This window comes from Vipera berus (assembly GCF_964194415.1).
Source record: "Vipera berus genome assembly, chromosome: 1".
Taxonomy (NCBI): domain Eukaryota; kingdom Metazoa; phylum Chordata; class Lepidosauria; order Squamata; family Viperidae; genus Vipera; species Vipera berus.
In genome coordinates, this window is record NC_138202.1 from 362,247,187 (window position 1) to 362,522,919 (window position 275,733).

Consider the following 275,733-nt stretch of genomic DNA (forward strand, 5'->3'; position numbering starts at 1 on the left):
CCTCCCTCTCTCTCCTCCCTCCCTTCCCTTTCTTCTTCTCATCTCTCCCTCTCTTTCTTCCTTCATGCCTTCCTTTTGCAAGCAGACCCCCCCAGCACCCCCTCTATGAGCGAGCGGAGCTCTCCTTTAGCCAAGTCCTCAAAGGACCCCATGGGGTTGGGGGGGGGGCTGGGCCAGGGTGACATCGGAAGAGCTGGCAATTTGTTATTTTCTCAGTAAACACTTTCTTGCCTTTGTAATTAGTGTGATTAAATGCCTGCCGGGAGGAGCCCAGCCCTCTGCCCGGCCCTGCCCAGCCCTGTCCTGCCCGGCCCTTCCCCGGCTGCTTTTTCTGGTGGGGCAGGTGAAGCTCCCCACCGCAAAGTGCCTCCTCCCCCCCTCAGTCAAACGGGGCTCTGCTGGGCCGGGAGCGCCCACTGGGCCTGATGGCCTTCCTGCCCGGGTGCTTCGGGGAGGGGTGCAGTGCTGCCCCCCACCTCAGGGCAAAGGAGTTCCTCCTGCAGCTGCTGCCCCCCCCATCCTTCACCCCGAGCGGAGGGTCTCCGTGCTTTGCGGAGCAGAGATCCCCAAATATCCAGGTCTGACAGTTGCCCCAAAGGTGATTTTTCCCCCAAAAGGCAACCGGATTTTCTTGGGGGGCTTTCCCCCCCCCCCTTGAAGACGTCTCTCTTCTCACCCAAGAAGCTTCTTCAGTTCTTCAGAACACAAAATATTTTCAAAAATAAAACCAAGGAAGTCCAGTTGCCTTTTGGGGGGAAAAAGCCCGCCCTGAGCTTCCCTCCCTGCAGTGCTGGCCTTCCTTGGCTGCTGCTGCTGCTGCACGGACCTGGATTTACTGTACTAGAGAAGCAGTGTGTGTGTGTGTGTGTGTGTGTGTGTGTGTGTCTGTGTGTGTGTGTGTGTGTGTGTGTGTGTGTGTGTGTGTGTGTTGCAAATGAGCAGCTCAGGACGAGCTCCAGGGTCCTCCTCTTCTGTGGCAATGCCACGAGCGAGAAGACCACATTGACCGGGGTGGCTCGGTGGGCTTGGCAGGCACGAAAAAGGGTCCCCAGGCCACTCCCTCCAACTGCCCCCAAGGCTGCTGAGGGCCAGGAGGACACCCCCCCCCACCAGAACCAAGAGCCCCTCCGAGCCAAGCAGCAGAAGGCGGAAAGCGGTTTTTAACAAGCAAACCTAAAATGAAAACATTTGATCTAGCGATTAAGGCATCGGCTGGAAACCAGGAGACGGTGAGTTCTAGTCCTTCCTCAGCTAGGAAAGACTTCTCAATGACTTCACGCCAATCACCAGGAGACGGTGAGTTCCAGTCCTGCCTTAAGCACAAAAGCCAGCTAGGTGACTTTAGACCAGTCCATTTCTCTCAGCCCAACTCACCTCACAGGGTTGTTTTTGTGGGGAAAACAGGAGGGGGAAGAACTATTAGGTAAGTTCACCACGGTGAGTTATTGATAAAACTAATGAAGGCGAACAGAATAAACGAATAGCGGGCAGGGTCCGTTGGGAGCCTCTGTGCCCTGAGAAGTTTAGGAGCTTGACAGTCTGTTGGGGGGGGGGGGAATAAATGTTTATAATGGCAAAGTTTTGCATCCTCTCCTCTGGAAGGTGTGCCCGGTTGTGGATGCCGATGGGGGTCCTTGCATGGCGGGGGTCAAACCGCTAACAAACAAACGAAACACTTGCTAGCTATGTGCTTGTAATTTATATTTATATTTTATTCGATTTCTATACCGCCCTTCTCCCAAGGGACTCAGGGCGGTTCACAGGGCATATATAAATAACGATACAAAAGTTAAAAGGAAATTAAACCAATGCCCAATTAAAATACAACAATAATAAAATACTAAAAAACCAATTAGAAACCCATATTCCCCCATCAGGCCAGACCAGCCAATTCAAACAAGTGGGTCTTCAACCCGCGGCGGAAGGATCGGAGGTCTGATGCCATCCGGAGCTCAACCGGCAGTTGGTTCCATAATGCCGGAGCACCCACAGAGAAGGCCCTCCCCCTGGGGGCCACCAGTCGACATTCCCTGACCGGAGGCACCCTGAGGAGGCCCTCTCTGTGGGCACGCACTGGGCGGAGGGAAGTTGACGCCGGCAGCAGGTGGTCCTCGAGGTAACCCGGACCCATGCCATGTAAGGACTTAAAGATCATAACCAAGACCTTGAACCTCACCCGGAAGACAACTGGTAGCCAATGCAGCTCGCGGAGCAAAGGTGTAACATGGGAGTACCGGGAAACTCCCAAGACAACTCTCGCGGCCGCATTCTGTACCAGTTGGAGCCTCCGAGTGGTCTTCAAGGGAAGCCCCATGTAGAGAGCATTACAGTAGTCCAGGCGAGAGGTCACGAGCGCATGAGTGACCGTACGCAAGGCATCCCGGTCCAGATAGGGCCGCAACTGGCGCACCAGGCGAACCTGGGCGAAAGCCCCCCTAGTCACGGCCACTATATGATCTTCCAGGGTAAGTCGTGAATCTAGGAGGACTCCCAAGTTGCGAGCCCTATCCACGGGGGGTAAGAGCTCACCCCCCATAGAAAGCGATGGAACATTTTGAATGTCCCGGGATGCCGGAATGCACAGCCACTCAGTCTTGTCAGGGTTGAGTTGAAGTCTGTTCCTCCCCATCCAGAACCGAACCGCCTCCAGGCAACGGGACATCACAGCGAGGGCATCACTGGGGTGGTTTGGGGTCGAAATGAAAAGTTGGGTATCATCGGCGTATTGATGATACCCAACTCCAAAACCACGAATGATCTCACCCAGCGGTTTCATGTAGATGTTGAACAGGAGAGGCGAGAGAACCGACCCCTGAGGAACTCCACAAACGAGAGACCTAGGGGCCGATCTCTGCCCCCCTGCCAACACCGACTGTGGGCAAAACCTTTGTGGGATGCTGAATAAGACCGTGGAGTAAGAAAACTGGGTTAGTTTGTGCTAGCAAAAAGCCGACGGGAACCTGAGGCCTTTTTGAACACACAAATTTATTGACAGGCATCAATGTAAGGGGCAGCTCACCTGATTTAACGAAATAAAGCAGGGGTGTCCAATGTTGGTAACTTTAAGACTTGTGGACTTCAACTCCCAGGATTCCCCGTCCAGCAGGCTGAGAGTTGAAGTTCACAAGTCTTAAATTTGCCAAGGTTGGAGACCCCTGCAATAAAAGCGGAGGGGGGGGATTGATTTACTTCTTCCTAAAGCACAAACAACGCATCTCTTAGAGCTGATCCTTGGTCATTATTGTTGAGTTTCTTATGTATTTCTTCCTCTTTTCTTTTTTCTTTCTTTCTCTCTCCTTCCCTCTATCATTCTCTCCTATATCAATCTATGATCTATCTATATCAATCTATCTTTCTATTTATCTACCAATTTATTTCTATTTCTATTATTATTTTTATTTCTATCATCTACCTCAATCTCTATTTCTCTCTCTCTCTCTCTCTCTCATTTATAACACACCCATCCCGTTATCCAAAGCAACTCTCCTCCTGGATAATACTTTGATGGCTTTAAGGTGTGGTCGGCCACCTTTGCAGTGTAGACCTCTTTCGTAACGTCATCGGAGACACGGGTCTCTCAGGTAAAGGAAGGAGAAGCGCCAGGTGTGGGAAGTCGGCCAGGCAGGGTGGGCGGGACCTGCTCCCAGGGGGAGGAGTGATTGATGGGGCCTGGAAATTGTCAGCCGCAGAAGATGAGACGTAAGTGAAGTGTGCTCTGGGGGACACACGGCAACTTGTGTTGCAGTCAGGGGAGCCTTCTGGAATTCTCTGCAAGTCCCATCAGGACAGGCCCGGCAGCAATGGGCTGTTTTGGGGCTGGGGGGAGGGCCCGGGAAGCCCCTGTCCTCCTGGGCCTGGCAGACGCTGCCGCAGAGGGGCTCCTGCCCCCCCCAGCCCCTCTGGGCCGAAGGAGCCTTCCTGCTTACTGACCGGTTCCCTTCCCTTGACCTACCACCACAAGGGACCCCAACGCTTCCGTTGCCAAGTCAGTGGTGCCCTAACTGACAATTGCACTTATGACTCTCCTGGCTCTTTTTACGACCTCCCTTGCCACAGTTGCTAAGCAAATCACTGCGGTTGTTAGCCGAACCCCTGGGGTTGTTAAGTGAATCCGCCTTCCCCAGGGACTTTGCTTGTCAGAGCGTCGCAAAAGCGGATCAGGTGACCCTGGGAATTGCAACCGTCATAAATACGAGCCAGTTGCCAAGTGCCTGAATTTTGATCACATGATTACGGGGATGTGGCAACGGTCGTTAAGTGTGAAAAACGGTCATAAGTCACCTTTCTCTGTGCCGCTGTCACTTCAGTCGCTAAATGAACAGTTGTAAGTTGAGGACTGCCTTTACTGCCAGCAGGGGAGAGAAGCCCCATCTGTGCCCAGCATCACACAGGGTTGGCTTCAGCTGTTGTTAAGGGAAGGGAAAATTTGCACAGCATTTGTCCGAAATGGTATAGGGTTTCCTGCCTGAGCAGGGGGTTGGACTAGATGACCTCCAAGGTCCCTTCCAACTTCTTCTTCTTCTTCTTCTTCTTCTTCTTATTATTATTATTATTATTATTATTATTATTATTATTTCCGGGGTGAAGGGAGAAACGCCCAGCGCAGCCTTGAGGAGTTCCCCCAGTGAGCCCCACTCGGCTTGGCCTGCCTCTTCTTCCTCAGAGCCGTTTCCTGGAGAGCCAATTGGTGCCCCAAACTCCAATTTCGGTCTCATGGTTGGGCGTGTTAATTGTCAGAGGGATCTCGGAGTCCCAGTGGACCATCCCTTAAATAGGAGCCAGCCGTGTGCGGCAGCTGCCAGAAAAGCCAACACAGTGCTGGGCTGCATTAACAGAGGGATAGACACAAGATCACCTGAAGGGTTAAAACCACTTTACAAGGCCTTGGTAAGGCCACGCTTGGAATACTGCATCCAGTTTTGGTCACCAGGACGTAAAAAAGACGCTGAGACTCTAGAAAGAGCAACAAAGACGATTAGGGGCCTGGAGGCTAAAATAGACCAAAAACGGTTGCAGAAACTGGGTCTGTCTAATGAAAAGTAGGACTAGGGGTGACAGGCTAGCAGTAAAAAAGGTTGGAGACTAACCAAGGAGAGAAGCAGCCTAGAACTGAGGAGGAAGTTCCTGACAGTGGGAACAATTAACCAGTGGAACCACCTGCCTCCAGAAGTGGTGGCTGCTCCATCATTGGTGGCTTTTAGGATCCTACCAGGATTTCCCCCCTGATGGAGGTGCCCACTTCTCACATTCTCCATCCAACCACCCTCAAATCGCTGGACGTTTTCAAAAATAGCCTGGACAACCATTTGACTGGGATGGCGTGAGGACTCCTGCCTTGAGTAGGGGGTTGGACTAGATGACCTTTGAGGCCCCTTCCACCCCTAGGTATTCTATGACTCTATAAAGAAGGGAGGGAGGGAAAGAAAGATGAGAAGGGAAGAAAGAAAGAAAAGAAGGAAGGCAATGGGTGGAAGCTCCTTAAGAAAGAGATCCAGCCTGGAACTAAGGAGGGATTTCCAGGCGATGAGAACAATTAATTGATTGATTAATTAATTAAAAATTAATCAGTAGAATAGCTTCTCTCTGGAATCACGGGTTCTCCATCCCTGGAGATTTTTAAGAAGAGATTGGACAGTCATTTGTCTGGGATGGTATAAAATCTCCCGCCTTGGGCAGGGGGTTGGACTAGATGTCCTCCGAGGTGCCTTCCTGCCCTGGGATCCTATGTTCTTTGAAGAGATTTGAGGCTTTGGGGGGGGAACCGACTGGTGGGGCTCATCCTGCACCCCAAACCCTTCAGGATGATCTGGGCAAGGCAGCTGGCCTTCGAACAGGCAGTGGGACTCCCGAAGGTGCCCAGGCTAGGAGGCACTGCTGCTCCTGGGGGGCGGGGGCAACCCTCTGCCCGGGGCAAAGGAGGGCTTGCTCACCCTGCCCAGAGGGCGGCTAGGATGGGGGTGGGGGAAGGGAATGTTAGTGCAGGTTCGAGTGTTAGTGTAGGTTCGCGTCCCACCAGGCTCAAGGTTGACTCAGCCTTCCATCCTTCCGAGGTAGGTAAAATGAGGACCCAGATTGTTGGGGGCAATTAAGCTGACTTTGTAATAATGCCGCTGGTGTGTGTGTGAAAGCCCTAATAAGCAGGCATATACATAGAATGAAGGCTACTGCTAAGCACATTGGTTTGTGCTTCTTAGATTGTAAGCCGCCCTGAGTCTTCGGAGAAGGGCGGGATATAAATGGGATTTTTTTAAAAAAATGTTGATGCAAAGCGCCCCCTGGCAGAGTCAGTGGCACAATGCAGCCGAAGGAATTTGTGTTCTATGGCTGTGCAGCTGTTCAGTTGTGTTTACTGGATTGATGGGCTACGACTAAGTTGGCGAAAGCAGCGGTGTGCAACCGTGGGCACTTTAAGACCTGTGGACTTCAACAATGCGTGGGTAACACAACTCCGTTTAGCCTAGAGGTGTGCAACCGTGGGCACTTTATTATTATTATTATTATTTATTATTAATTTTATTTGTATACCGCCCTTCTCCCGAAGGACTCAGGGCGGTGAACCGGGCCATACATGTTAAAAGACAAAATACAAAAATTAAAAGAGATTAAACAAAGTGCCCACAACTATAACAATAGATTAAAACACATTAAACAGTAATAAAACCCAACCCCATCCCATCAGGCCAGGCCGGCTTGTTCGAAGAGATAAGTCTTTAGATCACGCCGGAAGGAGCGGAAGTCGGGCGCCATCCGGAGCTCGACCGGAAGATGGTTCCATAAACCCGGCGCGCCCACAGAGAATGCCCTCCCCCTGGGGGTCACCAGTCGGCACTCTCTGACCGGTGGCACCCTGAGGAGGCCCTCTCTGTGGGAGCGTACTGGGCGGAGGGAAGTTGACGCTGGCAGCAGGTGATTCCTAAGGTACTCCGGACCCATGCCATGTAGGGCTTTGTAAGTCATTACCAACACCTTGAATCTCACCCGGAAGACAACTGGAAGCCAATGCAGCTCGCGGAGCAGAGGTATAACATGGGAGTATCGGGAAACTCCCAGCACAACTCTCGCGGCTGCATTCTGTACCAGTTGGAGCCTCCGAGTGGTCTTCAAGGGAAGCCCCATGTAGAGAGCATTACAATAGTCTAGGCGAGAGGTCACGAGCGCATCAGTGACTGTACGCAAGGCATCCCGGTCCAGATAGGGCCGCAACTGGTGCACCAGGCGAACCTGGGCGAAGGCCCCCCTAGTCACAGTTACTATATGGTCTTCTAAAGAAAGCTGTGAGTCTAGGAGGACTCCCAAGTTGTGAGCCCTATCTACAGGGGGTAATAACTCACCCCCCATAGAAAGAGATGGGATATTCTGAATATCCCAAGATGCCGGTACGCACAGCCACTCAGTCTTGTCGGGGTTGAGTTGAAGTCTGTTCCTCCCCATCCAGACCCGAACCGCCTCCAGGCAGCGGGACATCACGTCGAGGGCATCACTGGGGTGGTTTGGGGTCGAAATGAAAAGTTGGGTATCATCAGCATATTGATGATACCCAACTCCAAAACCACGAATGATCTCACCCAGCGGTTTCATGTAGATGTTGAACAGGAGAGGCGAGAGAACCGACCCCTGAGGAACTCCACAAACGAGAGGCCTCGAGGTCGACCTCTGCCCCCCTGCCAACACCGACTGCGAGCGTCCCAGGAGATAGGAGAACCACTGAAGAACCGTGCCTCCCACTCCCAATCCCCTGAGACGCCGCAGCAAGATACCATGGTCGATGGTATCAAAAGCCGCTGAGAGGTCTAATAGGACAAGGACAGAGGAATATCCCCCGTCCCGAGCCCTCCAGAGATCATTCACCAGAGCGACCAATGCCGTCTCCGTGCTGTACCCGGGCCTGAAACCCGATTGGTACGGGTCTAGATAATCCGCTTCATCCAGAACCAGAGGGAGCTGATGCGCCACCACGCTCTCAACAACCTTCGCAAGAAAGCGAAGGTTGGAGACCGGACGAAAGTTATTTAACACAGCTGGGTCCAAGGCAGGCTTCTTGAGGAGAGGTCTCACCACCGCCTCCTTCAAGGTGGCAGGGAAACTACCCTCACTCAAAGAGGCAGATATAACCGCCTGGAACCAGCCTCGTGTCCCCTCCCGGGCTGCATAAACCAGCCAGGAAGGGCACGGGTCCAATAAACATGTGGTGGAGCTCAGCCTCCCCATAATCCTGTCCACTTCCTCCGGAGTCACAGGATCGAACTCCTCCCAGATAACATTGACAAGACCACCTGTGTCCTGATCGTCAGACTCTGCCCAGTCGGAGTCCAAACCGGTCCGAATCCGAGCGATTTTGTCCGACAGATGCTGACTGAACTCCTGTGGACTTCAACTCCCAGAATTCCTCTGCTGGCTGGGAGTTGAAGTCCTTAAAGGGCCCACGGCTGCACACCTCTAGGCTAAATGGAGTTGTGTTACCCGCGCATTGTGGGTAGGTGTGACTTTGCGCTGGTTGAGCCTAGCCAGAAAAATGGGAAAGACCACAAGCCCAGCAGAGTTTGGGTGCAAAATCAGGCTGGGGGTCCCTCTAGTGACAGTCGGGGCCCAGGGTGCAAAGGTGCCCCCCCCATCCACCCCATGTAAAAAGCCAAGCCAGCAAGGCTTCCTTTGCTCTCTGCTGCATTTGGGGGGGGAGCAGCAGGAAAGGCATTGGGGGGGCGCAAACGGCCATTCTCTTTCCTGAAAGGGGGGCAACTTCCCGTTCCAGGGCTAGAGCCCCCCCTCCCCTCATGCTTGCTTGGCCTGGTCTCCTTCCCTGCCCCCCCCCAGGCCATGGAGAAGGAAAAGGTCCTTTCTCTCTCCCTTGACTGCAGTGGTCCTCTACATACGACGGTTCACTTATGACCGTTCGAAGTCACAATGGCACCGAAAGGCCATTTTTCACACTTACAGTATCCTGGTGGTCACGTGATCAGAATTCGGCCGCTTGGCAACTGACCCGTGCTTGTGACGGTCGCAGCGTCCCTGGGGGTGGGTCACGTGATCCCCTTTTGCGACCTTCTGACCATCCGAGTCAATGGGGGAAGCCAGATTCACTTAACGGCCGTGTGACTAATTTAACACCTGCAGTGATTCACTTCACCACTGTGGCAAGAAAGGTCGCAAAATGGGACAAAACTCACTTAACAACTTGCCTTGCTTAGCAACGGAGATTGTGATCGTGATTTCAGGACAGCCTCAGATTCACACAAGCTGGCACCTGCCCAGGAAGGACTGGCGGAAAACTGCTTTATTGGCCGGAGTCCCCGTCTCAGGGAGACCCCCGGGGCCGGCCCTGGCCTGAGCCTCTGCAGCCCGGCTGAGAGGGAATCGCCAGGCCGGCGTCTGGGCAGGCAGCTGCGTCCAGATGTTGGGGGGCCTGGCCTGGAGGGGGGGACTTTCAGAACGACTGTGGCTGGCACAGAAACGCTCTGAGCCACCGGTCCATCAGCGGGCACGCTGGCTGCCCTCCAACTCTTGCGCCAGCCCGTCTCCAGGGCCTGCTGACCGTCAGCTGTTTAGAAAGGAAAGCAATTCTGGCCCGCTCGCCACGGCAGGCCGGAATCCTTCAGGGCAAGCGAGGCCGGTGCCCGAAGGCGCCCATGCGCAAAAGCTTGTAGCGTACCAATGCCCATCGTCCAGGGCCGGGCCAGTCTGAGCCGCTTTGTGCCCCCAGCGGCGAGGCAACGGGATGCCGAAGAAACCAGGGTGGGGCAAGCAGCTCTGAGTTCGGGTGACCCTCTTCCTCCCGTCAGCACTGAGTGGCGTTGACGTGTGCCCAGGCTGGAAACTGGTGCAGGTTGAACATGGGGATGCCCCAGGTGTTGATGGCCAGCATGATGGTTAGGACGCCCAGAATATTCAGCATAAACCCGGCTTTGACCTGGAGGGCGAGAAAGAGCAGCTTGCAATCCAGCAGGGAAGTTCCTTAGAGCCTCCGTGGACAAGGGCACTCTACCTCAGGCTGCTTTGTGAAGGAAAGGAGGCAGCTCCCCCGGCCCACAAGCAGGGCAGGAAAGTGGCTTCGACGTGTGATATTATTCAGAGAGAAGCCGCCTATCACTGGAGGCTCCGCGTTGTGGCAGCTACGGGGAAGGAAGCGACAGGGCGGGCTTGTGCCTTTGCAGCCCGGCTAGTTGGGCCCTGCCTCTTTTCCGCTGGGCCCGGAAGGGACCCCACTTTCACCACCACGGGACGGGGCTCACCATGTCGATGACCCGGAGGTTGCCGTAGGAGAAGACGATGGCGTTGGGGGGGGTGGCCACCGGCAGCATAAAGGCCAGAGAGGCCGCCAGGGTGCAGGGCAGCATCACGTAGAGCGGGTTGAGCTGGATGGCCTGGGCCTGCGGGCGGAGGGGGGGGAGGGTCTCAGCATGGGGGGGGGAGAGAAGGGCCTGGAAGCCTCCCCCCCTTCCCCTCTCCCTCCTTCCTTTTTTTCCCTTCTTCCTTCCCTTTCTCATCTTTCTTGCTTCTTCCCTTCCCTCCTTCCTTTTCTCCTTCCTTTTTCCTTTCTTCTTCCCTCCCTCCCCTCCCCTCTTCTTTCTTCTCCTTTCTTTTTCCTTCCCTCCCTCCCTCCCTCCTCCTGAATGAATGGACCTTTACTGTCAAAGTACAACCAGGTATACCTCGAGATTGGCTGAGCCTCCCTTCCTGACCCCCCCACAACTCCCGATATTCCATCCCTCCCACATTCTCTCATCCTTCCTTTCCTTTTGCCCCCCCCTTTTCCCTTTTTTTCCCCCCTCCCCCTCCCTCCCTCGGACACCAGCGGCGGGAGGGGGGGGTCCTGCCCAGCCGCCGCCCCCTCCTCACCATGGAGGCCAGGATGGGCAGGAAGAGGGTGGTGGTGGCCACGTTGCTGGTGCACTCGGTGAAGGCGGCCACCAGCAGGCAGAGCAGGAAGGCGATGGCCGGGTGGGGGATGTTCTGCAGGGGGGTCAGCTTGTTCCCCAACCAGCCGGACAGGCCGGAGGCCTGGAAAAGCCCCGAGAGGAGCGGCGAAGTTCAGAAAGTTCGTCACCCGCCCCTCCCCCGACCTCCCCCCCCACCCCCGAGGCTGCCCGCCGCCGCCGCCGGATCGCCCGGACGCTCCACGCGCAGAGCCCCGCCCGCGCCAAGCTCCGTCTCGGCGAGCCTCGGGCGCCCCCCGGTGGCGGGAAAGGGCTTTTCTCCGGCCGAACCGGGGCTCCGCCCGCGATGGGAAGGAAGGGGGCGCCCCCCGCCCGCTCCGCCTCTCCGGGCCCAGCCGGGGGGGGGCAGCCCCTCACCTCGCTGCCTTTGGCCAAGGCGAAGCCCCCTCCCAGCAGGATGACGATGTTCCAGGGCATGTGCCGGTTGACCGTGGGCCAGTCCAGGAGGGCGGGGGGCGCGCGGATCTGCCCCGGGCTGCCTGCAAGGGAAGCGGGGAGCGGGTGGGTGCAGCGCCGGGGGGTGCGTGTCCAACGTCGGTGTTTGCACGGGCTACACGTGAGGAGCAGACACCCCCCTCTAACTCTGCTCCAGGAAGTCTGGGGGAAGCACCGAGCCTTCCTTAGGGGACCCCAAAAGAGCTTTTTCCTTGAAGATGTTTCGCTTCTCAGCCAAGAAGCTTCTTCAGTCCTTCTTCAGTTCCGTTCTCCACTATTCCGTCAGAACTGAAGAAGCTTCTTGGATGAGAAGGGAAACATCTTCAAGGAAAAAGCAAAGTCCAGTTGCCTCTCCATGGGCGTCTTCCTTAGGGAACGCCATTTCACGCACACACACCCGGGAAACCCAATTCCCTTTGACACCCCCCCCCACCTGGCGGTGCTGTGTTGTCTTGAGGGGAGGGTCCTCACAAGAGGCAGATGCCCCTCCAGTAAAGATGGGAAAAGTCACCCCGTTTTGCCTCCCCTCTCACTTTCCATTCCTAAGGGGCAAAACTGGGTCGATTTGGTCAGAAGCCATCTTATGTTTTTCTTACTTTTTTAGGGGTGGGGGAAAAGTCAGGGCTCTCCAGACCTGGCCACTGTAAGACTCGGGACTATGCTGGCTGGGGAATTCTGGGACTTGAAGTCCACAAATCTTACAGTGGCCAAATCTGGAGACCAGTGGAATAAGTCAATGGGGTTTACAGGTTTTTCCTGGAATCATCCTAAAGCTAAACTCCAAATTCTGAAATGTTCTTCTCTCTCTCTCTCTCTCTGCCCCCCCCCCAATTTGTTTTTGGTTAGTGTGTGTGTGTGTGTGTGTGAGGGAAGAGACCCACAATTCTCCCTCCTTGGCTGAAAGACCAGTGAATCTGGACCACCGAAGCGTTATTCGACTACTAGAGAAGAATCACAGATGTTGCAGGACTTGTCCCACTAGGTCCCTTCTGATTTCGGGATCCTAAGTCAGGTGCCAGCCCAGTGCAGGAGCTCCAGGGCCCCCCTGCTTGAGCCTTCCCAGGGGGTCTGCCAGGAGGAGGGCTCCCCCCCCCCCAGCCAGCCCTGGAGGTTTTTAAGAAGAGACTGGACAAACATTTGTCTGAAATGGTATAGGTTCCCCTGCTCGAGCAGGGGGCTGGACTAGAAGATCTCCGAGGTCCCTTCCAGCTCTATTCTGTTCCTGAAGGCCATTCCCTTTCACTGCTTCCTCTGCCAGCCTGGCACTGCCCACTTACCTTCGTCCTGGGCCCCGGAAGAGCATCTGGGCAGTTCGGAGGGGATCAGGAACATCAGCAGCGAAATGAAGATGACCACCGTGGCGTCCGTGATGTGGCTGTAAGACAGAGTCCAGCGTCACTCAGACCCCCCCCCCCCAGTTGAGATGAGGTTGGAGGGAGGGGCCTGAAGGATGGGGGGGTCTGCAGCTGCCTCAGACTCAGCCACAGGGTGGTGGGGTGGGAGGACGGGGGTAGGAACCCAAGGCGGCTTTCCCAGAGCTCAGAGTCTTCCGCCCGGCCCAGGCCCCCTCCTCACCTCTTCCCCCTCTGGCTGAAGAGGGCGTTGGCCCAGCCGGGCATGAAGCCGGGCTCCCGGGTGAACCAAAGGACCACCAGGGCGATGAAGAGGATGAGGACGGCCACTTCGGCGAATCTCATCCGGCCCAGCGCCCGGTACTCATTCTTAATGATGCTGTACGCCTGCTCGGACTTCTGCTTCTCCGCCTCGCTGGTGCCGCAGCCGAAATTCTTCTTGAAGCTGGGAGGGGCCCAGAGGGGAGAGGATGTGGGGCAGGGGCAAGGCTTCCCTCCCCCCCCATGCCCTGTCCTGGAAGGGTCACTTGGCAGGCGGCATCCCTGGGCAGGCTGAGCTGCCTTCTCTGTCCGCTCAGGGCCCCTCAGCCCGGCACCCCTTTGCAATGGGGTGGCCACGCGCTGCCCCCAACCCAATTAAGGGGGCAGGAGGGAGATGAGTTGCTTCTTCTGCAAGGCCCCCCAGCCCCACCTCCTCCCCCCAGGCCAGACGGGGGCCCAGAGACTCACTCCAAGCCCAGGAACATCAGCAGCAGCCACAGCCAGGAGAGGATCAGCAGCACCAGCATGGCGGGGAAGGCGAAGGTGAACCAGGAGCCAAAATTCACCACGTTGTCGTTGCGGCAGAAGAGCCTGGTAAGGGGAGACCCCGGTCACTGTGCCCCCTGGAAGGGCACTCCCCCCACGGCCCCTCCCCTCCAGAAACCGCCCAGCGTTTCTCAGCCTCAGCTGGCCTGCTGGGGGGGATTCTGGGAGTGGAAGCCCACCCCTCTGAAAGTGGGGAAAGGCTGGTCTGCGGGTGGCACAACGGCAGTGCCAGGAAATGCGGCACCCTCAGCTGACCGTCTCCCTTTTGGGGGAAAAAACTAAGAAAGAGAGGTCCAAAATAAGGAGGAATTTCCTGACTGTGAGGAGAATTAACCAGTGGAACTGCTTGCCTCCAGACATGGTGGGTGCTCCATCACTGGAGGCTTTTAAGAAGAGACTGGACAGCCATTTGTCTGAAATGGTATAGTGTCTCCTGCCTGAGCAGGGGGTTGGACTGGATGACCTCCAAGGTCCCTTCCAGCCCCATGATTTTTATTTCATCAGCTCGTGCAGTGCAATAGAAGCTTTACACTACAGCAGGGGTCTCCAAACCTGGCCGCTTTAAGACTTGTGGACTTCAACTCCCAGAATCCCCCAGCCGCCTGGGGAATTCTGGGAGCTGAAGTCCAGAAGTCTTAAAGCAGCCAAGTTAGGAGACGGTTGCCCTACTACAGAATAACGGAACTGGAAGGGACCATGGAGGTCATCTAGTCCGACCCCCTGCTCAAACATTCAAGAAAAAACGCCCACCCTCTCCACACACAGTCCTGCCTTTGGGGTGGGGGGGTCTCTTGAATGAGGGGCTTCTGCTAGCAGGCAGAGACCAGGCAGGGTGAAAGAGGCCACCAGCAGCGGGTCTGGAATTGGGGGGGGGAGGAGCAATGGGGAAAGTGGGAGGGAGACCCTTCTGGACCACCCCACCCCCTAAATACTCTGGGAACGGCAGCCTTACTCGTCCATCTGCCCCTTCATGACCAGGTTGGGGGTGGTGCCCGTCAGGGTGGCGATGCCGCCGATGCTGGCGGAGTAGCAGACGGCCAGGCTCATCCCCTTGCAGAAGGTCTGGTGGTTCTGCTCCAGCTGCTCCCGGTCTTCGTCCAGCTTCGGGCCAGCCTCCCCGCAGTCCTTCTCCTTCATCGCCACCTGCACGTGGGCGTTCGCTGGGGTGCCACAAGAGGGGAGAAGGGCCCGTCAGGCAGCTGGGCGGGAGGGCAGGCGGGCTCTGGGGGGCCCCGATTGCTGGGGCAGAGGTCAAGGGGGGAGACAGACCAGCCCTCCAGCGTTCCCCTTTCCCAGAGCCAGGGGTTCCCCCGCCCCCAGCTGAGGCTGGCCCAGACCCACACGGCACCTCGGCAGTTCCCTTAGCAAAGAGGCTCAGTGGGCATCTGGCCCAGCCCTGGAAAAGGCCTCTTGATGCCCCCTGGACGTCTCTCGGGGCCTCGTGGGAGCCTGGCTGCTCCAGAGGAGGAGGGGGCCGACACCAGTGGGTTGAACTCCGGGGTCCTCGGGGCTCTCTGAGCTAGGCTGATTTCTTGCAGATGCTTCATGACCCAACTAGGGAATGTCCTCAGTGCCAGTTTGGTAATTGAGCGTCTGGAAACAAACCTCCAAGCTCAGAGTCCTCCTCCTCCTCCATTCCACAATCTCCCTGCCTTGTGGCACTGATGCCATTACCTAGTTGGGTCATGAAACATCTGCAAGGAAACCCCCCCAGCTCAGAGAGCCCTGTGGACCACCCCCCAGGGTGGCGGATGCCATCTGCCATTCTCAGGGCCACCAAAGGCGGAGGCAGCCAGTCTTACGGAAACCAGCGGCCAGGGAGATGGGCCGGGGGGGGGTTGGCACTGGGCATATCCCCCAGTGGGCTTGTGCCACCATCATTTGGGATGCCACACCAGTGGGGGGCAATCCGGAGCCAGCTTTCTCTGCCTGGGAGCTGCTCAGTGCCATTAGCCCAGAGACCGGCGTTCCTCGGCCATTTTGAGGACTTCAACCCTCAGAATCCCCCAGCCAGCATGGCTGTCCCTAGAGAGCAGGGGTGAAATACGATACAACTTTCCTTCTTGGCCACACAAAGGTTCAAAAAGGCATCCAAAGCAGAAGTGAGATTTGGCGGGGGGGGGGGGGCATCGGGGCATTGCCCCCTCCCCTTATTATTTTCACAGGGGGGTGATGTGATTCACATGTCCTTGCCTTGGCTTCCTTCTGAGACGGAAGGATTGTTCCATTGCAGCTCCGAGGGTTTTTTTAACCACCTGGGCTCCAAGTCCCATTTTAGTTACGACAGGATTTTGCCCCCCCCCCAATTCATAGCAGAGAAATCTCCCCCCCCCCTTTGCTAATTTCTTTCTCTCCAGGACAGTCTGGATGGGAGGCCTGTTCAGAGCTAACGGACGTGGGCTGCTCATTCTCTTGACTGGAGAGAGTCCCCAAGTTGCGACCATTTGAAGTTACAATGGACATCCCCCCCCCAAAAAAAGCTACTTACAACCCAGCTTCAAAATTTCAGTGTCGCCCACCCCAATATGCCATGTGAACACACTTTGGGCAATCAGCAACTGGCTGGCATTTACAGATGTGGGCAGCAGCTCTAGTTCAGGTGGCTGCGATTTAGGACAGCTTTGCCAGTCTTCGATTTACAACGGTTCATTTAGTGACTGAAATCATAATGGCGCTGAAAAAAGCGACTTATGAACTTTTTCACACTTAACGACCATTGCAGCCTCCCCAGGGTCACGTGATCAAAATTCAGACTCTTGGCAACTGACTCATACTTACGACGGTCACAGCATCCCAGGGGTCACGTGATCCCAACCTTCTGACAAGCAAAGTCAATAGAGGAAGCTGGATTCACTTAGTGACCGTGTGATTCACTTAATAACTGCAGTGATTTGCTTAACAACCGTGGCAAAAAAGGTTGTAAAATGAGACAGGACTCGCCTAACAACTGCTTTGCTTAGCAACGGATACTCTGGTCCCAACCGTGGTCGTGAGCCGTGGAGCGGCCCTAACGGTCAAGGACCGAATCCTGAGGTTGGGAGAAGAAGCCTCCGCCGGACCGGGGTCCCCTGTGAATCAGCCTGGCCTGAAGCCCTGCCAGCCGGGAGGAAGAGCACACGGGACACCCACCTGGCGGAGGGGGGGCCTCCTGCATCTCAAAGGCCCGGTTGAGGGTCCCGTTCTGGGCGACCCCCCGCTCCGCGCTGCTCCGCTCCAGCTCCGACTTGTGCAGCTGCTGGAGCACCGCCTGGGCGATGGGCACCATCATGGCCGTGGTGGCCGTGTTGCTGATCCACATGGAGAGGAAGGCCGTGACGCCCATGAAGCCCATCAGGAGCCTGCAGGAGGGAGGGAGGGGGAGGAGGAGGGAGGAGAATGGCTAAGTCTGGAGCCCCAGAGTTTCTCCGGGGGCTGCGCTGCTTCCGGCCAAGAGCCCAGGGGATCAGGGGTTCTCCGACCCAGCTCCAGGCCAAGAGTCGGGGCTGGGAACGAGTCCTGACATTTGGCATGGAGAACATTTTTTTTAAAAAAAGACTGGGCAGCCATTTGCCTGAAATGGTCGTGGGTCTCCTGCTTGAGCAGAGGGTGGACTAGAAGACCTCCGAGGTCCCTTCCAGCTCTGTTCTGACCGGTTGCCCCACTGGGTTGTGATGCAGATGCCCCGAGGAGGCCTCAGGGCTGCCCGGGTCTCAGGGCGGGGGGGGGGCTGGAAGGATGCTGGCCAGCCCCTTCGCAGAAGTCCCCCCTCCCAAGCGTCCTCTTCTGAATGGCTCAGTGCAGGGGAGGTCCTGGGGGAGGGGGAGGTCCCAGGCCTGAGGGACTCACAAGGCCGGCCGGACCCCGACGATGAGGAGGACCTGCAGGGCAATGCGCCTGTGGAGGTTCCAGTGCTCAACGGCGATGGCCACCAGCAGCCCCCCGATGAAGAGCATGTTGGTGTCCTTCAGGTACTCCATGCACACCTGCAGGGAAGCAGAAGAGCAGAGTGACGGGTGGGGAGGGGACCCTGGAGCAAGCAGGAGACCCTCTACCCTTCCGGACAGACGGCCGGCCCGTCTCTTCTTAACACCCTCCCGTGGCGGAGGAGCCCCGCTTACCGTGGAGGAGTCCATGATGCCCATGAGGGGGAAGAAGAGGACGGGGAAGAGAGCGGTCACCGCCAAGGGCACGGCCTCCGTGCACCAGAAGATGGCCATCACGATGATGGTGTAGCCACATTGGGCTTCCTGGGGGAAGAAGGGCAGTCAGGCGCCGCGGGCACCAAGGGGGCAGGGCTGGCTGGGGGGGAGGGGCACCTGCCGTCCAGCGGCACTTGCGGCTGACTCCACAGTCCCACTGCTGGGCGAGCCTGATGGGAGCTGGAGTGCCACAACATTGTGGGGGTCACACCTGCTCCACTTCCCAGTTCAAGAAGCAGTTCATCCTCACAAGGCTTTCTATGAGGGAGGGAGGGAGGGAGGGAGGGAGAGAGGAAGGAAAAGGAAGTGGAGGGAAGGATGCAGGGGGGAGGAGAAAAAGGAAAGGAAGGAAGGAAGGAAAGAAAGAAAAGAGAGAGGGAGGGAGGGAAAGAGGAAGGAAAAAGGAAGGAAGGGAGGGAAGAAGGGATGGAGGAAGGAAGGAAGGAAGAGAAATGGGGGGGAGAAAAAAAGGAGGGAGGGAGGGAGGAAAAAAGGGGGGAGGGCCCTCTCGGTCTGGGGTCAAACCTGGAGGCAGGAGGGCCCAAGCGAAGACCAGGCATTTGGCTCTGGCTGCTTAAAAGGGCATTAAGGGCCCCGCCATCGGCCTCCAGGGGCCGCTGAGACAAGATGGCGCAGCTGATTGATCGAGGCGTCGGGGGGGTGGATTGCTGGGTTGGTCTAGGATGGCACAAAATCAGACCCGGGCCGGCAGCCTTTTTTTTGCCCCTGAGAGCTGCGACTGCCACCTCATTCAAAAGCTTTCATCTGTGGCAGCTTGCAAAGGCTGCTCTCGGCATCAAAACCTGCAAGAGGAAAAGGCCACGCCAGATTTTTGCAAAGACACCGGGAAGCGTTGATCCGAAGGAGCAATAAAGCGGATACATTCCAATAAGAAAACGCGATTTGAGTGCTCCGTCAGTCCAGCCACTGCAGGCCTCGGACGGGAGGCGCCGCTGCTCACCAGGGCCGCTGCCTTTTAATCAGGAGGTGCTACTGGAAAAACCCCCCCCATTTATCTAGATCTCCCTAGGCCAGCCTTCCTTCACCCCCAGCAACTTTAAACTGCATGGACTTCAACTCCCAGAATTCCCCAATCAGCCCTCTTAAAGCATGCTGGCTGGGGGATTCTGGGATTTGGAGTCCTCACCCCATCCTAAAGCATGCTAACTGGGGGATTTTGGACTCCACCCACCTTAAAGCTTGCTAACTGGGGGATTCGGGGACTTGGGAGTCCCCCCCAGTGGCGTAGCGTGGGGGGTGCAGGGGGGGCCGGCCGCACCGGGCGCAACATCTGGGGGGGCGCGCTCGGCGACGAATTCCTAATTTGCATTTAGAGGTGCAGATTGGCACACGCAACTTTCCTTTTCAATCTGGATCCTAGTTTTTGGTCTTGGGGCTTTGCATGAAGGGTGACGGTCCTTTGCTGTTCCCGCTTGGAGCACTTTAGCATTGCTCGGCGGCGCCCCAGTCGCCCCCTCCCCGCAGCGCTTCAGCGGAGGAGTTAAGCGCAGAGTTTTTGCGCCTAGAGAGGAGAAAGGGGGGCTGGGAATCCAGCTTCCTGCCCCTCCATCTCCCCTTCCTGGTCTCTCAACGCCTCTTACGCCAGGGCTGCGGAGGTTCCCCTGGCGGGGGAGGGGCGCCAGGTGGGCAAGGAGGCTCCGAGAGGGGGAGGGCAATCAGGAGGGGGGAATCCCCGGGGGGGGAAGGGGAGGAGGGATTCCTGTGGCGGGGGAGGGGCGCCAGGTGGGCAAGGACGCCGCGAGAGGGGGAGGGAATAGGAGGGGCGGGAAGGGGAGGAGGGATTCCTGGGAGAGCCAGGTGGGTTTCCCCCAGTTGCGCCCCCTCCCCTTCCGAGTCTCCACCTTTCCTTGCGAGTTTTTCTGCTCCGTGGGAAGCGCTGCGCCTTCGCTTCTCCTCCTCCTGGGTTGCGGCTTCCACGAACGGCTCTCCGATCCCCTTCAGATCCTTCCCCCAAGACCCCCTCCTGCCCCGCAGCCCCACCTCTTGGCGCAGCCCGGCTCCCCGCCTGGGAGATCCTGGTGTTTCCCGGAAGGTTGGGCACCCCCGTTCCCATGTTCGGAGGAAATAAAATAATTTTAGGTCAAGTGACAGGTCTGGGAGCTCTAATTGCCTCCACTTCTCTGAGATCGTTCTCAAAACAACTCAAATGCAACTGATTGATGTTGAAAGGACAGTGGGAGATCCAGGGAAGAAAGGAGGAATTTGTTTTATGACTTTTACAAGCAAAATGTTAGAACTGGATTTCCCACTTCTGTACCCACATGGCTTTTCAGTACCGTATTCTCTTGGAGGAAAAAATAAACCCAGGAGTTTCTCTTGTTGACTATCAGAGTGGGGCAGTTGACAGATACAGAAATGAGCAGGCACTGTGTAACTTACTGTAAATAAGAAGCTGTTTGAGGCTTTATAGAAGTAAAATAGAATATAGATTATTAACAAAGTGCTTTGACATTTTAACTTTGCTGTTGGTTCACCTGTTAACTACTTTGCCTCTCTATCTACCAAGTAGATTAAGGTCAAATTGGTTGTAAATAGAAGTAGAACTTCATAAATTTTGGGCCTACTTCGTAAGGGAAGGAAAGTAATATTGCTCCAATATATTTATGAATATTCAAGTGGAGGGGAATAATATATGTAAATCTGGTTTTGTCTTATTGATGCACATATTTTCCTTCTATTTGAATGTTCTGTATATCCTCCGCTGCGCCGCCCGCCTCCTGGCACGGCCTCGGGTCCCGGCGCTTCTGCCGCACGTGAGGGAGTGGATGCCGGACCTTCCCCCTTTTCCCGGGGGAGGCGTGGGTGGGGGGTGCGGCGGACGCCCAGGATGCGGGGCTCCCTGCGGCAGACTCGAGTGCTAAAATCCACGGGTTAGGGGGCGCAAATTACTTGCCTTGCCCCGGGTGCTGACAACCCACGCTACGCCACTGGTCCCCCCATCCTAAAGCATGCTGGCTGGGGGATTCTGGGAGTTGAAGTCCCCCCACCTTAAAGTTGCCAAGGCTGGGAAAGACTGATTGAGCAAGCGCCCAACCCCAGTGACAGCTCCACCGCCCATCCTCCCGGGCAGGCCTGGAGGGCATTTGCCTACTGCAGAGTTGCACAACCCAGGCACCCCCAGATGAGGGTGTCAACCCCAGAAACTTCCCAGAGACCGAGAGTATTGCAAGAACTCTAAGCCTTGAAATGGGAACATCTGGGAATTCCCACGCTTGGGAAACTCGGCTCGGCATCTGCACATTGGGACGGCTTCCAGAAGACCAAGCTGGGCAGCGGCAACAATTCTAATGATCTCAAAAAAGCGAAGCGGGGTTCAACCGGGCCAGGTCACTGAGGGAGAGTTCCAAGAAAGCCCAGATTTTGCAAGGAAGCTAAACCACGCAAGACACACAACTGGCTACCAGGAGACCTTCTCCCTGAAGCCGCGATCACCTCCCAGGAGAGCCCCTTTCCCTTCCTAGCCCGACCGACCAGCATCTGGCAGCACCTCCCAGCCTGGTTGGCCCCTCTGGGTGGCGCTGAGTGCTCAGAAGAGCCCCTGGCCCGGTCAGAATGGGCCCTGGACCAGGCACTGCACCCAGTTTGGGTCACCCCAATATGGACTCTGGAAAGGGTGCGGAGAAGAGCCACAAAGATGATCAGGGGACTGGAGAGAAAAACATACAAAGAACGGCTGCGTAGGTCTACTTTAGCGGGAAGAAGGACTGAGGGGGGGGACACGATGCCAGGGTTCCCATAACGTCGCCATGTGCGAGTAGGCAGCAATATAAGTTTTCTAAATAAAATAAAATAATAAAATAAAATAACATAAAATAATAATAATAATAATAAAATAAAATAAATAAATAAAATAAAATAAATAAAATAAATAAAATAAAATAAAATAAAATAAAATAAAATAAATAAAATAAAATAAATAAAATAAAATAAAATAAAATAAAATAAATAAAATAAAATAAAATAAAATAAAATATTGAAGGGGTTCCTACAAAGATGAGGGGATCACTCTATTCTCCAAAGGACCTGAGGGCAGGACAAGAAACAACGGATGGAAAATAGTCAAGGAGAGAAGCAACCTAGAACTAAGGAGAAACTTCCTGACAGTGAGAACAATTAACCGGTGGAACCACCTGCCTCCAGAAGCTGTGAATGCTCCAACACTGGAAGTTTTTAAAAAGAGACTGGACAACCCTTTACCTGGAATGGTATAAGGCAGGGGTCTGCAACCTTGACAACTTTAAGACTTGTGGACTTCAGCTCCCAGAATTCCTCAGCCAGTTATGCCAACTATGCCGTCTGAGGAATTCTGGGAGCTGAAGTCCACAAGTCTTAAAGTCGTCAAGGTTGCAGACCCCTGGTCTAGGGTCTCCTGCTTGAGCAGGGGATTGGACTAGAAGACCTCCAAGGTCCCTCCTAACTCTGTTATTGTGTTCTGAGATTGATGGACGAGGGACACCGGAGCATCTGCTGCTGATATGGCGGAAGAAGCAGCCCCAGGGTTCTCCATAGGAGATGGTTGAAGAGATCAAGATGGCAACCCACGTCAAGAAGTGCCTTGGCTGCCATCTTGGCATTCTCTCTCTCTCTCTCTCTCTCTCTCTCTCACACACACACACACACACACACACACACACACACCCCTCTGAAGGTGCCCCTAAGCAGCCCCCTGGATAGGCAATGTCCCTCTTGGGAGAGAGAAATTTGGTCAAAACCAAGAGGACAGCCCTGGCCTGCCTGCTTGCCGGATTCTCTCCACGGCAGCCCTCTGCTCCTCCTGACTCTGAGGATACACGTGTGTTTGTTTGTGTGTACATGCAGGGGAGGGCTTGATTTCGAAAGCACCCACTTCTTCGCTTGCAAAGAATCAGTGCTCAGATCTTGGGTGTGTTCGCTCTGGTGGGGCACCTGGGCTGCTTCCACCTTGGCAACTTGGGCAACCCAGACCTGTAATTAAGCAGGTAACCGCGGCTCTGCCCATGCGGGCCTCGGAAGGGCCTGTCCCAGCTGCAGGGAGGGCAGACGGAGCTGCCTGCTTCCTTTCCGGACCCAGGCTCCCTTCTTCCTCCTCTTGACTGGAAACGGAGCCTTGAACGATCTTGGGAAAGAGGTTCTTCGCTTCGATTGACTGTAACTGCTTTGCATGCCCCCCCCCAATAATCCCTAGGGGCCAGGCCCTTTGAAGGACTGCCTCTCCCCCGCGGCAGCCACCCGGCCCACCGGGATGGGGAGGAAGGGCTTGTCACAGGTGCCACTGATGAGGGACTGTCACCTGTGAGAGCACGAAAAAGGGTCTTCTCGGTGGTGGCTCCTTCTCTATGCTTGAGAAGGGGGTTGGACTAGAAGGCCTTCAAGATCCCTTCCAACTCTGTCATTCTGTTTGCTGATCGGAACATCCTTCCCCTCGAGACGGGGTTGGCCCCCAATCCGGCTGCTTTTCTGAAAGGCGCCAAGAACGTGGTTTTTGCCCAGGGGCCTGGGGACGCCACAGGGAGACAGACCTGTTAAGGGGCTGACTTAATTGTGTTGTTGCTGCCACATGTGTGTGTGTGTGTGTGTGGGTGATGGTGGTGGTGGTGGGGTTTATAGGTTTTTATTATATGATGGATTTTTTTTAAAAAAAAATGTAAACTGCCCGGAATAACTACGGGTGAGTTGGGTGGCTCTGTAAATTTGTTTGTTGTTGTTGTTAGTTGCGAAGTCGTGTCCAACCCATTGCGACCCCACGGACAACGTTCCTCCAGGCCTTCCTGTCCTCTACCATCTTCTGGAGTCCATTTAAGCTCATGCCTCCTGCTTCAGTGACTCCAACCAGCCACCTCCTTCTCTGTCGTCCCCTTCTTCTATTGCCCTCAATCTTTCCCAGCATTAGGCTCTTCTCCAGTGAGTCCTTCCTTCTCATCAGGTGGCCAAAGTATTTGAGTTTTAGCTTCAGGATCTGGCCTTCTAAAGAGCAGTCAGGGTGGATCTCCTCTAGGACTGACCGGTTTGATCGCCTTGCAGTCCAAGGGACTCGCAGGAGTCTTCTCCAGCACCAGAGTTCAAAGGCCTCCATTCTTTGGCGCTCAGCCTTTCTTATGGTCCAACTTTCACAGCCACACATTGCAACTGCCCATTGGAAGCCTTTGTTCCCTGTCCTTCTGCACTTTACCTCTCTCTCACGCAGACACAGGCCATGCACACAGGGAGATAAAGGGGGCCGATGGTCAGGCGAAAGGTGGGCTGGCTTGGCTGCCCTTTGATGGATGCTGCCGTGGCTTTAGGGATGAGCTTAGGATATCTGCAAATATGTGCAGGGATTATAGGAGTTGTTTGAGTTTTGTGAAAGGTCTTCAGGGCCTGGGACAGAGGAAGACTTGGGCAACCTCACGACCTGCGCACTTCAACTCCCAGAATTCCTGAGCCAGGGAGGAGGAGGAGGAGGAGGAGGAGGAGGAGGAGGGAGAGAGAGAGAGAGAGAGAGAGAGAGAGAGAGAGAGAGAGAGAGAGAGAGAGAGAGAGAGAGAGAGAGAGAGAGAGAGAGAGAGAGAGATCCTGAATTCCACCAAGTAATGCACTTTGTCCCTTGTGGCTCTCCTCCTCCTCCTCCTCCTCCTCCTCCTGCCCTCCGGTTCTTGTCTGAGTTGACAGGGCAATCCCCCCTCCCTCCCCGCTTAAAAATTGACAGCTGCCCAGCAGGGCTGGAGGGAGGAGCCCAAAGCCTCAGCCAGGACTTTGCCTCAGGGAGGGGGGGGCTGGGGGTGTCCCCATGATCAGGAGCTGGAAGTCGCAATTTCCCTTCCCAGGGCAGAAACTGGCGCTGGCTGGGCCAGACCGGCTGCTTCTCCCCCACCCCCAGGCTTCCCTGCTGCCCCCCCCCCAGGACCAGGGGGCTGGTAGGTGGGCAGAGGGGGCTGGGGAGGCTTGGCAGAACTGGACAAAGCAGCCTAGCCAAAAGGTGTGGAGTCACTGCGGAGCCACAGGAGACCCAATCCCTGCCCCTCCCCCCCCCCCGACTCCCTTGATCCTCCTCCAGTGCCAGTTCGGCTGTGATCATTACAGATCATCCCCGACTTACAACCATTCACTTAGTGGCTGTCCAAAGTTACAAACGCCCTGTTTTTCCACCCTTAGGTCTGTTGTGGCTTCCTCCTGATCACGGGATCAAAACTCAGAGCGCCTGGCAACCGGCATGCACGTATGACGGGGGTCACGTGATCCCCTTTGGCGACCTTCTGACCGGCAAATTCAGTGGTGAAGCCGGATTCACTTAGCGACTGTGTTTCTGACTTAACAATTGCAGTGATTCACTTAACAAACTCACTTGTCCAAGCAATTGTCTCGCTTAGCAACACAAATTTTGAGCTCAGTCGAGTCTGTAAGGCAAGGACTTCCTGCAGCTAACGGGGGTCGGCTGTGTGCCGGCTGCCCAAATGAGCTCTCCCAAGCTCTGAACTCAACGGATGTGCCTGGCTCTCTGCGCCTGACCCTCCGTGGCGGCTTAAAGTGGGCTGGCCGATCCACAGATTCTTCCTGGATCTTCCACTTTATGTAAGCAGCGTGTTTTCACACAGAGCCCGGTTGAAAGTCTCTTGGCTCCTGATCTGCAGTTAATTATTCCTGGAGGTTTTAGAAGTGTTTGCAGTGAGGCAACCTGTGCAAAATGCAGGAGGCGACTGAACAGCAGAATAACAGAACGACAGACTTGGAAGGGACCTTGGAGGTCCTCCAGTCCAACCCTCCTGCTCAGGCAGGAGACAGAATAGAATAGAATAGAATAGAATAGAATAGAATAGAATAGAATAGAATAGAATAGAATAGAATAGAATAGAATAGAATAGAATAGAATAGAATAGAATAGAATAGAATAGAATAGAATAGAATAGAATAGAAAATATGGAACAGAGCACAGCAGAGCAGAGCAGAGCAGAGCAGAACAGAACAGAACAGAACAGAACAGAACAGAATAGAATACGGAATGGAATGGAATAGGATAAGATAGAATAGAATAGCAGAGTTGGAAGGGACCTTGGAGGTCTTCTAGTCCAGCCCCTGCTCAAGCAGGAGACCCTAGACCAGGGGTAGGCAACCTTGGCTCTTTTATGACTCGTGGACTTCAACTCCCAGAATTCCTGAGTCAGCCACTGGCTCAGGAATTCTGGGAGTTGAAGTCCACGAGTCATAAAAGAGCCAAGGTTGCCTACCCCTGCACCATTCCAGACAAAATGGTTGTCCAGTCTCTTCTTAAAAACTTTCAGTGTTGGAGCATTCACAGCCTCTGGAGGCAGGTAGTTCCACTGATTAATTGTTCCCACTGTCAGGAAATTCCTTTTTCCCCCTTTTTCTGGCTGTCCCAGGGCGGAGGAGTTCAGACAAGGTCAGACAAGGCCCGGTGGAGAGAAATTGAATTAAGGCGCAATTTCTTGACTGTGAGAACAGTTAAGCTGTGGGCCAGCCTCCCTCCTGAAGTCACAGATCCAGACCAGTCTGGCATGGTCCGGTGATTCCTAGCCCTGGGTAGAGGGGCTGGACTAGAGGACCTCCGAGGTCCCTTCCAACTCAATGATTTTGTAACTCTTGATTCCTCCAGTCGTCTTATCTGCCTTCTTTCACTTCCCTGTCTTGCCCAGGCAGGCCTGCAGATTTCCTGGTGATCTCTCACCTCAGAGGTAAACAGCCCCGTCAGGCGAGAATGACACAGGCAGTGAGGGATTCTTAAGGGGAGTTTTCTCTTATGTTTATTAAAAGGAAATCACTTCCCTGTGATATGAAAATCCTCGCTTAAGCACAACAGGCTCTTTGGAAAGTCTCCAGCAACCTCAGAGTGTGTGTGTGTGTGTGTGTGTGTGGTTAACAATCACGTTAACTAGGATTCTTCAGAAAAAGAATTCCCACGTTTATTTCAGAGTTAACTTATAGAATAGAATAACAGAGCTGGAAGGGGCCTCGGAGGTCTTCTAGCCCAGCCCCCCACTTAAGCAGGAGAACCTACACTCTCTCAGACAAATGACTGTCCAGCCTCTTCTTAAAGACCTCCAGGGATGGAGCGCCCAGGGTTTCTGGTGGCAGGTTGTTCCACTGGTGGATTGTTCTCACTGTCAGGAAGTTTCTGCTTAATTCCAGGTTGCTTCTCTCCTTGATCAGTTTCCAATCGTTGTTTCTCGTCCTTCCCTCGGGTGTTTTGGAGAATAGTTTGACACCCCCCTCTTCCTTGTGGCAGCCCCCTCAAATACTGCAACGCTGCTATCATGTCTCCCCTATTTCTTCTTTTCTTTAGACTAGCCAGACCCAAATCTCAGCCAGGTGAGTGTCCAGCCTCTTCTTAAAAACCTCCAGGGATGGAGCGCCCAGGGTTTCTGGTGGCAGGTTGTTCCACTGGTGGATTGTTCTCACTGTCAGGAAGTTTCTGCTTAATTCCAGGTTGCTCCTCTCCTGGATGAGTTTCCATCCGTCTCTTCTTCTCCTGCCCTCTGGTGCTTTGGAGTATAACTTAACACCCCCCCCCTCTTCTTTGGGGCAGCCCCTCAAATGCTGCTATCATGCTAAGTTGACTGTAAAAATAATCCAGAGAGAGAATTACATCCCATTGAGATAAAAGGGCAGAAAGTCTTCTACTTACAGCAGTTCATTTTAGTGACCGTTCAAAGTTAAGACGGCGCTGAAAAAAATGACTTATGACCATTTTTCACACTTACAACCGTTGCAACGATGGTCACCTGAGGAAAATTCAGACGCCTGGCAACTGACTCGTATTTATGACGGTCGCCCTGTCCTGGGGTTGCATGATCCCCTTTGGCACCTTCTGAGAAGCAAAGTCAACAGGGAAGCCAGATTCTCACTTAACGACCAGGTTACTCACTTAACAGCTGTTGTTGTTGTGAGCTGCGAAGTCGTGTCCGACCCATCGCGACCCCACGGACAACGTTCCTCCAGGCCTTCCTGTCCTCTACCATCTTCTGGAGTCCCTTTAAGCTCACGCCTCCTGCTTCAGTGACTCCATCCAGCCACCTCCTTCTCTGTCGTCCCCTTCTTCTCTTGCCCTCAACCTTTCCCAGCATGAGGCTCTTCTCCAGTGAGTCCTTCCTTCTCATGAGGTGGCCAAAGTCTTTTGAGTTTTAGCTTCAGGATCTGGCCTTCTAAAGAGCAGTCAGGGTTGATCTCCTCTAGGACTGACCAGTTTGATCGCCTTGCAGTCCGAGGGACTCGCAGGAGTCTTCTCCAGCACCAGAGTTCAAAGGCCTCCATTCTTTGGCGCTCAGCCTTTCTTATGGCCCAACTTTCACAGCCATACATTGCAACTGGGAAGACCATAGCCTTGACTATACGCACTTTTGTTGACAGGGTGATGTCTCTGCTTTTTAGTGTGCTGTCTAGATTTGCCATGGCTTTCCTCCCCAGGAGCAAGCGTCTTTTAATTTCTTGGCTACAGTCCCCATCTGCGGTGATCTTGGAGCCCAGGAAAATAAAATCTGTCACTACCTCCATTTCTTCCCCATCTGTTTGCCAGGATTAGGGTGATTCACTTAACCAACTGTGGCAAGAAAGGTCATAAAATGGGACAAAACTAACAAATATCTCGCTTAGCAACATAAATTTTGGGCTCCTTTGTGGTCGTAAGTCGAGGGCTATCTGTAGCAAAATAACAGAATAACACAGAACAAAACAGAATAGCAGAAAAGAGAATAACAATAAAACAGTAACAGAATAAAACAATAACAGAAAAACACAAAATAACAGAATGAAACAAAAAACAACACAGAATAAGAGAATAACACAGAACAGAATAATAGAATAAAACAAAATAACAGAATAAAACAGAACAGAATGAAACAAAAAACAACACAGAATAAAGGAATAACACAGAATAACAATAACAGAATAAAACGGAATAAGAGAATAGCACAAATAACAGAACAACAGAACAACACAGAACAACAGAACAACACAGGCGGAGCCTTGCGGTGCCCCACTGCTGCCTTCTCTCCCTGCGGATGTGGTGCCATGGAGGCTTGCCGGCCGGCTACAGATCCATCCGGTGGTGATCTCGTCTCTTCCACCTTTTCCTGGTTTACCAAGGAGTAGGTTGTGGTCTACTCTGTCAAATGCCTTACTGGAAATCTAAGTATACTACTGTGTGTCGACTGCGTTTCGCTGGTCTGCTAGTTTAGTCCCTCGATCGAAGAACGAAATAAAGTGTTGAGGACTCACCAAGGATACGCAGTTAGTCCCTGGTCAGGTTTAAAGGCAGGTTGGCTCCCCCTCCCCCCCCAGGAAGGAAAGTGCGTGTCCTTCTCCCCCAGCAGTCCCAAAGTGGTGCTTTAGAGTGGAGCTTTGGGGAGCTCTGCAGAGTTGGGTTCACAGCTGGTTCTCCTGCCGATGCTCTTCCCTCTTGTCAGCCTTTTGGGGGGTGGGCAAGACTGAAACAAGGGGAGGGGGGGTTCCTTGGTGCTCTCTGAGCTTGGACATTTTCTTGCAGACGTTTCATTACCCAGCTAGGGGACATCATCAGTACTAGAAGAGAGGGGGGTTTGCCCTCAATTTATTATTCCTTACCAGCACTGACGATGTTCCCTAGTTGGGTAATGAAACGTCTGCAAGGAAACCACCAAGTTCAGAGAAGCAGCACAGTGCTTCCTCTCTCCCCTCCTCCTCCTCCTCCCTCTCTTCTCCCTTTTCTCCTTCTCTTCCACTCCACAAACCCCTCCCAGCACTGATGATGTTACCCAGCTGGGTCGCGAAACATCTGCAAGGAAACCACCAAGCTCAGAGAGCACCAAGGACCCCATTCCCCTCCCCCTCCCCCTCCCAGCACTGATAATGTTACCCAGGTAGGCAATGAAACGTCTGCAAGGAAACCACCCAGTCAGAGAGCATCAAACACCCCTCATTTCAACCCTGAGCTGTAAAGATTCTCCTTTATAGGGCTGAAACAGCTGGATCAGCCAGCTGCTGTCCAGGGAAGAATCTGGAAGCCCCCCCTGGAGCCGGTGAGCGCAGGGCCTTTTCGGCAGTGGCCCCAACCCTGAGGATCCAGTTTTGGTCACCATACTACAAGAAAGAGGTTGAGACCTTGGAAGAAGTGCAAAGAAGAGCCACTAAGATGATCCAAGGCCCAGAGACTAAAACATACAAAGAATGGCTGCGGGACTTGGCTTTGGCCAGTCTAGAGACGAGGGGAGACATGATAGCAGCATTCCAGTGTTTGAGGGGCTGCCAGAAAGAAGAGGGGGTCAAACCATTCTCCAAAGCACCAGAGGGAAGGACGAGAAACAATGGATGGAAGCTGATCAAGGAGAGAAACTTCCTGACAGGGAGGACAATTAACCAGTGGAACAGCTGGCCACCAGAAATCATGGGTGCTCCATCACTGGAGGTTTATAAGAAGAGGCTAGCCGCTAGACAATCATTTGTCTGAGATGGTATTGGTTCTCCTGCTCAGGTGGGGGGAGGGGGGCTGGACTAGAAGACCTCCAAGGTCCCTTCTATTCTATTCCATTCCATTCCATTCTCTATTCTATTCTATTTTCTATTCTATTCTATTCTATTCTATATTCTATTTTCTATATTCTATTTTATTCTATTCTATATTCTATATTCTATATTCTATATTCTATATTCTATTCTATTCTATTCTATTCTATTCTATTCTATTCCATTCCATTCCATTCCATTCTCTATTCTATTCTATTTTCTATTCTATTCTATTCTATTCTATATTCTATTTTCTATATTCTATTTTATTCTATTCTATATTCTATATTCTATATTCTATATTCTATTATTCTATTCTATTCTATTCTATTCTATTCTATTCTATTCTATTCTATTCTATTCTATTCTATTCTATTCCATTCCATTCCATTCCATTCCATTCCATTCCATTCTCTATTCTATTCTATTTTCTATTCTATTTTCTGTATTCTATATTCTATATTCTGTTCTGTTCTATTCTATTCTTATTCCTATTCCTATTCCTACTCCTACTCCTACTCCTATTTCTATTTTCTACTCCTATTCCTATTCTACTGTCTGAAATGATAGGGTCTCCTGCTTGAGTAGAGGGCTGGACTAGAAGACCTCCAGGGTCCCTTCCAGCTCTATTCTGATTGATCCCTTCTCTTTGCTGCCTGGCTCGGCTTCCCTCTTCATTCTCCCGCCAGTTCCCCCCCCCCCGCCACACCACGGATTATCTTTTTGCTGTTTGCCTTCGGATTTAGCCTTCCCAGGTGTCATTCCGAGATGCCCGTTGGTGCTTCCAGATGCTTTTACGGCGCCCGTCTCCACAATCTGCCGGGTTTTCTTTTCAACAAAGTTGTTTATTGATGCCAACGACAACTACTCCTCCCTGCACGTTGGCAGAGGGCGGCCCAGCCTCACCATCTAAGCGGACGGAATGAAACGTCAAGAGCGGCGCACCGGGTTGTTGTGGCAGCTTCCACCCATGTTTGCTCCCTCTCTGTTTGGCAAACTTCCCTGCCTTGTTTGTTCTTGCTGGCACCACGTCCCCTTTCCCGGGCACCGGCACGGGATGCTCGGAAAGTTCCCAAACTGCCATCCTGCCTTCCTGCAGGTTCTCATCCTGCCGGAGAGAAAAGCCACTTCCCAACAGCCGAGGGTCAACCAGCTCGCCTCTTCTTCGCGCTGTCCGAGGCTGAGGCGGCGAGCTGGTTTCCCTTTGGGTGTTGGGGGGATCGAAACGAAATAACCAACTAAAGAAATAGACAGCTAGACAACTAGGCTGCAGCTTACCTGCCTGCCTTTTATCGCGCTTTGCAGACCCGCCACCCATTTTTTTTAAAAAAAGCCATTTTTGCACCTTTCTGTTCAAAGAAAGCTCCGACGCGCCACGCCGGAACGCCAGCCAGAGAAGACGGCAGTTTTGGAAAGTTTTCGCTCTGGGGAAGCGAAGCGACTCGCGGCCTCCGTCTCGGAAGAGGGGGGGGGGGACACCTACCTTGTAAGGGAGGACCAGAGGCAGCGGGAGGAAGAGCAGGGGCGTCAGGAGGGCGATGAGGTAGTTCCTGTGGGCCAGAAGCGCCCGCCACATGGTGCCAGCCCGGGTGTGGAAGAAACGGCCCGGCGCTCTCCCGGGCTATATAAAGGCTCCGGCGCGCAAGGGGCTGACCTTGGCCCCTTGGCTGCCGCGGCTGCTGCTCCTTCCATGGCAAGGTGAGGCAGGAGCCCAAGGCGGGGGGGGGGGGTTAAAGGAGGCGGGAAGGAGTCCTTTCAAACCTCTCGGCCCAGAAGGAAGTCGCTCCGGTGTCTGGCAGCTGCTGAGTTAACCCCGGGTGCCTCCCCGCTCGCTCGCTCCTTCCTCCTCCTCCTCCTCCTCCTCCTCCCTGGCACTCAGACGACGCAGAAGCCGACGCGTCCCCCCTCCCCCGGGCAGTCTCTCTCTCTCTCTCTCTCTCTCTCTCTCTCTCTATTTTTTTTAGACGTGTCCCAACACGTGAGCCGGGTCTACTGTCTTTACGCTCCGCAGGTCGCCTGTAGATGCAACCTGGGGAAAAGGACGGCTTTGCTCATGTCCCGTCCTGACGGAGGCTTCTCCCACGGAAAAGCATCCAGGCGGCCTTGACGGGGAGTTTATGCTGTGGTCGATTAAAGATTAAAGAGTTGTCCGCGGCCAACTCGGCACAGCCAACTCATCGCAGCCAACTTGCTGCTGTGGGAAAACTAGAACGGAACGGAACGGAACGGATGGGATGGGATGGGATGGGATGGGATGGGATGGGATGGGATGGGATGGGATAGAATAGAATAGAATAGAATAGAATAGAATAGAATAGAATAGAATAGAATAGAATAGAATAGAATAGAATAGAATAGAATAGAATAGAATAGAAAATAGAATAGAAAATAGAATAGAAAATAGAATAGAAAATAGAATAGAAAATAGAATAGAAAATAGAATAAAATATGGAATAGAATAAAATATAGAACAGAATGGAATGGAATGGAATAGAATAGAATAGAACTGGAAGGGACCTTGGAGGTCTTCTAGTCCAGCCCCCTGCTCAAGCAGGCGAACCTATACCTTCCCATACAGGTGAATGTCCAGTCTCTTCTTAAAAACTTCCAGTGTTGGAGCATTCACCGCTTCTGGAGGCAACTTCTGTTCCACTGGTTAATTGTCCTCACTGTCAGGAAGTTTCTCCATAGTTCAAGGTTGCTTCTCTCCTTGATCCGTTCCCATCCGTCACTCCTTGTCCTTTGGAGAATAGGTTAACCCCTCCCTTCTTCCTTGTGGCAGCCCCTCAAATCCTGGAACGCTGCTATCCCGTCTCCCCTGTTTCTGCTTTTCTTTAGAGAAGCCAAAGCCAAGTCCTGCAGCTGTTCTTCTTCGTGGGACAAAAGTTACTTAAGATCAAAGAAAGGCGGAAACAGAATCATTAAAGAAAAGATGCAAAAGGAGGGACAAAATGAAATGTGAATGACAAAAATTAAAATCATTTTTAAAGTTATGTTAAATAATGACGTAAAATTGTTGAATTGGCTGCGGCGAGTTTTCCCTTGGCAGTGGGGAGTTGTTCCATTCCGTTCCCATAGAGAAGAAGGCGAGGTGTGTGTGTGTGTGTGTGTTTGTGTGTCTGTGTCTGTGTGTCTGTGTGAAGCCCTGAAGGCCAGACAAGAAGCAACAGATGGAAACTAATCAGGGAGAGAACTAAGGAGAAATTTCCTGACAGTGAGGACAATTAACCAGCGGAACTCCTTGCCACCTGTCTGACATGGCATCGGCTCTCCTGCCTGAGCAGGGGGCTGGACTAGAGGACCTCCAAGGTCCCTTCCAGCTCTGTCATTCTGTTAAATGCAGGCGATTTCTGCCCATCCCCGTTTGCCCCAGTGGGCAGCACCCGGCAGGCCTGTGTGTCCGAAAAGGGGCCCCCAAGAAGGCAGAGAAGAGGGGGGTGGCACCCCTGGCACTCCTGCCTGCCAGCAGAATTCGATGCCCAGGAGAAGAGCGATGAAAGGAAGAGCCAGCCGTCTTTGCCGGAAATGCTGAAGCTCCCCCTTCTCCTCTTCTTCCTGGGAGTCAGAGTAAGGATCAGCCTGCAACCCTCCCACACAACACACACACACACAAACACAAACACTGCGGGAAGCTCCTGAGCCTTTAATGAGCAGCCTGGCTGCTGAAGGGGGTGGGCAACGTTTGCCCGCTCTCCTCCTCCATGTCTCTGTGCCAGGGAGAGGCTGAGCTGCCCATGTCTCCTGCACCGGCCCCCGGCTGGCAGAGAAGGCAGCTCTGACTCGGAGATGGGGGGGGGCGGGGAGGGAGGGATGGGAGCAGATCCCATCCAGTGGATCCTTGAATCTTGGTCAGCGATCACTGCGATTGGCGGCTGCTGTTCATTGGGAGAATGTGCAAAGCTCACACATTACTTAGCTCCATAAAGTCATAAAAAGGAAATTGCCCTACCATATCTCATCATAAAACGTGGTGGACTCATCTCTCTGTCCTCTCCTGGGCAGAAATTCAGGTTCCTGAGCAGCCCAGGTGGGAAAAGGCTACACCAGCCAGGAAGGACACATCACCGCAACCCTGAAGCACCCAGAGTCAGCAGGAAAAGGGTTTGCATCAAGGTGCCCTTCCTGTTGCATCACGGAGGACAAGGACCCTGTGTCCCATCTGCACCCTGCCCAGTCCATTTAGGGCGGGGGGGGGGGCATGATAGCAGTCTTCCAGCATTTGAGGGGATGCCAAATGCAGCCAAAGAAGAGGGGGGGGTGTGTCAAACTATTCTCCAAAGCACCAGAAGGCAGGAGAAGAAGCAACAGATGGAAACTCATCAAGGAGAGAAGCAACCTGGAAATAAGAAGGCAATTTCCTAACAGTGAGGACAATTCACCCCTGGAACGGCTGGCCTTCAGAAGTTGTGGGTGCTCCATCACTGGAGGCTTTCAAGAAGAGATTGGACAGCCATTTGATTGGGCTGGTATAAAGCAGGGGTAGGCAACCTTGGCTCTTTTATGACTCAACTCCTGCTGGCTCAGGAATTCTGGGAGTTGAAGTCCACGAGTCATCAAAGAGCCAAGGTTGCCTTAAGGTCTCCTGCTTGAGCAGGGGGTTGGACTAGAAGACCTCCGAGGTCCCTTTCAGCCCTGGGATTCTGTGTTCTACCTTCTACCCCAGCCAGGATGCCAGGATGCCCATGCAAGAACGGTTTTCCTTCCCAAGCAAAGGAAAGGAAAGACAGGGCCCAACCAGTAGAAGCTCAGCTCCCTGAGAATGGGGGAAGGGGGGGGCTGAAGGAGGACTGGACTCAGCCCCTGTGGCTGGTGGTCATCTTCTTTGGAGATACCCCCAAAGGAGGGTCACCATAGATTCCCCCAAAAGTGCATATGCACGTTGCGAAGCCATTATTTGGATTCAGGGGCAGAGTGCAGGATTCGTCCAGGAAGCTTTGGCCTGCATGTCTAGATTTGCACTCAGCTCACCTCCCTTTGGGGAGCTGCACCGGCGGTTGATTTGCTTCCGGGTCCAATTCAAGGTGCTGGTTGTCACCTTTAATGCCCCACGTGGCCCTGAAGGCCCATCTTTCCCCAGCTGCTGACCCACCAGAACAGGCAGGCAGGCAGGCAACTTTAGGGGTCCCCTCCCTTGAGGAGGTCCATCAGGTGGGGCCAGGAGGAGGTCCTTCTCCGTGGTGGCTTGCAGCAGCAGCAGCAACAACAACAACAATAATAATAAGTTGGAAGGGACCTTGGAGGTCATCTAGTCCAACCCCCTGCTCAGGCAGGAAACCCTATACCATTTCATACAAATATCTGTCCAGTCTCTTCTTAAAAACTTCCAGTGTTGGAGCATTCACAATTTCTGGAGGCAGGTCGTTCCGCTGGTTAATTATTCTCGCTGTTAGGAAATTCCTCCTTAGTTCTAGGTTGCTTCTCTCCTTGATGAGTTTCCATCCGTTGCTTCTTGTCCTGCTTTCAGGTGCTTTGGAGAATAGCTTGACTCCCTCTTCTTTGGGGCGGCCCCAGCTCTCTGCGGATCATCATCCCTGCAGAGACTGGTCCCCACTTGGACGCTCTTCCAAAAGGTGCTGAAGTCAGGGGACCCTGGGGGGAACCAGAGGCCCCCAAATGGGTGGCTGGATTGCTGCTGCTGGGGTGGTGGTGGTGTAGATGGGGTCCACTGGGTTTTGCTTCTATAAGCCACTTGCAGTCACTGTGAGTTGGGCGGCCATAGACATTTTCTTAATAAATAAATTCAGACAAAGGCCCCTTCCCTTACTCAAAACAGCTGGTCTGGAAAGAGTCAGACTGCTGAAACATCCAGATATTCTGATTTTTTTCCCTCCCCATTTTTGGAAGGTAAGCAACATCCTACAAAGAAAGGAGCGGAAGGCAGCAGGGGAGGAGGAAAAAAAAGAAAGGAACGAACTCTGATTCCCGGTCATTTTATCTCCTGGGCTGCTCCATCACTTTGGGTCCTTGCAAACCATCGTTTCCACCATATGACATGCAGCACGCGCACACACACACACACACACACACACACACCACTTGGCCTTGTGTGTCTAAAGTTCTTGCCTCCCTCTGGCAGAGTTGTGGAGATGGAGATGCCACCAGAGGCCATCTAGTCCCACCCTCTGCAACGTGCCCTTTCCTTCTTGGGCCCTCTCCTCTTGCTTACTGTTGTTGTTGTTAGTTGCAAAGTCGTGTCCAACCCATCGCGACCCCATGGACCACGTTCCTCCAGGCCTTCCTGTCCTCTACCATCTTCTGGAGTCCATTTAAGCTCACGCCTCCTGCTTCAGGGACTCCATCCAGCCGCCTCATTCTCTGTCGTCCCCTTCTTCTCTTGCCCTCCACCTTTCCCAGCATGAGGCTCTTCTCCAGTGAGTCCTTCCTTCTCATGAGGTGGCCAAAGTATTTGACTTTTAGCTTCAGGATCTGGCCTTCTAAAGAGCAGTCAGGGTTGATCTCCTCTAGGACTGACCGGTTTGATCGCCTTGCAGTCCAAGGGACTCGCAGGAGTCTTCTCCAGCACCATAGTTCAAAGGCTTCAATTCTTTGGCGCTCAGCCTTTCTTACGGTCCAGCTTTCACTGCCATACATTGCAACTGGGAAGACCATAGCCTTGACTATATGCACTTTTGTTGGCAGGGTGATGTCTCTGCTTTTTAGTGCGCTTACTACCCACCCCTCAAAGGTTGTGACTCCTACCACTCTCCGTTTACTTCTATGTTTCTCCCAACACACCCAATGCTGATTGGCAGAGTTAAGGGTCCTGCTTAGTTTGCGTTGGAAGTTGACTTCCAGATGCTTCACTCATGGGACGCATTGGAACTACGAAGTCCTTGCGGGTTGTTCTGCTGCCCTGCTCTACACACACACACTCTCTCACACGGCAAGAGTTCTACAGGTGTTTATTCAAACTCCCCCAAACAGGTCCTAGGAAAGCACCCTCGTTGCACAGGTCCAGATTCTGAGCTTAGCACGGCAAGAGTCACTGAGTGACTGAGTCCAATGGGCGCACACAAAATCCAGGACTTGAACACATCAGAATGCACAGCAGAAGGACACAAGGCGTGGAACTGGGCACATGGCTCCTCCAGCAATGCTCAAGTCCTCAGGGCGGGATTAACAAGGCCACGCCAGTGCAGCCCTTCATGCAAGGTGAGGTTGCCTCCTCATGAATAGTCTAGCTGACGGGCATTGTGCCTGCCTCCTCTCTGCTCTCTGTCCTTGGATCATCGGAAGAAGGTGTGGATCCACCTCCTGCTCCTTATTGCTAATGGGAGGCAGCTGCTCCTGCTCCTCACCTGGAGCCTCCTGGCCAACTTGCTGCAGCTGTGGCTCCCCTCCCTCAGCCTGTGGCTTGTCCGAGGGACCCAGCTGAGGCTGCTCCCTCAGGCTGGCATTTTCCCAGCCCCCATCCTGACCTGGTGCCGTGCTTTGCTCTGCAGGCTCAAACTCACCCTCCTCCTTATCCTCCTCTTCTGAACTCGCATCTGGAGAGGGGTCCAGGGCTGGATCCATGACAGTCGTGTGAGTGGTGAGATCTGTGCCACACCTGGAAAAACATCAGGAAAGATCTCGAAGGAGTGGTTTGCAAGCACTGAGACAGGAGCAAGCTAATTGCCCGAAACCAGCATCGCCTTGCTAAAAACTGGCTGGGTCAGATGGACTTTTCTGTTTTTTGTTTTTTGACAGGGTGACCCAGATTAGGAGAGCAGGGAAATGCTGTGGATGTCCTTGTGCAGAGACTGGAGCCTTGCGAAAAGGGAATAACACTTCACACGAAGTATTTGTTCTGCTTTATAAAACCCTAGTGAGGCCACACCTGGAATACTGCAGCCAATTTTGGTCACCATGTCACAAAAAAAGATGTGGAGAGTTTGGAAAAAAATCAGAAAAGAGCCACTAAGATGATCCAAGGCCTGGAGACTCAAACATACGAAGAACTGCTGCGGGACTTGGCTTTGGCCAGTCTAAAGAAAAGAAGAAAGAGGGGAGACGTTCCACTATTTGAGGGGCTGCCACAAAGAAGACGAGGGGGTCATGTTATTCTCCAAAGCACCAGAGGGCAGGACGAGAAACAACAGATGGAAACTGACCAAAGAGAGAATCCAATTTGGAGTTAAGGAGAAACTTCCTGACAGTCAGGACAATCAACCAGTGGAACCGCTTGCCACCAGAAGTCGTGGGTGCTGCATCAATGGAGGCTTTTAAGAAGAGGCTAGAGCTAGACATTCACCTGTCTGAGATGGTACAGGTTCCCCTGCTTGAGCAAGGGGCTGGACTAGAAGACCTCCAAGGTCCCTTCCAGCTCTATTCTATTCCAATGTGGGATGGCTGGGCGACCGTACCTGACAGGCGATCCTCGGTGTCTCCCCGGAAGGAGTATCTGGGGCGGGAGCTGAGGGGTTTCTCCCGGGCCCAGAGGTCTTCAGAGACGAGGGACTCAAAAGATGTGAATTGCACTTGTAAGTCACTACAAGCCTGAGCCTCATCCAAACACGGGTAGTTCTTGATTTACGGCCATTCATTGAGCGACTATTCAAAGTTAAAACAGCACCGGAAAAATTGATGTGACTCTTTTTATCGCTTACGGCCGTGGAGGCATCCCCAGGGTCACGTGATCAAAATTCAGACAACCGACTCTTATTTACGACCTTTCTGCCATGATTGTTAAGTGAATCACTGCAGTTGTTAAATTCGTATGTTGCTAAGCGAGACAGGTTGTTCAATTCTGCCCCATTTTACGACCTTTCCTGCCACAGCTGTTAAGTGAATCACTGCAGTTGTTAAATTGGTAACCTGGTTGTTAAGTGAATCCGGCTTCCCCCCCCCCTATTGACTGTGCTGGTCAGAAGGTCGCAAAAGGGGGTCACGTGACTCTAGGATGCTGCAACCGTCATAAATACAAGACAGTGGACAAGCATCCAAATTGTGATCACGTGATCAGGGGGAGGCTGCAATGGCCGTGTGGGAAAATGGTCATAAGTCAGTTTTTTCAGTGACGTAACTCTGAATGGTCACTAGATGAACTGTTGTAAGTCGAGGACTGCCTGTACAAGGTCAAGATCCGGTGAAGCGGCATAAACACTTCTACTCAGGCCAGACCAGGAGGCTTATGTAGGCATACAAGTAGTCCTTGACTTACGGCCGCAGGGCCAGGACTTCGGTTCCTAAGTGAGGTGGCTGATGAGCTCTGCCTGAATTGGGGACCCTTTTTTTGCCAGGATTCAAGCCCGTCACTGCAGTCGTTAGGCAATTGTGGCCATCAGGTTAAGTGGTCATTAACAGAGTGACAGAGTCGGAGGGGACCCTGGGGGGGTCTTCTCCAACACCAGAGGCTTTCAAGAAGAGACTGGACAGTCCCTTGTCTGAGATGGTATAGGTTCCCCTGCTCGAGCAGGGGGCTGGACTAGATGACCTCCAAGGTCCCTTCCAGCTCCTACTCTCCTCTCCTCTACTCCACTCCACTCCACTCCAACCCATTGCTCAAGCAGGAGACCCTTTACCATCTCAGACAAGTGGCTGTCCAGTCTCTTCTTAAAAACCTCCAGGGATGAAGCACCCACAACCTCTGGTGGCAAACTGTTCGACTGGTTAATTGTCCTCACAGTTAGGAATTTCCTCCTTAGTTCCAGGTAGCTCTTCTCCTTGATGAGTTTCCATCTGCTGCTTCCTGACCTGCCTTCTGGTGCTTTGGAGAACAGGTGGAACCCCCCCTCCCCACTTCTTTGGGGCAGCCCCTTAAGTGGCTCCGTTGAGTGAGTCCTGCTTCGTCTCTGGATTTTTGCTTGTCGGAAGCTGGCTGGGAAAGCTGCAAATGGCGACTGCTTTTCCCTGTGACAGCTGTGCAACTGTGGCCCATACGCACCAGTTGCCAAATGCCCTCATTTTGATCACTTGACCATGAGGATGCTGTAAAGGTCATAAGTGAGAGGACAGGCTGCAAGTCACTTTTTCAGCACTGTTGTCCTTTCAAACGGCCACTAAATGAATGGTGGTAACTTGAGGACTGCAGTGCAACACAAGACAGAGCTCAAAGGGCTGGGGACGCTGCTGAGCAGAGCAGCCGAGAGGGTGAGGAGCTTGGAGGCTGTGGTGGTGTTACATTTCAGGTACTGCACAAACCAGATTGCCGAGTGCGCCTTTGGTGTTGACAAAAGGGAGGCTTGTGGTGTAAATTATGCTCTCCTAGAGTGCATACTTATCTCCTTTCCGCATCTATAGGTGGCAAGGATATTATTTGCAGTACTTAATCAAGGCTACCAAAAATTCCCCTTTTGTCTCTGTCCCGAACTGCCCGTTCCCCTCCATCTCCCCCTCTTCCTTTGGAGGGTCCCGCTGCAGGGGAAACAGCCCGGTCTCTGCTGGTCTGTGACAGGCCTCGGTAAGACCACACTACGTCCAGTTTTGGTCACCACTTTGTAGAAAAGATGTCGAGACTCTAGAAAGCGTGCAGGGAAGAGCAGTGCAGAGGATCAGTGGGGTGGAGGCTAAACATGCGAAGAACGGAGTTCCACCGGTTGATTTTTCTCACCATCAGCAAACTCCTTAATTCCAGGTTGCCATCCGTTGCTTCTGGTCCTGCCTTCAGGGGCTTTGGAGGAGGGGTCCCCAACCTCTGGTCCGGTACCAGGCCACGGCATGCCAGCAAGCGGTGTGCACAAACAGGCAAAGCCCCACTGCGGGATGCAGGCGGCACACAGAACGACGCACCCTCCGGTCCACGGGAAAAACTTCCTCTCCACGGAAGCGGTGGTCCCTGGTGACTGAAAGATTGGGGGCCTCTGCTTTGGAGAACAGGTGGACCCCCCCTTTTCTTTGGGGCAGCCCCTGAGATATTGGAGCACTGCTACTACAGGTATTCCTTGACTAAGGACCACAGCTGAGCCCAAATTTTATGTTGCTCAGTGAGAAATTTGTTAAATGAGTTTTGCCCCCTTTCGCGACTTTTTTTTTTGCCCCGTTTGTTAAGTGAATCACTGCAGTTGTTAAATTAGTGATGCCGTTGCGAAGTGAATCGGGCTTCCCCGTGGACTTTGCTTGTCAGAAGGTCGCAAGAGGGGGTCACGTCACACACACACACACACACACGGGACTCTGCAACCGTCAAAACTATGAGTCAGTTGCCAAGCATCCGAATGTAAATCACAGTGATCCTGGGGATGCTGCAATGGTCCTAACTGTGAAAAATGGTCCTATGTCACTTTTTTCCAGCGCTGTTGTAACTTCAAATGGTCACTAAATTGACCGTCGTACGTCAAGGACTGCCTGTATGTCATCTGTGGCGCTTCTTTTGGCTAGACACTCCCAATTCCTGCAACCGTTCTTCATAAAACATTTTACCCTTGCTCAGATCCTTGAAGTTTAATTTACTTTAATCTTGCCCAGATCCTCAAAATGTTCCCCTGAACTTGCTCCAGTTTGCGACTGTCCTGGAGGGTGACAGAGGTGCCCAGAACTGGATGGAGACCCCAGGTGACCAGACACGTGGAAACCGTGGCTTCTCTAATCTAGAGTAATTAACAGAGTAACAGACTAACAGAGTGGGAAGGGACCCTGGAGGTCTTCTATTCTAACCCCCTGCTCAGGCAGGAAACCTTGAACCCAGGGGAATTACTCAAGAGCAAGCGTGTCAAGGCTTGGCCACTTTAAGACCTGTGGACTTCAGTTCCCAGAATTCCCCAGCCAGCCTTTCAGGGGTCATCCAAGCCCATATGAACCCATTTAGCCATCGACTCACCCAGCCCAGATTTCACCACTTAATTAACTCTGGGAGATTTTTATTGTCCGTAAATAGACTCAGGTGATTTATTGGGCTGACATGTTTCCCACCACGCTTGGGTAACAGCTGGCGAGGATCCAGAGCAAGTGAGCAAACTGAAAGGTGTACTATTTGTACAGCACAGAGAACACGTAAAGGTATAAAAAAAGGGAAATTGGAAGGGGCACTGAAGTAAACGATAAAATGGATTAGCAGTTAGCAATCTCGAAGGGTGGGGCCAACGGGGAGGGCGACAAGCCAGAGGCCAAGAGGAAAAGGGATTGGCATGCTGGGAAGTCGGGACTTGGGGGAGGGGGAAGGGGGCCCCCTCCCAAAGAATGTCCCCTGCAGATTTCCCAGGTTGCAAATCCCTCCTTTTTGGGAGCTGCATCCAGCCATCACCAGGTCTTCATGGATGATGTTCCCTAGTTGGGTCATGAAACGTCTGCAAGGAAACCACCCAGCTCATCAAGGCCCCACACTCCTCCTCCTCCTCCTTCTGGCAAACCTCCACCCCCTTCTAGCACTGATGATGTTCCCTAGTTGGGTCATGAAACGTCTGCAGGAAACCCACCCAGCTCAGAGAGCACCAAGGACCCCACAGTCCTCCTCCTCCTCCTCCCTTTTAGCACTGATGATGTTACCTAGTGTGGTGAAGAAACATTCCCAAAGATTCCTTCTACTCAGCCGTGTCTTCTGCCTTCCTCCCCCCTCCCCCCTCCCCCCCCACACACACTTTGCCTTCTCTGACTGGCAGTGAGTCTCCAGGAGGTTAGGCCCCTTCCCCACCCCCTTGCCCGCTGATCCTCTTGAACCGCTGTGCCCCGAATCCCAGGTGCCCAGTGGTCCTCCCTCCCTTCCCCTCGCCCCCCCCTGAGGGTGGCCGTCTCCTGTCTTCCTTCTCCACTAGAGCTGGACCTTCCTCGGGGGCCACTGCCCATGGGCCACTGCCAGAAGAGCGTCTTCTGCTGTGAGGGCCGGGGGGAGAGACCGATTGTGCCCCCAGGGGGAAAGAGCAGGTCCTGGGGAGCGTCCGGCCAGGAAGTGCCTCTTGGGAAAGTCCGACCTTGACCTTGCCGGGAGCTTCTTATCACCGGCAGCTGAAGAGGGCCGAGGAAGGAGAAACCTGGGCGGACTTTGCCAGAACGGATCGAAAGTCCAGCAGGCAAGGGAAGCCGGGAAGGAGCCACTTCTGGCTCTGCACTCCCACTGCGGAGGGGGCACGGAAACGTCAGAGCCCCTCCTCAGGGCCGCAGGGCTGGGTGCAGGCTGGCAGGGAGGCCCCGGGAGGCTGCCCTTCGCCCAGCCTTCCCCAAAGGCTTCTGGGGCTGCTCCGGGCCTTGGCTGGGAGACGGGCGTTCCCGTGGCCAGCCACGTTAACTGGTGGGGGGGTCCCTGAAGGCCAGACGGCCCCCCGCTCCTTCAAATGCCGTTTTCTTCCTGCCTGCTGCTTCCGCTTCACCGTCCACAGAGAGTCCTTGACTTAGGACCACAGCTCGCACCAGCACGCTCATTACTAAGCAGGGCAGATGCTGAGTGAGTTACATCTTTTTTTTTTTGGCATCTGATTTTACAACCATTTTTCCATGGGTACGAAGGGATGCGCTACGGTTGTTATGTGGATCACGTGGTTGTTAAGTGAGTCCGACTCCCCCCCACCCCCCGTTGATTTTGCTTCTTGGAAGCCTTTTGGGCCACCGGACACGTCAGCCATTGTAAGTTTGTTGGTTGCCAAGCACCCAAATTTGATCCCGTGACTGCAAGGAGACTACGACGGTCGTAAGTGTGGGGACTGGTCATAAGTCACTTATTTTGGTGCCATTGTAACTTCAAATGGTCACGAAAAGAATGGTCAAGGGCTACCTATAACAGGGGTCTTCAAACTTGGCCCTTTTATGACTTGTGGACTTCAACCCCCAGAATTCCTCAGCCTGGCTGAGGAATTCTGGGAGTTGAAGTCCAGAAGTCATAAAAGGGCCATGTTTGAAGACCCCTGACTTACAGTACATGGCGAAGCTAAGCCTTCTCCATCAGCTGCCCCCACCCCCGAGGAATAGCCTCAACCAACATCTTGGAGTCCTGATGGGGGGGGAGATAAGCGGGCTCTGGAGAGTCAGGCCCTGGATTTCGGGGCTGCTTGGGACCCCCAATAACAAAAGTATTTCTGAGCCAGAGCTGAGAGGCTGCCTTCCTAAGGGGCAGCCATTCCGCCTCCACTGCTTCAGGGACCAGGGTAGACTATGCTGGTGAGAAGAGGCTCTAAGCTGGGCCAAAACCGCGCCTTGAGCTTGGCTGAAGGTGGGGACGGAGTGGGGGAAACCTCCTTTGCCAAAAGCCGTCAAGTTGAAGGGGAGCTGGGTTGGCACTGTGGAGTTGGACTCGATGACCAAATGCACGGGGGTAGAGCAGGTGCCACCTGGCTCAGTAGCAGCAGCTGTGAGAGGGACCCCGGAGTCCTAGTGGACAATCACTTAAAACAGGAGCCAGCCGTGTGCTGCAGCTGCCAAAAAAGCCAACACAATCCTGAGTTGTATAAACAGAGGGATAGAATCAAGATCGTGTGAAGGTTTAATACCGCTTTACAAGGCCTTGGTGAGGCCACACTTGGAATACGGCATCCAGTTTTGTTCACCACGATGTAAAAAAAGACGTTGAGACTCTGGAAAGAGTGCAGAGAAGAGCCACAAAGAGGATCAGGGGACTGGAGGCTAAAACATATCAGGAACGGTTGCTGGAATTGGGTATGTCTAGTCTAAGGAAGAGAAGGACCAGGGGGGACATGATAGCCATATTCCAATACTGTCTTTGAGGGGCTGCCCCAAAGAAATTGGGGGCGGGGTGGGTGGGTTTCACCTCTTCTCCAAAGCGCCCGAAGGCAGGACAAGAAGCAACGGATGGAAACTAATCAAGGAGAGAAGCAACCTAGAACTAAGGAGAAACTTCCTGACGGTTAGAACAATTAACCAGTGGAACATCTTGCCTGCAAAAGCGGTGAATGCTCCAACACTGGAGGTTTTTAAGAGGAGACTGGACAACCATTTGCCTGAAATGGTGCAGGGTTTCCTGCCTGAGCAGGGGGCTGGACTAGAAGACCTCATGGTCCCTTCCGACTCTGTTATTCTCTCTCCAAGGTCCCTTCTGACTCATGATCCCACCGGCTTTCACGCCACCAGGAAGCTGCCTCCCTCTCCAGTGGCATCAGCAGCTGGCATCGGAGTCTGGGGACTGGCACCGGGCCAACCATCCCAAGGAAAGCAGCCTTTGCTCAATGTTCCACCTTTGCTTGAGAACTGATAACAGCCACCAGAGTCAATTTCTTTTTACAAGCTACAATTATGGTTGTAAACAGCACCAATTGGGTTCATTGGCCAAGTGGGGGGGGGGAGGCCAAGTCTGGCTCCTCTCAGAGTCACCACCAGCCAGGGCTTCCTTGACAGAACCCACTGCCCACCGGCCGAGAGCTGGAAGGCCCAGCCGGCAAGCCGGGTCTCTGGGTCTTCCCCCACCCCAGAAATAAGGAATTATTTAATCTAGTGCTTTATGTGGGCCAAAACCAGGACTACGAGTTGTCCCTGGAGGTCTCTGGGCAGCCAAAGTAGGACTAGGATGTTTTACGTTAATGGCACTAATTTCTGCATTAATTTATAGTCTCCGGGTAGTCTTCAAGGGCAGCTCCACCCAGAACATTTTGCAGTAGTCTAGTCTAAGGTAAAGACGAGGTTGTGACTAACCCTGCCTTCTGTCCCAGTTAAGGCCACAATTGGCACACGAGTCCTAGTGACAGCTTCCACTCCCCCCTTGAGCAACAGGGCCGAGTCCCGGAGGGTATTGAACCTGCTGCTTTCTCAAGAGCCGACGCTCGGAGTGGGTCAGCAGTCGCCCGGCTTCGACTTCCAGGTCTCACAGCCTCCGGGTTGCCGGGAAAGGCCCTCGTAGCCTGGAGGGGGGTGGGTGGTATATTACAGGTACTCCTCAGCTTACAATCACTCGGCTAGTGAGCCTTTGAAGTTACCATAGCACTGAAAAATAGGACTTACAGCTGGTCCTCACCCTTACGACCGTTGCAGCATCCCCACAACTGGCCTGTGTTGATGAGGGTTGCAGCATCCCAGGGGGTCCCGTGACCCCCGTTTGCGACCTTCCCAGCCGGCTTCCGACAAGCAAAGTCAATAGGGGGAGCTGGGTTCACTTAAGGACCGTACATTTCACTTAACCACCGCAGTGACTCGCTTAGCAACGGTGCCAGAAAAGGTCCTAAAATCAGATGCAACTTATTTAACAATGAAACTTCTGGGCCCAGTTCCAGCCGTAAGTTGGGGACTACCCGGATCGGCAAAACCCAATGGGGAAGTCCGATTCACTTAACAACCTTGCAACTAACTTAACAACAGTGATTCACTTAGCAACTGTGGGAAGAAAGGTTGTAAAATGGGGCAAAACTCACAACTTAACAACTCTCTTGTTTATCAACAGAAATTTTGCACTCTGTTGTGGTACTAACTTGAGGACCATCTAAACCAGGGGTGGGGAACCTCGGCTCTTTTATGACTCGTGGACTTCAACTCCCAGAATTCCTGAGCCAGCCAAGCTGAGGGAAAAGGGAGAGGTTTCCAAGCTGAGCCATGCTGGCTCAGGAATTCTGGGAATTGAAGTCCATGAGTCATCAAGGAAGCCATAGTTCTCCACACTGGCTCAGGAATCCTGGGAGCTGAAGTCCATCAGTCATAAAAGGGCCATGGTTCCTTATGATGGCTCAGGAATCCTGGGAGCTGAAGTCCATCAGTCATAAAAGGGCCATGGTTCCTTATGATGGCTCAGGAATCCTGGGAGTTGAAGTCCACCAGTCATAAAAGGGCCATGGTTCCTTATGATGGCTCAGGAATCCTGGGAGTTGAAGTCCACCAGTCATAAAAGGGCCATGGTTCCTTATGATGGCTCAGGAATTCTGGGAGCTGAAGTCCACCAGTCATAAAAGAGCCAAGGTTCCCACACCCCTGATTTAAACAGTCCTGGACAAATGGCTGCCCAATCTCTTCTCCAAAACCTCCAGTGATGGAGCTTCACCATGCTTGAAGGGAAGCTGTTCCATCCCATCCCCTCCGGGATGCAGCCCCCACCTGGACACAGGGCAGAGCAATTTTGGGCCGAGAATGAGCCGTTTGGCCAGTCCACCTCTGGGCAGGCGGTGGCAGGAGGCCCGGCCATCAGGTCGCAGGGCTTTCTGGACAAGAGAGGGAGCCTCTTGGAGCTGCAGCTGTTTCAAGGAATCCAGATGCTTCCTTGGTAGAGTCTGGGAGGAGAAGGGCAGGCGCCTGGCTGCCCTCTAGTGTCTGCTTGTGGCAGTGCCAGCACCTTTGGCAAAGCAGCTGCCCCAACCAGCCCCCCTCTGTCTAGTGGGGGTGCAGACAGAGATGCCCCTCCCTTCCTGAAGGCAAAGTCCTCTGCCAGGAGAGCCCCTTTCCCTTCCAAGGCCTTGTTTGCCCCTCTGGGCAATGCTGAGTGCTCAAGCAGGGGACCCCAGACCATCTCAGACAAGTGGTTGCCCAGCCTCTTCTTAAAAGTCTCCAGTGATGGAGCACCCACAACTTCTGGAGGCAGGTAGTTCCACTGGCTAATTGTCCTCACTGTCGGGAAATTTCTCCTTAATTCTAGGTTGAATCTCTCCTTGATTAGTTTCCATCCATCGTTTCTTGTCTCTGGTGCTTTGGAAAATAAGTTGACCCCCCCTCCTCTTCTTTGTGGCAGCCCCTTTTGCTGCAAATGGAGTCGCAGGTCTTTCTTTTCTAAACGCCCAGTCCCAGTTTGGGATAGAAATAGAATAGAGAATGTAGAGTAGAGTAGAGTAGAGTAGAGTAGAGTAGAGTAGAGTAGAGTAGAGTAGAGTGGAATGGAATGGAATGGAATGGAATGGAATGGAATGGAATGTAGAGTAAGAATAGAACGGAACAGAATAGAATGGAATGGAATCTGGAAGGGACCTTGGAGGTCTTCTAGTCCAGCCCCCTACTCAAGCAGGAGAACTTATACCATCTCAGACAAGTGACTGTCTAGTCTTAAAAACCTCCACTGATGGAAGCACCCACGATTTCTGGTGGCAGGCTGTTCCACCGGTTAATTGTCCTCACTGTCAGGAAGTTTCTCCTTAATTCCAGGTTGCTTGTCTCCTTGGTCAGTTTCCAACCATTGTTCTCTGTCCTGCCCTCCGGTGCTTTGGAGAATAGTTTGACCTCCCCCCCTCTTTTTTGTGGCAGCCCCTCAAATACTGGAATGCCGCTATCGTGTCCCCTCTAGTCCTTCTTTTCTTTAGACTGGCCAAACCCAAGTCTTGCAGCCGTTCTTCGTATGTTTTAGTCTCCAGGCCTTGGATCATCTTAGCTGCTCTTCTCTGAATTACTAAGGCTTTACAAAGCAGTACTAATACTTTGCGTGATCTTAATTCTATGCTTCTGTTTATGCAACCCAGGATAGTATTAGCTTTTTTGGCGGCTGCTGCACATGGCTGGCTCCTGGTCAAGTGATCGTCCACCAGGACTCCAAGGTCCTTCTCAAAGTGGCTGTTTTTAACACAGGTCTCGCCCAATCAGTATTTGTGCCTTTGGTTTTTCCTACCTAAATGTAAATCTTTGCTTTTCTCCACATTAAAACTCATTTTGTTGGATAGGGCCTATTGTACCAGTTTGTCAAGATCTTTTTGTATTCTGACTTTGTCTTCTGGGGCGTTGGCTACTCCTGCCAGTTTGGTGTCTTCTGCATATTTGATGAGTTCCCCTTCAATTCCCTCATCTAAGTCATTGATGGAGATGTTGAAGACTCCTGGGCCTAAGTCGGAACCTTGTGGTACCCCACTGCTCACTTCTCTCCATGTGGATGTAGTGCCCTTGAGGACTACTCGTTGAGTAAGGCTTGTCAGCCAGCTACAGATCCATCCGGTGGTGAGCCCCTGGTCCGGGAAGAATGGCCCTTGGACCAGGCATTGCACCCAGTTTGGGTCACCCCAATATAGACTCTGGAAAGGGTGCAGAGAAGAGCAACAAAGATGATCAGGGGACTGGAGACAAAAACATATGAAGAACGGTTGCGGGAACTGGGTAGGCCTAGTTTAGTGAGAAGAAGGACTAGGGGGAACATGATAGCATCTTTCAATATTTGAGGGGCTCCTACAAAGAGGAGGGGGTCAACCTATTCTCAGAAGCACCTGAAGGCAGGACAAGAAGCAGCGGATGGAAACTAATCAAGGAGAATGAAGGAGAAACTTCCTGACAGTGAGAATAATTAACCAATGGAACAGCCTGCCACCAGAAGATGTGGGCGCTCCATCACTGGAGGTTTTTAAGAAGAGACTGGAAGCCACTTCTCTGAAATGGTATAGAGTCTCCTGTTTGAGCAGGGGGTTGGACTAGAAGACCTCCAAGGTCCCTTCCAGCTCTGTCATTATGTATTCTGATGCCAAAACAGCCTTTTAACCCTGAAATCCAGGATCCGGGATGTGGGAAGCCACAGAATCCTGATCAAATATGCAGACTCGATTGTCTAAATTTTTACCCTCTTAACTATGGAATTCTTAACAAAATTCTCTGCTTTACAAGAACATTTTCCTTTTGTTCAAACGCCTTTCTCGCCTACTCAAAAGATGTCCACCAATCAGCTCCTTCAGATTCCTCAACGCTGAACCCAAAACGTAGGAAGATGGCTGACTTTCTATTGCTCGGGACGGCGCCCGGTGGGAATTGAACAAAGGCTGGCGATTTCTCCTCAGCCTTGTGGAGCTTTCTTGGGAGGAAATTCCGCAACAGGCTTTCTGGAGTTCTAGCCAGAGCTCAAGGCAATGCTCACCACAACGACCCTGTGAGGTAGGTTGGACAGAGGAAGGGTGACAATCCAAGATCACCCAGGGAGATCCATGCTTGAGGGTGGCCTTCAGTGTTGGGTGTCTGATGCCGGTCCAACACTACCCTGGCTTCCTTCAGGAGACACCTCAGACACTTTGCCCTCAGGCCAGGATGGGCTCCTCTGGGCCTGTCACCAGGGGGCGGTGAATTCTAGTCCCGCCTTAGGGATGAAAGCCGGCTGGGTGACTCTGGGCCAATCACCAGGAGACAATGAATTCTAGTCCCGCCTTAGGGATGAAAGCCGGCTGGGTGACTCTGGGCCAATCACCAGGAGACGGTGAGTTCTAGTCCTGCCTTAGGCATGAAAGCCAGACCTTCTTTCTCACCCCACCCCACCTCAAAGAGTTGTAGGTTGTGGAAATAGGAGAAGAGAGTAGGATTATGAACATCCGCCAGCTTGAGGTTTTTTTTAATAAAGATGAGAAATAAATAAATCAAATAAATAATAAAGACATCCACTGTGATGCAAATGCCAGTCGGTTGCTCCCATCTTTCCTCCTCCACGGATTTTTAGGATGCCCCTGGAGTTGGCTTTGATGGCAGAAGAAACATTCAGATTTGACACCTTCCATTTGTGGCACTCGTGTCTTTTCCATTGTTTGCTCACCTCCCCACCCTCCCCAATCTCCCCCCAATAAAAAAAGCTCAGAATTTACATTTGGGAATTTTGCTCTTCCCTTGCGTGAGGAACGAAGGCGGCAGAAGTTGTGGGGAAAGGAAAGGAGACCATCCAGAGTTCCTCCAGCTGAGAAACATTCCCCTTTCAAGCAAGGAGCGTGTTGGGGGGGGGAGGAAAGCCCCGCAGGAAGGAACAGCCGGCAGAGACCAGGGATCTGTCCATGGTCCTGATGCTGCTGTTCCTTCGGCCACCCTCGCCCTGGTTGTGCGGCCTGGCCTGCAGGAGGACCGGGAGCAGAAAAATGGACCCAGAAGAAGCTGCTTACGACTCAAGATTCAAAGCTCTGATAGCATCCACACTGCAATTGTTCCGTTTATAAAAAACTTATCAAAACGCAATACAAAATATTATAACATAAGATGCAAAAGAAACCCTCAAAAGATGGCTATTATTTTAGACCAGGGGTCCTCAACCTTGGCAACTTTAAGACTTGTGGACTTCAACTCCCAGAATTCCTCAGCCGTGGACTCCAACTCCCAAAATTCCTCAGCTGAAAAATAACTGAAGAAAACAATGTCGCACTGAATTGTCCCTCGACGAGTTGTCTTAGACCATGGGAGGTGTCCAGGTAGCTTAGACCAGGTAGACGTGTTTTTGCCAATTCTATCTCCATGAGGAGATCACTTAGCTCTTGAAGCTTGTGATTGTCTTCGTTGCCTATCTTCGGAAAGTTTTGCAGTCTTTTGAATAGAGCCTTCTCAGCTTGTAAGCCGCCCTGAGTCTTCGGAGAAGGGCGGGATATAAATGGAATTAAAATAAAAAAATAAATAAATATTGCTTCCGAGCTTCCGTAGGTCTGTTCATGCAGCAGCAAGACCTGCATCTGGAGAGTCAACATGTACTGTTCTCAGTCTTTTAACACGATCTGCAGATTCTGGCCCCAGCCACTTTATGAGTAGATCAAGTTCCTTCTTGGTGGTAAGGCTGAGATCAGCAATAGCAGCTTTGAAGGTTGATCTCCAGGATCTGTAGCTCTCTGGACAGTCATCCAACCTTGAGAGGCTAGTGGTGATGAGCTCTCGGCGAATCATGTATCTGCCGAAGTCAGAGAGGTCTGATCTCTCACTCCTTGGTGCCAAAGAAACTTGTGGGACCCCTTGGGTGTGAAAGATCTCTGGTGAATAAGGGTGAGGTGTACCAGGATAGAATGACGTTGCAAGAGCATTCAGCTGTGGCTTAGTCTCTAAGGCTTGTGCTGGCTGTTGATTAAACTGTTGTTTATTGCTGGAAGTTACCTTGTCATTGGCAAGAGGTGATGCAGTTTGAAGTGCTAATGCACTTGTGTTGTGGAGTTGAACAGGCTCAGGCCTTTGCAGGTTTGGGGTCTCTGTGTTGAGAGTCAGAACAGTGTTGTTCGCAGGAGGTACAGAAGATGGCTCTGCATCGTTGCAAATATTATGCTTTAGCACATATTTACCGGTGCGTTCCACTGGATCTTCCACTTCTGTTGGGATAGAACAATCTGGATCGGTGCTTTCCTTCACTGCTTGTTCAAAGACCTTTAGTCTTGCTAGGGCAACTGCTCCTTCCCTTTCCATTCGCAGAATCTTTATTTGGGATTCTGCCTCTGCTTGGCAGGCCTTGCTCTGAGCTTCCACCTCTGCTTGGCAGGCCTTGCTCTGAGCTTCCACCTCTGCTTGGCAGGCCTTGCTCTGAGCTTCCACCTCTGCTTGGCAGGCCTTGCTCTGAGCTTCCACCTCTGCTTGGCAGGCCTTGCTCTGAGCTTCCACCTCTGCTTGGCAGGCCTTGCTCTGAGCTTCCACCTCTGCTTGGCAGGCCTTGCTCTGAGCTTCCACCTCTGCTTGGCAGGCCTTGCTCTGAGCTTCCACCTCTGCTTGGCAGGCCTTGCTCTGAGCTTCCACCTCTGCTTGGCAGGCCTTGCTCTGAGCTTCCACCTCTGCTTGGCAGGCCTTGCTCTGAGCTTCCACCTCTGCTTGGCAGGCCTTGCTCTGAGCTTCCACCTCTGCTTGGCAGGCCTTGCTCTGAGCTTCCACCTCTGCTTGGCAGGCCTTGCTCTGAGCTTCCACCTCTGCTTGGCAGGCCTTGCTCTGAGCTTCCACCTCTGCTTGGCAGGCCTTGCTCTGAGCTTCCACCTCTGCTTGGCAGGCCTTGCTCTGAGCTTCCACCTCTGCTTGGCAGGCCTTGCTCTGAGCTTCCACCTCTGCTTGGCAGGCCTTGCTCTGAGCTTCCACCTCTGCTTGGCGGGCTTTGCTGTGAGCTTCTATTTCAGCTTCCTTTCTGGCAAAGGAAACTTGCACTTTCTTTGCTTCTAGACGGGCACGGGCCTCTACCAGCTTGTCACTTAATGTTGAAGTCCTGGAGTGAGAGGATCTAGAAGAACGTGCTGTGGATTTAGTTGATGTGATTCTATGAGATCTGGTCTCCTGCAGTTCAGCAATATTTACCGGTGCGTTCCACTGGATCTTCCACTTCTGTTGGGATAGAACAATCTGGATCGGTGCTTTCCTTCACTGCTTGTTCAAAGACCTTTAGTCTTGCTAGGGCAACTGCTCCTTCCCTTTCCATTCGCAGAATCTTTATTTGGGATTCTGCCTCTGCTTGGCAGGCCTTGCTCTGAGCTTCCACCTCTGCTTGGCAGGCCTTGCTCTGAGCTTCCACCTCTGCTTGGCAGGCCTTGCTCTGAGCTTCCACCTCTGCTTGGCAGGCCTTGCTCTGAGCTTCCACCTCTGCTTGGCAGGCCTTGCTCTGAGCTTCCACCTCTGCTTGGCAGGCCTTGCTCTGAGCTTCCACCTCTGCTTGGCAGGCCTTGCTCTGAGCTTCCACCTCTGCTTGGCAGGCCTTGCTCTGAGCTTCCACCTCTGCTTGGCAGGCCTTGCTCTGAGCTTCCACCTCTGCTTGGCAGGCCTTGCTCTGAGCTTCCACCTCTGCTTGGCAGGCCTTGCTCTGAGCTTCCACCTCTGCTTGGCAGGCCTTGCTCTGAGCTTCCACCTCTGCTTGGCAGGCCTTGCTCTGAGCTTCCACCTCTGCTTGGCAGGCCTTGCTCTGAGCTTCCACCTCTGCTTGGCAGGCCTTGCTCTGAGCTTCCACCTCTGCTTGGCAGGCCTTGCTCTGAGCTTCCACCTCTGCTTGGCAGGCCTTGCTCTGAGCTTCCACCTCTGCTTGGCAGGCCTTGCTCTGAGCTTCCACCTCTGCTTGGCAGGCCTTGCTCTGAGCTTCCACCTCTGCTTGGCAGGCCTTGCTCTGAGCTTCCACCTCTGCTTGGCAGGCCTTGCTCTGAGCTTCCACCTCTGCTTGGCAGGCCTTGCTCTGAGCTTCCACCTCTGCTTGGCAGGCCTTGCTCTGAGCTTCCACCTCTGCTTGGCAGGCCTTGCTCTGAGCTTCCACCTCTGCTTGGCAGGCCTTGCTCTGAGCTTCCACCTCTGCTTGGCAGGCCTTGCTCTGAGCTTCCACCTCTGCTTGGCAGGCCTTGCTCTGAGCTTCCACCTCTGCTTGGCAGGCCTTGCTCTGAGCTTCCACCTCTGCTTGGCAGGCCTTGCTCTGAGCTTCCACCTCTGCTTGGCAGGCCTTGCTCTGAGCTTCCACCTCTGCTTGGCGGGCTTTGCTGTGAGCTTCTATTTCAGCTTCCTTTCTGGCAAAGGAAACTTGCACTTTCTTTGCTTCTAGACGGGCACGGGCCTCTACCAGCTTGTCACTTAATGTTGAAGTCCTGGAGTGAGAGGATCTAGAAGAACGTGCTGTGGATTTAGTTGATGTGATTCTATGAGATCTGGTCTCCTGCAGTTCAGCAATACGGAGTTCTGCCTTATCCCTTGCATCTTGCACTAGGAGATCTCTTTGGTGGTTTAGTGCATCAGTCTTTTTTACACCCTGCTCAGCAGAATCAGCTCCATGTACATCTGTGTGGTCAGAAGCATGATGCATCTGCGTTGATTCAGCATTAAAAGAGTGTTCAGAACCTTGCCATTTGCCTGAAATGGTATAAGGTTTCCTGCCTGAGCAGGGGGTTGGACTAGATGACCTCCAAGGTCCCTTCCAACTTATTATTATTATTATTATTATTATTATTATTATTATTATTATTATTATTATTATTATTATTATTATTATTATTATTATTGTCTAGACATTTTTCACGTTTTGCAAAAAATGGGTACTGTCTCTTTAAGAAGGCAAATTGCAGCTTAGACAGGGTTTATAACACAGTCCAATGTACAGAAACAGTTTTCAGCATGCACAGGAGATGTTCAGTAAGCTTGTGCAACCATGTGCTTTCACAAGATGGCGGATTGCACTGAGCTTGCTTGCAGATATGACACACACATATGGATTGCAGGCTGTAGGAATTCTACTGTCTTTTGACTATTCTGACTCGGACTGTTGTTTAATGATTTATCCCCTTGCTGAGACCCCTGTGCCTGGCCTGTATAAACGGATACTATCACTGTTAACAGCCTTTGCCAGATAGCAGAACTCATGAAATTACCTTTTAGTCATTCAGAAGGACCTTTATTTGCATTCAGAGAAGATTACAGCAGACAAGGTGTGGTAGATGATGAAATGGACGGTATTTCAAGGTCAAAAGACAGTAATGATCCTGCCTTGAGAGAGAGTGCATGTAGAGACCACCGGGTGTGAGATGGTGGCAGGAAGTGATAGAACGTTCAGGGTAAGAAGAAGGAGGAAGTACGTCACAAATGGGAGGGGTTGGCTGAACAAATTAACATAATGTTGTAGTTCCCCAAACAACCACATGGTGGCAGCACAATATGCACTACATAATACTTTATGGCTGATGTCGCTTGACAGGAAGAAACAGACCAGACCAAAGACAGATGCAGTTTCATTGCATTTTCCTTTTATTACATTTTAATATCTCCATAGGAACCTGTAATGTAAGATCCATGAATCAAGGAAAGCTGGATGTGGTCAAACAAGAGATGACAAGACTGAACATCGACATCTTAGGTATCAGCGAACTAAAATAGACAGGAATGGGTGAATTTAATTCAGATGACCATCAGGTATACTACTGCGGGCAAGAATCCCTCAGAAGAAATGGAGTAGCCTTCATAGTCAATAAAAGAGTAGGAAAAGCAATACTGGGATACAATCCTCAAAATGACAGAATGATCTCAGTTCGAATCCAAAGCAAACCATTCAATATCACAGTAGTCCAAGTCTATGCCCCAACCACCGGTGCTGAAGAGGATGAAATTGACCGGTTCTATGAAGCCCTACAGCACCTTATAGAACTAACACCAAAAAATGATGTCCTTATCATCATGGGGGATTGGAATGCTAAAGTAGGAAGCCAAAAGATAACCGGAATAACAGGCAAGTTTGGCCTTGGAGTACAAAATGAAGCAGGGCACAGGCTGATAGAATTTTGTCAAGAGAATACGATGGTCATAGCAAACACTCTTTTCCAACAACCCAAGAGACGGCTCTACACATGGACATCACCAGACGGTCAACACAGAAATCAGATTGACTATATGCTCTGCAGCCAAAGATGGAGAAGCTCTATACCAGGGGTCGGCAACCTAAAAAAGAAAAAGAGCCACTGGGAACCGGTTCCATCACAAATTAAAAAAAGAGGGAGCCGCGTGCGTGTGTCCATGCACGCGCATGCGCAAAAAGGTTTTTTTGCGCATGCGCGGACGCACGCGGCTGCCATTTTTTTAAAAATGAGATGGAACCGGTTCCCGGTTGCCCGATGGCGACGGCCCGTCTGCAAAGCTGCCGCTTTCGGCAGCTTAGCAGACGGGCCGCGGCAGCTTCCTCAAAGAGCGGCGCCCCTGCCCATTCCGAGAGGTACGCGCGCACCTCTCCGAACGACCGGAGTTGCGCGCGCACCTCCCCAAACCTTTGGGGAGGTGCGCGCGTACCTCTGTGCGAAGGGGCAGTGGTGCCGCTCTTTCAGGAAGCTGCCGAAAGCGGCAGCTTCCTCAAAGAGCGGCACCGCTGCCCGTTCGCGCGGAGGTACGCGCGCACCTCCGGTCGTTCGGAGAGGTGCGCGCGCACCTGTCGGAATGGGCAGGGGCGCCGCTCTTTGAGGAAGCTGCCGCGGCCCGTCTGCTAAGCTGCCGCTTTCGGCAGCTTCACAGACGGGCCATGGCAGCTTCCTGAAAGAGCGGCACCACTGCCCATTCGCGCGGAGGTGCGCGCGCACCTCCGGTCGTTCGGAGAGGTGCGCGCGCACCTCTCGGAATGGGCAGGGGCGCCGCTCTTTGAGGAAGCTGCCGCGGCCCGTCTGCTAAGCTGCCGCTTTCGGCAGCTTGACAGACGGGCCGCGGCGGGCTTCCTGAAAGAGCGGCACCGCTGCCCATTCGCGCGGAGGTACGCGCGCACCTCCGGTCGTTCGGAGAGGTGCGCGCGCACCTCTCTGAATGGGCAGGGGCGCCGCTCTTTGAGGAAGCTGCCGCGGCCCGTCTGCTAAGCTGCCGCTTTCGGCAGCTTCACAGACGGGCCGCGGCAGCTTCCTCAAAGAGCGGCACCGCTGCCCGCTTGGGGAGGTGCGCGCGCACCTCCGCCCATTCGGGGAGGTGCGCGTGCACCTCTCCAAACGGGCGGTGCCACTCTCCATTTGGAGAGGTGCGCGCACACCACTGCCCGTTGGAAGAGGTGCGCGCGCACCGGGCGGCTGGGAGCCGCAAGAGACGGCTCAAAGAGCCGCATGCGGCTCCGGAGCCGCAGGTTGCCGACCTGTGCTCTATACAGTCAGTAAAAACAAGACCAGGAGCTGACTGTGGCTCAGACTATGCGCTTCTCCTTGCAAAGTTTAGGCTTAAACTGAAGAAAGTAGGGAAAAGCACTAGGCCACTCAGGTATGAATTAAATCATATCCCTGTTGAATATACAGTAGAGGTGACAAATAGATTTAAGGAATTAGATCTGATAGACAGAGTGCCTGAAGAACTATGGACAGAGGTTCGTGACATTGTACAACAGGTAGCAACCAAAACCATCCCAAAGAAAAAGAAATGCAAGAAAGCAAAATGGCTGTCTGAGGAAGCTTTGCAAATAGCTGAGGAAAGGAGGGAAGCGAAAGGCAAGGGAGAAAAAGAAAGATACGCCCAATTGAATGCAGAATTCCAGAGAATAGCTAGAAGAGATAAGAATGCCTTCTTAAATGAACAATGCAAAGAAATAGAAGATAACAATAGAATAGGGAGGACCAGAGATCTTTTCAAGAAAATTGGAGAGATGAAGGGAACGTTTCATGCAAAAATGGGCATGATAAAGGACCAAAATGGCAGGGACCTAACAGAGGCAGAAGAGATTAAGAAGAGGTGGCAAAATTACACAGAAGAACTATACAAGAATGAGCTTAACGTCCCTGATAATCACAATGAAGTGGTCACTGACCTCAAGCCAGACATCCTAGAATGTGAAGTGAAGTGGGCCTTAGAAAAGCTGAGCAACAACAAAGCTAGTGGAGGAGACAGTATTCCAGCTGAGCTATTCAAAATCTTAAAAGACGATGCAGTAAAAGTGCTACACTCAATTTGCCAGCAAATTTGGAAAACTCAACAGTGGCCACAGGATTGGAAAAGATCAGTTTACATTCCAATCCCAAAGAAAGGCAGTGCCAAAGAATGTTCAAACTATCGCACCATTGCACTCATCTCTCATGCTAGTAAAGTTATGCTTAAAATCCTACAAGCTAGACTCCAGCAGTATGTGGATCGAGAACTACCAGAAGTACAGGCAGGATTTCGAAGAGGCAGAGGAACTAGAGATCAAATTGCCAACATACGCTGGATCATGGAGAAAGCTAGAGAGTTCCAGAAAAACATCTACTTCTGCTTCATTGACTATGCTAAAGCCTTTGATTGTGTGGATCATAACAAACTGTGGCAAGTTCTTAAAGAGATGGGCGTACCAGACCATCTTATTTGTCTCTTGAGAAACCTATATGCGGGTCAAGAAGCAACAGTGAGAACTGGACACGGAACCACTGATTGGTTCAAAATTGGGAAAGGAGTCCGGCAAGGCTGTCGCCCTGCCTATTTAACTTATATGCAGAGCACATCATGAGAAAGGCAGGGCTAGATGAATCAAAAGTTGGAATTAAGATTGCCGGAAGAAACATCAACAACCTAAGATATGCAGATGATACCACTCTAATGGCAGAAAGTGAAGAGGAACTAAAGAGCCTCTTGTTGCGGGTGAAGGAGGAGAGTGCAAAAGTTGGGTTGAAACTTAATATTAAGAAAACCAAGATCATGGCATCCGGTCCTCTCAATTCCTGGCAAATAGATGGGGAAGAAATGGAGGTAGTGACAGATTTTATTTTCCTGGGCTCCAAGATCACTGCAGACGGGGACCGTAGCCAAGAAATTAAAAGACGCTTGCTCCTGGGGAGGAAAGCCATGGCAAATCTAGACAGCACACTAAAAAGCAGAGACATCACCCTGTCAACAAAAGTGCATATAGTCAAGGCTACGGTCTTCCCAGTTGCAATGTATGGCTGTGAAAGTTGGACTATAAGAAAGGCCGAGCGCCAAAGAATTGAAGCCTTTGAACTATGGTGCTGGAGAAGACTCCTGCGAGTCCCTTGGACTGCAAGGCGATCAAACCGGTCAGTCCTAGAGGAGATCAACCCTGACTGCTCTTTAGAAGGCCAGATCCTGAAGCTAAAACTCAAATCCTTTGGCCACCTCATGAGAAGGAAGGACTCACTGGAGAAGAGCCTCATGCTGGGAAAGATGGAGGGCAAGAGAAGAAGGGGACGACAGAGAAGGAGGTGGCTGGATGGAGACTCTGAAGCAGGAGGTGTGAGCTTCAATGGACTCCAGAAGATGGTAGAGGACAGGAAGGCCTGGAGGAACGTTGTCCATGGGGTCGCGATGGGTCAGACACGACTTCGCAGCTAACAACAACAACATTTTAATATATTTATGGATTAGCAAGGAAGTAAGTTCCTCTTTACCTCCTGTGGCAGAGGCCCACCCCAGAGGCCCACCCTAACCCCAGAGTCAATCCCAGGGGACAAAATCTGTATTATGAGAAAAGATAAAAACCTCTCGACCTATCAAACAATTCACAATTCAACCAGGCAGATACGCCCCTTTCCCCCCCATAGCTCGGTCTACAGTCATTTCAGCTCACAGATTCTCCCACGGTAGCCAGGATTCAACACTGCAAGATTCTACACACACACAAAACACGCATAAACACAAACACACACGCCTATATACGTAGCCCTTACAACACTTCGCTTAGATCCTCCAAGCGGCGGTCCGGCAGGAACGGGCCGGGGTCCCCAGCCGAGCCCACCCCTCCGTCCAGAAAGGCGCTGCTCCGCCCAGAGCCCGGCCGGCCCGAGCCTCCCCCGCGGGATCCAGGCCGAGCCAGCCTCCGCCGCCCCTCCCCTCCCGCCCCCAACGGAGGGAGGGCGCTGGGCTCCAGACCGCCCCCGCCGCGCCCCCGGGGCGGGCGGAGGGGAGGCGGCTCTGCCGGCTGGGCGCCATGGCGGAGCAGGCGGCGGGCGGGGTCCCGGGCGAGCCCCCCGGCGGGGCGGCGGCGACCCCCGGCGGCTCCCCGTTGCGCGGCTGCCCCCGCCCGTCCTGCCGCCGCCTGCGCGCCGTGGAGCCGGTGCTGCTGCTGGCCACGCTGGCGCTGGCGCTGCAAGCCCCGCTCGGCACGCAGCTGCTCTGGGACCGGCTGGGCGCCCGCAACGGCTCCGGCCCCGGTCCGGCAGGAGAGCCCCGCGGCGGCGGCGGCGGCTGCCCCAACCACACCGGCACCGGCCAGCAGGTGGGTTCCGCGGGGCCTCCGGCCCCCCTGCCCGGCCTCGGCGCTCGCAAGGCAGGGAACCGGCCCGTTTCCAGATCCGCCCGGGTAGACTGCGCCCGGACACGGAGCTCTCCTGCCGGGGTCTCGCTGCCGCGCCGCGAGGGATAAAGGCGGGCCAGGCGTGGGAGGGTGACTGTTCCCCGAGCCGGGTACCCTTCCCCGTCCAGCCCGAGGTTGGGTGGGGGAGAAATGGGGGTGAAAAACGGCTGTCTTGCCGGTTACTCCGAGGTCAGCCCTGCAGGTCGGCCCTCTTTTCTCTCTGCTACAGATTTCTAGTCTGCTCACTTGTCTGGAATGGCGTGGGGTTTCCTGCTTAAGCAGGGGGGTTAGACTAGAAGACCTCCAAGGTCCCTTCCAGCTCTTGTTATTCTCCTGCTTAAAATAAAAGACGAAGCTCTGATGTGGCCAGTAGTGCAGAGGCTCCCCCTCCCTCCCTCCCTTGCTCCCTCCCAGGGCTTGGCTGCTGTTTGAAAGTCTTTGGGGCTTATCAGCCCCCACAAGAATGGAACCTCCATGCTCAGAGGCAAGCTATCTGGGCAGGATTTATACAACATATTTGACTAGACCAGTGAAGCTTGTTTTAGGTGGTTTTGAGGAGTCTTTTAGGCAGTGCCGGGCAAACTGTGTCAGACACCAGGGAGGGAAACAAAAAGAGACGTCAGCGACTCCTTTGTTACAAACAATGCCGGCTTATATGTTGGCCTGATGGCTGGGTTGCTTCAGCATCTCGGATTCTGCCCTGGTTCCCAGTCAAAATTGTCCCTCCACTCACTTGTGAGTTTCTTTTCCAGGCTCTTTGGAATCTGCAGGTTTGATCACAAAAAAGGTGTTGAGAAATTGTCTTTCTGTTCCAAAAGGGGTTCAGAACATCTTGTACTTTGATGCTATCTTGCCCAAACCTTCTTTCAGGGTTTCTTCCACAGGGAAACTTTTTCTTAACCCCTCATTGCCCTGTTTTCAGCTTTTCCTGTAATGTGTTCCTCTTTTCATGCTTTTGAATTATTCTTTATATAAAAAAACAAAAAAAACCCCACTTTAACCTAAGTCATTCATTCACCACGATCATTTACAGGAGGACACCTGGTTGTTGTTGTTGTTATTGTTGTTGTTTTTATTATTATCATAAAACTTTTGTTCATAAAACATGAAACTCAGTCAGCTGAACACTCAAATTGACTGGCGCTGATGGTTGACAGGGGTTGCTGCCGGCATCCTAGGTATCAACCAGGTACCTCCTTAAAACGTAAGATGTTCTGAGTAGCGCAGATTTTTGTAGCTTTGCTGGAGTTATTGCAGGAAGCTGCAGTTTCTTGATGCATTTTGCCAAGTTTTTGGACATAGTTCCCAGTGCCCCGATGACAATGGGTATCACCGTTACACGTTTCATCCATAATCGCGCAGTTTCGATGGCCAGGTCGCGGTATTTCGTAATTTTTCCCAGTTCTTTTTCTTCGACTCTGGCATCTCCTGGTATAGCCATATTACTCAGCTGTACGCTTCGGTTATCTACGACTGAGATATCTGGCATGTTGTGTTCCAAATGGCGATCTTGTTGTTGTTAGCTGCAAAGTCGTGTCCGACCCATCGCGACCCTATGGACAACGTTCCTCCAGGCCTTCCCACAAGATGTTCACCCTCTCATTCTCGACAGCTTTTTCCACCCTATGTTCCCATGACTTTTCGGACACAGGCAAGTCATATTTTTTATACAATGCCCAGTGGATTAGTTTAGCAACTCACTCATGTCTTGCTTTGTAATCATTTTGGGCGATTTTGCTGCACTCACATATTAAATGTGAAACAGTTTCAACTTTGTCACTGCAAAGTCGGCAATTTTGATTTGTCAGTAGATTTTTGTATCTTCGCTTTCATGGCATTAGTTTGTAGTGCTTGTTCTTGAGCAGCCAGTATTAAGCCTTCCGTTTCTTTCTTGATGGTTCCCATCTTAAGCCATGCCCATGTCAAGTTGTTATCACATTTTCCTTCAATGTTTTTCAAATGCTGTCCATGAACAGCTTTGGTTTTCCATCTATTTAATCTGTCATCCAACTGGTTTTCCTTATATTCTGCCTTTGTCTGTGTTACTTTTATAATGCTCTCTGTTTTCACAGCCTGCAGCAATTTTTCTGTACTTTGATTTCCCTTCTGGCGGAGCTCCAGGTGGAGTGGATTTCCAAGAATTGGGGGTGGGTGGGTTTCTCCTTAAAGCCTGCAGGAGCCACTGTGGTGATTGTCCAAGGCTGTTCCTGAGCTGTTGTGCTAGAGAGAGGAGGGTTGTTGCCAGGGTGGGTGTGATATGCTGAGATTGTTATCTCTCGTGTTCCTTTCCATTCCTCCGTGGCTCTGAGATTATTGCTCCCTCCCTCCTTCCCTCCCTCCTTCACGTGCTTACATGTTAAGCAACCAGATAAGGACTCCCAATCAAATCATACACACACACACCCCACACACACCGCCTCAGTTGCAACCTTTGTGGAGTTGTGTGTCCTGATAACTCCCTTAATGGAGCATCTGCTTGCATCCAGTGTCCTCTGTTTCATGGACAAGTCCAGATGTGGGGTTCTATCCAAAGCAGGGCGGGGGGTCCACCTTGGCTACTTTAAGACCAGAATGATCATAATGAATGAAGAGATGATGGGCTTTTATTTAGACGCAGCGTTTCCCAACTTTGGGAACTTTAGAGCAAAGAGCTGGTAATATCCTGACAAAGGTTAAAATGAAAACTCTCTGCCTTGAAAGGGATGCAACATTAGAAGCAGTGGGAGGCCTGGGTCTCCAAACCTGGCAACTTTAAGACTGGTGGACTCCAACTGCCAGAATTCCTCAGCTGGATAAGGAATTCTGGGAATTGAAGTCCACAGAGTTGCCAGGTGTTGAGGCCTCTGTATTGGACCTCTGTGTTTCCTTGTGCGCCCTCCCTCTGGGCCTGTGGCGGCTTCAGGGACCTTTCTGCACCCCTCTTTCCTGGACCCAGAAGGATAACCAGGCCTGGTGCTTTTGGGGCAGCCCGGAGTCCTCGGGGGCAACTGCTAGGGCCACCTTCCCACCGCGCTCTCCCTGCTTGAGCAGGGGGTCAGGCTAGAAGACCTCCAAGGCCCCTTTTTCTACCTTTCCAGGAGCTGGAGACGCTGGTGGCCCACTGGAACCTCTACCTCAACCTGGCCGGCTTCTTTGTGGGCCTCTTCTCGGTGACCCTCTTCGGCCCCTGGAGCGACAGCGTGGGACGCCGGCCGGTGCTGATCCTGCCCACGCTGGGCATGGCCCTACAGGCCGCTGTCTACCTGGTGGTCATGTACGCTGAGCTGCCCGTGGGGTACCTGCTGGTGGGCCGGGTGCTGAGCGGCCTCTCTGGCGACTACAACCTGGTGCTCGCCGGCTGCTTCGCCTACGTGGCCGACGTCAGCGACCGGACAGCCCGTACGTTCCGGGTGGCCGTCCTGGAGGCCTGCCTGGGCTTGGCAGGCATGGTGGCGAGCGTGCTGGGTGGGCAGTGGCGCAAGGCGCAGGGCTACGTGGCGCCCTTCTGGCTGGTCTTCGCGGCCAGCCTGGCCGCGGCCCTCTACACGGCCATCGTCCTGCAGGAGTCGGTGCTGCAGAGGCAGCCGCGGCGCCTCCTCACGCTGCGCCATTACGCGACGGTGTATCGGCTGTACGCCAGCCCTGCCCGGGGCCAGGCCTGGCGTCAACTGCTTCTCTACTCGCTGGCCTTCTTCGTGGTGGTGACGGTGCACTTTGGAGCCCGGGAGATCCTGGTGCTGTACGAGCTGGGCCCTCCGCTCTGCTGGTCCTCGGAGCTGATTGGCTACGGCTCGGCGGCCCACTACCTGGCCTACCTGAGCAGCCTGGCGGGGCTGCGGCTGCTGCAGAGGTGCCTGCCGGACGCCTGGGTGGCCCAGCTGGGCCTGCTGTCCAACGCGCTGGGGCTGGTGACCGTGGCGCTGGCCGGGACGACGGCCCTGATGTTCACAGGTGAGGCTGGGGGAGAGCAGGCTGTTGGGGGGGGGGGGTCTGGTAGCCTCTCCCCCGAAGGACTCTTGGGAGACCTGCATGTTGTTGGTTTTCTCTTTCTCTTTCTCTTTCTCTTTCTTTCCTTCCTTCCTTCCTTCCTTCTTTCCTTCTCTTTTCTCTTTCTCTCTTCCTTCCTTCCTCCCTTTCTTTTTCTCTTTCCTTCCTTCCTTCCTTCCTTCCTTCCTTCCTTCCCTTTTCTCCTCGTTCTCTCTTCCTTCCTTCCTCCCTTTCTTTTTCTCTTTCCTTCCTTCCTTTCTCTTTCTTTCCTTCTCTCTTTTCTCCTCTTTCTCTCTTCCTTCCTCCCTCCCTCTCTTTCTTTCTTCATTCCTTCCTTCCTTTCTTTTCTTTTCTTTTCTTTCTTTGTTCATTTCCATTTATTTATTTATGAAATTTATGAGCCCCCCCCATCTCATATCCAATGACTGGATGGCTTACAGCATAAAAACATGAAAAAACATTAAAATCAATAATTATAGAAACACAGTGGATAAAATCATTAATTAATATAACTAATAACTAATTAAATACTTATTATAAAATTACTATTACATAATAATGAAATAATCAACAGCAGATGGGAAAGGAAGGGGCCGGCCCCCCCAAGGGGGCTTTGCAGGGTCCAGGGGCCACAGAGGACCCAAAGCTTTGTGCCAAGCAGTCTGTTGGCAGCACAACCTCACCCAGCACCCACCCAGATGGCCCAGGGCAGCCGGCCTGCTCACGGTGCCAGGTTTTGCTGCTGTGTCGGGGGGGGCTCCCCTCCCCCACGGGGGCTACCCCAGGCCCTACTCAGCAGTCCTGCTTGTTAGGCATATGGTGATAGCCTACATATTTGGGTTGAAAATATATAAACTATGATGTTGTGACTTTAAGATGTTAATTGGCCAATGGGTGTGTAAGTGTTCTCATGGCCACAAGAGGGAGCTAGGAACGTAGCTTCTTTCTCTCTGAATTCACTGCTCTCTCTACTATTACTGTTTTGCTGTACTGTTGGTTTACTACTGTGATAAACCTGAACTGTGTATTTGACCTGTGGACCGGTAAGAAGACTTTGTATTTGGAATACTCCTTGGACTGTTACTATTGTGTATGACCTGGACTGTTTTGTTTTTTTTTGACCGTGCATTTTTGTTTTTACACCACCTCAAAAGTAAAATACTTTCTGTTTTCACAACTCAGTGTACTCTTGTGGTTACTGTGTGACTCTTATTCCTCTCAGTACCCTTCCTTGTTTGTGCAACTCTTTGCTAGCACAAGGAGACCCCTGCACAACAATTCCTAACACTGCTGCCTCACTGGCGTCTTCCTCACAGGTTACGGGCTCCTGTTCCTCTCCATGACGGTCACCCCCGTCATCCGCTCCAAGCTCTCCAAATCAGTTGGCGAGAACGAGCAAGGTAGGGCGGAAGGGGGTGGGCGGCTCTGCCCCTCCCCACACCCCCGTCTCCCCCTGTGCCTCCCCACTTTGGTGCTCCAAGGGTTGGGGGGCACTGCTTGACACCCCCCCTTCCCTGTCTCCCTCCTCCATCAGGGGCCCTCTTTGCCGCCGTGGCCTGCGTGGAGGGGCTGTGCTCCCTAGTGGCCACGGGTGTCTTCAGCTCCCTCTTCCCGGCCTGCCTGTCCTTCATGAAGGGCTTCCCCTTCCTCTTCGGAGCCGTCCTCCTCCTCGTCCCGGCTGCTGTCATTGGGTGAGTCTGCCTAGGGGACCCGATGGGGCGGGTTGGGGTTCCTAGCTCCGGTGGTTCTTGACTGGGGATGATGGAGTCTGGAGTCCCCCCCTTGAGGGAACGGCTGATCCACAGCTCTCTTAGACTCGGTTTTTCTTCCATGGAGCTGTCTTAAATTTCCTTTTAAAGCTGGCTGCTGTTTTCCAGTCCAGTGATGGGGAGTTCCAGGGGTTAACGCTGCGTCTTGGCTGCAGGTTTTGGCCAAAAAATGCAGCCGACGGCCAGTCCAGGACGAAAAGCGCTTTCCCCAACTTCCTGTTTTAAGAAAGGAAGGGAGAAAAACTTGCTTCCTCCAAGCATCTCAGATGTCCCCCCCCCATTTTTCTCACAGGAGCCCCCCCGAAGACCCTCTGGGTCCCCCTCTCCCCGTCTCTTCCTGCTCTCCAAACAGGGCCATACAGTACAGGCAGTCCTCAACTTACGACCACTCACTTAGTTCAGATTTATGACGGATCCGCTTTGGGTCCTGGGGCTGAACTCGGAGTGCTCGGCAACACAACCAGGTTTGCAGATGTTTGTAGCAACCTGCGTTCATGTCACACCGAGACTGGACAGTCACTTGTCTGAGATGGTCGAGGTTCTCCTGCTCAAGCAGGGGGCTGGACTAGAAGACCTCCAAGGTCCCTTCCAGCTCTATTTTATTCTATTCCATTCATTATTCTATTTTATTTTATTCTATTCTATTCCATTCATTATTCTATTCTATTCTATTCCATTCATTATTCTATTCTATTCTATTCGTTATTCTGTTCCATTCCATTCATTATTCTATTCTATTCTATTCCATTCATTATTCTATTCTATTCTATTCATTATTCTATTTTATTTTATTCTATTCTATTCCATTCATTATTCTATTCTATTCTATTCTATTCTATTCATTATTCTATTCCATTCCATTCATTATTCTATTCTATTCTATTCTATTCATTATTCTATTCCATTCCATTCATTATTCTATTCTATTCTATTCCATTCATTATTCTATTCTATTCTATTCATTATTCTATTCCATTCCATTCATTATTCTATTCTATTCTATTCTATTCCATTCATTATTCTATTCTATTCCATTCCATTCATTATTCTATTCTATTCTATTCTATTCTATTCTATTCTATTCTATTCTATTCTATTCTATTCTATTCTATTCTATTCTATTCTATTCTATTCTATTCTATTCATTATTCTGTTCTATGCTATTCTGTTCCATTCATTATTCTATTAACTATTCTATTCTATTCCATTCCATTCTCACTCTATTCTAGACTTCATTACTCTACTTAAGGTAAAGGTAAAGGTTCCCCCGCACATGCGTGCTAGTCGTTTCCAACTCTAGGGGCCGGTGCTCATCTCCGTTTCAAAGCCGAAGAGCCAGCGCTTGTCCGAGGATGTCTTTGTGGTCATGTGGCCGGCATGACTAGACGCCAAAGGCGCACGGAACGCTGTTCCCTTCCCACCGGAGTGGTCCCTATTTTTCTACTCGCATTTTTACGTGCTTTCAAACTGCTAGGTTGGCAGAAGCTGGGACGAGTAACAGGCGCTCACTCTGTTACGCGGGACTCGGGATTTATTTTATTTATTATTTGGATTTATATACCGCCCCTCTCCCGAAGGACTCGGGGCGGTGTACAGGGCAATTAAAACACTATATACAACACATAATATACAAAAATTAAAATAAATTAAACCAAGTAGCCCTAAACCATAAAACACGTTCTAAAATTTAAAATTTGGAATTTAAAATCTAAAATCCCAGTTCCTCAGTCCAGGCCGGCAAGTTCAAATAGCCAAGTCTTCAGGTCGCGGCAGAAAGAGCGAAGGTCGGGAGCCATCCGGAGCTCCACAGGCAGCTGATTCCAGAGGGCAGGCGCGCCCACAGAGAATGCTCTCCCCCTGGGGGCCGCCAGTCGACATTCCCTGACCGACGGCACCCTGAGGAGGCCCTCTCTGTGGGAGCACACGGGACGATGGGAAGTTGACGCCGGCAAAAGGTTGACCCGCCAAACTGCCAACAATCTGATCGACAAGCTCAGCGTCCTAACCCACTGAGCCACCACGTCCCTTTACTCCCTTTTGCTCACGTGACCCTCAGGATGCTGCAACGGCCGTAAGTGTGAAAAACGGTCGCCAGTTTTTTCAGTGCTGTTGTAACTTCGGTCACTAAACGAATGCTTATCAGCAAGGGACTGCCCATACAAGTTTTGCCCAATAGCAGCAGGCCTGGTTTTCAGCAAAACTGCCCATTCACTTAACTACCGTTGCAAAAAAGGTTAAAAAAATATTATTTTAAATCAATTTTTCAACCATTGCAACTTAAAATGGCAACAGGGAGGCTCGGTCGTATGTCGAGGACTAGCCAAGCAGGCCTGGTGCGGTAGGAGGGCTTCTCTGGCAGGCCCGGCTCCGCAGACCCCTTACGGGCTGGCTGTCTCTCTCCTTCCAGGGGCATAGAGATCCAGGACGGCACCGCCAGATACTGGCGTTTTGGTGAGGCTCCCGGGCCGCAGCAGGAGGCTGAGCCATCGCCCCAAGACGAGTGACGCCATCGACCCTCCTGGGCACAGAGGACCTGCGTTCTCCAGGCGCAGATCGATCATGATCGTCTGCATCCACGATAGATGAGGGTTCAGGACTTGGAGCTGTGTGAATGCAGAGATGTCATCTTGTGTCTAAACCAGGGCTCTTCCAATTTGGCTCTTCTAGGACTTGTGGACTTCAAGTCCCAGAATTCCTCAGCCAGGCATGCGTGCCTGGCTGAGGAATTCTGGGACTTGAAGTCCACAAGTCCTAGAAGCGCCAAGTTGGAAGAGCCCTGGTCGAAATCGATGAGACCAGGGGTGCCCACTGCTCTTCCGCCTGGCATGCCTCCTGACAGGGTCCCGCACGTGGCACAGTGGGATGCTGTGGGGTCTTCAGACCTGGCCCTGCCAAGACTCTTCCTGGCGTGAGGCTGCCAGGACAGAAGCAGGGGGCTGAGAAGGGGGGAACGACCGCTGGGCACCGGTCCTCACCCCACTGGGACTGCTGAGGCCTGCCGTCTCCCCTGCCAGCCCACCCGCAGCTCTCCCTAGGGTCCCAGGGACAATAAAAAGGAAAGCGAAGCGACCTTCTGGGGTCTCTTGGTGCCCCTTGAGGATGGGCAGAGGGCTCAGCCTGTGTGGTAGGAAAGGATGCCCCATGGAGTGGCATGGCACACCTGGCCCACATTTTGTTCCAGTTCCACTCCTGGGCTGCCCATGTCCTCTTTCGCCAAAGGGCTGTGCTTGTGTGTACACTTTGGAGTAACTCCTGGCAACCTAGTGGGGCAGCTCCTGCAATTTCTCGGCAAGACTTTCAGGGTTGACCCCCCCCCCCTTTCCTAGAGCTGAGAGAAGGACTGGCTGAAGGTGGTCCAGCTGGCTCTTGTCTAAGGCAGGACCGGAACTCACATCTTCCGGTTTCTAATAAAGGAGAATCTTTGTAGCTCTGGGTTGAAACAAGGGGTTCTTGGTACTCTCCGAGCTTGGTGGCTTTCTTGCAGATGCTTCATTACCCAACTAGGGAACGTCATCACTGCAAGGAGGAGTTGTTGTCGTTACAGGGTCCCTGAGGCTGGCTGTTTTCTTGCAGACGTTTCATGACCCAACTAGGGAACGTCATCAGTGCTGGGAGGGGTTTGTGGAGAGGAGGAGGATGGGAGGGACTAGGAAGGGGAGGAGGAAGAGGAGGAAGACTGTGGGGTCCTTGGTGCTCTCCGAGCTTGGTTTTTTTCTTGCAGACGTTTCATGACCCAACTAGGGAACGTCATCAGAGCTGGTGGGGATGGGGGCCGAGAGCAAATGCCTCTCCCTACTAGTGCTGGTGATGTTGCCTAGTTTGGAAATGAAACGTCTGCAAGAAAAGCACCCAGCTCAGAGGACACGAAGGACGCCTCGCTCTGGTTTCCAGCCTGGCAACTGAACCATCCCAATATCCGTCTCAGCTTTCGAAGCGGGGAGGAGGAGAGCTGCAGAGCCGGAGTGTCTGGCGAGCGGCTTTGCCTCTGGGCTGCTGGGCGACCTTAGCAGGCCAGCAGCTTTGACAAGCCCGTTTTTTCCATTTGTATCCCAAATAAATTGAATTTGGGGTGCTCCTACTCCCCAAAGGGCACCGAGAACAGCAGTGCCATTACTGTGGAGCAGCACAAAACATATTTGCCTCCCCCCCCCGGGCCCTCGGGGTGGAAAGAGGCAGAGAAGCCATTGGATTTGGGGGCTCCCAGTCATTCTGCAACAGCCCCCCACCCCGCGCCCCCCAGATCCAGAGCGTTAAGGCTGGGAAATGAGCAGACCGACCATTTGCAAGAATCCCTTTTTAAAAGTTTTATAAAAGCTTTTCTTTCCCTGCACGAGGAAGAGATCAGAGCAAACACACACCCCCGGCCCCCTCGTACCCGGCCATTCTGGGCAAGAGCTGCCCTTCTCGAACACAAGTCCTGTGCCAGCTTCCCCTGGCATCCGCTTTCGGGGGCGTCCTGGGCTGTGAGGCACATGCTCAAGAGGAACGGTCTCGCTGCACCTGGCGGGATCGGAGAAGACGGCCGGGGCAGGAGGCACAGGCAGCGACATCACTGGGGGGGGCATGTAGGGTGTTCTGGGGGTTTGGCCTCCCCCCATGCCCCCCCAGTCTCCCCTCAAGCCAAAGTAGCAGGAATTGGGAGGAGGGCTTTTCACACTAAGGAAGCCGGCCATGGCACAGAGACCCCCTCGGAGCATCCCAGCCAAAGAAACGTGGAAGCTGCCGTCACCTCTGGAAGCGGCAAAGCCACGACTCCCACTTGGGGGGGAGCACAGGGGGCTGCTGGGGGAAGGAGGCATGGCGGGGGGGGGGAACGAGCCCTTCCTTTGGCCCCTTCTGGGCTCCTGGACGGTCACTCCATCTGCAGACCCACCAACTGCCCATTGGATGAGTCTCATCAAAACCTGAGCCTCCCTTTCAGGGGCCACATGTGGCACCCCCAGTACGTGGTCAGGCTGAGAGGGGTGGCACTGACGCCCCCCCTCCCCAGAACAGGCCCTCAACCTGTGGCAGGCACCAGGTGGGGACGTCCAAGCCCTTGCTCTGGCCGGCTGTAGGTCCTAAGCAGTGGGGGGGGGGCCTTGCAAGGCAGCGCTGTGGGAGGGCCAGGCGGAAGGGCTGGGCCAGGACCACCTGCGGGGGGGGGACTCCAGGGACATGCTGGCAAGGCTTTGCTGCTGATGGGGGGGGGGAGAAGCCCGCAAGGTGCTTTTTCTCCAAAAGGCAACTGAGTTTCTTGGCTTTTTTCCTTTAAAAGTGCTTCGCTCCTCGTCCTGGAAGCGGAAGGAAGGAAGGAAGGAAGGAAGGAAGGAAGGAAGGAAGGAAGGAAGGAGATCGAGGATGGAAGAAAGGGAAATGGGAAGGAAGGAGGGAGGGATGGAGGAAGCAAGGAAAATATGATGGAAGGAAAATAGGGAGGAAGAAAAGGAAATGGGAGGGAGGGAGGGAGGGAGGGAGGAAGAAGGAACTCTGAAGAACCGAAGAATCTTCTTGGGTGAGAAGCGAAACGTTTTCAAGGAAAAACCAGTTGCCCTTTGGGGAAAAATACACCCCTTTGGGACCAGCGTGAGACCTGGATGGTGGGGGGGAAGGACCCGTCCCCACCACAAGGCCCCCCCCTCATGGCAGCCCCTGCCTGGATGGCTCTTCCAGATCCCCCACCCCTGCCCCAAAGCCCTGTGGGGAGATCCAGTGGTTTTTTTTATTATTTTAATCCCATTTATATCCCGCCCTTCTCCGAAGACTCAGGGCGGCTTACAATCTAAGAAGCACAAACCAATGTGCTTAGCAGTAGCCTTCATCCTATGTATATGCCTGCTTATTAGGGCTTTCGCCCCCACCCCCCACAAGCGGCATTATTACAAAGTCAGCTTAATTGCCCCCAACAATCTGGGTCCTCATTTTACCTACCTCGGAAGGATGGGAGGCTGAGTCAACCTTGAGCCTGGTGGGACTCGAACCTGCACTAATTGCAGGCAGCTGGTGTTACTTAAGGAGGCATTAGCCCACTGCTCCACCAAGGCTCCAGTGTTGGTGGCAGGATCCACCGAGGGGGCCTGGGGGGTGGATTTGGGGGCCCTGGGCTTCAGCCTCTGACCCCCAGGGGGGCCCCAGGAGGGAGGGGCAGCAATGCAAGAGGAGCCAGCCCCGAGGCAGCCGGGGGGTGGGGGGTGGGAATCCCTCCGTCTGTGCCCCTAGCTCTGCTCCAGGGGGGCCCCACACTCCAGGCTGTTGTCCGACCCGGCGGAGGAGTCCTCGGAGGAACGTCCCTGCAGAAAGCGGATCAGCTTCTCGATGGTGGCCTCCTGGTACTCATGGGACCACCTGGAGGGGGGAGACAAGCGCAGGGAGGGCAGGCTTGGGGGGCGGGCGGGGGAGGGGAAACTCAGCCTGGCTCTGGAGGCTTCGGCCCCCAAATTGCACGGTTCATTCAGTGACCATTCCAAGTTGCAACGGCTCTGAGAAAAGGAGCTACGACCGTTTTTCACACTTACGACCATAGCAGGAACCCCCCCCCCAAGGTCACCTGACCAAAACTCAGCCACTTAGCAACCAACTCGTATTTACGACGGCCAGAGCATCCTGGGTTCAGGCAATCCCCTTTTGCGACCTCCTGACAGGCAAAGTCGATGGGGAAGCCAGATTCGCTTAACAACCGAACAGCAGAATAACAGAGTTGGAAGGGACCTTGGAGGTCTTCTAGTCCAACCCCCCCCCCCCCGCTCAGGCAGGGAGCTGCAGTGATTCACTGCAGTGATTTGCTTAACCACTGTGGCAAGGAGGTTACAAAGTGGGGCAAAACTCACTTTGGAACCGTCTCGCTTAGCCACAGAAGTGTGGTTGCAACCCGAGGACTGCCTGCACGAAGCCAGCAACATCTCTGGGCAGAACCTGCCGTGGCTTCTCTCGTGGCCTGGGGATCCCTGCCCTCCACTGCTCCGTGCCCAGTGGTGCACGGGGTGGTGGCCCGATGGGATGGGGAAGGCCTCACCCCCTCCCCTCCACTTCTCCCCCCCTCCGCACTCACTTGATCCCGTTGAACTTCAGGATGGCCCTCATGTCCTCCGGAAGCTCCTCTGGGTCGGGCCACTCAAAGTGGTCGGTCACCGGGATGATGTTTTTCCTGCAGCTCAGGGCGGTGGCTATTTCCTGCAAGGGCAGCCTTCTCAAGCCCCTCCTGGAGGCCCCCTTCCAGACCCCCCCCGAGCCCCCTCCTGCCGCCACCCCAGCAGCTGGGTCCCCTTGCAGGGCTCCCAGAGTGGCCGCATCCGGACAGCCCTCCTGGTGGCTGCCTAAGGTCCCTTCCCCTCCCCCTCACCTTGTGCACCCAGTCTTTGCAGGCCGCGTCCCCCTTGCAGCGGTCCAGCGCCTGGACCGAGAGGACCAGCACGAAATTTCGGGCACTTATCACGCTCTGGGTCAGCTTGTCCTCAAATTTCCCGGCCTCCAGCTTTTCCACGTCGAGGAAGACGCTGAATCCGTGCAGCTGGAGGTGGACCTTCAGGAGGCTGTGGGGGAGAGCAGTGGGGGGGGGTTATTTTAGGGAGACCCTTTGTTTGCTTTCCCCCTGGCAGGTCCAACCCCTGGTGCTCCCTGGGGTGGGTGGTAAGAGGGATGGGAGAGACCTTGCAGGGCTTCTAGTCCAGAGGTCCCCAACCTTAAGGGCACAAGGGACCAGATGTGTGGAGAGAGCGTTTTTCCGTGGACCAGAAGGGACGTGGCTTTGTGTGCTGCCTACGGATGGGGCTTTCCTTGTTTGTGCGGACCGGTACTGGTCCAAGGACCAGGGGTTGGGGACCCCTATTCTAGTCCAACCCCTATGCAAGCAGGAGACCCTAGACCAGGGGTCTTCAAACCTGGCCCTTTTATGACTTGTGCACTTCAACTCCCAGAATTCCTCAGCCAGGCAGTTGAAGTCCACAAGTCATAAAAGGGCCAAGTTTGAAGACCCCTGCCCTAAACTACATCAGACAAATGGTTGTCCAATCTCTTCTTGAAAGCCTCCAATGATGGAGCACCCCAACTTCTGTTCCACTGATTCATTGCTCTGTCAGGAAGTTTCTCCTTAATTCCAGGTTGCTTCTCTCCTTGATTAGTTTCCATCCGTTGCTTCTTCTGCCTTCTGGTGCTTTGGAGAATAATTTAACCCCCTCTTTTTTGTGGCAGCCCCTCAAATGTTGGAAGTCTGCTATCACGTGCCCCCTAGTCCTTCTTTTCATTAAACTAGACATACCCAATTCCAGCAATTGTTCTTTGTATATTTCAGCCTCCAGTCTTCTCTGCACTCTTTCTAGGCCAGGGGGTCTTCAAACTTGGCCCTTGGGTGATTTGTGGACTTGAACTCCCAGAATTCCTCAGCCAGGCAGCTGAAGTCCACAAGTCATCCAAGGGCCAAGTTTGAAGACCCCCTGGCCTAGAGCCTCAGCATCTTGTTTTATGTTGTGGCGACCACAACGGGATGCAATATTCCGAGTGTAGCGCTGAGGATGTTCCCTAGTTTGGCAATGAAACGTCTGCGAGAAAGCCACCCAGCTCAGAGAGCACCAAGGATCCCTCGTTTCAACCCTGAACTACAGATAACCCCCTTGATTAGATCCAGTCCCACATTATATCGAGGTTTTATTTATTTATTTATTTTATTTTATTACATTTATATACCGCCCTTTCCCTGAGGACTCAGGGCGGTTTACAGGGAATTAAAAACCACAATACAAAAGTTAAAACCAGTTTAAAAAAGATTAAACTTAACTCTGTGCAAATAAAAGCCCAGTTAAAATAAATTAATCCTCAGCCTGGGCCAGAGAGCTCAAAGAGCCAGGTCTTCAGGCCCCGGCGGAATGAACGGAGGTCGGGGGCAGTCCTCAGCTCCACTGGCAGCTGGTTCCAGAGGGCAGGCGCCCCCACTGAGAAGGCCCTATCCCTGGGCGTTACCCGCCGGCAATCTCTTACCGGTGGGACCCTGAGCAGACCCTCCCTGTGGGAGCGCACTGGACGAAGGGCACTTGATGCTGGCAGCAGGTGTTCCCTCAAATACCCCGGACCCAAGCCATGTAGGGCTTTATAGGTAATGACCAGCACCTTGAATTTCACCCGGAGGGCAACCAGAAGCCAATGCAGCTCGCGGAGTAGAGGGGTTACATGGGAGTATCGGGAGACCCCCATTACAACTCGCGCGGCCGCATTCTGCACCAGTTGAAGCTCCGAGTGGTCCTCAAGGGCAGCCCCATGTAGAGAGCGTTGCAGTAGTCCAAACGGGAGGTCACGAGCGCATGAGTAACTGTGCGTAGGGCATCTCGGTCCAGATAGGGACGCAACTGGCGCACCAGGCGAACCTGGGCAAAAGCCCCCCTGGTCACGGCTCCTATGTGGTCTTCAAAATTGAGTCGTGAATCCAGGAGGACGCCCAAGTTGCGAGCCCTATCAACGGGGGGTAACACCTCACCCCCCATCGTTAGAGATGGAATAGTCTGGTTGACCCGAGATGCCGATATGCACAGCCACTCAGTCTTGGCGGGATTGAGACGAAGCCTGTTTCTCCCCATCCAGACCTGGACCGCCTCCAGGCACCGGGACATCACGGCGAGGGCATCACTGGGTTGGTTCGGGGTGGAAAGAAAAAGTTGGGTATCATCAGCGTACTGGTGATACCCCACCCCGAAACCACGAATGATCTCGCCCAGCGGCTTCATATAGATGTTGAACAGGAGGGGCGAGAGAACCAACCCCTGAGGAACTCCACAAATGAGAGGCCTCGGGGCGGATCTCTGCCCTCCCGCCAACACCGACTGCGAGCGGCCCAGGAGATAGGAGAACCACCGTAAAACGGTGCCTCCCACTCCCAACCCCCTGAGACGCCGCAGCAGGATACCATGGTCGATGGTATCGAAAGCCGCTGAGAGATCTAATAGGACCAGGACAGAGGAGCAACCCCTGTCCCTAGCCCTCCAGAGATCATTCACCAGCGCGACCAATGCCGTCTCCGTGCTGTGTCCGGGTCTGAAACCCGATTGGTACGGGTCCAGATAATCAGTTTCCTCCAGGAACAGAGGAAGCTGATGCGCCACCACACTCTCAACAACCTTCGCCAAAAAGCGAAGGTTGGAGACTGGACGATAGTTATTTAAAACAGCCGGGTCCAAAGCAGGCTTCTTGAGGAGGGGTCTCACCACCGCCTCCTTCAAGGCGGCAGGGAAGGCACCCTCCTTCAAAGAAGCAGTTATTACTGCATGGAACCAGCCTCGTGTCCCCTCCCGGGCCGCATAAGCTAGCCAGGAGGGGCACGGATCCAACAAACAGGTGGTGGTGCTCAGTCTTCCCATGATCCTGTCCACATCATCAGGGGAAACAGGGTCGAACTCAGTCCAGATAACATGCTCAAGACCGCCCGATTCCTCCACATCAGACTCTGCCCAGTCAGAGTCCAGACCGGTCCGGATCTGAGCGATTTTGTCCGCCAGATGATGACTAAACTTCTCGGCTCGTCCCCGCAAGGGTAACGGCGGCTGACTGGAAACACCGAGAGGGCCAGGGGTCTTCCAAGAAGAGTCCGCTCCCTTCAGGGGGGCTTCTTTGGGCTTTTTTTGACAAGGAACAAAGACTTCTGCCAAGGAAAAGTCACACGCAGGACCCCCACCCGAGGCACACCTGGTGCACGTCCCTTGGGACCTCAGGCTGCTTTCTGGGGTGCCTCAGCCTGCCTGCCCCCCAGGAGACACTTCAGGGTGGGGGCTGACCTCATCTCACAGAACGGCACCGCCTGTGGGGCGAGGGTCCCACCCAGGGAGCCCCTCCCCCCATACCTGGCCAGCTGGGATCCGGTGCGCCGTCGGTAGCTGATGAAGACATCCGTACCCTCCAAGGTGGACTTCCGGCTGTTGCATGGCAGAGGCGAGTGAAGCATCTCTGGGCGGGGCAAGGAAGGAAGCACAAAGGGCTGGGTGGGGCCCTTCCAGCCCCCCCCTCCCCGAAAGGCAGGCTGGGTAAGCCAGAGACACCACCACCCCCAGCTGCGCCTCCCCCAAAAGCCAAGAACAATTGGGGATGTTCAGCTGAAGCTTGACCAGAATCAGGGGTAGCAACCTGGGCCCTTTTATGACTGGTGGACTTCAACTCCCAGAATTCCCGAGCCAGCATGGGGGAACGATGGCCCCTTCATGACTGGTGGACTTCAACTCCCAGAATTCCTGAGCCAGCCTGGCTCAGGTTGGAAACCTCTCCCTTTCCCCTCAGCATGGCTGGCTCAGGAATTCTGGGAGTTGAAGTCCACCAGTCATAAAAGAGCCGAGGTTGCCCACCCCAGGACCAGATGCACCTGGGGACTGAGGCCAGCCTATGGTCAGAATTAATCCATGGGAGGGGGCTCAATTGGGACTCCTCCTCCAGCCCCCCCAGGCCCCTCCCTCCCTCCCCCAGATCTGAGGATCAGGGAAGAGGCAGTCGCCCTTGGAGTTACGTAGGTCTTGGGAGAGGCCAGCCCCCCCTCTTCCCCACCCACCCCGGAATCTGGGCCAGCTGCGTGTATCTTGACTGAACCGGAGTGGGGGCGGCCAGTGGGGGATCCCTCCCCGCTTACCCCGCGCAGCAGAGAGGATGCGGACGCGGTGGAAGCCCAGGCCGATGCGACAGTCGTCCTGCAGCTGCTGCTCCGTCACACGGTGGAGGACGTGGCGGTCGATGCCGCAGCTGACCAGGTTGTAGGTGTACTGGCGGAATTTGGGGTCCACCCCGGCCAGCCAGTCGGCCAGGTTGCTGCGGTCGCAGGTGGAGTAGTTGGCGTAGGTCTTCAGCTCCGTCAGCTCCCGGAAGAACCTGGGGGGGGAGGGGCAGTTTGGTCTGGTCTAGTCTAGTCTCGCTTTAGCCACGAAAGCCGGCTGGGTGACTTTGGCCCAGGAGACAGGGAGTTCTGGTCTGGAGGCCCCCCCTACCCCCCCCAGAGAGGCCGGAGCAGGGCAGGCAACGGGTGCCGCTAATTTGAATGCCTGAATATTAAGTATAGCGGGTGTTATAGAAATGGGATAAAAGATAAATTCCCTTTGTCCAGCCCCCCCCGTGCTTCGCCCTCCCTCTCTCCCCCTCCTCTCCCACGGCCGGTCTGGGCGGGCTTCACAGGTGCCTGAGAAAACCTGCGTAGAAATCCAAACTTAAGGTATTGGAGGGGGACGGGAGGTCCTCCCCCCCCATCTCCAGCCGTCTCCTCACCGCTTGCGGGAGATGCTGGAGCTCATGGCCAGATCGGCCAGCAGGTCCTCCTCCGTCAGCCTCAGCAGCAGGTCGCCATCCACCTGGTGCTCCTGTAGAGGCAGGTGGAACCTCAGCCTTTGGGCCGGGCTGGCCAGGGGGCCCCTCCCTCCCTCCTTCCCTCTTTCTTTCCTTTCTTTCCTTCCCTCCCTTCCCTCCCCCCTTTCTTTTTCTTTCTTTTCTTTCTTTCCTTCCTTCCTTCCTTCCTTCCTTCCTTCCTTCCTTCCCTCCCTCCCTCCTTCCTTCCTTCCTTCCTTTCTCTTCCTCTCTTTCTATGGCCACCCCTCTAATTAGGCCAGATGGCAAACAGGTACAGCAACAAAGGACAAAGGCACCCCTCCCCCCCCAGGCTGAGGCCCCTGTAAAGTCCGAGCACTCGTGTATCCCCCCTGCCCAACCACAGCAGAGCTCCATTAGCATCCTGCCCCCCATTCCGTTCTCTATTCCATGGCCATGACATGAGCCAGAGCTGGAAGCCCCCCCCCTGAGTGCTAGCCAATAAGCCACCCGGCCATCCTTTGCCTATTGCTCTTGGGCGGGGCTCCCCCTCCGCCACCCCCACCCCTGCTCCCCCCCACCAGACTCCTACCAGGAAGCGGGGACAATACTTGACGAAGCCGATCTGCTGCAGCCACTTCTGCACTTCGGGGGTCTTCCAGTTGGGCACTGTGGGCAGGAGCCGCCGTGGCACTTCCTCGCCCATGGTGCTCAGCGCCCTCTTGGCCAGCATGGAGGTGGTACCATTGGCCGAGTAGCAGACGACCCTCTTCAGGCTCTGGATGGCACCAATCTCCGCAAAGATCTGGCAACACCAGGTCAGCTCTCACAAGGCACCCTGTGGCAGCTGCCCCGACCGGCACCCACCCCGGTGGGCTGGGTCCCGGTGCTGGGGAGGGGGCTGCTGTGCCATCGCAAGCAAGCTGAGAAGTTGGGCAACGGAAGGGCGCCACGTTGGGGAAGGCAAGATCTGGCTGAGTCAGAAAGGAGGGGGTCCCAGGCTGGGCTCATGCCAGGACCCCCCGTCTCCGGGTCTCCAGGCCCGAAACTTTGGGGCAGCCTCCTCCTCAGAGGCACTGGGAAGATTGTTCCCCCCCCAGTGAGCTTTGGAGCTGGTGGTGGGGAGGGGTGACAAAGAGGGGGGGTCTGTTCTCTTGGCACTGCAGGGGCTCTTGTCTCTTTTCACCCAATCCTTGCCTGGGGGGGGGAAGCAGTGGCTTCTCCTGCCCCAAGCCCTGGAGGGAGGCAGCGGGCCCGCCAGTCCCCCCCCACACACACACACCTTGGTCTTCTTCTGGCGGGCTTTAATGGCGGCCTCCACGCAGAGGTAGAAGGCGGCGATGCACTGGGCCTCCAGGCGGCAGCTGTCCAGCAGGGGCACCAGGCACTGCAGGTCGTCGGCCGTCCGGCCCTGGCTGTTGTCGTTGCTGCCCAGCCAGCTGTGGGCGAAGCGGCCCGGGTCAAGGGTGGCAATGAAGGGCTCCACCAGGGCCAGCGTGCCCGAGTTCTCCACCTCCTTCTCGATCTCCTTGTTGGTGGCCAGCACGGCGACGGCCAGGCAGGCCTGGAACTGGACCAGCTCATCCTCCTTGGAGAAGGCCAGCGGGAAGAGCCACTCGGCCGCCTTCTTCTCCACCATGCGCCGCTGGTTGGCCTGCCCGCCGTACATGGCGCAGTTGGCCAGGGCCGCAGCGCAGTGGCGGAGCACCACCGGGTCGCTCCAGCGGCACCAGAAGAGGATGGCATCCAGGCCGCCGTGGTCAATCAGCTGGAGAGAGGTCTCCTCCGAGTGCTTGAACATGTGCTCCAGGATGCCCGAAGTGCTGCGGGCCAGAGGGAGGCTCTCCCGCTCCTTGGCCAGGTCCAGGACCACCCCCAGGCCGATCCGAGCCACCCGGTTCCTGCCGGGCAAGCAGAGGGCAGTGAGCAGCGGCATCGGAGCTGGGAGCCCAGGAAGCCACAGAAGGGGATGGGGGACGGGGGGGGCACCAGCCTGGGGTGGCGCAGGGATCGATTCACTCTGGCAAGAAAGGTGGCAAACTGGAGCAAAACTCACTTAACAAACGTCTCTCTTAGCCACAGAGGTTTTACGCCCAGTTATGGTCATAAGTCAAGGACTAGCTAGTCGGCAGGAGGGAAGGAGGGGGGGCTGCTTCCTGGAGGGCAAAGAGGCAGCTGAGCTGGGCACGTCTGGTGGGCTGGAAGGGAACAAGGAAGACCTCCGTAGCGGTTCACGGAGTATATCTGAGTTACCTTGAGGTAAAATGGGTGGCCTATAAATTTTATAAATACATAGATATCTACAGTTGCTTTAGTCTGGCGAGATTCTGTCTGTGGGCCGAACAATAAAGCTTCATTCCTGTTCTGTTCTGTGTTTTATTCTATTCTATATTCTGTAATATTCTATTCTATTCTTATTCTCTTCTATTCTGTATTTTATTCTATCTTGTTTTCTATTCTGTTCTATTCTATATTCTATTCTATTATTATTCTATTCTGTATTCTATTCTATTTTCTATTCTATTCTGTTCTGTTCTATTCTATTCCATATATTCTATTCTATTCTATTCTATTCTATTCTATTCTATTCTATTCTATTCTATTCTATTCCTATTCCTATTCCTATTCCATTCCATTCCATTCCATTGCAGTACAAAGGTTTAGTGCTCAAGCCGCTAAATAAGAATCTAGTCAGCTAAATTTCAGTACTAAATTGGCGTCAAGAGTCAATGGAATTCTGGAGAGGTTGGACTTGAATTGTTTGTGGCCACGTAAGGACTCTTAAGCTGATGACATGTTTAACTCTGACCCCCCACCCCGCCTGCTCTTCTCCTGCGTCTACTTCACAAGCAGCCCTATGCAGTTTGCAATCAACGTTCGGACACAATCAATTTCCGGATATGTCCTCCCTCACCGGCTTGGCCACTTGCCCACACGGGAGGCCTGCAACCCTCAGCATCTCCTCCTCACGTGGAATCGGAGTACCAGGATGTTAGTCTGCCTCTCCCCTTAATGCTGCCTAAGCCCTACCTTGACACACACACACACACACACCCCAGCTCAGACCCAGCCTCCTTTCTCCAACTACTAGCCCTTGTGAAGGGTCCCCCTCCCCCCTGGAGAAGGCTGGGAGGAGGCCAAGAACAAGGAGGTGCTCTGCTGTCTCTCTGAATGAGTCACAGCCCGGGGAGAGGTGGGGGGATTTTAAGCTGGCTGGACCCCAAGTCGCTGGACACAAGGCAATGTACCGAAAATAACAGAAGAACAGTCGCAAGGGCCCTTGGAGGTCTTCCAGTCCAGCCCCTTCCTCAAGCTGGAGGCCCTCTACCCTTTCAGGCAAATGGCTGTCCAGCCTCCTCTGGAAAAGCTCCACCCACAACTTCCGATCCCTTCTTCCCCCTGCCGGGAAATTTCTCTTACTGTTAGGCTACGTAAAAGTAACTAAGGCAGGAGCATCCGCAGCGGGCAAAAAAGGCCAGGCGGGGAGAAGCAGAAGCCTCGCCGCCCAAACGCCGCAGGCGAAAGAGGGACGCCGGAGGCAGCAGGGACGAGCAACGAGGGCGGCTTTGCAGCCGGTGGACTCCCACTCCCAGAATAAGCCCCCCCCGCCCCCGCCAGGCTGCAATCCAGCGGGACGGCCCCGCCTCCCTCGAAAGTCCCATCGGCGGCCCGGGGCGACCCTGACCCCGCTTCGGAGCTCCCGGGCAGGGGCCGCGCTCCTCCTCCGCCTCCTCCCCCCCGGACGCCCCCGGGGTGCCCGAGGCGGGGGTCCCGCGCGGGGGGGGGGCGCCTCCGGGCGCGCTCACCGGTTCTCGGCCACCAGCACCTGCTCCAGCAGCTGCGCCGCGCGGCTCCGGCTCTCCGGCTCGGCGCCGCGCAGCAGGTCGAGCAGCAGGTCGAGGCCGCCCTCCAGGCGCAGCGCGTCGCACAGCCCCTTGGCCACCTCGCGCCCCACGGCCGGCAGCCGCCAGGCCTCCCCCACCAGCGCCAGGAGGGCGCCCAGCCGCGCCTGCAGGTCGCCCGGCCCGGCCGCTTGTTTGGCGGCCGAGACGGCCTGGTGCAGCTCGGGCAGGCTCCGCTCCAGGGCCGCCTGCACGGCCGAGCCCAGCCCGGGCGGGAGGTCGGGGCCGGCGGCGCCCAGCCCCTCCGCCCACCAGCCCGCGCCGCCCGCCGCGCCCGCCGCCTCCGGCATGGCCGGCCGGCACAGCTGGTAGGCCGAGAGCAGCAGGCTCAGCACCATGGGCTTCCGGGCGCGGCGGGGCGGGGATGCCGGGAGCGCAGCCGGGCTTCGGCCGCCGGGCTCTGCCTGCCGTCGCCGCGGGCTGCGGAGGATGCTCGCCCGGCCGCCGCTGCCATCCCGCCGCCGCCGCCTCGCCTCCCTCCCGTGACGTCACCCGGGCCCCGCCCCGGCGCGCGCCCGCAGGCGAGAGCGCGCCGCGACCACCCCCCGCCCCGCCTGCCGGGCGCGCGATCCTGGCTGGGACGGGGCGGGCGCGGAAGGAAGGCGGCGGGAGCCCCCCCCCATGTGGGCCCCGGGGCCCCGCCCGTCCCCGCCGGGAGGGTCCTTTCGGCTTTGCGCGTTTCATTCATTCGTTCGCTTCATTGATATGCCGCCCATCCCGGGTCCGAGGCGACTCTGAAGGGGTGTAATAAACAGCTATAACAATTATAAATATAAAACATTAAACATTCAAGAGATTAAGTACCAACTGAAAACGAAGGGTCCTTGGGGCTCTCCGCCTTGTCTTCTTGCAGACGTCCCGTTACCCAACTAGGGAACATCATCAGCGCTAGAAAGGAAGGGGATTTGCATCTCCTAGCACTGATGATATTCCCTAGTCTGGGCAAGGAAACGTCTGCGAGGAAACCACCCAGCTCAGAGAGCGCCAAGGACGCCTTCTTCCACCCTGAGCTACAAAGATCCTCCTGTTTGGGCTTAGTGCGAGGCCCAAAATATTCGTAGCTCAGGGCTGAGCCGTCCTTGGTTCTCTCTGAGATACAGGCAGCCCTTAACTTACATCTTGTGTCGTTTACTCGCACCGATAACAATTTGTCACACAACTGCTGCAGCATCCCCGGGGTCACTAGCTCGTATTTACGACCGTCGCAATGACCTAGGGTCCTTTTGTGACCTCACAAGCAATGGGGATGCCAGATTCACTTAACAGCCGTACAGCTGAGACAATAACTGCAGTGATTCACTTAACAACTGTGGCAAAAAAAGATTGCAAAACTGAGCAAAACTCACTTAACAAATGTCTCGCTTAGCAACGTAAGTTTTGGGCTCAACTATGGTCATAAGTTGAGAACTATTGGGCGATAAGGGTAAACAGAATTTAAGGAGGACTGAACTTAGATCCCTCATGGGTGTGAAGGGCCTTGAGACCGATGGTGCCCTTGACCTGTCCTGGTTCCAACAGCTGAAACTCTTCAAAAGAACTTTGAGGCATCGTTTACCTTAAAGGATCTTTTATTCGGGTAGCAGAATATGGGCACCTATATAATCGAAGCCAAAAACTGAATTCCCCTCCCCTGGACACCTAGTATAAAAGCACAATTCCCTCCTCCAATTAACAGTCATAAATCACATTCCCCAATTAGCTTGAAGCACGGGCTTCCTCTCCAGCTCTCCAGCCTGCCAATTCTTTTATCAGCTCTGGGCTCAGTAACCTTGATTCTCAGGCTAGGTTTAGTGTTGTTATGTCTCGCTGGACTCTTGTTCACATCCCCGCTCCCAGCATCATCTAACTCTAAAAGCGAAAGGGGGGAAAATGGCTACAGTGCATTTGGGGTTCAGCCCAGTCATCCCCTACCCCGTTGGGGGATGAGTGGTGGGCCTCCTCTCTGTCCTGGCGCCTGACCTGGGAACAGCCCCCCTCCTGGAGATAAGGTGGCCCCAACTGCGCCCTAGCACTTCCCCCAGGCATGGGGGAGCAGCCTATTAACTCTTGACCATAGAGCAGGGGTCTGCAACCTTGACAAGGTTAAGACTTGTGGACTTCAGCTCCCAGAATTCCTCAGCCAGCTGGCTGAGGAATTCTGGGAGCTGAAGTCCACAAGTCTTAACCTTGTCAAGATTGCAGACCCCTGCCATGGAGCACAGGCATGCATGATGGGGGGAGGGAACTGAGATTTTATGGGGGCCTCGCTGGAATTTTGCTTTGTTTTTTTTAACAGATTGGGTGTGTTTTACGATGTTTGCTGCCCGAAGAATCAGAAGACAGATGGGCAGCTGTGACCATTGAGTTAATAAGCAAATTAATCAATAATCCATGGCGCCAAGGAGGCTGAGATCACACGACAGAAAAAGACAAGCTTGATGTAGATGAGATAAACCTCCTTCTGGCCTGCAAGAGGCCCCAGGTGCCAACTCCAGGTGAGTGAAGCCTGATCTTCTCCCAGCAGGCGAGGCCACCCAGGGACCCCCAAAGCAGTGGGAGACCTGCGGGGAATCGCAGGGCTGTTGGCTGCACTGGGCAGCTAGGAAAAAGGAGGCCACCCTGAGACTCCTGCCCCATCGGGGTTGCTGCCCCACAGATCGCAGGGAGGGGCCCCTGAAGTGCCGACACGCCAAACCCCCTGGGGTGTTTCTTAATCTGACTGACCACAGTGATTCCCCATCATCCAGCTCACGGTTGTCCCAAAGGTGCTTTTTCCAAAAGGCAACTGGATTTTCTGGTTTATTTTTTTCCCTTGAAAATGTTTCACTTCTCACCCAAGAAGCTTCTTTAGTTCTTCGTAAGCATCTTAGAATCTTACCTTCTTCAGTTCTTTGTAATCTGGGGAATTCTGGGAGTTGAAGTCCACAGGTTCTAAAGTTGCTATGATTAAGATGCCTGGCCTTTGGGTGTAACTGAAGTGCAAATTCCCTCCCAAATGCCTTTGGAAGGCCCCTCTGCGGACCCTCCCAGGCGATGGCTCTACCTGTGCGCAAGTGGAATGGTCTCCTGCTTGGGTGGGGGGTTGGACTAGATGACCTTCCAGGGTCCCTTCCAGCTCCATTATTCTGTATCCTGTGACAATTACCGTAGGTGAACACAGGAGCCCTTTTCAGGCCAGAAAGAGGCTGTGGCTTCCGGCACGCCACATTGGGATGGAGCCATCTTTTTTAATCAGAGTTCTTCCAAATGTCTATTAACAGGATAACAACGTTGGAAGGGACCTTGGAGGTCTTCTAGTCCAACCCCCTGCTCAGCAGAAAACCCTATACCATTTCGGACAAATGGCTGGTCCAATTACTCCCAGCTCTAACTAGGTAGGAATATTATTTGTTGACCCAGATTTCTCTCCTGCTCCAAATTCCCCTCTTTGCCCCCCCCTTCCCGGTTATATATTAAACTGATTCAAAGAAGATCTCCCCCCCCCCCGCCCCCAGGCCATGAAAGGGCCCAACTGTCTGGATGCAAACTGAGAGGGAATGAAAACAAACACAGAGAGACGTGAGCTTAATAACAAGAAGGCGGCTACTGCTGGGAACCCACAGCCAAGCCGGACACGGTGCCAAAATATCCTCTAGCGCAGGATGAGCAACGATGGCGACTTCACAACCGATGGATTTCGACTCCCAGAATTCCTGAGCCAGCCATGGGAGTTGACGTCCACAGAGTCTGACCCGAATGGAGGGAAGCCAGAATTGCAATACACGCAGTCCTCTGCTTACGACTGAGCCCAAAATTGCTAAGTGGGACAATTGTAAAGTGAATTTTGCCCAATTGCCATAGCTGTTAAGTGAAACACTGCAGTTGTTGAGTTAGTAACACGGTTGTTAAGTGAATCCGACTTCCCCATTGACTTTGCTTGTCAGAAGGTCACAAAAGGGGATCACGTGATTTTCCCCCCCCCCGGGACTCTGTGGCTATCATGACTGTGAGTCAGTGGCCAAGCATCTGAATTTTGATCATGTGACCACGGGGATGCTGCAGCGGTTGTAAGTGTGGAAAGCAGTCATAAGTCACTTTTCCGGTGCCGTTGCAACTTTAAACAGTCACTAAATGAACTGCTGTAAACTGAGGACTTACCCGTATATTGAGCTGATGGGAAACCTGTTACATAAAAGGCAGATTTCAAAGGGAGAAATTTTCAGGGACCAACACTGGAGGACCTCCCAATTTCCCTTCTCTTTAAAGTCAGCGCAAAGACTTTTCTGATCCCGACTCTGATGCTGCTCTAAAATTGTGCTTTTGAGATTACAATGCAATCCTGAATCTAAGAAAATATAGGCTAGAAAATGAAGGCATAAAAATGAACATATGAATTAGCCCTCTCCACTAGTTTCAAACATGTGGGCAGGACAAGAAGCAACGGATGGAAACTCATCAAGGAGAGAAGCAACCTGGAACTAAGGAGAAGATTCCTATCCATTAACCAGTGGAACAGTTTGCCACCAGAAGTTGCGGGCGCTCCATCCCTGGAGGCTTTTAAGAAGAGACTGGACAGCTACCTGTCTGACATGGTATAAGGTCTCCTGCTTCAGCAGGGGGCTGGACTAGAAGACCTCTAAGGTCCCTTCCGGCTGTATTCTTATTCTGAACTTATGCAGACAATAAAAACCCCACCTTATTGCCTACAATCAGCCTTGGTGAGTTAATGTTGTTTTAAATGATTTGCAGGGGGGACTTCAGAGAACTAAACACCCTCTTTATTTCTTTATTTATGAAAGTTATTTACAGCTCATCTCATATCCAACGTCCTCTTTAAGAGAAAATTCTCTGGAGCAGGTTTTGGAAACTTCCTGACAGTTAAAACAATTAACCAGTGGAACCACCTGCCTCCAGAGGCGGTGAATGCTCCAACACTGGAGGTTTTTAAGAAGAGACTGGACAGCCATTTGTCTGAAATGGTGTAGGGCACGGGTCGGCAACCCGCGGCTCCGGAGCCGCATGCGGCTCTTTGAGCTGTCTCCTGCGGCTCCCAGCCGCCCGGTGCGCGCGCACCTCTTCGAACGGGCAGTGGTGTGCGCGCACCTCTCCAAATGGAGAGTGGCACCGCCCGTTTGGAGAGGTGCGCGCGCACCTCCCCAAATGGGCGGAGGTGCGCGCGCACCTCCCCAAACCTTTGGAGAGGTGCGCGCGTACCTCTGCGCGAACGGGCCGCGGCGTCGTTCTTTGATGAAGCTGCCGCGGCCCGTCTGCAAAGCTGCCGAAAACGTTTTTTGCGCGTGCGCGTGCATGGACACACGCACGTGGCTCCCAGTTTTTTTAATTTGTGATGGAACCGGTTCCCGGTGGCTCTTTTACTTTTTTAGGTTGCCGACCCCTGGTGTAGGGTTTCCTGCTTGATTAGGGGGTTGGACTAGATGACCTCCAAGGTCCCTTCCAACTTTATTATTATTATTATTATTATTATTATTATTATTATTATTATTATTATTATTATTATTATTATTATTATTATGAGACCTTGTTTAAAGTATGACCCGTTTAGGTCCATTTTCAAAACAGACCATGATGGCGACTCTGGCCTTCATTTTCCACAAGAGGCACCGGGCTGACTCACTCACCGTCCCCAGGGATGAGTAAGAGCCTGGGGGGAGGGGGGCTGGTGGGGAGGGGGGCACACCTTCAAAGCAGGAGCTGGACAGGACAGCCAGTTCCTATTAATGAATAACTGAGCTGGCCTGATCCAGGAGAGATCCAGGGAGCAAATTCCATGGGGCACTGTTTGCAGATGGAGGGGGGGGACAATTGGCATGGAAAGTGAACCATGCTGCACAGCCTTTCACTGCTACCACCAGGGAAGCCCCCCCCAACCCACCCGTGACCTTCTCTTTTGGGTGAGAGCTCCCCCTCCCCCCAGCCAGAGAGCAGCCAGCTTCCCTTTGTCTGTATGCCTCTTTTAAGGGGGGGTCCTTGATCTTCAGGGCAGCCCCGTTGTGCTTTTCACTCCCTTCTTAATATATACAGTGACATCATGAAAAATAAGAAGAGAACTGGATGGAGGCTAAGACACCTGAAGAACGGTTGCAGGTACATCTAGTTTAATGAAAAGAAGGACCAGGGGGGACAGGATAGCAGCCTTCCAATATCTGAGGGGCTGCCCCAGAGAAGAGGGAGGGCCAGGCTATTTCCCAAAGGCCCTGAAGGCAGGACAAGAAGCAACGGATGGAAACTAAACCAATGGAACAGCTTTGCCTTCAGACATTGTGGGTGCTTCATAGCATGTAAGCGATGCCCCCCAGGATTGCCTGGGATGCTACACACCCTCTTCACAACCTGGTTTCCTTGTTACCTTCTGGGGGGGGAGGTGGGGGGCTCCGTGGTATCCAAAATAGAACATCCAGATTCAGTCACAATTTTGTCCCATGCAGTATTAACCTTGTGAACTCTACAGCTTCCTCTTTTTGTTATGTATTCAAGATGGACAGTGATTAATATTTATATGTTACTCACTCCAGCAACGAGCTTAAAGTCCATCATTATAAGAGCCTTGGTGGAGCAGTGGGCTGATGCCTCCTTAAGTAACACCAGCTGCCTGCAATTAGTGCAGGTTCGCATCCCACCAGGCTCAAGGTTGACTCAGCCTTCCATCCTTCCGAGGTAGGTAAAATGAGGACCCAGATTGTTGGGGGCAATTAAGCTGACTTTGTAATAATGCCGCTTGGGGAGTGTATGAAAGCCCTAATAAGCAGGCATATACATAGAATGAAGGCTACTGCTAAGCTTGTAAGCCGCCCTGAGTCTTCGGAGAAGGGTGGGATATAAATGGAATTAAAATAAAATAAATAAATAAATAAATATGTAAGAGGGACGCGGTGGCTCAGTGGGTTAGGACGCTGAGCTTGTCGATCAGAAGGTCGGCAGTTTGGCGGGTCGAATCCCGAGTGCCGCGTAACAGAGTGAGCGCCTGTTACTTGTCCCAGCTTCTCCCAACCTAGCAGTTCGAAAGCACGTAAAAATGCAAGTAGAAAAATAGGGACCACTCCGGTGGGAAGGGAACAGCGCTCTGTGCGCCTTTGGCGTCTAGTCATGCCGGCCACATGACCACGGAGACGTCCTCGGACAAGCGCTGGCTCTTCGGCTTTGAAACGGAGATGAGCACCAGCCCCTAGACCAGCATGCATGTGCGGGGGAACCTTTACCTTTACCTATGTAAGGGTGTAGGTCTATACATGTGTCGTATATAGTACGTTTAAATGTGTGTTATGTATGTGTACACTTTGAGAGCAAGCCACTCAATTTCACTTTTAATGTGTGCTGTTGTGTCCACAGTAAAAAATGAGAATAAAGGTTCTCTCTCTCTCTGTCAAGGTTTTTAAGAAGAGACTGGACAGCTATTTGTCTGAAATGAGATAGGATCTCCTGTTTGGGCAGGGGGCTAGACTGGAAGACCTCTAAGGTCCCTCCCAGGCCACCCTGTTCCTTGCCTTGTGCTCCCTGTGCTGCCATTGGGCAGGCCGAGCTCTCCTCCCCCACATCCTTGAGACAAAAGCGGGGGATGGATGCGCTGGGACGCTTTCTGCCAGGCGTGATGCCCAGTGATGCCAGGCGTGATGCCCAGTGATGCCGCCTGCAGGCTCTCCGTGCCAAGAACAGAGGGCCCCCTCCCGTTTCCCAGGCCTAGGGGGAGGGAAGGGTGCCATGGCGGACCACACTCTCTTCCCCTAAGTTCTGATGCCTGCAGAAGACTGGGACTGCAGCCCCCCCCCATTCCTGGCCGGCTCAGGATCCTTTCAAAGCCTTCAAAGGGAGGGCAGAGATGCCAGGAGGAGGGGGGGGCAGCGAGGCAAAGCCCCTCTCCTAATGACCTCACCGACTGTGTTTGCTCCCTCCAAAAGAGGAGGGGCCGAGCTGAGCAAACAAGGCTTTAGTGGGGGGAGGCTGGGCGGCCCAGCCAGAAGCCCAGTGCCCGGCGACTGGACACCATGGAGCTCCTGGGTCTGGCGCTGCTGCTGCTGGGCTGTCTCTGCGGGTCATTTGCAGCTGAAGGTGAGTTCTGGGACGCCCCCTTCTCCGTCCACCCCTGCCCCATCTGCCCCCTGAGACTCTCTGTGGAATTCAGGAGGAGAAGGAGAAGAAGCCCCTTATGTGTGCGACCCAGCTGGGGAAGAAAAACTGCCCCACGTTTTGAATCATAGAACCAGAGAGTGGGAAGGGACCTTAGAGGCCTTCTAGTCCAACCCCCTGCCTGTGACAGGAGATCCCATACCATTCCAGACTGTCTTTGGGCTTGACAGGATGGATACATGTCGGAAGGGACCTTGGAGGTCTTCTAGTCCAACCCCCTGCTTGAGCAGAAGATCCTATAGCAGGGGTGTCCAACCTTGGAACTTTAGGACTTGTGGGCTAGCATGGCTGGTTGGGGAATTCTGGGAGTTGAAGTCAGTGCTTTTTTTGTAAAAGAAAAAGGTGCCGGAACTCACACATGTCATACAACCCGCCTTGCCTACCCTACAAGGTTCCATCCAAAAAAGGTGCCGGAACTCCGTTCTGAGCGTTCTATGAGAAAAAAAGCCCTGGTTGAAGTCCACAACTTTTAAAGTCCCCTAGGCTGGACACCTTTACTTTACACCATTCCAGGCAAATGGCTGTCCAGTCTCTTCTTGAAAGCCTCCAACGTTGGAGCACCCACAAATTCTGGAGGCAAGCAGTTCCACTGGTTGATTGTTCTGTCAGGAAATTTTAAGGACCTGATGAATCCTGGTGGACATCATCGGCCCCACAGTGACCAAACAGCATTCCGTGTTTAGAGACAGCCTCACTGGACCCCAGGGATCACGGTCAGGGAGGGGGGAGCATGCCGTCCCATCAGGCTGGTGATGTCCCTGTCAAGGAGGGACCCCTCCCACTGCAGCTGGATCAGAACATATGCAGGGTCCTGCTGAGATAGACCGCTGCCTCTTCTTGTCTAGCGGGCTGCTCCTGTTCTGAACCAGCCCTCTTCTCGCAACCCCTAATTAAAAGAAGAGTCTGGAAAGCGTCCAAGGCTAAAAGGCTTCTGCCAAGATTTAATTACGCAGTTAACAAAAACACAAGAGCTTGTCTTCTCAAGCGGAAAAGTTGCTTTCAGCAACCAGCCCCTCCCCAAACACTTCTTTTATAGAGAGCTCAGGGCGTGGTCTCCCTGTGCCTCCTCCCGAGGAGTCCCATAGTCTTTCTTTGTTTGTCCCTGCTCGTCTGCCTCCTGCGTCGGGCGTCCTTGAACAGGGCCAGCTGTGGGTCATCATCCTCCGCACTCTCGGGCTCACACAGCTGAGAAGAGGTCCCCGGCTGAGGACTCTGCAAAGCCTCTAAATCATCATCAGCCGGTTCGTTTCCCTCCTCCCCCACATCTGAGTCCTCCGATACATCGGACCCGGCTGTCGGACCCACAGGCTGGCCCTGAGTCACAACAGCTCCCTCGGTGGCCCACCAGCTCCCAACTGGAGGTCTCCCAGCCCAGGGCCCTCAGGGGCAGCCCCACTGCCAGAACGGCTAAGAGCCCGGTGTCACCAGGTTAGCAACAAGGGAGCGTCAGTGGAAGGCCAACATTCTGCCAAGCTGGCGGCTTTCTGGCAGATGTGTCCATCCCCAAAAGACAGGAGGCAGGCTCAGGGGGCTTCCATGATTTGAAGACCCTTCCCACAAAAAGGGGCTGGTGCGGTGGCTCAGCAGATAAGACACTGGGATTGTTGGATGAAAAGGTTTGAGACCTGAGCACCACGCAACGGGCGAGCTCCCGACCTCGCCTCGGCTCCTGCCTCCCTAGCAGTTTGAAAGCATGCAGATGTGAGTAGATGAACAGGTACCACTTCGGTGGGAAGGTAAGAGCGCTCCATGACATCGTGCTGGTCACATGACCACAGACGTTTCTCCAGACAGCGCTGGTGCGACGGCCTCGAAGCGGAGATGAGCACCGCCCCTGGAGTCGGCAAGGACGAGCGGAGTAAAGTCTGCAGAGACTCCTTTCCCTTCCCCTTTCCCCACAAAAGACCCAGGCTTTCCAAAGGCCCAACTGACCAGCTCCCCGGCTGCCTGTCCCCTTTAACCTCCAGAGTCCTGTGAGGGCCGCTGTGACAAGGGCTTTGACCGCCAGAGAAAGTGCCAGTGTGATGACCTGTGTGTGTACTACCAGAGCTGCTGCAGCGACTATGCCAAGACCTGCAAAACCAAAGGTAGGAGGGGCAGAGGCATGCCATGCCAGCCGGGGTTGGCAGATGGAAGTGGGGCAGAGTTGGAATCCACACTGGGCGGCTGGGAGTGGCTCTTCCAGGCTCTTTCCTTGGGGGCCAACCGAGCAGGGCCCGGGCTCCTTCCTTCTCTTCGTCCTGGCTTATGCAACCGGCCCGGTTTTTCCCCCAAATGAGGCCCTTTCCATGCTGGACAGCTCGGCCAGTTCCAGGAGGGAGCAAAATGCAGTTGGTGTGGAGCGGGGGAGGGGAGGTGCCAGTTTCTTGGCTACCATCTGGGCACGGCCCCAGCTCTGCCATGCTGCGTGCAGCACTCGGCCTTTCCATTTGGACCCCCGTTAGCTCACCCCACTCCTTCATCCTAGGCCAGGAGAGTCCACCCTGGCAACTTTAACTTCAGCTTGGAGTCCGTAGGTTGGGCACCCCTGCCCTGGATGGATTTGGAGGGGAGCAATGTGATGCCCCTCCTCGCTTTCCCAACAACAGAGCGTTCTGTTGAACAGAACAGTGGTCTTCTGTCCCAGCATATCATGCCCAGGTTAACCCTGAGCATGTGAGGAGGAGGAGGAGGAGGCAGTGTCCGACTGCCAGGGACCCCAACCTGTGGGCTGGGGCCATTACCAGGCTGTGCCACGGGACAGGCTGGCCAGTGCATGCATGTGTGTGCATGCACTCACCCCCACTTGCGCTAGCGCTGTAGCTGTGGTGAAAACGGCGCCACACAGCAAAAACGGGGCAGGGCTAGTGAGTGTCACGTGGCCACTAGTGCTGCCCTGTTTGCGTTGCATGCATGCTTGCAGTCCCGTTTGGGTAAAATGCTCCTCCTTCCCTTTCCCTCCGTTCTGCCAACTGAGAAAAGTTGGGGACCTCTGGTCGAAGGGGCTCAAGAGAGACCCCTGGCAAAATGGAAAGCCAGCAGACAGTGGGCAGCAGCCAAATGAAAACGAAATGAATTAAACTAACATTAACCGCCGATTACTGGCAGTGTTTGGTTGCTGTTGGGTTCCTGGTGGGTCTTCGAGCATGAGAATGATACCCAGCTGTGCCCGGCCTCAGGACCACACAGCTTCCAAGGGGCCTGGGGAGCCGGTCCTGGCGGTAGAAACGGTGCTGAGACAACCAGCAATTCTGCAGCTGCCAGAATCATAGAATCCTAGGGTGGAAGGGACCTTGGAGGTCTTCTAGTCTAACCCCCTGCCTAAGATCATAGAATCTTAGGGTGGAAGGGACCTTGGAGGTCTTTTAGTCCAAGCCCCTGCCCATGGCAGGAAACCCTATACCCATTCCAGACAAATGGTTGTCCAATCTCTTCTTAAAAACCTCCAGTGGTGGAGCACCCAGAACTTCTGGAGGCAAGGAGTTCCACCGGTTAATTGTTCTCACTGTCGGGAGGTTTCTCCATGTTTTTCTAGGCTGGATCTCTCTTTCACGATCTTCTACCTGTTATTTCTCTGGTGCCCTAGAGAATAAGTCAACCCCTCTTCTTTGGGGCAGCCCCCCAAGTGCCGGAGGACTGCTGTCATGCTCTCCCCCCTCTAATCCCTGCTTCTGGCATCCCCCCTTACAGTGACCCGTGGGGACGTCTTTCTCCAGCCAGAGGACGACTACCAGGAGTACTATGACTTTACCAATGCCACGGCCTGGGTGCCCACCCTCTCCACCCCGGAGACCACCGTGAGCCCTGTCCAAGAGCAGGCCTCAACAGACCAGCATGCCTGGGCAGACGATTATGCCTGGACAGAGGAGGAGTGGTTCGTGGGGCCCACGGAGGGAACTCCCCGGGGCCCCACAGAGGGCCCCACCCTGCCAGGAGAGCGGGAGGAGGAGGAGGAGGAGGAGAGCCTGTGCAGCGGGAAGCCCTTCGACGCCTTCACCAGCCTGAAGAATGGCTCTATCTTCGCTTTCCGAGGTAGCCCAGCTGGGGGAGCCACACCACAGCTCCCCTCCCCTGGGGCTGGCTCCCCCTGCCCGGCCTTTGCTCTTCCCACCCCCTGGAGAACCTGAGCTTCTTGGAAGGGAGTGGGGGCCCCTGGGGGGGAGAAACACTCTGCATTGTTGCCCCTCCCGCCGCCTGCTGGAAGGAGAGGGGTTGCCAAAGCCATTAGGTCCTGTCCTCATGGCAAAGGGGGGAGGGAACCCCCCCTTAAGACTTGTCCTTCACTGCTCCCCACTCAGCTCCAGCGGGGGCCGCTTCTGCGCAGTCTGGAGATGCACGGAGGGCTCTGGCATCCCTCCCGGGTGGGGCCGTCACCCCGCGGAGGAGCCGGAGGAGCCGGCTGGCCGGGGAAGGGTCAGGGTGGTCAGTGTCAGCCCTACTTGGTCTGAAAGGCCCCTCCTGCCACTGGTCAGGCCTCCCGGGCTGGGGGGGTCCCAAACGCCACCGCCTCACCCGCGGCCCATCTGGCGCAGGCCAGTACCTGTACGAGCTAGACGAGAAGAGCGCCCGGCCGGGCTACCCGAAGCTGATCCGGGATGTGTGGGGCATCGACGGCCCCATCGACGCCGCCTTCACGCGTGTCAACTGCCAGGGCAAGACCTACCTCTTCCAGGTAGGCAGGGAGGGAGGGGCCAGCCCGAAGGGTCCCCGTCGGGCCGAGGGGGCTGTGGGTGCCTGGCCCCACCCGGCCGGCCTCTCCGTCCCCTGGGGCCCCACTCGCTCACCCCGCCCCGCCGCCCTCCATCCCCCTCGCAGGGCAGCCGCTACTGGCGCTTCCACGACGGCCGGCTGGAGCCTGACTTCCCCCGCAACATCTCCGAGGGCTTCGCCGGCGTGCCTGACCACCTGGACGCCGCCCTTGCCCTGCCCGCCCAGAACTTCTTGGCCGGCGAGCGTGTCTACTTCTTCAAAGGTGCCCGGGGGGGTGCGGGGGGGTGTCCCTGGCCGAGCGAAGGGCCGGGCCTGGGGAGGGGGAGCCGGCCTTTGGCGCCCGCTGCCCCCAAGCCTGACCGCGGAGGGCCGCTGTGTGCCCGGCAGGGAGCCGCTACTGGTCCTACACATTCGCCCAGCAGCCGAGCCGCGCCGAGTGTGAGGAGACGGCGCCCTCGCTGGTCTTCGGCCACTACGCGGGGCTGCAGCACGACAGCTGGGAGGAGGCCTTCCGCCTGCTCTTCGGGGCGGCCGGCACAGGTGAGCGGCTGGGGAAGGGGAGGGGGGCTCCTGGTGCTCCCCCCCTCCAGCGGTGCCACTCACCGAACCTCCCTCCCCTCCCGCAGGTGAGGCCGGCCGGCCGCGCTTGACCAGCCGCGACTGGCGCGGGCTGCCCTCCCGGCTGAACGCGGCCATGCTGGGCCGGCTCTACGTGGCCCGGAGCCCCGCCGGGACGGGCGCCGGCCACAGCAGGGCCTCCCGCCGCCGTCACCGCAAGAAGTACCCGCAGCGGCAGCAGCGCTGGGGCCGCTGGGACTTGTCGCCCTTGTGGCAGTCTCCGGGCGGGCTCAGCTCGGAGTCGTCGGACCGGGACTGGCTGGTCTACCCCTGCCAGCCCTTCCAGAGCGCCTACTTCTTTGTGGACGGTGAGTCTGGGCTCGCTCGCGGAACTCACGGCCACAAGAGGCTGGGGGTGGGGAACGGCAGTTGTCCCGAAGCTGCTACATGGCAGAGGCTAGTGGACTACAAGTCCCATTACTCTCACCTGCATTGCAACAGATGTGCTGGCGGGACTGGGGTGGGCGTCTATGCGGCCGTCCCCCCCATCCTTCTATTGGCTCCCGTAAGTTCTGCCTCGCAGGGCTGGGCAACTATGGCCACTTCACCACCTGTGGACTTCAGCTCCCAGAATTCCCAAGCCACGTGGCAGCCTGGGAAGCTGGCTCAGGAATGCTGGGAGCCGAAGTCCACAGGTCATAAATAATAATACATAATAATAAACCTTTATTGTCAAAGTACAACATGTGTACATTGAGATTAGCTGAGCCTCCCCCCGTGCTCTCTCCCCCCAACACACAGTGACAACAAACCCTCCATCCTACCACACCATGTGAACCAGCTACACCACACACCGGCCTCCCAAGTCAATTCTGCATAAGTTTACAGAGATTATGTCCCATTCAAAAGCCTAACAGCCCACGGATAAAAGCTATTTTTCAGCCTGTTGGTACGGCTGGCTATGTTCCTATATCTCCTACCGGAGAATAAAGAGATACCGTCCAGGGTGTGAGTCGCCCCTGAGGATTTTCCTCACTCTTCCAAGGCAGCGGGCCCTGGCGAGGTCATCCAGTGGTGTCAAGGAACAGCCCACAATGTCTTGTGCTGTGCTCACTACCCTCAGTAATACTTTCCTATCCGTGGCTGTCAGGCCAGCATACCAAACCACAATACCATACGAGAGGACGCTCTCTATAGTAGACCGGTAAAAGAGGGTCATTAGCCGTTGTTCTACCTTGTTCTTCCGCAAGACCCTGAGAAAGTGAAGCCTCTGTTGGGCCTTTCTAGCCACCTGGGTTGTGTTAACTTTCCAGGTCAGATCTTCACAGAGGTAGACTCCCAGAAATTTAAAGGAGGAAACTCCTTTAAAGTGGCCATAATCCCCTTCCCACAATTTAAACTAAGGGGTGGGGGGAGAGGGGTGCTGGGGAAGGGCTGGGGCTCTTGAGGCTGACCTCCGACGACCTTTCTCTTCCAGACAAGTACTACCGGGTCAACCTGCACAAGCGGAGGGTGGACTGGGTTTATCCCCGGTACCCTCGCCCCATCGCCAAATACTGGCTGGGCTGCCCCCCCTCGGGGGACCTGCTCTGAGCTCGGCCACGGAGCCTCTGGACCTGCTGACCGGCCAAATAAAGACTCCCACCCAACCAGCCTGTCCGCCTCGGTCTTCTTGGGTGGGGGGGGCTCAGGAATGGGCAGGAGGGGGCTTTGGGCTAACAGCATGCCTTCCGAACTGGAGGGTCTGCAGGCCTGCTGCTCTTGGAGGGTGGCCCTATGGAGGGAGTAGCCTTAACCCACCCCTCAGCCCAGCCCCCTCCTCGGTGAGTTGCCAGGAGTTATGCAGGACCTCTGAGACCGTCCAGAGTTTATATGTGTCTGAAGAGGGAAAGATGGCTGGGTGACTTTAGGCCAGTCCTTCTCTCTGCCCAGCCCACCTCGCAGGGTGGTTGTGGGGAAAAGAGGAGGCAGGAGACGTTCGCTGCCTTGACTTACTTACACAGTAATAAAGGTGAGATTAAAATTAATGTGTTATCCCTCCCCCATCGGGACAGGGGCAAAACCACCTCCGTGCGTGTGGGTGCGGGGGGGGGGTGTTTTGCTTTGCTTCTGCAGAACAAGTCAGCTGGAGGGGCAGGTTGAGCCTGGGGGGGGGGGAAGACAGAGGCGAAGCCGCACCAGGAACGGAGGGCAGTGCTGGGATGGCCAGCCGGGTGGGGTGGAGAGCGGGAAGAAGGCGAGGAGGGTCCTGCTCTGTGCTGCCCCCCCTTCGCCCCAGGCAGAGGGCCACAGAACCAGAGCTGGGAGGAGGTACAAGAAGGGGGAGGGGTGCCCTCGGCTGTTCCCAGGCAGCTGGTGGGCGGCAGTGCCTCGCCTGGTCAAGGAACCCCCTCGCCCAGCACCCCCCATGGGGAAGCCCCTGGATATCAATGGGGAGCATTGGCCCTGAGGATGCTCGGAGCAGCAGCCCCCAAACTTTGGGGCACCAGGGACCGGTTTCGTGGTGAGAGAGTTTCCCACGGCCCGGAAGGAACGTGGTTCCGATGCCGCCTGCACGCCACGGAGGGGGCTTCTCTTGTCTGGACAGATGGGTTTCTGGCATGCCGCAGACCAGGGCCGGCCCACGGACCACGGGTTGGAGACCCCTGGCTCGGAGGAGCTTCACTGCAGAGGCCGACACAACAGTTTTGTGAGTTACTTTTTATTGCACACAACAAAGTTCCACCATCACCACAGGACACCAGAATTGGATAGCTGGAGCACAAAGTGGTGGGGGGACCCTGCCCGGCTGGCAGGCCAGGCTCTTGCCCCCCCCAAAATCTGTCACGATCGATGAGACCAGCGGCCCCAAGCTGGAAAGCGGCTTCTGTGCCCCCCAGCTTCGGCAGCAGAAACCCCCACGTGGCGGCAATGCTCCCCCCCCGGGGAGGAGATCCCTCGGTGCAGATGGCAGACGGGGGCCTGCCTGGCCTGGAAGCCGGGCTGGGGGAGGCACAGCTGCATCTCTGTCTGTGCTGGGGGCTGGAGTGGCCCCTCGGGGATCAGACGCCCCCTCCCGGGATGGGGAGCAGAGGGAGGAGCCAAAGGAACGGGGCCCTCGGTTACAGCTGGCCCAGCTCCCCCTCCATGGTCCGCACCATCACGTACAGCTCCGCCAGGCCCACCACGGAGGCTGCGATCACGGCTGCAATCACCCTCTGGAAGGAGGAGGAATGGGGGGGTCAGTTCTGCCTCTTGCACCCCCTGCCCGGAGTCCCCCCCCCTTTGGGGTGGCAAAAGGCACACTGCCCCTCCCCCCCCACAAGGAGCTGTAAACCAGCCTCCCACCTTTTAGCCCCGCCCTCTTGTCCCAGCCCTGCTGATGAGGCAGCCCAGGAAACTGGGTTAATGGAGTAAACCATGGCTATGTTGATCAACTATCGGCAGTCCTCGACTTACGTCATTTGCTGAAGTTACAATGGCACTGAAAAAGTGACTTATGACCGTTTTTTCACACGTACAACCGTTGCAGCGTCCCCATGGTCAAAATTCAGAGGCTCGGCCACCGGCCTGTATTTATGACGGCCACAGTGACCCGGCGACGCAGTCACCCCTTTTCCTACCTTCTGACAAGCTAAGCCAGTGGGGAAGCTGGCTTCGTTTCACAACCGTGTGACCAACTTAACGACCGCAGGGGACTCTCTTAACAACGGTGCCAAGAAAGGTTGTACAATGGGTCAAAGGTCAGGGAACAACCACTGAGCAACGTAACATTTTCGGCTCAATTGTGGTCGTAAGTCGAGGACTTAGGGGAGGGGAGTGGGCTCACGGCCAGGACTTCAGAGGGGCCCCTCACAAGCTGCCCTCCCCTAAAGGGGCTCCGGTGCCCCCTCCAGAGGGGCCGGCCAGCCAGGCGTTACTCACCGCCGCCGTTTCAGTGAAGATGTAATGGCTGCCCAGGAAGGCGCAGGCGAAGGCGGCCCCCACAGTGACCAGGAAGTTGATGAGGGTGACGGTCACGGCTTTGGCTGACCTGACTGGGAAAGGAGGGGTGAGAAAGGGGGTCCAGAAAGGAGAGCCGGTCCCCTCCCTCGCCAGGCCCGCACCTGGCAGGGGCCGACTGGGAGGACCTGCCCGCTTTTGGTCTCCGTTGACGCCTTGAGTCTTGATCCCGAAATACACCTCGTTGGGGATTGACTTACCAAGGGGGGCTCCCCGACCCACCCACCCCAAAAAATCACCAAAGGGGTCCTAAATGTTCTGGAAGGTTATTTATTTGCAAAATGTATCTTATCCCAGGTTAACTCTGGGCATCCTGCAATCTTGAAAGCAAACCCCAAAAGATGCAAATACGACACTGTGATTAAAGGATGGGCAGGGGGTGAGATTGTTAATCTATCAGCCATCCCCAATGTGAAGCCCCCCCCATTGGAGCCCCAGCCCCAGGGGCAGAGCCGGGTCTTTAAGCTCTTCCAGAGGGTCCTGGGGGGGGGGCAGGTTTAGTTCCCCAAAGGATGCTGTTATTTGCCCCGCCCAGCGGTCTCTGCCCCGACTCACCTTGCCTGCCGAAATCAGCCAGGCTGCCAGGGCGGATCTGCTCCTGGGAAGGGGACGGAGAAGAGCCCAGTCACTTCTTGGCCCAGCGCCCCCCCCCATCAGCTGGCCGAGAACCAGCCTGAGCGAGACCGCTGGCCTATCCGGAGCCCCTCCTCACCAAAGGCCCCGGGCAGCACAGGCTGGGCTCAGGCGCATGGGATCGGCTGCTCCAGGCATTGGGAAGGCCCTTCTCTGGCAATGAGTGCGGGGGGATTCCGGGGCCCAGAGCAGGGGCCCCAGCCCTTCTGTGACCACGGCAGCCCCTCAAGCAGCCTGGGTGGCCGAGGCCGGTCCTGTCCCCTCCCTTCTCTGCAGCTCAGCAGACGGACTGGGCAGGCAAAGCCTCGGCTGCTGTGCCTGATTACGGCCGTGGGCAGACCCCCCCCTCCTCCTCCTCCATCTTAGGCTGCACTCCAAACGCCCCTTCTTCCTTCTGCAGCCCTTGACGAGGGGCTGTTGTGCGTTTGTGGGGCCACTGCATCCACTGATGACGTTACCTAGTTGGGTAGTGAAATGTCTGCAATAAAATCGACTAGCTCAGAAAGCAACAAGGACCCTACCGTCCTCCTCCTCCTCTGCAACCCGCCCCCCCCTCTTCTAGCACTGATGATCTCACCTCCTTGGGTCAGGAAACCCCTGGGAGAAAAAACCAGCCAGTTCAAAGAGGACCCCACAGTCCTCCTCTTCCTCCTCCCTCCTAGCACTGATGATGTGACCCAGTTGGGTCATGAAACGTCTGCAATAAAATCAGCTAGCTCGGGGAGCACCAAGGACCCCACAGTCCTTTTCTCTCTCTCTCTCTCTCTTTCTTTCCTCTTTTTCTTCTCTTCCTTCCCTCCTCTTCCTTCCTTTTTTCTTTTTCTTTCTTCCTTCCTTTCTCCTTCCCCCCCCCCACCACTCCTAGTGATTTTACCTAGTTTGGATCATGAAACGTCTGAAAGAAACCCACCAGGGTCACACAGCACCAGGAAAGGGTGCAGCTCCACCCTGAGCTACAAACGTTCTCTTCTACCTGTGCCGAGAGTTGCTCACCCAGGGATGACCTCAGGGTCTGGACGGGGCTCAGGGAGCCAACACTGGTGCTCTGGACCAATTATGTGGCCGTAGCTTTATGTCACTGTCTCTCAGCCCACCCCACAGGGTTGTTTTTCTGGGGCGAATAGGAGGAGTATTATGTATTTCTACATACGTGTTGAATTTATATGCCATCTTCACCAGTAAGGTGACTCCGGGTGGCTTACAAAGGTACCCTTGCTGCCTTGAGGTCTATGGAGATTCTCCATCATTCACCAGGTCACGGTTGTCCCAAAGGTCCCTTTTTCCCCAAAGGCAACTGGAACTTCTTGAGTTTTTTCCCTTGAACTGAAGAAGCTTCTTGGATGAGAAGTGAAATGTTTTCCAGGGGAAAAAAAACCCCAAGAAAGTCCAGTTGGCTTTTGAAAAGCACTTTTGGGTTTGGTGCTCTGAGTTACTTACGAACTAATGAAGACGGGATAAAACTCTAATAGGTAATTAAATAGCTCTAGCTCTGCACGTCACCCTGACCTGGCAGTTGATGTTCCTTGTCATCTGCTTGTATTCCTCATTTGCCAGCTTAGCTTTGATCTTCTCCAGCCTGGCTACCAATTCTGGGTTCTGAAACAGAGAGAGCAACTCAAACCAATTGCAGAAATGAAGACACATTTAACAAAAACTGTCCCCGTCTATTCTGTCCTGGTCAGACCTCAGTTAAGAGAAAAAGAGAGCTGCAAGGGACCTTGGAGGTCTTCTAGTCCAACCCTCTCCTCAAGCAGGAGACCCTACAGCAATGGTGTCCATCCTTGGAACTTGTGGACTTCAACTCCCAGAATTCCCCAACCACAAGTCTTACAAGTTCCCAAGTTTGCACACCATCTACCATTCCAGACACGTGGCTGTCCACTCTCTTCTTAAAAAAACCCAACGTCTGGAGGCAAGCTGTTCCACTGGCTAATTGTTCCAGCCAGTTCAATTCCTGGTACCCCAGTTCAAAAAGTAACAAATGGGAGCAAATTCAGAGAAAGGGGAAGACGATCAACATGGTAAGAAAACCAAGACCTGGTTCACCGGAGGAACAATTAAATGATCTGGGAAGGGAAGACAGATGGGAGAGCTGGTAACAGTCTTCAACTATCAGAGGGCTGGTCGTACAAAAGCGGGAGTGGGCAGGACCAGACCCTGAGGGAGAAACTGCAAGGAAAAAAATTCAGCTGAGACATCAGGAGGAACTGCCAAACTGCCCCAGGTTCTCCTGCAACAGAGGCTTCAGGGTCATTGATCAGGAACTCTCTGTCCCTTCCAACTCTATGGTTCTATGATGAAAAGTGACCTGCCTGGGGAGGGCTCGGAGGAGTTTGGGGGGGGTGAAGAAAAAAAAAGGGGGCCCCTGCACGTTCTGTGTTTTGCCTCCCAGCTCCTGGGGCGAGTATATTTATTTATTTTACATGCCACCAATTTCATTGTCTCGAGCGATTCTGGGTGGCTTCCAATGGCATGAAACAGATATACAGGCATTAAAAGGATTAAAATTAAGGGGTTTTTTTCCCCTTAACACCCTGTAATGCCTTGCATCAGGGTAGAGTCAGGGCGACTGAATGGAGCTCAAGTGTTAACTGGCCAGATGGCCTTCCTGAGGCCTACGTGGAGTTTGCAGCCGGTAACTGCTCATTGCGCCCAGAGAGAAATATCAAGGGATAGGGAGAGAAATGCAGCTACCTAAGATAGAACTCACAACCTCCCGATTGTGAGGCGAGAGCTCCACCTCTAGGCCGCTGTGTCGCTCACTAACAAGCATTCAACAAATAAACGGTTAAAGTCAAGAGCACAGAGGCTACACGGGTGGACATGTCTCTCATTTAGTCAACCACATCCAGGGTAATGTGCCCCCACCAGGGTGGGGTGGGGAGCCAACCAGCAGAACCAGGCTGGGGGCAGGTCTCACCGCAGAAGTCCAGATGTTCCAGAGGGAGGGGGCTGCAACAGAGAAGGTCTTCTTCTCCCTGATCCAGGCAGCCAAAATTCCTTGGCCAATGGGGTCTGAAAAAGGCCTCTTCTGCCAGCATGAAAGAGGCAAGCCAATCCCACTGGAGGAAGATGGTGCCTCAGATCACCCAGTTATCTGACGAGTTTTATACTATGCTCAGCTTGTTTTAGGTTAAAATAGGGAAACCTTACTGTGAAGTTTTGTTGACTGTAGCCTAAAGGCGGAGAAATCACAAAGGAACTCACACTGCCCTGGGGTCCTGTGTTGCCCCCCCGCCCATACTCGTGATGAGCCTGATTATTTTTTTTATCACTTTGGAAATTAAGAAATAATAAATACAAGCAGTCCTCAACACACGACCATAATTGAACCCAAAATTTCTGTAGCTGAGTGAAGCATTTAAATGAATTTTGCCCCATTTTATGACCTTTCTCGCCAGACCTGTTAAGTGCAATTGTTAAGTTAGTGACACGGTTGTTAAGTGAATCTGGCTTCCCCATGGACTTTCCTGGTAAGAAGGCCACAAAAGGGGATCACGTAACCCCTAGACACTGCAACCGTCGTAAATATGAACCAGTTGCTCATATTTTTGAGCCTGAATTTTGATCCTGTGACCATGGGGATGTTGCAATGGTCATAAGGATGAAAAACGGTCTTAAATCACTTTTTCAGAGTTGTGGTAACTTTGAATGGTCACTAAATGTACTGTTGTAAGCCGAGGACTGCCTGTAATGCCCGATGCGTACCCTGGGTGGTTTCGTCACATCGGGGAGGAAGATTTCACTGCCTTCCAACAGTTCGTGAAGATACACCGGAGAACCTGAGAGCAAGAAAAACAAAAGGCAAATGTTTCCATTAAAAAGATTTCCATTAAAGTCAATGGGGTTGCCGGATACACTTAACAAGCGTGTTGCTAACATAACGACCGCAGGGATTCAATTAACAACCGTGGCCAGGAAGGTTGTAAAATGGGCAAGATTCACTGAACTGTCTCGCTTAGCAACCGAGGTCTCAGCTGCCGTCGTAAGTGGAGGACCAGGCGTATTGCAGGGCCAGGGGGACGCAGTGCTGCCCTCTGAACGCGCCTTGACCCTACAGAGAACCGCGGGGAGGTCCAGCCCGAGACGCTTCGGCCCCCGGGCTCACCCACGAGGCCGGGCCCGGCTGAAGGCGGCGGCGGGAGCCGAAGCGACCCGGGGCGGAGGAAGAGACTCACCGGCCTCCCGCAGGGCCCGCTGCAGCTTCCGGAGCAGCGCGAAGGGCAGGCCGCCCTCGGCCAGGGCCGCCGACAGCTCCGCCCGCAGCGCCTCGGGGACGCGGCCCGCCGCGGGGCTCGACAGGAAGCGGCGCAGCGGCGGCCCGGCCTTGACAGACGAGGCCATCTTGACAGAGGGTCACATGACCGCTAGCACTTCCGGCCGGGGAGGCGGGGAAGCAGACGAGGGGCGCGCCTCATCACCCTGAGGCAGCTTCCGGGTCCCTTCTAGCCGCATCCTCTCCCCTTCCGGCCCAGCGCCCTCTGGAGGGGTCCGCAGGCAGCGCTCCAGTGACGGGCCCGGCTCAGAGGCATCCGCCGGCATCCTTGCCCAGCAGCAGCTTGGTGGGGCCTCACTGAGGTCTCCCCCTTGACGTGCCCTCCCCCTTGACGTGCCGAGCCGGGGATTCTCGCAAGAAGTCGGCCCGAAAAACACGAGCGCGGTCCGGATCGCCCGCTTTCTTCAGACGCGGACCCGGAAGTTGCCTCTCGGCCGCCAAGTGCGCTCCTCTAACCTACTTTCTCTCCCTCCCCCGCCTACGGCGCGCGCGAGGGGCCCAATCGTTGCGCGAAGGGCCGCGCGGGGCATTCTGGGCCGCGGCGGGCCCTGAGCGACGCCTCTTGGTTCGGGCCCGGAATGGCGGCGGCGGCGGCGGCGCGGAGCCTGTGCTGGGCGGCGCTGGGCCGGGCGCGGGCCGCCTCCTCTTCCGCCTCCTCCTCCTCCTCCTCCTGCCTGCGCTGGGGCCTGCGGGGCCCGGCCTGGGCGGCCCTCGGGGCGAGGCCGGAGCTGCTGCCCCCGCGGCGCTGCCTCTCCTCCCGGTGGGTCGCGCTCGGGCGGGCCGGGTCGGGGGCGCCGCCTGACCCAAAAGGCTTCGGGGCTCCTTCCGCCTGCGGGGCGCGGGGAGCCCTGGAGGTCATCCAGCCGAACCCCCCCCGCCCGGCGCGGAGCACGCACGTCGGGAGGGGCTAACCCGGGTCTGCAGGCTTCATATTGCGGGGAGCGTCGCCTGCGTGCCCCCCCCCTCACCCCGCTGGCGGAGGGGCGATTTCGGGGGAGGGGGCTGCAAAGGAGGGGGGGGCTCCGAGCATCCCACCAAGAGTTGTCCGTAAATGTGTGCAGGATGTCCTCGACCTACGACCCCAGCGCAGCCCAGAGTTTATGTTGCTAAATGAGACATGGCCCCATTTTACGACTTTTATTGCCACGGTCGCTAAGTTAATCACCGCAGTTCTTAAATTAGTCACGGCGTCGTTAAGCGAATCCGGCTTCCCCATTGACTTTGCTGGTCAGAAGGTCGAAAAAGGAGATCACGTGATTCCGCCCCCCCCCACACACACACACACACTGCGACCATCATAAATACGGATACAAAATGCCAAGCCTTTTGGTTGCGTGCCCGTGGGGATGCTGCAACGGTTGCAAGTGTGGAAAATGGTCCTGGGTCACTTTTTTCAGTGCCGTCTGAACGGTCACTAAACGAAAGGTGGTAGGTTGGGGACTGCCTGTACCTGGGGAGCCAGGGAGGGCTGGAGGCCGAGGTGAGGAGAAGGTGAGGCCCGTTTCGGCAGCCCAGGTGACCTTGGCCCCAGGAAGTGGGCAAGGGTAAGCCTCCCGGCAGGAAAAGTGCTGCAGGAACATTTCAACCCATCTGGAGCTTTCTGGACACGATAAGTGGAGCCGGTGGGCAAGCCTGCCACAAGGTACCTGGCTGCAAGAGCCGCACTGCTGATCCCTGATTTATATCAGAATCTCTTCAAAAGCTGTTGAGGATCCTTGAAGTTACTCTTGGCCAGGGCTGTTCTCTAAACGCCTTCTCAACTTGTGGCCACTGGGACTGCAGCGGACTTTGTGCTCAACCTTCAACACGTTGTCCTCTTTTACCGTCTCTTTCACCGTGGCCTCCTGGATTTCCCACTGCCAGACGGAGCTTAAATGGCGGGGGCTGAAGGGTGAACTGGGCCTGGGAGTGCCCTTGGGATTCTGCTGTTGCTCCGGTCACCCTTTGGAGCCCTGCCAGGAGAGCCTAATGCCGCTCTTTCCTTTCCCCCAACCCTAGGAATCGTCCTGAGGGCAAAGTCTTGGAGACGGTGGGGGTCTTTGAAGTGCCAAAGCAACATGGCAAATACGAGACTGGGCAGGTGAGTGAGACCTGTGGGTGGAGCAGCTTCCTCTGTCCGTAATGGGGCATCACCCTCCCTCTTGACGTTCCTGCTCGGGTAACAAAATGTCTGGGAGAAAACCACCCAACTCAGAGAGCACCAAGGTCATCCCCCCTCCCTCCCTTATACGGCACCCTAAAGAAGATTCACCTTGGTCTAGTGGTGAAGAGGAAATCAGGAGATGGTGAGTTCTAGTCCTGCCTTAGACATGAAAGCTGGCTGGGTGAGTTTGGGTCTGTTCCTCTTTCTCTCAGCCCAACCCACCTCACAGGGTTGTTGTTGCGGGGAAAAGAGGAGGAAGGAGCATTGGGTACATTTGCCACCTTGAGTTATTTATAAAAATAATAAAGGTAGGGTATAAATAAATATAGGGACGCGGTGGCTCAGTGGGTTAGGACGCTGAGCTTGTCGATCAGAAGGTCGGCAGTTTGGCGGGTCGAATCCCGAGTGCTGCGTAGCAGAGTGAGCGCCTGTTACTCGTCCCAGCTTCTGCCAACCTAGCAGTTTGAAAGCACGTAAAAATGCAAGTAGGAACATAGGGACCACTACAGTGGGACGGTAACAACGTTCCGTGCGCCTTTGGCGTCTAGTCATGCCGGCCACATGACCACGGAGACGTCCTCGCGCTGGCTCTTCGGCCTTGAAACGGAGATGAGCACCGGCCCGTAGAGTCAGAAACGACAAGCACGCATGTGCGGGGGAACCTTTACCTTTATAAATAAATATAAGTGCTTTGCAAACCATTCCTTGCTTAGTGGTCTGGGCGAATAAACGTGGCCTCCTGGCAACCAGGAAGTCGAGACGTTTCAAGGCTTTGCTTACAGCAATTAGATTTGGGAGGATTGTCTCGAAAGAGAGAGGGTTTAAGGGTATTAACTTCCTTAGGCTGCTTTGAATTATGAGTGTCTGGTCCAGGGATGGGGGAACCTTGGCACTTTATGATCGTGGACTTCAACTCCCAGAATTCCTGAGCCAGCCATGCCAAGGTTCCCCTCCCCTGGTCTGGTCGTAAGCTGAAATTCTGATCTGCATTGTGTAAAATTTTAGCTGATAGGAACAGAGTCCTGGATCTTTCTGTGCCTGCCGGCCCTGCAACAGACAGGAAACTCCATTAAAGCTGGGTGTCTCCTCTCCCAACAACAGCTTCAGAGAGACATTTTCCTTCCCTGCATTCTGCTTCTCTTGACGCCCATCTCGCTTGTCTTGATTTTCTCTTGCAGTTGTTTCTCCACAGTATATTCGGATACCGGGGGATTGTCCTCTTTCCCTGGCAAGCCAGGTTGTACGACCGAGACGTCGCTTCTCCCGTGCCTGAAAAGTAAGCGCTTTCGCAGTTGTTCAGGGTTGCCAGTCACCAAGGTGGCAGAGTCGTGGGAACACTTAGACGCCTCCACGTCCCTCGTTGTGACAGGCAGGAAAGGCTTTTGGGGGGACTTCACGGAGGAGATAACTGAAATCAACAAAAAAATAACAAACGGCAAATACTTGATCTCATATTGATGAGTCTGTCTTTGTGGGACACAATTTGTTTCTGTTAGTTTTGTAAAATCAAGTCAGTGCCTAATTCCTGCAGGGACTTGCTGACTAGGTTTTGCACAGGGCAGAAGCGTGTGTGTGTGTGTGTGTGTGTGTGTGCGTGTGTGTGTGTGTCAGGGGACAGGAGGAGCAGCACCCGGGAGTGCTGTGTCCAGACCTGTTTGGGCGAATTCAGACTCTGAGATAACCGGAGTTGGAAGGTTCTCCTGCAAGCATAGCGAGAAGCGTCTGTGCCTCCTCAAGGGGGCTCTTTGATGGGGGCACCTGGCTCAGTGCCAGGTGCGGCTGGTTGTGGGGGAGACGCGCAGGGAGTCCTCTATTTACAACCATCAGTGAGCAGAGTTACAGCGGAGCTGAAAAAAGGGACCTTTTTGGCCATTTTTCACATTTCCAACGGCTGCAGCGTCCCGATGGTCACGTGATCAAAATTCAGACAGTGGGCAGCTGACTTGCACTTGTGACGGTTGCCGTGCCCCGGGGTCAGGTGATCCCCTTTTGCGACCTGACGAGCAAAGCCAGTGGGGGAAGAAGCCAGATCTGCTTAGCAATCCTGCCAACTTTTAACAAATGCAGCGATTCGCTTATCAACGGCAAGAAAGGTCGTAAAATGGGACAGATTGACTTTAACAATTATCTTGCTTAGCGGCAGAAATGTTGGGCTCAGTTATGGTCGTTAAGTGGAGGACTTCCTCTGGTTGCTGAGAGTCTGCTAAGGAAGCAGCTTCTTCAGCCCGGCCCGTCTCGTTCCAGGAGCGAGTCTGGAGCTGCACACGGATCGAAAGAAGTGAAAGGCAAGACACACACTTACTACCAGGTGCTGATCGATGCTCGCGACTGCCCACATATAGTAAGTGCCGCTTCTTCCCTTTCCTCTCCTTTTCCTTCCCTTCCTTCCCTTTCCTTTCCTTTCCTTTCCTTCCTTTTTCCCCCCTTCCTTTTCCTTCCTTCCTTCCTTCCTTCCTTCCTTCCATCCGTTCTTCGTGGCATGGATGATGATGGGAGTACGTCGCTGTTCCTGAGGAGGAGCCCCTCACCCTTGCCCACTTGGACATTCTGAGCCTCAGAGAGTTGTGGGGAGTCCCATCCCATCCACCCCGAAACCAGGCTGCTGATGTAGAAGCAGTCTTCCCCCCCTCCCTTGCCCTGGAGTGGGCGAGTCCCACCTTCCGATGTTCTTGTTGACCAACTTGGTGGAGCCTTGGTGGAGCAGTGGGCTAATGCCTCCTTAAGTAACACCAGCTGCCTGCAATTAGTGCAGGTTCGAGTCCCACCAGGCTCAAGGTTGACTCAGCCTTCCATCCTTCCCAGGTAGGTAAAATGAGGACCCAGATTGTTGGGGGCAATTAAGCTGACTTTGTAATAATGCTGCTTGGGGGGTTTGTGTGAAAGCCCTAATAAGCAGGCGTATACATAGAATGAAGGCTACTGCTAAGCTTGTAAGCCGCCCTGAGTCTTCGGAGAAGGGCGGGATATAAATGGAATAAAAAATAAAAAACAAATAAAAAAATAAATAAATCGGAAGCCGATTGTCAGAGTGCTGTTAACGAAAGGCAGTTTCCCACATCAGCGACATCTCCTGCCTTCTCTCGCGCTTCTCAGGAAGCGTAAACGTATTTATTTTAAAACTTAGGTCCTGCCTTAGTGTCTGCACAATATGCAAGGGGGATTACAGCAATCCCAACTTGCAAGCTACCCATTACAGACACAGAACGAGGCAGTTTAAGTTTAAATTGCTAAGATCAAAGTTACTTCAACTAACAAATCCTTGGGGGCAAAGATGGACGTCCCTCATTTTTTTATAAGCACCCTGAGATGGGGCAATTAAATTCACCTCTTTGGAGGGCATTTCATACATCTGGATGATAAAGACCAGGTGGCCTTCTGGGCCGGAGCTCTCCAGCCTGGTCCACTGTAAGACTTGTGGACTTCAACTCCCAGAATTCCCCAGCCAGGCACGGGGGAGGCGAGCTTTTGGCAGTCTTTGGGAAGGAAATGGCAATGAGCGAGTAGATGAAGACTTTGAGATGCTGAAATGAGAAAAGAAATCGGGCACTCTTTTAAGAGCTCAGCGGAGGAGACGGACAGACAGTGAAGTTTCTTAGGGTGAGAACATTCTGCGAGCAGCTGCCTCCCCCCACCCCACCCCCCACGCAGTGGGCCTTAAGGAAAGCCTGCCCAATGCGAGAGGCCCCCGCTGCTAATACCATGGCAGCTGCCATTGGGGATGGGGAGACCCCTTAGCACTGCACTCGAGAGTCCCAGCCGCGGGTGGAGGCAGACGGTCCAGCTTTTGAAAGTCCAGCATGATGGCCACACGGTTGGAACCTGGCCGCGCTGTCCCGCCAGTTTCACGCAGGGTTGCTCGGACCCGAGTCCCCCCCACCCCCCCCCACCCCGGGTCTGCGTGCCTTGGACTGCAGCTCCACGTCCCGCCCTTCCTGTTTTTCCTTCAGTCCCAGAGATCCCAAACAGAAGCCGTGACGTTCTTGGCCAACCACGATGACAGCCGAGCCCTCTATGCCATCCCAGGTGAGCCAAAGGGAGGGCGAGGAGTGGGGAACGTTCAGCCTGAAGAGAAGGTGGCAGCATGCTTTTGCCCCCCCCCTTGGAGTGAGGGCCCCCCCCCCGAGGGAGACCGGTTCCAGAGGGCCGGCTGTGAAAGGCAGTTGCTGACCGAAAGATAGGAGCCAATGAGGGCTCCGCGGTGGTCTCTCTGAGCTGGGTGGCTTCCTTGCAGACGTTTCATGACCCAACTAGGGAACATCATCAGTGCTAGAAGAGAGGGGGGTTTGAAGGGAGGAGGAGGAGGACGGCGACTGTGGGGTCCTGGGTGCTCTCTGAGCTTGGATGTTTTCTTGCAGACGTTTCATGACCCAACTAGGGAACATCATCAGCGCTAGTGGTGCTAGCCTCCTCTCTGGCACTGATGACGTTCCCTAGTTGGGTCATGAAACGTCTGCAAGAAAACAGCCAAGCTCAGAGAGCACCCAGGACCCCGCAGCCCTCCTCCTCCTCTTCCTTTCCACAACCCACCCACCCACCTCTCTGCTAGCACTGATGGTGTTACTTAGTCTGGTCATGAAACGTCTGCTGGAAAACAGCCAAGCTCACAGAGCACCAAGCAGCCCCTGGTGAAAGAGAGGAGATACTTCCCAGGAGTAACGGCAGTGGGATAGGAGCCAGCTGAGCCAGGAAGAAGATGCTGGATCTCTTGGAGCAGAAGCTGGAAAACTTCAGCTTGGACGCCTGCCCTAAGCAGGGCTTGGCGGCACCATTAATGCCTCCCTTGGAGAGAGAGAGAGAGAGACGGGGGGGGGGCAAATGCTCACGAGCCTCCAGGGATCTCTGAATATCGGCAGCCTTCTAGGATTAGAAAGCGGGGCGGGGGCTGCGCTGTTTCCGTGGCTCCCCTTCCCCGGGGTTAGTGCTGACAAAGCCCCCAGCGCTGGCTGTGCGAGTGCTGGCCTTTGGTTGCTGCTCGAAGAGATGAAGAAAGCCGGAAGCCGCTGGGTGAACGATGAGATTGTGGCCCGCCGGTTGGGCAGGCAGACTCCCTGCAAAGTAATTAGTAAGTAACAACTGTAAAATTAGATTAGATAACCTTTATTGCCGTTTTTTCCCTGTGGGCACAACGGCACACATTAAAAAGGAAATTTAGTTGCTTCATCTCAGAGTGCACACATAACATAACACACATTTAAACATACTACATACGACATATGTATAGACCAGGGGTAGGCAACCTTGGCTCTTTTATGACTGGCGGACTTCAACTCCCAGAATTCCTGAGCCAGCCATGCTGAGGGAAAAGAGAGGTTTCCAAGCTGAGCCAGGCTGGCTCAGGGATTCTGGGAGTTGAAGTCCGCCAGTCATAAAAGAGCCAAGCTTGCCTACCCCTAGTATAGACCTACACTCTTACATATAAGTAACTTAGATATTAATCACTGAAATGGGGAAAATATTCTGCAACCAGAGACCCTTGAAAAGCGAAAAAACCTCCTTTGTACGAAGAAGCGGAGGGAAGCAGTACTTCACATGGGTGTGGGGGGGGAAGGGCTGTTGGTTTTTACTGGAGCCTTCACTTTTTTGGTGTGTGTGCCATGGTTGTGACGCGGCTTTAACAGCGAGGAATCTCTTGCTGCCTGTGAGACACACAGCCAGAAGGACGGCCTGGATTTGAGGTTAACACGTCCCATTTCTCTGGTGCTGCCCTGTCCTACTTGGCCGCTTTGAAAGCCTGAAGACAGTTTTTCGGCCTGCGAAATGAGTCGGTGGGTTTTGTGGCTGAGGCCAACCTGCCCCTCCTCTGGGTTCCTTTCCAGGGCTGGACTACGTGAGCCACGAGGACATCCTGCCCTACACCTCCACGGACCAGGTGCCCATCCAGCACGAGCTCTTCGAGCGGTTCCTCATCTACGATCAGACAAAAGGTACTTCACACACACACACCTTCGCCCCCCTCCCCCCACTTGCCACTCCAGGAGCAGGGCTGGCCTTCTGGGGGTGGGGGGGCAGGGTGTCTCCCCACCGACTCTTGGAATCCACAGGCCGAGAGGGATCTCTGAGCCTCTCCTCAATACAGGGAGTCCTCGACTTAGCATCATAATGGAATCCACAATTTCCATTGCTAAGCGAGGCCGTTGTTAAGTGAGCTGCATGACCTTTGTTTCCGTGCCTGTTAAGCGAATCACAGCAATCGTTAAGTGAGTAGTTGTTTAGTGAATCTGGCTTCCCCCATTGAGTTGGCTTGTCAGTAAGTCGCAAAAGGGGATCAAGTGACTCAGCAACTGTCATAAATATGAGTCAGCATCTGAATTTTGACCACGGGGATGCTGCAGTGGCCATAAGTGCGAAAAATGGCCGCAAGTCACTTTTTTCAGTGCTATTGTAGCTTTGGTCACTAAACAACTTAGTTGTGGGTCAAAGACCCACACCTCCCCTGAAGCATCTTTAGCGCGTGGCCGGCCAGGTCGAGGCTCAGCGCTTCCCCCAACTGGCCCATAGTGGTGGTGGTGGGCTCCACAGGTTGTGGCGGCAATGCTGTTGGTTCCCCCCTCAGCTCACCTAGAGCCGAGGAGGGTCAGCGTGCTTCTTCCCTTGATTTTATCCTTGCGGGGGGTCCTCGGCTTATGACAGGTTCTGAGGGACCCCACAAAATGCACTCAGTCCCTGGATTCGGGGTTCCGATTGCCATGAGCGTCCCTTGACCCACAGTCACATTATTGCACTTTGGGGACTCAACATTTATAGTTGCTTGCAGCGTCCTGCATTCACCCGACTCTTGATTTAGGGCATTTTGGCTGGAAAATGGCATTTTTATGTTCGCTTTCTGACCAAAGGCCTCCCATGGCGGAGAGAGGGTTTGCTTAACGGCCACAAAATCAGGCACAGTCACGCGATAACACCCTGGCGGTTGACGGCTGCTCAGTCCCCTGGCCAGCCCGCAGTTGTGTCTGTCTGTGGGGGGGGTTCTGTGGGCCGGCCTTCTCTCCCCTGACAGTTTCCCCTTGAAACTTTTGTTCAGCTCCCCCATTTGTGGCAAGGGACACGCTCTGCGCCTGGCAGGAGAAGAACCACCCGTGGCTGGAGCTCTCCGACGTGCACCGGGAGACCACCGAGAACATCCGGGTCACGGTCATCCCCTTCTACATGGGCATGCGGGTAGGTGCCGCCCCCCCCCCGTACCCCCGCCCCGAGGCCTGGCCTATCCCCGCATCAGAAGGGGGGGAGGACAAAGGCAGCGCTAAAGGACAACACACAGGAGCAGTGCAGAGTCCGAGGTTGGGGTTAGTGGCCACTCAGAGTCACAGCTGCAGTGAGAAAAGTGGCTTGTGACCGTTTCTCACACTTGCGACTGCTGCAGCATCCCCAGGGTCACGTGATCAAAATTCAGGCACTGGGAAACTGGTTCGTATTTATGACGGTCGCAGTGTCCTGGGGTCACGTGATCCCATTTTACAACCTGACAAGCAAAGTTAATGGGGAAACCAGAGTCACTTAACAACCTTGTTAACAGCTGCAGTGATTCACTCAACAACTGTGGCAAAAAAAGGCGGGCAAAATGGGGCAAAACTCACCAAGTGTCTCGCTTAGCAACAGAAATGTTGGACTCGATTGTGGTCGAAAGTGGACCAGAATGTAAAGAAGAAAAAGAAAGCAAGTTAATCATAGAGTAACAAGTAAATATTCAGTAGTATTCCAAGTCTTAACAGACTTGTAGTCAGCTGCAAATGAGAGAGAGAGAGAGATGAACAGGTGGAGATAGGTAGATAGGAAGGAAGGAAGGAAGGAAGGAAGGAAGGAAGGAAGGAAGGAAGGAAGGAAATAGAGCTGGAAGGGACTTTGGAGGTCTTCTAGTCCAACCCCCTGCTCAAGCAGGAGAATGTATACCATTTCAGACAAGTGGCTGTCCAGTCTTTTCTTAAAAACCTCCAGGGATGGAGCACCCACAACTTCTGGTGGCCAGCTGTTCCACTGGTTAACTGTCCTCAGTGTTAGGAAGTTTCTCCTTAACTCCAGGTCGCTTCTCTCCTTGACTAGCTTCCATCCGTTGTTTCTCATCCTGCCTCCTGGTGCAAGATAGATAATTAGATAACCGTAAGAATAGCCCGCTCTGGCTGGTTCTGTCCACACCTGTCTGGCCCCGTGTTGGCCCTTTCACATTCTGACACAGGGACTGGACCTCGCAAGGGGCAGCACTGCCAACTGGGCAGGCTGGGGGCCAAGCTGGCATTCCGCCATGGGAAACGGCCTCTGTCTCTCTCTTCACAGGAAGCGCAGAACTCGCATGTCTACTGGGTGAGTCTCCCTGTTTTTGCGGCTGTCTGGGGGGGGTGGGGGGGCAGAGAGGCCTTCTTCTGCCCTTGGAAGGGTGAGGGGAACCCCCGGCCCCTCTGATTTGGGCCCCGCTTTCCCTGCCTCCCGTCCAGTGGCGCTACTGCATCCGCCTGGAAAACCTCAACAACGAAGTTGTGCAGCTCCGTGAACGGCACTGGAGGATATTCAGCTTGTCTGGCACCCTGGAGACCGTCCGTGGCCGGGGAGTTGTGGGGCGAGTGAGTACGGGGAGGCGGTTGTGTCCCAGCAGAGGCAAATGTCCCGGGAGTTGACATCCACAAGTCTTAAAGCTGCCATTTGTGCGGCCCTCCATTCTGAAGGCTCAGCACAAAGAAATCTGCGCGGCTGACCTGGCGGCCGACGTGAGCTCAGCCCACCTGCCATTCGGGAGGCCCCCACCCGCTCGGCCGTGACCGCCTTCTCTCTCCCCAGGAGCCCGTCTTGTCCAAAGAGCAGCCGGCCTTCCAGTACAGCAGCCACGTCTCCTTGCAGGCGTCCAGCGGGCACATGTGGTGAGCCTCGGGGACGCTGGGGGCACCGGCTGGGGGAGCAGGGAAGGGAAGAGAGCGCGTCTCGGGCTGGGAGGGACAGACGGGAGGCCCCGGTGGGCAGGAGGGTCAGGGTTAGGTTCCCTCACCGCCCGCAGCCGGTGTGGGGACGGAGGCCCCGTGCCACACGGAAGGGGCCTTCTCGGGACCCCTGGCCGCTCCTCCAGTTTGTTCCTGGGACAAAGCATCGCATCGTTTTCTTAGTGGCCAAGAACAGGCAGTCCTCGACTTAACAACCGTTCGTTTAGTGACTGTTCAAAGATACAGCAGCACTGAAGAGTGACTTATGACCATTTCCCCCACTTACGGCCATTGGTCACGTGATCGAACTTCACATCTGTGACGGCTGCTGTGTCCCAGGGTCCCGTGATCCCCTTTTGCAACCTTCTGACCGAGCCGAGTCAGCAGGGGGAGCCAGATCCACTTAACCACTGTGGCCAGAGAGGTCATTAAAATGGGGCAAAACTCACTTAGCAACGGAAATGTTCAGCTCAGTTGTCATACGTCGGGGACTACCTGTATGTCCATCTTGTGGGGGCCTCACCTGGGCTTCTTCCTTCCTTCCCAGGGGCACCTTCCGTTTTGAGCGGCCCGACGGCTCCCACTTCGATGTCCGGATCCCCCCCTTCTCCCTGGAAAGCAATAAGGATGAGAAGACGCCCCCTTCTGGCCTCCACTGGTAGAGCGGCCTTAGGAAGCCAGCCCCCCTCCCCTCTTTTGCCCCCTGGACAGTTTCCTTCCCGGGAGCCCGGCTCCTCAAGGGCTGACACGAGTTCTGGGTTTCAAAGCGAGCGTCCACATCTCCCTCCCCGACTCCATCTGGAACCCTGGCCGAAATGGGCCCTTTCGGAGCCTGGGACGAGCGGGCTCTGGCCGCCTTTGCCCTCTCGCCACCGGCCTCCCGGCTTGGGGCACCTCGAGCAAAGCTGCCGTGGGCGGAACCCGCCAAGCTCTCCGAAGGCGTGTGGACTCTTCCCGATGCGAGGTGGTGTGTTTGTTCACTAAATAAACCGGCCTCCCTGTTGCGGCTCCATCTTCCTTGTCACCTGTATGTCCATCGGTCCCACTCGGGGGGGGGGGGGAGGAAGGGGGGGCACCAGAAAGTAAGCCCAGGTCCTTCTGGGGATTGAGTGGCCCCACTCGACCCTCTCCTTTGGCCAAGCCAGCTTTCGCCCAGCTTCTTAGCCAGCTTCTCCCTGGCCTTGTTTGCTGAGCCTCCTACCCACCTCTGGACTGGTTCTGGATTGCGACCAGGGGGCTCTGGGGGCAGAATAAAGTGCCACTGACTGCACAACCAGGAAACGGACCTTTTGGAAGCCGCTGGAGGTCCCGAGATCTCCAGCTACCCGGGGTCGGTGGACTGGGTAGAACAAGCTTCCCGGTACCAAATTGGGAGGCAGGCTGGTTTCCGAGGCCCGGGGAGTCTTGGCCACCACAGGGTGCACAGCCACCAGGCCCATTTCTCAGCCATGCAGGCTTCTGGGAAGCGTCCAGCGTGCCAGAGAGAGGAGCCCTGCACTTGCAATAAAATGAGGACTTCCGAATCGTTTGGGCTTCCTTTGTCTTTTGAAAGAGGCACCACACAGACAGCATGGCAAGCGTACGATTAAGTGCTGGTGCGGTCCTTGCAGACGTTTCGTGACCCGACTAAGTAACATCATCAGTGTCAGGACAGTAAATTTTTGGCTTGGTAATTTAACAGCACGCAACCTGATCCAGAGACCACCAGGAAGACTCCCCCCAACGCTGACACGGAAGCCAGTAGCCGCTGTCCTGCCTTTTGCGGTGCTGGGACGCGGGGCCCTCCGCCAATTCCGAGCGGGCGCCTGCAGAAGCCTCGCCCGGCCTTTCGGGTCGTCCCGCCCCGCTTCACACGACCAGGAGCAGCAGCAGCAGCGAGCGACGCACGTGGGCCAGTTCCGCCCCGGACCCCGCCCCTCCGCTCGCGGCTGACGCATGCGCCCTGAGGCTCCCGGGCCGGTTTGTCCGCGCTCGGCCACCGTCCGCCGTTTGTTTCCTTGGCTTCGGCGAGCCAAGATGGCGGCGGCGGGGCTGGAGCGGGTCCGCGTTTCGGCGGCGGAGCTCCGGCGGGGGATCCTGGCCACGGCGGAGGCGGCGGCCACGCACGAGAGGGGCGGCCCAGGTGAGGCCGCGGCGGGCGGGCCGGTTGGTTGGTTCGTTGGCGGCGACGTCGCGGAGCAGGGTAGCCGGGGGGGCGTGGCGCGCTGGTGCCCCCTCCTCCCTCCCTGCTGCCCGAACACCTGCGCGCGACCCGCGCCTGCGCGCTCTCCGCTGCTCTTCGTCTGGGCCGGACTACAGCTCCCACAATGCCTTGCCGGTCCTTTCAGGGGACCCGGGGACTTCCGCCATGGGGGCCCTCCCGGAAGGCCGCCCTTTGCCCCGATCTCTTGCGGAGAAGGGCCGGGGAGGGGTGGGGGAGCTGGCTGGCAGGGCGACTCGAGGCGCTGCTCTTCCCCGGGGTAGGCCTCGCCTGGCTCGGAAGCGCCTGTCTGGCCGGGTCAGCTAGAGTGGCGGCGGCTGACCCTCCCCTCGCCCCCTCTGGGGGTCTCCTTTCGTGGTCTGCCTAATTCTGGTTGCCTTCCCAGGCCTTGGGCTCAGAGGGGCTGCTTGACTCTGGGGGGGGTCCACCCGTGGCCGCTTTAAGACCTGTGGACTTCAACTCCCAGAATTGCCCAGCCAGCTCTGCTTGTTGGAGAATTCTGGGAGTTGAAGTCCACAGGTCTTAAAGCGGCCACGGGTGGACACCCCACCCTGCTCTTGCTTGTCTCTTGGTATGCTTACTGTTTCTTTGCAATTTGTGGAGCTGGAGAGCCTTGGAAGTTGAAATGATAAATACAAATATGAGAATCCCAATGGAAGCATTTGGGATGGAGGGGGAGGCTGGCCTTTGACCATGCATGGGGAACCTTACACACACAGAGAGAGAGAGACAAATCCAACCACCAGGGTTTCTGGTAGCCGTGGTTTCTGATGTTTTGGCAATGGTTTGAGTTTTGGTGCAGTTGTGCATTCTGTTCACACCGCCTGTCTCCTTGTCATTCCCCCCCCCTTTTCCTCCCGATGCCCGTGCCCCACTTCCCCAGTCGCCTCCCCTGGGCTTTACGGCAGGATGCCAGCGAAGGGAATATGCTGAAGATGGCAGGCCTGACACTTACTTTTCGGAGTCTGGCTGTGTTTCGATCCAGAGCTTACGCTCTTCGAGAGAGTCTTTCTATTTTCCTAGCTTCTAAAGTTTCCTGGAGGCTGAGTTGGCCTCCTCCTTGTTGACCTTTTCTTACCCTGCGGAATATATTTTAGTTAAGTTCAATCTTTGTGGTCTCAGATAAATTCTTTGCCCTCTTGGCTTTCCCTGTGGGCCTCTTCTGGTAATTTCCCCCTTGCCTCTGCAAAATGTGAGATGCTGTTTCCTGTTGGTTCCGCCTAGTTGCATCTCGTCCCTTCAGACGAAGCTCCCCCCCCCCCCCCGTTGCTTTCAAGTTCGTCTGTCGAGAAATATCTAGACGTGTTTCTTGGTGATGGGCCAAGAATTCCGTTTCTGGCAGAGCCTCGCGTTATTATCACCATTTTGATCAGGTGAGCAACAGCTGCCAAAGGGAGGAATAATAATAATCTTCCAGTGTTTTCTGGTTTATTTGCAGTCAGGGCCTCCAAACTCAGCTACTTTAAGACCTGTGGACTTCAACTCCCAGAATTCCCCTGCCAGCTCTGCTAGCTGGGGAATTCTGGGAATTGAAGTCCACAGGTCTTCAAGTTGCCAAGTTGCCATGAGGCAGGATTGATGTAGCTGGCCATCTCACCCAACTGACTCTGGCTGACTACCAAGAATTAAAAACACAAAACCACCCAACCAGAACGATGACTAATAAACCCAGGTAGTGAAGGAGAAGCACTAATCCTCCCTGCGGAAGCAAAAGCACCTTGACAGCAGCAGTGGCTTGTCTGACCGTCTAGTCCAGAGGTCCCCAACCTTCTGGGCACCAGGGCCCGGTTCTGTGGAGAGAGGTTTTTCCACGGACAGGAGAGTGCGTGGTTTTGTGTGCTGCCTGCATCCCGCGGAGGGGGCTTTGCTTGTTTGTGTGGACTGGTTGCTGGCATGCTGCGGCCCAGTACCGGTCCATGGACTGGGAGTTGGGGACCCCTGGCCTATGGGTCAGTGTCCAGGGCAGAGGGGCCCAGCTGGGCTGGCACTGAGCCTCTCCTGGGTCCTCTGAGTGAAGAATCCAGTGATCTCTGTCCTCACCCATGCCAGCAAAAAGGGGCTTTCTAGGACCGGTCCCCAAGCACCTTGATTATTTTAGAGGTAGTCCTCACCTTACGACAGTTTGCTTAAAAACCATTCAAAGTTACAACGGTGCTGGAAAAAGTGACTTAGGACTGGTTTTCACACTTACAAGCTTTGCAGCATCCACACGGTCAGGGGGTCAAGATGCTCGGCAACTGGTTCATATTTATGACGGTTGCAGCGTCCCACAGTCACGTGATCCCCTTGAAGCCAGGTTTACTTAACCACCACGTTACTAACTTATCAACTGCAGTTATTCACTTAGCAACTGTGGCATAAAAAGGTGATAAAGTGGGGCAAAACTCAGCAACTGTCTCGCTTATCAACAGAAAGTTTGGGCTGAATTGTAGTCGCAAGTCGAGGACTTCCCGTACTTAATGGGGAGAGATTCACACCCTGTGCAGCAGGCAGTTGTCTAGGACAGGGTTCCCCAACCTTGGCAACTTTTAAGACCTGTGGACTTCAACTCCCAGAATTCCCCAGCCAGCATGTCCACAGGTCTCAAAGTTGCCAAGGTTGGGGACCCCTGGTCTAGGCGCTGGCTCACCACCGGGTGCCTTTGCCACCACTGCAAAACCTCAGCTGTGCCACCCTCCCAGATGCCAGACAGGTACCTTTGCTGGGTCCCCAGCCCCCAACTCCAGAGGGCATCGTGGTTCGTCCTCGGCCAGCCTCTTCCAGGGTCTCTGGCTGGTGGTTCTGCTCTTGCTTGCCACCCTGCGCCATCTTTCCTGGCACCCTGCTCTTCTCTGGCAGCTTCGGCATCAGGCTTCCACTTCTCCGTTTTGCTCTTCGTTATTCCGTAGCCCCTCCTTGGGATATGCCGCCTGCGCTTCTTCCTTTGCTGTTGCCCTTCTCAGACCGCTGAGCCTCTGCTTAAGGGGCCAGCTCTGGGCCCTGAAAGGGAACGGGAGTGGGGGGTGTTGCCCTCCCATATTCACCTCCTCACGCACTGGGGCCCACGTGCATTATGGCTGCCGCCAGCTCATCAACCCTCTTCTCCACTCTTGGCCACTTTGAGACTTGTGGACTCCAACATCCAGAATTCCCCAGCCAGCAGAGCGAGTGGACTTCAAAAAAGTTGGCCCACAAGTCATAAAGGGTCCATAGTTCCCAGCTCTGCTTTAGGTAGGTAATAGATAGCACACACGTTAACGCTCCTGAAGGTGGAGCGTTGCAGGCTGTTGGTGGCTGGAATGAACCTGTCAGGACCCACCCCAATCCACGTCTTAGGAAAACAAAAACCCTTGGAGTCAGTTCTAGTCCAAAAGGAATTTTTACTAGGACATGTTTGGTTGTGGAAATACAAGACAGGACCTGGTATTGTTTTACAGATTGAAACTTTACAAAGAGTTCCCGGTTCAACCCCCCCCTTCCTTCAACCCCATTTGGTCAGCCCCCCATCATTTTACTTCGTGTCATCCCTTTCGTGGGAAAAAAGGAACTTCGAATCTTTATGGTTATTGCCTTCTTCCTCTCCAGAATTAAAAGAAGAAAGACACAGGCCAGATGCCTCCTTCCCTAACCCTCCCCTTTGTTCCCCCAGTTCAAAAGGTTTCCCTTGGTCTTTGAAATAACCTAAGGCAGGCTGAATCCGCATCCGCTCCTCCTTCCTCGGGAGATGGCAGAATCCCCGGGGGGGGGGGGGATAATGTTTTAAACATGCATTTATGAATGTGATATAAATGGATTCTGACAGAACCTTTATTGTCAAAGTACAACCACGTATACATTGAGATTGGCTGAGCCTCCCTTCGTGCCCCCCCCCACAACTTACAGTGACACAAACCCTCCATCTTATTACATTATGTGAGCTAATTGCACAACACACCGGCCTCGCAAGTCAATCATGCATAAGGTTTATAAAGTTATTTCCCGTTCAAAAGCCTAACAGCCCATGCATAAAAGCTGTTTTTCAACCTGTTGGTACGGCTGGCTGTACTCCTGTATCTCCTACCCGACGGTAGGAGAGTAAAGAGATACCATCCAGGGTGTGAGTTGTCCCTGAGAATGAGATGAGTTGGGGGGACGTAGCGTGCCTGGGAGCCAGGCCAAGCCAGGGAGGCTGGGCAAGGGAGTCCTCCCCACACATGTTTCTTCTAGTCCAGCCCCCTGCTCAGTCAGGAAGACCTATAGCGTCTCAGACAAGTGACCCTCTAGTCTCTTTTTAAAAACCTCCAGTGATGGAGCACCCACGGCTTCCGGTGGCAAGCTGTTCCACTGGTTTATTGTCCTCACTGTCAGGAAGTTTATCCTTAATTCCAGGTTGCTTCTGTCCTTGATCAGCTTCCATCCGTTGCGTCTTGTCTTGCCATCTGGTGCTTTGGAGAATAGCTTGACCCCCACTTCTTTGTGGCAGCCCTTCAGATCCTGGAATGCTGCTATCCAGTCACCCCTATTTCTCTTTTTCCTTAGACAGACCAAACCCAAGTCCCGCAGCCGTTCTTTGTATGTTTTAGCCTCCAGGCCTTGGATCATCTTAGTTGCTCTTCTCTGAACTTTTCCCAAGGTCTCAACATCTTTTTTGTAGTGTGGTGACCAAAATTGGCTGCAGTATTCCAGGTGTGGCCTCACTAGGGTTTTATAAAGCGGTACTAACACTTTGCGTGATCTTGATTCTATCTATGTCTCTGTTTATGCAACCCAGGATTGTATTAGCTTTTTTGGCTGCTGCCGCACACGGCTGGCTCACGGTCAAGCGATCGTCCACCAGGACCCCAAGGTCCCTCTCACAGTGGCTGTTTTGGAGCCAGGTCTCGCTTAATGTTGGCCGGCATTGATGGCAAAAGCTGGGTGAGGAGCGAGGGTCAAGAGGTTCGAAGGAGACGCCACTTTCCAGAGGAAGCTGAGACTGGGCCTTCAGTGCAGGGCAAAGGGGTTGGCAGAGGAATTGCCAGCCACAGGTGGGAGAGGGGGGCGCGGGGCAGCCGAAAGAGCTGGCAGGCTGGGGCTGGGAGTGCTTCCGCTGGGGCGCCAGGCTGTGGGGCAGCCCATTGAGGGAGAAGAAGAAGCTGATAGTTGTGCTTATCAGGAAGGCAGTTGTGGATATTTAGCCTCTTGGTGGGAGAGTGAAGCCATCGCTGCCCCGGGCCTGGGCCCAGGCTGGGTGCGGGCTCGGCCTTGAGGCTTGGCCACATTGAAGAAATGATGCTTCTCCTCAGCGTGTTTTCATGTTTAGTGTTTTTGTAAAGTCTAAAAAAGTCTCTTTAGTCGTCCCAAAGATGCTTTTTCACGACCTGGATGGCTGAGAATCTCTGTGGACATTTAAGGTACACAAGCTTTTCAATATTGAATCTGCCGGCGTGGCTTTGCCTCCGTTCTGTTAGTCCTGTGCTCCAGGAGGGAGAGAGATTAAAAATATGAACAGCAATTAAATGCGTGGTCCCTTTCGCGGTTGGAGTGACACAGCACGAGGTGGTTTTGCATCCCGCACGGCTGACCTCTGACCCGAAGGGTATTGGGCATAGAGAGCAGAGCCCTGGGCCACAGCTCTTCCGGGCTAAACCCCACCAGTGTCTCCAGTTTGGGTTCCTAGGTCTGCAGGCGGACTGTCCAGCCCCTGAAGAGGGTTGAAGGAGGAGTCCTTGGTCCCCTGTTCCAAGAAGTGGTGGCACTTGAACCCACTACTCGGGTGCAGGGCTCCTTAATGAAATGCTGTCTGATCAAAGCAGACCATGCTGGCTGTACTGGGATCCCCTCCCTCCCCTCCCAGGCACCTGGACTTAGGCACCGCTTCATGGTGCTTCCCAGCCCTCTTACAGAGTCAGCCTCTCGGCCCCAACAATCGGTGTCCTCATTTTACCAACCTGGGAAGGACGGAAAGCTGAGTCAACCTCCAGCCAGTCAGGATCGAACTCCAGGCTGTGGGCAGAGAGTCAGCCTGCAGTGCTGCATTCTGATCAGGGCACCACCAGGCTCCTTAAATGTAAATTAAGTGTAATTTAATTAATTAATGAACGGAGCAGCTTTATTCAGGCAAGGTGCTTTGCCCCAACAGAGGAGCCGCCCACGGCTAGCCCGAAGGGTCCCCCAAGCAGCTTTGAGAAGACAGCCCTGAGGCCTGGGGGTGGGGGTGGTTGAGACTCTCCCTAGACACGAGGTGGGGGGTCGGGGGGGCTCCCATGTGGGGTGGGGGAGGGCACGAGGCCTCCCTGCCTGGCGCCCCTTCCTTTCCTTCGGCTGCAGAGCGAGGGCTGGGCTGGCTGGCTCTGTCTGGCAGCCCGAGGCTCACTCCGGGCGCCCGTGGCCTGATCCAGAGGCCCAGCGGGACCCCAGGGTGGCTCTGTTCCGTGGCCCGCCGGGGCTGGGCCCCTGGGTTCCAGGCTCTTCTGGCCCAGCCCGGTCGTCACGGGAGCCCCTGCCAGCGTTCCGATGCCAGCCCACCGGAGCCTCCCAGGGGCAGGCTGGGTCTTCTGGGCTGCAGCCCGCAGGCTGGCCATGGCCCACGCAGCTGACCGCTGGGAGGCCTCGGCCACTGACGGGAGGTGCTTCCCAAGAGGAGGAGGAGGAGGAGGAGAAATGGAAGACGGAGGTCCGTCCTGGCTCTGGGAAGGAGCCACCGTGGGGCTAAAGGGGGGGGCTCCAAGGGGGGGCGGGAGGGAGGGAGGGATTAATGGGCTTGTGCTCCGGTCCAAAACCGGGTGACCTGGTGGCCACTGAAAGCAACTGTGGGGTCTTTAGCCCCCAGGCCCTTGTGGAGGGCTGAGGAGGAAGGGTCCTCTTCCCTTTGGGGGAGGGGGGGCAGGGAAGGCCACACAGAAAGCGCACTACGCCAGGCCCTCTTGCTGGACCCCAAAATGGGGACTTTTACGTTTAATCTTAGTGATAACGATGTATCATACAACAATAACAACAACAACAGTAATAGAGTTGGAAGGGACCTTGGAGGTCATCTAGTCCACCCACCCCCCCCTGCTCAAGCAGGAGACCTTCCTACTACCATTTCGGACAAATGGCTGTCCAGTCTCTTCTTAAGAACTTCCAGTGTTGGAGCATTCACCACTTCTGGAGGCAAGGAGTTCCACCGGTTAATTGTTCTAATCGTCAGGAAATCTTATTTTTTTCTATAAATGTGTTTTTGTTTTATTTTTAATGGCAGTTTGACGTTTGCTTGCTTGTTTTTTCTTTTCCTTTCCAAATTTTGTATTTTAACTTTGGAGATATATACATATACATACATACATGCATACATATGTATATATGTATGTATGTATGTGTAATTGCTAACAAAGAATTAAGGGAGACTTAATTTACACAAATATGAGCTGTCACCGGTGTGACTACTGCCTGTCGATGGCCTTCAGGATAGGCTTTCACAGGAAATAAAGATTTGTCCCATGTTTGGGGCCTAGCAAGGTAATCTAAAAAATAGTTAAGCATTTGTCGTATGTTATGTATGTACGTATGTTTTGTTTTTAAAAAAGATAGACTTTCAGCAGGCGCTCCTTGGTTATACAGAATCTGCAATGACAGTTATTAGTCACCTGCTGCCGGCATCAAACGCCCTTCGTCCAGTGCGCTCCCACAGGGAGGGTCTGCTCAGGGTCCCGCCGGTAAGAGATTGCCGGCGGGTGACACCCAGGGATAGGGCCTTCTCAGTGGGGGCGCCTGCCCTCTGGAACCAGCTGCCGGTGGAGCTGAGGACTGCTCCCGACCTCCGATCATTCTGCCGGGGCCTGAAGACCTGGCTCTTCGAGCTCTCGGGCCCAGGCTGAGGAGACATTCATTTTAATTGGGGTTTTTAATAGTACAGGGTTGATTTAATATTTTTTAAATTGGGTTTTAACTTTTGTATGGTTGATTTTTAACTCCCTGTAAACCGCCCTGAGTCCTCAGGGAAAGGGCGGTATATAAATGCAATAAAATAAATAAATAAATAAATAAATAAATCCCAAAGAGGCTTTTTCACGAGGCAGCTGGACTTTATTCATATCTGCTGAAGAGCTGAAGAAGCTTCTTGGATGAGAAGCGAAACATCTTCAAAGAGAAACAAGGATTTTGCCTCGTGAAAAAGCACCTTTGGAGTAACTATGACTGAGAATCTCCACAAAGATTTGGTTGTTAGCTGCTTCCGCTGTATTCAGAAACACAGCCGCAGCCCCCCCCCACCCCAAAAGGTGTTTAGTTAAACGCAAAAGCGGTCTTTTTATTTCCTCATAACTTCTTCATAATGTTCCTTAGCCAGGAGATCGTCACTACGATCCTGTGCCCGCCCTGCGGTTTGCCTTTCCCCCCACCTTCGCAGAGTGCAGAGATGGGAGAGGAAGGGGTCGCAAGAGAGTCAGCAGGCACACCGAACCTTTTCCCTCCCCACGCTCTGCCTGCCGACTCTCTCCTGATGCCTTCCTCTCCACTGAACCGAGGGAAGTGCAAACTCCCCACTCTCCTCTTGCTAATTATCCCAGGGCCTAAGGCTAGGGCAGGGGTCGGCAACCGGAAAAAGGAAAAGAGCCACTCAGAACCGGTTCCATCACACAAACAAAAAAGTGGGAGCCGCAAAAAGTGCGCGTGCGTGCGTCCACTCACGTGCATGCGCAAAAAACATTTTGTGCATGCGCAAAATGGGAGGCACCTGCGCGGCGACGGGTCTCCCCTTTGGAGAGGTGCGCGCTGTCCCGTTCGGAGACCTGCCGCGTTCGTCAAACATGGATGAACGCGGCAGCTGTGCAAACGGGACGGTGGCGGCTTGGGAGAGGTGCGCGCGCACTCTCCAAACCGCCGCCATCCCGTTTGCACAGCTGCCGTGTTCGTCAATGTTTGACGAATGCGGCAGGTCTCCGGATGGGACGGCGGCGGCTTGGAGACGTGCGTGCGCACCTCCGCCCTTCGGAAAGGTGCACGTGCACCTCTCGGAACGGGCGGTGCCACTCTCCATTTGGAGAGGTGTGCGTGCACCACTGCCCGTTCGAAGAGGTGCGTGCACACCGGGCGGCTGGGAGCCGCAGGAGACGGCTCCAGAGCCGCGGGTTGCCGACCTGTGGGCTAGGGGAGGGGGTGGGGAAAAGGAAATGACTTCCCTCTGAGTGACAGCTTGGCTTAACGACAGAGATGTCACTCCCAGTCGGTCTGCTCCCCCACCACGCCTGGTGAGCCCCCCACTAGCTCCCCCCCCCCGACCAGCTACAGGGCTGACGGTCCTCTTGTGCTTCCCCTCCTGCAGAGACCTTGAGGGAGCCCCGGCATCGTAAGGACAACCGGCGTCCGGACCTCGAGATTTACAAGCCGGGCCTCTCCCGCCTGAGGAGCAAGCCTGGCCCGGCCAAGCAGGAGCTTCCGCCGGAGGAGGAAGCCAAGGCGGAGGGCCTGGGCCCCGGGGAGCCCGCGGCAGCTTCCTGCAGGGAGGACACCCCACTCCCCCAGGCCCCCCCGGAGGACAGGGGCCAGCCGCCCAACGGCTTCTTGGAAGGCCCTGCCCAGGGCCCCGGGGGCGCCCCGCAGGACTGGTGCCCTCGCATCGTCAGGCGAGCCAAGAAGCCCGACCAGCAGATCTACCAGCCTGGCAAACGCCTGCAGGCCTCGCCCCGGGAGGCGGGGGCTGCCCCACCGGCAGAGGAGGAGCTCCCCCCGAAGGAGGAGAGGGGAGCGGACTGCGAGAAGGACACCGGGAGGGCTGGCCAGGGCCCCGGGAAGCCAGGGGGCCCAGAAGGAGGGCCTGAGCAGGAAGGGGCCCGGCCTTTCCGGGGGGAGAAGGGCAGGCGGGCCGAGCGGCCCCAGAAGGCCCGAGACGAGCCAGGCCACGGCAGGGGCAGCCCCCCCAAGCGGTACTCGCGCTCGGACAAGCGTCGCAGCCGCTACCGCACCTGCAGCACCAGCTCGGCAGGCAGCAGCAACAGCACTGAGGGGGCCCGTGGGGAGGCGGAGCTGGGGAGGAAGCCCACGGAAAGGCCCCGCCCACAGAAGCAGCTCTCCGCCTCCTCCACCGACTCCCTGGAGGAGGACAGGGCCGAGGAGGGCCCGGAGGCCAGGAGGGGCCCCGAGCACAGCCGGTTCGCCCGCGGCCAGGAGGCCAGAGCGTCCCAGGGGGGGCCCTGGCCTACCGGCAGGGGCGCCACAACCTCCCAGCCCGAGTGGCGAAAGGGCGGCAAGCCCTCCAGGGCCACCCCCAGGGACCCCGCAGAGGCCTGGGAGGGGAAGCCCCAGAACCGGGGCCGAGGGATCCTGGTGCTGCCGGCCAACACGGACCTGACCCCCAGCAGCACGGGGTCCCCCGAAGCCCCCCACGGAGGGGGCGCCCGGCTCCTGTTTGGCAGCAGCAAAGGCCCTCGCGGCTGGAGCCGGGGGGGCACGTCCCGTCGGCTCTGGGACCCCAACAACCCGGAGCAGAAGCCGGCGCTGAAGAGCCCGGGGACCCAGCTGCACTTCTTGGACACGGACGACGAGGGGGCCCCCGTGCCTCGAGGGGAGCCCCGCCAGGCACAGGCCCCCTACTACCGGTTCCAGAACTCGGACAACCCCTATTACTACGGAGGGGCCCCGTACCCCTACACGGGATACCCCCTGCCCTTCCCGGTGGGCGCTGGCAGCGAGGTCTACCCTGCGGCCTACTACCCCGCCGGCTACCCCAAGCAGGCCGAGCCTTGTGGCGGTGGGGGGGCTGGCGGTGCCCCCCCGGCTGACCCCCTCGGCCCCGAGGCGGAGCAGCAGAAGCACCACCTGCAGCAGCAGCAGCAGCAGCAAGAGCTGGGCAAGGCCCTGCGGGAGGCCGGGCACCTGGAGCAGCAGCTGAGCAACCTCTTGTCCCGGGACAGGCTCAGTCCGGAGGGCCTGGAGAAGATGGGCAAGCTCAGGTGGGTGGGGGAAGGGGTTTCCCCCTCTGCTGCGGGGGTTTGTGTGTGTGTGTGTTTCTTGCCTGTGCAGCTGCCCAAGCTGTGCCAGGGTCTCTCTTGTTCGGGTCAGATGTCCCTCAGCTCAGAGTTCGTAGCTGGCTGCCGAGAGGAGGCCTGGCCTGGGGGGCAGCCCCCGAGAGGGCTCCTAGGCGTAAGGGGGGCCCAGGAGGAAGGAGGACTGTGCCAGGGGTCCTGAGGGAAGGGTACGTGGTTTGTCCGGTGGGTGCTTGAACACCAGCGACTGTGCCTGCCGCTCAGGAGGCCCTGGGGTGGGAAGGTGTTTCGCCTTGGAGACGTTCCCTGACCCCTCTGGGAACGTCTGCTGTGTGTGTGTCCCTGTCAGCCCCTGGGAAGCAGGGAGGGAGCAGCCCCCCCCTCCAAATACAGGTGGTCCTCAGCTTTTGAACCCAAAATTTCTGTTGGAGTTGTTAAGTGAGTTTTGTCCCATTTTACGACCTTTCTTGCCACTGTTGATAAGCAAATGAATGCAGTTGTTAAGTTAGTAACATGGTTGTTAAGTGAATCTGGCTTCCCCCGTTGGCTTTGCTGGCCGGAAGGTTACAAAAGGGAACCCCGGGACAACCACCCCCCCCCCCCGGGATGCAGCACTGGTCACCTGAAGCACAGGACTAAGAGCAAATGTATTAGACAGACAGAGAGAGAGAGAGAGGGAGGCAGACAGGCAGATGCCAGTTGCCAAGCAGCCAAAGTTTCATTACGTGACTGACGACGCTTCAACAGTTGTAAGTATGAAAGATGGTCGAAAGTCCCTTTTTCCAGGGCTGTTGTCATTTGAAGTCACTAAATGAACAGTCGTAAGTCAGGGAACGTGTGTAGGCAGCCAGGGAGCTGCGGGGCATCGGGCTGGGCTGGCTGGACCTGAGCCGCAGAGGGCAGCCTAAAGTGGTCCAGCTTAATGTGGCACCGTCCAGAAACGAGGTGCCGTTCTGTGCTCATCCCCGGCGAGAAAAGTCCCTGATAACATAAAAATCCGTCCTCCTTCCATCCATCCTGGAAAAAGGCCTGTAACTTCTAACGGTCGATAAACGAACTGTCGTATAAGTTGAGGACCACCTTATATGATGGGGTGAGGTTCGTTTTTGTTTTAATATGGGAGTTGGCGGGGGGCGGTATGAGACCCCCGGCTGGCCAGCAGCTGACGGGCGTCCCATCGCAGGGCGGAGATGCTGCAGCTGTACGAGCTCTGCCTGCTGACCGACATCGAAGTGGCCGATGCGCAGAACGTGGACCAGCTGCTCTGGAAGAATGCCTTCTATCAGGTGATCGAGAAGTTCCGGCAGCTGCTCAAGGAACCGGCGGGGGGAGAGAGCACCCAGGAGATCCGCGGCAAGCTGCTCCAGATCCTGGACGAGGTGAGGCAGGGGTCTGGGGGCGCCCTGGGCGGGTGGGGGCCGGAAGGGAGCTGTCCTCCTTCCCTCCAGAGCTGGTGGGTGCTTCACCTCAGTGGAGGCTTGCAAGAAGAGGCCGGACGAGCCTCTCTCTGGAACGGTGCAGGGCGGGGGTCCCCGACTCCCCGGTACCGGGCTGCGGCATGCCACCAACCGGGCCTCACAAGCAAGCGGAGCCCCATCCGCGGGATGCAGGCAGCACATGAAACCAGGCCCCCTCTGGTCCACGGAAAAACCTCCGTCCGCAGAAGCCAAAAGGATGGAGGCCACTGGTGCAGGCCTCCTGCTTGAGCAGAGGGTGGACTAGAAGACCTCCGAGGTCCCTTCCAGCTCTCTCAAGATTCTAGGATGCGGCTCCCTTTCCCTGTCCCAGCCGAAGGGGACCGTGTGCAGGCGGTCCTCGACTCACGACCGTCCCTTTAGCAACCAGTCGGAGTTAGAGCAAGGCTGAAGAAAGTGACTTACAGGCAGTCCTCACACTTACGACGGTTGCAGCATCCCTGCGGTCACCTGGTCAGAATTTGGATGCTGGGCAACTGGCGTTTTATTTATTTATTTTGGAAAATTCATGTAGTCACCTACTCGTGGGGACTCTAGGCGTCCTACAGAAAAAGGCGGCAGGTGTTCGGGACGGTTGCCACGTCCCCCGGGACACGGGCCCCCCGCTTGCCAACCTCCCAGCCGGCTTCCGGCAAGGCGAGCCCGTTGGGAAAGCTGGATTTCTTTTTTTATTATTATTTATTATTGTATTTTATGTATTTCTTATTATTGTGTTTTGTTATTTTATTTATCTTTGTTTTGTTGTTTTGTTCTATTTCATTTATTTATTAAATTTATTTGCCACCTACCTCACCCTGGGGCTCCTCCGGGTGGCTTGCAGCAGTAAAAACGAAGAAACGAAAAAAAGCGTAAGAATAATAGCAGAACAACGAAGCGATAAGATAGACCAGGGGTGGGGAACTACGGCCCCCTTCATGACTCGTGGACTTCAACTCCCAGAATTCCTGGGAGTTGAAGTCCACATGGCTGGCTCAGGAATTCTGGGAGTTGAAGTCCACGAGTCATAAAAGAGTCAAGCTTCCCCACCCCTGAAATAAGACAACGAAATAAGCGGCAAAAATACAGCAATAAGAGATCAAGAGATTTGCTTTTCATTTTACACCTGCCCTGATTCGCTTAACCAGCCAGGGCCGAGAAGGTGATACAAGTCAGCCGTGACACTCAACAACCGCCTTGCTTAGCAGCAGAGTGTTTGATGCCAGTGCTGGTCGTAAGCCGAGGGCTGCCTGTATGGCGGCTGGCCTAAGAGGCAGATGGGAGGGCTCTGCCTGGGGGGGGGGGAGTCCGTTTTCAACCAAAAGCTGAAGCAGAAAATCTGCAGGTAGTTCCAGAGCTGGATCAGGGCAGCGGCAGCATCTGGCCTGCCACCGTTGCAGGTGTAAAGGCCAAAGGTCAGCTTAGCCGTTTGGATGAAGGCTTCCTTAAGTGGGGAGGAAGGGCTGTCCACCCTTGGGTCCAGCCTGAAGAACGCCCCTCTCCGGCCACTTCCATCTGTCCCCCCTTTGCCTGGCCAACGTACGTCCGTCAGCACTTGGGAGGGCCGGCTTGGGCCTTGCAGCTTCCCCCAGTATTTCTCCGGAGCCGCTGCGTTGGTGCCCCTGGTGCCTGAGGGCTTTGGGGGGTCTTTCAGCCCAGGGCTCCGCAGGGAGCAGGGGCGATGCGTCCCCAGGATGACCGAGGGAGCTCCTGGCCTCCCATCTTCAGCCCTCTGGCTCTCCTGTTCCTGGGGGTGGGGGGAGCTCTTTGGAGCATCTGCTCTGCCCCTTTATCCCCAAAGTAGAGGGGGGTGGGCCCTTCCCCCTCCCCCCTCCCCCCAAGGCTCCTGCTTGCTGCCCTCGCCCTCTGCTCAAGGAGAGGAGCAACCTGGAACGAAGGAGGCGGCAAGGACAGTCAATCTGGACGGCTTCCCCTCCAGCAGTTGTGGGTGCTCCATCCCTTCCGGAGGTCTTCGAGGAGAGACTGGACGGCCCTTTGTCCCGATTGGCAGAGGGTCTCCTGCTCGAGCAGGGGTTGGACTAGAGGACCTTCGAGGTCCCTTCCCACCTCCGTCGTTCTGTGACTGCTGCTTTCTCTCCCCCCCAGGGCACCCTCTTCTTTGATGGCTTGCTGCAGAAGCTGCAGGCCACCTACCAGTTCAAGCTGGAGGACTACATGGACAGCATGGCTGTTCGCAGCAAGCCTCTGCGGAAGACGGTGAGGCGGAGCTGGGGGGGCGGCAGGTGATTCGCGGGGGGAGGAGGGAGGGTTCGGGGCCCCCCCCTGAGGAACACACGAGGGCTGGGCCAGACTCTGGGGGCGCTGGGGACGCTTCCCTTAGGGCAGCCCCTCGCACTCCGGGCTGACCGGCCCTGCCTTGCCGTGAGGAGGGGCGGGGAGGGGGTCTCCAGCCGCCCCCCCATCGGCTGGCTCCCTGCTTTTCCCCCCCCCAGGTGAAGTACGCCCTCATCAGCGCCCAGAGGAGCCTGATCTGCCAGGGCGACATCTGCAGGTACCGCGAACAAGGCAGCGACACGGCCAACTACGGGAAGGCACGCAGGTAGGGCCGGGGGCAGTGGGGTGGGGTCCGCAAGGGGCACGGCTGGCCGAGGACGGATCGCTACGCCGTTAAACAAAGCTCGCCTGTAGGCACCTTCGCAGCGCCTAGCGCCCGCACCTGAGCTGCCGCCCCCTCCGCCCTGGCACCGGGGGCTCCGGAGGCAGCGCATTGCAAGAGGTTAATGAGCAGGCCGGAGTCTCTGCCCCGGGCCCACCTCCCAGGCCAGCTGGGCCACCACTGCTTCACTGGCCGGAGTGGGGAAGGAGCCCCCCGTCCTGAGTGGGAGAGACGACGCCCCCCCCGGAGGAGGGTTGAAAGGGCCCCTCTGCACTTAGCAGGGCTGAAAACTGCTGTGGCCAGGCAGGAATGCTGCCCCCTCCCAGCCTGGTCTCGGGTCATTCCCCCCCCCAAAGGGACGTAAAAGTTGTCCGGCCCTGGAATCCGAGAGGGAGGGCTCTCCGTTGCTCTGCCCCCTCCCCCGCCTCCCACCAAGAGGGTGGCATGAACTCCCCCCCAGCCTGGCTTTTTCAGGCTCGCTCACCCCTTAGCCTAGAAGAGCTGGGGGGCATGTGGGGGGGAGGGGAGGGGGAGCGGGGCCTGGGCACCCGCCCCCTTGCCTTGATCCCTGCCAGGAGCCGGGCCTGAGCGGTCGGTGGCAGCCTGGCTTGAGGGGTCCGGGGCTGGAGCTGGCCAGCCTTGGCAAAAGGGGCAGCCGCGCGAGCGCAAGAACTGGCGGAGGCAGGCAAATGCTGGGGCCGCTTCACGCCCCACCCCAGACACCCAGATCCTAACCCTGCTGCCTTAGGGAAGTGCCCACCAGTGGTCAGAGGCGCCTTGGGTGAAAGGCCCCCTGGCTCCTGCTCGGCTTAGCCTGTCTTAGCCTGTCCCTCTCTGGCTCGAGCATTGGCCCATTAGAGCGGCCAGCGGGAGGCAGAGGCCACTGGGAGGGAGGGAGGGAGGGAGGGAGGGAGGGGGCGCCCTGCCAGCGCCTGCGGGGGTGTCTCCCCGGGTCAGGGTCCTCAGGGAAGCCCTCCTGCCCCTGAGGGGTGCCAGCGGGCAGAGCCCAGCCCTCGGGCAGCCTGGGGGAGTGAGGGAAGGAGGGACCCTCCCATGGCGGCCTCCCTCCCCCCCCTGCGCTGAGCTCTCCCAGGGCTCCTGCTCTCCTCTCTCCCCAGCTGGTACCTGAAGGCCCAGCACGTCGCCCCCAAGAACGGCCGCCCGTACAACCAGCTGGCCCTCCTGGCTGTCTACACGGTGAGAGGGGGGCTTTGGCCCGGCTCTGCGCATCCCCGCCTTCCTCCTCCAGCCATGGCGGGGGGGCAGCAGGCTCCCCACAGGTGCCAGGCTGCCTTTGGGTCCCAGGCCATGGCCTGCTGGGGGGGGGGTTCCTCTTCCAACACCTGCAAGGGAGGCTCGGCTGGAGTTGGTGCTGCCACCCTCCTTTCCCTCCAACAGGCGGGGTGGCGGGAGGTGGCTCAGGCCCCGACTCGGGGTACAGGTAGTCCTCGACTTACGACCACAGTTAAGCCCAAAATTTATGTTGGTTAAGCGGGTTTTGCCCCATTTTAAAACAGAATAGCTGGAAGGGACCTTGGAGGTCTTCTAGTCCAGCCCCCTGCTCGATCGGGAGAACCTCTCCCGTCTCAGACGAGGGGCTCTTATGACTCTTCTTCCCACTTCTTGTTAAGTGAATCGCTGCCGTTGGTGAATTAGTCCTACGGTTGTTAAGTGAATTCGGCTTCCCCCCGCTGACTTTGCTGGTCAGAAGGTCGCAAAAGGGGATGGTGTGACACCCCCGGACGCTGCGACCGGCACATATATGAACCACTTGTCAGGGATCTGAGTGTTAATCACATGACCGGGGCGGGGGGAGAAGCTGCAACGGTCGTAAGTGTGAGAAACGGTCACAAGTCCCTTTTTTCAGTGGTGCTGTAACTTCAAGTGGTCGCTAAACAAACCATCGTAAGTTGAGGACCGCCTCTGCTCGACCGTCGTCCCATGGCTGCGTCGGGGGGGAGCTGTGTCCGGCTGCCCCCCTCTGACGCCCTCCGCCCGTCTCTCTCTGCCCCCGCAGAGGAGGAAGCTGGACGCCGTCTACTACTACATGCGCAGCCTGGCCGCCAGCAACCCCATCCTGACAGCCAAGGAGAGCCTGACCAGCCTCTTTGAGGAGACCAAGCGCAAGGTGGGTAAGCGGGGCAGCCGGCCCGGCCCGCCCGGGCCCCCCATGCGCTCCTCACGGCCCTCTCCCCCCTCCCCCGCAGGCAGAGCAGCTGGAGCAGAAGAGCCCCCGGGGGGGCGAGGGCAGCCAGCGAAGCAGGAAGGCGGCCTTCCGGCCCTCCGGCGACGACGATGCCACCCGCCTGGAGCTCTGGATCCACCCCTCCCACCCGCGCTCCGGCCAGGGCCACGAGTCCAGCCGGGACTCCGGGCAGGACGGCGGCCTGGGCAGCCTCAGCCCCAGCGAGGTGAGCCCCGCAGGGGTGTGGCGCCCTAGGCGGCCACAAGGGGGCGCTGCTCGGCTTGCTATGGGGGAAGCCCAGGCTTTGGGTTGGGGCAGTGGGCGGGTAGAAGGTGGGGGGGGGTCTTCCTTGCCAGCCCTGCACTGGTCCCGGGTGCCAGGCCCTGCCCCTCCCGTGCCAAGAGTTGGCCTTCCTGCCTTTGGCTGGGGAGGGGTGCTTTGGGCTGCAGGGCCGTGTGTGTGTGTGTGTGTGTGTGTGTGTGTGTGTGTGTGTGTGTGTGTGTGTGTGTGAATACTTGGGAAAACGCAAGAATTGAAATCCACAGCCTTTCCTGAAAATAGGTTTGACAACAGTTGTGACATCCCAAAAGTTTCAAGCAGGGCTGAACAAGCTTGGCCACTGGAAGACCTGCGGACTTTGACTCCCAGGATTCCCCGGGCGGCTTCCCCCGTCCACAGGCCTCGGAGTGGCCACGCTTGGACGTCCCTGCTGAAAAAGCTTAATTTGCATCTTTAAAAAACCCACCTTTTGGGGGGGGGGCAGCGACATCCCTCAAAATTGCACACAAGAGCGCCCCACTTCCAGGATAGGCTGAGAAACTTGGGTGGGCCCGGCCCTTTGTGGTTTAGTCAACAAACCGTGGTTAATGAGGACCCGTCCGTGCATCTCCCAGGTTTGCTGCTCTCCTCTTTGCTGAGTTGGGGTGTTGCAAGTAATCTCCCTCCCTTTCCTCCCCCCCCCCCGAGACTCAAGCCGAAGAGGAAGCATTTCGGCTGCAGTCGGGCTTCTCTGCACGTGGGGCTGATTCTTTGCCAAGATGGGGGGGGCTCTGAGCTAGGGGGGCAGCCCAGACACCCCTGGGTGTCCCCGGAAACCCTGCCTGGCCCAGAGGTGGCTCTCCCCCCCCCCCCCCCCCCCGCCCGGAGCAGCTGCGTGCCAGATCCCCTGGGAACCGACTTGACCTGGGTCACCAAAACCGCCCCGTAGCTTTATTTTGACTTGTGTTGTTTCGTTTCCAGCTGTGAGGCTCTGAAAGGAGGAAGCCGCGGGTGCCAGGCTGCGAGGGGGGGGTTGGAGGCAGAAACCACATGCCCGCCCCCCCCCCCCCCCGGCTGGGGACGTGACACACGGCATGCAATGCCCTGCTGGAGCCCTGGCTGGGAACGGAAGAGCTGTCAGGGAGGTTTCCCCCCCCCCCGCAGGCCTGAGTCCCTTCTGCAACCCCCCCCCAGCAAAACTCCCAGCCTCTTGGAAGCCCCCCCTCCTACCTCCGTGTGACCTTTCGCTATCACCCACAAGGCCGGGTGAAGCTCCCACGGAGGGTTTCCAGGCATGGCAAGGAAGGCTTGTCACTGTTTGAGCGGGGGGGGGTGGGGGGGGTTAATGCTTGGGGCAAGGCCCATCCAGAGCCAGTTCATTTTCCGGGGGAGATCACAGGGCAGCCTTGCCCAGAAGTCTCTCCCTTCCCCCCCCCTCTACACAGGAGGGGCCCCAAATTACACCTGCCTGCCCTTTCATGAGGACTAGAAGCTTTCCCTGGCCTCCTCCTGACCCCTGACGGCACTCACTCATGATTTTACGTGGTCTGGGAGTTTCCCCTTTCAAAGTGATTCAGCCTCTCAGCTGCCAGCATGGGGGCAGCCGGGCTCTGGTCTCGTGCTGGGGGCCACCCGGTTCCCACCTTCCCGTTCCCCCCCCCCTTCTGCTTGTGGAGGTTGCCTTTCGTGGCCCCGTCTGGCTGCCAGGGCTGCTTTCAGCTCCCCGGAGGAGCCGTCTTAGCCTTGGGCCGGCCTCCCCCTGCCCCCCCCTCCAGAGCAGCCACCTCCTGGGGCTCCAGCACTCAGGCCCCTGCCTGGCCCTCCTGCAGCCCCTCCCCAGGGACACCGCAGCATCGTTGGGGGCGACCAGACGGCCTTTCCCGCCCTGGGGCCGCCTCTGGCCACGCAGACTTCAAGTCCCAGAATCCTCCACTGGCTCCAGACTAGCTGGGGAATGGTGGGAGCTGCCATTCACACGTGCAACGGTGCCCACGATGGGGAGTGGGTGCAAGGTGAGGCTTCCGGCCTCTCCCTGCCCGCCTGCTCCTTCGCTCCTGCTCTTGGTGGCTTTTGGGGGGGGCTCTCTGCCCCTGGGGACCCCCTTGGCTTCTGCCTAGGAGGGCTTCCCCGGAGGGTCTCCCGAGGGCCGGATCTGGCCGGCTGCAGGTCGGGCCCCTCTTTTGTGGCCGCTGTTTCTGCCGGCGGCTGCTCCTCCGCCTTCCCCGAGGGGGACCCCAGTTTATTTGGGGGGCCTCCCATGGATCCGGCGTAGCCCTGCCTTCCCCGGAGCAGAGGCTGCGGGGGGGGGGGGAATCTTCCGCATGAGGTCACGGCAAGGGCAGCGGGGGAAGGGCCCAGGCGTGCACGGGGGGGGGGAGCTCTGCAGGGCTCGGAGGAGCCGGGCTGTGGCAGCCGGCTTTGCAAAAGCGCCCGTGGGCTGGTGCCGCTTCCTCTTGTGGGCAGCGAGGCCCGGAGGTTCCCAGCGCCGGCCTGGCAGGTGAGTCACGCAAAGGCTGAGTCATCCGCAGAGCGGCTCCGGGGTCAGGAGGAGAGAGCGGCTACAGCCTGGATTTTTTCTCTCGGGCTGTTGTGCTCTGAAGGTGCACCTCCCTCACACACACACACACCCCTGCAGGGTAGGCTACTGCTAAGCTTGTAAGCCGCCCTGAGTCTTCGGAGAAGGGTGGGATATAAATGGAATAAAAATAAAAATAAATAAATAAATGTGAGCTGCTGCCTTCCCAGGCCTAGTCTGCAGGAGCGGGGGCTGAGGGGAACTGGGCCAGGCCTCGCCCCGGGGACACCCCCCCCCCGGGCTCAGCACCCCTCCGTGCAGGTTGTCCTCTGCCTCCCGAGATGTTTGGGAAATGCAGCTTTCCCGACAGGCGGCCGGACCCGCTCGGTGCTTTTCTTTGGAAGCCTTTCGCTTCTCATCCAAGAAGCTTCTTCACTTCTGAAGTCCTGAAGAACCGAAGAAGCTTCTTGGATGGGAAGGGAAACGTTTTCAAAGATAAGAAAAAAGTCCAGCTGCCTTTGGGGAAAAAGCATCTTCGGGGCAACCGTGAGGCCCGGAGCTGGAGAATCTCCACAGGCCTTCAGTGACGTAGCCGGTCTCGGGAAGTGAGGCCAGTTTCTGGGGCCGGCCCACAGGGGGGACCGGGCAGATCGGCAGCGGAACCAGCAGCACCTGGATCCTGCTTCTGATCCACAACCCCCCCCTAAGGAGGACCCCATTGTCTGAGGATCGGACGGGGAGGCCCGGCTCAGCGAAGGGTTAGGGTTAGCAAAGCAGGGGGAGGAGGGGTTCGTCCTGAGGATGCCTGCTTGAGGTTTGCTGGGTCTCCTACTTGAGCAGGGGCTGGACCTGGGGCCTTCGACGTGGCCAGCGTGGCGTGGCCAACTTGCTATGGCCAAATCATTGGGGAACAACTGGCAGCAGGACAAGAGTTACGCTGACATCAATGGAACGGAACAGAATAGAAAAAAAAATTGAGCCGGAAGGGACCTTGGAGGTCTTCTAGTCCAGCCCCCTGCTGAAGCAGGAGGACCTATGCCATCTCAGACAAGGGACCGTCCAGCCTCTTCTTAAAAACGTCCACGGATGGAGCACCCACGATTTCTGGTGGCAACTTCTGTTCCACTGTCCTCGCTGTCAGGAACTTTCTCCTTAACTCCAGGTTGCTCCTCTCCTTTCCAAGCCTTGTTGGTGGAACAGAATCATTAAAGAAAGGACGTAAAAAGAAGGGACAGAATGAAATGGGAATGACAAAAGTTCAAATAATTTTTTAAAACTATTTTATTAAGCACTTAAATTGCAACGCTGCACTTTGTACTGCGGCGAGTTGTCCCATTCGGTTGGACTAGGAAGACCTCAAAGCTCCCCTTCCAGATCCGTTATTCCGGTGCCAGCCGCCTCCTGGCAGGTTGACATCCCTACAGTGGCAGCCCAGGAGGCGGGCACTGCCCTGGCAGAGCAGAAGGCCCGCCGTCCCTGCTTGCATAGCATCACACAGACACACACACAGACACACACACACATAGACACGAGGAGGAATCTGGGCTTGTGTCCAGGAGCAGTTGCAAAGCCCCCGGCTGCCAGCAGGGGGGGCCCTGGCACCGCCGCCCTCCCCTGCAGCTGTCTGGCAGGGGCCCTCTGAAGGCCGGGAGGGAGGCTGGAGGCCAGGGCACGGCCGCCCGGTTCCCATCTGCCGTACCACCCCCTTGGCCCTGGCCAGGTTCTCCGGCCACTCGGGACTCTGCGCGTTCGCAGGAAGAGGGAGCGGGCCTGGATTCTTTTCTCATCTTCTTCATCATCATCATCATCATCGCATTCTCTCCCCCCCCCCCGCTTTTTCCTCTCTCTCTCTCTCTCTCTCTCTCTCTCTCTCTCTCTCTCTCTCCCTCTCTCTCTTTTTCCCATACAGCTGAACAAAAGGTTCGTCCTCCGTTTTCTCCAGGCTCATGGGAAGCTGTTTACCAGGATTGGGTAAGGCTGCAGGATGTTTGTTTTGTTTCGCCTCCATTACGAGCCCTTCTGGAATCCAGTCCCGGGAGCAGCTGGGCTGGTGTTTGGAACGGAGGGCACAGGGTGGGATGCGAACGACCTGGCCTCTTCCTCCTCCTCCTCCTCCTCCTCCTCCTCCGCTGCGGGGTCTGGGGGGAGAGGAGGGGCGGGCTCGGCGCTCTGCCTGGGGGATGCTGGCAGCAGCTTCTCCACCACCGGCTCAGAGCAAAACCCCTCTTGTATAACAGGGCTGGAAGGGACCTTGGAGGTCTTCTAGTCCAACCCCCTGCTCAAGTGGGAGACCCTATGCCCAGGGTGTCCGACCTTGGAACTTTAAGACTTGTGGACTTCAAGTCCCAGAATTCCCCAGCCAGCCTGGGGAATTCTGGGACTTGAAGTCCACAGGTCTTCAAGTCCACCAGGTTGGACACTCGTTCTCTATGCCATTGGGGACAAATGGCTGTCCAGTCTCTTCCTGGGAACCTCCAGTGTTGGAGCCCCCCACAACCTCTGGAGGGAAAGCATCGCATTGATTCATTGCTGGAACAGCTTCCCTCCAGAGGTTGTGGGGGCTCCAGCACTGGAGGTTTTCAGGAAGAGGCTGGACCTCCATTTTCCTGCTTGGGCAGCGGTCAGTTTCCAGGCACGCAGAAGGGCTCTCCTGAGCCCCCTCTGGCACTCTCTCAGCAGCGTGGCCTCCCTGCGTGGGGGTCCCAAGCCAGGGAGACGGCAAGTGCCCCACTTTCTCCCCTCCCAGTGGAATTGTGGGCATGGTGGGAACTGCTGGCAGCCCCCTGCTGCTTGGTGCTGGGCCTGGGCTGCTCCTGAGCCTGCCGCCCTTCAGCACCTCAGCCTCGTGGCCCCCTGGGTTCCCCATTGCCCATCCCTTTTGTGTGGGGAGCTGGTCAGGAGATCCTCAACCCACGGTGCCCCCCCTCCCCGGGGTTTCTGTGAAGCTCACAGGTGTAGAAAGGGGGAGAGCCCCTGTGCCTCGGTTGCTCCTCGGGGACTGAAGTCCAGACAGTGGACCTCGCCATCTGGCAACCGCTGGCAGCCCATCCCTCTGTGCCATCTCTCTCCTCCCTCCCTCCTCCCTCTCTCTTTCCTCCCCCTCTCTCCCCTCTCTCTCTCCTCCTTCTCCTCCCTCTCTCTCCTCCCTCTCCTCTCTCCTCCCTCTCTTCTCTCCTCTCTTTCTCCCTCTCCCCTCTCCCTCTCTCTCCTCTCCTCTCTTTCTCCCTCTCCTCCCTCTCTCTCTCCTCTCTTTCCTCCCTCTCTCTCTCCTCTCTCCCTCTCTCCTCCCTCTCCTCTCTCCTCCCTCTCCTCTCCTCCCTCTTCCCTCTCTCTCCTCCCTCTCCTCTCTCCTCCCTTTCTCCCTCTCCCCTCTCCCTCTCTCCCTCTCCTCTCCTCCCTTTCTTTCCTCCCTCTCTCCTCTCCTCCCTCTCCTCTCTCCTCCCTCTCCTCTCTCCTCCCTCTCCTCTCCTCCCTCTCCTCTCTTCTCCCTTTCTCTCCTCCCTCTCTCCTCCCTCTCCTCCCTCCCTCTCCTCCGTCTCTCCTCTTTCCACCCTCTCCTCCCTCTCTCCTCTCTCCCTCTCTCCTCCCTCTCCTCTCCTCCCTCTCTCTCCTCCCCCTCCTCTCTCCTCTCTTTCCACCCTCTCCTCCCTCTCTCTCTCCTCTCTCCCTCTCTCCTCTCCTTCCCTCTCCTCTCTCCCTCTCTCTCTCTCCACCTTTTTGGGGGCCACTTTTGCCATGCGCTGCATAAATCGGTCCGTCCTCTCCCCAGTCTGTGGCTCCCCCATTCAGCTCCGAAAGCCCTTCCCACCTTCTTCTCCCTCTGTGCCTGGTTTTCTTTATTTTTTATTTCGGTTCACTGCACAGTCAGCCAGATGTTCTGGCTGGCTTCGGCCTTTCTGTCCACCTCCGGAGTCCTTCCCAAGGACCCGGGATGGGCAGATGGGCAGATGGTTTGATGGGGTCAGAGGTCACTTTGGAGGATGTCAGCTCTCTCGTGTAAAGCTGCAGCCTTTTGCAATCGAGTGACTTTATTATTGTTGTTTATTAAATTTGCTTCCCACCCCCCCACCCCATCTCCTCAATGAAAGGTGACTCCGGGCAGCTTACAAGGTCAAAATAAAATTGTAACTATACGTACCAGCGTATAAAAGCACAGTGAAAATTCAGATTCTAACTAAAAGTAGAAGATGTGGGAGGAAGGGAGCAGATGTGCCTCAATCTCCTCTGCTTGAGCCCCTCCCCCCTCCCTGTGGATTGCCCTTGTCCGCATGATTTGCGGCACCACGATCTCCTCCTCGTTCAAGTCCACCCGGCTCTAAACTTGGTTTCCCCGGAAATAAAATGTAAACACACGACTGCCGCAACAACAGCAGCTTCCTGATCGCTCTCAAAGGGCCCTGGCTTTTTTTTCAAAACCAGCGCAATTCCTGGAAAAGTCCGACGTTCAGCCCGATTCCCAAGACCCCCAACGCCGCCTGGCCGGACCCCCTTTCGTGTGTGGCTGGACGTGGGGGCTTCTCACCCTGGACCCCACTGGCTGCTCCAGGCGATTCCTTCTCGATTGTGATCCCGAGCAAGCTCGGCTGTCTCCCCGGTCAGCCCCAGCTTCGAATGCCGGGCCTCTGCTTTGGAGAGCCCGCCCCCCCCGGCTGCCCCCTTCCTCTGCTCCCTGCCTCTGACCCCCCACTTTCCCCCCCCCCCAACACCTTTCTCCTCCCCTCTCTCCTGGCTCCTTTGCTCCGCGGTGGGCCGTCACCGGGAGGGTCCGAGGGTCCGAGGCGTGTGGCTGGCTGGAGGGTCCCTCTTGACCTCTCAAAAGGACCTCTTCAGGGAAGGCCCTCCCCCCCCCCCCCGTTTCCACAGCACAGCGCACCCGTCTCCATCTTGGATTGTGGTTTCCTCGCCTTCTTCTCAGCTGGGGTGTCAAGCTGACGAAGCTGACATAAGCCGGGCTGCCCTCCCTCCCTCCTTCTTCGCTCCCTTTTTCAAAACTGAAGCTACACTGGTATTTTCCAGTCCTCTGGAACAGATGTCTTGGCCTTAAAAAGAAGTTTATTTTTGTCAGAGGACGGGGAGGGCTTAGAGCTTCAGGTGAAGGCCATCTGGGCCCGGCCCTTCGCTCAGACGGGATGGCGGTCTCAGCGGCTCGTCCCCACCGCTTTTCTTCCCTTCCAATCTGGCCCGGCTCCTACCAAGAGCTGGTGATGCCACGGGCGGCTGTATTACAGGCAGGCCTTGGCTTACAGCCCTTCCCTTAGTGACCGTTCAAAGTTACGACGGCACTGAAAAAGTGGTATCACCATTTTTTTCACACTTAAGGCCGCCGCAGCATCCACGGGGACGTGCGATTAAAATTGGGTCGACACCCGTCTTGTATTTACGACGGTTGCAGGCGCGCGACCCCCTTTTGAGGCTTTCTGACCAGCAAGGTCAGCGGGGGAAAACCAGATTCGCTTAACGGCCGTGTGACTGGCTTAACAGCAGCAGCAGTTCGCTTAACGGCCGTGGCATGGAAGGTCGTCAAATGGGGCAAACCCCACTTCACAACCGCCTCGCTTAGCCACAGAATTGTAGGGCTCTGTTGTGCTCGTAAGCTGAGGAATCCTTGTACCGTTCATGTTTTAAACGTAGAAATAAGTAAGCCGCACCAGAAGACGGTCGGGGTCTTCAGTGCCCACCGCCCTCTTGGGGCCGGTTGGGGCGTGGGGGATCAAGGACTCCGGTGTGGAGGGCAGCTAGGATGGCAAAGCCCTAGCCTGCCAGGCCCCACGGAGTCCCGGTGCCACCCAGAAGCGCCACCCCCCCCCCAGTCCAGGCTGCTGCCCGGAGCAGAGAGCTGGTCGCCCTGCACCACACTGGGGGGGGAGCGAGGCTGGCACGGCTGCCTCCGCCACCCCTTCTCCTCCTCGCAGCGGCCCCCGGAAGGAAAAGGGCAGAGGTGACTGTCCGGCCGGTGGGGGGTGAGGGGCAGGCTGTGCTTAAATTCTGCCTGGCTGGTCCCCTCAGTCAGTGGCTGCAGGTTTACCTCACCCCAGAGGGGCCCGAGCCTGCAGGCAGGGCTTGAGGTGGGCCCCAGGCCTGGCGAGAAGGGGAAGGGGCTCAGGCAGCCCAGGAGAGCAGCAAGAGGCCAGCCCCCTCCTCACCTTACTAGGAACCTCTCGGCTTCTCTCTGGACTGGGCTGGGAAACCGCCCACCCCACACGCACCTTGCTTTAGATGAGGCCAGGCTAGCTGGCCTCTGGAGGGCCCTGGAGTCTCCCTCTGCCTACCTCTCGCTCATCCTGCCTTTCTGCCCTCCTTCAGGATGGAGTCCTTCCCGCCTGTCGCAGCGGAAGTCCTGACCGCCTTCCGGGCCCTGCTGGAGCACAGCCCCCCACCCGTCGGGAGCAGCCGGCTCCTGCAGCTCATGGCCATCAACATGTTTGCCGTGCACAACTCGCAGCCCAAAGGTAGGGGCCGGCCAGAGCCTTTTCACCTGCGGGGCGGGGGGGGGGAGGGTGGGCGGCATTCTAGAAGATGCCCCCCCCCCGTGCTAGCCTGTTGGGGTCCCCTCGGTGCCCGTTCCTTCTTGCCTGCAAAATGGCTGCCAAGGTGGACGAGACCAGCCTGAAATGGTTCCAGAAGTTGGGTAGCAGCCTTCCAGTATTTGAGGGGCTGCCCCAAAGAAGGGGGGGGTCAAGCAATTCTCCAAAGCACCAGAGGGCAGGAGCAGAGGCAACGGGGGGGGGGGGAACTAGCCACGGAGAGAAGCCAACTGGAATTAAGGAGAAGGTTCCTGACAAGTGAAAACAATTAACCAGGGGAAGGGAAATTGCCTCCATCGCTGGAGGCTCTCTAAGAAGAGATTGGACAGCCATTTTGCCCAGAATGGGATAGGGTCTCCTGCTTGAGCAGGGGGCTGGACTAGATCACCTCCGAGGTCCCTTCCCACTCCCTGTGGGCAGCAGCAGATCCTTTCATCCTGGGAGGCAGGTGACCAGGCTCCTCTGCGGGAGACCCCCCAGGCTCCCCTGCCTTGTCAGGGCCCCCTGCTAGAGGTTGGGGGGGTCCTCAGGCTCCTCCTGCAGCAGCCTCTTGCCTTGGTGGGCAGCTGCCCCAAGGAGGGGGTTCCGGGGGGGCCCTTGCGAGTCCCCACGGAGTGGCAGACAGCCCTGAAACCCCCCTCCCCCCTCCCGGAGAGAGGCGAGAGCAGCCTGGTGAAATCTGGGCAGGGGGATCGTTGGCCTGCCGAGGGGGAGGGGGGGTCCCTGTCTTCCGACCACAAATGCGTGGAGAATGTTCCTTTGGGGGGGATGATTTGGGGGGAAGTGGGGCGTCTCGTTCTGGTGTGTGAGCGCAATAATTGAAGCCGTGCTGCTGCGGCAGGGCATCTCGGGGAGGGGAGCGGGCGCCCCCTCCCCCACCCATCTGCACCCAATTTATTCCAATCTGGACTCGGGGGCTTTCTCCCCCCCCCCTCGCTTTAATAATTTGTTTTATAATTGCACGAATCAAACCCATATCAGGCACACTGTTCTGCTTTAGGGCGTTATTGGATTATGGTTTCTGTGAATCACGGGAAGATGGGTTTATGGGCCACCACCCGGGGGGGGCTGCGCCTCCTCCCCCTCCGCTCCCCCAGCCCGGCTCAGCCCCAGGTCTTCTAGATCTTTCCCCAGACGGAGCTGTGGAGAGAGAGGTGGGCCCCCAAAGGGGCGGGGGGGTCGGGCCCCTTGCTGTTCTTCCGCAGGGGAGTTTTAGAGCCGGGCTGCAGTTCTTGGGGGCTCCTTGGGTGCGAGCCCCCCCCCCCAGGTCTTGCCCAGATGTGTGGGGACATCTGGGGGCCCGGCCAGCCAAGGGGGCAGGTTTTCAAGGCAGGGATCCCCTGCGCTGCTAATGCTAAGAGCCCCTCAAGCCAGGACCGGTGGGCGCCCCCACCCATGTTCCTCTGCCGAGGGCCCTTTAGACCCTACGTGGCCCCTCCAGATCGTGTGGCTCCCAATGCAGCCTTGAAGGTCCCAGGCAGAACCCTGACCCCCCCCCCCTTTGAGGCAGTGTAGAGACCAAATTCACCCTGCACTCCTGGGGGGTCCCCTGCCCCTCTTTTGAATGGAAACCCCAACAAGGCTTGAAGTGGCATCTGGCTGAGTGTGTCTTTCTGCTTGCGGTTCCCAGATGGGGACCTAAGTCGGGGGGGGGCTCTCTAGATCCCCATCTTCGGTCCGGCACCTTTCCCGCTCATGGGGGCTGGCATCGCCCCAATAAAAATAGCCCTGGGCTTGATTCAATGCAGGGCTGGAGGGAGGAGGAGGAGGAGGAAGGCGACCGTCTGGCTTTTAGGGCTGGTATTTCCGAAAAAGCTTTTCAAGCCGGTTGATGGCCAAGCGAGTTGGTGGCCGCGGTGTGTTGGGGTGGCAGAAAAATGCAAATGGACGCTTCGGCTGCGTCCACAGAGGTCGAATCCCCGAATAGGGGAAATGGTGGCTCTGCTTACTTTAATCGGTGCCCCCCCGGGGGCTGGGAATGGCCGCCTCAGAGAGGAAGTAAATATTTCCCTGAATCCTGCATCCAGTTCTGGGTGCTGCCCTTGAAGTGGGGGGGGGGGGGCGGGATTTCACAGAAAGGGACCTTGAAGGTCTTCCAGTCCCCCCCTGCCACCACCACCACCACCACAGGAGTCTAGTTGGAGGAGTAGAGGGAGGGGGGGAGAAGGCTCAAGGGAGGGACGGGCAACCACATACAGCTAGTCCTCAATTTACAACAGTTCCTTTACTGATCGTTCAATGTTAGAACAGCACTGAAAAACCTGACTTACGACCGTTTTTTACACTTAACGACCGTTGCAGCATCCCCGTGGCCACGTGATCAGAATTAGGACCCTTGGCAAGCGTTTCATATTTATGACGGTTGCTGCGTCCTGGGGTCACCTGATCCGCTTTTGCGACTTTCTGACGAGCAGCGTCAATGGGGGGAAGCCGGATTCACTTAACAACCGTGTTACTAGCTGAACTACAGTGATTCACTTAACCGTCATTAAAAAAAGTAATAAATGGGGCAAAATTCACTGAACAACTTAGCAACAGAAATTTTGGGCACAATTGTGGACGTAAGTCGAGGGCTCCCTGCAAATTGGTGGGTTGGCTGAATAAATTGGTGGCAAAGGGCTTCGGGCAGGAGGAGGCCGGCCCCCTTCCGTTGCGGACGGCAAATTCTCGCCTTCAGCTCCTGCCGGGATGCTGCCGATGGCTTCCTAGCAGGGAGAGCAGGTGGACCGGGGGGGTGGGGGTGTTTCTCACTGACCCCAAGAGTTGGGGGGGCTCCTGGGGACGCTGGAGCACAGTGGCACCACCACTTCTCGGGGACTTTGGTGCCGTTTCCTTGCGTAAGAGCCAGCCAGGGCTCCATGGCTGGGCATGGGTGGCTGTGGCGAGACCCTAACCCTCCTGCCTCTCTTCCCGTTGCCGTCGCCTTGGCCAGAGCCCAGCCCTCGATCTTCAGGAGGTGCCAGGATGTTGCCCTCCAGAAGCCAAGTTGCCTTCCAAGCAGAGCTGCTCCCCAGACGGCGTCGAGCTGCAGCCGATGGGGGGACCTGGCAGAGGGGGCCCCCGGGGCCTTTCTCTGCTCGCTCTCGCCCCAGCGGGCTTGCTGGCAGGATGGCCGGAGCCCCGTCTGGCAGCCAGCCCGGCAGGAAGGCCGTGCGCTGGATCTGGGTCTGTGCACTAAGCTAACTAGATCACGGCTTAGTTCTTGTGGCTTGTCCAGCAAGCAACTCTGAAAAGGTGCCAGAGGTGACGTGACGTGCGAAGGGGCCCTTCTGGGCCGGCCCAGCACTTCCCGCGTGACGGAACCGATGCTGTCGGGCAGCCTGAAGCAGAACACAGAAACACATACGGCATCCGGTTGGCATCGGGAGCGCCGCGGGCACAGTGGTTGCCCTGAAGTGTGTCAGGCAGACTCTGCGATCCGCAGCCAGGGGTTCGATCCCGGCTGGCTCAGAACTGACTCAGCCTTCCGTCCTGCCCAGGTTGGTAAAATGAGGCCCTGCATTGTTGGGATGCAAAGAGTGCCATTGAGTGCCATGGGGCGGCCCATAAGCCTAAGCCATTGCTGTTGTGGGTGGCTTCGGTTGATCTTGAGCTGTGCAACCCTCGGCCGTCTTGCCTTGACAGGGACAGTGGTAGAAGAGGGCAGCTCGGGGGCACGGGAGGAGGGCGTCGGGGAAGTCTCCCCCCCCTTGCCCTGAGAGCCAGCATGAGGGTTGCCGCAGTCAGAGGAGGGGGTCTGCAGGGGTCTTGGCTCTGCTGGCAAAGGGCGTCCAGAGCCCCTTCTGGATTGGTGCCCAGGGCCTCGGCTGGGCTGCAGAGACACTCCTTCCTGGGGGCTGCCTACGTGGCTCGGGGGTCTCGGCTGCCGTCCATACCGCCAGCCTGTGGCTTTGGCTTCACCCCACCCCACCCCCCGCCGGGGGACAGGAGTTCAGCAGCCGGGGCATGTCTGAATGGTAGCGAGAGCTGAGCAGGAGGTCCAACCCTCCCAATGACTTCATGAAGCCGAAAGGAAAGACCCCACAAATCCCACCCCCCAGTGGGGTTCCCCTGCAAAGTGGCCCCCTGGCTGCACAGGGCAGGCCGGGCTCAGCTCGGCAGGGAGGGGGGCAAAACGAGCTTCCCCTGCAGGTCCGGGGCTGGAGCAGGCCAGGAAGGGTCCAGTCTGAGTCCTCAGAAGTGGGCTGCAGCTTGGATCAGCCAACCGGAGGCAGCAGGGGGACCTGGGGGTCCCGAGCAGAGAAGCCCAGGCCCAAGTGTTGGGGGGGGGGCAGCTGCCACCCAGAGCCAGCACAGGCCTGAATTTCAGGGATGGCTTCCAGGGGGAACTACCCCCCCTCCCCCTCCGGGCTTCTCCGCTGCCTTTTTGGCCTGTCTGGCGCTGCAGGTTGGTCAGCAAAGGTGCCTCCTGGCAGGGATGTCCTGGGGGGGGCAGCGCAAGGAGGGGGGGGCTTTGAGCGTGCAGGCCGGCCAGGCACACACACACACACACACACACACACACGCCAGCCAGCAGAGCGGAAGCCGCCCAGCACTCGGGCCCATCTGCCTTTGCTGAGCAAGAGGCCTTGCAGCTGCTGGGGCTGTGAGTTGCTGGCAGCGCGCAGAGCTGCTGTCTGCTGGGGTTTATGCTGTCTACATTGAAACATGGCTGGGGGTGGAAGAGCTAGTGGCGCAGTGCCAGCCCCCAACCTTCCCCAGCCCCCCCCTCCCGTTCCCCCCTCTTTAAAGTCACATTTCCAGGCCAGACAAAGAATTAATCTCTGGGCACTTCAGATTGCTGGCAGCCCAAAGCAGGATGTGGGATTTTTTTTTCCCTCTGCCTCTCTCTCTCTCTCTCTCTCTCTCTCTCCCTGTGTCTTGGCTGACTTTTTTACCTCTCGAAGAATTTGGAAGGGCCGTGAGATTCCCCCCCCCCCCGCTCGCCTTGGTGCCGCGCAGCTTTTCTGCACAACCCATCGCCCTGCTGTGGCTTCGCCCCTAATAGATTTCATATGCTGGTGCCGTTGACATCAGTATCAAACTATTCTACATGTGATCTGGTGTATTTCCTGCAGGAAATCTGCAAGATATTTATTAAGAACTAATAAAATAAACCTCTCTAGGGCTTTTAGGTAGTGTTCAATTGTTCGTGTCTCCCCCGTTTCCTTTTATCAGCCAGGAGTTTTGTTGTGTTGCTTCTCCCTCCCTCCCTCCCTCCCTCCCTCCCTCTCACCGGCCCCCTCCCCAGGTCTTCCGAAGGGTGGACCTGGGGAGGAGGGGGTGTGAGAGAAAAGAGCGGGGCCTGCCAGCCAGCCTGCGCCTGGAGGGCCTGGCCAGTAGGACTGAAGCAGTTGTGTTCCCACTTTTGTGTGTGTGTGTGTGTGAGTGTGTGTGTGTGTGTGTGCTGGTGTGGTTGCTGGCCTTCCTACCAACTCGGGCTGGCTTTCCTCTGCAGCTCCCCTCACTTTCCTTCTGATGGCAGCTGGAGCCAGTTAACTTGCAAATGGAAGTTATCCTGGTCATGAACCAGGGGTGGCCGCTTGGGCTGTCCGGGGGGGGGGCGGTTTGCGTTCCCCTTCCTGGCATCATCCGCCGGGCACCCCCAAGCCGGGAGGGGGTGGGTCTCTTTGGACCTGAACGCCAGCCACCAGGTGAGACAGGTTGTCTGCTGGAAGGAGAGAGCAGGTGGGGGTCTCTGTCTCTCTCTCCCACAGACCCCCAGGAGGACTCCCCTCCCACCCAGGGCTATAAGCCTTTCCTGGTTTTGGGGGGTTGGCTGGGCCCTTTGGGGTCCCTGGTCCACCAGAGGAATCCCGGGGCTGGTTCCCTTTCAGCAGCAGCCAGGACAGGGGTCCCCAACTGCAAAATGGGGCCCGTGTGTGTCCCCCTCCCTTTTTTGAAAAAAACCCAGCTTCGCCCAAAAGGACCCCTGTTCTGGCTGCGGTTGGGAGGGAGGGTGGGCGTCCGCCCGCCACGGTGCCCAGCCGGTGCCCGTCCTTCGGGGTCTTTGGGGCTGGCCGGGGAAGAAAGGAAGGAAGCGCTCCCTTCCAAGCCCTCTGCGCTTTCTCAGCTTGATAAGCCTTTAAACTGGGGTGGGGGGGGCTGCTCCATTGGAATTGGCAGGGCCTCCTCATTCTTTTGTCTGGCTGTTTAGTTTTCCCCTCATCCTTCCACATGTGTGTTGCAGCCCGCAGCCAAGCCATCCTCGAGGCACGGAGCAGCGCCGCAAACTCCCATCTGTGGGCCCTCTTGCCCCTCCGTCCCACGGGCCGGGGAGGGGGCTGCCGTTTTCCCAGGGAGCCCTGGAGGGGGGCAGAGGGCGCAGCCCAGGGGCGGCCCTGAGCGCCCACCGATTTCTGAGGCCCGGCCAAGCAGATCCCTCCTGGCCACAGGGCGCCCCGCCGCAGGAGAGCCACGGGCCGTGTCCCTCTCCTCCTTGCTCCGGCATTGTCCAGCCACTGTCCCGCGGCCCTGCTCGCCACGGAGACGCCGAGGAGGCCCGTAGGGGGAAGGAAAACCTGGAAGGTTCATCGCGGCCGCTCCAGGTTGTCAAAACAACAAGGGGTTGTGTACTTACAGGTGTGGAAGGATGCCCTTTTCTAACCTCAGAGGCCGGGCACTCGCCCGTGGCTGTGGACGGCAGCGGGCGGCCTGTGCCAGGGCACCTCTGGGGCTCTCGGGAGAATATTTGGGCAGGCGGCCAACGCAGCATTTTGAGCCTGTTTCCTGCAGAGGGGCCGGATTGATGGCCCCGCCGGGGCCCCTGCCTGAACTTGGCCCCAAGCGATGGTCGCAGGGGCGGCCTGTCCTTCTGCGCTGCCGGGCCTTTGGTCAGAGCCTGCCCGTGGGCAGCTGGGCTGAGAGCGGGGGGGGGAGGTGCTTCTCTCCTGGCGAAGAGCTCGGAAAAGGGAGGACGGGCCGCTTGTCGCCCTGCGTGCCGCTGGGTGACCGGGTGCCCATCAGTGGTCCCGTGGCCCCACAGTGGGGCAAAGGCCGTCTGGCCCCCCACTCGGCCCGCAGAGGAGGGTCGGGGTGGGGGGGAATCCACTGCTTTTCCACTCCTGCTTTCTGCCCCGCGTTGGGCTTCTCCTTCCTCTCCCCGTAGCAGTTTTTAATCATGTTTTAGTTAGTTCCAGCCTTTTCCCTCAATGGATCCCATTGGAAAAAGCCTTTGAAAGGAAACAGTTGTACACTTCCCTTCCTTTGAAAGTCTGCTGGCACCTCTTCCAGCGCAGTAAACCATACAACATGGGCTTTCAGAGTTTCCAAACACAGACATGCTGGCGTTAAATTTAGGAAAAAATAGTTTACTCGGCCGGCCGTGCGTGCGTGCGCTCGGAGGGAGGCCCGGCGCTGCTGGTCAAAGCCGAAACTGAAACCTGGCTCGCAATGGCCTCCCTGAGCTAGCCGGCAGCCCGTCCTTCCCGGCTCCCCTGGCTCCTGCCCATGTGCAGAGCGGAATGCTGCCGTGGGCCCCAAGAGGATGGCGTTCCCCCCTCGGTGTCCCCTGTGATCTCTAGCCCACTGGCGGCCAAGGAGGGGTCCGGCCATCCTGAATTTTTGGCTCTAAATGGCGGGAGCCCGACGGGAGCTTTTTTCCCCCAAAAGGGGGTAGAGGGCCCCCCCCGCCCAAGGTGGTGGCTGTGGTGCTTTGCTTCAGTTTGGCCAGTCAGGAAAGGTGTGGGGCCAGGCCTCCCTCCCCCTTCTCCCCAGCCCCCAGGACCCCCAACTCTTTCCATCTCCCCCTAGTGCGGAGAGCAGCAGCGGCTTGCCCGGGCAGCGTGGCACAGGCGCCTGGAGGACGTGTGTCCCTCCTCTCCAGCTCCTAAGGAGGCAGAGCGCGCCCACCTCACGGTGCTTTTTCCCCAGCAGCCCCCCCAGCACTGCATGTGGCCGTAAAAGAGCCCCAGACGGCCCGGAAGCCCTGGCACCTTCCTGCCCTGGGTGCCCAGAGGCCCTGGCACCTTCCTGCCCTGGGTGCCCAGAGGCCCTGGCACCTTTCTGCCCTGGGTGCCCAGGAGCCCTGGCACCTTCCTGCCCTGGGTGCCCGGAGTCCCTGGCACCTTTCTGCCCTGGGTGCCCAGAGGCCCTGGCACCTTCCTGCCATGGTTGGCCAGGAGCCCTCGCTGCTGCCTGCCCTGGGTGCCCGGAGTCCCTGGCACCTTCCTGCCCTGGGTGCCCAGAGGCCCTGGCACCTTCCTGCCGTGGTTGCCCAGGAGCCCTCGCTGCTGCCTGCTTTGCACTTACTTTGGTGAACCTGGGGAGGCTGCAGAGATTGAAACCAAAAGTGAGATTGCATTTAAAAAACCAATATTCAAAACAGCCACTGCAAATGACTCTGTGGCAGCGTGTGAAGGCCTCCATTGCTGCCAGAGAATTGCTTTTGTGGTTTCCGTGAAGTGTGAGAGGCCCCGACCTCTGGGCTGTCTGCTGGGGGGGCTGCACAAAGCGAGGCCAGGCCGTGGCTCTCCCCTCAGGTGGAGTCACCGTATGAAAATCAAAATGCATACAGATATTAAATAAGAAAATAATAAAGGGTAATCAGAGAATCGTAGAAATGAGAGATTCTTGCTCTTTCTGATCATCACCGTTAGCTAGTTTGGGTCCTGAAACGTCTGCAAGGAAACAACCAAGCTCGGATAGCACCAGGGACCCCCCCCGGTCTCCCCCTCCTCCTCCTCTGTTAAGGAAGGGGAGGTGCCTGGGGGGCTTCCCCGCTGCACCCCAAAGCCCAGAGGCCAACTGAAATGTGGCTCTTTTGCAGATGGGGTGTCTGAAAACCCGTATGTGTGTGTGTGTGTGTGCGTGCGCGCGCAAATGGCCCACACAAGTTGCATTCCCCCCCCTTGCAGGATTCCATCCTTTTCAAGGTGGGGGGGCTTTGATGCCTCTGCTGCTTTTCCCAGCGTTTTATCTTTCCCTCCTTGACCACCACTTCACTATTTGCCAATACAGGCAGACCTCGGCCTACGGCCACGGCTGAGACAAAGTTTTCTGTTGCTAAGCGAGACATTGGTTGAATGAAGTTCGGGCCATTTTACGACCTGTCTCGCAGCAGCTGGTTAAGTGAATCGCTGCAGTTGTTAAGTGAGCAACCCGGCTGTTAAGTGAATCCGGCTCCCCCCACTGACTTTGCTTGTCAGAAGGCCACAAAAGGGGATTACGTGACCTCACCCCACCCCTGGGACGCTGCAAACCGTCATAAATATGAGTCAGCTGCCAAGCGTCTCAGTTTTGATCACGTCACCCCGGGGATGCTGCAACAGTTGTAAGTGTGAAAAACGGTCGTAAGTCACTTTTTTCAGTGCTGTTGTGACTTCAAGAGGGCTTTGATTGGGGGGGGGGGTGTTTCCCTGGCATCCGGGACGCTCGGCTGGTCCCTCCTCCGCCCCGGCCTTCTGCCCACAGCGGGTGGAAATGGCTTCTCAGCATGCCTCCCGGAGCCTTTGCAGGAAATTTCTGGGAATAACATGTTCTAAAAATGGGAGCCTGATTCCACAGATACTTCCGGGAAAAGGCTGCGCTGGTTCCGTTGCCCGGGCAGAGCGTGCCCTCCGGAGCAGAGGCCAGCAGCTCGTACGTGTGCGCGGGCAGGCGGAGGGTGGCGGCGTCCTGCGCTTGGCAGCCTGGGGGAGAGGAAGCCAGGGGGGGGACAGCCCCAGTGAGGGCTGGAGGGGGAGCGGACGGGGCCCGGATCCTGGCCGGGCAGTCCGAGGGCGCAGCGGCTCCTCCCGGGCACAGCCGGCAGAAGGCGGCCTTCCTGACGTTCTCCTGCAGACCCCCCTCCCTCGGCCCTTGGGCGATGCCAGGGGGGATTCCTCCACTCAGCAGCTGCTTCCTGGCGATGACGACGACGTCAGAGCGGAGAGCAGGGCCGGAGCCGAGAGTCGTGCTCTGGGGTGGGGGCGGTGGGGAGGGGGCCGGGGATGAAACAAATGAAGTGCCGAGTGTCTGATGGCTTCCATGGGGAGCTCCTTCCCCGGTTTTGGCAGCCTTCGGCTCTGCCGCCCCCCCCTCCCCAAATTGGACAGGCGGGGAGGCCCTGCCAGAATGAGAACCAGCTGGGCTTGGGGTGGGGGCAGGTTAGGGGGCTTTTGGGGGGTCCGGTCGGGTTGGCCCCTGCCATTGGGGCTGGCCTCCTGCACAGGGCTGGGGTGGACGGCCGGGAGATGCCCTGCAACTGGGCACGGTCACCACTCGGGAGTGGGGCGGCAGTGGCCGGCTGGAGGGGGTGCTGCCCTGGCCCTGTGAGGGATGATGGGGGGAGGCCTGCCCCATCGTCCCCCCTCCTTCCCTGCTGCCCTCCTTCCTGGTAGGGGGGTCCCCTTTGCTTTGGGTCTTGTCTTGTGTCCATCTTTGTCCAGAGCAGGGAGGGGTGGTCCGGTGCAGGACAAGCAGTGTCCGCGGGGCGGGGGGGGGGTCAGCCTGCAGAAGGTGCTCCTGGCTGGGACCCCCCTCCTCCCCCCTCCCCTTCTTCCTCCTTCCTTCTCCTCCTCCTCCTCTTGCAGATATTTCATGACCCGCCTGAGAACGTTCCCTAGTTGGGTCATGAGACGTCTGCAAGAAAACCACCCCACTCAGAGGACCCCACAGCCCCCCTCCTCTTCCTCCGTTCCCCAAACCCCACTCTCTGCTAGCACCGATGATGTCATTTAGTCTGGTAAGCCTCCTCCTCCTCCTCCTCGGGGGGCTGGATAGTCTCTTCTCTCTGCTTGAGAATCCTCTATCGGACCCCCAGGCCATTGGGGGGGGAATGGTCCGGGCTTGCTCCCCCCTCCGCCCCCCCTCCTTCCTGGCCAAGAGGTGCCTCCTCCAGCGCCCCTTGCTGGGCAGGGCCTGAAGCGCTCTCCCCCCCCCCCGGGGCTGATGGGCTTCGGGGTTCCTTGACAGTTACAATAACAAGGCCGGCCTTGCTCTGCTTCCCAGCCAGCGGACACTGGCGGCCGCTCCGTTGAAAGATGAACAGCGCTAATTAGAATCGCATAACATCCGGCCACATGGCCGCCTTCTCCCGGCCGATCCGTTTCCTGAGACCCAACAGCTTTGACGACAGTTGGTTTATGTTTTCCACGAATATTTTGTTCTCTGGGAAACCGGAGCCCCTGCAGCGCAACGGCGGCCCAGGTAGCTTGGCAGAGCCCAGGCCGGGACTTGCCCTGGACCCCAGGCCGGCCGGAAGTCCCAGGCCCTGGCTTGGAAAGGACTGCTCCTGGTGCTGGGGGGCCGGAAGGAAGCCCCCCTCCCTCCCCCGCTGCTGGCTTGGCCCCACGACCAGCCCTTGCCCGGGAGGGCAGCGTTGGCAGCTGGCAGGGCCCAAGGCTGCCAGGTGGGCCACCCGTCCCCTTCTGGGTCCTCCTCGGGCCACGGCGTGGACCCGGGAAGCAGCTTCCGGCCTTTGTGAGGCAGAAGGTGCCCCCAGCGGGCAGAGTCAGCGGAGGGACGGGCGCCAGGCAGTTTTCAGAAGGAAAAGGGGAGCCCACTCTCTCAGCCCCCCCCCCCATCGTAGGTGTCACTGCTCTCTGCACCTGTGTGACTATCTTATCATGTAACCATAGTGAATCTCACATGTCCACACTTTGGGCTCAAGTGTGGTCGTAAGTCGAGGACAGCCTGTCCTGGGGTTTTGGGGTGGCTTGAGTCCCCTCTGAGCCCGTCCCGGAGAGCTGCAGACGGTTGACCTGTTTCGGAGGGTCTTGTGGCGGCTGAGGGGTGGTCCTCGAAGCCCTCTGCTTGCCAGGGACCCCCGCGACAGAACCCCGGAGTCGGAGGGGATGCCGAGAACCAGGAAACACCGCTTAGGCTGCCTTGAGACGTGGACGAGGGGATTTCAGATCCCGTGGCCGGGTTCTTCTTCCTTCTAGCTGAGGAAAATCTGGGTAGCCGTATTTGCCCCCCCCCCCCCATTATTTCTGGTCCGGGTGCCGTTCCAGACAGGCGGCTGTCCACCCCCATCTTGGAAGCCCCCGGTGACAGAGCAGACCCCACTTCCGGAGGCGGCTTCTGTCCCACGGGTCGCCAGGTTGCTTCTCTCCTCGCTCAGTCCCCATCCGTTGCTTCCTTCGGGGGGGGGGTTGGGAAATAAGTTCCCCTTCCCTTTTTTGCGGCAGCCCCTCAAACATTGGAGCACTGCCATCACGTCACCCCGGTTCTTCTCTTCGCTAGACGAGACGTGCCCAGTCCCTGCCACCGTTCTTCGTATGCTTTCGCTTGTTTGTGCGGCCCGGTTGCTGGCATGCTGCGGCCCGGTACCGGTCCACGGACTGGGGGTTGGGGGCCCCTGTTCTAGTGCAGCCCCCTGCTCAAGCAGGAGACCCTAACCCATTTCAGACAAGCGGCTGTCTGGTCTCTTCTTAAAAGCCTCTAGTGATGGAGCGCCCACAACCTCTGGAGGCAAGCTGCCACAGCCATTCCTGGAATCAATAACCATGATAGAGTTGGAAGGGACCCTGGAGGTCATCTAGTCCAACCCCCTGCTCAGGCAGGAAACCCCATACCATTCCAGACAAAGGGCTGTCCAGTCTCTTCTTAAAAACCTCCAGTGTTGGAGATGGTCCTTGGATCCCAGCTGAACCTGCCCCTTCACCCACTGATGGCTAGCTAGAGGCCCAGGCCTAGTTTGCATCCTGTCTTGACTGCTGCAGGCTTCTCCATGTGGGGCTCCCCTTGAAAAGTCTCAAAAGTTGCATCTGGTGGAAAAGGGGGGCAGGCTGCCAGTCTGGGTGAAGCCCCGGGATTGTGCGATGACCGCATGGGAAGGTGGCAGCACGCTGGTTGTGTACTGAGCCCCACTCTCGGGAGCTAACATGTCTTGGCCCCGAAAACCTGAGCGTCTCTTCTGAATTTGACCAGTGGCTGATAGCCCCTCCTCCTCTCTCCTCCCAGCTGTGGCCCCTCTCCTCTCCTCTCTCGGGCCCCCCTCGTTGCCTGGCGGTCAGCTCAAGGGAGTGACTTTTTGCGTTTTCTGCATTTGAAAAAAATGGTAACGCTTGACCCAGAGGGGCTTTTTCCCCAAAAGGCAACTGGACTTTCTTGGTTTGTTTCCCTTGAAAACATTTCACTTCCCACCCAAGGAGCTTCTTCAGCATCAGAAGCTTCTTGGACGAGAAGCAAAACGTTTTCAAGGGGGGGCGGGGGGAAATCCCCAAGAAAGTCCAGTTGCCTTTTTGGGGAAAAAGCACCTTTGGAGGATGGAGAATCTCCTTGCACACGTAACGCATCTCGAGTGCTTGACCCGAGTTTGAATCGGCAATCGCGGTAATGCAAAGTCCCCCCACGGCTGGCTGCGGGCCATATTTGGGTGGACAGTCCCGGAGCATCGCCCCTCGGCTGCTTCACAGACCGACATTGTTGACTGCAGGAGTCCCAAGCCGGAACCGCCTCTCCTGCCTCCGTCCCTGCCCCACTGGGGGGCGTAGCTGGCCCACTTCTTTGGGGTCAGAGCACTCTTGAGCTACTCGGGGTGCCCCCTCCAGCTTTGCCATCTTAGTGAAACTAGCAGGGCTGATTTTAAAGAACCCCTTGCCGAGGATCCAAGGCATTACAAGAGGCAGCCCCTAAGAAGGCCGTTAAACAGCCTGCCGGCCCCACGGGATGCCCCACCTCAGCACCCCGGAGAAGCTTTGGGGTGCAGGGCGGGGCCTTGTGGGGGGCTCCTCCCCTTTCCTCCCTGGGCAGCTGAGGGCTGACGGCCTCTAGGGGGTGAACTTGCCGATGGGATGGGCCGGACTCCCGCAGCCAGAGCAGCCCCTCCCTTGCCTCCTGGGGGGCAGCACCCCCAGGCTTGGCCCCCTCCCTCCCGCTCTGCAGCTTCTTGCTTGTCTCCTAGAGTGCCTGTCCGAAGACTGCCGCTCCGTGATCCAGCAGCAGGCCTGTGCCCTGGGCCTGGCTATGTTTGCCATCCTGGTCAAGCGCTGCACCCAGCTGCTGCAAGACGTCTCCCTAGGTAAGGCGGGGGGCACAGGGGCATCCCTGCAGGAGATGCCCACAGGCTGCGCATCCAGCACTTTTCTTCGGGGGGGTGGGGGTGGCTGCAGCTGCAGGGGAACCCCCCATTTCACTACTATCCCCATCACTCTGGGCAAGGGTGAGATGCCGGTCAGCCCGTCCAGCCCCTGTTCAGCGTGGCGGTCCTGGCCTCCAGGATTGGGATGCGTGGGCCGGCCTTGGGGAGGAGCCCTCCCCAGCAGACGCGCCCAGGCCACCCTCTCTTGACTTTTGTTGGGTTTGGGGGGGCAGATTTTGGGATTCAGATCCCTCTGGGTCTCAGGGCTCCTTCCGCTCCCCCCGCCCAGGAGCCTCTCCAGGGTCCCGGCAGAGAGGGGCTTTCCCCACGCATGGGGCCAGGGCTGAGCTGGAGAGGCCGAGGGGGAGGCCCCTGCTGCCACACTCACACAGTAGGCCACCTGCTAAACCTGGGCAGACTTTGCCGCATCCGTCTGACTCGCCCCGCTCAATGTCCGCCTGAGTGTGGCGGCCTGGGGTGCCCGGCGTGCCACGTCCGGCTTCCCAAATCCATGTTACCCTGGCCCAGCCCTGCAGCCGGAGCCTCGTCCTCCCCACGGCCTGCAGAGACGAGACTTGCTCGGGGTCCCCTCTTTGCTCCTTTCGGCCAAGAAGCCACCGGGGTGATGAACACTACCGCAGCACGTACAAACCACCGTTGGTGGACTCCGGCTCTCTCAGGTCCGCGATAAGAATAGCCCTGCCGGCTTGGCTTGTCGAAAGCGGTTTTCATGGGGCCTCCGGCAGCCTCTGCCCCCCTGTGAGGAAGTGGCCCCCAGCCCATGTTCCCCGGCCCGTCTGCTGGCCGGCCTGGCAGGAGAGGTTCCCCCGGTCTGCCCAAGGACAGCCAGCCCCGAGCGTGCACAGGGACCCTCTGGGCTGCCCCCCCCCATAAGGGCAGGGAGCTCTCCCCCCCCCCCGGGACTGGCACCTGCAAGACGGGGGGGGGGGTTTCCTCCTTTTGGGAGGAGCTCTTGCGGCTCTCTGCAGGCCCTGCGCCTCGCAGCCTCCTCCTGGGGGGGGCGGGGGCCCAAAGCCTTCGGCAGCTTCTCCACTCTGCACTGCAAAGTGTCACTCAGTTCACACACCCCCAAAAATATTCAGACAATCCAGTTTGCTTGTTTGCTTATGTGTGTATTTACTTCTGGGGCCACCGCCCCAATCTGTGCAACTCCGGGCGGAACTTGACATCAGATCTGTAAAAAGGAAACACAGGCAGTCCTCAAGTTACCACACCTCATTTAGTGACCATTCAAAGTGACATCTATCCTGAAAAAAAGTGAATTGCAACCGTTTTTCCCACTTTCCCACCCCATTGCGAAACACACAAACACACCCCATGGTCACCTCATCGACTGGCGTTCTGGAGTTACGACCGGTCCAGTCTGCCCCGTCCCTTTTTCCAAATTCCTGACAGGCGGAGTCAGTGGGGAAGCCAAATTCACTTAAGGACCGTGGCAAGCAAGGTCATAAAAAGGGCCAAAGTGCTCACTCAACCACTGCCTCACTTAGCAACAGAAATTGCAGGTTGGAGGCTGTTCGTAAGCCAAGCACTCCCTGGATAGCATCCCGAAAGAAACCCATAGACAGGGAGAGAATCGAAGTCTCCCCGCCCCCCTTCTGACCCAGGCAGGTTCGAGGGGTCACTTAACGGGGGGGGAGAATAGGCACCTCGAATGGGGCTGCGGAGGGGGAGCGCAGCTGGCCCGTTGTGTTCGTGCGAGGGCAGCCTTGGGGAGCCCCTGCGCTGGGCTTTCCCGGGTGCGCCTCGGCAAGCCCAGGGGGGCCTTCTGACCTGCCCCCCCTCCTTCCCTGCAGCCGTGGCTCAAGCCCAGGGGGACGCCGAGGACGACAACGACATCAAGGTCTCTGCTTTCCCGCCAGACCTGAAGGAGCTCCTGCCCAGCATCAAGGTGTGGTCGGACTGGATGCTGGGGCACCCGGAGACCTGGAACCCCCCGCCCAGCGCCCTGGAGCTGCCCCCCGCGTACGTCTGCTGCTCCTCTGCCCCCTCCCTTGGAGCCAGGCTGCTGCCCCCGCCTCCTCACGTCCACAGACACGCCCTGTGGGTCCTGCGGGCCCATCTCTCCCAGCCCAGCGTGGTGCCGCCTCCGCTCAGCTGGACCAGCTGGGTGGCTCTGGATGCTGGGAAGGCTGGGGGGGGGGCGCTCCAGCGAGGAAAGCCCCCCTCCTTTGGAGCAGAGGAGCAGGATGTCTCCCCCCCCCCCCGCCGCCTTCTTCCCCCTTTTCTCTCTCCCCCTTTTGGCCTTTTTTTTTCTCGTTTTGGCCGAGGAAATGGAGCTCTCACACAGGAAGTGCCGCCCCCCCCCTTGGGGGAGCAGGATGGGCCTGTTTTCTGTTTGCTGGCTGGCTGGGAAGGAGCCCGGGAGGGAGAAGGGGGGCAGGCAGGAGGGAAGGGGGGCTGCTGCCCTCCCTCCCCCCCCCCCAGAGCCATCGCTGGGCCCTGCCAGGCAGCAGCTCCGGCCCAGAGCGGGCAGAGGACGGGTGCCAGTCGGGGCCGTGCCCGGCTCTTCCTGCTGCTCTTCCCATGGGTGGGGTGCCAGCACAGCCGCCTCCGTCCCTAACGGTGGCTGCTCAACCTGGAGAGGGGCAGAGCTGCTGAAGGGCCCAGGCTGCCTGGCTGTTCTCATCTCTCTTCTCCAGAACCCCCCCCCCCCGGTCTCCCTCGCAGGGCCGTCCTTGATGGGGGGGCAGTTCTGGAGAGTCGGGATCTGGGACCTCCGTTGCTCAGCTGGCTCAAGCAGAGCCAGTTCCCGCTGCTGCCTCCTGCCGAAGAAGGCCAACGGTGGGGAGGGCTGGGGGCCCTCTGACGAGGGGCAGGAACTCTTTCCCCCCCCCCTGGCCGGCCCAGCGCAGCCCCGGTGTAGGGCGCTTCTCCTGTCCCCTGGCTGGCAGGCGGTTCCCAGGGAGCCAGCCCGACTCCGAGGCCTGGAAACACGGCCCAGCTGCGGCAGAGTCAGTTTATTGCTTTCAGCTGGTACTTGAACCCGGGTCTCCAGCTCTGGAGCCCTGCCCAGGCTTAATCCCCGGAGCTTTCTCTGCAGCTGTATGACACTCCGCTGACCCTGGATGAGGATAGGAAAAGGGAGGCCGTGCCAAGCCAGCGTCTCTTTTTCATTGGGAGCCTGGCGGGCTGCCCGTGACCAGGGTTACATAATGGGAAACATAGCCGGGACGCTGGAGAGCCCTCCTCGCCAGGCTGCCGGGGCCCTCCCGAGGCTGTAGATCTTCCTAATTGCCCCCCCCGCCCCGGAGATGGCTGCCTTCCGCTCCCCCCCCTGAACCGGGGGGGGGAGGGAGGGCAGGCGGTGGCACTGCTGGACGCCAGGTGTGGGGCAGGAGGGAAGCCTCTTTCGGGTGGCAGGCGGGCGAGCCAAGAGGCAGCTGCTCTCCTGCCCCCTCCCCGCTGCATCCTTGGGGGGGCATGGGGGGGCTCAAGGTTTCTCTTGGCGCTGGGTGTGCTTGCAGAGAGCAGGGAAGACGGCCCAATGGCTGCCTGGCCCACCTCCTGCAAAGGGCCTAGGCTTCTCTGCTCCAGTCGGGGCCCAAATCTGTCCCCGTGGGAGACGCCGGGGGGGGCGCCTTTGCCAGGCCTGGTCTGCCCATGGCAGGGCCTGATCCTCCCACCCTCGGGGCACCACCAGGCCTGCCAGGCGGGGTGGCTGGCTGGACACGCCTGAAGCTGCCTGGGCATGCTTGGCAGGACCCCCTCCGTCCCCCGTCCCCCCCCCCCAGCTGCCAAGGGTGTCCTCTGGGCCTGCAGGCTGCATTCTTTCCCCACCACTGTCAGTGGGGGAGCCTCGCTGCAGGAGACATTTTATGCCCCCCCTGGATTTCTTTTCTTCTCTGGCCAAGGGAGGGCAAGAGAAAAACTGGCCGCCCAGCGCTAAGGCCCTGGAGACCAAGGGGGCCGTAGCCCCTCAGCCCCCACTCCCCAGCCCTTGAAGGGGGTCCTCGGCAGGAGCCTGGCCCTGGTTCGCAAGGCCAGGTGGGTCTCTGGGGAGGAGGCAGCTGCGGGCTCTTGTGCCCGGCTGGGTCTCCTCAGCGGGTCCCGTCAGGGCCGGAGGGGGGGGCAGGAGTGCACCCCCAGACAGGAGTGGGAGGGAAGTTCACTCTCAGTTTAGCCCTCCTCCTCCTCCTCCTCCTCTGCCTTTCTCCCCACCGTCCAAGCCTTCTCGCCCCGTTGGCCGGCAGGCCAGCCAGCATCTTGGGCAGGGGTCCCAGGCCCCTCTGGCTTGGGTGGAGGGTTAGGTTTTGATTTACGGCCGCCCATCCCGCCCCTCTCCCAGGGCCATCGTGAAGCTTGCAAGATGTTTCGTTTCAGCCCGATGCTCCCCCCCCCACACGCCCCTCCCGCACGCTTATCCCAGCCAGTAAATGAGTGCAGATTCTCCACCTGGAGAAGCTTTGGGGAGGGGGGCTGGCTGCAAGCCTGCCCCAGAGAAGGTTAGCTCAAAGTCAGCCCCCTTTCCTGCCCCTTCCGCCTTGCGGGGGAAAGACCCCCTCTTCAGTCCCCCCCTCCCTCTGCCTGGGGCTGCTGGTGGGCCCTCCCCCTGCCCTGTTGCCCTGCCGCTCTTAGCTGCGCACCAGCTCCCTGCGCCTGCCCCCCAGCGCCCCCCCCTGGCAATGGGGCAGCCACCTTGGGCAAGTGTTCCCTGCCCCACAGATGTTCACAGATGTGTTTATTCCTTTCAGGGTCCTCCCTTCCAGCCACTTCTGAGGTTACCTCAGCCTGCCAGCCCCCCATTCCCCCCCTCCCCATGCCGGTGTTTGGGCCACGCTCCTTTTGCATGGGTGGGTTCCTCCCTCCCTCTGGGCCTGAGTAGGATTGGAGCCTCCATCCCTTCCTTTCCATGCTGCCCCTCCCTGGTTCCTCTGCCCCCCCCCGCCCCCCCTCCAGCTGTCCGGAGTGACTCAGAGGCTTCGGCCTCTGCTGGGCTGGAAACCTCTCCCTCCATGTCAGGATGTTTTAGCCTTGCCCCACATCTGCAGAATTGTCTGCGCCTCGAAATTTGTTTTCCTTATTTCCATGATTCGTAAAGCGAGGAGCAGATAAAGAGTGCAGAAGAATGCTGGTTTGTTTTTTCCCCACCCACCTCCTCACTTGGGGCAGTGAGGACTAGAAAGTTGCTGCTGGAGTTTGTTTGGGCGCGGAAGGGCTCTCAGCAGATAGGGGGCGGCAGAGAGAGAGAGAGGTGGGGAGGGGTCTTGGTCCTGGTTGCAGCAGGTGAGGGCCCACCCCCCCACCCCGCAGCAGCTGAGCCCGCTCCCCCCCCCCCAGGGCTTCGGTGGACGTGTGGGCGACCCTGGCCGGCTTCTGCAACATCCTGACCACGGTGAACCAGTCGGAGGTGCCGCTGTACAAGGACCCCGACGAGGAGGAGCTGGCGCAGCTGGGCCTGGAGGAGGATCGGCTGCTCTCGGGGTTCGTCCCGCTGCTGGTCGCCCCCCAGGAGCCCTGCTACGTGGAGAAGTCCTCGGACAAGGTCAGGCCGGGGGCAGGCAGGGCCCCCCTCCCTCCCCCCGCTCTGGGCTCCTCTCCTTGGGAAGCATTTTTGTGCAAACGGAACACGATTAAGTCATTGAGAAAGGGTGTTAAGGGAAAATATCGACCTTTTAGCCGCTGACATCCAGCTCTGTGTCATGAAAACCCCTCTCGACTTCCTTCTGCTGCTGCTGCTGCTGCGGCTGCTGCGGCTGCTGCGTGTGCGAGAGAGGGGGGGAGAAAAGCGGGGGGGGGGAGGCTCGCTGGCATGCCGCATCTCCGGTCATTTCCTCCCTTGTTTAGAGAGCGCAGCTTGCCTTGGCAGCCCTCCCCCTCACTCCAAATGGCTTGCATCAGGCTCCAGCAGCCTCCTCCTCGCCCCCTCCCCACCCTTTCCCCCACCCCAGCACCAGGAGGGGGGGCTGCGAGGAGGAGGCCAGCCAGCGTGCAGATCTTTGGGGCTGCTCCCCCTGCAGAGCAGCAGGCGGGCAGGCCGACTGACAGCACCAGGCGGGCTGGGCAGAGGAGGCTGCTGCCCACCTCCCGGCCCTCGTGCCCCCCCTACGCCTCCCAGGTGCCCCTCCTCCAACCGGGCAGAGACTGGTACCCCTCGGCTTCCCTGTGGCCAGGAGGGCCTGCTTCTGACGGCACTGAATCTGAAGGGGGGGAATGGGGAGAATGCCCCTTTCCCAACCAAGGTGCCTGGGCTCACCGCCCCCCAGGCCCTTCCCGAACCCGGGCCCCGGGCTGGGCAAGGGAGCACACCTGCCCCCCCCATTGACCAGCACGGGGAGCTCACTGCCACAGCACCTGTGGAACTCCCGCTGGGTCAGGACGAAGGGGGCTCCGGCTCCAGAGGGGAGCAGCGCAGGGGGGCCTGGAGCGGAGAGGAAGTGGAGTGAAGCCATAAATCTGGGTCTCCCCCCCCCAAGTCTGGTCTGAAGAAGAGCCACGTCCCTGTCGGGCCGCGTAGTAATTGATGTCCGTTGGGGCTGGGGCGCTGCCAGCTTCTCTTGGCCGGGCTCCAGCGTGCTGTAATTTGGGAGCCAGGTGTGAAGCGACGTCTGTTCCGTCTTGTTGCAAGGAGCACCTAGAGAGAGAGAAGCCGCCACGGGGAGGGGGGGAGGGGGGCCCTGAAGCCTCCAGGAAGGAAGCAGCTGCGCAGGTAGAGGGGGAAGGAAGTCGCCCGGGCGCTCCTGGCTTGGGATGGGAGGCCGTGGCGGCGTCTCTCTCTCCTGCACAGGTGTGATGACGACGCCAGGCGGCCTTCCTGCCAGGGGGCAGCGCAGCGGGGCCGGCACCTGCACGAGGAGGGGGGAGCGTCTCCTGCACTTGGGGGGACAGGCGGAGCCCCTCGCCAGAGGAGAAGGGGCACGCCCCCCTGCTCCCGGGTCAGGGGGTCCCCGGCTCCCACCAGCCTTTGGCAGAGGGGCCTTGGAGGGAGCCCCAGGACCCTCCTCCCTCCCGGATTAAGGGCCTGACTTTGGGGCCGGCCCTGCAGAGCCACGGGGGCTTTGGTGGAAGCGACGCAGGTGGCCCCACTCCGGCCAGGCAAGGAGGGTCTGGCGTGGGGAGAACGATGTGGGGAGGAAAGGGCAGCCCACCTCCGGCTTCTGCAGGGACCCCTCCAGTGCTTGCACAGACCCCCAGCCCCTCTTCTGCCCCCCCCCCCCGCCTTAACCTACCACTGGGTGTATCCATTCGCTCATCTCCTGAAGGCAAGCGGGAAAAATCCTTGGCTAACCAGACCAAGCTCTGGATTTGGACCGACGAAGGTCCACCCCTCAGTTCTCCCCTGTCCCCCCCCGGAAGTCTTCAGCTGTGATCCCCAAAGGAGGACGACCTCAGGCAGAAAGGGCTGCCTGTTCGCCCCCCCACGCAGTTCCCACCCCCCCAAGTGGGAACATTCGGTTCTCCTTGGCATGTTTCCTTGGTGGCTCCTTGGTCCCTTTCCTCTCCGTAGACGCTCTACAAATATCGGGGTCCTCCCGTCTCGGCCCAAAGCCCTCGCGAGACACACACACAGACACACACACACACGTGCGTGCAGGGTGCTGTTCTGGCAATGTGCGCAGTGGCCGTCCCAGCCGAACGTGCGAAGTGGACGTGTGGTGGGCCTGCAGTGCTCTTTCGGTGCCTCAAGGGCCGTCCCCTAAAACGAGGCCACGAAGGAACACGCGCACATCATGGCGGAAAGCGGATGGGCGCCCTCTTGGGAGAGGCCTCTTTACGGGAGAACCTTTGCAGCTCAGGGTGGGCCAGGAAACGCCCGCAAGGGAGCCTGCGCTGGGCTCTTCTCTTGCGGACGTCTCACGACCCAACTAGGGAACATCATCGGTGCTAGCTTATCACTGGAACGTCTGAGATTACCTAGTTTGGGCAATGAAATGTCTGCAGAGAAACCCACCCAGCTCAGAGATCACCCAGGACCCCACTCCTCCTCCTCCTCCTCCTCCACCCCCCCTCCCTTCTAGCACTGAGGATGCTACCTAGTTGGCCATGAAACATTTGCAAGGAAACCGCCCAGCTCAGGGAGCACCGAGGATCCTTCGGATGCTTTTCCCCACTCCTGACGGGCTGTTTTGACTCATCGGCTCAGCAAAGAGTGTAACGACTGGGGGCCATTTCTGCATACTGGACATTGAAAGAGGGGGGGAGTTGATACGGTGAAGGGAAGCGTCTCCTGCTGGGGTTTGGCCTGCTGTGAAATGGGGGGGGCGCAAGCTGGAGTGGGCTTGGCCAGAGGCCTGCAAAGGAGGTGAAGTCTCGGCCCTTTGCTCCCCAGCCCCCCATTTCTCTGTGTGTGTGTGTGTGTGTCTCGTGGTCAAGGTTGGCCAACCTGAACAAGGAGTGCATCAGGAGGAGGAGGAAGGTGGGGGGGCACCCGACGGAAAGTGCAGGGCAACCCCCCACCCCCTCTCTCTGCAAAGCCCCTGGGGGGAGGGAGGGGGCAGAGGAGGCTCCCGGGTTGCTTGTTTGCAAAGTGTGGGCGCAGAGGGGGGGTCTGGGGGCAGGAAGGTGAGGCCCAGCCAGGGCTACGGGGGGGGGGGGGGGCAGGAGCCACTCATCATTGGAGAGCCCCGGCCCCTGTTGCCCGTTTGGCCTTGGGGTCCCCGGGAGCTCCTGCCTTCCCCCCCCAGCTCCCCCACCCCGCTTCCCGCAGCATCCCGTCCCGCTCGCTCACTCTGGGGAGGCTCTGGCGGGCGTCCAGGTGTCGTGGCTGGCGGCGGTGCCCTGCCAGGGGAGGGGGCGGGGGGGGGGAGCCGATACGATCAGCAGCAGCCGCAGCCGCTGGAGGTGATGGCACCGTTTCAAATAAACCAGGCATGACCCAAAGCTCCCACTTCAAATGGGGAATGAAATTGCTTCATCCGTTTGACAGCTTTGCTCCGCGGAACGAAATTTATCTTCCCTTAATTGCCTCGGATCCCGAGAGGCTGCGTGCACTAATTCCGAGGAGATAATTACCTCAAATTAAAAAAATATGTGGCTACGCGTTGCACCTCCGAGGGGGAGGCCGTGGCCAGAGGTCCCCCCCCCAAAAAAGTCAGCAGTGTGAGGGGCTCTTCCCATCTCAGGAACAGGTCTCTGGTGCCCTCCCCTAAGCTGCCTTTCTGCCTCGCCCCCAGGCGCCTGGCAGCTCCCCTGGCAGAGGAAACATTGCCAGGGGGGCCACCAAGAGTTAGGCCCCGCCCTGCCGTGGAAAGAGGAAACGGACAGGCGGGCCGGTGGCCGCCCCGTAGAGGTGCCAGGAAAAAAAAGGGGGTACGGCCTGATGGAGGAAGCTCCAGAGAGGAAAGGGGCTCTGGAGGTCTTCTAGCCCAACCCCCTGCTCAAGCAGGAGAGAAACTCAGTTTGGCCACGTTTGGTGAGCCCTCTCCTGCCAGTCGTGCAGCTCTTCCCCCCCCCCCGGCGCCCCCTTTGAGAGTGAGGAGGTGGGCCCCCGTTCTCCCCCCCCTCCTTCTGGCTGCCTCGGAGCCCTTCTTGGTCTCAGCTGCCCGGGGGGGGGGTCCTCAGGGGAGCCAGCGCTTGGCCTCCCAGCCCGGCCAGCCCAGCCCAAGGCTGCTTAAGCGAAAAGGCCTGAAGGTGGAGCCCACCCCCCAGAGGGAAGCGAGTGCGAGGGGAGTTTTCCCCAGCTCCCTCCCTCCCCCCCACCATAAGGTCTAATGGAAGAGGTCTTGAAGGTCTTCTAGTCCACCCCCCTGCTTGAGCTCTGGTCTGCCTGGGGAGAGAAGAGGGCCAGGAGAAGACCCCCAGGGGGTCCCTCCCCATGCGCTCCTCTCTGTACGGGGGGGCCCTGCTGTTCTTCGCCTCCCTCCCTCCCTCCCACGGACCTGGATCTGTGTTGCTCAGTGAGAAATTAGTTAAGTGAGTTTTGCCCCGTTTTACGACTTTTCCTGCCACAGTCGCTAAGCGAATCGCAGCCACGGCTAAGTTAGCAACACGGCTGTGAAGTGAATCCGGCTTCCCCCTTTGACTCTGCTGGTGGCCAAAGGCGATCACGTGACCACGGGACGCCGCAGCCGTGGTAAAGAGAAGACGGCTGCCAGGGGATGCTGCAGTGGTCGTAACTGTGAAAAACGGTCCTGTCGCTTTTTCCAGTGCCGTTCTGACTTAGGACGGTCACTAAACGAACTGTTGTAAGTCGGGGACTCCCTGTGCTTTGTCCTCCTAATTTCCGCCTTCGGGGTCATGGCAGAAACCAGCGCAGGGAAGGGGGGCTTCTTCACGCGGGGAAGGGCGGGAATTGGCCCGAGAATAGAACAGAAATAAGAACGGAACAGAGCTGGAAGGGACCCTGGAGGTCTTCTAGTCCAGCCCCCTGCTCAAGCAGGAGAACCTACGCCATCTCAGACAGGTGACTGTCCAGTCTCTTCTTAAAAGCCTCCAGGGATGGAGCGCCCACGATTTCTGGAGGCAGGTAGTTCCACCGGTTAATTGTCCTCCCTGTCAGGAAGTTTCTCCTTAATTCCAGGCTGCTTCTCTCTCTGGTCAGTTTCCAAGCATTGTTTCTCGTCCTGCCCTCTGGTGCTCTGGAGGTTAACGTGACCCCCCTCCTCTTTGTGGCAGCCCCTCAGATACTGGAAAGCTGCTATCATGTCACCCCTGTTCCTTCTTTCCTTTAGACCGGCCAAACCCAAGTCCCGCAGCCGTTCTTCGTGTGTTGTAGCCTCCAGGCCTTGGGTCAACTTAGTGGCTCTTCTCTTGTTGATGTTTGTCCCGTCTGCTTCTCGGTGGCCTACGGTTGCCCCAGGGGTGGAGAGGCTGGGTGCCAGCCAAGACACGGAAGCTCCCTCCGCAGAGTCCAGTCTTCGGCATCTGGGCCTTTCCTGACCTGGGGCGACCTGCGGGGTAGGAAGGACCAGGCCGAGCAAGAGTCATCTTGGCCTGCTGGGACTGCTCAGGGCATCCTTCCGGCCCGGCCCAAGGCTGGCATCTCGGAGCCCCAGGCACCTTGGCATCAGTGAGAGCAATTACATGGATTATGTCGATTCCTGCAATTGGCACCAGTGAGAGCAATTCATCAGGGGAAGGGCTTGCCTTCCGAGGTTTGGGGTTTTTTAAGAAAAGACGGGGCAGCCACTTAGATGGCGGAGGGTCTGGAGCAGGGAGGGGTTGGACTAGAACACAGTCCCCCAACCTTTCCGGCTTTACAGACCGGGGAGGGGGGGGGAGAGCGTGGTAAAGAGGGGAGGGCCCCGTGCCAGCGGCAGGAAGCGTGCACGCTCACCGCTCCAGTTGTGTGAACGCAAATGGAGCTTCTGGTCGTGTGCTTGCCCACTGCTCGTGCAAGTGGGGATGAGTGTGTGTGCTCCTCCTACCTGCTCAGCCGCTGCTTCCACGGCCCAGTTCTGAACGGCTCACCACCCGGGAGTGGGCCAGAGCCCGGGGCTCGGGGACCCTGCGGCTGGGAGACCTCCAAGGTCCCTTCCAGCTGTATCCCCACCGATTGCTTGATCACCCAGACAGCTCAGCCCTTTGCCCCAACCTGTGCCCTGAGCTCCTGGCCGCTGTGGCAAGAATTTGCATTTGTGGTGTGTGTGTGTGTGTGTGTGAGAGAGAGAGAGAGAGAGTATCCTCCCTGGCCAGGCAAGGAACAGAGTTGGCAGAAAGCAGGGAAAATCTGCCTCTCCCGGGAACAGAGGAGGCCGGCTGGAAAAACGCGTCTCCGCTGGCATCAAAGCAGCCGGCAGGCGAAGCCTCGTCTGGAACGGGGTCCCGCCTGGCCACGGGCAGTGGAATAAAATCCACCGTTGCATCTGGCCAGCTGCAGCCCATTCCCCCCCCCCCGCTCCTCTGCTTGGAAATGCTGAGCTAATCCTGATGAAGACCATAGATTTGGGGGCTGGGGGGGTGGTCTCTTCTGCCGATGATGGCTCTTTCCGACTTTGCTTGCCCGGTGAGTGGGGAGCCGGGGCCTCAAATGAGGGATGGGCCTCTGGAGCAGAGGGACCCCGTCAGCCCCTTCCTGAACTCCCCCAGCTAAGCCGCTCCCCATTTCTTCCTTCCCTCCCCCTGCCCCCCCCTCCAGCCCTTGCTGCTGCTGCCGCCCCCCCCCCCCCACCTCTCTGGGTCTCCCCAGAGCCACTGGCAACCTCCGCCCCCGATTCCACCAGACCCGGTCGTGGTCGTGGGTGCCTCGGTCAGGGCGGGCTCCGGGCCTGCGGGAGAGCAAGGGTGGCTGCGAGGGCTGCATTGGGGCCCTTTGGGGCAGTCTGCTCTGCTCTCTTCCTCTCCTCGGACTCCTCCGCCTCCTCCTCTTCCTCCTTTCTCTTCTCCTCCGCTTCCTCCTCCGCTTCCTTCTCCTTCGCCTTGCAGGAAGAGAGCAGCCCGAGGGGGCAGACACTAACCGGGCTGCCCTGGGGGGTGGGGGGGAGGGAAGGAGCTGCCTCCATGCCCAGATTAGGAAGTGCCCGCGGGCATGTGGAGGTGAGAGGCTGCTCCCTCTGCCCCCCCCCCCGCCCTCTGCTGCTCCTCTCCAGCCCCCTCACTCTGCCCAGGCCGGGAGCTCCAGCTGGGGGCAGAGGGGGGTCCTTGGTTCTGTTGGGGCAGAAAGAGGCCCCTTCACGCCTGGCCTCTTGGCCTTCCTGGGGAGGGCACGGCCTGGCGCCCTTTGGGCATCATCAGCGTCCCTCCCTTGGAAGGGCTGAGCTTCGCCTCTGGACGTCCTCTGGCCTAAGCACCTCCTGCTCGGGGGGGGGGAGGGGGAGCCCAGGGCAGAGGCCCGAGTGGTCCCAAGAGCTGCTCTGGCCGGGCCGGGCTGGGCCCTCTTTGCTCTCGGCCTTCGCCCCAAGGAGGTCCGGAAGGAAACATTGTCCGTTGCAAAAGTGGACCCTTTGCACCTTCACCTCAGTCTGGCATGTCCGGTCAGGAGAGGGGAAAGAGACCAGCGGCCTGCCCGGCCACCTTCGTCCTTGGCTGCTGAGAGCTTGACGGTCAAGCGTGGCTTAGAAGGGGGCTCTCCAAACCTGGTGACCTGAAGGCTTGTGGACTTCAACTTCCAGAATCCCTCAGCCAGCCATGCACGGACAGCCCCGGTTTAGGAGAAGCTGCTGAAGTTCCCAGGAATCCTCAGTGCTTGCTGGGTGCACAGGGAGGGGGGAGGGGGGAGGGGAGGACAGGTGGGCTTTTGTAAGAGCCGCCAGCATCTTTCTGACTTGTTGGCCATTGGAACTGGTTGAGACACGAAGAGGCGACTTCTGCTTCAGTGGGTGCTCCTCTGTAGGCTGCTTAGTGGCAGTCGGACCGGGCTCCATGATGAAGGAGGGCAGTGCCAAGCTAAAGCAGCCGTGTTTACATGGGCATCTGGTAGGCCAAATGTGTCCAGCTTAGGTCTTCCTCTTGGTCATCACCCCTCCTGATGCCAGTCGTGGAGAATGTTTTTAGCTCAGGGTGGAACGGAGGGGTCCTCGGTGCTCTCTGACGTTCCATAGTCTTCCTCCGCTCCATGAACCCCCTCTGTCTCTGATGATGCCTTCCAATATCTCAGGGGCTGCCACAAAGAAGGAGGGGGGGTCCACCTATTCTCCAAAGCACCTGAGGGCAGGACAAGAAACCATGGATGGAAAGTAATCCAGGAGAGGAGCAACCTGGAACTAAGGAGGAGTTTCCTGATAGTGAGGACAATTAACCAGTGGAACAACTTGCCACCAGAAGTTGTGAATGCTCCAACACTGGAGGTTTTCAGGAAGAGACTGGACAGCCATTTGCCTGAAATGGTATAGGCCTATAGGGCAAGGGTGGGCAAACTTGGCTCTTTTGTGACTTCAGCTCCCAGAATTCCTGAGCCAGCCTGACTCAGCTTGGAAACCTCTCCCTTTCCCCTCAGCATGGCTGGCTCAGGAATTCTGGGAGTTGAAGTCCACCAGTCATAAAAGAGCCAAGGTTCCCCACCCCTGGTATAGAGTCTCTTGCCTGAGCAGGGGGTTGGACTGCGGTCTGCGGCTCACTACCGGGCCACGGCCTGCTGGCCACTGGGCCACAGAACAGGGTGGCCAGTTCACGCACATATGTGCTCGCACTCGCCCCCACTCATGCTAGCGCTGCCACTGCTATGCAAACGGGGCACTGCACGGCGCAAAAATGGCGGTGTGATGCGCTAAAACGGGGTGCTGCATGGTGCGAAAAGGTGGCTGCTGCTAGTGACTGTCACGCAGGTGCTAGCACTCCCCCCGTTTGTGTTGTGTGTGCTCACAGCCGTGTGTGTGTGTGTGCGCGCGCACGCATGTGCGCACGTAAAATGCTTCCCCCTCCCTTTCCCTCCGGTCCGAGAAAGGTTGGAGAGCTCCGGACTAGAAGACCTGCCAGGTCCCTTCCGACACTGTTAGTTTGTTAGTTGTGTAGCAAAACATCTGGAGGAAAACAACCAGGCTCAGAGCGCCCCAAAGACCCCCTCGGTCGACCTGTTCTTTGGAGACCCTTCCCTGGACCCCCTTTGCTTCTGGCTCCCCCCAGTTGAGCCGGAGTCCCGGGCAGGACCCGGCTGCTTCCATGAAGCCAGTCTGGGCAGGGACCAGCTGCTCCTCTCCAAGGGACGCTGCCCGGGCCTTTCAGTTGGGGGGGGCAGCCCAGGTGCAGCCTGGGGGTCTCTGGCCTGCTCTCCCGCCCACCCCCAAATACCCACAGGTGGTCCGGCCTGAGCGGCTGCCTCAAAACATCAGGGAGACCCTTTGCTTTTAATCTGAGCAAGGACTTGAGCTCTTTGGACTCTCGGACACAACACACACACACACACACACACACCACCGGAACCTGATTGTCTTGCTTTTACGAGAGTTGCTGCGCTGTTCTGAATGCGGCCTTGAGAGCCGTCGCATCGAAGTAGGAGATACGGCGAAAAGGGCACAGGAAACAGTAAAAATAGCTGCCCTGCGCCCAGCCTTGCGAGGCAGGCCGGCCCCTCTGGGGGGGGTGTTGGTGTGCACAAGTCACAGACACAAACAATGGCCCGTGGGGGGGGGGGAGGGGAGCTGCCCTTGCTTACGGCAGGAGGGGGCAGGGGGGACGGGGCCGCCAAGGTAACAGTGGGGTCAGCCCCCCCGAACCCCCCGCCACACGCCCGGCCAGCCAGCAGGCAGGGAGGAAGCCGCCCAGGGCAGAGCTCAGCCGAGGCCTTTGCTGCCCCCCCCCCAGAGCAGACCCTCGGCCACCCCTGGCCACTGTGACGGAGGGGGCAGCTCCCCCGGGAGGCAGGCCAGGTGTGTGCCGGGGCTCTGGGCCTGCCCCTTGGCTCCCACTGACCGGCGGGCTGCACCCTGGCACCTTGGTCTGGAGGGTCCCAGCCTTGGCTGGGGGGGGCGGCCGCACGAGTGGTGGGAGCCCCTTCCGCGCTCTGGGAGGGGGTCTGGCCCCCCTGAGCCCAGCGTCCAGAGGGGGCCAGGGAGGGTCAGCAGCATCGGGAGAAACTCATGGACGGGGTCTCCCCAAAACGGGTGGGGGCAGAAGGGGGCATTTAGCGACGAGCGGGAGCCCCCTGTCCCCCCCCAGGCAGTGCCGGCTGAGATGGTCGGCACCAGGAAACTGGGAGGGCCTGTGAAGGAGGCAGCCTTAGAATACAGACAGTCCTCGGCTTAATGACCATTTGTTTAGGGACCGTTCAATTGTTCAACAGCACTGAAAAATGTGACTTGGGGCTGTACGCGTAGGACCGTCGCAGCCGCCCCGCGGTCAGGCGATCAAAATACAGACGCCTGGCAGCTGACTCGTATTTACGACGGTCGCGGCGCCCACAGGGTCTCTTTTGCGACCATCTGACTAGCAAACTCAGTGGAGAAGCCGGATTCACTTAACAGCCGTGTTACTAACTTAAGGACTGCAACGACTCACTTAACAAATGTGGCAGGAGAGGACATAAGCTGAGGCAAAACTCACTCAACCAGTGTCTCGCTTAGCAACAGAAAATGGGGGCTCGGTTGTAGGTCGAGAACCCCCTGTATTGTAAGGCGCTTGTTCCTTCTGAAGAAATGGGGGGGGCTGGGAAAGGGGAGCGAAGGGGCGTGGACGGCCTGGGCTGGGCAGGGGGGGGCTTTTCTCAGAAGGGGGGCAGAGCCTCCGGGTGGGGGGCTCTTACGGCAAGGCAGAAAGAGGGGTCGGGGTGCCCCACTGCTCCCCTTTCAGGGGCTTCCAGGCTCCTCGGTGCCCTCCAGAATCAGGAGGCCCTGGGGAGGAAAAGGGCTGGGGGGGGGTCAGCCCAGACCCACACCCCCCCCCGTGCCAGCTATCCTCTTGGGGCTGATGGGGGAGGGTCCTGTTCTCGGGGGGGGGAATAGGCTGGATCACTAGCGCTCCCCCCCCAGAGACAGGCCCCCACCGCAGGGCAGGAATTACGGTGGCAGGGGGGGTGTCTGTTGGGGGTCTCTGCATTGTCAACCAAGCCTTGCCAGAAAGGGGGTCTCTGAGCTGGGCGGGGGCTCTTTCCCAGCGCCGGGGCTCCAGCCTTGTGTCTCTCCCTCACCTCCCTCCCTCCGTCCCTCTCTCTTCCTTCCTTTTATCTCTTCTTGCCTTTCCCCCTTCTCTCCTTCCTTCTCTCCTTCCTCCTTTTTTCCTCTTCCACTTCTTCCTCCTTCCCTTTCTCTTCTGCTTCCTCCTCCCCCCCCCTCCGCAGGTCATTGCGGCCGACTGCAAGCGGGTGACGGTGCTGAAGTATTTCCTGGAGGCGCTCTGCGGCCAGGAGGAGCCCTTGCTGGCATTCAAGGGTGGAAAGTACGTGTCGGTGGCCCCCGGCCCAGACGCCCTGGGAAAGGAAGCCGCCGCCAGCCGGCAGGGAAAACAACTGGAGGATCAGGTAGTGGGCAGGAAGGGGGCCTGCACACTCCCCCCCCCTTTGTAGCGGGGGGGCTCTGCGTGGCGTCCCCCGAGTGCCGGTGCCCTTTCCTGCCAGTCCCACCCAAACGCTCCCCTTGGTGACTGCGATGAGTTCCAGATGCGCTCTGCAAACAGAGTTTGAGGGGGGGGCAGAGTTTTAATAATGTGCGGCTCGGGCCCAGCAGGAAGAGGATGGGAGGGAGGGGGGCAGGGGGGGCAGGGTTCAGGCTCAGGATCGAGTTTAGGGGGGAGCCGGAGAGCAGGGCTGCACAGCCACCTCCAGCACACGTACAGGAAGGGGGACGGGGTGCTTGGCTCCCCCCTGCCCCCCCCCGCCTCTCTCACATCCTGATGTGATTAAGGAATTTCTCCTCTTGTTTTCCTGCCCCGGCCTGTTCCTGTAGCCCGGGGTTCTCGGCAGGCCGCGTGTGAGTGTGTGTCTGTGTGGGGAGGAAGCCTCCGCTCCGCCCAGCCCTGCCAGCCAGCTGCAAGGCCCGGCCGGCCGCCTGGGGGAGAGAGGGGGGGATTGGGGAAGGGCCCTGGGGTCCCCCCCCCCGTCTCCAGCTGCCTTCGCGCACAGGGGCTCTGGGGTCCCTGTCCCACTCGATCCACGGGGCAGCTGGGGGCGTAGAGGCAGGTGGCCCCTCCCCTCCAGTAAAGGGCTGGGGTCCCCCGACCAGTCACCCCCAGAATGTCCTGGCGGTTGCAGAGCCTCCAGCCGCTTCTCCTCCGCTGGGCGGAGAGGCTGGGCGGGCCATTCATTTTCTCCTGTTGTGATGGTTGCCATGGCGCTCTTCCTTCATTTTCTCTCCCCCCACCCACCCCCGCCTGCTGGAAGGAGGACGATGTCCAGATGGAGGCCTTGCCGGACGACTCGGAGGCCAAGGCCGAGGGCAGCGGTGGCGAGCTGGACATCAGGGAGCTGCGAGCCAAGAAGCAGGCGCTGACCAGGAAGGTGGCCGAGCAGCAGCGCCGGCAGGACAAGATCCAGGTCGGTGCGGCTCCTCCAGGGGGCGCTCCTCGGGGGGGGGAGCCCAGCCTTTCTCACCCCCTCAGGAAGAGGGGCAGGCCCCGCAGTGCCCTGTGTGGGGAGGCAGCCTTGCACCCGTGTCCAGGGACACCCGATGCCAGGGCCCCAGTCAGGCCTGCCCCTTTCAAAGGCTGGCGAGCGGGCGTTGCCCCGAGCAGCCCCACACACGCACGCCCCCCGGGTGCCCGGCGTGCTCCGCGCAAAGGCAGCCCAGCCTGGGACATCGTGAGGGACGTGTCCTCCGGAGCATCGCTGGGCTGGAGCCGAGCGGCACGTCCCACCCCCGGGCTCCCGGCTGGCCCCTCGGCCCCGCCGGCCCACCGATTCCCGACAGCCGAGGGAGAATCCCCTCCCGCTCAGCTGTGCCCAGGGCCCTCCTGCCACCATAACTCTTCCTTTCCCAGCCTTGAACCCCGGCCAAACACATCTGTCTAGCCATATGCGTGAACTCTGGAGTCTGTGCCGAAGCAGTTGTAAAACAGGACCGCCAAAGGGCCGACTGGGAGAGCGTGCACATGTGTACCCGCCGGCTGTTGGCTGCTGGCCTAGAACCCCCACCCCTCGGCTCTCCAGGCCCACCGCTGCCTGCTACAGCCGCCCAGCGAGAGCCCCCCCCACCCGCCAGGACAGCGCCTGGGGCAGGGGGGGAGGGCCGGGGGGAGAGGAGGAAGAGAGGGAAAAAGACAAGGACGGGGGTCGCGCCCCTTCCCCAGTCTCATACCAGCAGTGACCCCAGTCCTGCCAGGCCCAGGGAGGTTGCTGGGCCTGGGGAGGCAGTGGTGCAAGGACTCACACACACACACCCTTGCCAGCTCAGCTCAGCCTTTCTGCCCCCAGAGGGGCTTCGCTGGGATTTGCACCAAGGCCGGAGGTCCTTCGCAGCCTGGACCTCTGTTGAGGCCGGCAAGAAAGGCTGTTCAGCCCCGGGCTGACCGGGCATCTGGACTGCGGGAAAGGGGGGTCTTGGGCCACCCAGGGGGGGTTTCAGGCTGCCACGGTTGGGGTAAGAGGACCCTCCAGCCCACAGGTACAGCACTTGGAATGGTGGAGGAGCCGGCTGCCGGAGGGGTGGGGTGGAGACGCAGCATTTCCGGAGCAAACTTCCCCACCTGAAGCACAGCATAGGCCTTCCCCCTCCCCCCCTCTCTCGGCAGCCCCATTCTTTTCTGGGCACGGCAGCTGGGCAGCCCCTCCCCAGGGAACTCCAGCGGCGGCAGCAGCGGGGCTGGGAGGGGCAGCCAGAGACTAAATTTAGCCCCGTCCGGCCCTCCTTTTGCGCTGGGAAACAATGACCGAGCGCCCGCACACAGCCGTGCACCTGCCAGCAGCGGAAGGGCACCCCCACCCAGCGGCTCCGCCACGCTGGGGCAGACGAGTCCTACTGGGCAGCGGACACGTCCCAGGCGGCTGCCCGCCGTCCTCCCCCAAGGGAAGGGGAAGGCGTCAGCCAGGCCCCCACCTGCACGGCCCCTGCGGCTCATGCCCCCTTGGTGGGGGGCTAGTCCTGTCCTTGCACTCTGGCCGGCCGCCGCCAAGGCAAACGGCCCCCTCCTGAGGCCGGCTTCCTTGCGCTGGGGAGGGAGGCTTGGCACCGGCCCACCACGGCCGCTCGCATCCTGTCGTCCTCTCTTCGGCCAGCCCAGGGGAGCCGAAGGGACGTGACAGCCGGCACAGAGCCGCTTCAGCGCCTGGAGCCCGGCAGTCGGGCCAAGAGCCTCGGAAGGGCACAGGGCACGCTGGGCAGGGCGGCCAGCAGGCCCGGGGTCGGGCATGTGGGGCTGAAGGCCGGTGGCCGCCATGGCGTGCTGGCTTGTAAGGGACCCCAGAGGTCTTCTAGCCCACTCCCCTGGCCAGGGCAGAAATCCTCTAGCCTCAAGACCTCTGCCTTAGTAATGGTTTAATGGTTTTATAGGCCGTCTAGAACAGAATAGTAACTTTATTGTCACTTTGAATGTACCCTAATCGGCATACATTAAAATGAAATTTTGTCGCGCACACCTCTCAAAGGGTCACCACCTCCGATATACACAAGATAAATATGACAAAAATAAATAAATAAAACACAGGTATGCACGTGCCCGCATATATTATACGACACAGAGTAACAACAGCCTAGTTCAAGTTACGCACAGGTGTGCCTGGTGAGAAAAACGAATCTTGCGAGTTTACCAGACGCAGGGCGTAAGGAGGAAAGCTCTCTGATAACGGTTTGAGCAGGGGTTGGACTAGAAGACCTCCAGGGTCCCTTCCCACTCTGTTCTTTTGTGATATGCATTCTGTTACGTGACTTAATAAGCCATTTAATTAAACCTCTGGTTGAATAGTGGTTTAAATGGCCATCTGGTAATGGTGTCATAAGCCAGAAGGACGCAGGGGCCCAGCATCCTGGGCCTCTGTTTGCGATGCCTGGCCACAGGGACATGGACAGGGAGGGGATTTTGGGGGGGGGGCAGGGGATTCCCCCAGGTGTTTCAGGCAGCCCCCCCCCTTGATCATTTGGGGCTGCAAGCACTGAGGGAGCCGTCCTGCGGATGAGGCGGCTGGCAGTCCGATCCACCTGGCACGGCCTGATGGGGGCATGAACCCCGATCTCCACTGCCAGGGGCTTCCCAGCCCAACTCAGAGGGATGGTCTTGGGGGGGGGGGCTTCAGAGGAGTAAGAGCGAGCCTATCAAGCAGGAGCCCCTTCCAAACACAGTCATAGAATCCTAAGGCTGGAAGGGACCTTAGAGGTCTTCTAGTCCAGCCCAAGAGACCTCATATCAGGGCTGTCCGACCTTGGCCTCTTTACCCTGCCCTGGCAGGGGAATTCTGGGAGTTGAAGTCCACGGCTCTTAAAAGTTCCCAGAGTTGGCCAACCCCGCTTTCTATCATCCCGGACAAATTATTCCCTGATCTTGTCTTGAAAACCTCCGGTGACTTTAGGAAGGGAGGGGGCAGACCCGTATTCCCCTCCAGTTCTGGAGCACTACAGCTCCCATCGTGCCCAGCCCGTTCTTGCCCAGTCTGGATGAGGGTGATGTTGCTGCTGCTCGTGTGGTGGCTAACCTGCCCCCCCGGGGCCCCCACCCCCATCTGGGGCTCTTGCAGGCGGTGCTGAAGGACCAGGCCCAGCTGAGGCAGATGGAACTGGAGATCCGCCCTGTGTTCCTCGTCCCGGACACCAACGGCTTCATCGACCACCTGGGCAGCCTGGCGCAGCTGCTGGAGTGCAGGCAGTTCATCCTGGTGGTGCCCCTGATTGGTGAGTGGGGTGGGGGTGGGGGTAGGTGCCCTGATTCCCACAGTCCTCCGGGCACGGAGCGCGCCCAGAAGGCCTGCTGGATAAACGGGTTCCTTTCAAAGATGTTGCAGCCCCTTCCCCAAATCTTCCACCTCGGCACAGACCTCCCTAGACTTCCCCCCCCCGGCAGAGGTGGGCTTCCCCCAGCCGCCCTGGGCAGCCACCCCGTTGCCCTGGGCACCCTCGGCTCCATCGTTCAAAAGGAGCCTGTGGAACTGCCCGCTCAGTGGCCTCCTCGCCTTGCCTGCGCCTGGCCTCCTGGGGCTCCGGGGCCCCTGCAGCAGCAGCAGCGAGGGGCTCAGCTGACTCGGGCCCCTTCCTGCCCAGGCAGGCCGTGCCCCTCTGCAGGGACCGTCCAGCAGGGAAGGCCAGAGCCAGGCGGGGCACTCCCCCCCCCCAGTCCAGCCGCCGGCTTGGCTCTCCTCCGCTCCTTATAAAGCTGCAGCTCAGCAGAGCTGGCTCCTGCCCGGGGTAAACACGCAGCCGGGCAGCAGATAACAGCCTGCAGCTGGGTGGTCTGCGGAGGGGGGGGTTGACATGGGCACCCTCCTGTTCCCCTCCCTCCTCTGAAATGCAGAAGGACCTGGGCCCCGGCCATCCTCCTCGCAGGCGGCAGGAAGCTCCCTGTCCGGAGGGGGGGGAGGCCTGGTGTGGGGAGGGGTTCCCAGGCCCGCTCCTCCCTCCTCCGGGCTGGCTAGGGTTCCTTCTAGGGGGGAGGATAGGCAGTGGCCCCGTGCCTTCTCCCCCACACTGGGGGGCTGGCTCACTGCTCTGCCCTGGCCGGCCAGGGCAACCAAGAGTTAAAGCCTGCTCTGGCCGCTGCCCGCCCACTGGGGCCGGCTTCCCTGGCTCCGTCCCCCTTGCTCGTCCCCCTGGCTCGCTCGCTCGCTCCTCCGTGTCCCCTGAACCCGACCCCTCTGGCAGTGGCCGTGGAGGAGAAGCCAGCCGGGCTGGGCAGGAGCGCAAACAAGCCGCCCCTTTGAAGGCTGCTTGGCTTGGACACGGCCACGGAGCGCGGGGGGGGGGAGCGGCAGCTCCTCCCGTTCCTTCGGCCGGTCATCCGTTTGATCTTCCCCAGGCGGCTGCTGGCCTCCACTCTGCCCAGTGGAAACATTCGGAGCTGGGGGGGGAGACCCCCGGGGAAGCCGTCCCAGGAGGGGCAGCATCCCCGGGGGCTGGAGGGGAGGGGGAGACCCCCCTCCTCCAAGGCACGCATAGTTCCCGCTTGATCTCAGCTTTTGGCCCGGGCCAGCTGCCCAGAAGGTCCAGCAGATTGGCCACCCCAAGGCGGCCGGGGGGGGGGGCTCAGCAGAGTCACTTCGGCCCTTGCTTTGTCCCACGCTCCCAGCCTTCCCCCCCCTCCCAAATAAGCTCTGGAAGCCCTCTTCCCTTCCCCAAATGCCGGCCTTGTCCCCCCTCCTTCCTTCTGCAGCAGGGAGCCAAGGCTAGTAGCCCCCCCACACACACACACAGCCCAGGACAGCCAGCTTTGCCTCGCCCCTCCCCCACCTTAGGCCAGGCAGGACTTGAGGCAGGAGTGCGAATCCTTCCCGTCTCTCTTTCCTCCTGCCAGTCATCAACGAACTGGACGGGCTGGCCAAGGGCCCCGAATCAGAGCGCCGGGCCGGGGGCTACACCCGCCTGCTGCAGGATCGGGCCCGCCAGGCGGTGGACTTCCTGGAGGGCTGCTTTGAGAGGCGGGACAGCTACATCCGGGCCCTGACCAGCCGCGGCAACGAGCTGGAGTCCATCTCTTTCCGCAGCGAGGACATTTCGAGGCAACAGGTGCCCTGCCGGCTCAGCACGAGGGGGGGAAGGGGGGGGCTGAAGACCCTCCCCCAATGCCCCCCTTGGGTTGGAATCTGCGGTGCGGAGGATGCCCGGAGCCTCCGGGGAGCCTGGGAACAGGGGGGGGCACTGATGGCCCAAGGGGAAGGCCTCGCTCCGGGTGCAGAGGGCGCCACAGACCCGCCTCGACTGGAGGGAAGGGCTGAAGGGGCCCTTCAATATGTAGGTAGTCCTCAATTTACCACCACTCAGTTAGTGGCCGTCCAAAATTACGACAGTGCTGAAAAAGGCACTTATGTGCACTTCTCACACTTAAAACCGTTGCAGTATCCTCATAGTCATGTGATCAAAATTTGGAGGCTTGGCGACTGGCCTGTATTTATGACGGTCTCAGCGACCCAGACTCACCTCCTTTTGCGACCTTCAGATGAGCAAAGTCAGTGGGGAAGTCGGATTCACTTAATAGCTGTGCTGCTCACTTAACGACTATGGAAAGAAAGGTGGTAAAACGGGGCGTAACTCACGTGAGAGCCCTGGTGGTGAGAATGCAGCATTGCAGGGGGACTGCAGTCCGCAGCCTAGAGTTCGATCCTGACCGGCTCAAGGTCGACTCAGCCCTCCGTCCTTCCGAGGTCGGTAAAAGGAGGACCCAGATTGTTGGGGGCAAATAGGCTGACTCTGTAAACCGCTCAGAGGGGGGCCGTCAAGCACCGGGAAGCGGCATATAAGTTGTATGGCTAAGTGCTGTTGCTATTAACAACTGCCTTGCTTAGCAACTGAAATTTTGGGCTGAGTTGTCATAAGTCAAGGACTGCCTGCAATGACAAATGCTTTGCATGGAAGGTGGGGGAATATAGTGACCCCGTCTGCAGACAAGGCTGGCTCCCCGGGGGTCACGGCCAAGATTCAGGGGCACTTCTGCTTTGAGGTTGAGCGGAGAGAAACAAGCGTGCTGCACCCTTTGTGGGGTGGAAAAGCCCGTGGCCTGAGGGCAGAGCGTGGGGGGGTGGGATACACAAGGGGGTTAGGGTCTGGGGGTCTGGCTGGACCCTTCCCTTCTACAAGCCCCCCCCCGGGTGCGTGATGTGGCAGCGGAGGCAGCCAGTGCGACTCCAGAGCTGCTGCTGCTCCTCTGCTGTCGCCCAGAACGGGGAGGGGGGGCTGGTCCTGGGAACCCCCTTTCTGAAGACCCAGCAGAAGCCAGATACAAACCACATGCAAAGAGCTCAGCCAGGATGGAGGGAAGAAACACGCTGGGCCGGTGAAATGGGCGGCACAGGAATCCCATCGGCCAATAAACAAAATCAGCCCCTGTTGCCATTGGGGAGGGGGCTTCAGTGGGACACCCCCCTCTCATTTCAAGAGGCAGGTGAAGATCCGCTTCCAAGGGGCATCTTCTCTGTCCCGGAACCGAATTCCCCCAAATATAGTACAAGCTCAGGACAATCCAATAGCCAGCCGGGCTGGGTCTTCCTCGCCCAATTGGGGGGGGGCTTTCCTGCTGCCCCTCCCGGTGAGATTGTTAGCCCCTCCCGGCAGTTCCCATTGGCAGCTGCCCCCTCCGGCCTTCCCGTCTCCTGCGGGGTTCCTGCTGTGCCTGGGAGGCGGACGGACGGACGGGGCCAGGTGGGGCTGGGGACTTGGGCCGACTTTCCCCCCTAACCGGCCTTCCGGCCAGGAGGGCCAGCTTTGGCCCGGGAGGCCGGCAGCCGCCTCCAGCAGGCTGGTCCCAAAATGTCACTGGTCAGAGGCTGAAGAGCTTCCTGCCCCACCTGCCGGGCGCTCAGCCTCTCCTCTCTGCCCCCCTTTTCCCCAGGGAAACAACGATGACCTGATCCTCTCTTGCTGCCTCCACTACTGCAACGACAGAGCGAAGGACTTCATGCCGGCCAGGAAAGGTGGGTCTGGGGGAGCTCGGACGCCCCACAGGAGGGCCCAGCAGCCCCCGCCAGGTTTCGCAGCCGGGCTCGCTCTGGAGGGAGGCAAAAAGTGGGCTGGAGCGGAGGGGGGCACGTGAGGTGCCTGGTCCCTGACGCCTCCGTCGCCCGGCCCTTTCCTGGAAGGCTGCGGGGGCCCTTCCGCCGCCTCCCGGCAGCCCCGGAGCCATTTCCAGTAGAGGCCGCAGCCGCTCAGCCCAGCCCCGTGCCTGTCGGGCCAAACTCTGAGCAGCTTAACTTGTCAGCTTGACGGAGAAGGCCTTTCGCAGTGTTTACGCCTGGCTGGGGCGGAATCGAGCGATCAGGGGATTATGGCGGATGGGGCCTGACAATCTGACAGCCTCTGGTTTCTAGCAATCCTTGCTGGCCCAGGGGATGGTTATTGTTAAGCCCTGGAAGGTTCCACTGGGGGGGGGGCGGGCAGTGTCCCGGGGCTGGGTGAGGCCCAGGCAGAGCGGCCAGGGACCCATCATCCCTTCCCCCGCCTTTCGCAGACGACCCTATCCGCCTGCTCCGGGAGGTGGTACTGCTGACAGACGACCGGAACCTGCGGGTGAAGGCCTTGACCCGCAACGTGCCCGTGCGGGACATCCCCACCTTCCTGCGGTGGGCCCAGGAGGGCTGAGCGGACCCCTTCCCTGGGAAGCCGTGCAGCTCGTCGCCAACATGGAGGGCGGCCTCAGGGCGTGCCCGTGCCCCGTGCCAGGGCTGTTGTGCTGCCACCGCTGCCACCCCACCCCCACCACCATCCTTCCAGGAGAACACCCAGCACAATAAACGCAGCGTCTTCAACTCCACCTGGAATGGCCGTGCTGTGGGTGCACGCACACGCGTGGAGAAGGAGCCCGGGGTAGGCGGTCACTGTGGAGGGAGGCGAGAGTGAGCAGGGTTGCTGGCCTCTGGGGCCAGGAGGAGAGGCCGGTCGGAGGGGCCTAAGCGGGCCTCCGATCCCCCTGGAGCAGCCCCCCGCAGCCCTGGCCAAGTCCTGGTGGGCAGCCAGGAGTTCTCGGTTCAAACTGCCACTGCTGCTCCTAGGTGCCATCAGGAGCCGGGGGGGGGGAGCCCTCCTCCAATTTCTGTCAGCAGCCCCCCCCCCGCCCCCCCCAGTGTCTGTCTCAGGTTTTTAGCCCCTCTCCCATCCCTGCCACCTTCCGTTCCCTCGTTCCTCTGTGCCATGGACTAAAGCACCCTCCCTGCCCACCTGCCAAACCCAGCCAGCTCTGTCTCCTTGGGAGGGAGGCCAGGAACAACCCTTAAGGTTGGGGGGAAGATGGCCACGAAAGCCCCCCCCCACAGGAGAGCAAGGGAGAGGGCAGAAAAATGGGGGCTGGGGTCCAGCTGTTGTGCCCCTTGGCGCTCAGCGAGGTTGCGTGGGTCGGGACAGCTCCTTTCCCAGCCAGAGCCCTTCCCCATGGGAAGACTTTCTTGCCAGTTGGGGGGGCACGGAGTGCCCCCGTGGGGCCCCATGCCGGGACTGGGGGGAAGGGGCCTGGTTTGCTGCAGGGCAGAGGAGTCCACCTGCCTTCCCTTTGGATGGGATTTGCCCGCGGTGGGCTACGTGTGTGTGCCTCTCCCGGGGTGTGGCGCGGCCCCTCCTTTGCCGAGGAGATGGGGGGGGGTCTCTTCCACCCCCTGCAGCTTCTGACTCTGCCTGACTGGCTTGGACGGAGGGCCTTTGCCCACTTTTGTTCCCTTGTTTTCTTAATAAAGTTTTAGTAGAAACCTTGCTCTCCGCGGCTTCCTTTGGGGCGGGGGGGGCGGCAGAAGAGAGGAAGAAGGGGGGCCATCCCAGGAGAACGTTTGGGGGGGCAAGAGCCCCTTTCCAGCCAAGTGCCAAAGGGGAAGCGCCGCCAGGAGGCCAGGAGTTCTAGGCTGCCTTTAGGCAGCGCACGTAACACCCAGAACCAAGGAGCCCAACTGACCAGCCGCGGTTTCTGTCCGGGGCAGCCTGCGGAGCCCCAAATGGCCAGCTGCCGGGTTAGGACAGCCAGTGAAGCTGGCCCTTCTGGGGACGGCCAGATCAGGCTGAAGTGCCCAGCGCCATGGCCTTTGCGTCCATCGTGCTGAAGGCATGTGCTGTGTGTAGGGGGCAAACAACACGCTACACGCATCAAACAGGAGCATGACCGCCACTTTGGGTGTGGACGGAATAGCCGCTCAGAAGTTGCCGGGGGCCGCTGCTGGGTCTTTGGCCAGATTTGAGCATCTCAAGGAAGTGGGGGAGAATTTCCTCTGAGCAGCCGAGCGTGAGGGTCCGTGGGGAGAGCTGACCCCTTCCCATTTCCTGCATCAGCTGTGCAAACAGGGCAAGGCACCTGCAGTCGTTCCCCACCACCACCAGCACTTTCTGGCATTGAAAAGGCACCAGCCCCCCCCCCCCCCACACACACACACACCTCTGGCACCATCTCTACATCCGGCTTCACTTCTGGCACGCACGCACACCCTGTCTAAAAGGAAAGCGGACAGAGGGGAAGGGGCGCCAGTGCCGGTGACCCTCCTGCTTCACTGCATCCCGTTTCTGGGCCTTGCTTCTCCCGACAGGAGCCTCTGCCCCTTCCCCAGTAGCGCCCCAAAATTCGGACTTTCACACACACACCCATCTTCGCCCCAAACCCACTCAAGGAAGCAGAGGCCTGGATGGTGGCAGCAGTGTTAAAAAAAACCTTTATTGCTTTATGGGAGGCTTAAATGTTGCTTGGTTTTGGTCTCCAATACAAAAGGAGAGGCGTCCCTTGGCCAAGGCTACAGAAGGCACGGGACGCTGCCCCTTCAGGTGCTCAGTTTCCTTTGGGTAGGGTCCCCCCTCGGGGGGGGATTCCGCTGGGTCCTCTCAGGGCTGGGGGGAGAGGCAGCTGGCTCAGATGAAGACACAGCCCAAGGGGGGGGCGGGGGGAGGCAAGGTGGTGTGTGCAAAGAGAGAGCAGTTTCACATTTTTCCGTGGTTGGTTGGGGTCAAGGGGGGAGGGAGAGGGGCAGCTGGGTGCCCCCCACCCCACGAGTGCAGCAGAGGCCGGGCGGCAGGTAGCTGGCCCCCCCAGAAGTAAGGCAGAGACCCTCTGGGGCTTCAGGGAGGGGGGGCAGCAAGCCCAGCCCCAGATGATGCTCTCCCGTCCTCAACGAAGCGGACAAACAGATGGCATTTTGTCTTTGTCAAATATTATTGGGGTACCGAGTGCCCCATCCTGGAAGCAAGTCGGGGTCTTCACGGGCGGGGGGGGGGGGAGCAGCTACATTGGAGCTCAGAGGAGGTGCTGCCACCTTCAGGCCAGGGCAGAGAGGCTCCTTCCCCTTTGGTCCCTTTGACCCACAATCTGGGGACTGAGGAAAGGGGCGTCCTCCCCTTTTCACATTAGAATACAATACAACTCCCCCCCCAAGCCCGGCTGCTCCAGACACCCCCCCCCCCCTTGCAAGGCAGCGGCTCCAGCGCAGCAGCTCCAAGCAGGCCGACTGTGGGCTGGATCCGATGGCGGGGGTCTGCGCCGCCCCCCACCGCCACCTTCTGGGGGCTTGAGGCCGGCCGGGGCTCCCCTACCTCTGCCTGAGCCTCCAGGGGTTTCTGGGGCCTCTCCGGGGAGGCGGGGGGCTCATCCCGGCCCAGAAAGGCTCGCCACAAGATCGCTCCCCCCCCCCGCGAGTATTGTTCAGGAGCCCTTTTGTGAGGAGCAGAAGAGGGGGCCGTGTGCTTCCAAGGGGCTGCAGCCCCGAATCCCAGCTAGGCGACCCGAGAGCCGAAAGGGCGGGCCAGGCCTGCCCCTCACCAGCTACCTCTGCTGCCGGCCCCCTCGAGGCTGGGGCGAAAGGCAGTTGGCTCCGTCCGGCTTCCCCGTCCCCTACAAGCCTAACCGCGGAGGCCCCTGTAAAGTCTCTGCCGGGGGGGGGGGGGAGGCGTGAACGGGCCCGATGGAAGAGGCCCTTCTCCCTTCCGCCCGGGGGAAGGAACGCCAACCTCCGCTCGCACCCAGCCCCGGCAGGCCTCGCCGACGCCCCCTTCGGCGCAGGTGCGACGCTGCCCGGCGCGCCCTCCTCTGCAGCCGGAGACCTCCGCAGTCGGGGGCGACTGAGGCGGAGGGGACCCTTTGAGGTAGGGACGAATTGGCTCTCCTGGGCTGGGGGGGAGCGCGAAAGCGCAGCGGAGGAACCGGGCGCGCAGCCGGGGGTCGCCCTGGCGCTGGTGCACCCCGAGGGGGCCGCCTCCGGGGAGGAGAGCGAGTAGGTCCCCGGTCGGAAAGGGCGCCCCCCAGGCCCGGGATGGGGGCGCGTCAGGGGGGCGAGAAGCGGCCTATGGTCCGAGCGTGATGGTCGTTGTGCAGATGGTGGCTGGCGGCCACCACGGCGCCCTGGGCCAAAACCTCGGCCGCCTTGTCGGGGCTGAGCCCGAGGTAGAGGCTCTCCAGGGCGGCCTTGGGGTCGGCGGCGGCGGCGGCGGCGGCGGCGGCCAGGAAGTGCGAGGTGTGCTGGAAGAGCTCCTTGTCCGGCGGGGGCTGTTGCGCGAGCCGCGCCATGGCGAGCACCCCCTCGGGGAAGTCCAGCTTCAGCTTCCCGTCGGGGCCGGCGGCGGCGGCGGCGGCGGCGGCGTGCATCTTCATGTGGCTGAGCAGGTTGCGCTGCTGGGCGAACTTGCCCCCGCAGACCTGGCACTCGTAGGGCTTCTCGCCCGAGTGGATGCGCATGTGCTCGGTCAGCCGGTACTGGCGGGTGAAGCGCATCCCGCAGGCGTCGCAGGCGAAGGGCTTCAGGCCCAGGTGGCTGCGCATGTGGCGGGTCATGGTGCCGCGCTGCGTGAACTTCTTGCCGCAGATGGAGCACGGGTAGGGCCGCGTCAGCCAGTGAGTCTTCTCGTGCTGGCGCAGCGTGGCCGGGTCCTTGTAAGCCTTGTCGCAGGAGGCGCAGCGGTAGGGGCGCAGCAGGTCGCAGCCCGGCGGGCCCCCCGAGGGCGGCGGGGGCGGCGGGGGCGCCGGCAGCGGCGGTGCCTTGTCCAGGTAGGGCGAGCCCTGCCCCGCCGCCGCCGCCGCCGCCGCCGCCGCCGCTTCGGCCGCCTCTTTGCGGTACAGCTCGTCCTCCTCGTTGTGGGCCTCCACGTGCGCGTTCAGCTGCTCGGAGGACGGGAAGCCCTTCCCGCAGGGGATGCAGACGTAGAGGTTGTCGCCGCCGAAGCTCTCCGGCTCGTAGCCCAGGTAGCGCTCCAGGCTGCCCCCCGCGGGGGAAGGGCCGCCGCTGCTGCAGCCCGTCTCCTCGCTGGTGCTCTTGTCGGGCTCCAGGTCCTCGGCCTCGCCGTCGGCCTCCACGCTCTCCAAGTAGCGGCGCGGGGGCGGCGGGGCCGGCCCGGAAGGCGACGGGGCCTGGGGCTCCAGTTCTCGCTCGCCACCGCTGCCCTGCTCCCGCCGGGCGCCGCCACAGTCTCCCTCGTCCTCCGCCTCCTCCTCGTCCTCCTCCTCCTCCTCCACGTAACCCGCCACCAGCGGCTCGTGCTTCATCCAGCGGTACAGGAATTCGGGCGCCACCTCGACGCGAGCGCTCGGCTCCGTCCCGGGGCTGCCGCCGCTGCGATGGTGCAGGTGGGCGAAGGCGGCCTGGAGCGGGGCCGTGGAGCCCGGATCCCCGAAGGCCGCGTGGGGAGGCAGCAAGGCCGGGCTCTCGGGCCGCGGCTGCAGGACGCCCTCGCGGCTCTCCACCGCTGCTCGGAGGCGGCTTTCGGGCGGGGGCGGCGGGGGCAGTTGCGGGGAAGGCCCGTTCGGGCTCTTCTTGGAGAGGTCGAGGCCGCAGAGCGGGGGGCAGAGCCCGTGCGGGTGGGCGGCGGCAGCGGCGGCGGCGGCGGCGTACAGCTCCCCGCAGTGGGTGCTGAGCGGATTGCTCGGCTCCACCGGCCGCGGCGGCGCCCCGAAACAACTCTGGATAACCGGCGTGGCGGCGCGGAGGCCCCTGGCCAGCTTTCCAAAGGGCGCGGAGGCCGAATAGCTCCCGCCGCCGCCGCCGCCGCCGCCGCCGCCGCCGCCACCGCGGAGCTGGTAGTATTTGCCGGAGCGCTTCAGCTTCCTCTTGCACAAGGCCACCAGGTCCGGGATCTGCAGGTAGCTGGCGGCGGCCAGGATGGCTCCCAAAGCGGGCTCCGCGCTTGTCACGCCAGCCGGCTCAGCCTCGCCCTCGGCCCCGGGGCCCAGGCGGCCGGTGTAGATAAAGTCGAGGACGGCGCGGAAGACGGCCGGGCTGACCATCTCCTGGTCCAGGTTGATGAGGTTGTCGTGCACTACCAGGGCCTTGAGGTAGGCGCTGCTGGCCGCCAGCACGTTCTTGTGCGCGCGGAAGAGCGCGTTCTGCACCACCAGGATCACGTCGCAGAGGAAGCCCTTAGTGCGCTGCGCGTTGAGCTGGAGCAGCAGCTGCCGGGAGTGGCCCGTGGCCTCCGAGGCCTCCAACATCGCTGCGCCTGCAGGGGGGAGAAGAGAGCGCCCAGCGGGCCTGAGCTGGCCTGGCCGCGCTCGCCCGCCACGCGGAGGCCCGGGCAGCGGGCGCCTCTCCTGCTCTCCTCCGCCTCGTCTTCCCCCGACTCCCCTTATAGAGGGGCTTTCCCTCTTAGGCGGCGGAGGGGGGAGGAGGAGGAGGGGAGGAGGAGGGGGCTCAGCCCCGGTGTGTCCCGGATCACAGCCTCGCACGCCCTCCTCCGGGTGGGGCCTCACACCTGGCGGGACAGCGACGGTACCGCTTCCTCGCATCGCCTCCCCCGCCCCCCTCCGCCGACGGGACAGATCCACGGCCGTGGACCCCTTCTGCTTCCGGGCCGCTTGCCGCGGCCCCGACGCTGCGGGCTAGATCCGGGCGACGTTTCTCTGTCCGTCGCCCTCCGGAGGCGAAGGAAAGCGAGGGCGCCGTTAGCCACCCGCTTTCTCACTGTCAGTGGCCGGATTTGGGGGGGGGGGGTAGGCAGAGAGAGAGACCCCTTCAGGGCTGCCGGCCTGAGCGGAGAAGAACGGGGGAGCCCGGCTGAAAGGGTGGCTCTGCGCGGCAGTGCCGCGGCTCGGCCTGCCTGGGGAACCGCCCTGCGGCCCGATCCGCCAGTGGGCAGCCCCCTTCTTATCCGCTGCGGCCGTTCTTCGCCAGAGCACACAAACACCCCGCCCAGGGTCTCTGGTCCGGCAGCCCTAACCGATTTGCTCCTTTTGGCCGGCATCCCTGTCCAGCTGAGGGATCGCCGGGTAGGGCTGTCTTGCCTGCGCGAAGGGGCTCCGGGCGCGAGACAAGGCCGCCCAAACCCCCAAAGCCGTCCCGAAATCCGGCAGGAGCAGCTGCCGCCACCACCGCCTGTCAAAAGCTTCGCGGGGCGGGCAGCCGCGGCCGAAGGAGTTGGGTGACGGCCCTGCCGCCGCCTCGGCCGAGCGAGAACGCCGAAGGCCGGGCGGGAGGATGAACGAGCGCGGCCGCAGCAGGCCTTCCGTCGCCCAGGGAAGGGGCTCCGGGGTCGTCCGGGGCCGAGGGAGAAAGCCGGACAGGCAGTCGGACCGGGTCCCGCTGCAGCCCCCGCTTCCCCCAAAGGAGCCGCCGCTCGCGGACGGGCCGGAACCCCGGAGATTTCGGGCTGAGCGGCTCCTTTCCTCCCGCTGACTTCGGAATCCGCCCGCGAGGAAGCCGCCCGCCCGCTTCCTGCCCGGCAGAGCCAGCTTGCGGAGCGGGCAAGAGGCGCCAAGTCCGGAGGCTCTGGGGTCTTCCCGCCCGTCCCCTCCCCGTCTTACCTGGGAGCCCCGTCGGATCGGCCAGGCAGGCGAGGTCCGCGTGGACACGCATGGCTCTTCTCTTCTGCTGCCACGGCGGCGGCGGCGGCGGCGGCGGCCGCTCCTCTGCGCCCCTCGCAGCGCCTCAGGCCGCTTGGTGGAGGCTGCGCCGGCTGGTCCCCATGTGCCGGGAGCGCCGCGGCGGCGGAAAAGGTAAAGGCCGGGCCGCGAACTCCACCTGACCCCGGGCTGAACTCGGGCGTGTTAAAGGAGCCGCCGCGGCTTCCTCCGCCTCCGAGCCAGTCAGCCAGCGAGCGCCGAGCTAGCAGGCGAGCGGGCGGGCGGGCAACGGGGCTGGAAGAGTGCGGCAGGAGGAGGAGCCACCGGCGGGGTCCCGGAGGAGCAGCCCCGGGGAGGAGACCGCGCCGCGACCCCCGCCCGGCGAAGAGGGCAGGCAGGGGAAGGCTGGGCCCCCGAGAGCAGGGCGGGGCCAGCACGGCGCGCCCATCGGAGCAGGACCCGCCGCGCTCTGCCGGGAGCCCAGACCGCCCCGTCGAGGAGACCGGCGCGCGGGAGAGCCGGCTGGGACGGCGCCGGAGGGAGCCCGGGGCGCGCGGCTGCTCGGCGACCAGGTGGGTGTCCGGGACCGGACGGGACAGTCGGAGCGGGGCGAAGCTGGCGCTCTGCGCGCCCGTCCGCTTTTCCCTCCGGCCGCGCTTCCTCTGCCAGCTCTTTCCCTTCGGGCCCCGGTGGTCTTGACTTGTCCCGCGGCCTCTGTCCAAGAAATTCGCTCCCCGCCCACCCCCAGGGACCCCCAATTCCTGCCGGTGCGGCGACCCCTGGCGGCCGCGGCGCGGCGGGTCCGGCAGCAAATCCTGCTCTGGGCCGTTCGGAGGTCCGGCTGCGCGCTGTCCAAGTCCCGGGGCAGGCAGGTCGGGGGGAGGGGGAATGAAAGTAGGGGGGGCATAATTCCCCCACCCAAATATGACGGTTTTGGTTCGGGACTCTTCCTCCGCGGTCGGGCAGGGCTATTTCAGCGTTTCCGGCCTGGTCCGTGTCTGCGGAGAGAGCAGGGCCCAGGCCGCTGAGCAGAAAGGGGCCTCCGTGGCTGCCAGACCCACCGGGCCATCGGTCAGGCGCTTTGGGGCCCCTCCGACACTGTCGACTTCGCATCCGGGGCCCTCTGCCGCCACCAGAGCCCGACAGGGACAGGGCAGCATCTGACAGGCGCGGCGTGGCGCAGGGTCAGGGGGCTTCAGGCGCGGCCAGGAGGGCACAGGCCACCCAAAGTGCCCCGCCGGCCCTTCCGCTGCCCCCTCTGGACGGTTGCAAAGAGCAAGACGGGGGGGGGTGGATTTGTGAAAGGGGTGGAAAGGGCTCTGGCCTCGCTTCTGTCCGGCTTGAAGGGCCTTCATCCGGCCAGTTTACCACTCTGTCCGCGCAGGCGACGAACGGGAATTTCTGTCAGGGCAGAGAAATGTGTCTTTGCTGGCCACGTCCTGGAAATCTGGGGGTGGTGGTGGGGTGGTAGCGGCTGCGGGGGCTCCTTCCAGCCCAAAGCCTCTCCCGTGTCTGGAGGAAATGCTCACCCCTCCCCCGTCTTCCTCCGGGCCAAACAGCCCCCCCTTGTTTTCAGGCCGAGCGGGCCCAGGAACGTCGGGTGGGCGAAGCGCCCCTCGATTTCACGCATTTGCAAGAGAATATTTTAAGAAAGGAAAACAAAGACTTTTGCGTAAGATAATTTTGAAGCTAACAAAACTTCCGAAGTGATTTCTCGGGAGATAAAGGGCGGGGGGCGGGGTTGTTCGGGCTTGCGGGCTTCCGATTCTGCTACAGGCTCGTTCTGGGGGTGTCGCAGAGGCTGGAAGGGAAAGTTGCTTTCGCTTTCGTTTTCTCCGCGCGCTGACAGGGTCGCCGCCACCCACTCCCTCGGGATGAAAGACCCCTCCAGGCCCTGCCCCCCTCCGAGGATCCTGCTCTTTAGTGGGGTTTTAAAACATAGGGCTGCTTCGGGTTCCCCCGATCCTCCCCCCCCACCCCCGACTTCCGAGAGTTTCACGAAGGCCGTTAGTGAGACTGAAAACGCGAATCTCCTCCGCGCAGCGTTATTCTTTATGGATGCTTCTGGGTTAGACACGAACATTTTTAAAAATAAGTAAACTCCTGATTTTCTTGTACGAGATACTTTCCGTCATCACTTCAGCCTGGAAAACCTGTTTCAAGGGGCCATCATCGGCGCTCACTGACAGTCAAGAAAAATAAATAAATTTTAAAATCCGAAAGTGGAATAATAATAACTTTATTCAACCGAAAACTAATCTCATTCCGGGCTTCCTTGCTGGGTAACGAATAAAACCCGATTCCAGTTTCGTGGCCTGTGTAATTTATTGGGCCGTTTAATTTTCATTCCCATCCTTCATGCCTTTCAAATATTTTCGAATATAGTATATCTTTTTTTAAAACGTGTGACGTTTAGGCACTCCTGTGTCTCTCTGCCGATCCGATACAAATAAGGTGGTATTTTCGGCAATATTTTTTAAGAGGTCGCTTTACAGCAACGCCAGTTAAAGTCCAACCAGACACTAAAAGTTTTTAGAACGAAAAGAAGAATCGTAGATGCTGCTCTAAAGAGTCTTTGGCTTCCGGGAGGAGGTTATAAAGGACACTTTCGGGGCTGGTGGGAGTCCTGCAAACCTTTGGCTCCCCCCGCCCCCCTCCCGTCTTTCTCATTCCTTGATAACTGAAACGTTCACTGCGACTCCAAAGGCGGCTCCGATCGATCGTAAAACAAATTGAACCCCTGCCGCGGTCCAGCCCTTCCCACCACCCACTCTTCAGACCCACAGGAGGAGAATTCCGCCCACACACACACGCGTGCCTCAGTTCCACTCTTCAATAAATTAATACTAAATAAATAAGAGGATACAATCAGTTGTGCGGTCCGTGTTCGCCTGCTTCCCCCCCCCCCCGACGTCCGTTGCCCTTTTGGCGGGACGAAAAGAGCTCCGGTTCCGTTCGATGGGGAGAGGGGCGCCGGTGGCCTTGCGCTCTCGGAATGTCCCCAGCGGAAGGGACCTGGCGGGGGAAGGGCCGTTTCTCGAAGGAGCTGGGGGGGGGGGCGGCGCGCTTCGGTTCTCCCAGGACGGATCAAGGAGGGCGAAGGCCGGCTGGTGCCGAGGTGTTGGCTAGCGACTTCCTCGAAGGGACTCGTTCTGCGCCCCAGAAGGCCGTGGTTAGGGGGGTCTCCCCCCGCTTCTAGACTGCTTGGGACCCGCCCCACCACCCCGGGCCTCTCCCTCGGGGGTGCTCTGTCGGGAGTGTCCCCGAACCTCGTGGGGCTCAGAAGCCTCCACTCGGGACCAGCCGCCCGGCCTCCCTTTGCTTCTGTCTCACAGGCACCGGCGCAGGTTGGGGCTAGTGGTGTCCCCCACCCCGGGACTCGCGTGGCTCCCTTCTTGTGGATGGGATTGCAGGGGCGCCGGGAGTGGCAAGGGGGCCGAGGCAGAGCCGCCTCCACTGGCTGATAGACTGCCGCAGGCCCTGGACGCTCTCTTTAGCCATCTAGCAGCCCGGGGCCTCGCCTCCAGCTGAGGGAGTGAAAGGCGGCTGCCTTGGTCGCCCCCATGCTTCGGGAGGCCGGCGTCATCCTCGGACGGCCTCCCCGCCGCTACTTTACCCGGAAGGAGGGGTCCCCGCAGAAACCTCCCGGTCTCCCCCAGAACCGGTTTTCCTGGACCCCGCCGGCCTCCGCGACCCGGTGCGAAAGTAGGCGCTGTGCGTGCGGAGGGCGGGCGGCTGCGCCTGGGCCGAGGAGGCCGTGGTGCGCGGCTAGGGCCGGAGCCGCTGGGGGGGGCTTTGCACAGCCCTGCGGTTCTCGTTTCCGTTCTCCCACAGCTTCTTGCGCCCATGCAGCAGCGCTTGGGGGGCATACGGCCGCCGCTGCGCGTATCTAAGCCAGACGGCGAAGGGCGCCGAGCCCCGCTTTTTCTGGGCAGGCGGCGGACGGGCCACCGGGGAGGGCAGCGATGCTCGTCTGAACTCTCAGCGCCCGGCCTTGATGTCGCCCTCCCAAAGCAAAACCCAGGAAAGGAAGTTCGGTGGTTGAAGCGCGAAGGTGGGAACCGGGAGAGCTGAATTCTAGTCCTGCCTGAGGGCCGAATCCAGCTGGGGCTGGGCCACTCCTTCTCCCCCAGCCCAAGGCGGCAAGGCAAAGGATTCCCCCAAATGCGCCCCCCCCACACACAAACCAAAAAAAGGCAAAGCCTAAAGCAGAACCAAGGGGTGTGTGTGTGTGTGTGTGTGTGTGTGTGTGTATCAGCCTGGGAACCTCTCAAGGCCAGCTTTGGCCCCGGAGGCCACCCCGTACAGGAAGGAGAGGGAGGAGAGCTGCCCACCAACCTGCCTGAGCCAGAAGCCCCCTCAAAGGCAGGCCGCCAGAGCCCCTGGCCCCAGCAGAGGCAGAGGAGAGGGCTGGCTCCAAGAGAAAGCTTCTCCATTGCGGTGCCTCTGCTTTTCTGGTTTCCCCTGGGATGGCGGGTCCCCCCTTCCCCGTCTGGCCCAGCTGCTGGGACCCCTGGGGGGGGGCTTGTGGCCCTGCCGGCCTTTCCAGGTGAGTCATGGGAGCCGAGCCGGGTCGTCTGCTTCCCTCCACCAGGCTGGACCATCCTGTTTCCTGGAGCGACCACCACCAGCAGCAGCACCATTTACCCCAGGCAGAGCTTCCAGGCTTTAGCTGCCTTCCTCTGGAGCCCTCCTGGGCCATGCAGCACTGGGGACCCCCCCCCTCTCTCTTCTGAACTGCCAGGCAGTGCTGGGCTGTCCTGCCTCCCTTGGGGCCGTCTGTGTCTCAGGTGGGCCTGGAGAAGCAGAGGCTCTGGGGGAGAAGGACCACCCTTGGGGCGGAGCTCCTCCTCTTCCTCCTCCCCAGGCGCAGCTCGGGAGCCTTTAAAAGGGGGAGAGAAAACAGACCCCCAACGCCAAGAATCTACTTGCTCATCCCTCACTGGCTGCCTTAATTACAGGTAGTCCTCAATTTACAACCACAACCGAGCCCAAAATTTCTGTTGCTAAATGAGACAGTTGTTAAGTGAATCTGGCTTTCCCCCCCACACACACACACCGTTTTGGCAGTGGGGGTTGTTTTTCATATTGATTGCAAAGAGGTCTTGTCACTACAGACGTTATTGGAAGATGAGTCGCCTTCTGGGTTTCATCCCTCAGATGGGAAGGAGACCAGGATCCGCTTCTGGGTCTCTGGATTCAGATGACAAAAGGGTTGGGGTTTCTCTTCCCTTTCCGGAGAGACAGCTGCCTTCACTTGAACACGCAGGCTTCTCTAAACCAGGGGTGTCCAACCTGGGCCACTTTAAGAGCTGTGGACCTCAACTCCCAGAATTCCCCAGCCAGCATAGTTGAAGTCCACAGGTCTTAAAGCGGTTGAGGTTGGACACCCCTGACCTAAACGAAATGAAACATTGCAAAAGAGTCCCAATTATTCGTGTGTGTGTGTGTGGGGGGATGTACAGAGGAAAACCTGCACGCACACACACACACATACACACAATCAAAGATCACCTTCCTAATCTGCTACAGACCATTTGGTGGCTCAGCCACCTTCATTATTGGAAACTTAAACCAAGCTTCTTCCTTAGGAACAGTCTACCTTTGACTAGCAGCTTCTGCCTGTCAGCCTTGTCAACCCTGGTTGTGGGGAAACAGAGGCAGGTCTTACTAAGGCCGTTTCTTCGCTTCCAAATATTGCTCAGGTTTTATTTTTCCTTGGAGAATATCCCAAGGGGAAGATCTGCATTTAAGGGACACCTCCCTGAGTTCCCCTGCTGGAGTACCTCAGTTTCCCCTGGAGAGCTGTTCCTTCGCCTTCCTGGGCATGATGGCAGCTGGGAGCAGGGAGGTGCAGGCGGTCCGTGCCTCAGGGGGAAAACGGAAGGGCTTCACTGTAGCTTGGGCAAAGGGGGTTGTCGTGGGTGGGGTGGAGAAGCCGGAGAAGCCGTGGACACAGCAGGTCTGTTGATCTGAAGGCAGGCCAAGAAGCCGAGGATGGAAACTCATCAAGGAGGGAAGCCACCAAGAACTAAGGAGGAATTTCCTGACAGTGGGAACAGTCAACCAGTGGAACGGCTTGCCACCAGAAGCTGCGGGTGCTCCATCACTGGGAGTTTTCAAGGAAAGACTTGACAACCATTTGACCGGGATGGTCTCCTGTTTGAGCAGCAGATTGGACTGGAAGACCTCCAAGGACCCTTCCCAACTCTGTTATTCTGCTATTCTGGTCAGGCAGAGGGCGGGGGGGGGGGGGGGAACAGGCTTTCTCCAACTGGAAAAAAGACCTCGCTCCGGGCACAGGTTATTGTGCAGCCAAACCCCCCCCCCTTCTCCTCCTTGATCTCCGGACAGGCCAAAGAAGCACCTGATTCAGATGACCAGCTGAATCCTGTGCGCTACCAATGCTCCTGGAGGAGGAGGAGGGGCCTGGAGGAAGACCCCCACCAAGGGTCTCACCCACACGGTCCAGCTGGCAGCGAGGACCAGCATAAGTCATCAGTGGCAGAACGGAGGGAGGTGCTCCCCCCGCGAGGTGACCACTTTAAAGGCAGCAAAACGGTGAGCTTAAGACGTGAGGGGGGGGGGCTTAGCCCCGCCCTCCTTTGGAAATTGATTCTGCCCTCCCTTCGCCTTGTCTTCAGCTAATTGTTGGAAACGATCCTTGGAAGGTCTGGCAGCGGCTGTTGTAAGGAATGGCTCCCCGAGGCCCCGCGCAGGTAATTTATTGGCCTGGTATGTATAAATCACCCCCCCAACTCTGCAACGTGGAGACAGCTGCCTCCCGGAGGCTCTGTGGAGCCCCCTGACTGACATCTCAAGTTGCCCTGATTGGGGGGGGAAGTGAGAGACGCCCCCAGCAGGTTTCCTGCCCATTGCCAGATGCCTTCCTGCTTCGTGGGGGGGGGGCACAGAGAAACTCCAAGGCTGCAGTGTCAAGGGTCACTGAAGAAGACCCCCCCCTCCAAGGGGAAGGTTAGCTGGACAGAAGCTCGCCTTGCCCCGGAGGCTCGGGGAAAGGGTGCCAGCGGGGCCGGGGGGGGGGAACAGAAGTGCCCCCGGAGGAGCTGAAAAGAGCAAAACACAAATACAGATCACAACCGGCTACACCAGGCTGCCAGGACGGGCCTCCGGTCTCTGCCGACCGACAGACGTGTTAATGCCAAGAGCGGGTCACGCTGGCGCCCTCCCGGCTCCCCGAAGGCGGCTTTGGGAATACCTGGGGCGCAGGAGGAAGGTTCGCCTCCTCCAAAGCCGGGCCTGGGCACACGGTGCGCCCCCACCCCATAAAGCTCCGCCCACCCTCACACCAGCATTTCCTTCCCCGCCCAAAGGGCGATTTCTGTGCAGCCCCTCCAAGGGGACCCCGAATTGCTGCAGGGCGAGGGCTGGGCCCTCTCCCCCCCCCCCCAGCTCTGGGACATTCGCATCAGCACAAGCGAACGGGGCGGGGGTGGGGAGGAACTGATCCTTCATGAGGCCGCGGCGAAGTCGACTGCGTGATAATAAATAACGGGGGGGGGGGTCTAGAGCGAAGGTTCGCCCCGGGAGTGAGGCTCGCTTTGGGGAGGGCACGGGGAGGGCACGGTTTCCGTGATGAGTTCAGCACATTGGAGCGCTCCGTGGTGGGGAGGCCCGGCTGGAGGGGCTCCTGCGCCCGTCCCCTCCCTGCCATTAATCAAAGGCAAGCGAGGCAGGCCAGATGCTGGGCGCCTCTGCCTCTCCGCCAGCGGTGGCTCGGGCGCATGCTCCGAAGTCAGCCCGGACAGCCTCCTTGGACGGGAGACAAGCCCCGATTTCCGAACTTTCCCCCAAAGCCCTCCGCACCTGGCTTCCATTAGCGGGGTCTTGGCTGCCCGCACCGACCCGCTCTCCGCGCGCAGCCAGGTCGGAGCCCCCCCGCCCCCCCCCCCCGGGGCCAAGGCGCTGCGGAGTTTCCTGCCGGCTGCCCTGGTGCCTCGCCCCTTCGGGGGAGGGTCGCCTCTGCCTGGGAGACGCCGAGGGCTGCTGCCCGGGAGGGAAGAAGTGTGTGTATGTTGTGTGTGTGTGTGGGGGGCTCTTGTGCCAGTCTAGTCCAAGCGCGGCCAGGACAACTCGGCAGACCCCGAACCCCTCATTTCGGGAGGGTGAGTGGTTGGGGGGAGGGCGGGGGGGCCCCCAGAAGGAGACCCCTGCCGCCTCCAAGGAGCTTTTCGCCATATTTATATATATATTTATATATCCTGTTTGGAAAGCTTGGCAAGAGGGAGGCTCCACATGTGGGGAGGGGCGCATTCCCTGCCGCGGTGTCACAGGCTGATGTTCTCCAGGGAGAGGCCCATCTTCTCCGCTTGGCTCGCACCCACCGCCCTGACAGGGCCTTGGCAAGGGGGATCGGAACAGGAGAGCGGGAGGGGCCGGGCGCAGCCAGGCAGATGCATCCGGAGGTCAGGGAGACCTTGGGGGGACAGGAGGGCCAGCCAGGGAAGCCAGGGCCACTGGCCGGGACCGGGCCATGCTCCGGGCACATCCCAAGGCCACCGGCCTTGACGGCCCTGGGAACTGGCAGAGGAGCCAGGAAGGGAGGCTTGTCAGCCCTTTGTACTCCGCAGCTCTCCGCATCAACAGCACGAAACCATCCTTCATAGTCCTCAGCCGGAGAAAGTGGCTTCCAGACCCAGCAAGGGCAGCCCTGCCTGGCTTTGAACCCTCCGGGGGTCTCCTTGGCCCACCAGGAGCTTCCTGGACAGACCAGAATGGAGGGGGGAGGGATCTGAGGCCAGCTGGTCCCGGTGGGATCCACCTTTCGTGTTAGTTCACATTTCGAGCCAAATGACTTGCCCGGCCACAGCGGGGCAGTGAGGGTCCCACCAATTGGGTGGGAGGGGAGAGCGTTGTCCCTGCCCTCCCTCCCCTTGTTACTTTATTTTGTTTGTCTGTCAAATTTAGGCACCGCCCGCCTCGGTGTGATTCTCCTGCCTGGTGCAGTGGGATCCTGGCAGCGCCCTGGTTTGGGCAGCCTTTCCTGGTTCAAAGGTTCAAAGCCACGGACACGTTTTCTTCTGGTAAGCTGGGCACAGGCAGAAGAGAAGCAGGGAGCCCTTGGTGCCCTCTGAGCCCGGTGCTTTTCCTGCAGGCCGTTCACCACCCAACTAGGTAACCTGATCGCTGCTAGCAGGGAGGAGGGGGAGGAGGAAGAGGACTGTGGGGTCCTTGGTGGTCTTCGAGCTTGCTTGTTTTCTTGCAGACATTTCATAATTATAACTGATGATGTTCCTAGTTGGGTCGTGAAGCATTTACAAGAAAACAACAAAACTCAGAGAGCACCAAGGACCCCACAGTCCTCCTTTCCAGAAACCTCATTTCCTTGTAGTATTGATGATGTTAATTGTTGCATCATGAAACATCTGCAAGAGAACTACCCAACTCAGAGAGCAGCAAAGACCTCACAGTCTCCTCCTCCTCCTCCTCCTCCTCCTCCTCCCACAGCACCAAGGATGCCATGAAGATACATGTCAGCACCTGTCATTTGCAGGTGCCAGCCTTACTGGGTGCTTGGGAAAGAGAGAGAAGGAAGGAAAGGTTGGCCAGGCGCAGGCAGAGCCCTTCATGAGAAATGGGAAAGTACTCTTTGTATGCTCAGGGACAGCCTGCTATTTCTTTTCTTTTAGACTTCAAGCCAGGCCACCTCGTTAACTGAAAATTGATGGAGCACACATTGAAGCTCCTTCCCCCCCCCCTTTTTTTCATTTTTACCAGATTGGTCCCCGGCTCGTCCAGTGCTGGCGCAACTTTTCAAGGCATCTACAGGTGAGCAGAAATGAGACGGACAGAAGGGAACCTGGCGCATGAGCCAGCCGCGTGCTGCAGCAGCCAGAAAGGCCGACGCAGTCCTGGGCTGCGTCAGCATCAAGAGCAGGTGAGGTTATCGTGCCTTGGTAAGAGCACGCTTAGCATGGTACAAAAAATATGCCGAGACCGTAGAAAGAGCACAGAGAAGAACAGGCCGAGAGGGTCTACTCTAGGGTCTTCGGCAGGGGGACGGACTAGAAGACCTCCAAGGTCCCTTCCAATTCTGTTATTATGAAACGTCTCTGCCAACAATATGGAAGAGGATCTGAAGTCCAGCTGCCAGACCGGGGATAAAAAAAAGTCCGGACAGACACTAGACGGAAGCAGAATGGAGCAGAAGGCTCCCACTTCCCTGCCAGCGAGGGACGAGGGGCTGTGCAAGCGGCAGCCCAACCGGGAGTGACGAGACCCCCCCCAAGTCCACCCCCGCTGCAGGCGAGTTCTCGCCTTCTCTCGCCACTCGGCCCGCAATGCCCGTCGCTGCCACCGGAGGGCAGCACGCGCCGCCCTGGCAGCCCTGCGCCCGCGGGCGCCCTCCCCTACCTCGCGCGGCCAGAGGGCGAACGGGCAGCCGCGGCTCCTCGGGGGGTCTCGCGTGGCCGGGCGGAGCGTGGTGGCGGCGGCTGTGCCGGAGGGAGGGAGGGAGGGAGGGAGGGGAGGCGGCGCTGCCTCCCCTGCGTTGCCCCATCCCTTTTGCCAAAGCGGCGGGACGATGTGCCAGGCGCGCTCCTGGCACGGATTTCTTGAAGAGATTTTATTCTCGCGTTTGGCTGCCAGCCCCCCCCCCCCGCCGACTCCCGGCTCTTCTTCCCGGGGAGTTCCAGACCCTCAAGGCTCCTGGGTGTCTGTGCGAAGTGGTTGCCCCCCCTCGACCCCCGCCCCAGTCACGGGCTGGGGGCCCTCTGGGCAGGGGAGGCTGCCCGTGGCCTCTCCCGAACGGAGGGGCGGCTCCATGAAGGCCAATTCCAGGCAAAGAGGTCCTGCAGAATCCAAATACTGAGATTTATTTCACCTTCCGGGCCCGGGGGGGGGCGTTTTTTGCCAGCCTTGCCCACTACAATATTATTTCCTTTTGGAGTAGGCAGTATTATGCGGGGTGGGGGGGTGGGAGGGTAAGAAATGGCCAAAAATAATAATAATGAAAAGCCAGAGAAAATGAAAAGCAGATAAAATGAGCACGGCCTGCTGGAGAATTCTGGGAGTTGAAGTCCACAGGTGTTAAAGTTGCCAAGGTTGGACGTCCCTGGTTTAGCAATAGCAAAAGCACTTAGACTTATATTCTGCCCCATAGTGCTTTGCAGCCCTCTCTGAGCAGTTTCCGAGTCAGCATATTGTGCCCAACAATGTTTGTCCTCATTTTACCGACTTGGGAGGGATAGAAGGCTGAGTCAACCTTGAGCCGGTCAGGATTGAACCCCCGGCTGTGGGCAGAATTAGCCTGCAATGCTGCATACTAACCACTGCGGCACCATAATTTAATAACACCGCCATCTAATATTTAAAGTACAGGGAAGCCTAGCGGTGCTGCCAATTGCATTGATGGTGCCTAAAGGCCCTCTGAAGCAGCCTGGGATCAGGGTGGGATTCCTCCTCACCTCAGGAGGTGCAATTCCGCAGAAGAGCAGAGTGCCCACCTGGTCCCCCTACCATCAAACCTCCAGGCTGGTGGCCGCCGTTTCTCCTTTATTCAAGGAGAGAAGTAAGGAGGAGTTTCCTGACAGTGAGCAACAATTAATCAGGGGAACAATTAATCTGGGGTAATGGTGTTTAAAGCCCTACATGGCAGGGGTCCGGAGTACCTTAGGGAACACCTGCTGCCGGCATCAACCTCCCTCCGCCCTGTGCGTTCCCACAGAGAGGGCCTCCTCAGGGTGCCACCGGTCAGAGAATGTCGATTGGTGGCCCCCAGGGGGAGATCCTTCTCTGTGGGCGCCCCGGAACTATGGAATCAGTTACCGGTAGAGCTCCGGACGGCGCCCGATCTTCGCTCCTTTCGCCGCGATCTGAAAACATTTTTATTCGAACAAGCCGGCCTGGCCTGATGGGGGATTGGTGGGGTTTTTATTGTATTTTATTGGGGTTTTACTATGTATTAATTGTTTTTAGTGGGCATGTATTTAATCTTTTTTTAACTTTTGTAATTCTGTGTTTTTTATTCTTGCCCTGTTCACCGCCCTGAGTCCTTCGGGAGAACGGTGGTATAGAAATATTAATAAATTAAAATTAAATTAAATTAAATTAATCAAGGGAACGCTAGCCTCCAGAGGTTGTGGAGGTTTTCAAGACCGGACTGCCAGTTGGCTGGCATGGAATGAGGTCTCCTGCCTTGGGCAGGGGGTTGGACTAGAAGACCTCAAAGGTCCCTTCCAACTCTGTTACTCTCTATTCTATTTCCTGGCAGGGCAGGAATCGAGTGCACAAGCCCCAGGTGTCCCCCACAGGCTCCATGGCCTCCAAGAGCAACCAAAGGCAGGCCTTGCACCCTCTCAGTTGGGTCTGGCCACAGGTCTTTCACCTGGGAGCAAATTTCACACTAAGTGCATGAACCATTAGGTCAGGACTGAGCAGGTGATCTGTCAAGGTAATGATATAATAATAATAATAATAATAATAATAATAATAATAATAATAATAATAATAATAATAATAATAATAATTTAATTTCTATACCGCCCTTCTCCCGAAGGACTCAGGGCGGTGTACAGGGCAATACAATAAAATACAACATACAAAAATTAAAAAATATTAAATATTACAGCCCAATTCAATACAATTAATACAATAACATTAAAATACCCCTAAACCCATCAGACTAACTAACTTAATAACTAACCAGCTTATATAATGTAAGATGTAAGATGTAAGATGTAATGAAGGGAATGACTACGCAGGGTTTGTGGCCCTTTAAGGACCAACTAGGTCTGTGTCTCTTTAAGAGCCTTTGTATAAAAGGGAAGGCTCTGCTGCTGTGTTGTCTCTTCTTCCGTTTTCCTGCTGTAACTGCTGTGTGTTGGACCCTGCTGTATTGGCACGTGTGTGTATATTGTTCCTGGTGTATGATATTGTAGATAGTGTAAGATAAACCACCATTTTAAATAGACCACTGTTTACTGTGTTTACTCCTGGGTTACCTCGCGCAATAAGACTGTGCAGGCTCTGACATGATCAGTGAAGGTAGACTGCCAGAGAGTGCCTAGGATGGAGCTTCTCTGGGGTGGTTGAGGAGAGACAAGGAATGAAGCCTGAACTGCAAGACCAACATCGGAAAGAGGAGCGAATGGGTGGAAGAGAAGAGGAGAAAAATATGGTCGGATGGGGGGGGGGGGCGTTGATCGGTGCCCCAAACACCGAGAGAGAAGGGGCAGTTTAAGGAGACAAGAGCAGAGATGACGTGCTGAGTGGAGATGGTGGAAGTGAGGATAAAGATTAATAACAGTGAATGGTGTAGACCAGCAGGGTACAACCTTGCTGGCTGGGGAATTCTGGGAGTTGAAGTCCACAGGTGTTACAGTGGCCAAGGCTGGACGATCCCTGGTTTAAAGAGAGTTCGGTTGAACTGAGGTAATGTACAATTTTGAAAAATAAAAACTCATCTTGTTTCATCACACAACTTCTCAAGCACCACAGTCTTTCTGTTTCCCCTAACATGCCTCTCCCTCACAACCCCGTAACAACATGGGCAGAAATGCACTCTTAGACACAGACACGCCTGTCTTTTCCAACCAACATTCACTCATTTACCTTCAATCCGTGCCCTGAGACTCTGCGTTCCCCTCCTAAGCTCACCCGTTGCATTGCTCTATTTTTGTATACCTTGAAATGGTTTCCATTGCCAGACCCAAACTCCTCAGCCTTGGCAGTTCCAATCTCTTCGTTGCATCATACAATCGCTTCAATATTTTCTGCAAATCAGTCAGATTCTCTGCCGGCGATGTGGCTTCTTCTAAATGCAATCTGCATGTCTATAGTTCACCCTCCCCTATGGTCACCGAGAGAAATTCCTTTAGATTTGTCAGTGTGTGCGTGCCTGCCTTCCATAGAAGAGCTGTATGTTGCAAAAGGGGGGGGGGGGCTGGGAAAATATCTGCAGACCCCTCGCATCCATGAGATAAAATGTTTCAACTCCTCCCCCCAGGATAGCACTGCAGGGCATTGCATGCCAAAACAACTAAAGCCAAAGACAGGATTTCCCCTCACACCATCCCTCTGTTGAGCAGCCAATTCTCACAGTGCTGCGTAAAGTCTATGTATATTAACCCATGTAGTGTGGCTGTAGTAGTCATAGCTATCCTTATTATTATGTTCTTTACTCCTCTTACTCGTATTACTATTATTATGATTATTCTGTTGCTTGGCATATACACCAAGTGCCATTTTCATATTTTCTATTCTATTCTATTCTATTCTATTCTATTCTAATTTTCTATTCTGTTCTGTTCTATTCTATTCTATATTCCATATTTTCTATTCTATTCTGTTCTGTTCTGTTCCATATTTTCTATTCTGTTCTGTTCTGTTCCGTTCCATTCCATTCCATATTTTCTATCCTATCCTATCCTATCCTATCCTATCCTATCCTATCCTATCCTATCCTATCCTATCCTATCCTATCCTATCCTATCCTATCCTATCCTATCCTATCCTATCCTATCCTATCCTATCCTATTCATACAAAACACTCCTTAATTTAAGCCTATTCATGTTATTGTATTCATTCTCCAAATCAACACACGTACAGTGAATGTCAACATTCGTACATTTCCCTCTGACCTGCTAAATATACCCCCCTCCCCCCCAGGGGGTGTCTCCTCTCCTGCCTTTGAAGGAGGGGGGGCAAAGACTCTGGTCCCCCAGCAGGCATTTTTCGTCCTGTCCGCTCCCCTCCCGATCCTCCTCTGGAGAAGGAGAGCCGAGTTCCCCGTTCTCCGTGCAAACACCAGCCGGGGCTCCTCGGCCCTCTCTGAGCTTGGCTGCTTTCTTGCAGACATTTCTTTGCCCAACTAGGTAACCTTGTCAGTGTGAGGGAGGGTGGGGCTTGCTCCCTGTTTATGCAGGTCAAACTGTTATATATAAACAAGGGAGCAAACCACACTTCCCTCCTAGCACTGAGGATGTTCCCTAGTTGGGTCATGAAACGTCTGCAAGAAAACCACCCAGCTCAGAGAGCACCAGGGACACCATAATTCTCCTTGCTTCCTCCTCCTCCTCCTCCTCCTCCTCCTCCTCCTCCTCCTCCTCCTCCTCCTCCTCCTCCTCCTCCCTTCCAGTACTGATGAAGTTACCTAGTTGGGTCATGAAACATTTGCAAGAAAACCACCCAGCTCAGAGAGCATCAAGGACCCCACAGTCTTCCTCCTCCTCCTCCTCCTCCTCCTCCTCCTCCTCCTCCTCCTCCTCCTCCTCCTCCTCCTCTTCCTCCTCCTCCTCCTCCTCCTCCATTTCTGCAATCCCCCCTCTCTTCCAGCCCTGATGATGTTCCCTAGTTGGGTCATGAAACGTTTGCAATAGAATAGAGCTGGAAGGGACCTTGGAGGCCTTCTAGACCAGCCCCCCCTCAAGCAGGAAGAGCTATTCCACCTCAGACAAGTGACTGTCTAGTCTCTTCTTAAAAATATCCACTGATGGAGCACCCACAATTTCTGGAGGCAAGCTGTTCCACTGGTTAATTGTCCTCACTGTTAGGAAGTTTCTCCTTAACTCCAGGTTGCTTCTCTCATTGGTCAGTTTCCAACCATTGTTTCTTGTCTCACCTTCTGGTGCTTTGGAGACTAGCTTGACCTCCTCCTCTTTGTGGCAGTCCCTCAAATACTGGAACTCTGCTGTCATGTCTCCCCTATTCCTTCTTTTCTTTAGACTAGCCAAACACAAGTCCTGCAGCTGTTCTTTGTATGTTTTATCCTCCAGGCCCCTTAATCATCTTTGCTGCTCTTCTCTGCACTCTTTATTGCACGGCTGCATTCACAGAACCTTGGAAGTGTGAAAGGGCAAATTTCCTGCCTCCACTTTTAATTGCCTGTTCCATCAGGGTGGGTCTTCCCACGTTTCTTCCCCTGACCGTTAAGCAACTGGGGCTCCTGCCTCTCTTCTCTGACGGTTTTCTAGGCAGCCCCTCTCCTTCCCTTCCCTCAAGGCCAGCCCTGCGTTAGAGGCTGTCGGGGGCCACAGAGAGCAAATTCCAATTCCCTCCCTCTCCGGGCCTTCATCACTCGTCTGATGTTCGAAGACTCCTGTCATATCTCCCCTCGGCCACCTCTTCTGCAGATCGTTTCTCACAAAAGGGGAAAAAATGAAGCTCAGCTCCGGGCAGGAAGCTTGGTTGACACAACTGCTGTGTTCCAGCCTACAAAGTCGGAGGACAAAAGAAGGTTAGGACCTTTTAAAAGAATTTGACCGTACAGCAGGAGACGCAACTGCTCTGATTTGCTAGCAGGATCTTGGCATTCTACAGGGAAAACGGAATAACTCTGGCTGAGCACACCTGGGTTATTGTTAAGGAAAACCACATTTTTTGAGATGGCAGCAGTGCTGGAAATAGCCTTTTCTAGTTGGAAGGGACCTTCAAGGTCTTCTAGTCCAACCCCCAGCTCAAGCAGGCGACCCTAGACCATTTCAGACAAATGGCTGTGCAGCCTCTTCTTGAAAATCTCCAGTGACGAAACACCCACAACTTCTGGAGACCAGTCGTTCCACTGGTTCATTGTTCTAATTGTCAGGAACTCCTTGGCAGAACATTTACGGGAGCACCTGCTGCCGGCGTCAACTTCCCATCGCCCTGTGTGCTCCCACAGAGAGGGTCTCCTCAGGGTGCCGTCGGTCAGGGAGTGCCGGCTGGCGGCCCCCAGGGGGAGAGCATTCTCTGTGGGCGCGCCTGCCCTCTGGAATCAGCTGCCTGTGGAGCTCCGGATGGCTCCCGACCTTCACTCTTTTCGCTGTGACCTGAAAACCTGGTTATTCGAGCTTGCCGGCCTGGACTGAGGGATTGAGGGTTTAAATTTCATAATTTAATTTATTTTGTTTGGGGCTAAATGTAATTTAATCTATTTTTAACTTTTGTATGTCATATTTTAATTGCCCTGTACACCGCCATGAGTCCCTCAGGAGAAGGGCGGTATAAAAATCTAATAAATAAATAAATAAATAAATAAATAAATAAATAAATAAATAAATAAAATGCGGCTTCTACCCAACAATAGAAACCATCTCACCTATGAGAGCCACCCACCCCTCCTAGAGCAATGGAGGAAGGTCCCAGCACCAGAAGTTCCGAACACTCAGTCACTCTTCTTTGGGTTGAGCCAAAGCTGTGGTGCCCCATGCAGGCCCCCACAGCCCCCGGATCCTGGCACAGGGGGCCTGTAGCATCACTGAGGAAGCCATAGGGAACTGCAGGCTGAAACACACGAAGGACGGTTGCAGGACGTTTAATGAAGAGAAGGACCAGGGGGGACATGATAGCATCTTCCAATATCTCAGGGGCTGCCCCAAAGAAGAGGGAGTCAAGCTCTTCTCCAAAGCCCCTGAAGGCAGGACGAGAAGGAAGGGATGGGAACCCATCAAGGAGAGAAGCAGCCTGGAACTAAGGAGGAATTTCCTAACAGGGAGGACAATTAACCGGTGGATCTCCTTGTCTCTAGAAGTGGTGGGTGCTCCATCCCCGGAGGTTTTTAAGAAGAGAGTGGAAGGCCATTTGTCCCAAATGGTATAGGGTTTCCTGCTGGAGCAGGGGGTTGGACTAGATGACCTCCAAGGTCCCTTCCAAGTCTGTTATTCCGTTAAGCCTGGGCTGGAGACCCCCCAGCCCTCATCCAGGGTCCTCCTTTAGAGGTGAAGCAAGGGAAGAGAAAGAGCCCAGCCATCAAGGACAGCGGAACGGAGGGGTCTGGACTGGACCTCCCCCCTCCCATTAACGCCCATTGGAAAGAGCCCTGGAGGAAGGAGAGGAACAACCCGGCATGGGCTGCCCACCCAAAGCTGGCCAGAAGGATGGCATCCATCCTCGCTTACTGTCCAATTCCCTTTGTGTTATTTCTACTCTGTGTTTCTCACATCTCAGAATAACAGAGTCGGAAGGGACCTTGGAGGTCTTCCAGTCCAAGCCTCTGCTCAAGCAGGAGAGCCTATAATAAACCTTTATTGTCAAAGTACAACATGTGTACATTGAGATAGCTGAGCCTCCCCCCCCCTGTGCTCTCTCCCCCCAACACACAGTGACAACAAACCCTCCGTCCTACCACCTATACCAAAGGTGTCCAACCTTGGCCACTTTAAGACTTGTGGACTTCAACTCCCAGAATTCCCCAGCCAGCTGTGCTATGCTGTCCACAACTCTTAAAGTTCCCAGGATGGACAGCCTAACCTTATGTCCAATGGCTGCCCACTCTCTCCTTGAAGACCTCCAGTGATGGAGCTCCCACAATCTCTGGGGGGAAGTCTAGAGCAGGGGTCTTCCAACCTGGCCCTTTTATGACTTGTGGACTTCGACTCCCAGAATTCCTTAGCCAGGCATGCTGGCTGAGGAATTCTGGGAGTTGAAGTCCACAAGTCATCAGAGGGCCAAGTTGGAAGACCCCTGGCTTAATTCTTTCTTTGCATCTGTTTTTACGCAAAATGCAGCCCGACCTCTCAACAGCAGCACCGAGGGGGGCAGAACAAGAGTCAAAATAGGCAAGGGATTCGTAAGAAAATATCCATCCACTTGGGAGGAGCACAATTCCTCTCCTCCGGATGGTTTGCATCCTGTGACACGGGGGGGGGGGAGGAATTACCAGAGGACTGGAAAAGGACTGCTGTGGTGCCAATCTAGAAAAAGGGGAAGAAATGGATCCGGAAATTACAGGTCAATCAGAGTGACAAATCCTGGAAAAGGTAATGAAATGGAGGATTTGTGAGCACTTAGAAATAAACAAGGTGATCACTAGAAACCAGCATAGGTTGTTAAAAACAGATCATGTCAGACAAACATTACTGCATTCTTTGATAACGTGACTAAATTAGGAATGCTACGGAAATCAATCAATCTATCAATCATAATCAATCAGAATAGAGCTGGAAGAGATTTTAGAGGTCGTCTAGTCTAACCCCCTGCTCACGCAGGAGACCCATATAGCATTCCAGGCAGGTGGCTGTCCAGTCTCTTTTTAAAAGCCTCCAGTGATGGAGCACCCACAACCTCTGGAGGCAGGTTGTTCCACTGGTTAATTGTTCTCACTCTCAGGAAATTTTTCCCTAGTTCTAGGTTGCTTCTCTCTTTGGTACATTTTTAGCCTCCAGCCTCTGAAAATCATCTTTGTTGCTCTTCTCTGCACTCTTTCCAGAGTCTCCACATCTTTTTTTATATTGTGGTGACCAAAACTTGATGCAGTATTCCAAGTGTGGCCTTACCAAGGCATTATGAAATGGTATTAACACTTCATGTAATCTTGATTCAATCCCTCTGTTAATGCAGCCTAGCACTGTGTTGGCCTTTTTGGCAGCTGCAGCACACGGCTGGCTCCTATTTAAGCGATCGTCCACTAGGACTCTGAGATCAAATCCAAGCTAGCAAATACCGATCGCAGACTCTTGAAATAGGACATGGTTACCAATGTAAATCAATACATCTTCTGAGATCTGTCTCTGGCAGATTTAATGTTCCAACAAATCCACGGTGTTTGAATTGTCCTCCCATAAGGGACACGGTGGCTCAGTGGGTTTAGGAGGCTGAGCTTGTCGATCAGAAGGTCGGCAGTTTGGCGGGTTGAATCCCGCGTAACAGAGTGAGCGCCTGTTACTCATCCCAGCTTCTGCGAAAGCACATAAAAATGCAAGTAGAAAAATAGGGCCAACTTCAGATCAGTGGGCCTCTTATTCCTGACAGAAAATACCCCATCGCCGTCTCCCGTGCAATGCAAACAAGGAGGCCTCTTTGAGCCAATTTGCCACTGATTCATCCTGCTATGTTTCTGTCATCACTATTATGTCACAAGTATCCAGACACCTTTTGACACCTTCTTGGTTTCTTGTGGTTTGTGCAGTAAAGTGGAGACATTTAAGATAATGAGTTAGTCAGCTTCCCCCATACTTTTAAGCCTCTGCCTTCCATTTTTTCTCTGTAGAACAAGGAGTTCCTTTCATCCAGAGTCAGCTGTCAAACTCTAGAGCCAGCGTGGCCTAGTGGTGAGGGCACAAGGATAGAAAGTGGGAGACGGTGAGTTCGAGTTTCACCTTAGGCATGAAAGGCAGCTTGGTGACTTTGGGCCTGCGCCTTCCTCTCTCTCAGCCTGACACCCCCCCCCCCGAAAGGATGGTTCTTGTGGGGAAAATAGGAGGAGGGAAGGTTAGGCGTGCTTTGCACCTTGAATTATTTGTAAAAATAATAAAGGCAGGATACAAATAAACAATCTATCTACCTGATAGATGTTTGCCACTTTCAGTTATTTGTAAAAAGAAAAAAGGCAGGACACATTTAATAATAATAATAATAATAATAATAATAATAATAATAATAATAATAATAATAATAATTAATAAAGTTGGAAGGGACCTTGGAGGTCATCTAGTCCAACCCACTCCTCAGGCAGGAAACCCTATACCATTTCAGACTGGACAGCCATTTGCCTGAAATGGTCTAGGGTTTCCTGCCTGAGCAGGGGGTTGGACTAGATGACCTCCAAGGTCCCTTCCAACTTATTATTATTATTATTAAATGTGTCCTGCCTTTTTTCTTTTTACAAATAATTGAAAGTGGCAAACATCTATCAGATAGATAGATAGATAGATAGATAGATAGATAGATAGATAGATAGATATAGATACATAGATACATAGAGATAGATAGATAGAGATAGAGATAGAGATAGATAGATAGATAGATAGAGATAGAGATAGATAGATAGAAAGATAGATAGATAGAGATAGATAGATATAGATATAGATATAGATATAGATAGATAGATACATACATAGATACATAGATAGAGATATAGATAGTTAGATATAGATATAGATAGATAGATAGAGATAGATAGAGATGATAGATAGATAGATAGATAGATAGATAGATAGATAGATAGATAGATAGATAGATAGATGGATAGATGGATAGATTCCCTAGAAAGGGAAGGTTTATTTCATGTATTCTCTTGCATTTATTAAGAGGCCACCCAACTCCACAGCCACCGTGGGCAGCTTACGATTCAGAAGAGACCGGATGAAAACGGATGAATGTCACCGTTGGATTGATGGATGTCTTCTGGAGGAGGAGGCCACAATCTCTGAAGAGCTGGAGATGCTGCTCCCTCCTTGAAGGAACAACCTCAAACCGTTTTTGGAACCCAGCAAGGCCCAGCGAGGTAGAACTGTCCAATAGGATCCTCCTCCCTGCAGGCACGGGGGCTGCAGAGATCTCCAGAGCTAACAGAAAGTGATCCAGGGGTGATCCAGCAGGGGATGAAGGTGAGGAGGAGGAGGATCTCCCCAAGTTCCAGATCATGCTGAGATAAAAAAACAATCCAAATTGTGGCCACCATCAGCCTCCTAATCAGCCCAGCCAAATCCAGGGTGGCCATGAACTCCTGAACCGATGCCAGGGTCTCTCCCCTGCCCTGGGGGGTCTCAGCCGCTGTCTTCCTTGACCCCGGCGGGGGTCCCTCTTCAGGAAGGGAAGTCCCCCCACCCTCGCCAGCCACACAAACAGGCCAGGTCAGCCTCCTGATCCAGCATTAAATCATGGACAAGGGGAACCTCGTCACTAACCGAGCAGGTGCCCACTAGCGAGGTCTCCAGATCTGGGCCACGGACGGTCACTGATATCTGGGCACTGAGGGGGGAGCGCAGGGGCTGGAGAGCGAGGTCAGGGCTAGCCACCAAGGCCAGCTCCCCAAGTGCAGCCGGTCCCTTGTCGTCCACCTCACCTCTGCCTGACCATTACTTCAACTCTCCTAGCATTTGCCCTTATCCCCCCCCAACTCTGACCTTCAACTCTGGCTCCCTCTTCCCCCAAACAAAGGGCCCCAATTCATATTCCAATACTGCTGACGTCCTTCGAGCTTCCTAAGTAGAACCGAACGTATCATTGATGCTTTCGGAAGGACACTGAAGAAGCTGCACTGAAGACAGCCCAGCATGAAGTCTCACCGGATGCCCGAGAGACACAATGGCCTGTAAGAAGGGCCAAGCGAAGAAAGGACAAGAGGCAAGGCAAAGTATTGCATGGCTAGTAAAAAAAAATTTTTTAAACCTAGCTTGCCACACTGATAACATGAAGACCTGGCTGTGGAGTGGAGAAGATGGATTGATTATATCCAGAATAAATATGGGACTAAAAAGTTTCACTTAGCATTTGAATAAGTAGTGGATTTATATGATGTATAACTAGCTTGTAGTTATTTTATTAAGAGTTAAAGTGCGATAGAATTTAATATTTTATTGTTATTTGCATATTTTAGATTGTTTGTTTGTATTTTTATACCCTGTATTTAGCTCTGGGAAGTCGGGGAGGGGGGAGGGCAGGGGAGGGGAGAGTTGGGGAGGTTTGGGGAGAGGGGAGGGGGAAGGGAGGGGTTTTGTATTTAAAAATGTACTGTAAAACTTTTCAATTAAAAAAACAAAAACATGAAGACCTGGCAATGGCTAAGAGCAGGGAAGTTGAAGGAAGAATCACAGGGGCTAATTTGGGCTGCTCAAGGCCAGGCCCCAAGTGTGAATCTGGAACTGAGGAGGCAGCGACAGACAGGAAGTGCCACTTCTGCAAAGAGGCCGAGGAAGCGGAGATGGACTGTGATTAATATTTATATGTTACTTATATGTAAGGGTGTGGTCTATACATGTGTCGTATATAGTATGTTTAAATGTGTGTTATGTATGTGTACACTTTGAGAGCAAGCAATTCAATTTCATTTTTAAATGTGTGCCATTGTGCCCACTGTAAAAAATGACAATAAAGGTTATCTATCTATCTATCTATCTATCTATCTATCTATCTATCTATCTATCTATCTATCTATCTATCTATCTATCTATCTATCTATCTATCTCTATCTATCTATCTATCTATCTATCTATCTATCTATCTATCTATCATCTATCTATCTATCTATCTATCATCTATCTATCTATCTATCTATCTATCTATCTATCTATCTATCTATCTATCTATCTATCTATCTATCATATATCTAATCTATCTATCTATCTACCTACCTACCTACCTACGTGGTGAACCACCTGATGAGATGCAGCAAGATCACCCAGACTGACCATCTGCAACGGCAGGACAAAGTAGCAACAATGGTGCACTGGAAGATCTGCAAGAAACACCATTTGCCTGCAATCAAAACTGGGGGGACCACAAAATAGACAAAGTCATAGAGACTTGCGTTGTGGAATATCACATGGTGCAATAAGATTGTGCGTCTGTTAATAGCATTCACTGGGTTAGGGATTTCTCTTTTTTTCTTTTGTCTTCACTGTGACTTGTGTGTGTGTGTGGGTTCACAAAGGGAGGCTCAGCCAATCTCATTGTACACATGTTGTACTTTGACAGTAAGGGTTGATTTGATTTGATTTGATTTGATTTAGAATGAAGATGGTAAACTGCTCTGGAGATACCAGAGCAGCGTCTGCAACCTTACAACTTTAAGACTTGTGGACTTCAGCTCCCAGAATTCTGCCCTGTACTGGAGCTTGCAGATCCTTTGCCGTTTCAGCTGCCAGCAGAGGGCAGGTCATGGATGTTGCTCCCCCTAATTCTAAAACCACACTCTTCTTCCAACGGGCTTTCCTTAACACAAGTAGTCCTTGACTTACTATGGTTCATTTAGGGACCATTCAAAGGTACACTGGCACTGAAAAAATGACTTATGACTGTTTTTCACACTTAACGACCATTGTGGCACCTCCATGGTCACGTGATCAAAATTCGAACACTTGGCGCCTTGGTGTCCCCGGTGTCCCCTTTTATGGCCTTCTGAGAAGAAAAGTCAATGGGGCAGCCAGATTCGTCTGACAACTGTGTTACTGAACAACTGCAGTGATTCACCTGACAACGGTGGCAGGAAAGGTCGTAAAATGGGGCAAAACTCAACAAATGTCTCACTTAGCGACATGCATTCTGCTCAGAAGTGGGCTTGAGTGGTACATTTAGCACATAAGCTGAATCAGAGGGTGGGGCCTTGTCACGCTCCTTTGCTGACCCGGAAGCAGTTCGTCTCCTTCTGTTCCCTTCACGCTTCCCGGCCTGCCGCTTGGCCTCCCAGTCTCCAACCGCAGGTCCGCCTGGCCCACAGGTCGGCAACCTGCGGCTCCGGAGCCGCATGCGGCTCTTTGAGCCGTCTCTTGCGGCTCCCAGCCGCCCGGTGCGCGCGCACCTCTTCCAACGGGCAGTGGTGCGCGCGCACCTCTCCAAATGGAGAGTGGCACCGCCCGTTTGGAGAGGTGCACGCGCACCTCCCCGAATGGGCGGAGGTGCGCGCGCACCTCCCCAAACCTTTGGAGAGGTGCGCGCGTACCTCCGCGCGAAGGGGCAGCGGTGCCGCTCTTTGAGGAAGCTGCCGCGGCCCGTCTCTGAAGCTGCCGAAAGCGGCAGCTTAGCAGACGGGCTGCGGCAGCTTCCTCAAAGAGCGGCGCCCCTGCCCATTCCGAGAGGTGCGCGCGCACCTCTCCGAACGACCGGAGTTGCGCGCGCACCTCCCCAAACCTTTGGGGAGGTGCGCGCGTACCTCCGCGCGAAGGGGCAGCGGTGCCTTCGGCAGCTTCCTCAAAGAGCGGCGCCGCTGCCCCTTCGCACGGAGGTACGCGCGCACCTCCCCAAAGGTTTGGGGAGGTGCGCGCGCAACTCCGGTCGTTCGGAGAGGTGCGCGCGCACCTCTCGGAATGGGCAGGGGCGCCTCTCTTTTTGAGGAAGCTGAGACGGGCCGCAGCAGCTTCCTCAAAGAGCAGCACCGCTGCCCATTCGCGCGGAGGTACGCGCGCACCTCCGGTCGTTCGGAGAGGTGCGCGCGCACCTCTCGGAATGGGCAGGGGCGCCGCTCTTTGAGGAAGCTGCCACGGCCCGTCTGCAAAGCTGCCGAAAGCGGCAGCTTTGCAGACGGGCCGTCGCCGTCGGGCAACCGGGAACCGGTTCCATCTCATTTTTTAAAAAATGGCAGCCGCGTGCGTCCGCGCATGCGCAAAAAACCTTTTTGCGCATGCGCGTGCATGGACACACGCACGCGGCTCCCTCTTTTTTTAATTTGTGATGGAACCGGTTCCCAGTGGCTCTTTTTCTTTTTTAGGTTGCCGACCCTGCCCTGGCCTCTTCGGTCCGTTTCCAACCGGACCTGATGATAAGAGTGCTTGGCCTCCCCTCCTTCTGCCCAAGCGGTTGGCGCAAACACTGGGAGGATTGCAGGCCTCCCCACCAAGTCCGGCTGATCCTGTTCGGCCATCGATTGCATTGCACTGATTGCGGCCAAGTCTGGTTCTTGCTATTACAGTCTGGCAGTTGAGTCCCGACAGCTAGACTCCTCTTCTTGTTAATTGGACCCAAGAAGAAACCACGTCCTGTTGCCATGACTCAACCAGTATTTGAGGGGCTGCCCCAAAGAAAAGGGGGTCACGTTATTCTCCAAAGCACCAGAGGGCAGGACAAAGAACAATGGTTGGAAACTGACCAAAGAGAGAAGCAACTTAGAATTAAGGAGAAACTTCCTGACAGTGAGGACAATTAACCAGTGGAACAACCTGCCTCCAGAAATTGTGGGTGCTCCATCAGTGGATATTTTTAAGAAGAGACTAGACAGTCACTTGTCTGAGGTGGCATTGGTTCTCCTGCTCGAGCGGGGGGATGGACTAAAAGACCTCCAAGGTCCCTTCCAGCTCCTCTCCTCTCCTCTCCTCTCCTATTCCATTCCATTCCATTCCATTCCATCTATTCTATTCTATTCTATTCCATTCCATCTATTCTCTTCTCTTCTCTTCTCTTCTCTTCTCTTCTCTTCTCTTCTCTTCTCTTCTCTTCTCTTCTCTTCTCTTCTCTTCTATTCTATTCTATTCTATTCTATTCTATTCTATTCTATTCTATTCTATTCTATTCTATTCTTAACCTCCAGACAAGATGGCTGAGAATCTTTATGGACACGTTCTTGCTATGACTCTTTCCTAAATAAATTTATTTTTCTATCTAGAGATTTGGCCTCTCTGGCTTAAGAGGAGCATTTTACATTAAACCTTCCCCCATGTGCCCAGGTGTTCCAGGACTGTCACATATTTATTAAAGTTGGTATTTCTGGGCAAGGCCCGGGGCTGTGTTGACACGAGGACCCCCCGTTGGGCCGGGCTGGGAGCCTCACCTGATGGGGATCTGCTGGTCAACCTTTGCACGGTGGCTTCAAATTCCTCTTGGTGACCCTGCAGCCAAGTTCACCAGATCAAACCCGAGCAGAAACAGGGGCTGCTTCCTTCTGGGTTCCTCAGAGAGAATCCACAGTTTCTCCAACTGTTGGGGGTCCAGCTGCCTCCCACGAGTGGCCGCTCCCTCTTGCCCTGCTGGTTGTCTGGGGGAGGGAAGGGGGGATGTTTGGGGTTCGCTGTTAAGGAGCTCCTTTCCCCTTGATACCCCCCCACCCCCATCCCCACAAAAGCAGCACAAACCTGCCCTGAGCATCCCCCCGGCCCTGAATGACTCCCCCCCACACCATCATCTAATGCAGAAGAGAAGCCAGAACTATTTTTGGGGGGTGGGGGGTTTGATATCACCCACCTTTGCTTAGAAGGGAGGAAACCCACTACTATTTTCAATGCAGTTGATTTATCTTAACTCTCTTTTAAAGTTGAAATATTCCTACCCAGAGTCTCCTCAAGGCTGGCATTCAGCCGCAGGGTGCAGCCAGCCTGGTTTTTATTATTTATTGATTTGATTTCTGTAGCCACCCATCTCAGCAAACAACTCTGGGCAGCTCACAGTTAAAAACACATATTAAAATATTAAGAACATTTTAAATCAATGGCAATGGCACTTAAACCTATGTACCACTTTCCAGTGCTCCACAGCTCCCTCTAAGCGGTTTATAGTGTCAGCCTATTTGCCCCCAACAATCTGGGTCCTCAGTTTACCAACCTGGGAAGGATGGAAGGCTGAGTCAACCTTGAGTGGGTCAGGATCAAACTGCTGGCAGTGGGCAGAGTTAGCCTGCAATGCTGCATTCTAACCATTGCGTCACTAAAGCTTCCTTCCTTCCTTCCTTCCTTATAAATAAATAAGAGTAAAAACCATTAAATTTTTTAAAAAATTCTTAAAATGTCTAATATCCTTGTTTATCGTGTATGCTAAATAAATAATAAAATTAACAAAAGAATGAATAGCGTATTTCTAGACTGCCTGCAAGGTCGTGGCTGCCATGGTTTAATTCAGGGGTCTTCAAACTTGGCGCTTTTATAACTTGTGGACTTCAACTCCCAGAATTCCTCAGCTGGGACGCTTTAAGACAGGGGTCTTCAAACTGGGCCCTTTTTTTTTAATTGAAAAGTTTTAACATACAATTTTTTCTTTAAAAAATCCCCCCTCCCTTCTCCCTCCCCCCCTACCTCTCCCCCCTCCCCCCCTCCCCCCCCCCGACTTCCCAGAGCTAAATACAAGGTATATATATAAAAAAAAACAACCATATACTAACAACCATAAACTCTAAAATCCATCACTCTCTAGCTTATATAGGATAAAACAAACCTTAGTAATATTAAATATATATAGAAAACAAAAATAGAAAAAGAAGAAAAGAAAGAAGACTTATTCAAATGCTACATGAAACTTCTTAACCCTATACTTGTTCTGGATAAACTCAATCCATTTTCTCCATTCCATAATATAGCGTTCTTGCGAGTGATCTTTCAAATAGGCCAAAATCTTCGCCATCTCAGCCAGGTCGGAAACCTTTAAAGTCCACTCTTCTATAGTCGGCAGTACCTCTTTCTTCCAGTACTGACCTATCAAGAGTCTAGCTGCCGTAATTAAATTCAACATCAACTTAGTGTCCACAACTGTAGCATCTATAATTATTCCCAACAAAAAAAATTGCGGACAAAACTTTATCCTCTGTTTAAAAATCTTCTGCATGTTCCACCAGACTTTTATCCAAAAGGCCTTAACCTTTTTACAAGTCCACCATATATGAAAATATGTTGCGTCTTCATCACCGCACCTCCAACATTTAGGCTGATAATTCGGATACATACTTGCAAGCTTTTTAGGATCTAAATGCCATCTATAAAACATTTTGTAAAAATTCTCTCTTAGATTTTGAGCTTGTGTAAATTTTACATTCCTCACCCAGATCTTTTCCCAGGTGTCCATTGTGATAACTTCCTGGATATTTTGGGCCCATTTTATCATACAATCCTTAACAAGTTCTGTTTCTGAATCAATCTCTATCAACGCAAGATATATCCGTTTAATATGTGCTGGTCCCTGATTTCTGATTTGCTTTATCAAATTTTCATCAGTCATTGTAAAACCATTTTTCTGGTCTTCTTTCCACCTGGCCCGTAACTGAGTATATTGAAACCAATTTTGAACAACCTTCTCTTCTCGCAAGAGGCTATATGATTTCAAACACCAAACATTTCTTTCCAAGCTTAGGATCTCCTTGTACGTAGTCACATCATGTTTGAAACCAGCATGTATATTTTCTATTGCGTGTTTTGGAATTGCCCACAGTGGTATCTTGCAATCTAACTTATGTCTATACTTCTTCCAAACTCTCAACAATGCCTGTCTTAAAATATGCACTCTAAACACATTGTCTACCTTCTTGTCATACAACAGATATGCATGCCAGCCAAACAACAAATCGTGGCCCTCAAGATTTAATAATCTCTCTTGTGTCAAATTAATCCAATCACTTATTCCTACTAATGCAGCAGCTTCATAATATAGTTTAAAATTAGGCATTTTAAGACCACCTTAAAATGACTTCCGGTGGCTGCGCGGCGCCGGAGACAGCCTTCCCGGGCTGCCCGCGGCTCAGCTGAGTAATTTTCGCCCGAAACAGCGCCGATCAGCTGTTCGGGCGAATTTCAAGCCCCCTCCTCGGGAGAAGAGGAGGGGGTGAGGCCCCAGGTAGGGGTCGAGTTCTCCGGGGCCGCCTGAGCTTGGAGCTTGGGCGGCTGAAGGATTGAACTCCCCCGTAGCCTGGGTCGCTCCCAGCTGGTCAGCGTCTCTGCTCCGGATTTCTTGGAGCAGAGCCAGGCGTCTGCGACCACCCCTGCCTGAAGGAAGGACTATGGAATAAAAAGAGCAGGCAGAGCGGTACAAGAGGAAAAGGTGAAGAGGATTATTTTATTTTACTCTCGAGCTTGATGGACTTTTTAAACTTAAAGTGAAAGTGCGTCACAATTGAAAGTAAAAGATGGCGGCTAAACCTCCCCCTAAAACTCTTCGGAGTGGTGGAACTTCTCCGGTGCAACAATCATCATTGCAGGCGTTGCATCCTCCTGATGTATTGACACCGAAGGATTTACAAGATGCTCTTGAAAAACATACCCAGGTAATTTTGGAATCAATGGGTGATAAATTTGCACAGATGGAGGAGAAATTGGAGAAATTGGAGGAGAGAATGGAAGAGAGGATGGAACAGAAGTTCAGTGTGATGAAGGTAGACATTTTGTCCTCAGTGCATAAAGTGGCTGAATGTGTGGAAGATTTGGATGAAAAAGTGGAAGATTTGACTCAAAAGAATGCCACATTAGAAGCAAAAGTATTGCAGAATGAAGATTTAAGAGACAAAATGGATAGAGAATTGAGTCTTGCTCAATATTATCAGATGCAGTTTGCTGTTAGAATTAGAGGCTTAAAAGAGAATATTAAGGAAGATCTAAAGCAGCTGGTTTCTGAGGCTCTCGAAGTGGTATTGAATCAGCCAGCATCTGAAATAAAAGGAGGCATGGATAAAGTGTTCCGTGTGAATTCATGGATTGCTAGACAGAGAAAGTTGCCTAGAGATGTGGTGGTTTATTTTGCAAAAAGGGAAATTAGAGATGAAGTCATACAAGCTGCCTATGATGCTAAAGTTGTGATTGCTGATCAAGAAGTCTTGGTTCTAAAAGAAATTCCTCCAAAGATTTTAAGGAGAAGGAAGGATTTTGCATTTCTTGTGCAAGAGCTCAAGCAACGAGATATAAGGTTCAGATGGGAGATTCCAGTTGGGTTGATGGTGATGCATGAAGGTAAAAGGTACCGTCTGGTTACTGTGATGCAAGCGCGTGATTTTTACAATAAAGTCTTAAAAGCAACCCCATTAACACTTCTGGAAGCTGCAAAGGGATCGGGAGAAGGAGAACATCAAGAAGCTGAAGATGGACAGACAGAGGAGAACGGTGCTGGAGGAGATCAAGCTACAACTTCTTTGGATGATCCTAGAGAGCAGAGGGTGACGCGTGCTGCTTTAAAACGATCAAAAAAAATAAAAGAACAAGATCAGCAGAAGTCTATGGTACTTCCACAACGCACTTACAGCCAAGCAGTGGGAGGAGCACGGCCTAAAAAAGATAGCCCTATCAAAGCAGTGCTCCAAGAGCTTTGGGATGATCTGCATGGCAACTAAATTTTTAACTTGGAACGTTAATGGACTAAACTCACCACAGAAGAGGAAGAAAGTTTTTCAATATTTAAAACAATTTAAGATAGATGTTATATGTTTGCAAGAAACGCATATTAGGGTTGCGGATCAAAAGTATTTATCGAACTCAAGGTTGGGCACGCAATTTGTTGCTTCTGCAATGAATAAGAAAAATGGAGTGGTTGTTCATGTTAAAAGTGCTTTAACAGCAGACTTAATTGAAGCAGATAAGCATGGAAGATACGTTATGATAGAGCTGCTGCTAGAAGGTAAAAAGACGCTTTTAGTTGGATTATATGCTCCTAATCAGCAACAAGCTGACTTTTTTAGTTTACTTCATACAAAGCTTACCCAGTTGGATTATAAATCTTTTATTTTTATGGGGGATTGGAATGGTGTTTTGGATGTACAGATGGACAAGGCTGGAGCTTTTAAGCGCGTCCCAAGTCATGCTAGACTGCCTAAATCTTTTTTTGAAATGAAGGATGACTTGGAACTGCGAGATATCTGGCGCGAGAGACATTTGCAGGAAAAGGATTATACTTTTTATTCTGACAGACATCAATCTTTTTCCAGGATTGATTTTATTTTGTTGACTAATGATTTTTTTTAAGGACCAAAAAGGTGAAGATTTGTGTAAGAACTATCTCTGATCATAGTCCAGTTTGGTTAGAGATTGATAAGGACAATAGAGACAGGCGCTCATGGCGCGTAAACGAGAATTTGTTTAGAAATCAGAGAAATGTGGAAGAATGCAAACCGCGGATGAAGGATTTTTTTGAAATTAATATGAACAAGGGCACCTCTATGGACATGGTTTGGGATGCTAGCAAGGCCTATATGAGAGGGGTGTTGATATATATGAATAATAAACATAGACGTGCTGTGGAAGCTAGGAGGAAAGAACTGGAGAATGAAATAAAGGAAAAAGAAAAGGCTTTGATTTTGAACTCAGAGGATGTGAAGACTAAGGAGGCTATTAAACTGTTAAGAGGACAATTTGATAAATTAATGGCTGACCAAGTGGCAACCAATTTGCGGTTTGCCAGGCATAATACTTTTTGCAACGCTAATAAACCAGGTAGATGGTTAGCTTATAGACTGAGGAAAAAACAAAGGGCTTCTAATATAGACAAAATTGAGTATAAAGGAAGGGTTGTGTTTCAACAGGATCTTATCAAGGATGCTTTTGTGGATTTTTATTCTAAATTATATGCTAAGGAGAAGATTAATGGAAAAGACATTGATATATATTTGGAGAATGCTAGCATCCCGGTTCTTACGCAAATACAAAAAGAGGAGATTAACCAATTAATTACAGAAGAAGAAATTTTTACAGCAATTAAGGAATTGAAGGTGGATAAAGCACCAGGTACGGATGGTTTGTCTGCGGCTTACTACAAAAATTTACAATTAGAGATGATCAAACCGTTAAAGGAACTGTTCCAGACAATCCAGAGGGGGGGAAAGGTGCCACCGTCTTGGAGAACAGCTTTTATTTCTTTGATTCCGAAGGAAGACCAAGATGCTACTCAAGTTAAAAATTATAGACCGATATCGCTATTAAATACAGATTACAAGATATTTGCTAAGGTTTTGGCTAATAGACTGATGAGGGTTCTGCAACAGGTGATTCATGGGGACCAAACGGGGTTTATTAGTGGTAGACAAATGAAAAATAATGTGAGGCATATAGTTGATGTGTTAGAGTTTTTGGAAAGGAACAACCAGATCCCTGCGGTGCTAATTTTTTTAGATGCTGAAAAAGCTTTTGATCAATTGAATTGGCAATTTTTGATGAAAGTTTTAGAGAAAATGGATTTTTGGGAAAAAATTTTACAACCGATTAGGGCATTATATCAAAAACAAACTGCCCGAATTATAGTTAATAATAGTCTGACAGAAGCATGTAATATTGAGAAGGGCACAAGGCAAGGGTGTCCGTTATCGCCCTTGTTATTTGTGTTAACATTAGAGATATTATTGGTTAAAATACGGAATTCGGAAAAAATTAAGGGGATACAAATTAGAGATCAGGATTATAGATTGAGAGCATTTGCAGATGATCTGGTTGTTACAGTGACCCAGCCAGAGAACTCTGTTGTGGACCTGATGGAGATAATAACACAATATGGGAAGGTTTCTGGATTTAAAGTTAATATACAGAAAACCAAAATTTTGGCCAAAAATATGACAGTTTCGCAAAAGGCTCTCTTAGAAGGATTAACTGGATTTGAGATTGTTAAAAGGGTTAAATATTTGGGGGTGCTTTTGTCGCCCTCTAATACAAAGTTATATAAAAATAATTATGAAAAATTATGGGGGAAAATTCAAAAAGAATTGGAGAGTTGGGAAAAATTGCAATTGTCTTTGTTGGGACGGATTGCAGCAGTGAAAATGAATGTCCTGCCTAAATTTTTATTTTTATTTCAAATGATACCGATTCTTAAGAAAGATTTTAATTTGGAGGAATGGCAGCGAGGTATCAATAAATTTGTCTGGGCAGGGAAAAGGCCACGAGTTAAACTTAAGATTATGCAGGATACTCGTGAGAGAGGTGGTCAAACTGGGCCCTTTTTTAACTTGGGGACTTCAACTCCCAGGCTGTCTGAGGAATTCTAGGAGTTGAAGCACACAAGTCACAGAAGGTCCCAGTTTGAAGACCCCCGGTGCAATCACAACACTGCCTGCTATTTATCATGACTTTTTATTTTTGCCATAAAACCTACGGACGCTCCTGCGTTTGTCTCAACAGTGGGATGGGCAGCATAACAATTTAACATTTCCCCCTGACTTTCTGTAAGAAAATGACATTTCAATGTTTCCTCAATCAATCAATCAATCAGAATACAGCTGGAAGAGACCTTGGAGGTCTTCTAGTCCAACCCACTGACCAAGCAGGAGACCCTAACCCATTCCAGACAAATGGTTGCACAGTCTCTTTTTGAACACCTCCAGTCTTGGAGCACTCACCACCTCTGGAGGCAGGTTGTTCCACCAATTAATTGTTCTAACTGTTAGGAATTTCCTCCTCAGTTCCAGGTTGCTTCTCTCCTTGCTGAGTTTCCATCCGATGCTGCTACCCTTTTCTTCGGATGCTCTGGAGAACAGGTTGACACCCCCCCCTTCTTTGTGGCAACTCCTGATACACTGGAAGACAATCAGGTCCACCCTGGTCCTTCTCTTCAATGGAGTAGCCATACCCCGTTCTTCCATTGTGTTAAAAAAGATGAGGCCCATTTAAAATATTTATTTAGAGATTCTGTACCCTTGGCTCATAGCAGACTGACTTTCGCACTCGCCTCTGATTCAATTACACTAAACAGCAGCAGGATGGCCTCCGATCAAAATGTAGAAATGGGAAAGAAAAACAGGAGCTGATTCTGAAGGGACAGTTGCGGGTGTGTGTGTGTGTGTGTCTCCTAGCAGAGTCAGGCGGTACTACTAGGATCCGTTGTCCAAGATTAAACCCTGATTCTGCTTGTTGAACCCCCAACCTCAGTTCTGCACTCAGCGCAATCTCTGCAGGATTCAGCACAGCCTGCTTTGTGGATTCAGTACATTGCACTTGGGGGGGGGAGATTATTCTGCTTCCCTTTATTATGTTGCCAGGTGCTGCAGGAAGAGGGGCGTGGGAAGAGTAGCCCCCAGCCCCTCCATTCGGGCTGCGGGACCTTTAGAGCAGGGGGGGTCTCCAAACTTGGGAACTTTAAGACGTGGACTTCAACTCCCAGAATTCCTCAGCCAGCCATGCTTCAACCAAGAGGGCCATGCTGGCTGAGGAATTCTGGGAGTTGAAGTCCACAAGTCTTCAAGTGCCAAGTTTGCAGAAGCAGCTCCACCCTTCTCCTTGGGCCAAGAAAGGGGAGGGCCCTCGTGAAGACCCGCCCCCTTTACCTGCCTGTGGGCCGGAGTGAGCCCAAGAAGAGGGACCCTCTGTGTCACACCTGTGTGTGCGCACACATGCACATTGTGTGTGTGCTTGTGTCTAGAGGCCCCATCCTTCTTCCACACTGCACCAGCTGAAGCAAAGGAGAATGGCCCATCTGGGCTGAAGCCTCCGTCTTCGTCAGGTTTTCTCTTTTGGGGGCAGGATCCGGGGGTCCTAGTGGGAATAAAACTCAGCTCAGCAGCCAGAGAGGAAGCCCCCCCTCTTGCCCTGAGGTTCTTTTGGGGGGGCAACAAGGGTGCAGAATGCTGATGCACCCCTTGCCTTGAAGAGAGGCTGGCTGAGAGGGGAACAGTCAGGAAAGGTGCCAGCTCGCCCCCTCCCAGGGAGAAGAAGACCCCAGCCCAGGTCAAGGGCTGCAGTTCCGCGAAGGCGGTCTGCTTCTCCCCGGTTTCTCCCTTTTGACCCAGCTGTTCCCAGGAGGAAAGGTCTGGGCAGAGCAGCCAAGAGATGGGGGGGCACCTGGACCTGACTTGGGAGTGCCCCCTCCCTCTTTCCTGGAGTTGCAGCTGCAAAACCTCTGGAAGGGACCAACCGGGGAGACGGACAGAGCGGCTAAACAGGGGCCCTTGGGGGATGGCAATAGGTAGTAACCCATGGAAACTCCGAGAGTAGGGAGGGGAGATCCAGTCTCCTGGCCTGCTCTGGGGCCGCCCCTTACCCAGCGAGTCTCTCGGGGGACACCCGGGCAAGGGAGAAAACGCCTCTGCCACAACGCCGCATAGACTGGAGGTGCCAACGAGGCCGCGCCAGCGGACCGCTGACTCTTTTTGCAAGAAATGCATTCTGCCCATGCTCTGGAAACCGTGTCCCCCGCCGTGACTGGGCGTAAAAGCGAAGACGCTTTCAAATAATACCGGACGAAGGGAGCATCCGGCGGCGTGAGTGGGCAAGGAAGGGGGGGCAGCTAAGACTAGCTTTCCCCCCCCCCCGCTCGCTGCCTCTTTCCCGTAGGCCCTTCTTTCCCCCCTCCCTCCACGACAGTTCCGCCGCAGGGAAAGGCGGATTCTGGGGGGCTCGGAGCCAGGAGCGCGGGGGGGGGGGAACTGGTATCGCCCGCCCGAGGGAGGGGCCGGCAGCGACGCTCGGCAGACTCCTGGCGCAGCCGCCTCCATCCGCGGTTGCCACGGCGACAGTGCGGATGCTTTTCCAGGGCAGCAGTGAGGTCAGGGGGAGGGGGGCGGCCTCCAACGCAAACAAGCTGTCGGGGGGACGAGGCCAAGCCCAGGCCCCTCTCTAAGCGGCCGCGGACGGGACTCGCTGCCGGCCTCCCATCCTCCGCGGCTCGAGGAGTTTCGTGGGAACGTCATTTTCCCGCCTCCCCCCCCCCAGAGAAACGCGAATCTCTTCTCCGCTTCTCAAAGGCGCTACCGCCCGAGTGGAGAAGGCGAGCTTGGGCCCGGGGCCCTGCGGGTCTCCTGCCTCGCCGGGGGCTCCGTCCCACCCAGGGCCCCGCGAAGTCTCCCGGGGGGTCCGAGCCCAGGAAGCTGAAATGCCATCCTAGAAGCGCTATGGGAGGGGGAGCATAATTAGGGGAAAACAGGCCCGGGCATACAAACGCCCCTAGAAAGAGGAGACGGGCCTCTCCTTGGGGACGGCCTCTGATGCCCCGGAGAACCCCGGGCCGCCGCCTCCCCCCCCCCCGTGAGCAGAATCCGGCCAAGCGGGGGTCCCGCCGCTCCTCCGGGTCTCGAGACCGGCGCCTTTTGGGCACCGCAGCGCCGGCTCACCATTCATTGCGGCAGAAGCGGGGGGGGGCCGAAGAGGGAGGCGCAGGAGCGCGGGCAGAGAAGCCCCCCCCCCGCAGCTCCTGCCGGCCTCTGGGCCTTCCTGCCCTTCCCCTCCTTCGCCTCCCCCGCGATGGGGCCAGCTGGACCCACGGGGGGGGAGGGGAGAGCAGCGGGGAGGGGGGCGCAGGCCGGGCATCCGCGGGGCTTGGGAGGAGGGCCCGGAAGGCTAATTCAGGAGTCCTCTTCACCATGGACGCCTGCACTGGCTCGCCAGAGGTCGCTCGGGGCGGAAGGCGCCTCCGAGGCCATCTCGTCCGACCCGCGGCTCAGTCCGACCTTAGGAGTCCTGCAGGAAGCCCGGAGAGCCTCCCCCCCCCAGCCTTGTTTATGCTTTCGCTGGATGGAGGATTGGTTTGACCCCGCCGGAGGCAGAAACTGCGCGGTGGGAGGGGCGGAGAGGGGAGGGCTCGGCTGCCGGTTCCGGTGCGTTTGCGTAACTGCCGAACGCGGTTCAGGCTTTCTCCTACTGAACATAATTAGCGATGAAGCGTTGTGGGTTGTTGTGGGGAACCAGGCAGGCGGGGAGCGGGGCGAGCTGACCGCCTTCCTCCAGCGGACCGCAAAACGAGCGGCGAGGGTTCGCGGTTCACAGGCCCGAGCGAGGCTCCTGCGATCAGCCCCTCTCGCCCCAAAGGCGCGCCGCCGCCGTCCCGCCCCACCCCGATCCTTAGCGGGACTCCCAGGGGCTATCTAGTCCGATCCGCGGCTCAGGGCGGGGAGCGGAGGCGAGCCTAGAGGGACTGGCGGGGCTTCAGGCGCGCAGGGAGATCGCTGCCCTCCCGCCGCCCGGACAGGCTCTCCAGCCGCTTAGGCGAGCTCTGCACCCCGCCCGACACCCCCCCCCCCAAACCGAAGGAGAGGCGCTCGGGCTCCCCTCTCCCTCCGCAGGTTGCCGAGCGCCGCCTGCGCGGAGCGTTCCTCGCTCTCGCTTGCTTTTCTCTGCGGAATAATGGACCCTCCAGCCGCCCACACGGCTTCACGTCCCCGCGGGAAGAGAGCCCGCCGCGCTGCAATGCAGGGAGCTCGGACTCCCGGGCGGGGAGGGGGCCCTGCCCCAGAGCTCGCTCGCGGGCGTGGTGTGGGGGGAGACACTCGACGGTTGTCCGGACGGGAGGCGACTCCCCCCCCCAGACCTGGGCTTGGCCTGTAAAACGCTCGGGAGGCTGCAGCGGGGCCCGGGGTGGGGGGGGGGCAGACCCCCTGCCGCCGGCGCTCGGCCCTTGGGAAATTTCGGAAGAGGGCGAATTGTGCAGCGGTTGCCGAAAGCAGCTGATTGGCAGCCCCAGAAGCGAAAGGAGGTGGGGGTCGCTTCGGCCAATAGCAGAAGCGCAAAACGGTCGGTTCCGTTTCGGCTTAAGGTTGCTGTGTAAACAGGCCAATTCTGAACCGACCTAAAGAAACCGAGACTCGGCCGGATGTGTAGACCCGGGTCACGTGATTGCACAAGGTCTCCAACATGGGGGGTGGGGAGGAAGAGAGAAATTTCCTGCAACGAGGCCCGTTGTGTGGGCTTCAGTCCCGTTTGATTTCGCTGGCGTGTTTTTCTGTGTTCCGTGTCTCCTGTAAAAGGGCTTCCGGCCCAGTCGCAACAAAACAACATTGATAAATAAATGCGTGTAACAGATTTGTTGGTCTGGATGGTTATAAAATGCCAGGTTTTAGCTAAGGTGGCCTACAAGCCTTTCGGTTAACATAAATGCAGGTAAATAAACCCAGTCCAGCCAATGCCAGGCAGCAGCACCCGTTCAAATGGGGGGCCGGGGAAGGCAGGGACGGCCAGGAGGGGGCCGATCCTGGGCACAAGGGACACTGACACGTCCGCGGGGGATCTTGGGGAAGAACCGCATCAGGCAGTGCTCCGAGTTGCAGCCCTGAAGTGCGCAGGAGTCTGAAGCACCTCCTGCCCAGAGGCCGGGGCAGTGGACTGCCAGGCAGAGAGGCGAGACACCGCTGTGGCCGCTGCCCGGGGGGGGGGCTCTTGGGCCCAGGCCTGGATGCAGGAGTGGCGGGGCTTGGTGTCCTGCCGGTCCACGGCCTCCCTGACCACACACCACTGACGGAAGGCCCTACTGGAAAGTTTCAGCCCCCCCCACCCCCCCCGCGGAAGAGCATGGGTGGCTTTAGCTGATGCCCAAGGAAATGAAGCCCTCTCAGACCGTCCTCCACGGAGCCCCCTCCCGCGTTCGTTCCCTGCCCCATGGTGTGAACTCATTTGGCCTGCGAGATTGCTGGGGAGACCCTGAAACACGCAGGAAAGGCCAGCACTCAGCACTTTTTCACAGCAGTTTGGCAACACATATGTACTGTATGTATGTATGTATGTATAGGTCACAGGGGTTGGAACAGAGGAGTTTTAATTCTAGGGAGGAGGGAGTTGCTGGCTTCCTTTGAACTGCTCACCCCAACCCTGCCTGACCCCTCCAGGTGGATCATCGGGTACCAGAAGGTCCTCGGTTCGGCCCAGACAGGAGCATCCGAGGTGAAGGAGGGAGTTGATTCAGATGGAAATTTCCACAGTGCTTCAGAGCTGCTATTTTCCCCGAGCAGAGGCTGCTCCCTGCATTATTTGCAGGTCTATCTGAGCCCTCACTAGTCTTTCGCTCTCCCCCCCTCCCCCGCCCCCTTCCCTTATTCGGGATAACAGTTCCCGGCCAACTTCTCAACCATGAGATAACCGGAGAAATGGCAGAGACTGGAGCAAAGAGATGCCTGCAAAGGGGCTCCCTTGAGGCTCTGTATCGGGTAGCTACAATTCCTGCAATTTGTCAACGAGTGACCTGGTAGGCTGGTGACACCCACATTTTTGCAAGCAAGTGCCAAACCACGCACACTGGAGCAATCTACACCACCCCCGCCCCAGCGATCCGAATGACTGAAAGAGTCACCGATCCGATGCGCAGCTCTGGGGAAGCAGAGGCAGGTGGGGTGGAGGCAGCCAAGGTGGACCCAGTTAGGAGAGGAGCCGGGACTGGGACCGCCCTGGCAGATGCAGCCCGTCTGGAGGAATAGGACGGGGATCCCGAGCGCAGCGCCCGGCAGAGGGTGCCTGGAGAGCTGGCTGAGAGGGTGGCAGCCGAAGGGCTGGAGGTAAGGCTAGGGCTGGCTCCGAAGGAAGGGGGAGCCGGAAGCAGCGAATGGGGGGTATGCCTTGGGGCGGGCTGCCCGCTTTCATGCGGCCTGGACCTGCATCCAGCGTGGAAGCTCAGCAGTGGGAGAGGCCCAAGGAGGAGAGCGATGGGATGGCTTCAAATGACAGCTGTCTCCTTGGAAGGTGGCAAGACCACAGAGAAGGGGGGAGGCTAGCAGCTGTGCCTCTCTTGGTCTTCTTCCTCTTCTCCTCCCCCCTCCTCCGTCCATCTTTTTTCTCCTCCGTCTCCTCCTTCCCCTTTCTCTCTTTTTTCAGTCCGACCTTCTTGGCTGTCTTAAGACAGACCTCAACCTGTGCGTCTATAACTGATGAATGAATGCTCCCCCAAAGGTGAGCCTGAAGGTGGGGTCAGGTGAGGAAGCGAGTGTCAGAGGAGGGGGCTGCTGCTGTCAGCAAGGGGGGGCACCTCCCCAGATGGAAAGAGCCCAGCAGGGGCGGAAAGAGGAAAGCGGGACACCGATCAACTTGGGTTGCTCACATCAGAGTGTGTGTGTGTGTGTGTGTCTGTCTGTCTGTCTGAAGGAGCTGTCCACCCAAGGAAGTGCTGACGTCCTCCGGCCAGCCCCTTCCCCCCTCCTTGCGGTCGGTGGGACCTGCGACCCCCTATGGGGAGGAGCCCAGCTCCTCAGGACTCACTTTGGAGGGAATGGGGGAGGAGCTTGGTAGTAACAGCAGCAACATCCCAAGTTGTTTTACTCTTCCTAATAGGAAAAAAAATCTTTAAAGTTTTTGTGACCCGCTAAACTTGGGCAGAGGAAGCACCCAAGCTGCGTTTGCCCATCCATCCACCCAGCCCCGTCTCGAGAAGTATCCGAAGCATCCCGAACGCTACATCCAACGGGCCACTGTCCACCTCCCCTGGTTTGCCGGTGGCTTGGCTGACAGGTGTCACCTGGAGAAACGAGGGGGAGACCCAAAGGAAGGCATGTTGAGCGGAGCGGCGGACATTGGCCGGCCTCGAGAGACCCAGAGATGGGAAGGTCTAGTCTGCCTGGTCCTCTCTTGCCAAAAATGGCCCCTCCCACAAGCCATATTTGGGAAATAACTCTAGACTTTGGAAAGGAAAATGAAGTTATCTGAAGTTCGGGCCGCTGCTCACCTTGGCACCAGCCGAGAAGCTGCCCCTCCCCCCCACGTCCCTTAGCAGGACTCGCTTCTCTTTAGGGTCTCCAGGGCAGATTTCCCCTCCCCCACCTGCAGCCAGGATCTGGGATGCAAAGGAGGAGGGGTAGATGGCAACTACGTCGGCGCCACTAGGCACCACTTCCTCTCCATCCTTTGCCGGACTTGGCTGAATCCCACCCTTCCTGGTGCGAAGAGTGACCGGTGCCTCCCCGCCTCCAAAGTGTTGCCCCTCTCGATGGCCATGAAGGCAAGGCGGGTCTCTCCCGGGCAGGACCCCCGTCCTGCAGCCCCTTCCAGGGACCCCCTGGATGCTTGCTTCGTTAGCCGACCGGCTGGCCGACCGGCCGCCCCCCGCAATACTCCCTCTCGCTCCCCCTCCCTCTGCCGGTTATAAATAGCTGCTCTGCCCGTTCCCTAAATTTCCCGCTGACGTCGCGCCCGCGTCATTGCGTAGGCTGATGCTTTTCTGTGAATGAGCCGCGAGATCCCCGTTACTACCAGCCGGTCTCTATAAAAACCTCGACGGCGCCAGGAACAGCTCCGCAGCCCAGCCGTGGCCGAAGGACGTCGCCGCTCCGCGCCCAGGAAGGGCGCGCCACCCGCGGGACCCCCGGAGGGAGAGACGACGGCGAGGAGCGCGGCCCGAAATCGGCGGGGTCGACTGCCGTCCGGGCAGGTAAGAAGTCGCGCTGGGCCACCTGAAGCCCCCGGCCGGTTGGATCCGCGCGCCCCGGCACCTTGGCAGCGCGGGCCCCGCTCTCTTGGCCCCAGCTCTGCGCTGTCTGGCTTCCGACGAAGCGCCATCCCCGAGCCCTCGGGCTCGCGGTCCCAGGCGGAGTGTGGCTGGCGGGAGGGGGCGGAGGGGGGCCCGTAGCCCCTCTCGGCGCAGCGTGAGTCAACCCGGACCCCATTGGCTGCCAGGGCGAGCACGTGGGTCCGACCTCGACGCCCCTCCCGGAGAGCAGCCCGTAAGGCGCGGGGCAGCGGGACCGACTCCCCTTCGCCCGAACCGTCCCGCGCGTGGGGTTGATCTCTGAGCAGGGTCGGAACCTTTCTGGGGCTCAGATGGGCGGAGGAGGGCCGGAGAGGGGGTGGGCGGCGCTTTCCCCCGACGCCAAAAGGCTTTTAGAGTCTGGTAGCAACAAACACACGGGGGGGGTCTACCTTTGGACACGGTCACGCCTCCCTAACCCAGAGAGCGCACAATGGGGGGGGGGAGCTGGGAGATCACCCTTCTTGGCGCCCCTCCTCCCTCCTGCGGATCCGCCCCTCCTCCGCTGCTACCTGTTGCCAGGCGTCCACCGGCCGTCCCCGCCTCTTTCAGTGCCTCAAGCGGGGGGGGGGCTCCTCTTTCTCCGCCCCCAGCCTACCTGAGAGGCGGAGGCGGCAACGCAGCGTTTGCTACGGAGGCGCTCGAATCACCTTGAGCCGAAGAACGAGAGACTGCCGGAAGCCAGGGACGTGGGGGGGGGGAACGCAAGCCGCCAGCCAGTTCTGCCCCCTCCCTCGTCCCGCGAGGCCCAGCTTTCGCCTCTGTCTCCGCCCAGGGAGGGCGGGCAGTACCCCAAAATGCAGGACGGGGAGAGAAAAAGGGCAGATACCCCCACCCCAGGCCTTACCCATTCGGGAAGGGCTGTGCGTGGGAGGGGGCTTACATTCTAGGGAAGGGGCTCGCTCTCTTGACGCCTTTAGTAGCGCGCAGAGACCTCCGGAAGTGACACTCAGATTGTGATCATGAATAGGGAGTTTTTAAAGGGTGGAGCAGAGGCCTCGGAGTCCCTCCCCTCAAACCCCCCCCCAACTTTGAGGCTGGGCATCCAGCTGTGGAGCAGTCGGCGGGGTCCGAAGCGCTTTGACTCTAGACGCGGAATAAACCAGGAGCGGGGATTAGCCGTGATCGTGAGAAGTAGAAGGAAGCGTGTTGGAAATGCACAGCAGCACCGGAGACTGGGGGTGGGGGAGGGGGTTTATCGGGGTCTTTGGCTGCTGAGACGTTTGCCCACGGAGTAACAACGTGCCCCTGGCTCCACCTCGGCGAGGAAGGAAAGTGTCTCCGATGACACCCGAAACCCCCCCCTCCCCGCCCCCGGCCAGCTCGTCAGGACCTTGGCTCTAGACTGCTTACTGCTACAGGCTGTGAGAGACACAGTAACAGTCTACAGTCATGGCCACTGAAGTCTGGCAGCGGCAACGGGGCTTTCTCCAGCAGCCTTTTGCGAGGGGGGGGGCAAGGAACGAAGCTCCCCGCCACCACAAGGGATGGGGGTGAAACCAAGAAAACTCTGAGGCTTTGGGAACCTCGGTCAAGTCACATGACTCTGCCTTGGCTATTCCTTCAGTCCCATAATTTATTTTATTTATTAAATTTCCCCATCTTCCTCTCCCCAACTAATCTCTACCTTGCCTGGGCTGGCACAGACGTTGATTTATCAGCCTCAGTGTTCCTCACCTTTAAAATGGGATGATAAGTGGACCATGGAGCTTCCTTCATCTGAGCCTTGTGCCGCTTTCTCTGCTCTTTGTGTCTGCAGCTTTATCCTCTCCTGCTGGCTGATGCTGCTGGGCTGTGGAGGCCTAAGAAAAGGCTTGCCTCCCGAAGTTGTGGGGTCAAGGAGAAATTGGGCAGCCATGGGGCTGAAATGGTATAGGGTTTTTTGCTTGAGCAGTGGTTGGACTAGAAGACCTCCAAGGTCCCTCCCAACTTTGTTATTCTGTTAAAAAAGCCAACCGGGGCCTCTCGGCTCCCTCGTGGTGCTTCCGCTCTGTTTGGCCAAGAGTGAAATGAGCCCACTTCAGAGCTGCAAGGCTGGTGTTTGTGTGTGTGTGTGTGTGTGTGTGTGTGTGTGTAGGCTGTTGCCAAAGGGGTGGTGGATCAAGGTCTTTGCATAGGGCTAGGAGAGGACTTGCCAGTGGTCCTGGCAGGAAATGGCTGCCTTGTCTCTCTGACCGCTTTCTCCTTTGGTGGGGGAGGGAGGACCAGAGGACCAGCTGTCCAGGTGAGGCCCTGGGTGAGGAAGGGGCTGTGGAGGGACACGGGGGGGGGGGGGTGTAACATGACCCTGCAGTGCTGGAGGTCTTCACTTTTATGAGGACAGTCGTAAGGGGCCTTGGCAACCGATGACCCCCCAAAGGACAGCAGCAAAGGCTCTGTGGCCAACCGAGAAAGGAAAGGGCGGCCAAGTAAGCAGCAGCCAACAGGTGATTCCCAAAGGCCCTGAGGGGTCCTGGAAGGAGGGAGATCCAAGGGGGAGCAGCCCTGGGCAGCCCCCCACATCCCATAGCCCTGGAGCACGAACACTGGGGAAGAAAAAGGGGGTCCTTCACTTGTCTTGAAGAGAAAGAAAAAAAATAGGAGGCCAACTCTCCACTTCAGAGGGCAAAACCTAAAGGTGCCAAAGGCAGAGGTACCCCAGTTTTGTTATTTCGGGGGGGCGCGAGCAGTGAGCGTTCCTTCAGGACACCAAAAGGCGAGGAGGAAGCCAGAGATTGTATGAAACGGGATCAGAGGAAACCTCTCGGTATCCTGAATGAGACGATAAGATCTCCAGGATCGGATGAGCTGGGGAAGGGGCGCCCAGAGGGAGCCAAAAAAGCAAATAAATATTTAAACGTTTTTCAGTATTTTCAAACTGTTAAATGTTTTTGAAACATTTCTAATACAAGTAGTCCTTAACACAACTATTCATTTAGTAACCATTCAAAGTTATGACAGCACTTTAAAAAAGTGACATGACCGGTTTTCGCATTTGCGACCGTCGCAGCGTCACGTGATCAAAGCTCAAATGCTGGGCAACCGGTTTGTATTTACAACCGTCGCAGTGTGTCCCGGGGTCACGTGACCCCCTTTTGCGACCTTCTGACAAGCAAGATCAATGGGGAAGCCGGATTCACTTAACAACCGGGTTACTACCAATTGCAGTGATTCACATAACAACTGTGGGAAGAAAGGCCGTAAAAAGGGGCAAAACTCACAACTGTGTTGCTTAGCGACAGAAATTTTGGGCTCAGTTGTGGTCGTAAGTCGAGGATTACCAGTATTGTACATAACCCACAGCGCACTACCACAATGGACAGCATTGTGTGTGAGCCAAAGGTCGTCAGTTGTTTACAAGAATCTAAAAGGCCAAAGAGTGGGTCACCTCTGACCGATAAGCCTTGGGAAGCACTGGGGACAGCAGTGTGTGTGTCTGCGTGTCTGCGTGTCTGTGTGTGTGTGGCTGGCTGGGTGGAGGAGAGCAACAGGTGTCCCAACCTTCGTAAAAGTAGGAAAGGGTGGACTCTGCACAGCCTCCATCTGACGCCCCAAAGGTGCCTCTTCCAAAAGGCCACTGGGCTTTCCTGGTGGTCTCTTTGAAAACCTTGCACTTCTAAGAACTGAAGAAGCTTCTGGGATGAGAAGCAAAATGTTTTCAAGGGGGAAAAAAGCCAAGGAAAGCCAGTTGCCTTTTGGAAGAAAAACGCCTTTGAGACAACTGTGAGACCTGAGTGGTTGAGTCTGTCAATCTGATGGATATCAAGGAAGACTCCATAGCAGTGGGGAAAAAATGATTAGAGAACAATCAATGTGGAACCACCTTTAAAGGGATACAGCAATTGCTAGTGTTGATTTGACAAGAAAGAGGTTTGCCAGATTATTCTTTTTCTCATATTTGTCTGTTTTCTCTGGTAATAACCAGGATTGCAATCCAAGAAACAAGAGTAGAGTAGAGTAGAGTAGAGTAGAGTATTTATTTTTTATTTTATTTTATTAAATTTATATACCGCCCTATTCCCGGAGGACTCAGGGCGGTGTACAGGGAGGATTAAAACAAACATACAAAAAATAAAATCAGATTAAGACAATTAATTAAAGTAGAGTAGAGTAGAGTAAAGTGGAATAGAATAGAATAGAATAGAATAGAATAGAATAGAATAGAATAGAATAGAATAGAATAGAATAGAATAGAATAGAATAGAATAGAATAGAATCAGAGTTGGAAGGGACCTTGGGGGGTCATCTAGTCCAACCCCCCACCCAAGCAGAAGACCCAACACCATTTCTGACAGATGGCAGTCCGGTCTTTCCTTGAAAGCTTCCAGGGATGAAGCTCCCACAACATCTGAAGGCAACTTTGGTTCCATTGGTTGATTGTCTGAGAGATTAGCAGTTCTATTAGGAATCTAATTAATTAGAAAGATTTATTAGGAAAATATTACGGTGGCAATGCAGGAATTCCTTTAAGCATTTTCTTTCTCAAGCTCCTTCAGAGACAAATCAAAGCATTTAAGAGTCTTGTTCTTTTTGTTCTGCTCTTTAAGGGGGAGGAGGCCTGGATTTTGAAGATGAACCAACGTGGACTTGTAGATAATTTGGAAATGGTTACTAACCAGCTTATCGCTCGGCTCTTACAGTATTTTTGATCAGCCAGCTTCCTCAATAGACAGTGGGGATGCTGTAGATGTAATATGTCTTCATTTCTGCAAAGCTTGATTTCAAATTATAATGAGCAATCTAACAGAATAACAGAAAAACAGAGTTGGAAGAACTTCTAGTCCAATCTCCTGCTTGGTCAGGAAACCCTGTATCATTTCAGACAAAACTTCCAGTGTTGGAGCACCCACAACGTCTGGAGGCAAATGGTCCCATTGATTGGTTTTGACTCTCTAGTTAAGTGGGAAGTGGACTGCATTATGTTAAGGTGATTACATAGCTGGCCAAAGGCTGGTCATGGCTCTTCAACAACCTGGGGAGAGAGATCAAGTGGGTTGCCATAAATTCAGTCCTCTGTTCATCAATATTTTTACTAATTATTTGAAGGAGGACACGGAAGGAATGTTTGTCTAATAGGCAGATGTTAGCCACACAGTGGAATGAGATTTATTGAAAAAAAGTCAGCATGGAATCTTGTTTCATCAACTCCTGGGAGTCTTCTGAAAGCACAGGTAGATGATAGAGGCATTTGGTTGAGAAATTATAGACTTGTCAGCTTAACGTTGATACTTGTGAAGAATCTAGTGCTGATAACGAAGAGATAGAATAGAATAACAGAGTTGGAAGGGGCCTTGTAGGTCACCTAGTCCAACCCCCTGCCCAAGCAGGAATCCCTTCATCATTTCTGACAGGTAGAAATCCAGTCTCTTCTCGAAAGCCTCCAACAACATCTGAAGGCAACTTCTGTTCCATTGGTCAGGAAATTTCTCCTTATTTCCAGGTTGAATCTCTCCTTGATCGGTTTCCATCCTTTATTCCTTGTCTGGCCTTCAGGTGCTTTGGAAAATCAGTTGGCCCCCTCCTCTCTGTGACACCCCCTCAAATATTGGAACACTGCTATCATGTCACCCCTGGTCCTTCTCTTCACTAGACTAGCCATGCCCAGTTCCTGCAACCGTCCTTCGTATATTTTAGCCTCCAGCCTCCTAATCCTCTTCATTGCTCTTCTCTGCACTTTCTCTAGAGTCTCAACATCTTTTTTATAGCGTGGAGACCAAGACTGATTGCAGTATTCTAGCTGGGGTCTTACTAAGGCTTTGTGGAGTGGTATTAGTACCTCACGTGATCTTGATTGAATCCCTCTATTACTGCAATTTAGGATTGCACTGGCTTTTTTGGCTGCTGCCCCACACTGTTAGCTCATATTTAATTGATTGTCCACTAAAGATTCCAAGATGCCCCTCAGAGTTGCTGCTATTACACCTGGTCTGACCCAATCCATATGTGTACTTTTGGTTCTTCTTTCCTTGTAAGACTTTACTCTACATTAAATTTCATTTTGTTAGATGGGGCCCAGTGTTCAAATCTGTCAAGATCCCTCTGGATCTTGAGCTTATCGTTTAGTGTGTTGGCTATTCCTGCCAGCTTGGTGTCGTCTGAAATCGATCAGTTGGCACCTTGGACATAATGCAACTATTAGAAATGGACTAAATTTATCAGACAACACTTTATTTTTTTTGTCTAGTAATTTAGTTAAACAGTGAGAATTCTGTGGACATCATATATCTTCATTTCAGCAGAGAAACTAACGAAGTACCCATATTGTGCTCTTTAGAAAACTGTTTTGGATGGTTGAGAATTCAGTATATTGTGCTGTATCTTCAAAATTGCTCATCCATGATTCCTGCTCAAACTGGAGAGATTTATTGCAAGGTTAAGATGCACATTATTAATCATGTGGCTTAAAACATGAGGGAATACTTTCAGATTTTCAAATAATGTGGCATTATCTGGGATAAATAATATGCTAGAAGGAAGGATTAGGATTACAAACAATCTTGATACATTAGAGAAGCAGACTGAAATTTAATGCACAATTCTTTACTTAGGAAACAGGAATCAAATCAGAGTACCCAGATTGCTAATAAATAGTAATAATAATGCAGGATCCAATCTGGGTCGGTCACCAGGACCAGAGGTTTAGTCTTCCGAGTCATGCTGGAACCCCACTCCTCGGGGAATTTCTGGGACACACTCTGGCAAGTGAGAGAAGTTCCTCGAGGACGGGGGCTCCCAGATGGGGGAGTTCCAAAGCTCGGAAGGCAAAAATCTCTGGTCCTGGTGACTGACCCAGCTTGGATCCTGCAACATTATCCTGGGACATTATCCTAGATTCGCCTTCATTCGTGAGTAATAATAACAATTACGAATGGACAAAGATTGGGGCTATAGCTAACTACAGATGAATTGTAAGTCTGCAGGCTTACAGTAGGGCTGTTAAAAAGCTAAATTTGAGCTTACCCTCCATCTGCAAAAGTACAAATTGCGAATCACAGACAAGGCGTTCCGCTTCATCTTCCTTTGCCCAGGCCCACCGAGTCCTGCGTCTCGTGTTGGGCACCTCACTTGACAGGCCCAGAGAATTCAGAACCGCTTCGGAGAAGAAGAATGAGATGATTGGAGGACCAGAAATGAAACTCCCTGAGACAGAGATCAAAGGAGCTGGGAATGTTTGGTCTCTTGAGGCAAGACGGCTGAGGCTCAAGGCCTTCTCCCCACAAGCGCCCAGGGAGCGGTGGTGGTGGGCGTCCTTCACTGGTGAGGTTCAAATGAAGGTTGGAATCCCTTTTGCTGGGATGCTTTTCATGCACCGAGCAGAGAGTTGGACTTGATGACCTCAAGGGAACCTCCCAGCTCAAGGATTCCAGAGCAGAATTTTCCCCCAAAACAAGGACGGGGAACATTAATCTCAAGCCCCTAACAGCAAAACAACGAAGGAAGCAGAAGTTCCAGGAATGTCATTTAACAGATTTAAAGCCAGGAGAAAGCATGCAGAACCTTGGAAACCCAATGCAGGCAGTCCTTGACCTATAACGGTTCGTTTAGTGACCATTCAAATTTACAAGGCACTGAAAAAAGTGACTTATGACTGTTTTTCACACTTAAGGGCCATTGCAGCCTCCCCGTGGTTATGTGATTAGAATTCGGACACCTGGCAACTGGCCTGTATTTATGACGGTCGCAAGGTCCCAGAGTCACGTGACCTCTTTCTGTAACCTTCTTACGAGCAAAGTCAGATTCAGTTAAGGACTGCCTTATTAACAACAGCAGTGATTCACTTAGCAACTGTGGCAAGAAAGGTTGCAAAATGGGGCAAAACTCACTTAGCAAATGTCTTGCTCAGCAACAGCTGTGAGCAGAATTCTGGCTCCCCTTTTATTTGGGAATTCCTTTGAAGATGCTCCCCGTTAAACTGCTTGAAGCTGCTCCCCACTTGCTGAGCCGGAAGCCCAGCGGCTGCTCAACAAAGTAAGGTGGAAACGTCCTTCCGCTTAAAATGCTTTCAGAGACTCCCTTTTCTCTCTCAGCCCCTGAGAATCCTTTTGCAACAGTTCTGCAGCAGGATGTTGTGCATCTTAGGGCGAAGAAAGTCCTCGTCATCCAGAATGGAGAATCAAAAAGGAAATGATAAGAAGACGGACCTAAAAGCTCTCTGGGAAGGTCCCCTTCTCTTATCGAATTCTCTTCTGAACGGCCAAAGATGCTCAAAAGCTTGAGATAAGCAAGACCATTCCGCAGTCTGGATGTTCCTCCAAGGGACTCAGAGTCCTTCAGCGACTTGTGGTCTGAAATGATACAGGGCTTCCTGCTTGAGAGAGGGTTGGACTAGAAGACCTCCAAGGTCCCTTCCAGCTCTGTTTATAAGACCCACATTTGTTTGCCCTGGCCGGGCAAAGGGGTTGCAGGGAGGACGCCGGGATCGGGCCGCGGGCGCTGTCCGTGGTGCTGAACTCCAGCCTTGAGAGTTTGCCATGGCAGCCCAACATCCGGTCTCTTGCCTTGCTGGATTTCCCTTAGAATGGGGGTGTCCACCCTTGGCGATCTTAAAATCTATGGACTTCAAGTATGCTGGCTGGGGAATTCTGGGAGTTGAAGTCCACAGGTCCTAAAGCTACTAAGGTTGGACACCCTTGTCTTAGAGGCCTCTTCCTAAACACACCCCTATAGAATCAGGCACTTCCTAGTGAAGCAATGGAAACTTTTTGGCAAGTCGATTGCTTTCTGTTCCCAGAAATCCAGCCAGGAGCCACGTTGTGAAATAGTGATGGATTGTGATGTTCTTTGCTCAGAAGACTTCCTCCTTGGGAGTGGAGCCTCTGCACGGCCACCATCAGCCACTGTATTGCAATAGTTGCAACCGAGGAGCCAAGAGGTGGGGGCAGCATCAGGATAGCAGGACATTGGATCAATTTACATGGAGCGGACTTTGCTCATGACCAGGGACCATCATGACCAGGGCTGCGTCTCTCGGGATAGCTGGCTTGGAGATCCTAAATGTAATTTGGATTTTACGCAGCTGGGTGAATAGACCAGGGATTGAGGGTCCTTGCCGTCTTTCAGACAAACAGTATAGTTGCTCTGGACCTGAGTCCTGCATCTAAAAGAGCTTCCTTTCTTCTTGAAGGACAGCCCCAGAGAGTAGGCCAGATCAGAGGTCTGTTGGGGTACATCTCTTCCCTTGCAACTAGCCCAAAGCATGGCTGGAGAAAGACTCAGCTTGAGGATGGGGGAGATGCTAAACAGAGCAGATATTTCACCAGCTTTTAATCTGAGATGATGATGATGATGATGATGATGATGATGATGATGATGATCCCGTTGCCCCGCCCTTCCTGCCAGACAACCTGCAATTAGCCCAGGTCTCTGTGAGTTCACACAAAGCTTGCTTTCTTAGTGGCAATGTGGTCGGGATGGACAGAAACAGCCCAGTATAAAACAAGGCAGACAAGGATGCATATCCACCTCTAGGCTATTAGCACTATTAGCCCAGGGTGGGAAACATTTGTTGCATGAGGGGGAGGGGTGGGAGGGGGGGAAAGGAAGAAAGTCTCCCAATTAATCTTCGTGGCAGGAAAGAGAACGTGGACTCCTTCACCTGTTCCTGGTTCCCCCTTCAGCCAAGAGGCTGCTGCTGACCCACACCAATGAGTGTCCTAAATGGGATGCTGAGGGAAGTGGGGGGAACCAAAGCACAGCAAAATGGGGAGCAGGCCTCCTTTATTTATTAAATTTATATGCCGCCCATCTCAACCAAAAGGGAACACTGCCCCCATTTTCAGCTTTGCCTGCCTTTCTGGATCAGCCTAAATGACATGATTTGGTGGCTCTGGAAACGGGACGGTCGCCAGGATCCTGTCCAAAGGATAGGACATTTCCCGTTGGAGACTTCACACAACGTTTTTGGAGATGGGGGGGCTGGGAAGAGCCTTTTGGGGCGGGGGCAGGGCTTTTTTGTCATAGAACGCTCAGAATGGAGTTCCGGCACCTTTTTTGGATGGAACCTTGTAGGGTAGGCAAGGCAGGTTGTATGACATGTGTGAGTTCCGGCACCTTTTTCTTTTACAAAAAAAGCACTGGGTGGGGGAGAGCAGAGAAAGGATCCAGCAGGGCTGATCTCCCTGTTCTGCACTCGCAGCAAGGACCGAGTTCTCAGGATGCCGTTCACCGCCATGCCAGCTCATCCAGCGTCTCCAGGGCAACCGTGGCTTTAGATTGTTACTGTGTGGATGTGGGCTGGTAACAGTCTACAGCCATGGTTGCCCGGAGTGGACGCCACAGCATCGGCCCAGGTGGAGAGCAGGAGAAGGGGGGACGGCTGCTTGGAAAGGGGCCGAGGCGACTCCTACCTGCGTCCCCTGAAGTGGAAGAGAGGGGGCACTCATCCCTCCCATGCTTCCCTATGGGGAGAGGGGCTAAGGGTGGCCGGGGAGCCGTTCTGCTCGCCTTGCTTTTTCCCTCGAAGAGGACCTTCTACCTCGAAATGTAGCTGAAGCCTTTGAGATGCAGGCCTGCCGCTGCAACCTTCCTGACTGGACTCTTTTCTGGCTGTTCAGCATCCAGAAAATCTTGTTTGCTCATCGGGCCGCCAAACAGACCTGTGTGTTCATTGAACTATCCGGATGCACTCACCGAGGACTGGTGCAAGGGGTACGGATGAATTCCTGAGCACCAGGAAGCAAGAGGATGGGCACCACGCTTCAATTCTCTGCACGGGGCGGGGTGGTGCAAGGAGGATTCACAGTTCAGGGAAATGCCGACCCTGTGCATGGATAAGGACCCAGGTGTGCCCCACAACACTCTGGTTAAAGAGGTCAGATGGAGACCCTGTGCATGGATAAGGACCCAGGTGTGCCCCACAACACTCTGGTTAAAGAGGTCAGATGGAGAAAGGGCCCTCCCTGCCTGAGTAGAGAAGGGTGCATCTCTCTCTCTCTCTCTCTCTCTCTCTCTCTCTCTCTCTCTCTCTCTCTCTCTCTCTCTCTCTCTCTCTCTGACACACACACTGCTCCGTCTTCACAGTCATTCTCCTCTGCTTATAGGAGCGGAGGGGCAGCAGCCACAGGGATCACAGGGACCCTCTGAATGGGGCTGCAAGGGTGTTTGTGCAAGGGCTGCAGGCCCCGAGGCTCCACCGACACTGGCTGAGGCTTTCAGCTCCGCTTCCTGCCAGCAAGTCCCAAGACGCAGCCAGTCCCTGCGCCTGGCGGCCTCCTGCAGCTGCAAGGAGGGCAGGAGAGGAAGTGGCGCACGCACCCTCAGGCTGGGCCCAGCGAGGCTTCAATTTCCCCCGTAGCTCTTTGTGAAAAGAAGACTTCCAGGCAAGCGTCCCTTCCTCTGAGGCCTCGGGATCTCCTGCATGGCTAGATCTCTGTCTGCCGTCTCCACTTCTCATCCTTAACCCACCAGAATGAATTCCATGTGGATGATCAGAAGAGATCCCAGCTCAGAGCGAAAAAGCCATTTAAAATGAGGGTGAGAAAAAAAAATTCTAACTTCTCCACTGTCTCTGTTCCTCCCCCCCCCAAGGCCTTCCTTTGGACTTTGAGTAAGTCTCTGTTGGCTGGACACGACCCACCGTGGAACCTGCCACTTTTCAAGGGCAGCGGGGGGGGCAATTGCCCCACATGAAAACTGGCACTCAGTCAACAACTCATCTCAGCAGAGGCTGGGAGTTGCTAGAAGGATCTTGACCCCAATCAAAGCGGGGGGGTGGGGGGAGAACAGAGGGAGGGTATCTCTTGAGACAGGCAGCCGCTGGGCCTGTTTCCTCCAGCAGGGCAGGAGCTGCTCTTGGGCAGAATGCCCAGGGAGGCAAGCAAACACTGCTGCCCCCTCCATGACAGCCCCAAATACATGGGGGGTGGGGGGGTAGCGGAGGTATCAGCTCAGCAGCAAAGCTTTTCTTGTAGCCCCAAATGTGCAAAGGCAGAACAGGCCTGGCTGCTCTTGCCCAGGAAAGGAGCCTGGCTTGGAAAGAGCCATCGAACACGGGCCAGGAATGGAGCGGGACCGGACTAGGCCGGCTGAGAAGGGAAGCGAAGGAACAGCAGCGCTGCCCCCACCCAGTTTTAAGGCCTTCCAGTTGCAACAGGTGACAAGGGTTCGGGGAGGGGGGTCCAAGGCCATCTGGGGTTGAGACTCGCCACCCTCCTTGCTCACCCACCCTGTGGCAATGGGAACTGGCGCTCAAACGTCACAGCCAGGCGGGAAGGCCTCTGAGGCAAGGAAGCATGCCAACAGGACCAAACTCCGGCAGGCAGAGTCAGCCAGGACTGCCAGGTTGCTGGTTTCTAGGTGGCCTAAAGGTGGGAAAGGTGGGTCAGGGTGGGCGAGTGCAGGGTGGAAAATCTCCCCCAGCTTCCCTCCCCCCCAAGAGGCCTGGCTGGGCACACCTGCCTCCACAACTGATTTTGCACCCTGAGCTCTGGACTGTGGCACCTCCGCTTGCCCCGACGGGGAGCCGGGACGTCCCCTTCCCCGTGCAGGAAAAGCCTCGGCAGCCAGAAGCCGCCCAGGTGAGCCTGCAGCCTCGGAGATCTGCCCCTCGCCCTGAACCACCCAGCCGAGCCGGCCTCCACCTGCGCTCTCCGAAGGTCCAGGCGTGGCTGGGGACCCTTTGCCGGCCTCTCTGAGAGCCGTGGCACTTCAGGGAGGGAGCGGGAACCGGACGCGGGCCTTCCAGCAGCAGCCCCGGGGGCGGCCAAGCCGGGAAGAAGCTCCGGCTGGGGAAGGTACATCCGGCGCGCCTCTCATCTCCCCCTCTGTACTCCCCCCCTCGCCTGGAGGGGGCGAAGTCGCGGGCTGCCGGCCTGCTGCGACCGCCCTTTGGCTGGACGCTTTGGGGTCATTTGCCTTCGGCCAGGCGCTGAGGTTGGGGGGCGCGGGGGTTTCATCGCTCGGGAACAGACCGGGAGCCACAGCCCCGTCGCTTGGCGCCATCCCGACAGTACCCCGGATGCAGGTTTTCCGTTGGAAGGAGTCTGACGGTGGCTGCCCCATCCCCGCCGCTCTGCAGGGACCCACCTGCAGGGCTGCCCCGTCGCCGATCCTCCCGCCCCCGCCCCGGGGTCTCCCCAGCCTTTCGGCAGCCTGGGCTCTAGAGCAGCCCGGCCCGGCAGGGTTCCAGCTGGCCGTCTGGAAAAGAGCTCCGGGCACTCAGAGGAGCCGAGCGCTCTGCCGGGAAGATGCGCCTCCTAACCGGCGCCCGGAACCCCGGGCCCCCTTCGCACCTGGCGGCTCCGGCGATCGGCTCCAAACGACGTCCCCCCCCCCGCCCAGACCTCTTTGCTCAGAAGCGCTGGGCTCTTGTCCGCTTTGGCGGGGTGACCTGGGCCCCTCGGGGGCAACGGCGGGGTTGGGGGGGAATCTGACTTTTCTCAGGTCCCCAGAAGGGGCAGGGAAGGGGCCGCCGCACTAGGGCAACTGCTCGAAGAGAGCAGGGCCGGGGCAGGGAGTTCAGGGGGTGCCCGGGGTCGGACAAGGGCTGCAGGAGAGGCTGGAGCCCTGGAGGAGGACTGGCGTTGCCGGCCAGGCCCCCAAGCCTCGGTCCTGGCATTCTTTACGGAACAGGGGCTGCTCTCAGCCCAACAGAGCCCCCCCTGGCTCTGCCAGGCCAAAGTCTTCTGGTTCTAGCCACGGGAGGCCGCCCCAAGGGCTGGATCTTCTGGGGAACAGAGGCCTGCCCAGGGGAACTGCTCCAGAGCAGAGCTCTGCAGACCTGGCCGCTTTAAGACTTGTGGACTTCAGCTTCCAGAATCGCTCAGCCGGCTGTGCTGCTAAGGAGTTCTGGGAGTCAGATGGCTGCTGCTATTCCTGAGCAGGTCCGGGAGGGAGGTGCCATCCTGCCTACCCACCTGCCCCTCGGGCACATCCCAAGCCACCATCCCCCTCCCCCTCCGAGAGGCTCCCCTGCCCCTGAGAGCGGAAACGACCCCCATTGCCCACTGGGGAGGCTGCAGGGTCTTGTATGAGCTGGCAAGGGGCCGAGAGGGGCCAGCTGGGGAGGCAGACTGAGGGCTGGAGGAAGCTGTGACCTTTTGCACACCTGGGAGGCCGCTCCCTTTAGCCTGGTTCCACATACCGGCCTCTGCTGGCCAGATCTCTGGAAAGCCTGGGACGGCCCTCCAAGGGAGGGGTGGAGGCTGCGCTGCTCCCCTGCGGGAGGTAACAGAACTCTGGGAGGAAGAACCGGGCAAGACCTTCCCTGCAAGTGTGGGCTGAGCCTGCAAGTGGCCGAGCTCCTGTTGCCACTAGCTGGCCTACGATTCCCAGGGTCCTCGGTCAATGGCCCAATGGCTGAACACATCCAGAGGGCACCAGGTTGGGGAAAGCCGGTGGAGATGGCCAGGTTAGGAAAGGCTTGTGCAGAAGACTGAACACTGCCCCCCTCCTTCCAGTTCCTCTCCAGGTGAATACAGAGGTTGATTCATTGAGGGGGGAGGGAGGGGCAGTACGTTCTCTGCAAACTGGGGCCAAGCTGGGGCCAGGCAACAGCTGCAGGAGGCCACAGCTCTGGTGGACCCCAGAAATGGGCTGCCGGTGCCTACTTCCTGGTTTTCAACTTCCGGGTCCAGCCTGCAGCTCTGGGTTTCCTCCCAGGCCTTCCCCAGCCTCCCCCCCCCTTGACTCAGGCCAGGATGTCTGTCCTGGGGGGGGGGGAATGCACAAATGGCTAGCAGCACTGCCCCCTTGTGGATAAAGGAAGTTTGCACATGCTCGCTTCCAGAGCCCTGGGAAGTGTTCCTTTGCCTTCTGCTTCACCATCTTCTACACTTGGTTTTCACCACTGCACAAGCCCAGCAACGTAAGGCCAAGGGTGGAGCCGGCAGTGAGAGACCAGGAGTCGCAATCGCCACTCCAGGAATTCTCTGGATTTGCACCCTCTGGCCGGCCTTCCTGCCTCAGCACAACAACTTTGGGGTACTTTTGCTGCCAATTCCCTCCCTCTCTTTAGCCCCAGGGGACAGGAACCCCAAGGTCTTCTGCCCTGGCAGGCCACAAAAAATCAAGAGGGCTAAAAATAAAGGTGGTCTTTGACTTACGACATTCACTTAGTGACTGTTCAGTTGTAACAGCACTGAAGTGACATGACCGTTTTTCACACTTATGACCGTTGCATCACCCCTGGGGGTCATGTGATCAAAATTCAGATGCTTGGCAACTAGTTCATATTTATGATGGTCGCCGTGTCCTGGACTCATGTGATCCCGTTTTGTGACCTTCCGACAAGCAAAGTCAATGGGGAAGCCAGATTCACTGAACAACCGTGCTACTAACGTAACTACAACGATTCACTTAACAGCTGTGTAAAGTCCGGCAAGGTTCACTTACCAAATGTCTCGCTTAGCAACATAAATTTTGGGCTCAATTGTTGCCGTACGTTGAAGACGATCTGTACAGCAAATTCTCCAGGGCTGCCTCCTTAATTGTGGGGTGAGGGCCCAATATGTGGGATGGAAAAGCCCGCCTTCCCTCAGAGTGGCACGTAGCAAGCACCAAGGACAAATTACACTTGAATAAAAGCCTTGAGGCAGGGGTGTCAAACTGCCGGCCCGTTGCGTCATACGGAGGCCACGCCCACTCCAGCTCCAGCAACGCAAAAAAAGTTGTGATACATTGCAACATGTCACGTGACGCAGAGAGTCTGACAGGTGGGCTTTAAGGAGCTTCTGCTGACCTTAATAATTGCTGGGAAAAACAAGGGCAGAATCACAGGCAGCATTTTTGAAAATAACCTCCCCTAAATTTTACAAAAAAAGCAAAACGGAGAGGCAGGCTGTGTGAGGAGATACCAGCTTGTTTTGGCTGGAGGTACTCAGAGGGAGGAGGGTCCAAAGAGGACCTCGCCCAATGGGGCATGTGCCAAGAACACTAAACAGTCAACAATCACGGATACAAAACCTTCATTTAATTACACCTGTTCAAGTTCTATTAAAATAAAAGCTTAGAATCCTTATCAATCAATCAGAATAGAGCTGGAAGGGACCTTGGGAGTCCAGCCCCCTGCTCAAACAGGAGACCCTAACCCATTTCAGAGAAGTGGCTGTCCAGTCTCATCTTAAAAGCCTCCAGTGATGGAGCACCCACAACCTCAGCAATTCCTGGAATCAATAACAATAATAGAGTTGGAAGGGAACTTGGAGGTCTTCTAGTCCAACCCCCTGCTCAGGCAGGAAACCCTAGACCATTTCAGGCAAATGGCTGTCCAGTGTCTTCTTAAAAACCTTCCAGTGTTGGAGCCTTCACAGCTTCTGGAGGCAGGTTGTTCCACTGGTTAATTGTTCTAACTGTCAGGAAGTTTCTGCTTAGTTCTAGGTTGCTTCTCACCTTGGTTAGTTTCCATCCGTTGCTTCTTGTCCTGCTTTCAGGTGCTTTGGAGAATAGCTTGACTACCTCTTCTTTGGGACAACCCGTGAGATGTTGGAACACTGCTATCATGTCCCCCCTGGTCCTTCATTAGACTACTAGACATAGCCAATTCTAGCAAGTATTCCTTATATGTTTCAATCTCCAGCCCCGATTGTCTTTGTGGCTCTTCTCTGCACCATCAAGGCTGTGATTCAGGCAGCAGCAGAGCCAGCAAGCCCCACATCTGGGAGGAAGACATTGATCTTGTAGCATTTGAGATGAGCAGAGCACACCTGCCCATTCTTCCTCAGACATCCTGACAGGCAGCGAGGTCCAACATCCCAGAACAGGGATCTCAGGTTCAGTCCAATCCTCAGATCTGTCCCTGAGCCGAGATGGAAAGCAGATCCGCAACCTGGGTGGCTGGCAAGTCCCACCACTGTTATTAGCCAAGCCTGGTACTCGGAAGAACCGGCCTGAAAGAGGAGGGGAAATAAAGGCGGGTGTGTGTGTCGAGGGCGACTCCAGCGGCTCGGGCGGTCGTGTACGCAAAAAAGTCCCTTAATCGCAGCAGCGCAACCTCCAGTCGGGGACCCTTATAGACCGCTTTGGGGAGAGTCCGGATCGGTGTCTTGCAAGGCTTCAGGGCGGCGCTCTCCTCCTCCTCCTCCTCCTGCAGCCGCCAAAGGACTCCGGCCTGGCTCCCGCGGGGAAGGCGCCGAGTCCGACGCGCGGGAGGGAGCTGGCGGCGGCGGCGGCCGGGGCGGGCGGAGCTCGGGCCCCGCGGGCAGCTCGAAGCGGCGCAGGAAGCCCAGGTAGGCGGCCCTCTGCGCGGCGGCGGCGGGGACGAAGTGGCCGCCCTCGTGGGCCAGCAGGACCGGGTGGGAGAAGCGCGCGGCCAGCGCCCGGCTCTCGGCCGCCGGGATGACGCGGTCGGCCCGGCCGAAGACGTGCAGGCTGGGCACCCGCAGCGCCCCCGCCGCCTCCGCCGCCGCCCCCGCGGGGAAGCCGGCCACCAGCAGGGCGAAGCGGAAGGGGAAGCGCCCGTCCCCGCGCTCCCGCAGCGCGCACACCAGCCCGGCCAGCGCCGCGCCCTGGCTGAAGCCCAGCAGCCCGTCCACCGGCCCCAGCGCCGCCAGCGCCGCCGCCACCGCCCGCAGCGCCGCCTCCGGCTCCGCCTCGGGCCCCGGCTCCGGCCCGGCCTCCAGCCACCACCCGCGCGGGGCCTCCTCCCCCTCCCCCGGCTGGGCCGGCAGGCGGTGCGGCGCGTCCAGGTAGAGCAGCTCGGCGCGTCCCCGCAGGGCCTTCCGCAGCGCGCCGGTCCGGGCGCGGAACCGCCGGGCGCTCTGCCCGTAGCCGTGGAGACAGAGCAGCCGCAGCTCCCGTCCGCGCGGCGCCGCAGCCATCTCCTTCCGGGTCCCGCGACGGAAGCCCCGCGGCGCCCTGACCGCGCGGCTCAACCAATCGGAGGGCAGGAGCGTCACCCCGGCAACCGCGCAAGGAGACTGGCGGCCAATCCCAACCTCTTCTCTGGTGGGACGTCCGCCGGAGGGGCGGGGGAAGAAAGGCGGTGGGTACGCATGCGCTCTCCGCGCCTGGTACGCTCTGCCGCAGGAGGCTTCTGCAACCTGGCGCCCCCGGTCCCGTACTGCTGCTCCACCCTTCCCCGACATGCGTGGCGGCTGAGGATGATGGACTTGGAGGTCGTCGTTTGGAAGGGCCCTGTGCTGCTCGCGAACGCCTCTCCCCCTCTGGCATGCGCGCACCTTCCGCCACGACCCCGCGAAAGACCCCAGGGGGCGATGGCCAGTCCCGGCTCCGAGGCGCGCGGCCGTTTCCTCCCCGCCTCGCTTTGCTGCCCCTCCCGCGAAGCCCGGGGAAAGGAGAGGAGGGGAAGCGCCCCACCGGCCCCTTCTCCGCGGAGATGAGACCAGGAATCTCTCCCCCCCCCCACCAGTCCGGGCCCGCCGGTTGCCCTTTGCAAAGCCCCCTTAATGCATCCGGAGTCCCAAGCGAGGGTCCGGCCACCAGTGATGCCCCTGGGCCTCTCCCCCCCTGCAATCAGTACTTGGGGGAGGGGGGAAACTATACTACCAGGCCGCCAAGGAAGCAACCCCAGTTCTCTTAAGGGGAGGCCTCCCTTTTCTCCCTCCCCCCCCCCCCTCTTCTTCGGGCAAGGGAGGAAAGGCTGCAGTTTGCTGTCCCCACGTGGGGTGGAGTGGGCTTTGTTGCGGTTGCTCATCTTTGGTGCCTTTGTTGACTCCTGGACTGGTCCCTGCAGTTTGCTTGGCAAGGCTTTTCAAAACTGGCTTGCTGGCTCGTCTTGAGATTCATCTCCACAAAACATTCAGCTGCCTGGAGGGGAACTCCTCTACACCTAAGCTGGAGTTGGGTTAACCGGGGCACACTGGGATCAAACTGAACGCTTCTCCCACAACCCCAAACCTCTGCCCCAATCTAGTTAATGAGAAAAAGATAACGTGTGTCTGGACACAAAGAGGCACAAGGATGGGATAACACAAACAAGTGAATATTAACCAAACACTCCACCAGTCTATTGTGTCCAAAACACAGCTCGGATCGCAAAAGGAGCGTCTTCTGGAGAAAGCAAATTGCCTAGGACACTTAGGTCAGTGAAGGCAACAACCCTCAGCTTTTGCTTTTAAAAGTATGTTTTTTGTTCCAGAAAGCACTCTTGGCAAACCGCATCTGCTCCCAGCTCAGATTTCTTTCCCTGCCAAAGCCAGAGGACAAAAACCAAGAGATTTCCAGGTTATCATTCCCAAGTTACTTTTTAAGTCCCTAACAATGCATCACCACTTTTGCTTTGATAGTAATGATGAAAAGTCTTATTCAGGCACATCAATAATAGCAATAATGCTTTACAGCACTCTCGGGTTTTACAATGTCAGCATTATTTGCATCTTGCTCCCAACAATCTGGGTCCTCATTTCACCGACCTGGAAAGGACGGAAGGCTGAGTCAACCTTGAGCCGGTCAGGATCGAACTCCCGGCAGTGGGCAGACTCAGCCTGCAGTAGGGCACTTTAACCACTGCGTTGTCAACCTTCAGAGCAAAAGACAGGCGCCTTTGACCCAAGGCTGCCTTTGGTATCCACTGGCACGGATGGAGACAAGGAATTCCTGCATCACTGGATTGCTGGGACCCCCCAGGCCCTCCTCTCCCCTCAGCTGCAGGTGTCTGTGCTTACTCACTGGCGTTATTAGTCCAAATATTCAGTTCCTGTGTCTCCGGCAAGGGCCCTCCCCCCATTTTCTTCAATCCAATAGTTAGTCCAGCAAAGGCTCTTCTGCTTCTCCAGCTGCCGAACCCCAAAAGTTCGTGGTTGCAAGTAGACCTGGAGGCACAAACCTGGCCTCCCAGAGAGCCGGCAGCAGAACGCAGCACCCTAACCCTATCTGGACCAAGTGCAGAGTTTGAGATCGGGTTGCTTTTTCCCACTGGAGCGTGGGGAGGGATGGGGGAATCACCCCAAAGTGTCTGTGCTTCAGAGTTCGGCCCCTATTGCTGCTGCTGCTGCTCCACACACGGCCTGGGGCCCGTCTGAGTTCCTGACTCCACTCCGAGGTTTGATGACGCCTCCTCCTCCTCCTCCTCCTCCTGGCAGGAGCAGCTCTTCGGGGCTTCTTTCCCAGCAGACGGGAGGAGGGATCTGGCCAGCTTCACCTGGAAAGCAGGAAACCGCAAGAGGAGGGTGGATTAATGCCGTCATTTGCATCACACCCCTTCATCATCAGAGGGGGATTCGCAAGAGCTCCTGCCAGCGGCAGCCCAAGCAGTGACTGATCAGTCTGGGCCAGAAATTTTGCACCTCCTCTGCATATCCGGCCAGCCCAGTGGTGCTCTCCAAACAAGCCGTCACCAGTCGCCCTTTGGCCAGTGGCTCAGATCTGCTGTCCAGTCTTCAGGTAGCCATTGCCAAGGGGCGTGGCGCACAACGCAGAGACCACTAGGGAAAGCCGCCTGCCCCCCATCCCCACTGGCCAAACCCACAGCCCCAGACGACATGCCCCGATATCTCTGCTCTTTCTTTCCTTCCATCCTTGGTAGGACGGCTGTGGCCCTCACCCAGGCCCAGATCAACGCAAGGCCTTCTCTGCTGGGCATGCCAGCCCATGCTCCGGGCAAGGAGCCCCCTCTCGAAGGCAGCCTTAAGCAAGGTCCTCGGGGAAGGGGACAGGTAAGCTGCCCTGGGCAAATGAAGAGGCCTTCTCTGATCTGTATTTGGGGCAGAATAACCCGGGCAGATTCTGAATTGGGAGAAGAATCTTTAAGTGTTGTAAATTCAATTGCTTAAAGCTCGCCTGCCTGGAAAGCTGGAAGCTGAGGCAATTCCACAGGAGAGCCAGGCAGATCCCCCCCGCTACGTTTCCTCTCCCGCCCAGCCTCAAGGGAGAAAACAGCTGCCAGTCAATGCCAGTAACAGGCTGGCATATTGCTGAAGCTGTTCCTAGACACAATCCACCTCTCTTTTGAACAAACTCTTCCAAAACGGGCCTAACAGTCTTCTGGAAGAGACAAAAAACGCTCAGCAGGCAGGCCTTCCCAAACAGCCCTATGGAGAGGCTGCAGGATCGGGGTGTGTGTGTGTGTGTGTTTAAGAAGCTTAGCAGCCCATTCCCAAACCATGGCAGGCAAATCTCAGCAACACCCAATTAAATTGCACCCTGAGCTGAAATGGGCAGAACCTGCCAATCTTTACCCCAGTTCCCTAATGGCGAAATGGGGGATAGATATCCAACCTTGGCAACTTTAAGACCTGTGGTCATCATCATCATCATCATCATCATCATCATTATTATCTTTTTTCCATTTACCCCAAAAGAATTGGGCAAAGGAAGGAGGGCATGCTATTAATTGTTAATAAATTATGAGATCCTATGTATAGTGAAAGAAATTCCCCCCTCCCCAGTCCCTGACACACACACACATTTTGGATGGTGGAAGGAAGCCCGTCCCCCTTTGAAGCAGGATGTGGCTGCCCTGACTGACCACAAGGTAATCTTGAGCCTGCGGTGTGACACACCCGCCGAAAAGGCCAATGCCATCCCGGGGGCTATAAATGGGACCATGTTCATAAAAGACAACTGTCCTCCCCCCAACCAGATCCTATTTGGGGGACGGTTCTGGGTTCAAACCGGAGAAACTGGAGCAGGCGGAGAGAAGGGCCGCTAAGAGGGCAAAGGATCTGGTAACCAAGCCTTCCAGGAAAGAGTTAAAGGATCCAGCTACGTTTAGCCTGTAGTAGAGTTTTTTTTGGGGGGGCGGGGTTCCTGACCCAGAAAGGATTTAGCCTCTGTTGCCCCAGAGAGCAGGGGCAGAACTGCAAGCAAGGAGGCTCAGCTGAGGTGAAAAGGCACTTCTGGCTGACAACTGTTAGTCCATGGAACAGGCTGCCACAAGAAGTGGGCCTTCTCCTTGGCCGAGGTGCGTTGAGCAGGGAGGTTCACGTGGACGGCCTCTCGGTCCCTTTGAACTCCAGGAGTGCCCACGTGCCCACGCCGCACTCTCCGCATGTGTGCCAGACCAGGGCTTACCTCTTTGCTCCTGACCCCTTTCTGGGGCCGGTGGCTGGGGTGGTTCACCGTCCAGGGTCCCAGAGACTGACCGGCGTAGAAGTCCATGGGGTAGATCTCCTGCCATTTGATCTGCTGCAGAGCCACCGCAGCCTGGGGGGAGCGGGGGGGGGGGAAGAGGGCTGGTTGGAGCAATCAGGGTCCTGGCATCAGCCTTCCCCACCTGGAGGCCAGAAGAGGCTGGTGGTGCATCCCCCTCCTCTACATAAACTGCACCTGGCCATTAACATCCAGCCCTTGGAGGAGGGGGGGCTGCCTTGAACCCTTTCCGATTCCTTCGCAGCCCTCCCTCCCTCCCAGCCACCAGACCCCCCCCTTACCTCATAAGGTGTCAGCAGAGGCTTTTCAAAGGCTTCCCCCCAGTCTATGGAGAGGCGGGGGCATGCTACCTGCACCCAGCTGTGTGGAGAAAGAAAATGGGGGCAGGTGGGTGGGAGGCACAGCTTTCACCTGCAGGACAGACCTGGTCCAGTCCCCCCCCCCGCCCCCCATACAGAAGGGCTGGGTTGGGCCCCAATGGAACTGGGCAGCACCCCAGCAATACATACAGCAATCTCAGTGTATTTAATAAAATAAAGACACCCCCCCCAATAGCCTGGGATTCTCCAGCCCTCCCAACCGCCCCCCAGTGCAGTGCAGTCCAGTGGGCAAACAAACATGGGGAGGGTCTTCCAGTACTCACGCCTCAACATCTGGAAACAGCTGCAGTTTGCTGGGGAAGACCTCCGAGAGGAGGAGCCGGACGTAGGGACGCCCTGCCGCCTGCAGGCTCGACTCCAGGTGCTGCAAAAAAGGAGAGGGGGCTTATTCTGGGGACCCCCGCAACCGCCTCCTTGGGCAGGGAGCTTGGTGAACACTTCCAAAGCGGAAGGGGAGGTTCCCACGAAGGCTTTCCCCAAATGAAGTGAGGAGGGAGAGCTCCTTTCCCGGCTCACCTGGCAGAGCGCTTCCTCGCTGGAGCCGGCCAGGCTATCCTCAAAGCCTGCACTGGCGGCCTGGCGGGGGTCTTCCAGGACGGGACCCTGAATCGGGCTGCCTCCCCACCCTTCCCTCCTGAAGCAGGGAAGGCCAAAGGGGAAGGCTCCCGTAGCCCACGGAGCAACCGGCCCAGCAGCCTGACCAGAGGACTCACCTGCAGGATGGCCGGAGACCCCTGCCGGCCCAGGGTGCCCAGGATGAGGCCCCACTTGTGGGCACGGGCCGCCTGGCGGATGGCCGCCTTCCGCGACTCCTGCATGCGCTCGTGGGCGTAGAGCTCCTGGGAGAAGACCTTGCTGTATGGGTCATACCTGAGGGAGGAGCGCAAGGGGGGGGGTGTCCCTGAGTGGGCAGCGGCCAAGTGCCTTGGCCGTGCAGCCCTTGCTCAGCCAGTGGGCTGGATTCCCCAAGGCCCGGCCCGAGGTCAGGAGTACAACGGTTTTCATGAAGATGGTCCAAAGTTACAACGGCACTGAAAAAAGTGCCTTATGACCGATTTTCACACTTATGACTGTTGTATTCCCAGGGTCACGTGATCAGAATTCAGACGCTTGGCCACTGACTCATATTTACGATGGTCGCAGGTGTCGTGTGATTCCCTTTTGCCACCTCCTGACCAGCAAAGTCAACGTGGAAGCCAGATTCACTTAACAACTGTGTTACTAACAACTGCAGTTGCTTGTATAACAACTGTGGCAACAAAGGTCGTACAATGGGGCAAAACTCACTGAACATCTGTCTCGCTTAGCAACAGAACTTTTGGGCTCCGTTGTGGTTGTAAGTCGAGGATTACCTGTGGCTCCCTGGGACAAGGGAACTGAGTGGCAGGGCCACCCTTGAGGTCATCACAGCTAAATCTTCTCCTAGGGCGGCCGGAAGCCCCCTGAAGCAGAGGAGCCGCTGCAGGCGCTGGTTCTTGGCCACAGGGGCCACGGTTAGGATTCCTGCCCTTCTGGTGCCTTCCATTTTTATTTCAGGCCCTGCATTCACAAGGCCCTCTGTCTCCCAGGGGCCACATACAGGGGCCCTCCAAGCCCCTCAGAGGCTTCTGCTTCCTGGATCATCCTCACGGCTCTTTCCTGGACCGGTTCCTAGCTGAACCTGTCTTTGAGGTGGTGCCCAAGCTAGACCTGGGCCACGCCGGCCCAACCAAGGCAGACCACAACTCCTTGCCCAGATCCTTCAAGGATCTCCATGGCGTCTTCCCTGACGCCACATAGGAAGGGTTGGCAACGGCCGCCTTCCAGAGGCTTTCTGAATTCCTCAGACTCCCCCATGCTAGGAGTAACAAACCAGACCCTGCTTAGCTTTAGAGCAGGACGTGTTTGTCCAGTGTTGGCAACCTGAAGACCTGTGGCCTTCAACTCCCAGAATTCCCCAGCCAGCTAGACCAGGGGTGTCCAAGCATGGCCGCTTTTAAGACCTGTGGACTTCAACTCCCAGAATTCCCCAGCCAGCTAGACCAGGGGTGTCCAAGCATGGCCGCTTTTAAGACCTGTGGACTTCAACTCCCAGAATTCCCCAGTCAGCTAGACCAGGGGTGTCCAAGCATGACCGCTTTTAAGACCTGTGGACTTCAACTCCCAGAATTCCTCAGCCAGCTAGACCAGGGTTGTCCAAGCATGGCTGCTTTAAGACCTGTGGACTTCAACTCCCAGAATTCCTCAGCCAGCTAGACCAGGGGTGTCCAAGCATGGCCGCTTTTAAGACCTGTGGACTTCAACTCCCAGAATTCCCCAGTCAGCTAGACCAGGGGTGTCCAAGCATGGCCGCTTTTAAGACCTGTGGACTTCAACTCCCAGAATTCCTCAGCCAGCTAGACCAGGGTTGTCCAAGCATGGCTGCTTTTAAGACCTGTGGACTTCAACTCCCAGAATTCCTCAGCCAGCTAGACCAGGGGTGTCCAAGCATGGCCGCTTTTAAGACCTGTGGACTTCAACTCCCAGAATTCCTCAGCCAGCTAGACCAGGGTTGTCCAAGCATGGCTGCTTTAAGACCTGTGGACTTCAACTCCCAGAATTCCTCAGCCAGCTAGACCAGGGGTGTCCAAGCATGGCCGCTTTTAAGACCTGTGGACTTCAACTCCCAGAATTCCCCAGCCAGCTAGACCAGGGGTGTCCAAGCATGGCCGCTTTTAAGACCTGTGGACTTCAACTCCCAGAATTCCCCAGTCAGCTAGACCAGGGGTGTCCAAGCATGACCGCTTTTAAGACCTGTGGACTTCAACTCCCAGAATTCCTCAGCCAGCTAGACCAGGGTTGTCCAAGCATGGCTGCTTTTAACACCTGTGGACTTCAACTCCCAGAATTCCTCAGCCAGCTAGACCAGGGGTGTCCAAGCATGGCCGCTTTTAAGACCTGTGGACTTCAACTCCCAGAATTCCTCAGCCAGCTAGACCAGGGGTGTCCAAGCATGGCTGCTTTAAGACCTGTGGACTTCAACTCCCAGAATTCCCCAGCCAGCTAGTCCAGGGGTGTCCAAGCATGGCCGCTTTTAAGACCTGTGGACTTCAACTCCCAGAATTCCCCAGTCAGCTAGACCAGGGGTGTCCAAGCATGACCGCTTTTAAGACCTGTGGACTTCAACTCCCAGAATTCCTCAGCCAGCTAGACCAGGGTTGTCCAAGCATGGCTGCTTTAAGACCTGTGGACTTCAACTCCCAGAATTCCTCAGCCAGCTAGACCAGGGGTGTCCAAGCATGGCCGCTTTTAAGACCTGTGGACTTCAACTCCCAGAATTCCCCAGTCAGCTAGACCAGGGGTGTCCAAGCATGACCGCTTTTAAGACCTGTGGACTTCAACTCCCAGAATTCCTCAGCCAGCTAGACCAGGGGTGTCCAAGCATGGCTGCTTTAAGACCTGTGGACTTCAACTCCCAGAATTCCCCAGCCAGCTAGTCCAGGGGTGTCCAAGCATGGCTGCTTTAAGACCTGTAGACTTCAACTCCCAGAATTCCCCAGCCAGCTAGACCAGGGGTGTCCAATGTTGACAACCTGAAGACCTGTGGACTTCAACTCCCACGCTTTCCCCAGACAGCAAGAATTCTGGGAGTTGAAGTCTTAAAGTGGCCATGCTTGGACACCCCTGCTTTAGAGCCGCGAGCCACAAAAGCCGGGAATGCGGCAGAGGGTGGACACAGCAGCTGCCTCTAATCACAGAGCTGGACGGTGCCCCTGCAGTCACCAGGGCAAGAACCCAAATTAAAGCCTCTGCTGGACAGAAAGTACTTTTGCAGTAATGCAGTTTAAAAACCGCAATTTTTTGCAGTTATATTACACTGGTAACTCACATTCAGTGTGTAATTAACTATTTCAAAATAATATAATCTCGGTTTTGCGTCAGCCCTGAGCCTGATAAGCAGTTCCTCAATTTTTTTCGCCCGTCACTAAAAAAGATGCTGAGGAAGTCGGACCCATCGAAGGCCTCGGGCTAGGAATGTCCCTCCGTAGCAAGAGTGCCTCACATCAGGCCTTAACTGGGTCACTCTCCTCCCCGGGTTCTGGGGGGGGGCGGTTTTCAGTGGTTCTCAGGATAAGAGAACGACAGAAGCGCAGAACTGGGGTCAGTGCATGATCCACTCCAGCAGCATTCGCAACCTCAGCCAACTTTCAGATGCGTGGACCAAGTCCTAAATTCCCCTTCTGGCTGTGGAATGCTGGGAGTTGAAGTCCACCCAAAGAGTAACAGAGTTTAAAGGGACCTTGGAGGTCTTCTAGTCCAACCCTCTGGTCAAGCAGGATAACCCATACCATTCCAGATAGATGGCTGTCCAATTTCTTCTTGAAAACCTCCAGAAGTGATGGAGCACCCACAACTTCTGGAGGCAACTCCCGTTCCACTGGTTAATTGTCCTCATTGTCAGGAAGTTTCTCCTTAGTTCCAGGTTGCTTCTCGCCTTGATTAGTTTCCATCCGTTGCTTCTTGTCCTGCCTTCTGGTGCTTTGGAGAACAGATGGAGCCCCCCTCTTCTTTGTGGCAACCCCTGAGATTTTGGACCACTGCTATCATGTCACCCCTAGTCTTCTTTTCACTAGACCTACCCAATTCCTGCGACCGTTCTTTGTATGTTTTGGCCTCTGGTCCCCTGATCATCCTTGCTGCTCTTCTCTGCACTCTTTCCAGAGTCTCAACATCTTTTTAAAAATATGGTGACCAAAATTGGATGCCCTGTCCTAAAGAAATCTCTGGGAGATGACCATCCAGCGTCCGTCTGAAGTCTTCTAGTGCAGGGGTCCCCAACCTGCGGGCCACGGCCCACTACAGCACCGCGTGGCAAAAACACAGCAGTGCTAGTGTCATGCGAGTGCTAGCCCCTCCCCATTCGCATCCTGCGTGCTTGCAGCCCCGTTTGTGTGTTTGTGTGTGCGTGCATGTAAAATGCTTCCCCCTCCCGTTCCCTCCGGTCCACCAACCGTGCAAGACTGGAGACCTCTGCTCTAGTGAAGGAAGTCTCCCCTTCAGCCCGGTCAGGAAATCAAGTTGCTCCTGGTGCTGGCCCTTGGTTGGGCCCCCGGTTCTGCTCCTGCTCTCTGGGGCCACAGAGAACCCCCCCCCCCCGAGCAATAGCTCTTCTGAGGACTGAAGACTCTTAACCTGACTTGCCTCAGTCCTTTTCCTGCAGGCGAAACATAGCTGAGTTCTCATCCTTCTAGCGCAGGGATCTTCCAACATGGCCCTTTTATGACTTGTGGACTTCAACTCCCAGAATTCCTCAGCCAGGCAAGGAATTCTGGGAGTTGAAGTCCACAAGTCAAAAAGGACCAAGTTGGAAGACTCCTGTTCTAGCATGTTCACCATCCTGACAACCCTCCTGAGCATCGGCTGCCATCATCCCTGTCTTGCCTGGGACGCGGTCCCCAGAACTGGCCCCAGCACCCCAAATAAGGCTCCATGTTTTCATGTGAAGCCCCTTTTGGTGCCTTCCTGGGCTACTGCTTTTGAAAGACCCCATTTCTTTCTCCCCAGGACAGGAAAACCTCCACCAATCTGGGGCAGTTCTGGTCAGAAAGGCTGGGGGGGGAGGGGGGCTGTGTCTGCCCTTGTGGCTTGAGGCGCTGCCCACCCTGTTGTGGGAGACCCAAGACAGAGACCCTCATTCACTGACACTGAGATCCCCGGGTCACCCACCCCCCGTCCATCAGTGCTCCCCCCCACACACAGCAGAAGCATCTGGGTCTGTTCCACAGCTGCACGTCCAAGTCGGCCTTCCCTTCCCCGGGAAACAAGAGGGGCGGGGAGGGCTCTGGGCCCCTGGGGGAAGCAGCCGCCTGTGGGATCAGGCCTGGCTTCCCTCTCGGCTCTCGTCTTCACCTCACTGAAGAACCCCGTGTCCCCCCCACCCCACGGCTGGCCTCTAGCCGCAGCCTGCCTGTGGCCTGGCATCCCTTCTGCCCGTGGGGTGGGGTACGCCAGAGGGCAGCCCAGGCCCCGAGCGGGCTGGCTTCCGAGGGGAAATCCTCTCGGCTCTCCGGCCCCGTCCTCTCCCGGCCGCGAGGTACCTGTAGGCGGCAATGCCGGGGTTGGCGATCATGATGGACTCCAGGTGGAAGCGCCCGTCTCCCAGGTAGCTGCAACGGAGAGGGGAGGTCAGCAAAATATGGGCGCAGTGGGAAGGAACCTTTGTAGGGGCCAAGAACCAGGGGACGCCTTGCAAAAGGAGGGGGGGCTATGAACCCTTTGCCACCCCAGCAGTTCAAAAGCATGCAAGTGGAAACACAGGCAGTCCTCAACTTACAGCAGTTCATTCAGTGACCGTCCAAAGTTACAACAGCACTGAAAAAAGTGACACGTTTTCCACACTTTACAACCGTTGCAGCCTCCCCCAGACGCTTGGCAACAGACTCGTATTTATGACGGTCGCAGCATCCTGGGGGTGTCACGCCGTCCCCTTTGCGACCTTCTGACCAGCAAAGTCTGTGGGGAAGCCAGACTCACTTAACGACTGCAGCGATTCACTGTGGCAAGAAAGGTCGTAAACTGGGGCAAAACCCACTGAAGAAGCGTCTTGCTTAGCAACAGAAATTTTGGGCTGAAGTGTGGTCGTAAGTCGAGGACTCCCTGTAGATAAATAGGCAGCCCTTTGGTGGGGAGGCAACTGCGTTCTGCGTGCCTTGGCGTGCACTCGTGCCGGCCACGTGAGACAACGGAAGCGTCTTCAGGCCACGTGAGACAACCGTGGCCCTCCCCCGGCTAAGAAAGGGGCTGAGCAGCGCCCCCTGGAGGCGGACAGGGGGAAACCTTTATCCTTTTTAAAAAATGAACTACAGTATTTGCACCCAGACTCCTGAAGCTCCTGGGTCAAGTTCTCCTTGGGCATCAACGTTTTTTGTGGTGCTCACTTCTGGCCACTGAAGCCCCTTCCTCAAGTTTGGCTACATCCCAGATCCATCGCCCATCTGGACTGGACCCTGCTTGGCTTCCCCAAGACCACCTGGACTGGCCAAATTCTGCCATCCATCGACACAAGACCGTGCTAAACTTCTGCTTAACACACAGGGCACAAGATCCCTGCTCTACGTGAGGATCTGGTAACACTTTTGTTTGCTTTTATAGATCTCTAATTTACTCCGACCCTCCCCCCTCCCCTTGCGGGGGGATAGGCAGGCGTAGGCGAACCCAACCCGCAGGCAGGTGAATGAAAGTACGAGGCCTCCCTTTGCCTCGTTAATGGGGAGCTGCATCGAACAAAGATGCTGCTTTAACAACAAAAAAAAGCAATCATAAACTGGAAAATAAGACAAAGCAGCTGTTTCTCCACTTATTTCTGGGGCAGCGCTCTCTCTCTCTCTCTCTCTCTCTCTCTCACACACACACACACACACACACACACACACACCGCTGCTGAAGAGGGCAATTCCAACAGACACAGAAAAAAAAGAATTTTCTTTCTTTCTGCACTAGGGGAGGTGCAACGTTGGCCACTTTAAGACCTGCGGCCTTCAGCCGGTGGGGAATTCTGGGAGTGGAAGTCCACAGAGGGCCACCACTGGACTCCCCTGCTCTACCTCAAACACCCGGCTGTTGCAGCAAAGATGACCCCCACCAGCCCTCCGCCCCAAGCCCCCCTCCGGGCCAAGGGACAGCAAGGAAACTCTCGAAAAGCAGCAGCAGCAGCAGCAGCAGCAGCATGGGGGTGTTTGATGCTGGGTTTGGGGGGGGCAGGGAAACGCCTCTAATGGGGGGGCATCCAGGTTTTCCTTTGTACTCCTGGATCAAGCCAGCCATTACCCTGCCAGCCCCTTCATTTGGTTCCCCTCATGCAGGAGTAGGCAACCTTGGCTCTGACTCGTGGACTTCAACTCCCAGAATTCCTGAGCCATGTCAACGCTGCTAACATCGAATGTTATTGTTTTACAAGAGATTTAGTTTAAGGTTGGGAGGGTGGACAGTGTAGGATTGCACCTTTCAAGGCCATCTCTAACTAGAGAAGATAAGACCTTGGCGGGTTTTCTAATGGAAGGGAAACTGATTCTTTAAATTAATTGGAGAATATGATTAATGACAAAATTAGAAAGGTGGGGAATTGTGTTTTAATATATTGTGCAAGGGGTGGAGATTTCAGATTCCAGCTTCCTTCGAGCAAGCATTTGCCGGTGTATTAGGCTAATAAAGGACTTTTAAGGTAAACAATGCCTCAGAGTCACTTGAAAAGCCCGTATGTCGGAAACTTGACATCAAGCTGGAATCCACACTACTTTTTAAACTAATTAGGGAGTCCTGACCTCCCGTCGCTGTCTCCAAGTTTGGGAGGCGGTCTGGCAAAGAGTTGGGGAAGATCCCATAATGGAGGGAGTAAAATTGCCTGAAGGCAGCTCCCCGGCATCAGCAGCCACCCCAGTGGGGGAAGGGCCAGCGAAGAAGCCGGCAAGGAAAGAGTTTCAGCAATCCTCCCAGCTGGGAGCTAGACCCAAAAAACCAGGAGAGTGGGTTAAGCCCAGCAGAGACTCCAGGAGCCTCGGAGCAGCCAGGCCAGCTGAGATTGAATACTCGGGTGAGTGGAAAATCCTGTCTGCAGATCAGACTGCCTGCCAGACCCAGGAGTCCCCTGCCAAGCCCTCCAGACCCATAGAGGCAGAGGACCCCAGCCCGGGGCCTCTGCAGCAATGGGAGTTTGGGGAGCCCCCGCAAGTGGAAGGCCAACAACCTCTGAGCTTGCCCCAGCTAATAGAAGCCTTGCAACAGCTGGGGGTGGTGCAGAAGCCTGGAGATCAGGAGCTGGGTGGGAGGACAACAGCAAGGGTGGCGGCAGCAGGACCCAGATGTGTCCTGAACGTATAGCAGGGCCAGAGGGGCCAGCAGCGGGGGGGGGGGCTGGCAGCCATTAAATCAGCAACCAGAGTGGGGCCAGCAGCCACTGGAGACACAACAGGGGGGGGGGGCTGGCAGCCGGTGAATCAACAACCAAGAGGGGGCCAGCAGCAACTGGGGGCACAACAACAGCAGTGGGGCCCCCAGCAACCGTTGATCCAATAACCAAGGAGGGGGGCAGTTCACAGCGAAATTTTGGAGAAACTTCCTTAAATTAATTGGATCATCTCAAGGCCTATCAACTGCTTTTCACCCGGCTACTAACGGAGCCGCAGAGTCCACCAACAAAATGGTGGAACAATACCTTATGCTACGTCTCTTACCAACAAACAAACTGGATCGACCTCCTCCCTTTTGCAGAGGTGGCTTACAATAATTCAGCACCGGCTACACTCCTTTCCGTGTAGCCGCAGGGAAAGAATTCAGCCCCATACCGGAATACCCTCAGTTACCCTCCGCTTCCCAGACTCTCGATCAGTGGGTGAGGGGTTGGGAAGAAGTTTGGAAAAATACAAAGGTGGCCTTAAAAATATCTTTGAGACCTACGAAAAGCAAGCTGACAAAAAGAGAGCTCAAAGGTCTATTTGTCAACCAAATACTTACACCTTAAACTACCCAATAAGAAATTGGGACCGAAATTCTTGGGGCCTTTCCCCATTGTGAAAATCATCAACCCGGTCACAGTAGAATTGAAACTCCCCAGACCTTTGGGGAAAATTCACCCGGTGTTCCATTGTAGCTTGCTGAAACCTTTTTGAACCTCCACTTTAAGACCTCCCCCTAAGAAGGCACCCGGACCCCTCGTGGTAGCGGTTCAGACCCACAACGAAGTGAAACGTATTCTTGACTCTAGAATCTTTAAGGGAAAATTGCAGTACCTAGTAGAGTGGAAGAGATACCCATTTTCTGAAGCCATTTGGGTGAAATCTACTGATGTGAAAGCTGACAGACTTATCAAAAGGTTTTATGAGAAACACCCCAGCAAATCAAAAGCCAGTTCCTAACTTGTCTTTTGTTTACGTTACAGGATCTGTCCTTTTTGTAAGGGGGGCCGGATGTCAACTCTGCTAACATCGAATGTTATTGCTTGACAAGAGATTTAGTTTAAGGTTGGGAGGGGGGACGAGTAGGATTGCACCTTTCAAGGCCATCTCTCTAACTAAAGAAGATAAGACCTTAGCGGGTTTTCTAATGGAAGGGAAACTGATTCTTTAAATTAATTGGAGAATATGATTAATGACAAAATTAGAAAGGTGGAGAATTGTGTTTTAATATATTGTGCAAGGGGAAGAGATTTCAGATTCCAGCTTCCTTCGAGCAAGCATTTGCCGGTGTATTAGGCTAATAAAGGACTTTTAAAGTAAACAATGCCTCAGAGTCACTTGAAAAGCCCAGACGTGGGAAACTTGACAGCCAGCCACGCTGAGGGGAAAGGGAGAGGTTTCCAAGCTGAGCCATGCTGGCTCAGGAATTCTGGGAGTTGAAGTCCACGAGTCATGAAGGGGCCACAGTTCCCCCATGCTGGCTCAGGAATTCTGGGAGTTGAAGTCCACGAGTCATAAAAGAGCCACGGTTGCCTACCCCTGCCCTAATGAAATGAGAAGTCAGGAAATGGATCAGATGGAAAACTTGATCAGGTTTGGGCCTTAACTGGAGAGCCACATTCTGGAGAATCAAAGCCAATTTGGCCATTTGGAGAAAGCTGCCCTGAGGCGGCTGATAGCCGGGGCACAGCAGATGGCAGCGCCCAGCCTGGCAACGCAGGGGAAAGCAGCAGAGCCCACTCCTCCGGGGGGGGCTGCCCCAGCTGCCTTCCAGTGGACAGCCCCCCACCCTGGTCTCTGGAAGCAGCACCCCCAGGATTTCCAGGACTGGGAATGTGCGAAAACATCCCGGTTGGCACACCGACTCAACCGCTGCCAAGACCACCCCCAGGAGTCCGGCTGGACCTGGAGACGCGTCTTTGGGCAAGGAGATAAAGCTGCCTGTGGCTCAGTTGCATTTGCTTCATCTGGGAGGGGAGGGGGGCAGGGGGGGTCCCCCACCTGTAGGGTCTGCCCTTCCGCTCCAGCAGCTCTCCTGCTCCCTACAGCATCTCCAGGCCCTTTAGCACCCCAGTCTTGCTGGCCTCACCCCCTTCAGCCATGCAGAGTCCCAGGAAGAAGCAGGAGAGCCGCAGGTGTGAGGATAAACTCCAGATCCAGCAGAGAAGGCAGGTGACGGGTCCCTTTATCAGCCCCAAGCCCAGACGGGCCTTTTCTGGGTTGCCCGCCCCCCTGGGAGCTTCTCCCCCTTGAGGTGAGGTTGGACTCCTCACTGTTGAGTTTCTGGGGGTCCCTCAAGGCCTGGTTAGGCCAGCAGGCCTGGGGATCCCAGGTGAACTAGTGAGGTGGCTCCACAACATCTTTTAGTCTATTATTTCTTTTAGTTTGGTTTTTATACTTTTCAATCTATTTATTATCTGTGTTTGTTATACGCTACCCAAAGTTGGTTGCTTGTGAGATGGGCAGCTATATAAATTGAGAAAGAAAGAAAGAAAGAAAGAAAGAAAGAAAGAAAGAAAGAAAGAAAGAAAGGAAGGAAGGAAGGAAGGAAGGAAGGAAGGAAGGAAGGAAGGAAGGAAGGAAGGAAGGAAGGAAGGAAGGAAGGAAGGAAGGAAGGAAGGAAGGAAGGAAGGAAGGAAGGACACCAACGCCAACAACTGAATGAAGAGGAAGGTAAAGGCTTATTTATTTGATCAAAATCCTTGCTGTAGCTGCCCTTCTTTCAATCAACTCTGGCCGGCTCCCAATCACAGGTGAAAAGACATACAAAATCATATTAAAACTATAAAAATAAGCCGATTAAAACATGAATATAAAAACCAACAAAAATCTGGTGCGAAATCAAACCTAATGTGCGATTATCTAGTTCTCTCCCAGCCCTTGAGGGGAAGCCGGGTCTTCAAGGCTGAAGGGGGGTGGGTGGGGGTGGGCTGCTGAACTTCAGGGGGGGGCAGAGTGCTCCATATGTCAGGTGCTGGCAGGGAGAAGGCTGGCTGGGGAGCTGGGGCAGGGCGGAAGCCCACCTTCCCTGACCAGGTGCTCCCCCCCCAGCCAGCCTCTCCTCCCCCCTCCCCCCCCCCCCCCCCGCACTCCTCTGCATCTCCTCCAGCCCTTCGGCATTCACAGCACATTAAGCATTTCCCCTGCTCCAATAATTAGGCGTGCAGGCTTGGCTAATTCGCTGTCCTTAAGGAAAAGGAACCGGCTGCAGCAGCCAAGCCGGCCACCCATCCTTTGCCCTCCGGCTCAGCCCAGCCCCCTGCTCAAGCAAGAGACCCCAGACCACCTCAGACAAATGGCTGTCCAGTCTCTTCTTAAAAACCTCCAGTGATGGAAGCACCCACGACTTCTGGAGGCAACTTCTGTTCCACTGGTTAATTGTCCTCACTGTTAGAAAGTTTCTCCTTAATTCCATGTTGCTTCTCTCCTTGATTCGTTTCTATCCATTTTCCTTCCTTGCTTTCCTTCCTCCCTCCCTGAATCACAGAATCCTAAGGCTGAAAGGGACCCTGGAGGTCTTCTAGTCCATCCCCCTGCTCAGGCAGAAAACCCTATACCGTTTCAGACCAATGGCTGTTCAGGCTCTTCTTGAAAACCTCCAGTGATGAAAGACCCACAACCCTTCCACTAATTAACTGTCCTGACTGTCAGGAAGTTTCGCCTTAATTCCAGGTTGCTTCTCTCCTTGATTAGTTTCCATACGTTGCTTCCTGTCCTGCCTCGGATGATCTGCCTTTTTCGAACCCTAACTTCAGCCCAGCCACCTTCCCAAACACCCGGAGGGGTCCCGGAGTGGCTGAGCCTGGGCCCAGAGCAGGGAGCCCCCACCGAGCTTCCCACAAAACCCCATTCCTGCTTCTTAGGAAGTCTTCTTGGGCTGAGCCGGGCTCTTCGACCCTGGGATTCTGGCACAGCTGAATGACGGACAGGGACACGGCCACTCCGCCCACCTCACCTTGGGTGGAAGTTCAGAAGGACTGCACCAAAAGCTCCCAGCTTTTGTTCATAAGGACCAGAAGCCTGAATACTAATAATTTACAGCTGAGCCTCTGGAGGGTTTTCTAGCCAAATGTGACACCCCGACCGCTGGGAGTGCTGTACCCCAAGGGTCTCCAAACTTATTAACTTTACGACTGGTGGACTTTAACTCCCAGAATTCCTCAGCCAGCCATGCTTGTGGACTTTATGGCTGGCTGAGGAATTCTGGGATTTGAAGTCCACAAGTAGTAAAGTCGCCAAGGTTGGAGACCCCTGCAGTCTACCCTCTTAGTTGGAATGGAGGTAAAAAAATTTGAAATATACATTCAGTACATTTAATTCAGGCTCCCATGCTAATATGCAATCTGGGATACAATTATCCCCTTCATTGGTGCAGTTTTCCCAATTTTGCAGTACAATCCATTATTCAAACACAGAGGATCAAAAGGCACAAATTAGGAGAAAGTGCCCCGAGAGAACTATTTTAATGTCATTACCTACGAAGTTTAATGAGAACATTTAAAGATCCTTTGTTTATTGATGCAAATGTGGGAAAAGCTTGAGAGAAAGGGAATGTTTTCGAAACGAAGGCACATATGTTTGCGCCTTCTTATTAATGAAAGACCCGGTGGTTGTTCGGTGCCAAGGGGAAACTGGTGTGTGTGTGTGTGTGTGTGTGTATGTGTATGTGTGTCTGAGTGCCCTACCCCGGATGCCGGCCTACCAGCAAAGCCACAGGGGGTCTTTGAGAGCTGTACGCAACGAAATTTCATTTTGACATATGCCAATTAGTGTACAATAAAGTTATTATTCTACTCTACTCACACAATGGCGTCCGTCTCTTGGGCCAGCCGGGGTGCTGTGCAGCCCAGCAGCTCTCCCGGGGAGAGGGGCTTGCACTGGGGGGTCCAGATGCGGTAGCCAGGCTGGAGTTCCCGGGAGGCGGCCTGTGGAGGGAGCAGGGCGTGGAGTGACGTGGGGGACCCAGAGAGAGATTTAGGAGCCCCCTTTCTCACCCAGCGCATTGCCAACCGGAGGGATTCCCTGGCAGTCTCATGATTATCTCAAGGGGGGGGACCCCCAGTGGAGGGTTTGGCCTCTGAGGGTCCCCGAATGCTCATTCCTGAATCCCCTGGGGGGGATGGGGGCTCTTGGCAGCCTCCAAAAGGCTCCCCAAAGGCCACTGAGGATCCAGAAGGCCTGGTGTGAGGCTGGCACCTTATGTTCACACCGTGTTGTGCACAGAGACCTGTCATTCCTCCAGAGCACCAAGGGTGTCTCTCTCTCTCTCTCTCTCTCTCTCTCTCTCACACACACACACACGTGGGAGGCTGCCCCTGTCCAGAGAGCGAAAATGGGGCCAAGGACAACAGAGAGCTTCTGACCTTCCTGTGTCCACAGTGGGAGGCAAAGGCAGACCCACAACCACGGGAGAGGCCTCAGACAAAGCTTCACCCCCGTTACTTCAAGGTTGGGGGGGGCAAAAGAGCTGCTGCTACTGCTGCTCCTTCCTTCCTCCTCCCCCGGGAGAGCCGAGCAGCGAGGGGCCACGCTACCTCCTGGATGCCCTGCTTGCAAGAGGCAGGGGGAGTCCCTGGCATGCAAAGCCCCCCCCCCCAGGACTGGTAGGGCAGCCGGCTCCGACCCACCCACCTGCAGCGCGGAGGCAAACTGGATGGTGCTGACCAGGGCCAGCTGAGCTCCGGGTGGGAAGTTGAAGCGGAGGGTCTGGACGAGATGGGCCGTGTCGATCTTGATGTCCACAAACACGTAGAGCATCTTCAGGCCCTGCGTGGGGTCGATGGGAACTGTGGGGGCAGCGGACAAATTTACAGGCAGTCCTCGGCCTACGACACAGCCCAAAATTTCTGTTGCTAAGTGAGACATTTGTTAAATGAGTATTGCCCTGTTTTACACCCTTTCTTAAGCGAATCACACACGGCCGCGAAGTGAATCTGGCTCCTCCAGACTTTGTCAGAAGTCGCACATGACCCCCGGGACACTGCGACCGTCGTAACTATGAGCCTGTTGCCAAGCCTCTGAATTTTGATCATGTGACCACGGGGAGGCTGCAAGTGTGGAAAATAAGTTGCTTCCGTCAGTGCCGTTGTAACTTTGAATGGCCATGAAACTATTGTAAGTTAGACTGCCTACATAATAGGACTGGGAAGGCCCTCGGAGGTCATCTAGTCCAGCCCCCTGCTCAAGCAAGAGACCCTCTGCCATCCCAGGCAAATGGATGTCCAGTCTCTTCTTAAAAGCTCCAGTGATGGAGCCCCCACAATTTCTGGAGGCCAGTAAGGGACCTCAGAGGTCTTCTAGTCTAACCCCCAGGTCAAGCAGGAGACCCTATCCCATTCAAGACAAACGGTTGTCCAATCTCTTCTGGAAAGCCTCCAGTGATGGAGCAGCCCCCACAAACTTCTGAAGGCAACTTCCCTTCCACTGGCTGACTGTCCTCACCGTTAGGAAATTCCTCCTTAATTCCAGTTGGCTTCTCTCCTTGGTTCGTTTCCATCCGCTGCTTCTCCTCCTGCCCTCTGGTGCTTTGGAGAAGAGGTGGACCCCCTCCTCTTCTTCAGGGAAGCCCCTCAAGTACTGGGGGGCTGCTATCCAGTCCCCCCCCCACCCCCCGGGCTCCTCCTTTTCATGAAACGAGGATTTCCTAGCTCCCTGACCGTTCATTTCACAGTTTAGTCTCTGCTCCCCTGACTGTCTCGGTGGTTCTTGCCCGCACTGGAGGGGGCAAAGGCTGCGTCTGCCGGCTGCTCCTTCGATGCCCCCCCATCGCCAGGGTCCAAGCCCAGGGGGGCTCCAGAGGAGGCGGGAGGGAATCCCTGCCAAAATCTCTCTCTCTGGGGCCTTCAAAAGGCAAGACGGAGAAGAAAATGGAAATTCCAAAAAAAAAGGGGGGGGCAGCCCCCAGGAGACCCCTGCGTCTCGGTGGCTGGAGCCCAGACAACCTCGCTGCCTCCGAGTGAGTCACGGTCGGGGTTGGGAGAGGCTGCCCAAATCCCTCTGCTCTTCTGGCCGGGGAGGAGGGTGGCTGGTGCCCCCCCCAATGAGTCAGCCCCCCCCTCTGTGCCCCTGGGCCGGGCTCGGTCGAAAATGGGGCCGGAGAGCCGGTGGGTCCAGGGTCAACGGAAGCCCACCCTGGTTTCAGCACCCAGTTTGCCACACAATGCGTCCACAAGGGGGTCCTCGGCCTACGACCACATCTGAGCCCAATCTTTCTGTTGCTAAGTGAGACATCAGTTTGGTGAGTTTTGCCCCTTTTTACAACCTTTCTCGCCACAGTTATTAAGTGAATCTGGTTTATCCGCTGTCTTTGTCAGAAGGTTGCAAAAAAAAAAAAAAAAGAGGATCGTGTGACACCCCCCGCGGGATTCCCCCCTCCCGTGTGAAACCAGCGGCCCACGGTCTGAATTTTGATCACGTGCTGCAACGGTCATAAGAGTGAAAAACAGTCCTATGTCGCCTTTTTCAGAGCCCTTGTGACTGGTCGCTAAATGTGTCTTGTAAACCGAGGACTGCCTGTGCTGTGCTCTTAACTCCGTCTTAGCGTGTTGTGTGAATCCAACCAACAAATAAACTGTGAGCCGCAGGCAGCCCTTGACTTACCACCATCTGTTTAGCAACCAAGCAAATTAACAGCGGCGCTGGAATAAGTGACTTTTATGACCAGTCCTCACAATTATGACCATTGCAGCATTTACCTGATCCCCATTTGCGACCTCCCCAACCAGCTCCCAACAAGCAACATCCATTGGGGAAGCCTGACCTGCTTAACGACCGTGTGACTCATTGACGACCACGACAAGAAGGCGGTCAAGGTGTTTTGTGATGGGCCCGCATGTTGAGATGGGCAAATATAGAAAGTCAAACAAATAAAAAAATGTAAAATCGGGTGAGACTCGCTTAACCTCCGCCTCACTTAGCGACAGTCCTGGCCCCAACTGCAATTGTAACTTGAGGACTAACTGTGTAAGTCCTAAAAAGGCTTCTGCCCCCCACCCCAGGCTGGGGGAAGAGCGAGAGGCAGGGACTGGGGGGGTTCTCCAGGGAGGGCCAAGGAGGGGCTGCCATTCTCTGCCCTTCGCAGGTGTCGGCAGAAAAACCCCTCCCTCTCCCCCCCTTTCCCTGGAATGGGACCTCTGGGGGCTGACCCAGATACCAGGGGGGCCACGGAGCTGGGTGGCTGATGTGACTCAGGGTCAGGCTGGGGGAGGGGACCCGGGGGGGGTGTATGGCTTTCTGCACCTGAGGACAAAGGTCAGCCCCCTCCCAGGCAGACCCCCCCCGGGACCCCCAGCCCGACTCCTGGCTTCCTTGATGCCAGCCTCAGCCCACACCGTCCGAAAGCTGAGGGCAGGGCGGCCCAGCTGCAAATGCCATCGGAAGTGGAACATGGGCTCCGTTCATCCCCTACCCAACCGTCTCAAGGGGGGGGGTTGTTTTTGCAAATGGGCTCAATGGAAATGGGAGGCGGCCCTCCCCGCAACGTCCCTGCAGTGCTGGTGCGGCAGAGCGCCTGCCCGAAGGCGGACGTCACGCATGAGGGGGGTGAGTGGCAGCTCCCTGGCCTATGGGGGGGAGGCTCTGCTTCAGCAGTAATGAGAGGCTTTTGGAGGGCGCTCGACCTGACACCCCCCCCCCAACAGGCAGTGAGCTGGAGGCTGAAGTGGCAGCATGCAGGGGGGGTGCTTCTGCGTCAGGGGACAATGGTGCAAAGGGGAGAGGGGCCGCCAGAGCACACCTGGTGGTGCAGCCCCTTGACACCCCCCCCAATTCAGCATGGCTCCCCCCCACTCAGCACAGGGGGATGACAGCCCCGGGAAGAGGAGGAGCTGATAATGCAGCCTAGCCCCCTTCAACACTGACAGCCCCCCCCCCCTGCCCAATTCTCTGTGATTTTGAGCCAATTCCATCCTGGGTGGACTTCAAAGTTAGCAGCATCTGGGACAGCAGCAGTTTCCATGGCAACCAAATCTGGAGTACTGCTCCGCCTAGGGAGCCAGTGGGCTGCTGCTCCCTCCCTCCCTCCCGCCCCCCTCCCCTCCCCTCCGCAGCCAGCCAGCCAAGCACCAGACATGCAAAGGCCCTGGGAGGAACCAGCCTCCAACGTGGGGCAGGTGGTCCCCTTTCCCGGCAGAAGCCCACCCGGATGCAAGGCCGGGGAGCAAGGGCAGGGGGCTGCAAAGGGCAGGGGGCACTAGGACTGGGGCGCTTCTGGTGCCCTGGAGCCCTTCAGCGGGGGTCTTGCCCGTTGGGTAGGAATCTTCTAAATAAATGAACCCCCCTCTCTTCCCAACTGGCAAGCTGGAGAGCCCAGAAGGGGAGGGGGCAGCTGGCCTGGCCTGCAGTCAGCGGGGTAGCCCCCTGCCCACAGCCACGCAGGGGTGACTTGGCATCTCTCCAGAGGCTGCTCCCCTCTTTTTGAGAAGCCACGAAGCTCAGCCGCCACGGGCCACGTACATACTCAGGCAGCTGTGGCCGTAGTGGACAAGGAAGTCCGCTCCCAAGGCCCGTGCGGTGAAGTCGTCCACGCAGCAGGCGCCGTAGGTCACGTCGCCCATCACCACGGCCTCTGCCCCGGTGAACCTGCAAGAGGAAAGGCAGAATGCACGTCCCATGAGGCTCAGCCTTCCCCCTCCCCCCCACGGAGGGTCCAGTCCATGGGGGGGGAGAGCGGCTTCTGGCCAAACCAACGCAGGCCGACCAGAGTTGGGGGGTGGGGAGGAAGCCGTCCAAGCGCTTGCCAAGAGAAGCCAAACTGGCCGGAGGCTGATGGATCCGCCCTTCCGGAAGCTTCCTTGTGCCCTTCCCGCACCCACGATGGGTTCAGCAGCCATACAGGCTGCCCTCAACTCGCAACCATTCATTTAGTGATGGTTCAAAGTTACAGAGGCATGAAAAGTGACTTACAGCCAGTCCTCGCACTTATGACCAGGGCAGCATTCCCCATGGTCATATGATCAACTGGCACGGACAGCTCCCCCCCCCACGGGGGCTCGTGTGATCGCCTCTGCCGACTTTCACAGACAGCCGCCAAAAAGCAAAGTCAAGAGGGAAGTTGGATTCACTTAACAATTGCACCATTTATTTACTTAACGGCCATGGCAAGAAGGTCATAAACTGGGCAACTCATTGAACAACTGCCTTGTTAGTGACAAAAATTCTGCTCTCAATTATGACCCCCCACCTCTGCCCAGAAGAGAGCCCCTGGGGGGGCTAAAGGAGGCGGGCAGCAGTGGGGGAGGGGCAGGAGATGGTGGCAGATATTTTGTGAGTGTGACCGTGAGGGTCCAAGGCCGCTGACCTGAAGGCTTTTCCTAGACACTCAGGAGAGTGGAAGCCAGTTCCCTACCCCCAAGGCCTCTCCTTCTCAGACCAGCCTACCTCGAAGGGTTGTTGGGGGGGAACAGGAAGAGGGAGCTATGAGTCTACAGTAGAGTTCCCCAACCTTTTGAGGATGGCGGCCCGGAGCAGGGGGTGGGGGGAAAGAAGGGATGGTTTTGTGTGTCGGGGGGGTGAACGTGCACCAAGCCCCGTTGCTTGCACGAGTGGGGCCGTGAACACCTACGGCACTCGTGCCGATGCTTGCCCGAATGAGGCTGGGGACACCCACGATGCTTGTGCCGGCGCTCGCACGAGTGGGGCTCTCCAAACACACACATACGCTACCAGCCACCCACCCACGTGGCCCGGTTGCCAACAGGCCACGGCCCGGTAGTGGGCCGTGGTCTGCAGCCTTGAGCCGCTGCACAGCAGGCAGGAAAGATGCTTAAGGCACAGAATGGAGGGTAAGCGTCATGCAGGCCTTAACGGGGCAGATGCTCCAGGAAGGAGGCCGAGAAAAGCAGCCCTCCCTGGGGCAGGAAAATTGGGAGGGGGGGAGTTGGGGGGACGCTCCAGTTCCCTCCCAGTTAGCGGGGGGGGGGGAATGAGGAGCCCGGCTTCGCTTCAGATAAAAGGATCCGGATAATCAGCCCCTTTGAAGTCAAGAGATGAAAGAGCCCCATGCTGGGCACGGCAGCAGAGGGGGGCAGCTGGCTCTGGAGGCAGCCCCCCAAGAAAGCAAGGAGGGAAGCTGCGCCCCCATCAGCCATTCACGCTCTTCCATGGGCATGGGGGGCATCTGAGCAGCCCTGGGGTCAGCCCCACCTCCCTAACCCCCACCTCCAGCCCCTGGGCAGGCAGAGCTGAAGGGCTACACGTCATGCCAGGAGGCTGGTGAGGACGCCCCCCCCCCGAAACGCATGAATGCCAGTCTCCCCCCCCCCAGCCCAAAGGCCCAAATCCAGCCCAGGAGTCTCCCCCAGGCCCTCCCCAGCTCACCTCTCAACAATGTCGGCCAGGGTGCAAGCAAACATCAGGAGCCCCTCCGGCATCTGCAGCGCCACTGAAAGGAGGGCAGGCAGAGGAGGCCCGTCAGGGTCTGGGGGCAGCCCCCCATCCAGCCCCCCCCGCAGGTGTTGGGGCTCCCTTTCTCCCAGCAGGGCTCCACCCCACCCCCCTGGGGTGACTGCAAGCATGCTGCCAGGCCCCCACCGCCCGCCTCTGCCCAGACAGGCCTCAGGAAGCCGAACTGCTTCTGCAGGGAGAATGAAGGGCACCCGGGAAGCCTCCCTGGCTGGGGATTCTGGGTGCTGCAGTCCTGTCGGAGAGCACCGGGTCGGAGAGGCTGCAGTTCAGGGACGGAGGCCTTCTTGGAGGCCAAAGGGGGGCCCGATTCTGGAGAGCTCTCCAGGCTCAGCGGGCACAAGTCCCCCCTCCTGGGAACTCCCACCTCCCACCCACCCTGACAGGGCAGAAGCCGAGCCACGGGGGGGGGGGGGGGCAATTGTGATCCGGGCAAGATCCAGACAGCGGGTAGGCAAGAGAAGCTCTGCCAGGCATGCCCACATCCCTGGCACAGCCCCGAATCCGGCTGCCCGCTCCGGCCTCTGGTCCTTTCTGGCCGGCTGAGAGATCAGGAAGAGGGCAAAGCTGCTGCGCTGCCAGTCACCCACAGCTGGGCAAGCAGGGGCGGGTGCAGGGAGCCCCCGGTGCCACCATCTCCTGCTGCCAACGGGCAGCTCTCTGCCTCTCCTGCCGCCCGCCTCGTGAGATCCAGGCGGCATCCTCAGTGGAGAAGCCATTCGCTGGCAGGATGCCCACTGCTTGGGCAAGGGCTCAGAGCCAGCTCTCCTTGGCACATGGGGCAGCAGTCAGCCGCGCCGCACGTGGCTCCGTGGGGCTCATCCCCACCCCCGTGGGGGGGCCACCCACTTTCCCCAGAGCTGCACAAAAGCGACCAGCCGAGGCAGCGAGCGGCAGCTGAGTTTCCACACAGGGATCCGGTGGCCCTCAGCGCCCACTCCCAGAGGGCAAAGGGAAGCGGGTCTTGGGGTCTCCCTTCCCCAATGGGCAGAGTGTCCCTCCCCCGTCCCAGGGTCAAGGGACTCACCCCTCTTGGCCTGGGCCTGACGGACCCGCCACACTGTTTTGTAGACCTCAAAGTTGTAGTTGGCCGGGAGGCGTCCCACGGCGTCCTGGAGCTCCGGATCAGAGAGAATCTCCTGGGGGATGAGGTGGGCCACCCGGCGAGGGGCTCGTCTGGCTGCAGGGGGAAGAGCCAC

The 275,733-nt window shown here is 56.2% G+C and overlaps 10 protein-coding genes and 1 long non-coding RNA gene across 16 annotated transcripts in view; 4 read left to right on the forward strand and 7 right to left on the reverse strand.

Moving 5' to 3' along the window:
• Positions 1 to 9,435: 9,435 nt before the first annotated feature.
• SLC13A2 (solute carrier family 13 member 2) lies at positions 9,436 to 31,879 on the reverse strand. Its single transcript, XM_081334859.1, has 12 exons — positions 31,655 to 31,879; positions 17,623 to 17,751; positions 17,351 to 17,487; positions 16,655 to 16,863; positions 14,478 to 14,685; positions 13,448 to 13,570; positions 12,942 to 13,163; positions 12,644 to 12,741; positions 11,289 to 11,410; positions 10,834 to 10,995; positions 10,227 to 10,364; positions 9,436 to 9,904 (listed from the first exon to the last, which is right to left on the reverse strand). The coding sequence occupies exons 1-12, from the start codon at positions 31,745 to 31,747 to the stop codon at positions 9,773 to 9,775; spliced, it is 1,773 nt and encodes a 590-aa protein (XP_081190985.1). The 5' UTR covers positions 31,748 to 31,879; the 3' UTR covers positions 9,436 to 9,772.
• A 28,053-nt stretch (positions 31,880 to 59,932) lies between these two features.
• SLC46A1 (solute carrier family 46 member 1) lies at positions 59,933 to 69,437 on the forward strand (the record flags this gene model as incomplete). The annotated part of the gene is made up of 5 exons (XM_081330726.1): positions 59,933 to 60,220; positions 63,376 to 64,228; positions 65,581 to 65,664; positions 65,799 to 65,955; positions 68,441 to 69,437. The coding sequence occupies 5 exons, from the start codon at positions 59,933 to 59,935 to the stop codon at positions 68,535 to 68,537; spliced, it is 1,479 nt and encodes a 492-aa protein (XP_081186852.1). The 3' UTR covers positions 68,538 to 69,437.
• Positions 69,438 to 72,062: 2,625 nt separating this feature from the next.
• Positions 72,063 to 82,614, reverse strand: SARM1 (sterile alpha and TIR motif containing 1). Its single transcript, XM_081315446.1, has 9 exons — positions 82,074 to 82,614; positions 79,550 to 80,168; positions 78,860 to 79,072; positions 78,232 to 78,323; positions 77,606 to 77,841; positions 76,833 to 76,935; positions 73,352 to 73,541; positions 73,061 to 73,182; positions 72,063 to 72,357 (listed from the first exon to the last, which is right to left on the reverse strand). Exons 1-9 carry the CDS (start codon positions 82,505 to 82,507, stop codon positions 72,228 to 72,230), a joined length of 2,139 nt encoding a protein of 712 aa, XP_081171572.1. The 5' UTR covers positions 82,508 to 82,614; the 3' UTR covers positions 72,063 to 72,227.
• Positions 82,615 to 90,020: 7,406 nt separating this feature from the next.
• Positions 90,021 to 97,109, forward strand: VTN (vitronectin; the record flags this gene model as incomplete). The annotated part of the gene is made up of 8 exons (XM_081320680.1): positions 90,021 to 90,191; positions 92,237 to 92,356; positions 93,939 to 94,280; positions 94,781 to 94,920; positions 95,064 to 95,220; positions 95,346 to 95,498; positions 95,585 to 95,884; positions 96,994 to 97,109. Exons 1-8 carry the CDS (start codon positions 90,128 to 90,130, stop codon positions 97,107 to 97,109), a joined length of 1,392 nt encoding a protein of 463 aa, XP_081176806.1. The 5' UTR covers positions 90,021 to 90,127.
• Positions 97,110 to 98,207: 1,098 nt separating this feature from the next.
• On the reverse strand, positions 98,208 to 104,728 carry VMA12 (vacuolar ATPase assembly factor VMA12). Its single transcript, XM_081314213.1, has 6 exons — positions 104,309 to 104,728; positions 103,839 to 103,912; positions 101,637 to 101,726; positions 100,053 to 100,095; positions 99,420 to 99,532; positions 98,208 to 98,713 (listed from the first exon to the last, which is right to left on the reverse strand). The coding sequence occupies exons 1-6, from the start codon at positions 104,472 to 104,474 to the stop codon at positions 98,618 to 98,620; spliced, it is 582 nt and encodes a 193-aa protein (XP_081170339.1). The 5' UTR covers positions 104,475 to 104,728; the 3' UTR covers positions 98,208 to 98,617.
• A 196-nt stretch (positions 104,729 to 104,924) lies between these two features.
• POLDIP2 (DNA polymerase delta interacting protein 2) lies at positions 104,925 to 116,456 on the forward strand. Its single transcript, XM_081314212.1, has 11 exons — positions 104,925 to 105,166; positions 106,405 to 106,486; positions 107,728 to 107,825; positions 108,794 to 108,890; positions 110,497 to 110,572; positions 112,366 to 112,473; positions 113,568 to 113,704; positions 114,815 to 114,841; positions 114,973 to 115,098; positions 115,313 to 115,392; positions 115,997 to 116,456. The coding sequence occupies exons 1-11, from the start codon at positions 104,985 to 104,987 to the stop codon at positions 116,109 to 116,111; spliced, it is 1,128 nt and encodes a 375-aa protein (XP_081170338.1). The 5' UTR covers positions 104,925 to 104,984; the 3' UTR covers positions 116,112 to 116,456.
• Positions 107,203 to 114,838, reverse strand: LOC308660010. 2 transcript variants are annotated; one of them, XR_014024665.1, is made up of 4 exons: positions 114,434 to 114,838; positions 111,373 to 111,597; positions 109,875 to 110,070; positions 107,203 to 107,957 (listed from the first exon to the last, which is right to left on the reverse strand). It is a non-coding gene; the product is annotated as an uncharacterized lncRNA (long non-coding RNA). The 2 variants fall into 2 exon arrangements; XR_014024666.1 differs by having other exon boundaries at positions 111,085 to 111,597.
• A 606-nt stretch (positions 116,457 to 117,062) lies between the features above and the next one.
• SMG6 (SMG6 nonsense mediated mRNA decay factor) lies at positions 117,063 to 184,653 on the forward strand. Of its 5 annotated transcripts, none has more exons than XM_081314207.1 (19): positions 117,370 to 117,571; positions 126,891 to 128,517; positions 129,734 to 129,929; positions 132,108 to 132,218; positions 132,455 to 132,561; positions 133,737 to 133,815; positions 134,636 to 134,746; positions 134,826 to 135,029; positions 139,486 to 139,547; positions 143,880 to 144,025; positions 157,908 to 158,024; positions 159,902 to 160,070; positions 163,386 to 163,590; positions 174,694 to 174,873; positions 175,732 to 175,884; positions 179,014 to 179,167; positions 180,780 to 180,991; positions 182,811 to 182,892; positions 183,426 to 184,653. In XM_081314207.1, exons 1-19 carry the CDS (start codon positions 117,385 to 117,387, stop codon positions 183,554 to 183,556), a joined length of 4,233 nt encoding a protein of 1,410 aa, XP_081170333.1. In that variant the 5' UTR covers positions 117,370 to 117,384; the 3' UTR covers positions 183,557 to 184,653. The 5 variants fall into 5 exon arrangements, 3 of the variants coding, with proteins under 3 accessions (XP_081170333.1, XP_081170335.1, XP_081170334.1); XR_014024664.1 differs by having other exon boundaries at positions 117,463 to 117,571; positions 159,902 to 159,996; positions 183,426 to 183,544; XM_081314209.1 differs by having other exon boundaries at positions 117,463 to 117,571; positions 159,902 to 159,996; positions 174,694 to 174,791.
• A 2,255-nt stretch (positions 184,654 to 186,908) lies between these two features.
• Positions 186,909 to 190,808, reverse strand: HIC1 (HIC ZBTB transcriptional repressor 1). The gene is made up of 2 exons (XM_081315023.1): positions 190,662 to 190,808; positions 186,909 to 189,361 (listed from the first exon to the last, which is right to left on the reverse strand). The coding sequence occupies exons 1-2, from the start codon at positions 190,711 to 190,713 to the stop codon at positions 187,197 to 187,199; spliced, it is 2,217 nt and encodes a 738-aa protein (XP_081171149.1). The 5' UTR covers positions 190,714 to 190,808; the 3' UTR covers positions 186,909 to 187,196.
• Positions 190,809 to 247,748: 56,940 nt separating this feature from the next.
• On the reverse strand, positions 247,749 to 249,638 carry OVCA2 (OVCA2 serine hydrolase domain containing). The gene has a single exon (XM_081315458.1). It carries the CDS (start codon positions 249,612 to 249,614, stop codon positions 248,805 to 248,807), a length of 810 nt encoding a protein of 269 aa, XP_081171584.1. The 5' UTR covers positions 249,615 to 249,638; the 3' UTR covers positions 247,749 to 248,804.
• A 1,098-nt stretch (positions 249,639 to 250,736) lies between these two features.
• DPH1 (diphthamide biosynthesis 1) overlaps positions 250,737 to 275,733 on the reverse strand; it is a 30,743-nt gene continuing 5,746 nt past the window's right edge. Inside the window, exons 2-12 of the mRNA XM_081314211.1 lie at positions 275,562 to 275,714; positions 274,451 to 274,514; positions 272,592 to 272,713; positions 268,766 to 268,920; positions 267,938 to 268,059; positions 260,282 to 260,350; positions 254,939 to 255,095; positions 254,489 to 254,589; positions 254,127 to 254,205; positions 253,768 to 253,899; positions 250,737 to 251,896 (exon numbers count right to left, since the gene is read on the reverse strand). Of these exons, the coding sequence (XP_081170337.1) occupies positions 251,732 to 251,896; positions 253,768 to 253,899; positions 254,127 to 254,205; positions 254,489 to 254,589; positions 254,939 to 255,095; positions 260,282 to 260,350; positions 267,938 to 268,059; positions 268,766 to 268,920; positions 272,592 to 272,713; positions 274,451 to 274,514; positions 275,562 to 275,714 (1,319 nt within the window). The 3' untranslated portion in view covers positions 250,737 to 251,731. The remainder of the gene's footprint in view (positions 251,897 to 253,767; positions 253,900 to 254,126; positions 254,206 to 254,488; positions 254,590 to 254,938; positions 255,096 to 260,281; positions 260,351 to 267,937; positions 268,060 to 268,765; positions 268,921 to 272,591; positions 272,714 to 274,450; positions 274,515 to 275,561; positions 275,715 to 275,733) is intronic.

Coding starts and splice junctions, on each gene's coding strand:
- OVCA2 (XM_081315458.1), bottom strand. CDS start 249,614: ATGGCTGCGGCGCCGCGCGGACGGGAGCTGCGGCTGCTCTGTCTCCAC.
- VMA12 (XM_081314213.1), bottom strand. CDS start 104,474: ATGGCCTCGTCTGTCAAGGCCGGGCCGCCGCTGCGCCGCTTCCTGTCG. Junction 103,913..104,308: donor GCGGGCCCTGCGGGAGGCCG/GTGAGTCTCTTC, acceptor TCTTGCTCTCAG/GTTCTCCGGTGTATCTTCAC. Junction 99,533..100,052: donor GGCTGATTTCGGCAGGCAAG/GTGAGTCGGGGC, acceptor CTCCTTTCCCAG/TCAGGTCAGCCAAAGCCGTG.
- HIC1 (XM_081315023.1), bottom strand. CDS start 190,713: ATGCGTGTCCACGCGGACCTCGCCTGCCTGGCCGATCCGACGGGGCTC. Junction 189,362..190,661: donor CGATCCGACGGGGCTCCCAG/GTAAGACGGGGA, acceptor TCCCCCCTGCAG/GCGCAGCGATGTTGGAGGCC.
- SMG6 (XM_081314207.1), top strand. CDS start 117,385: ATGCGCCCTGAGGCTCCCGGGCCGGTTTGTCCGCGCTCGGCCACCGTC. Junction 135,030..139,485: donor GCAGCCTCAGCCCCAGCGAG/GTGAGCCCCGCA, acceptor TTTCCCATACAG/CTGAACAAAAGGTTCGTCCT. Junction 163,591..174,693: donor TGGAGAAGTCCTCGGACAAG/GTCAGGCCGGGG, acceptor CCCCCTCCGCAG/GTCATTGCGGCCGACTGCAA.
- POLDIP2 (XM_081314212.1), top strand. CDS start 104,985: ATGGCGGCGGCGGCGGCGGCGCGGAGCCTGTGCTGGGCGGCGCTGGGC. Junction 105,167..106,404: donor CGGCGCTGCCTCTCCTCCCG/GTGGGTCGCGCT, acceptor CCCCAACCCTAG/GAATCGTCCTGAGGGCAAAG. Junction 110,573..112,365: donor AGCCCTCTATGCCATCCCAG/GTGAGCCAAAGG, acceptor GTTCCTTTCCAG/GGCTGGACTACGTGAGCCAC.
- SARM1 (XM_081315446.1), bottom strand. CDS start 82,507: ATGGTGCTGAGCCTGCTGCTCTCGGCCTACCAGCTGTGCCGGCCGGCC. Junction 79,073..79,549: donor CCCGCCAGAAGAAGACCAAG/GTGTGTGTGTGT, acceptor TGGTGTTGCCAG/ATCTTTGCGGAGATTGGTGC. Junction 73,183..73,351: donor GCAAAGACTGGGTGCACAAG/GTGAGGGGGAGG, acceptor CTGCCCTTGCAG/GAAATAGCCACCGCCCTGAG.
- SLC13A2 (XM_081334859.1), bottom strand. CDS start 31,747: ATGTGGCGGGCGCTTCTGGCCCACAGGAACTACCTCATCGCCCTCCTG. Junction 17,752..31,654: donor CTCTGGTCCTCCCTTACAAG/GTAGGTGTCCCC, acceptor TTCTTCCCCCAG/GAAGCCCAATGTGGCTACAC. Junction 12,742..12,941: donor TTCAGCCAGAGGGGGAAGAG/GTGAGGAGGGGG, acceptor TCTGTCTTACAG/CCACATCACGGACGCCACGG.